Raw genomic sequence first — 288,358 nt, forward strand, 5'->3', positions numbered from 1 at the left:
TTGCCCCTCCTTCTGCGGGAAGCATGAGGGAATTTTTCCCCCTTCTCACCATCAGAACCTGGTGGAGTTCTTAAATGTAACAGCCACAAAAGTGTGTTCCCTCTGCCCCAGAGTCTGGGCCTCCAGGAGTTTTTATATCTCAAGGTAGTACACGCTCAGTCTCCAGTGATTCGTCAGTTACTATAAAAGTGTTCCTACCAGTTGCTGGCTCCCATGGCTTCTGTTCCCAGTGAGCTCATCTGAGCCGGGATTTTCTGTGTCCTCTTCTCTTTCCAGTTTTTTGGGGTGGCAGTTGCCCTGTGACCTCGATTCTCTGAGGAATCTAATAAAAGCCATTGATTTTCAGTTTGTTCAGCTTTTTTCTTGTTGTGAAGATCAGTCTGATGACTTCCAAGTTCTTTACATATTGGAGCTGAAAACAACATTTCTTAATTCATAAGATTGTTGAGAAAACTAGATGTAATAATGTGTATAAAATGTTATAAAATGGCACCCATCAAATAGCAAGTAATAATAATTATAAAAGTAGCTAATCACTTTCAAAAGTACTTTACATGTATTAACTCAATTGATTCTCACAACAACCTTATCATATAGGCAAAACTATTATTCCCATTTTACTTTTTTATTTTTTATTTATTTATTTTTTGTGTGAGGAAGATCAGCCCTGAGCTAACATCCATGCTAATCCTCCTCTTTTTGCTGAGGAAGACCAGCTCTGAGCTAACATCTATTGCCAATCCTCCTCCTTTCCCCCCGCCCCCAAAGCCCCAGTAGATAGTTGTATGTCATAGTTGCACGTCCTTCTAGTTGCTGTATGTGGGACGCGGCCTCAGCATGGCCGGAGAAGCGGTGCGTCAGTGCACGCCCGGGATCTGAACCCGGGCCACCAGTAGCGGAGCGCGCGCACTTAACTGCTAAGCCACGGGGCCAGCCCTATTCCCATTTTGTACTTCTGGAAACTGAGGTACAGAGAGCTTTTATAGCTAATCGAGGATTCTCACCTGGAAAGTCAGGCTCCAGGACACAGCTGGCATGATCAGTCCCTCTAATGCAGGCTCACCTTCTCCAGACCCTGCCTTGTCCCAACCAGTCATCCCCGGGACTGGACTTCTGCCTCTGCACTGGTCTCACGGCTGAAGTCCTGCTGCTGCAGCCAGATCTTCTTGACCCTGAGCAGCTCCTCAGTGGACGGCTCTGGAGCCATTCAATTATATTAAGTCACTAGCCTTTCTAGATCCACCCACAAGGCACATCTGTCTCCTGGTCTGTCTCATAGCCCTGGCTGATGTTTCAGAGTTCCTACCCTGACCTCACTCGAGTTACAGACAGAAAATGTGAAGAAAGACATTGAAAAGATGAGTTGTGGGTTAACAAAAAATGTATGTGAACAGCAGCACACACACTCACTTAACAGAGTCTGCATTCTTGGAGATCCTGTCCTGCCAAGGGGGGTGATCAGAGACCTGAAGAGGTTGTTCAGTCACGACCTTCCTGGGACCAGAAATGATAGAATGTGCATAAGGACAAGCAAGGTAACTAATTTGACACAGCATTAAATTAAGGGTCTTGATGTTCCTGACTAGTTAAAGCCCGATCTTCCCCCCACGATGAGAGGGAAGACATCCCCATTCAGGGAGAGGCCCCGGTGAGGGCGCGAAACTACAAGGCCCCCCCTCCGAGACCTGCTGCTTCTCTGCCTAAGGACAGCACACACTTTCTGTGCATTGTTCTTTCACCGGAACTCAGGGGAGTGGAGGGTGCTGAGGAACTCCCTCCATGGTCACTTCAAGCCTTCCTGTCTCCTCTCCCAGGGGGCGTGCTGTCTTTAGGGAGAGCGCTGGTGAAAAAAAAAAAAAGAGAAAGAAAGAAAATAAAAAAAAACAGGGGCCGCCCCGTAGCGTAGCAGTTAAGTGCGCGCGCTCCGCTGCTGGCAGCCGGGTTCGGATCCCAGGCGGGCACTGATGCACCGCTTGCCAGGCCATGCTGTGGCTGCATCCCACATAAAGTGGAGGAAGATGGGCACAGATGTTAGCTCAGGGCCAGTCTTCCTCAGCAAAAAGAGGAGGATTGGCAGATGTTAGCTCAGGGCTGATCTTCCCCACACACACACACAAAATACAGCGTGATTTCCCATCAATACCTCTCCCATTGATCTAAACAGCCCCTTATGAGGGTTCAATTGACATCAGGAGATCAGTATTCTAGCATTGCTGTTCATTAGAATTCATTAACAACTAAAATCAATTCCCCATTCCATGCATTTGACTGCCCTGAAATCATCTGTCCAGCATAGCCTTCTGACAAGTTTGGTTCAATTTCATACCTGCGATCCCACTTTTGCACTAATGAAAGAGACCAATGTCCAACCAGTGGTGTGCTGGAAAATGTTTACCAACCAACTAGCCAAAAACAAGAGGGGGTGCTGATGTGTTGCATTTGCCGATTTGTATGATGTAAATACTGCCACCATGGCCAATTCCAAGCTACCGACACAACATCACCAAACGTGGAGTTGGGCTGAGACGCTCAGAAGCGCACACCATTACACAGTATTCCCACCATGCACAGAGGTAAATGACCTCAAGACCACAAACAATGTCGGACAATAACTGTGTACTGATGTTTTGAGTATTTATAACCTTTAATGTGATTCACTTAATAGTAAGTTTATATTAATTTTATTTTTAATAATGGCTGTGATTAGCAATTAGCTCACAACATTCTTAAAAATGTAACAATCGGCAAGCTGGTTTGAGTCGCAGCATGATGGAGTAATGGAACAAGCATTGCAATAAGAAAAAGGGCCTGGATTTTAGCTAAGGGACTGTAGGTGACCTGTTTAACTTTTCTGGCTTTAGTGGCTAGAGTAGGTCATCTCTTAAGATACATCCTATTCAAGCTGGAGGGCTCTGATTTACAGTTCTCCACGACCACCTCAAAGAACTCCATTCTGTTGCCCTTTGCACTTTACACTTGTAGATTCCTGTCTACCCAAACACAAATGAAATAAATGAATAATAATTTTCAGTAACAATGATAGCCAACATTTATTGAGCATATACCATGTGCCAGGAATATATTAATTTATTAAATCCTTACAATTCAATAAGATTGATACTATGATTATGAGCATCTCACAGATGAGTGACTGAATGCCCTGAGAGGTTAAATAGCTAAAAGTCTCCCACACCCTGCCTCTTTGCATTTAATCATTGCACTCTAAATAAATAAACCATAACATTTCCACTATGGAGGCGGCATTTTTAGCATGATTTGGAGTTATGATTTCTAAAGGAAAACCTGCTAAAACAAGAAGTGTGCCTCTGGAAGCAGATACACAAAAGAAATATCCTATTTTTCCAGGGTAAATTTTTTTTTAATGGCTCAAATTTTGAAAAGTTTATTACCATGATGCACAGCCCTTCCTTTTTATCTAATATCTATAGCAGTTCCTGTCAAAGGAAAGAAGTCTTTGTAATTTTTAAAAATACTCTCTTACTATACAATGAGAAAGATGGCAGCATTCAGTAACACAAACTTTCATAAACAAATTAGATATTCCCTTACCCCCCAATAAATCTTATAAGAAACCACCAATTAGTGTGAGAATTATTTTCATTTTAACCATCTGCTTCTTCTGAATAGAGACAGTGTATGCACAAGAGCCTGAGAACAAGACAGAGAACTGTTATCTTGATATATGGCAACATGTGAAAATAATTGCTTTTAGTGTGGTTAATACTCATATCACACACCACACAACTTCAGGGCAAAATTCTTGTCTGTGTTCCACATAACTAATTTGCCTCCAACAATCAAATCTCCTTATATGTACAAAACTGAGTAGACATTCTAAGACTGACTTAATTTTGCATAAAATTTTCCAAACTAACTCAGTGATGAAAACTCATATACAAGAAGAATAGGGAGTTAGTTTGTCTATTTCCATAATGTTCATGAACATGTGATTTGAGTTTCCAAAAAAAGATAAAGTCTGTGCACTCTCTATGCTGTCATTCTCTCAATGCCCTTTAAAGCTGTCCCTCCATTGCCCCGAAGGGACTGACCTCGTTGCTTGCATCACCCAGGCCCCTCTGCCCTCTGGCTTCAGGTTGGTTTGGGCCAATGGGAAGAACTGGCAGGAGGGTGGAACATAGAGAGGAGAGACGGAACAAGCATTTTATGCCGCTGCCTGGTTGTGGTGCTGAAGGACTTCGATAATCCAAGGCCACAGATGCTGTCACACATCTTACCCTTCCAGCTCTGGGCCCCTCCAGACCTACCCGTGGTAACAGCTTCCACTGTGGCTAATGCCTTGGGTGCCCCACATCCCTTCTTGGTTCCTTTAACGCTAACCACACCTCTGTAAACAGGCCCTTCATCAACCTCATTTTAAACACTTTGCATGTGCCATCTGTTCTCTGCCCAGATATTCACGGAAACACCACACTTGAAAGAAATTAAATATGCGTATCAAAAATGTTTTAAATGATGGGGTTGATGATTTGTTATATATGATAACTTGTCATTTATATACACGTGTGTGTATACACGTACAGACATATTTTCCCCTCTCAATATTCCCTCAGAGAGTAAGTCCTAAGTTATTTGATTCAGGTAAAACTGACTTAAAGCAACTTTTCAGGAGACACACCTATTGCATAAAATGAGGTCTCCTGGAAATGCAGACTGTAGTTGGATGCTGAAGAAAAGGAATGTTTAGAGATGCATCTTGGTCTCTAGCCATGGTCTTGGCTACTAAATAGTGAAAGCCGACAGTCTAGAAGAAAATAGGATCCATTCCAGTCCAAGTCGTGGGACTTTGATTTCATGGTTTTCCATTATTACCTAAAAGAACTCTCTTTAGCTGCCTTTTGACTTTATAGATTCCTTTCCAGTCAAACACAAACGAAATGAATTAATAATAATTTTCAATAGCAGTAATAATAACTGACATTTATTGAGCCAAATGTTGCATAGGGCATATATATGGTGAAAATTGTTTGTTGTTTATCTGAAATTCAAATTTAAACTAGGTGCCCTGCTTTTTAAAATTTTGTTTTGTTTTGTTTTTGCTAATCTGGCAACTCTACACATGCGTGAGGGGCTGCCACATCGGACAACACAGAAGTAGAACATTTCCTTCACTGTAGAAAATTCTATTGGAGAGTTCTAGATTATTAGGAGTTTAGTTTACAGTTTGTGCTTATTGTTAATAAAAACCAACAACAACACTATGCATCATCCTCTCACTATCTGAAGAGTAACGTATTTGATAAAAACAGATATTTGTGTAGTTGAAATCCTAAACAACTACATTTACTTTATTTGTTTTTGGGGGGAAATAGATATTGAGCCTTCTGACCATCAGTTTTCAGGTTAACATTTTAGGGAGCTGGATAGTCATTTTTCCCAATAATGAGCCCTTTGAGATAGTATTCCTTTCAATATTACACAAGGCATTCTTTTAAAAATTTTTTATTGCAAAATACAATCTCCATATAGAAATGTGTTTAATACATATTTTTACAGTTTTAAAAATAATCATAAGTCTTGACATTCCTTTGTGATGTGTGTTAGAGGCTGGTTACTCTTATGAGATCATTCCCATTTCTTCCCTTATAATTTTCTAAATCTGGCCAGAAATATTTTTTCTTATGTTTTAAACTCCCCTTAAATCAGCACCTGGTAAATATGTAGTAAAAATCCTCAATAAATTATTCAGAAACTAAAGGAATAGATTATATTAAAGGAAGGTATTAAGAAAATTGACCTCTGTTTCTCTAATAAAAGTGGGAGAGACAGGATCCTTCCAGCCGATCAATGCCATTAATTGGTTATTGGAGTAAATGAATGATTCTCTTTACCTGTTCTCCTCCAAGTTTAGGAGGTACTCATCTGGTCGATTAACCTTTGGCATCGTGGATTTAAAGCAATTTGGAAGAAGGCTATTTTTTATTTCCCTGGGCTATTCTTTTGTCCCATGCACTTTAAGAAAAAACTCCATCCAAGACATTCCAATAAATCCAGAAGGAAAAATCCTGAGTCCCCTGATGCTTGAGAAGTGAGAATCACAAGCCCGCCGTGGGCCTTTATTTCTGGAGGGAGACAGCCGGAGCAAGCTCTCTCGGAGAGGCTAAGAGCATCTTGCTCTTTATTCGGCTTCCCTGATCAGGCCTTTAGTTGGGCGTCAGTTTACCCACTGGTAAATGGAGTTGAATAATATATACTTACCACTCCATAGTAAATGAATATTGAAGATCTTTGGCTAAAGAGGGCTATGAATATGTAAAAGCACTGTGAATACAAATCAAGAATTCATGACTTAGTAAAAGCTCAATATGTTGATAAATCTTGAATTTTTGCAAATGCTGAGATGTTTCACTTTTATTCAGAATATATAATAGTTAGGCATTGAGGTTTAGCCAGAGAGGCTTTATGCAAAGGACACATATGTAACTACATACAGTAAGAAGCTGTACATCTGGCATGTTGAGGAAAATTGGAGGCACCAATCAGTCAAAAGTTCTGACTAACAATTTTTCGTTGCTTTGGGGAGCTCTCTTGTTTCTTGTCTTGGCCTCTCTACTAAAGCCTAGAGGGGGAGACAAAGGTGGAGATTTTACTCAGGCAAAGCTCCGTTGTTCGTCCAAAGTGCTCTGAAGCAGAGATGGAGCTCGGCCTCACACCCAGGCAAAGCCCAGGGCAGCCTCTGAGAGCTCCCTGTTCCCAAGTCACGAGATCTTAGGCGTGCATTCTGACATCTGAGGAGCAAAGGCTGAAACGGGACACACACATGCAGATGGATTTGTGCATCAAATCCTGGCCCGTTCTGCACCTTGGGGCTGATGAGAAAAAAGGGCCTCCTTCCGTGCACAGAAACAGACCCCACAGCAGAGCACAGGATTTGGGGAGCCTCCACTTGCCTCTTGACTAGACACAGCACGCCTGTGCTGTGAACAACCTGAACAACCATATGAGGTGGCCCCGAATACGAACTGGGGACAGTTCTTGGGTCTCTTCAGAATGATGGATTTGTCTGGGTGAAGAAATTTCAGTGGGTTTAATTTTTTAATGACTTGCTACTAAAAGCCCTGTACTCTCCAAACTCAGCTTTCTGGGTAAACTGAGGTGTCACCTCTTTCCCATTTAGAAGTATGGGGTTAATTCAGTAGATATGAGTACACATGAAAGTTGACTCTGAGCTTCCTAGTAACCAGAGCAAGAAAGGCAACTCAAGAAGTTCAGTTGTTCTCATTATCAGAAAAAGAAAATAGCATACCTGTTCCACTGGAGAGACAATGATCTTTTCTACTTTCAACTTGAAAAGAAATTCCTCAATGGAATTTCACTTGGGAACCACTGAGAGACACTGCAGGCAACAGCTACATCAACAGTTGAACAGCAAATGCAGTGGCAAGGGCCATGTGGCAGGGGTTTCTTCCAACAAACCTTGATACCAGCAAAGCACAGTTGAGACAATTCTGAAAAGGCTGAGATAACTTTGACCTAAGTGTGGATCTTTTGGTGCCTGATTTAGTCAAAAGATAGAACTTAAAGTATCTGGGGAGGTAAATATCAGCCTACTCCTCAGACCAGTGGTTCTCCAATGTCATCTACAGTCAACTTCTGGGCTGTGACAGAATTTTCACTGCTCTCCAGAGAAAGGAGAAAAAGAAGAGCAAGACGTATACATTTCATTGAAAATTGGCCAACGTTCCTCACTCGGGTCAGACTATGCTTCACTCTAAGATTATGCTCTGCCAAATTTGGGAGGAGTTAATGGTTCTTTCTGTGATGTAATGAGGGTAGAGCAGATGGTAATTTATATTTTGTACTATTTGTTGAATGTCTTTATTTGCCAACATGAATTCGACAACTCTGTTGGCCTCCAAGTCTGGGGGTGGCTCCTGCTGGTCCATGAAGTCCCGATGTGTGGCAATGACTACCATGGACTATCTTCCCAAGACAGGACTTCCCAACAGAGCAGAGAGTTGAGGGTCATACTTACTGATGAGGGCTTGATATAAGTGCCCCTGTTCTATGTTAGTGCTTAAGATTGCAAAGACTTTGCAATAGCCTCCTCACTCAATGCAATGGGCCTCCTCACTGCCACCAGAGCTGGACCTTAAGACTACCCGCAGGAAGCAACTTGGGATATATGCAAGCATTTTGATGTGTAATTGGTTGAAACTCCATTGTTCCACTGTTTGAGTCTGGAGGCTTTCAAAGGAGTGTTATTTGTGACCTATCTTTGATGCAGAGAAGGTTCTCTTACGTTTTGACCATCCGTCTAATGTTAAGCACCCCAACTTGATACTTTCCCACCATGGGATTAGTTATAAAATGTGTCCCCAAATAATCTAATGAGTTGGACTGCCATCAGGAAATATCTAGTGGTGTCCAACTGGATATAGAAGAATGAAGAAGAATGATTGATGGAGATGATTTTACCCTTGACCACGTCCACAGTGAGTCCCATTTACAGGAGTAAGATATCAGGACTAAGTAAGATTTGAGGCCACTCCTGGTTTCTGCTAATAGAACAGGCATCAGTACCTTGGAGGACGCCGACCTTCCCATCCACAGTGGATCTAAGTTGTTCCACTTTGGGTTTTAGTATTTTGGGTTTGTACATTACCTACCCACTGACATATTTTTCTTGAAGGCAAATACCATGACTTCCACAAACACTGCTGCATTTTAAAAAACTGAACATTTTGTACTAGTACCATCCTTGGCAATGGGGATACAAAGATATTTAGGGAAAACTTCCATTTATGGGCAGGCCCTGTGCTTTTGATGCTGTAACCATGATTCTCACACACAAAAATACTGCAAGGTAGGTATTACTTTCGTCCTTTTACAGATGTGGAAACTGAGATCCAGGTTAAACAAGAGCCCAAAGTCACAGAAAGCTAAGAACTGGAGGAGTCAGGATTCATACTAGATCTTTCTGATTTCGCATCAAACACCACGTTACTTGAGTAAGACACAGCATCTTTCCTCAACGAGCTCACCGTCCAGTAGTCCCATTGCTGTTGGCACTTGGCTTCTCAGCCCTGAGCACCTCTGACTTGGTCTCCTACATTTGGAGAATTTCCCACCTATGAATCTGTTTTTCCCTAAGAGAGAAGACAGGAACTCACTTTCCCAACCTTCCTTACTATGACTTAGATTCCTTCAGTCAGCCGCCCCTGATACTTTGATTTGGAAGGGAGTGGAACGAAGAAAACTGTGCCATGTGAATTCCACTCTATGAAGGGCAATAGCAGAGCCATCCAGCCTTCAGAGGCAGCAGGGGTAGAGGTTCCACAGGCGGCATCCATGCCCAGGATCAGGGGACCAAGTTCTGACATCTGTGCCCCATGGGGCAGCAGTGTGGTCTCCACTAGGGTGGTCTCGGACATTGACCCTAACCTCCAAACCTGATTTTCTGACTCCCAGATATCCTCTGAGCATGCTAATATCTTTTGGTAAACTCCTTTTTCTGCTTAACTAGCTAGAGTTAGTTCTGTTTTTGCCACTAATGATCCTAACTTTGTTTCCCTCACTGTGACTTGAGGACAACAGACATTTCATAAATGTGGTTTGTTGGTTGATGAGTAAGAAAATGATTGAATAGAATGAATTAAGCAAAAATAAGCTTTCAAGGCCCTTCACCATCCTGGTCACCCTTTGACTTCTGAATATACCTCAGTTTACCAATATTTGTCCAAAACATATCATCCCCAATGAAAATAATGCTGCAATATGGCCTGATTAGTTTGAAGAGGAAAGGATGATCAGTTCCCTTGATGTAAGCTGTGTATCTCTACTCAAGCCATCTGGAATGACATAAGATCTCTTGGTAGCTTCATCACATGATTAATACAAGAAACATAAGAACTTAAGGGATTCCATATCAAAATCCAGTGTGAGTGCAAACGCGTGAGGTGGTTCCTGGAAGAGCCAATACAGTCTTGGATGGCATCAGTGATAGTACAGGGACAGCAGAGCTGCCCAAAGGTGGGATGGGCTGAGTTCCAATGTCATAAGCTCCTAGTCATAGAGGGACAAAGACTGCATGGCCTACAGCCAAGGAGGCCTCCAACCTGAAAAGGGATTTCTGCTCTGGATGAGAGGATATGTTAGACAACAAAATCCGTGGTTCAGTAAGTCTATCTTCCAAGACAGTAGGAATTACTCAAATGTGGGCTTATCAATGTCAGCCTTGGAGGTTCCTGAGGCCTCAGGTACCTTGGTTATGCATTAACGAAATATTCAGATGAATTCACTTCTATAAAGTAACTTAAATCCTTAATCTTGGATGAAGTTGGGAAAACTGAAAAATCCAACTAGATGAAAACTGCTATGAAACGTACCCCATTTAAATATTTATTAGGTTAAAAAATCAGGCTTTGTGCCCTCCTGGTGTTTTCACTGGGGTGAGGGAACTGACAAATAAACAAAAACATGAAAAATAAGTAAATTGTAGATTATGTTAGAAGCTACGAAAAAAAATTAAAGAAGAGCAGGACAAAAGGGATCCAGAAGGCAGGTGTGGGGTCCGTTTGCAATTTTAAATAAGGGAGTCAGAGTAGTTCTCATTGAGAAGGTAACGTTTGAGCAGACACAGACTGGAGGGGGTTGAGGAGCGAGCCAGGTGGCTATCTGGGGAAGAGGGTCCCTGGCAGCGTGGAGAGGTCCAAGAGCAAAGGCCCCAAGGTGAGAGGGGCCTGTGCGTTCCAGGACAGCAGGGAGGCCCAGGTGGCTGGAGCCTCGGAAGCAGGGGGAATGGAAGGGAAGGCGGCCAGAGAGGCTCAGTTCAGGTAAGAGAGGATGGCGGCTCTGACCAAGCTGGTAGCAGCATCGAAGGTGAGAGGCTGTAAGATTGTGAATAAATTTTGAAGGTAGAACCAAAAGACCTTTGCTGACAGGTTAAACGTAGTGTGTTAAAGAAAAAGAATAAAGGATAAATCCAAGGTTTTAGGTCCGAGCAATTGGACGGTCGGAGTTGCCATCAGCTGGGTGGAGCGGATTTGAGGAAGAAGATAAGGTGGTCTCTTTGGGACGGGTTCAGTGTGCCGCCCAAGTGGGGGTGTTGAGTCAACGGTAGAACTTAACAGTTTGGAGCTCCGGAAGAGGCCCAGGCTGCAGGCAGAAAGGCGAGTGTTGTCGGCAAGTGGGTGCATTTAGCGTCGTGATGGGGCAAGAGGAAGGAGGGGAGCTCCAGGAAGAGGAGGACCCAAGAAGGAGCCCGCAGCGCCTGAGCATCAAGGCGTCAGAGAGACAAGGAAGAATCGGCAAGATTCACGGAAACGAGCAGGAATGGAGTCAGAGAAAAACAAGAGTGTGGGGCCATCTGTGTTTACACACCTAATTTTGAAGACTTCAGAAGGCTACTAAATATCTCATTCATTTTCTTTGTAATGAAGAAAGAAAACCTTATTATAGGTCTTGACAGGAAGAAGGAAAGAGAAGAAGGGAGGAAGGGAAAGAAAAAAGATTGTAACAAAAGAGAATGGAAGAAAAAGAGGGAGAAAGGACGGACACAAAAAAGAAATAGAACATAGTAGCCTTTTAGGCACGGATGCTCTAAATCATGTCAAACAACTTCTAAAAACAACAGACTTAATCCTACTCTAAAACTCATCTGAACTATTTTAAGTCGTTTATAACATCTTTTTATATCCTGCTTCTCTTTCTCTCTTGGAAAGGAGGAGGAAAGAAGGAAAGGAATTGTTCCAGATGCTTCTCCCTGGTTATTTTATTTAAGCATAACAACAATTCTGAGATACATGAATTATTAGTTCTGTTTTATGAATGAGGAAACTGGGGATCTGAAAAATAACTTCAGCTGCAAAACTGGTAAGAAATAGAAACAAGGAGAGCTCACTGCCTCCTCACCATCAGCTTGAGACAGATTAAAGCTATAAAGAACTTTCTCCATACCTTAAGAAGGTGGGGGAGGGCTCCCGGGACTGCGCAGTCCAAAGTTGCTACTGACCCTCCCAGGACTCCCTTAGTCTGTGCTGTTTTGTGCTAAAATGGGATTATTCTTGTTAATGGATAGTGAGTAAATCATAGTTCTCTCTTTAATTAATCATTGCTCTGCACTATTTATTACAGTCCTAATGGAATATTTTTGTAATTATTTCGCCATATGTGAAGGTAACACTTTAAACCTTTTAAAACGTCACCAAAGAAGCTACTTCTAGATTCTTCTGGGACAGTTTTACTAGCAGAGCATGGTGTTTTTTAAAAATAGGTTTTTCCCTTCAGAACAAAAATCCATCCAAAATGTCATACTCAGACAAGATTATGAAAAAGTGTGTTAAGAGAAGTCAGAAGGTCATCTCATATAAAATTTGTTGGCCAATAAATCGATGTTCAGTTCATATAGCCTTTCTATGACTTCTAGGACATGAAAAGAGAGGTGGTGTGGTACTGGGGAGAAAATGCAAGCTTCGCAGTCATGCAGACCTGGATTTACATCCTGGCCCCACTATTTCCTAGCAATACTGGACCGGCAGGGTTCTGAATCACCCGTCCCTCAGGGCACCTTTCACTCTTCATTTCTGTCTCTGACTCACTCTGGACACGCTCATCCAGAGGGAACACTGTCACACCTGTCTCCACAGGGCCTGTGTCACTGCCACTTGTCTACCCCTGTCTCCTGAGTGGACGAATGCAGAGACAGACTTCACACCTTCTCAGTGAGCAATCACAATGTGCCACAAGTCCTGCGACAGTCCTGTGACAGTAGAACACTCTGGGAGCTGTGTGAGTGTGGAAGGATTTGTAAGCGCACTGGCCGAGCAGCGTAGGAAGGGCTTCCTGGAAGAGGTGATGCTTGGACTGAGCCTTCAAGTTAGCCAGGAAAAGAAAACAGTGTGGGGAGGAGGAAGAAGTGCAAGGTACAGGGATTAGCAGCAGGGCACAGGTGCCTCTTCACTTATCCTTTCTTTATCTATTATTGTCAGCATCCTGCTTGACACATTCTGTGGCAGTCAGTTGCCTACCAAACATCCACTCTCCCCCTCTCTCTGGAATTAATGGAACAGCTAGAAACATTTAACACTCTCCCTTGCATTCAGTGTAGGGCTTGAAGAAGTCTCCATAAAAGAAAGGGAATATGCCATTCTTTACTCCTCCTTCCATCCTGGTGTCTGGAAGGTGGGTGTGATGGTGAGAGCTCTAGCAATTATCTTGGACCATAAGGAAGAAGAAACACAAGAACACAGGGAAAAGTGGAGCTGGGAGCTGGATGAAGTGTGACTTCCTGAAAACTTCATGAAGCCAGCTTACCTCAACAATTTCTTTTACAAAGAAACAGGTAAACTCTTCCTTTGCTTGGGTCATTATTACTTTGTGTTTTTTTCTATTATATGCAGCCGATCCTAAGTGATCCACCTTCCAAGACTATTCTAGCTCACAAATAAATATTATTTCCTTCTCTAAATTCACAGCACATGTTTGTACCAGTCACTAAACAAATGAATCATAGTCTGGAGACAACCGTTATACAGCCATTTCACTTTTCCTGGATTTAAATCATGCCTTTCCAACAAGTTATAAGCTCCTGGAAGGGAGACTGCCAAGTCATACATTTTTCCTTGTCACCTCAGTTCCTAGCAAATTATCTGCATAGAGTACACGTTTAATCAATGTTTATTGTCTGATTATGCCATGATTGCCCTTTAGAAAAAACATGGGGACTTTTTAATCTTTGTTTAAAATTCTTCAGCAAGGGAAATAATAGTGTAAAGGAAATTATCTCCTCTCAGGGGAAAAAAAAAAAAAGACAAAAACAAGTCATGAAGTGACGGCTCTGAGAGGCCATAATATAACAACGTATAGTCAAGAAATCTACTTTTGCTTTCTTGGAAATAGAAGTTGCTAGCACAGACACCACCTTCTAGGCAGAAGCCAGTCCATCTGTGGGCAGAGCCTCCCACTTATGAGTCTGTCACCTCTGATGAAGTTTGACCCCTGAAAACACGACCTCACGCATGTGGAAGCTGCTTGTGCTAAAGTCAGGTAGTCGCACACATCTTTCATTCCCTGTCTCTATCCGAAATGCAGAATTTAGTTACATTTGCATAAGTAATGCCTTTCACCCTGTACTGAGCCTCTAATTGTTCTTTAGAAACTGGCAGTGCTCTGTGCTTTGGGGCTGTCTGCCTTTCTGCAAACATCCAGGTTCCACAAACCGTCCTTGAAACGCACCTACATGGTCCACGGGCTGTCAACTATCACGGGAAAAAAAGGTCAGTGACACTGAGGAAGAAAGAAAAATTACATCTGTACGTCAACCAAAGGCAAAAAAATGAAAAAAGAAAAAAACCAGGAAAGATGATTTACAGTACCAAAAGAAAACAAAATCACTTTTTAACTTACTTTCTCTTCGCCGGTTCTGAAGCTAAGCACTTGCTCCTTCCTTATTAACTTTAGTCTTTTGAGCCATTTTTTCCGCTGTAAGCACTTTCTAAAAAATCATTTTCACAGATTTCTCGGCTACATCAATCCTTCCGGCGTTCCTCTGTGTATACATTTTGGTATCCCAGATCTAAATATAAAAGACTTTTATGATGTCCATTAACCACGGACATATGTGCTCCAAAAGTTTCCTGACACGCAGTCATCTGTGGTTTTTAATTATAAACAGAAAATATTCACTAGAAAAATAAAGAAGCCAGCCCATAAATATATCTTTATACATTTGAGTTTTGTCTGTATACGACGAAACGTTTGGATAAATGACTCTACCCGTGGCCAGCTCCAGGATGTGAGCATGCATGCATTTCATAAACACACCGAGATGCACACATGTTCACATGTACAATTAAATCCATGCCTCGTCCAGGACTCATCTGTAATTTCGGGTACCACTGTCTTGTTTCTAAAATAAGGGAACGGATTTTCCTTACACTCACCAGGTCTCCCTCTACATGAAAAGTGAAATGGGAAAGAAGGCAAGGCCCAGTAAAATACTTGACAAACCAAGTCATATTTATTGAATGCGTTTTATTTTAACAACCAAAAAATTCTAACAGCCTAACAATGCACATAAGTTAAAAATTAATTATCACTTAGTGATAACAAAGATAGTTGATTTACATGGAAAAAAGAACATTTACAATATGTTAATCCTTATTCACATTGTTGATACCGCAATAAAACACAATTTGTTTTTTCATTTCACAAAAAAAAAAAAAAGGCGGGAAATTGTGCTTTGTCAAGAGGCACTACAAGAGAAAGTTTCTTCTTCCAAATAGATATTATATGACAGATATTGAATAAATAGACATATATGCATTGTAATTCGCAAAGATCTGGCAAGACCACAGGCTAAAATGCCCACAGATTCACTTAGAACCACTGCAAACTTGGCAGTGAAATTAAAAAATAAAAGGCAAGACTTAGCATTGAAAAATACCTAATAAATTTTTGGTTGAAGTGTAAAAGATACCAAATGCGGATGCCATCGATAGATGAACCACCTTGTAAGAGCTTGGCAAAATCAGTTTCCATTACGTGTACAGAGTGACCTTCAGCAACAGTGTAAGAAGACAATCTGGAAAGAGTAACTCGGAGATCAGGAAGCAGCAACCACGGACTCGCGGATTAAAGCTGCAGTGGCTACAGGAAGAGGGAGGACGGGCCCAGGGCAGAACTGCAAACAACCATCCTTTTGCAAAGGTGCGTGACGCTCGTGTCAAGGTAATTTTTTAAACATCGTTATTTGAAAAAGTACAGGAAAATGTCCCTTTAAAAACTCCAGAGGTTACTGAGCAGCTAGAATTAGCTTGTATTGCAACGTGTCTTCTCCCTGTATATTGTAAGTTCTGAGTTAATATCTACACATAGAGGTTTTTTTTCAACTCCTACCTTTTATACCTTTCAAATATATAAATAGTATTAACAGTTATATTACAATGTTTGTGTAGTAAACAGAAAATAACTTTCAAAGTAATATTGCATGAGGTCTTTGACAAGGTTGCATGAAAGCACAACTCAAAAGAAATCCGACCACGGGGGACTGTCTGACGGCTACCTTGAAGCGTGGATTGGGTTCACCTGGCCAGTCCTGAAGGCGAGGTCTCCTCTGGCAATTACTAGAAGTAGAAGTGGGAAGTAATGCTACTGGTGTATCTGAAAGGAAGCTACAGGCAGTCTGGAGGACTAGAGCAGATTGCAGCCTTAATGCTCATTCCACTACACAGCCAGTTGGCATTAGTTCTGCTCTACGTCAGGTCATTGCTGTGTAGGTAACGGGGAAAACGTTTCCGTTTAGGACGAGTAGGTGATTCCACCGAAATAGCTTTGCTGACTCTACTGCCTGGAGCTGCACCATGATTCAGAAACAGGTTAGGGCTGCCACACCAGGGAAGGGACGAGGCTTGTGAGAGCGGGGACTGGAAACGTTTGGTTTGGTGGATGGAATGTGTACAAAGAAGAGGAAGCCCAAAGTGAGAAAGAAATAAGAAACATCTTTTGGGAGACAGAAGGATGGAGACTTATCTGAGAGGGAGCCCCTGTAAGTGGGCAGCAACTTCTTTTCTAACTTAACATTACATCGAACTATTTTCTATTAAAAAAAAAAAAAAAGAACCCAAAAAAGAAAACAGCAACAACAAACAACTTTTAAATGAGCAGGCCTATTAATTTTAAGATTTGAAGCCACGAGCAGGTAAATAAACTTTCACAATAAAATGTGGCTCATATATAAATTCCATATGTCCAACGTCAAAATGTCATTTTATTCAGACTGCACTAATGGACAGGTTTTCTCTGCACTGAATTTCCGCTTTACTCATTGGAATTCCACAGAAGTGCACCTGTTCACTACAGGAATGACAGCGGGTAACAGAGTGTACGAGTCACTGAAGTGTGCGTTGTGTCTGGAAGTGATGTCACTTGTATCGTCATTCTAAGGTGCCCTGATCTTTTTTCACTTTACTTTCTTCTTCTTTCTCTCTCTCTTTTTTTTTTTTTGGCAGTGTTGATTTATTTTGTTAAATACATACCTCAAAAATTACCCATCAAGCTGCCAGATAGGAAGCCATAGAATTAAAAAGAAAAAATCAGGGACAAACACAGAAAATAAATAGGAATTCAAAAATAGTCACCCCACCCTGAGAGCAGGCCGCAGTTTATCAAAAAGCCAGAGCGACTCACTGTGAAGTGGTTTTTTTAATACATAAACAAGTCTCTTCTTTAAGAACTCATTTCACAGTCTATTCTTTCGGATTGTAAAGTTCTCTGTCCCATGCAATTTTCATACATATATGTAAATATATAGATACATACACATACATATACACACACTTGTAGCTTCCTTCATGTATTCCGGAGGTCTTTTCATCCTGGAACTTGCCTGATGTCTCTTCTGTAAGTGCAAGGATGATGAAGGCAGAGTCTCCTGTGATTATAATGACTATGATCCAGTCAATTGTAAAAGTGTAACACTTTAGTGTCTTTGCCAAGGCGATGTCTGATTCGGAAATACTGAACTTATTCAGTCTACAGGTGTATCCTGTGCAACAAAGAAACATCAAAAAAGGTAAGAAAAACAAAACAGACAAAAAAAGACAAAAATAAAATAAAGCAAAAAAGGTTCTTTTTTAAAGAAACTAAAAGAGAAAGTCCTTGGGCCGCAGTATTGCTTGGCCTGGTGGAGTTCACATTATCTCTGGTCGGCGTCGGCGGGCGCCACCTTGCTTTTCTCCGAGTTGTCCTCCTCAGCCTCGACTTTGTACATCTCCTCCGAGCCTTCCTCGCTGTCGTTCTCCTCAGACTCCGTCAGCAGCTCTTCGTCCTTATACTCGGCCACATCCACCGCAGAGCCCAGGTGTTCCTTGAGCTTCCCGTGATGCTTCACGTGGTACCGCTGATTCTGGAAGAACTTGATGATGGTGTGTTTGGGGAGATCCAGCTGGGCAGAGAGAGTGTGGATAGCCTCCTGATCGGGGTACAGGCCCACATCGTGAATAAAGCTTTGGAGGATCCCCAGGGCTTCCAAGGAGATCTTTGTGCGAGACCGCGGCTTTTTGGCACAACTGTCTTCAGTCGGAGGAGGCGGGGGAGGTGCTTCTTCTCTTGGAGGAGAACTCTCCTTGGCTGGCTGAGACTGCTGTCTATGAAGGACCTGTCGATTAAAATGGAAAAAAATTAACATTGACTCACGATTTCACCTTTCAAAAGCCATCATCCCTCTGAAACATATGTGTCTATCTAGCAGTAGAATAATGCTGTAGTCATTTGTCAACTCAGGTCTTTGAATTTCTGGAGATTTAGAATCTCATCTACAAAACAAGAGGCTAATAATAGTAATGTTGGCTGACATTTATATTCTGAAGCACAAAGAAGTTAAGTCATTGGTTGCCCAAGATCATTTGAATTCAACCTGTCTGGCTCCAGGGTCTTCCTTGCTATTAACCAGCATGATATGCCACCTCATTGAAGCCTAAGGACAGAGAAACTGGACCCAGAGGGAAAGTGCAGGCTCTACAGTCAGACCTCACGGGTTCAAGTCCAGACTCTTCCACTCAGCTGGGTGTCTCTGTGCAAGACCTTAAACATCTTTAAGCTTCAATTTCATTATCTATAAAAGAAGGATAAGACACTGACTTCCTGGGAATGTTATAAGGATTAAATGACAATATATGTGAAGAACAGTGCTTACCTTAAATCAGAAGTTGACAAACTTTTTCAGTAAAGGCCCAGATAGTGAATATTTTAGGCCTTGCAGGGCCATACAGCCTCTGTTGCAATGATTCAACTCTCTTTGTAGTGTGAAAGCAGTGGTAGTTAATACATAAACAAATGGGCATGGCTATGTTCCAATAAAACTTTATTTACAAATACAGGTGGCAGAGTGGATTTGGCCCAGGGGCCACTGTTTGTCCCCCTGTGGCTTAGGGCAAACCTCCAATAAATGATAGTCATTATTATCACCAGCCTCATAATTACTCTTAGAGTATAACAGAGGAATAGTTGATATTTGAGCCAGAAAATCAATCCTTCATAAAATCAGGAACAGCTTTTGTTTATTTTCTTTAGCCCTGATTTTGAGCCTTAAACAATAATGTTTTTAAAAAATATAAAAACTTCCAAATTAATTTAAAGATATAACTTTTTCTTAAATTATGAATTTTAAATGACTATTTTATACTCATATTGATGGACCTTCTCAATATCACTACAAACTGTTAATCCTCTGTTCTGCACACACTTCCTGACTTCTGGTTTTTTAGCCTTAATGTCAAGGCTTTCTAGTTGTAATTAATTTAAATTTCTCTTTTACTTCTACCTATTCTCCACTCCTTAAAAAGAAAAAAAAATTCTACTGTTTAAATACATTTCTAGACACAAGAAGGAGCAACTCCTGCCCGGGGTGCCACATCAGCAGACAGACCTTTCATGTTCCTCTAAACGCTCCGCAGAATATCCACTCAGCCAATCCCCAAACACCAAGCCAGCTCTGGGGTCTATACTTATTTCCTTGTTCTTTGATCTTTCTAAAGAAGTCAGATACACACCCCCAGCCAGTCACCCCCGTTTCTGTGCTGCCGCTTCTAACGCTCTGCAAACCTCCCTCTTGCCCCACACCCCTCGGGAAGAGGCACCGCTGCTCCTGGGGCCCCGCCCTCCCCCGCCCCTCGGACTGCTTTTCTTGAATAAAGGACGTCAAACTCGTTAATAAATTCTTTTAGTTTTGTCATTTGACACTAGTTAGGCAAGCTTACTCTTGATCTGCATAATTTCTTCTTCGACATCATCTCTCTGCATGAAATAATTTCCCATTTTAATATTTAGTTATGAACTTCTTCCATCTGACTAAAGCAAGCAAGCAGTTGGCGGGGACGGTCAGAACGAGTCGCCCTGCTCTCATGCAGGCCCGGGTGAGAAGGGCTCCAGGAGGGGAGGGGCAGCAGGCCCGGGGGAGGAGCCCCAGCGCTGCTCAGGCCGCGGCGCATCGGTGGCTCTGCTGTCTACTTCAACAGCCACCGTGAATGCCCCCGCTAAGAAGTGTTCCGTCAACTCCCAAGGCAAAGTGCACATTTCCTCTCCTCAGAACAGTGCCCAACTTCCCGGATCCTGCCAAGACCTTTAAGAATAATGAGTTCAGGGGCCGCCCGGTGGCTTAGCGGTTAAGTGCGCGCATTCCGCTACTGGCGGCCCGGGTTCCGATCCCGCCGCGCACCGCTTCTCCCGCCATGCTGAGGCCGCGTCCCACATACAGCAACTAGAAGGATGTGCAACTACGACATACAACTATCTACTGGGGCTTTGGGGAGAAAAAGGGGAAAAAGAAAAAAAGGAGGAGGATTGGCATGGATGTTAGCTCAGGGCTGAGCTTCCTCAAAAAAAAAAAAAAAGAAGAATGAGTTCACTTTCTAAAAACACACGTTTCTCTTTCACCATTCTCTCCTATTTTATGCTGTCCTTTCCATATTAGAGTAACAAATTAAACATTTTCCAGAGTTCAGGGGGAAATCAGTCCAATTAATGCAGAAGAAAACATGTCTAGTTACATTACAGAATCACTTGCAACACCATCTCCCGCCATTACCACCACACAGTATCCATTTGACCTATTTTTTAGCCATGAAACATCAGCATCAAAGCAAGCATTTAAGAAAAACATCTCTGCCATCTATCCCAGTCTCCAGGACCATTTGATGAAAAACTAATTTCTCACCAATGTGAAAACGTCAGTCTTTTATAGAGAATTTAATAAATATTAGGGCAGATGAAATTGTTATCTAGGTAAGGATAAAACTTAAAGATGAAATGTTACTTAAGGATGAGGAGGATAAAACTTTTTGAATAATAATTAATGATCAAGTAACAATCAAAATAATAATAAAAAGGATAATCAAATGCAAATAAGAACACCCCCCCACAATAAGCTGACATGGCTAGTGGCAGAAAGAAATCTAAAACACAGGACCATAAAACAGTGGTACTAAAGGTCCATATAATGTTGACCAATTAAAATGAATGCTCTTAGCATTTTCCTTACCATTTTCAACTAAGAGTAAACTCATGTGGTCTGCTGTGGTAAGCTGGCATCAGCAAAAAAGTGAGAGCTGCGTTACTCCAACATCCTAATTATAGCCAGCAGGGAAAGCAGAGTTGCATGGTGGGCCTGTGCTGCTCATGGCAGCTTTGAGGGCAGGAAGATATCTGCTCTGAGGTCATAGTCTGGGCAGCCTGAGCATTGCAATAAATGAACCTCTATGTCAACAGGTGAGGATTTTGTTTTTTGATGAGAAAGAGAGACAGAGAGACTGAAATTATGTATGGACGATGTACTCATAGAACACATAACTCAAGCATGAGTACCCCCTATTAGAGCAATTGCGTTAATTGGAAAACAAAAGAGAATTAAAATACCCCATTTTCTAAATTATGCTTGCCTTCTGTAGTAAAAGTCAGCATAACGGCTCCATTTAATTAAATAATTAGATTGGTTCTTTAGGGGTTTTCCATTGTGCATTGGTTAGATTTAAAGACATTTTCCAAAACTATACTTTGAAGTTGCTGTAATCTTTCTGCATGATAGGGTTTGCTCTTCTCCTTAGGTCCAACCAATTGGCCTACTTCACCTAGCCTTCTTCCTTAGAGCCTAGCAGTAGTAACACACGCATACAGAGAAGCCACACATGAAACAGAGAAACAACAGAAATAATAGCTACTACTGCTTACTGAATGCTTATTCTGTGCTGGGCAGTTCTAAGAACTTCACATGGATCAACTCATTTAATCCTCAAAGTTCCTCATGGAGGTGCTGTTTGGATCAAGAACAACCTGGAAACATGCAGCATCTCAGAAGAACCCTCTAAATTGGAAATTATAAACCTAGGGAGCTGTCAGTCTGCAAAAGTAGGTTTCCAAGGAATAATGACAGTGTAGCTGCCCATCATAGAAGAGGAAGATGTTTCTCAGAGAAGTAACAGCAATAGAAATGATCTATACCCTGGACTATCTTGTTTCTGGTCAAACAATATTCTATAGTGAGTTGGGCAGCAGGACAATATTTACGTGAAGAATGTTAAGTGATATTTCTAGTATCTTTGAGCAGGTAAGGAAAGGGCAGTCAAAGTAGAGAATGACAAAATGAGCAGCTCTAAAGTGAAATTGTCTTACAAATTACCTAAAGGGCCTGCCTGAGGTTTTCGGTTACACTGCCCCTTTTTTTCGGTCTATAACTCCCTTTCAACCACAATATGCATAATATCTGAGATAAAAAGATTCCCCAAGTTATCTGTCCCAACTATCTTCATTCCCCACAAAAGGTTCTAATTACTCCAGGCAGAGAATTGTTTGTCTCTAGACAATTTTGATCAAAAAGAACTGCATAAATTTCCTCACTAGCCAATAACCGCAGCTTACTATTATGACAGTCAAGGAATTCTTCCTAAGGTCATGTCGTGCTCTCTTCTAGGGTGTGAGCACTCTGAGCAAAAGTAGAGGAGAGCCTAATGCTTACAGGATGGTCTTCCCGAGACAGGGAGCTCAGTCTCAACCCTCTCCTCAAACGCTGCCGCCTAAACGGTGGGATGGTCACCCTGTTGTCACCTTCTCACATTCTGACTAAATAACATCAGCTCTTTTGGCCTCTTCTTCATAGGACAGGTTTGCTTACTCCTACTTCACTGAATTTTAGTTTTTCTGTCTGAACTTCTCACACATATCTGAAATTCCTTGTTAGGCAACTAGAATGAATCAAGTTTGGTCCCTGCCCAAGCGAGTATCCTCAGCAATTCGAGTGTGAGGCCGTGTCCTTGATTCCTGCTGGATGGACTATGAGCCGTCCCGTTCCTCAGCCCATTTGACAGTTCAGACATACATTTGTGGCTGATTGATTTTTTTAACCATAAAATTTACCATTATTTCAACCCAGACAGAGAATGCCCTGCCAACTGAATAGAAATATGCTCTTTCCTAACAAGTTCTTCACACACCCAGATGATTGTTTTCTGGGATTTTCTTTAAGTTTAATGGAGCATCTTCCCAGATATTTATGTAAATTTGCCAAAGTCCACAGACTTTCCAGCCTTATCCTTTTTCCTCTTTTTCAAAATGGTCCCAGCAGCTGACCTTCCTATTCCTAAGGTCCATCATTTCTCTTCACATGATTTTCACAAATAACAGAATATGTCATTCTGTAAAGATAGCTATCTACCCTTTTCTCTTGATCTTTGCAAACCAAAGCCTGATAATTCATCCTAGCTCTATTTTGGTTTAGATTTTTGTCTATCACAATTGAACTTAAATTAATGTAGTCAATAATTCATTTCTGATAATTTCTACAAAGAGAGTTTTAAAACGTTTATTTAAAAGCCTCTTTCTTTTTTGTAGCTTCTATTATTGATTTTTCAATATGACAATAAGGGTTCCTAGCAGTGAAATATCTAAATACCATCAACAATAATAGTAATAATTAGGTGGTTATAGTCATGTAAAGCTTATAATGACCTAAATGCTATAAATATATTTTATTTTATTTTATTTTCACAGTAATCCTGGAGGTAGGTATTTTTACCCCATTTTATGATGAGAAAACTGAAGTCCAGAGAGTGTAGGTAATCTGTTCAAGGCTACATAGCTTATAAGTAGCAGGACTGAGATTCTAAAACATATCTGCCTGATTTTAAATCCTATGCCCTTAAACATGTTCTCCTGCCTTCTAGGAGCAAGATTACATAAGAAAACTGAACAAAGTCTCTAGAGCAGAGGAGACAGACCATAAATAAAATATCAAGTAGTAATAAATACTATAAGCAAAAATAGAGAAATGCATAAGGAGGAGAATGGGGGGGAGCGGAGGTTATTTTAGATACAGTGACTCAAGGAAGGCTCCATAAGGAGGTAGCATTTGAGCAGAGATCTGAAGGAAGTGGTCAGGACCAAGCCATGAGGAAGAGCATTCCAGACAAAGGAAACCAAGCGAAAAGGCCAGGAGGCAGCAATACACTTGGTACCTCTGAAGAACGTCAAGGAAGGCAGCATGTTAGAGCTGTGCCGTCCAACACAGTAGCTACTAGCCACATATGGCTCTTTACAGCCAAACTAATAAAAACTAACAAAAGAAAAAACTCAGTCCCTCAGTCACATTAGCCACATTTCAAGTGTTCGATAACCACACTGCGCAACACCATACTGGACGGCACAGACATAGCACATTTCCATCATCACAGAAAGCAGTGATGGACAGCTCTGTGCTAGACAGAAATGACAACTGAGAGGTGGCGGGGCCAGAGCGCGGCAGGCCATGGCATTCTACCGTCAGGTTGATACAAAGTCCTCACAATGAACTGCAATCATACAATCTGACCTAACCAAAAATATAGTAGGACTTGAAACTGCCACTATTGCTAGAGAGAAGTATTCACATACCCACAAACTAAGAAAGAAAAACTCAGCTTGTAATATATTACTGGACTTTCAACGGAGTATCACAAATAGCCACACCATCATAAAAACAACCAGAGGAAGGCATCGGCACTATTATCCCCAAGAGAAGGGTTCATTTACATTTAACTGATGGCTGCCCTCTTCATCACAGGTGCTTATCATGTCTGTAAGGAACTGTGTTTAAAATAATCAACCTTGGGTTAAAAAAGTAAAAAAAAGTATCCATTTATCAAATATTTATATAGTATCTATAATAATTAGACATTAACTTACAAAGCTTTCTAATAAAGACTCCTGTCTCCAACAATTAAGTGTTGATGAATAAGTTATGGGTAGTACAGAAACAAATAGAAAGTTAAAAATCTGGTAAGTTCCTTCTTACTTGTTTGCCAAAATTTCTGTGGGCTGAAATATGACATACATGTATATAAATGGACATTAAGATGTTGATGAAGAAGGAAAAGTTGTCCATATATTCAAAAGAGACACAAACTTCAAAATAAAACCCCAAACCTCCTTGCCCAGTGACAAAGCACAATTATAATATGGACACATGTTGTTTCCCTGCCTTCAAGACTGCAAATTTTGAAAACACAAGGACAAAATGGTACCATGACAAAAGTTGACTAAGAAAGATAAAGCAGCTCTTCTTAAACCTCTCTGTGTTCAAACAGATTTTGAAGGCCTCAATGAAAACCAGCTGGGAGACATGTGTAAAATATAATGGTTTTTGCCTGCAGGGAAGGAAGTGAGATCTTGAATGATTAAGTTTAGGAAAATATATAATTCACTGTATCATTATGGGGTGAACTGGATTACTTATAATAAGCCAAGACTTTGTGGTCTTTTTTATATAAAGAAAATGAGAAATTATTAAGGCGGTGACTGCAGAAGGGAGCTGATCCAGTGTGATAGATAATAGGTTAAAACAAAAGTTTCCCAGGTGGCTGCAGCCACCTCTCTATGACAAGCCTCACCCAGAGGACTGAGCCTCCCCCAGAGCTTCGGGCCGTAAATGGTGATGCACGTCAGTAGGAGAAGAGAACACGAACAAGATGACTTTTGTCTGCATTCATTTTGAGTTAATATCAGAATCATTTTGATTTAATTTTACCTCATCTATGACAACAGAATGTAAAATAGTTGATCCAAAAAAGGAAAGCATTCTTCCACTAAAAGTCCTGAGAGAAATACATTTAACAGGCAATAAGAACAATTGGTTGAAAGCTCTTGTGCAGAACTCAACTAGAATTTGTTAAATAAGTGAATGAATAAATGCTGTTTTTAAAATATGCTATATATAAAATATCATGTTACTGAGATGTTTATCTTAAGTTTCAACAACCTCGTTCTACCCCCTAAAATTCCCTTTTTTTCAAAATCAGCATTTAAGACTATTAATTTTGGCTCAAAACTCAGTGGGGAGAACTTAGCATTAATGATTACTAATTAATGTAAATATTAATGTAACTATTATATATCTGTCTCATCTATGTAACAGGTATTGTACTTGTATGTAACAATGTAACTATTATATATCCATCTCACCTACATAGTAGCACACCATATGCCTGGCACACAGTAAGGAAGGCTCAGGACATCTTTGTTCTCCTGCACGGGATTAATTCCATATTCTCTCTTCTTTACCTCCAGACCACTTATTATTTTTGTGCTGCATAATTTGTATTATTTTTCTTGTTATTAAAACTATAAAGTAAGGAAACTGTCATTAATTATAGGAACTTACATCTAGTGGGTATCTGAAAGCAAATATAATATATATAAATGTTTTTTTTTTTACAATTTCTTGTATTAAAAAAATTCCAGGGCCGGTCCGGTGCCTTAGTGGTTACAGAGGGCGTGCTCCGCTACTGGTGGCCCGGGTTTGGATCCCGGGCGCGCACCGACGCACCGCTTGTCCGGCCATGCTGAGGCAGCATCCCACATACAGCAACTAGAAGGATGGGCAACTATGACATACAACTATCTACTGGGGCTTTGGGGAGAAAAAGGGCGGGGGGGAAGGAGGAGGATTGGCATGGATGTTAGCTCAGGGCTGATCTTACTCACCAAAAAAAAAAAAAAAAAAAATTCCAGGGCATTGCATAACCCATAAGATGGCATTGTATAGAAGTTGTGAGCATGAGTTTTGTGGTCATAAAGTTCTGGGTTTGAATCCAGTCCTTACCCCGAAAAGCACATCTGTTTACTAGCCTTGTGACTCTGAGCAAGTTACCTTCTCTGAGCCACAGTGTTTGTTAATCTATAAAACCTTCCATGTAGTGCTATGGGGATTAACTGAGAGAGTACTTAGCAGAGTTCTTGGCATAAGTAAGGTTTCTGTAAGTAGTTATTATCATTAAAAATGAGAGGAGGATTTAAGTATCAGTGGTAAAATACCTCATGTATTTTTCAGTCAATTATGCTTATTATAAAAATCAGCGACAAATTCAGAGATCAGTCTGTCCTTTTCACCCCAAAAATCTACAGATGGGCATGTCCACCAACAAGTTTTCTTATTTCTTTCACTCATGTACTACATATGTCTTTGTACATGACACCAGCACATGCAAGTTGCCTCTTAAGCATCTGTCACATGGAATTATATCTCACAGTCAGTCTCGTTCAAGGTGACACCCTCTATATGCACAGCCTGGGATCCTCTTAGGAAGATATCCTTTATCAGTGATTCTCAAAATGTGGTCCATGGACCCCCGGGGGAATCCTGATACCCCACTGAGAGGTCCATGACATCAAAATTATTTTCACGGCAACACTAAGACATTATTTGTCTTTTTGACCGTGCTGAAATTTGTACTTGATGGTGCAAAAGCAATGGTGGAAAAACTGCTGGCCTGTTAGCATAAATCAAATCAGTGGCACGCAACTACACTAGTATTTATTTGTATTCTTCAGTGTCACGCACACACAGTGAAAATTTTTTTGCCACTTTTGTTTCAGAATGTCCTTGATGAAGCAGTACTATATTATTAATTATCTTAAATCTCAACCCTTGAGCACACCTCTTTTTAATATTCCGTATGAGGAAATGGGAAGTCCACATAAAGCACTTCTGTGGCATAAGACGGTTGTCACTGGAAAGAGCACGTGTGCAATTGTTGGAGTTGCAAGCTGAGCTAGCCCCCTTTGTCATGGATATCATTTTTACTTGAAAGAACAACTAATAGACAAGCCATGGTTATTCAGACTAGGGTATTTGGCAGACATTTTCTTAAAAATGAGCCTGTCACTTCAAGGAAAATATCCAATAGTGTTTGTTGCCAATGATGAAATTGACCTTTCAAGCAAAAATTAGAATTTTGGAAAACTTGTAGCTGCTACTATAAGCTTAACAGCTCCCCAATACTTAAAGATCTTCCTGATGATATTGTGGCGATTTAACATTTTTTTAAATATGTCATACAATGAAATGTGTCAACATTTGGAAAATCTGCATGACTCAGTGTATCAATTCCAAATGACCAATGCATGATATTACAAAATCATGAATAGGTGAAAGATCCATTCAAAGTGCGAGGCAGACCAACGGATTAAAGTAACTAAGTATGAAAGTATGAAAAGTTCATCAGTATGATTTTAGATTCCACTTTGTGATTAACCTTTAAGAGACTACCACTTGTAGAGTTTTGCTATAGTATCAAAGAAGAATATCACAATTACCTGCAAAAGCTATTAAAATACACCTTTCTTTTCTAATTACACGTCTGTGTGAAGTTTGATTTTCTTCATTTAATTCAACCAAAACCACATATTGTATCAGATTGAATGCAGAAGCAATTATGAGAATCCAACTGTCTTCCATTAAGGCACTTAAAATATTTGCAAAAAGATATATAAAACAATGGTACTTTTCTCATCTTTTTTTTTGTTTTGGAAATACAGTTATTTTTCATAAAAAATATCATTTACATATATGCACATATATTACTTATAATTATTTTTAAATTAATAAACGTTTAAAATTTTTCTCAGAATTAATTTCTAATATGACAAATATTGATAGATATAATACATTATTGGAGTCCTCAATAGTAAGAATGAAAGGGGATCCTGACACCAAAAAGTTTGAAAACTCTGAGCTACATGAATCACACTCAACATATACTCTATCTTTCTCCTAAATAAAACCAAGCACTTTACTATAAAATTCAAAATGGATCCTACAGTTAAAAACATCCTTACTTGAGCCAAGTCACCTAAGAAGGTCTTAAAGAATGAGTGTAGGAGAAATTACACAAGCATTATGATTTGCCTCTTGACTTTATCACTCAAAACTTTTTCACAGGCAAAACATATTCTCCTAGATACACAACTCAGCACTATTTCTAACTTCAAATGATGTTCCTTGAGTTGGCTCTAATGGTTGTAATTTCACATCCTAACATTATAAGACTTATTAAAAACCATGGTTTAGTTTTGTTGCTTTTTTTGGATTATATAGTATCCTAAGGTCAAAACTCACGAAATCTGTTATTAAAAAAAAAAAAAAGTATCCATGAAGTGATGACAAATTGCAGACTACAGGTGTTAGATTACATTTTGACTCCAGGCAGGTTTAATATAAGTTGGTCTCCTTTTACAATTGCTCTTAGCACATACAGCTATAGGAAGGGGATTTAAAAGATAAAAAAAAAAAGAGAGAGAGAGAGAATAAGAAAAAATAAAAAAAAGAGTGGTACTCAATAACAGAAGACCATGTCAAGAGAAATCAATACAGACAAGCAAAATGGTAGGAAGTCTGACATGGAAATATGTGTTCAATTTCATCCAGCCTTAGTCTGAGTTTCCTTTAATATTGTAACCAAGATGGTATTGGAACATCGTGTATGTTTTTAATGCAGTTTAATAATTGTTTCTCAAAATAAACACTTTGGTCAAAGATAAAAGCATAAAAACACTGTGACACAATAATCTGTTAAAATAAACTTGGGGGTTGGAGGAAGCATAGTTCTTAAAAAAGCCTTAGCCTTATATCATTTCCTCTTTGGTAACAAATTGAGAACAACTATACCAACAACTTTGGTATGGTTTGGGTAAAAAAAAATTTTCAAGTGTTGTGGTCATTAACCTGACTATTGGGAGTGGCCAGAATCTGTAAACACTGAGGAGGTAGCTGGGTGAGCTGTCTCTTCAGCAAAAGGAGATGAGCTGACAGGGTAAATTAAGCAGGGTTGGGATGAGTAACTATATCTCAATCAAACAGATACCAAGCCGCATAAAAAACAATCATCTTTCCTGTTAGAACGTAAGAAAGGTAAAACATGGACATATATTGATCTTAATGGTAATTATAATTTTCACTTCATCAGTGTTATCTAATAAATAGGTTTATTTGATCATTTAGGGCCTAACATGACCAGAACCATTCCACAAACATGGTGGACAGAAGCCATGAGAGGATTCAAGAAAAGCAGACTCTTCAGGATGGTCCAGGCCACAACCGTGCGTCCTTCTACCTGGGAGAAACCATCCCCCAGCCCACCCATCCCAATCCCATTTGCCCAACACCCACGGGCATTCAATTCCTCTGTGTTCCCATACTCCTCCACCACTCTCCACAACGTCTTCTCAAACACAAAACTTAGCCTAAAAATTCACAGAGAAGGCCTATCTTCTGAAGACCAGATTCAAGGTACAAGTAGTATTCAAGTGTCTGTAAAGACTTTATATTTGAGGAGTAAGTATACTTAAGCATAAATACTCCTTAAGAGGAGTAAAGAGTAACATGGACATGACCAGAACTGACGGTTACCCCTGGGATTCTGATTTTTAAATGAATGCATGACTTATTTGATTGGTATAATTGAGAAGAGAGTAGCTTTTGCATCAGCATAAATGAAGTAAGAACTAAGTCAAGTTAAAGATAACCAGGGCAACTAAATGAAGAGGGTAAAAGGTTAGGAGGACTTGAGTACTAAGAATTCATACTGGCATTAAAAGAACCAACCTGGAAATTCATAATACCTCATCAATAGCAAAAGGCAAAGAGAAAAAGATGTGCAAAGGGTTCAGGATAAGAATGATCCATTAGAATTCTTAAACGGTTAACTCAGCTGACTACATAATTCTCAAGTGAAGTAAAATGTGACCCAAATGAAAACAACTTCATCAAATGCCAGTGGTACACGACCCAGTAAACTCTGAAATCTGATTTTTTAGAAACAGATTCAAGGTAAGCTTAAAAGAACAGAATACAGAGATTGCTTCAGATAAATAAATTGCATCCAATAAATTCAACCAGAGCAGAGTTTTGATTCCTTTTAAGTGAAAAAATGTTAAGTAAATGGAGATAGAGGATAGACACATTTTATAAGAAATAGAGACATCATGTAGCCAGCCAAGAACTATGAAGTCAATGAAGACTCAAATAACAATTCCTGAGACAAAGCACTAGAGTCAGAATTCAAACCACTTCCAAATCTCTTAGCATTTACAAATCCAGTGACAAAAATAATAACTTGAAGACGCCTACTTGGTAAAGAATGACCTAGAAACAAGGATAATATAGGGGAAAAGAATTACATACACTTTAAGTCATAGGATCTCAATAAACCATGTAAGCTTCATTGAAATACAGCATACTCTTCCTGATTTACACACAGATTATAATGTGACTTGGTGGTCATATGTCAAATTTCTATAATTATTTAAATCCTATGATTAGGATATCTTCAAAGCACTTTACTATCTTTTGGACTTCTTGTTTCTTAACAACAAACTAAGCCCACAACATCAATGGCTACTGTTGCTTTTATTCTTCAGAGGAGGAAATGAATACAAAAAATTCACTTCTGACCCCAAAATCACAAACCCCAGAGTCTAATGTAACAAACATGCCCTTACTGCTGTTTAGCTGGTAAATGGAGAAAAATACAAAAGTATGCTCTGTTTAAGTTTTGAAAACAAATTCATTTTAGTGTAAATAAACATCTCCCAATTAAAACATAAAAATAACACTATAAATGACAATGGATTCTAGTCAATGTTTCAAGTTTAGGGTTAAAACTGAAGACAAACAAAGAAATAAGGAAAAATTAGAATACAGTATGGAGAAGTTCCTCTCCCAAATGTTAATTCTGAATGGGTTATAAAGAGATTTTTTTCTATCTTTGTGTACCATTTTTGAAAAAGCATATACCCAATTTTCTCAAAATTTGTCAGCCCAAAAAAAGAGAGGCTCTTCCTGACAAAACTTAGCCAAGACTCAGTTTAACGTTAAAACTTCCCGTAACTGTGATGGCAGTAGTGACATTGCAGTTATGTTGTTTTCCAGATTCTTAGAGAAGAAGGCTTAAATTATTTAAGGAGAAAGAGTGTTTGGATTAGATTCTTTACTTGGGGGGAAAAGAAGAAAGAAGGTAATCCATGTGTTTGAGGCCTCACATGGGGCTATTCAGAATCCCATGATAGGCCACATTTTCTGTGTAATTTTTACAGTTGGGGCACTCAGAAGTCAGAACAATCTGACAGTTATGGTTAGTGAAAATATTAGATGTTCACCAATAAAATACTACCTCAGCATATTTTTTGCTTTCTGGATGTAACCACTTAATAACAGGACTTGAGAAAACTGCACTGTGTGAATCAAACACATAAAAGTACAAATATTCCTTTTATAGAAAGCAAATCTTAAACAGTGCATTATAATCAACCTCTCTGGTAAAAGATAAAATATCCAGCATTACCACACCACTGACATATTATGGCTTATTATACCCTAAAGTCCAAACTGGGTAAACAAAGTCAAATGATCAAAGAAGGGTTCCTTCCTCAGACGTAAGGTAGAGGCCACTGATCTCTAGGGGGCGGCAGCAAAGATTTCTTGTGGTTCAGCAATGAAAAAGTGTCACGCCTTTATCAAACACAGCCTTTAGTTTGCAACTTCATTTAATTTCATCAGAGATTGGCTTCCTTGTATTATTTTCTTTCAAGAGGAAAAGAATATGGAAAGATTAAATCATGTGAGGTAAAACTTGCCAAAGGTTAATTCTAGAGTATTCTTTTAAATTTTAACCACTTTTAATTCATTATGAGGATACTGGTTCTACATCCTCCACATTAATGATCTTCCACATAACTGGAACCAGGTATGGGGAAATTCTTGCTTCTAAACTCCGTGGTGAGTACACCAGGCAGAGGCAGAAAGCAGAGAGGGCCAGGCATTCTTATTCAGACCAGACCATGGTTTCCTCAAGAAAATGAACCTCCTTCTCCCAGGGTACCAAGGATGGCCACTGGGAAGAGAAATCTCAGTTTCTAATCCCCTGGGGGAAAGTAACTGGCTTGGCGAGTCCTTTTCCCACAAGAAAGATTCCAGTCTCCAAGCTGCAGAAGAACCATTATACTCCCATGAGGCCAGTCACGCAGCATCCTTCTCTGCTCAGATTCACAAAGCTAGTCCAATTTTGTCTCTGAGCCATGTCACCTGGGCTTTTCTACACATATTTGCTTATCCCGTGTAGGTCCGTCCTCAGAAACTAGCACTGTCAAGTCATTATACTTTCAAATGTGAATCTGCTTAAGGATGGATCTAATTTAATAGCTGAAAACTAAGTAAAAACAAACATACTTACAAACGACATTAGCATGGAATTAATCATTACTGCTCCCAATCGGTGCTCTAAGACCCCTCACCCAAGCTCCTGGAGTCAGGACCTGAGAGTCCTCCCTGACGCCCTCCCCTCATCAGAACCTCAACATCTAGTGGATCCCTTGTGCCGCTGATCATTCCTTTTAAACAGTTCTTGGGTTAGTTTTCCCCTCTCCATATGTACTCCATTGCTGTTATTCAGACCTTTATAATCTCTTGCCTGAATTACTACAACTTCCTCCCAACAGGCGTCGTCCCCTGCCGCGGCCAACAGAGGGTCTTGCCAAAGGTCTTCAGTGGCCTTAAGATGGGTCAGGGCCTCTTGTGTTTCCAAGAAGGCTCTGTGACCTGACTGCAGCTTGTGCCCCTGCGCCCCTCCTTGCTCCTCAACCCTGCCTTTCAGGCTGGGCTCCAAGGACTCTAAAGCTGCGGCCCCCACCCTCACGCTGTTTTGCCCTCTGACCTCCGTGCCTTTGCCTCTGCTGTCCTCTTTACCTGGAAAGCTCCTCTAAAGAGGAATTCTGTGAGGGACCCTGAGCAGCTCTACTTCCTGGAAGCCTTCTGGGTCCTCCTGCCCACCAGGTTTTGGGGATACATGCCCCTCTTTTGTGCTCTTCTTTCCCTGCACTTACTTAGATGCTCTGCTATAGTCATCTGTTCTCAAACTGTCTCTCCCCAAATCTGTGAGCTCCTTAGGGGTAGATTCTGTGTTACATTCATCTCCACACACTCAGCACTTAGCACAGGGTCAGGCACTGTGTTTTGAGTGAATAGTTGAAACTTAAAATTTATCCTAAAATTTCCAGAATACTTCTGTACTGGTAACAGTCATATTATAGAAACCAAAAGTCTTCTTAAAATTTAGAATGTGCCTGGGGCCAGCCCCATGGCACAGTGGTTAAGCTTTGGCATGCTCCACTTTGGCAGCCCGGGGTTCACAGGTTTGGATCCCAGGCGCAGACCTACACCACTCCTCAGCCGTGCTGTGGCAGCGACCCACATACAAAATAGAGGAAGACTGGCAACAGATGTTAACTCAGGGCTAATCTTCCTCAGCAAAAAAAAAATTAGAACATGTCTAACAGCTCTAAGGGGGAAAAAAGTGGCAAGTTGACACAGGCACTCATTGAAAAATAGACTTATTACTGAGAAGAACTGAATTACAAGAGTTTGTAATAACTTATCAGATTCACACATTCATTTTGCACAGGCTAATAATACCATACAGTGGCTGATGTAGTTCTTCAATTCCCCCCAAAATTATCTGATTGAAAATTCGCGACACTCAGAGATACACGTTTAGGGTATTACTGTTCCCAGGGATGAAAACTGACATATGCATCAGTTTGCTTCACTCTCCCCCTCCCCAGTCTGCAGAAGTACTTCTACTACCAACAGAACTCAAAAGGCCTACAGCAGACAGTTTCTACAACAAGAAAAGCTGCTGGAGGCAAAACAACAAACGAGAATCCATATAAGACAAAAAAAAGGGAAGCTTCTTAAAAAAAATGATTTACAAAAATTAGATGTATTTGTTAAAAATGGGTCATATGTGTCATAATAAAAGCCTGAGACAGTAACAGCCCTCAAGCGAGGCAAATGTGAAAGAAGGCTGCCTCTCTACACAATGCCATGAAGGCACTGTAGGTCTTTTCCAAAACAAATATGAAATGCCCAAATGATTAACCTTGGAGTAGAATGAATGACGTTAACCTACATGTGAAGAAACAACAAAAAAAGAAAAGTAACAAAATTAATTCAAAGTCTGTATTTTGCCCCCACTTTGACTCAACCTCTATAGCCCGAACACTACACAATCCAACGTGAGTGAGTGAGGCACGTGGTTTAACGTTGGGACCAGAAACTGCCTCGGCTGCCTCCTGCCTGCCTTCATAGCTTATTTGGATATTACCAAAATTTGTTTTTAAAAATATTCAACTAACACTAAATAAATCATGAAGTACAGAAAATCTAGAAACTCAGTATAAGCCATCTCGTTTATACTTATAGAGACCAAAAAGCATTTTGGCATTAAAGAACATTTATGTTTGACGGTGCAGTGCTTCTGAGGTATTACATAATTACCAAAGCTTTTAGCTTTGTCAGGGTCTCTGCTGGAATTTTAATTCCAGACTGAGCAAAGAATTCTATCAAAACTCTATTATCATATTAAAACACTTGATCATGTGTTCCCTCAAGATTCCCAACTTTCTATTTCTGAGAAGAAAACAGATTTAATGAGATATTTTCAAAGTAGAGCTGGTATAGGGAATATTTGTGAAAAGCACTGCCAAAAAGACAGTTCATTTGGTAGACACAGAAAAGGCAAAATTTACCACATATACTGGAGCAATGGGTATTAAATAATCATCTCTGAATAAACTCTACAAATCGATATGGTCTTCTTGGTCTAAACTAAAGACGGCATTGCCTAAAGGAAATCTCTAAGGTCAACCAGCAATTAACTGAAAGGTTTTGATTGAAAATGCTATTGACTGCTTTCATATCAGACAGCTTCCTGGGTATTATACTTCACGGGCTAAGTAGGTGCCAAGACATTAAACTGTCAATAATCTATTAATGCTGGACGGTGACACTCACTCTTACTGAATCTCAGGCAAACGTATTCAGGCCAAGGACCTGCTTAGAACTAATGTACATTCCCCACCCCTGACATGGACACCATATCTTCATTACCTCCCAGCTTAAATGCCTAGGAGTGTTGACAGAGTATAAGAAAAATAGGCAGATAACAAATGCTTATTCAGATGAGTTAAACTAACATTTGTTTTTAAAGAAACTGCTGGAGGGATGGGGAACATGTCCTGGAATCTGACTTTCTTTCTAAGCCGTATTTAACAGTTTCTAAATTGAAAGTAATAAACACTTTACAAAGAGAAATGAGAAGTTATTTAAAGCGAAGCTCATAGGTCCCTGCCACTTAGCATCTGGAAAGCAGTTATACATGGTGGGGGGCGGGGGGGGTACTTTTAATGAATTTAATAGAGAAAAGCACTTTAATTAAATGCTGTCAAAGTGGATTGTATTAATGACTCTACACAGAGGAATTTAAAGCAAGCCAAGTTTATTTAGCAAATAGAAACTGGGCTTTTGAAGCCTGCAAGTATTTATGTGTCTGCAGTTGCAGTACATCTAGAAGATGATGATGGTGTCAAATGAAACCGTTGAGTTATTAGATAGGATTTTATTTATTGTATATTATTAAAGTTTCAAAGGCCTCAGGGGGAATTAATTTCATTTTCAAAATGAAATATCACATTTGATCAGAAATGGTTAAGAAAAGAGAATATTGTCCCCCAACTTTTTCTGTGCCCTGGAATTTTGGTGCAGCTGAGTGGTTTATGGGGACGGCCTTTTCTAGGTTCATCCAGGCAGAATTCACTTCATCGCACAGTAGTGGCAAAGAAATCAATGACAGTATTTCTTCTATGACTTTTTCTTCTTTTTTTTTTCAGTGATTTGCCACTAAACATAATTCATTTTATTACACATAGCAGTAAGCTGAAAAATGACCAAAGCTCCTAAAAATCTCCATGAAAATTTGGTTGCCATAACTTTCTTAATGAAAAACATGAGTAGCACAAACTTCTACAAAGGAAAAGGTATCAAATGTTTGACTTGGGGCAAATAGGAAAAAAAGGGTCTTCTTCAGTATCTTCTATTCAGAGGCTGACCACAGAACAAACCTATTATTAATGATAATATTTTTAAAATAAACAAAGAAAATATGAGCCTTAACGCATGAAAGCTGTAAAAGATTGAAAAGCTGGTCTGGCTGGAAAATACTATGTGTGTGTCAAAATGATTTTCTCTACCGTTTGTAAAAATGTAATTATCCATGATATGCTATTATCCATGACGTGCTACAAGGGTGAGGGATTTCAAGTAAATCCATTGGAAGCTGAGGGTTCGCCTCTGGTCTTCAGTCCCTGACACCATCGTCTCTGTGAGATCACAGACAACTGCCATGATTTACCACATCCTTCTTGCAGTTATATATACATGCTTTGGGTCTGTCTTTAGATTTTAATTCAAAACATGAGGAACGGGGAGGGGGGAAACATGAAGATGGGAGAAAAAAACAAAACACAAAACCCAGCACCTATTTCATTTCAAGAACACAGTAATGACCACAAATGGAGACTTTCAACTTTCTAAATAAATAATCTAATTTTTAATCCTCACCCTCCCCCCCATCCAAGCTATTTATTAATATCTTATGTTTGATCTGTGTCTTTGTAGTTCTGGAACTTATAAGCAACTGTGCTTTCCCCATCTGTGCCAAGATGTTTGAGACTAGTCTTTGAAATGCTGCAAATGCAGAGGAATATGACATAAACTAGGAGCTGATTACATACACATTCTATCTGTGAGAAATAGTGACAGAGAACACAGATGACATACACGTCCACACAGTGTACCGTGCAGCTCTGCTTCACATATGCAAATATGCAGGGATCACCAAAGGAGAGCAGGCCATCTCTAGTATGTCCGTTCTAGGAGCTCAGAATAAAGTGGTTGATTTCGTACAAATAAAGTGACAAGAAAACTTCTTCTCCCAGTACATCAGGAGTTCTAATATGAAGATATATCAAAGAATCATCAACCGATTGAACAGACTGATGCATTTGATCCACATTATGTCTCACAAGCCAAAGAATCCATCCATTTGCTTCTCTTTTTTCATTGCTAAGAAGATGACTGTATTAACTTACTACACGCACTGTGTAACTATTTGAGCTCTATTCTTCAGGAGGCTTTCATTTCACATGAAGCATAAACTCAGATAAGGATTTCTCTGAAAGGTGTACCCCTAAATTACACCTGCATGCAAATATTTGACAGTTGTCCACCACAATTTCTTTCCACTCTTCTATTACTACACTTTTGAGTACACTGTTGACGTGAAATGTCAAAAAACTGAAATGAGGAAAACTATATTTAAAAAATCACGTGCATGTAGATATTGCACTTATATAGTATATGCTCACTTTAGCATATTGTGTTCATTTAGATCATAATAAAAATAGGAAGACCTTTCTATATCCACATATATTTACCTTTAAGAGTTCACATCACAGACTTTAGCTCCCTAAGTTTAGAGTACTTTTTAAAAAATAATTGACTCCTCATTTGGAAGTGCACTGTTTGGGTTCAGTTTATCATATCTAAGAAAGTAACTGTTAAAATAACTTGCTCCCCTGCTCTCTACCTCGAGTCCTCAGTTCTGCTGGGTGTCTGGCACTAGGAACTCACAGACTATGGACTCATTACGGTACATGGTTCTGATTCTGCAAAATGAATCTCACCAGACACTCAACTTAGCCTTGAACATTACATACAGAAGAAATAGACAAACTTCTCTGAACATGAAGAAATAAATTTAAACCAAAGCAAGCGCAAAGGCAGAAGAGTAGAAACAGCTACTCTTTCAACAAGCTATTTTTGATACCTGGGTGATCAAGTGAGCTGTAATACCAGTCAGCCATTCAGTTCTGGAAACAGCTGACCTTTCTTTCATACAATGGTTTTTGGCATGTCTTGTTTATGAAAAATAAATATGTGGACATCCACCGATATCCATTTTTTCTTTTTAAAAAGAAAAAAGTTAATTGGAGTCCATTCAGTGTTGAGCTGATAAATGTCTAACACATGGCTCTCTAGAGAAAAAAGCCCCAATTGGATCATTTGCCAATTTTTGTAGTCTGAATAATCCCACCATGGCCAGTTCCATTCTACTAACTGTGTAACAACCAGCTTTCAAAATCTCTGAAAACTTAACAACTGGCTCCTGCTAGCTGGTATAAGCTTAGTGCAGCACACCCTGAGTCTGCTCTGGAAAGTGATACCCGTCCCTCTACTGGCAAACGACACAGTGCTTCCCAGACTTGCTCACTGGCACGCTTTCGCCAGGCCTGACTTACCTGTCATCTTCCCAGCCCCAAAGTGATTAGGATGACCCTGATGTGATGGACGACTCCACAGAAGATTCCGTATCAAAGGTGAAGGGTTATATGATTTGCAGTGAATTAGATCTACAAACAACTGTGAGGAAGTTGAACTTGTGACCTTAGAACTGTCAAATCTATCTGGTTTGCTTGATCTCCCATTTCTAGGATTAAACCGAGTAATAATAAAATAAATGAATTTCAGAACTTTGGCAGTTTTCCTTTAATTGAAAGTGTGCTTTTCCATCATTACCAGGGGAAGTTCCAGACTTCAACTTAATAAAAATCAGCAGTAGTTTTCAGCTACATTAGATTTCCACACTAAACAGAAACAGCTGAGAAGCCCCAGTAGGTAGCTTTGGTTACAATAGTTTAAAACTCAGTGGCTGGCGTTGTCTTGCAGTTGTCATAACTATCAATCATATGAAAATCAACTGGATCTCTCTGAGCCCATATAAGGTATCCATAATCTGTTATTTGTTGCTAATTTGTTTCTCCGAAATGCATTTGAACCTCCCAGGAGCAATGTGTTTCTGGTTTTTTTTGTTGTTTTCTACATTTTCATTAAAATACTTACATGGGGGTCAGAAATAGATGAACCAACTCAAAGACTGAGTGTTTCAGATAAAAACAGTCTCTGAGATCACCTAACCCATGTTACTACACTTTACAAAACAGTAGAAGGAGACTCCAAGGGATGAAACCCCTTGTCCAAGGTCACACGTCCAGCTCTGTGACAAGTCGATGTCACTTCCAGGGCCCTATTTTTTACCATATCATTTTTTTCCCCATTTGGTCAAAGGTTCATTGAAAATAGAGATAGAAAGTCATTTTTATTCTTTACAAGATGCTCTAGTTCTTGAAATAGTGAAAAGAAAATATTAGGGGTGGGTAACAAAAACATACAGAAAAATTTTAAATATTTGAGAATTTTCTATTTTAATGTCATACTACATTCAGATTTAAGCAAATCCCAGTCATCTATTTTAAATGTGCTTTAAAAAATTATAATCAGAAGGCCCTGCTTTCAAAAGAGGCATTTATGTTTGTTTCTACAATTATGTAAGCAAGACATTATGATTTTTCAAAATTAAAATCAAATGGTTATCCGTATCATCAGGTTCTTAACCCTGTGCTTTTCAGTCATGGAGCCATGACGGACACATTTGTTGTGAACTGCACTTCAAATAATTTGTTACCATCGATAGCAAAATTTGCAAATGTTTTACTTTTTTTCTTTTGTTTTGTTTTTGGTGAATTAGAGCTGATTCTACATTCCTTCCACAATGACACTATTCATGCATACTTCCACTCCTGTTTACTTGCATACGTGGGAGGTAAAGAGGTAGAATTCCAGGTGGTGACGCGCGGAATTGAGTCACTTACATGAAAACCACCCATTATTATTTTCAGTAGGAAGGACCCTGTAAAGAGTGTCCTAAGATCTTAGCGAATTCTGCATCTCTGCTCAACCTAGCACTACAGAGCCTACTCTGTATTCATTTCCCTGGTAGCCACTAAGCAATTCAAGGCCAGAGAGAATTTCTTTCCCCTTGTTTGAGTCCATCAGAGGCCAGTACAGAGCTGCTGATATGGTAGATGCTTATTTAATACTGGACAAAAGAGAGTCAAACATAGTCACTGCATGGCACTGTCACCACTTTGTGGATTCTAATGTGTTACGAGAAGGACAGCAGAAGTCCCAGAGATTATCCAGAAGCTGAGTGGTCTTTTTGCTTTTTCAAGCTAAAAACATTAAAAAAAGTACCAACCCACTTTTGTCATATCCCATGGCATTTTATTATGCCCTACAGAGACTTTATTCAGAGCTGAGAAGAAAAGTTCTCACTCATTTTTAAATAACTTATAATGACTTCTTTTTTTTGTGTGTGAGGAAGATCAGCCCTGAGCTAACATCCATGCTAATCCTCCTCTTTTGGCTGAGGAAGACGGGCTCTGAGCTAACATCTATTGCCAATTCTCCTCCTTTTTTTTTTTTCCCCCCAAAGCCCCAGTAGATAGTTGTATGTCATAGCTGCACATCCTTCTAGTTGCTGTATGTGGGATGCGGCCTCAGCATGGCCAGAGAAGCGGTGCGTTGGTGCGTGCCCGGAATCCGAACCCGGGCCACCAGTAGCGGAGTGCGCGCACTTAACCGCTAAGCCACGGGGCCGGCCCCAAAATAACTTAAAATGACTTTTAAAAGAGCTTGGAAATATAGAAAGATCAGATGAAACCAGACAGTTCTGAGTTTCTCAGTCTGTCTCAAAACAATTGTACAACATGCTCACAGCAGAGGCAAGGCACACTCTCCTATCCTGCTAGTTACAAAATTATATGCTGACACCGTTCTTGGTTCAACTCCGATCTCTTTTACATAGAATTCTTCACTTTATCCTTAATATTAATACTGATAATGTTCAGATACTACTATCAATTCTCAGATGCCTTCCACACAATCACCTTATGTAAGCCACACAATAGATATGGGATTATCACTATTTCCAGAAAAGTGAAGTGGCCTCTGGAAGACCAGAGAGCTCTAATTCCAGTGGTTGCCCTAGAATTCAAACTCAGGTCTTCTGAAGGTCCAGCACACTTTCCTCTTGATCCCCGCTCCTCCTCATGCTTCTGGCAGAGCTACTGCTTCCATCTACTGAAATAAACTCTGACAATTCACATCACTTACAGTTTAAAAAGGAAGAAAAGGAGGTTTAAAAAAGCCTAATTTTCATTTGGATAGTTTATTTTCTATTGAAATGTTTTTTAAACAGGCAATCTAAAATCTTATAAAAATGGCTGTATTCGTATGTATGTGTGGATCAAGTGTGTTGCATCATGTTCCCAGCATGTAGCCTCCTAAGTCTCACAAAGGCGACAGGGATTGAGCTTCCCACACTATCCTCATACCCTGCTTCAGTTGCAATCGTCTCCCAGATTCATGAACTCGTTTGAGTGATTAGGCCCAAATCAAAGTGAAATTAGCACCTCTACTCTGACCAAACAGTCATACGATGAGAACTTGATCCACGTGGGGAAGCCCTTCTTTACAGACATGCATTTCTTCTTCTTCTGCAAAGATGATGAATACCTTTCAAATCAACAATTACCTATGAACAAGAAGCAGTTGGGTAGAAAATTTAAGGAGAAAATGAGAAGCAGGGGCTCCTGTGGTCCTAGAACAATGTGTGTTTTTCTGCCACAACATCTCATTATGAGGGATGAGTTCACACACATGACGCTCCAAGGCCACAGCTTTATCAACACATGCCCAGTGAGCCAGGTGGTTCGGTTTAAGTACTAACAATGAATTAGCCCATACCCCAGAGCCATGTAATAAGGCTGCTACTTGGAGAAGTCACCCTGGGTGGACAGAATGAACACGACCAGGACAAAAAAAGAAGTCCATCTGTGTGGTTGGGGGGAAATTAGCGGTAGAGTGGACATACTTATTATCCATCTGTTTTCCATCAAAACCATCTTTAAAAATGCCACTCAGTCCCTAATCTATATACGCAATTCTTTGTACAACTATGTACCTCACTTTGGGCTCTGGAGAATAGACTCAGAAGGTCTGTTTGCTTTGGTACCTTCAAACAGCTATGGTTTTTCTTTTTAAGGTAATACCATCTCTGAGAGGCTCAACATATTTTGAAGATATTACCCACTATATTCTGGAAACAGCTAAAAGACCCGAAGCAAAGAGATGGTACCGAAGGTTAGGATCAGAGAAAGAAACAGAACCTATGGATTCCACCAAATCACAGTCTGAATCCGAGATTAAGGCAAGGTAGCCAGAAGGAAAATGAAGTCTGTTTAAAAAATGCAGTTTTATGAAAACATGAATGCATAAAGAGACATGCACCCCTGTGTTCTTGCAGCATTACTCACAATAGCCAAGACTTGGAAGCAACCTAAGGCCCATCAAGGGATGCATGGATGAAGATGTCATATATATCCACAACAGAATACTACTCAGCCATAAGAAATGATGAAATCCAGCCATCTGTGACAACTTGGATGGACTTTGAGGGTATTATGCTAAATGAAATAAGTCAGAGGGAGAAAGTCAAAGACCATATGATCTCACTCATAAGTAGAAGATAAAAACAACAACAATCAATCACATAGAGATAGAGACTGGATTGGTGGTTACCAGAGGGGAAGGGGGGAGGAAGGAGGGTAAAAGGGGTGAGCAGGGACATGTGTCTGGTGATGGATTGTAATTAGTCTTTGGGTGGTGCACAGGATGTAATCTACGCAGAACTAGATGTATAATGATGTACACCTGAAATTTATACAATGTTATAAACCAATGTTAACACAATAAAAAAAAGTAAAAAAATAAATAAAGCACTCTGTGAAATGCAAAAAAATAAAAAAATAAAAAATGCAATTCTAAGTGAGTAAAGGGGAAAACTGCTCAATACATGCGTGAAATTCTGTTTTATTCACTGTTATATACGTGGTGCCTACAGTAATACCTGGCACACTGAAGGAGCTCAATAAATATTTGTTGAATAAATGAGTAAAAACGTCAGAATAAAAGTGGCCAGCCTTCTCAATCATGTCTGTAACTTGAGACTTGAAAACAGTTGTATTAATCAATTATAATAATCTTTACCAAAAGCCAGACTTTGCTAGATATCTATAGAAACATAAAGGAATGCATTTTCCTTCTCACAGATGAAATGTGACGAGGCCCTTCATAAGAACAAGGACATATCAGTATCCACAAGTGCCTTAATTTTATTTAAGCTTATTGTTTCTTATGGATGAGGGAGAAAGGAGGATGCATTCTAATGCACTGTCTTGTCTCTTTTTGCCTCTGTCTTTCTCAGTATGCTCCACATTGCTCATATTTAATCAGTTTGCCCCTTCACAAAATTTATTAACAATTGCCCTGTTCTTTCAGCTTAGGGGAAAAAAAAAAAAAGAGAGCGTTTCATATTATTAAACAGAAAGAAAGGAGAGAAGAAGGCAGGCAAGGGAGGGAAGGAGGGAGAGAAGGAGGGAGAAAATAGCCACTTTGAGTTGGCCAATAGAACAACAGCAAGAACATCCCCTAAAAAATTCCATAGCAGTAATTTTTTAAAAAGATAATTAAGCTTCATGTTCAAAAGTATTATGGATAGTCCTATTTTCCTATCAGAATATCAAGAAAAGGCCAAGGTGCTAAGTTTTTTATTATACCTAGTTTCATTTAATGTCACCAGAAGGAAAAGAATATGACAACGTGTATAAGGAGTACCCTGCTGTCCCAAAACTTTTAAAAAATAGACATAAAGGAAGGTAATTTATATTAGTGATTCTAGTGGTTTCTGTGCACTGGGCAGTGCAGAAACTTGTAGCAGTGAGGAGCATTTGTACCGACCTCGGACACAGCTAATCCCCATTCTCCCCTTTACCCATAGAGTGGCTTTAGGCAAAGCGCCTTCCATTTGGTTTTAGGATCAAACAAGGAGTCGATCAGTAACCCAAAATGTGAGCAGAAGAGATTGCGCTGCCTCTCAAAAATGCCAAATATCAAAATTAGACTATTATTAAAAGAAACATAGCAATTACAGAAGAGCAGGCTACTCAAGAAACCAAGGTCTCTATGTTGCCACAGGGCAGGAAAAGACTGGAAGAAGGGGAACGCAGCTGTTTGACATTTCACTTCCAACCAATAGCTATTCCTGGATATTTAATTTGGAAGGCAGCGTGTTGTGAAGGTTCAGTCACTCATAGGGCGAGCTCTGCTTGGCAAAAACACTAGAACAACCCCATGAAGAATGAGAAGCAGAAAACTAACTCCAGTTATTAAAATGATAAGCCTAGCAAAATGTTGAACTCACTTTAAAGAAATCAATAGGCAGACCCAGAACAGATTATTACACAATTTTAAGTTTAATTTCTATCAGTATCTATAGCACAGTGCCTGAACACATGAATGTAAGTGATAAATGTTAGAAAAATAAATAGAATAAAGAGGCATAATACTTTAAATTTAAAATCACTCAGGCATTGGTTTCCTACTGCTTACATGTCCACAGACTTTACATTAAAAAAGTCATACAAATCTCCCCTGATATAAGAATTTCATATTAGACTTGTTAATCATACCTGCAACCATCTATCCTGATAAATGCAGGGTCCTAGGAGCCATTCCGCTTCTTCTTGAGATTATTCTAAAAATGCAGTGCCTTCCAAAGTAAGCATTCACATTATTGGTTGGAAATAAAATGTCAAGAAGGTTTGCCTTCATGGGGATAAGGTGGACCAGTCAATTTCCCTGTTATAAGAATTTAAAGCAGTAAATGTGGAGTGGGTAACAGAAGCTGGATTTGATAAAAGGCGTACAGAATAGTTACGACGTAGAGCGGAGGTCATGGGCAGGCCAAGGTTTGGAAGAGGCAGAATCATAATTCAGAGAAACCATGAGTAGTAACCAGAAGTTATAAGGTAGACAAAGAAATAGAGTAAATGGTAAATCAGGTGATGGTGAGAAGAAAAGCTTGATAGTAGAAAGAAGGTGACATGGGGAAGAGGTCTGTTACAAGAAGGATGGCAAAGGAGAGAGCAAATCCATGGGTGCAGCTGCTGAATTCCCAGTTCCAGTTCAGAGAAACCTAACCCTAGTCACAGTCCTACACCTGGATGTTCATGAAGCTCTATCACTCTCAATTTCTTTTATTATCTCCAATAATTAAGCTGGAATTCCTAAGTCTTGCAAAACAAAAAAAATTTTAAGAAACTTAAAAAGTAGGCAAGCTACAAAAATCAGTTGCATTTCTATACACTAACAATGAAGCAGCAGAAAGAGAAATTAAGAATACCATCCCATTTACAATTGCAACAAAAAGAATAAAATACTTAGGAATAAACTTAACCAAAGAGGTGAAAGATCTGTACACTGAAAACTATAAAACATTGCTGAAAGAAATTGAAGACGACACAAGAAATGGAAAAATATTCCATGCTATTGGATTGGAAGAATTAACATAGTTAAGATGCCCATACTTCCTAAAGCACTCTATAGATTCAATGCAATCACTACCAAAGTTGCAACAACATTTTTCACAGAAGTAGAACAAAGAATCCTAAAATTTATATGGAACAACAAAAGACCCCGAATAGCCAAAGCAATCCTGAGAAAAAAGGACAAAGCTGGAGGCATCACACTCCCTGATTTCAAAACATACTACAAAGCTATAATAACCAAAACAGCATTGTACTGGCACAAAAACAGACACACAGATCAATGGAATAGAATTGAGAGCCCAGAAATAAACCCACACATCTATGGACAGCTAATTTTCGACAAAGGAGCCAAGAACATATAACAGAGAAAGGAAAGCCTCTTCAACAGTGTGGGGAAAACTGGACAGCCACATGCCAAAAAATGAAAGTAGACCATTATCTTACACCATACACAAAAATTAACTCAAAATGGATTACAGACTTGAATGTAATAAGACCTGAAACCATGAAACTTCTAGAAGGAAACATAGGAAGTACGCTCTTCGCTATCAGTCTTTTTTGTTTTGCTTTGTTTTGTTTTTTTGTGAGGAAGATCAGCCCTGAGCTAACATCCATGCCAATCCTCCTCTTTTTGCTGAGGAAGACTGGCCCTGAGCTAACATCGGTGCCCATCTTCCTCTACTTTATGTGGAATGCCGCCACAGCATGGCCTCACAAGAGGTGCATCAGTGCGCACCCGGGGTTCCGAACCTGGGCCGCCAGCAGCGGAGCGTGCGCACTTAACCACTACACCACAGGGCTGGCCCCCAACATCAGTCTTAACAACATATTTTCAAGCACCATGTCTGACCGGGCAAGAGAAACAATAGAAAAAATAAACAAATGGGACTACATCAAACTAAAAAGCTTCTGCACAGCAAAGGAAACCATCAACAAAATGAAAAGACAACTTAACAATTGAGAGAAGATATTTGCAAACCATATACCTGATAAGGGGTTAATCTCCAAAATATATAAAGAACTCATACATCTCAACAACAAAATTAAATTAAAAAAACAACTAACAATCCAGTTAAAAAATGGGCAAGAGACCTGAACACACATTTCTCCAAAGAAGATATATAGATGGCCAACAGGCACATGAAAAGATATTCAATATCATTAACTATCAGGGAAATGCAAATCAAAACTACAATGAGATATCACCTCACGCCCGTCAGAATGGCTATAATTAACAACACAGTAAATAAATGTTGGAGAGGATGTTGAGAGAAGGGAACACTCATACACTTCTGGTAGGAGTGTAAACTGGTGCAGCCACTATGGAAAACAATATGGAGATTCTTCAAAAAATTAAGGATAGAAGTACCATACGATCCAGCTATTCCACGGTTGGGTATTTATCCAAAGAACACGAAAACATGAATGTGTAAAGATACATGCACCTCTGAGTTCATTGCAGCGTTATTCACAATAGCCAAGACTTGGAAGCAACTTAAGTGCCCATCAAGGGACGAATGGATAAAGCAGATGTGGTATACATACACAATTGAATACTACTCAGCCATAAGAAATGATGAAATCCAGCCATTTATGACAACATGGATGGATGCTGTGCGTATTATAAGCGACATAAGTCAGAGGGAGAAGGTCAAATACCGTATGATCTCACTCATAAGTAGGAGGTAAAAACAACAAACAAACACACAGAGACAGAGATTTGATTGGCGGTTACCAGAGGGGAAGGGGGGACGGAGGAGGGTGAAAGGGATGATTAGGCACATGTCTGTGATGATGGATTATAATTAGTATTACATCATGGTGAACATGATGTAATCTATGCAGAACTAGAAGTATAATGATGTACACCTGAAATTTATACAATGTTATAAACCAATGTTACTGCAATAAATAAATAAGTAAACAAACAAACAAATAAAAAGTAGGCAAGCAACTTGCCTAAATCTTCAGAAAAAACAAAGCGGTAGCTAATGTCTAATCTACTAGCTACCAACTCTAACGAGCTTCTTCAACTTTCTGACATCATCACTGAAAGAAACCTGCTCACTATACTTTGAAAGAAGGTGAACCCAAGATGGAATTGTCTTTGTCCTAGAATAAAAAGATGATTGCAAATTGCCTCCAAATCTCTCTCTATTCCTAAATGACAAATTAGAAAGTTCAGACATTGTTAGTAACACAGAAATGAAGAATGCTCTTCAAGTTGAATAAACACATGCAGGATAACATAATGTTAATATGAAAAAACTAGTGTGGCTCCTCTTTATGGTCAGGGGCTCCCAAAGTTTTCCCAACTGCTACAATATTTCATTAAAAATGGCAAGGGTTCATTTGCATCTCTCCTCAGAACTAGAGTATGGTTTCAAACTCTGGAGCCACATTCAGACAGCAGGCTTCAAATAGGAGCTTGGAATGAATCCAAGGTGGGAGAAATTCTCGTAACCTGGTTAGAGAATTTGCAAATGTCCTTAACTGATTAATTAATTAGCTTATTAATTTACTTTCTTAGAAGTTGTCCTTTTGGAAGCAAATTCAGAAATCAAGACATAGCCCGTACAACTTGAGTAGAAATGCGTGATCGAATTCTCAGAGCTTAGAGGTAGATTTCAGGTACGCTTAACATTAGCAATGAGAGTCACATTCTAAAGCTATGTCAAAAACACTTGAGGAAAAGAGAAAATTTCAGTCACATCAGTTCTTTGACATCACACCAGTGAGTTAAACGTTTTTCTGCATTAAGTATTCTGTAGAAAAGAAAGCTCACAATACTAGGTCTATTCAGTAGAATGATTAAAAATTAAATGATGTACATAAACAGCTTTGCACAATACCAGACAGCTAATAGTAAGTGTTCAGGGAATGCTGGTGGCTGAGTGCTGGCAGTTCTCTCCAGCACCCAGATGGAAGTCAGACTCCAAAGGCAGACAAATGTGGATTCAAGGCCTCACTCTGAGCAGGATACTTCTCTAAGATTCAGTTTCTCACATGTGAAAGTAGATGAAAACCACCCTCCCCCTTGGTTTTTCACAAGGTTTAAGGAAGAGAAGACATGTAAAAATGTCACATTTTGAGAGCCTGGCTCCCCAAAAGGCTAACTGCTGCCAGGGAGAAGGAGGAGGAAGGGGGGGTGGAGGGGGAGGAAGGAGAGGAGGAAGGAGAGGAGGAGGATGAAAGAGGAGGAGGCGGACGGAGAGGAGGAAGAGGAAGGTGAGGGGAGGAGGAGAACGGGGAGGAGGAGGACAAAGAAGAAGAAGGAGAAGAAGAAGAATCATCATCACCATCACCATCCTCATTGCTAATATTACTACTGGATTTTGCACAGGAAAAACTTAGAATCAGCCTCAGAGGTACTTATGATTATTTATCTTACACTCTTAGGCAATTAATAGTATGTCTACACCAGTGTCTCAGCCTCGGCACTACTGACGTTGTAGGACAGATAAGTCTTTGTTTTGGGGAGCTGTCCTGTACATTGCAGGATATTTGGCAGCATTCCTGGCCTCCACCCAGTAGATACTAGTAGCATCCCCAAGTTAAAAGAACCAAAAGTGTCTCCAGACACTGCCAACTATCCCATGGGGAGCATAGTCACCCCTGGTTGAGAATCACTGGTTGACAACAATGACAAGGAATCAGTGGCTTAGAAAATGGTGAGAACCCTGAGTGGGCAGCAGTCCAGACGAGCATGGGTGCAATGCCAGCGTCGAATGTCACCCCCCAGGTCTCACATTCTTACTCAGCATACGGCATGGAATTTTCAAACAAGTACTTGCGAGAAAACCACATAGCAGCAAGCTCAGAATTCCTGAACCTACAAAATAGCCCATGGAAACACTGTGGTGGAAATATAATAAAGCAATAAAGCACAAAGTACACAGACATGAACAATTTGGCAAATGCTCCCCAATCAGCCCCCCGCGGTGACCTAGTCATAGCATGAACAACGTCCTTTCTTCTCCATTGCATTAGAGAGAAGTGTGGTCAGAGGGAAGACCAGATGCCAAAAACGCCTGCCTTCTCTTTCAGCTGGTGATTCTGGCTCCAGGCAAGGCCCACCGTCTCCACTCCAGCTTTTCCAACTGTAAAATGGACCTGGTAACGATGAATACCTGACCTAACTAGCTTTTGATTCTAAGCTGAGGGTATCCACTCACTATAGGGCCTCGGGTCATCATAACCATGATGGGGAAAAGCACTACAACCACAAGAAATAATATTGTCTCTGGCCCTTTGGCATGAAAAATAGAATTTATTTCACCTTTTTCATGGAATGTTCTTATCTTAGTTTGCCTTATCATGTCATCTCACCTATGTTGGTCTTCTTTGTGCTATCTACACATGGACTAGAAACATTATGTATATCAGTATTTCACAACCCCTTCTTTTTCTTCATTATTACCCTCTGAAGGAGGCTTTTAGGCATTTTTTCCTAATCATCTCCCCCGCTTCATGAAATTTTAATACCAGAGATACACTGACTATCTCTTTATGTACTATGTCCCTTTGGAGGGCCACAAACCACTGTAAATGGGAGATTTTTATACTCCCCAAGAATCAGTGTTCACCCTCCAGGGCAATATTATCCCCACTGAGGATCCACGGTATAGATGGATCTAGTTTACAAAGGCTAGTTTCCAGAGCCTGGAAAGTCTCCTTCTACAGAGCAGGGACTTAAATGGGGGTTTGTGAAGAGACTTAGAATATGGAAAACTGAAGAACTCAGATAATTCACTATGACATCAAAGCTGCATGTTACCTGGAGAGATCTAAATTCCTTAGGAAGAAACATCTCACTCTTCTAGGACCCCCAAGTTTCTCGGGCTGAAGACACCCCTCAGTGGTCCAAGCCCAACTTGGTCTCATCTATAATCTAGCTTCATCTCTAATGGGAAATTCCATCAGACACGCATACCTTGGTAAGCACGCAAAGGATTCTGTTAGGTGTTAGAACTATAAAAATAAATGGCACATAATGGCTACCATGGAAGAAATCAGAACCACAGGGCAAAGGCATGCGTGGCTTTGGTTTGGCAGATTCAGATATAGAGCTGGAGTCACAGGGCAAGGTGGCCTCACAGGGGTGGAGTGACATGACAGGAGCGAGGCCCAAATGCACGAAGTGGGCGGGATGTGTGCACACCTGCAGATTGTGGGCGATGGGGATCTTGCAGCAGGATGGTGAGTGTGTGCCCTGTGTAGACAGTATCAGCTCCCGCCACGTGGCCCTGTGGGTCCGATCTGATTTTCTGCATTGTTACACGAAATCCAGATTTTATGTGAAATCTGATTTTTAAATGTGGGCTTAAATTTTTAAAACCCTTTGTGAGCTTAAAAAAAAAGAAACACAACTGCAAGCAATGTAAGACTGACAATTTGTAAACTATTTGCAAACAAATGGCAAGAAAAATTTCCTCTCTTCCATGAAGAGAGGGGCTCTGACTCTAAGGGACTTCTCAACACCACAGAAGTCACTGACGGGGATGCGGTATGCGGAGCTCCTTCTTTTCTCCAGTATATCCGTGGCTCTAATCTGGTGGGTAATTATGCACAAAGACCACTGCTTTATATCTTTACCATTTAAGAAAAATCGGGGAATAGTGGACCCTAACTACTCACAGAAATTTAAGTGGCGCCCTTCCGTAGCCACAAGTGGGGTGACTTCTGTGTATATTTTAATATGCTGCATGTATCAGAGCTCTTAATAATCACTGATTTCACCTATACTAAACAATTTATTAATGGCATATTTTCTGCCTAATTAGGCAAAATGTAACATCACCAAACTAATATTATTATTCTACATATAAATTTTAAAATCCCTAAACATGTAAGCAATTATATCTCCCTAAAATTTTAGTTGATATAAGGGCACAAGTGAATCCCAACCCTGAGTCCAATGGCTTAACTTTTAGACAATTACAGATATTTTTCAGTAGTGTGGGATCTTTTTGAATAGTCTTAAGTCACAGAGGCTGTACCAACTGTATTCTCCAGACTCAAGAGTTGTGCAGGCTAGGGCTGGCCCAGTGGCTTAGTGGTTAAGTGCACGCGCTCCGCTACTGGCGGCCCGGGTTCGGATCCCGGGCGCGCACTGACGCATCGCTTCTCCCGCCATGCTGAGGCTGCGTCCCAATACAGCAACTAGAAGGATGTGCAACTATGACATACAACCATCCACTGGGGCTTTGGGGAAAAAAAAAAGGAGGAGGATTGGCAATAGATGTTAGCTCAGGGCTGGTCTTCCTCAGCATAAAAGAGGAGGATTAACATGGATGTTAGCTCAGGGCTGATCTTCCTCACAAAAAAAAAAAAAAAAAAAGACTTGTGCAGGCTAATTCCAGTTATTTTTCTTCATTTTTCATATCATGACTGTAATAAATAATTAATTCAAAGCTTTGTATTTTGCTGACAAACAATGTAGCATTTAAAGCAGTGTCACTAAGAGACAGACACAATGTAAAAGTATTGAAGAGTTTCTCAGTAGTTATGGGATCAAGGTCAATGGCTAAGGCAAAGTCAATGTAGAGAAAACTACCTTATTTGTAAACTCTTCAGCTAAGATCTGAGTAATAGAAATATCCTTTTATAAAATAAGTGAATTCTCTTAGCGATATCAGAAGTTAATAGCCACAAAGTGCTTAAATCTGAACATGAAAATTACAGACTGACTGTTTCTTAGCCATTAAATATTGTTCGCACACTCTAGTTTTGATATACTAACATAAAAGATAATAAAACATAAATCAATTGGCTGTCTGCTTCTAAGATTTACTTTACTCAAACTGTTCAGTTAAAAAGACAAAATATTATGTTGAATATCCTTTTAGCTACCATAAACACAGGAAACTCGGAGATGAGGATTTCTGGATAAAGAATGGAGACAAGGGATGTGTAGAGGCCATCGTCCAAATGAAGAGAGGGCCTTCAGTATAATGGAGAACAGGTTTTAGTATTTTTAGCACAAACTTCTCTAAATTTCCCACTTTGTCCTCATCCTATAAAAACGGGATACTCTTAACGTCTAGAATAAATCAGTTGTTCACTCCTGTTCTTTCTCTGCTTCGCCTGGATTGAACTGAGATGGACCCTGAATGAAAAGTCCAAAGTCAGTGGTCCCCTGAAGCTGGTCCTTGGCCCTGTGTTGGTGCAACACAGAAGTTTTGACTAGTTCACATCAAAATGAGAAAAACAAGGGTGACGGTGAGTTTTTCACGTGACTGAATTTATACAGTTTGTAAGATCTTTTGTCTGACGCTATCCTTTTCATTAATTTGTTTGATATTAAAGAGTATTTTATTTTATGAAATGATATTGGGTAATAAATGGAAGCTTCTCTTGAATTTTTCAAATAAATATATTTTCCAAAATAACAGGTTGTTTAACCTATATTGGGCTCCTCTTTAATTTTAATTTCTACTAAATCTCAAAATCTGAAAAGCACTGCTCTGTGTAACTTAACATGTTGGTCTAATTATCTGTAGGGAAGTGCCCTGGTGTTTGGATGAGGCTCCAGCCAAGAAAGGACAGGAGAGGGAAGGGGTGGGGTAGGTCCTGCAGGGTAAGCCTTGGGGCTCACCTCCAGGGAATGAGTTGCCCCAAGCACCAGTCCAGAGCCAGGAGAGTGTGCTGCGCCATTTATTAGCTATGTACCCTTATCACCCACTCTGAGTTCACTGTGGATATTATAAGAGACTGCCTCTAGGGGCTTCTAGCTCTACAAATTCAGGAGTCTAATCATTTGGGCAATTCACTCTGTGACTTTGGAAACTGACCAATGATATCATGAAAGCATTGACTGCAGTGTTATTATTTGGATGAAAAGTGATGTAATGGACCTGTAGACTTCCTGCTCCTCCCCAGGAATGTGACGGTGGAGCAAGGGGAAAGGAGACAGCAAAACCTCAGGGTAGAGCATTTTGCCATGTCCTTCACCACCTCTCCTATGATATCTTGATAAAGAAACTGCACCCCACCCTACCTTCATCCTCCTCTTTTTCTTTTCCATTCTTCACATACATGCACATATACATGCACTCCTGCCTCAACTTTCCTCTTTTGCTACAAAAAAGGAGAGTCAGAGAGAGGCCTTGGAGGATCATCTGGGGTGGCAGTCGGGATTGGTGGTATTGGACAGAAGGACAAATCTCATAACCTACCAATGCAACTTGTGGGCAAAACTGTAAGGGGTCTGACCTTGGAGTATTAACCTAGTTAATATTTCTTCCTGAAAGTGATTGATTTTAGACTATAGCAAAAGTCAGTAGTTAAACTCAATTACTTTCAGAAAGAAATATTATTTCTCTCAATGAGAGCAAAAACAAAGCAAACAAAACATGCAACACAAACGAAGGCAGATTTCTAAAAGAGGAAACCAAAAACAGCAAAAACCCATCTTGAAATTCTAAGAATCGACCACAATTTCTCTCAAAGGTTCAGTTCAGGTACTCTCTAGCTCATGTGGCTATTTCTTTTCCTCAGCCTAATCAGACATTCCTTGAGGAATTTTAGGTCAATTCATCAGCTACTTCAGAGTTTTTTCTTTAGAAAATGAAGGATGGAAAGTATGAACTATGTTTTCTGATTGAGAGATTTAATTCTCCACGAGTCTCTGGCTTCAGAATCCCACAAGGAAAATAGACTCAGGAAAGCAGCTGCCTTTGGAGTTGACTTCCCAGTCATTTTTCTCTGTGTGAGCACACGCACACAAGGGCGCACACACACAAATGGACACACACACGCTGTGCCCACTGTGAGAACGGGGTCCTCTGTCCCTGGGGACATGGCATGAGACAAGAGGTTGGTGTGGTGTGCCCTGTTGACCCTCGACAGTTGCTGGCCTGTCACTGACAGCCTTGGTCAGGTTGGGGGAGGGGATGCTGACCTGTACTGGCTCAGGGGGGAGCTGGACCACGTGCTGCATGCGTTCACTGTGGTGGTGCCTTGACTCCTCCTCGTAGATCACGTCCCTCTCGTGCTGGGGAAGGTTCAGGAAGCGACGGATGGTACAGAGGTTCTCCCAGAGGGTGCGGTTTTCTGGGCTGGGGTTCTCCTTCCAGCGGAGCAGTTCGCACAGCCAGCCCTGGAGAGAGCAAGTCACCTGAGTTAACCCACAGAGTGCAGAGCAGTAGAGGACAGCTAGACTACAGTCAGGTGGCATCCCAGTTTACCATATTTTTCTGTCAAAGTTGTTCCCACCATGTGGGGCGATACTGAAACAGCCCGACAACTCTGAAACCAACCAATGACCATGTGAGTGGTTACGCCAATGCCCAAGAATCTTCACTCTTGTTAATTATCTTATCACTTTCCTATAGAATATATTCTCAATTAATTTACAGTTCCTTTGTAAAAGATACTCAAGCAAGATTATAGTTACCTGATTCTCAGCAAAAAGTAACTCGTGTTGGTCAGCTACAATTTTTTTAAATTACCCAATTGGAAAGTATTCCATTCCAAGAAAAGAGTGAAGATGAACAAGTATGAATTACAAGATGGCAAATTCTAAAGTGTAAATGACACTGAACTCTCTAGGGAGGAAATAGTCTTACAACTGTTAATAACTCCACAAAACAGAAACAACCACCTTGGCTAGAATGAAAACAAAATGTATCCTTGCTCCATCTCTGACTGCCTTGGGCTCCAGGCCCTCTTAACCATCACCTTCCCGCCACAGCCACACCTGCAGGAAGGTAGGCAGTTGGTCGGGTCACACCTGCAAATGTCTGCCTCCCAACTCGCATCCGGATGTTCTCTTGCTCAAAACTGCACAAGAAAGAAAATGTAATGCAAATAATGATGGATTATATGAAAATAATACAGAGGATGCTGTCAACATCGCTCACTGACTCATGTCAAAATATTTTACCCAGTAGCTTTCTAAGCCATCATTTCCAAGCTACATCGCTAATTTTAAAAACAAGAACTGTCCCACATTACGCCTCTTGCAAGAGTTAAGAGTTTTTCTAAAAAAGTACATAAGTAAACACAAATGACTTTGTAAAAAAAAATCCCAAACCTCAACAAATTTTATATCATAACTTGTAAGCCAATGAACGTTCCTGACATGCATTATAAAAACCCCATATAATATCATAAGCCGTTGTTTGCCTAACTCTCCACTGTGTCTTCTGCCTTTACCCAAAAAAAGGCAAGATTTGATTATCTCCGCTGCATCAGCCAAGACAGCAACACCAGCTGTTCTCATTGTGCAGCCTCTTCCTCGCGGCCTCCATGTTAATAACCTGATCATTCCATTTTCTCCTTCAACTGCCGGCTGCAGCACCGAGAAGAGACAAAAACCCAGGCCCATCTGCAGCAGCTGTAGGCACTGAACTGTGAAGCCACTGGGGATTTATAAACTAATCTGTAACACAACACTGCCTTGTTTTTACAAGTGAGAGGCCACATTTGCGCAGACCTGATCTTTTCTTGCAATAAACTGGGAGCTGGGGAGAGTTAGAGGGTTAGGAAGAATGAAAACAAGCTATCTAATCATTTGCTTGGAAATGTTTTTCCAAGTATTTTCATAGTTTTTTTTTCAGCTCAGTTGAGAGACAGGTAATGGTTGATTTTCAAGATGTAACATATATGAAAATTGAAGGCAATTAAATTTTTTATCCCTATCAGAAGATAAATTATATTTTTAAATATCTCCTGCTCCCAAAGTGTTTCCTCAAGGGTTTTTTCGTACACAGGAAAGAATTCTTGAAACGGAAAATAAACCATCTGTGGAAAAAATAAACTCCTATTGCTCTGTCTTTTCACAGATCTGAATAAGTCTCCAACTGAACTCTTTCAAATGTTTCAAACAGGTATGTTTAACATCTCCCAAGGGAGGCGATAGCACGGAGACCAATCATTTAATAGAAAATAAAAACAAAAACCTACATCTGTTAAAGACGAAGCTCTGAGCTACCCAGACCTTAAGGAGGACGGCACCTGCTGTTCCGCTTGAGGAGTGAACTGCATTGTGGGAAGCCACAGCTTGAAAGGAGACAGGTGACAGCTGAGTGGTATCTCCACTTATGATACTCGGAATGTCTCGCACAACATTCATTGCTGCATTTGATTTATATGCGCTGTTATAATCTGCACTCATTACAATCACTTAGAACAAACTACAGGCCTCGTTATGGACTGTGTGCTGTCTGCCATCAGTCTTTAAGAAGTGTAGTGCTCAATTTGCCCACTGACATGCAAGGTCCTGACCTTGAAGCTATTAGGGAGCAGATTAGACACAAGTGTGATCATGTGTGCAGACATAAGCAAACCAAATTAATTTCTGGCACAGGGAGGTAGCCAACAAGACCCTGTTCTTAGGGTACCGGAGAACTTCAAATCCCTGATGGAGCTGAGCTAATAGCATGTTTAAGGGAACCCGGTTTGGAAGATGAAGCACATTCATGGTATTTAGAGGGTTATTAATCTAGTTTCCCCTCAAAGTGTTTGCTTGGCTGATCAGATTAAGGGATGGAGCCTTCCACAGCACACCCCCACCACAGCAGGCCCCAAGAAATCTGTGATACTTCACAGCCTTGGACATATTGCACCATGTGTACCCAGCTGCTTCAATAATTAGCTTATGAATGTATCAGCTGGTTCTGTGATTTTTATAAATAATAACTAACCTACAGAGCAGAAAGATTGTCAAGAGCCTCACAATAGCATAAAACTGCAAGGTGCTCCTAACTCTAACTTGCTCTTCTACTAAATGCCGATATTCCCTTCTAGTGGACTCTATAACACCATTTATAAATATTTTGCATTTGAAATGGCACTGTATTTTTGTCAGTTTTCTTCATGGCAGCCATGGTTTACTTCCCCCTCACTCTGACTCACTGCTCACTCTAAGCATATATATGCTTACCTTCCGGAAATCTAGTCTTCCACCTCACTTCCCATCTTTGCATTCACATGATCCTTCCACCAGCCCATTTGGGATGCTTATCTGTTTTCTCAATAGGGTCTCCTACTAGCTCGTTTGGTGACTAATGAATGTGCGAAAAAGTACCACGCTGTTGCATGAACACACTTGTATGTAATTGTGAGTGAACCCATTGCAGAAGAGATAAAGAGTCCCCACATTGGAATTTTTTTTCATTTATATAATTTTTGCATGCCATCCAAGAAAGTTTTGCAGTATCAGGCAAAAAAAAAGTGTAAATGTCAAATAAAACAGTGACAGATGACAGTATTCTCTATTGAATAGCACTGTTTCTGTCGTGCATGTTCAATGGGAACTCATGAATTATTAATAAACAAATCTCCTTTTTCTGTTAAAAAATCTCAAGTAGGTTTTTTGTTGTTGTTCCCTATGTGTTATGTGGAGCATTCCAGGGGAATTATTTTCATTTCAGAAACACTGATACAGAAGTTCATCTGATGTCCAGCCTTGATCAGGTCCGCGAGCAGGCTTCATCAACTGTGGGGTGTACACCTACCTGCGATTTCTCTTTTAGTCTGGTTGTAAGTTTTGACCAAACATTGGTTGAATATTCTATAGTCAGTTTAGCTTTTTCAGTATGGAAAACTGAGGCTAAGGGAATTACAATGTTTGAGCACAGCTAGAAAGCGCAGGGAGTATTCACCTTGGAGCCCTGAGAGTAACTGCCAAGCTCCTGCTCTGACAGTAAATAATTTGGGTGACCTTTGGGCAAGTGGTCACCCTCTTGGAGTTTCTGGGAATTTAACTGTAAAAGGAAGGGTTTACAAAAGATGGTCTCTAAGTTCTCTTCCAGCTCTGTATTCCATGATCTGTTACACCTTGTTATTTGTCAGAAATAGCAGATAATGATTAGCCATCAGGGTTAAAATACAAAGAAGAAACCACCTTGACCAAGTGATCAAGGTCAACATCACCAGTGATGACAAATGGACAACACGAACCCTGTGATATGATGCACTGTGAAGGACATAACGTAGTACCTGAGGTAGTCTTGCCAAAAATGCATAACCTCAGTCAAATCATGACCAACCCAGATTGAGAGATGTTTAACAAAATAACAAATCAAGGTCATTAAAAAAAAAGACCGAAGAATGGTCACAGACTGCAGAAAACTAAGAGGAAATAATAACTAAATGCAGTGTGGTTCCTGGATAGGATCCTGGTACAGAAAATGGACATTAATGGAAAAACCACCAAAATTAGAATAAAGTTTTTAGTTTAGTTAATACTATTAAAATAATGTTAATTTCCTGGTTTTGCTAACTGTACTATGAGGATGTAAGGTGTTAACATTAGGGGAAGCCAAGTGGGGGATATATGGAAACTGTACTATTTTGCAACATTTCTGTGAGTCTAAAATTTGCTCAAAATAAAAAATTTTTAAAAACACAGAGGGCCGGCCCCGTGGCTTAGCGGTTAGGTGTGCGTGCTCTGCTGCTGGGTTCCTGGGTTTGGATCCCGGGCGCGCACCGGCGCACCGCTTGTCCAGCAGTGCTGGGGCTGCGTCCCGCGTGCAGCGGCTGGAAGGATGTGCAGTTATGACATACAGCTATCTACTGGGGCTTTCGGGGAATAAATAAATTAATTAATTAAATTAAAAAAAAAATACAGAGAATACCTAGAACTTATATAGGAAAATATATGTGGAGCCTAAGTGTAATGATGCCAAGGAATTTATGATTAAAACTCTTTTACCTTCAAAATATGAACCCAGAGAAAGAAAGAATATAAGTTTAAAGGCTGCATCCTTGTAATCAATGGTTAAAGAGTTCCCAGCATTCAGTGCATAAGCAAATAATATCTATTAACATTTCATTTTAGCCATCTCATCAGCATCTTAAACAAATATATTTCCCTCTGTAAAAAAAACAACTTTAACCACCCTTTCCAACTATGCAGGTGAGCCGACACTCACACCAGTCAAGATATAGTTTGTTTACAATCCACATGTTCCTGAAAAGTTGCATGTCACTCTAAATTTACAAAGCAAATCATCTTGTAAATGTATTAGCAATCCTTACTACTTGAAGAAATGTGCCAATATTTCTTTTTGGAAGATGAATAATAAAACTGTAGTTTACCTTTTCATAAATTGATGGTTTTATTAATGATTTACTTAAATGAGACATCTCTAGTTCACAATTCAAAAGCATTAAAAGAGGCAACAATAAGAACTACAATTTGCACCTGTTTTTCCTTCATGGCCTCATCTCCCATCAATTCCCCCATTGATCTTGTGCTCCAGCCACTGTGAGTTACTCACAGTCCCTGAATATGCTTGGTATCATCCATCTCCATGTTTTGAACTGTGGTATACTCCCATCTCTATGCATGAACTGTGGGGTATCACCTATCTGTGATTTCTCTTTTGGTCTGGTTGTAAGTTTCAACCAAACGTTGGCTGAATATTCTAGTCAGTGTAGCTTTTTTAGTATAAGCCTCAGTTTTAGGTAAAACTGAGGCTAAGTGTTTGAGCACAGCTGCCTCCTTGGCTGGAATGTCTCATTCTCCACCCTCTGTCCCCCATAAGAAGCTGTACTTCAAGGCTCAGCTGACATGTTCTCACCTGATCTCCTGTAAGAACTGGTTGCTCACTCCAGCACGGCCCCAAAGCGTTTTGCTTATATCCTCTCACAATTTGATAATTACAGGTGGGCATGTCTGCATCCCCATCAGAAGAGTCAGCTTCTTGATGGGGGTGGAGGGAAAGGGTTTCTTACTCATTTTAGCACTTTCAGAGCAGAGTGTGGTTTCTTGCACATTAAAGATGCTCAATAAATGCTCAGTAGATTAAACTGAAATTATTAGAGTGCATAGAAATTAGCCTAGAGAAATGTTTACAGCCTCACATTCAAAGAGTTATAGTTGGAGAGGAGCACCATTTCTCAGAAAGTAACCCTGTCAATGTTCTCAGCTTTGTTTTCCCATCTCTAATGCATGAACATAACAAAGAAAATGGGATGGTTCAATTTACCCCATCATATAAATGCAAACAGTGACAGAGGTCTCTCGGAACATTAATTCAGTTTATAATCTTGTATTGAGCACCCATCTACTGTGTGCCATGCAATGTGCTGGTATGTTACATTGTCATTATTACTTTTTACTTAAAAGGTTAATTGAGATCACCAGCAAGGAAGTGAGTAACTTTGACTATGAACCTCAAGAAAAATATCATAGAGAATACAACATGTATGGTGGACCTTGAAAGATAAAGATGGATTTCACCAGGTGGGGAGAGGAAGTGATGAGAAGCACAGTCCAAGCAGAGATAACATTATCAGGAAATGCAGGGACTTATAAAATCACCACATCCGGGGAAGCAGAAGCAACAGTCTAGAAATGGAGTTGGGGGTCAGAATATAAAGAATATCACGCAAAGAAATTTCACCTTAATCTTATGGGCGCTGGGAGTTATGGAAGGCTTTTAAATGATATGAGAAAGAAATAAATTTTCTTCCTTCTTTCTCCTTCCTTCATTCCTTCCTCCCTCCCTCCCTTCCTTCCTTCCTTCCACCAAGAAGTCCTTAGGGAAAAAACTAAGATAAAGTCAAGAACACCAATTATCCTGTCTAGATATCTTTTTTCACAGTAAAATCAGGGCCCACAATGGCCTGGTAGTGGTAAAGTACATACTTCATAAGCTTCATCCTCTAAGAGTTTTTGTTCTAAAAAAAAAAATGACATATAAGCACCAAACTATATCAATCATTAAAAAAAATCTGTTCTCATCATTTTAACCATTTTCTTTTTTCTACGTGTGTGTGTGTTGTTGTTGTTGTTTATAGGAGAGTTTTTTAAAGCTCTCCTGGATTAAAAATGAATGAGGAAGGGCAATATCTATTTCAATTATAAAAAATTTTAAAGGTTTAAAAATTTCAAGTAGACAATAAATGAATAACATAGTCTCCAAACTACATACCAAAGGCTGAGAATGTTCAAATGACCAGGGATGTCTTTTACAGAACAATAATACAGACCAGTGCTTGAGTGTGGAGCTCATCAGATATTGGTTTAAATCCTAGCTCCAAATCTTATGTTTAAGTGATGGGGGAGGGGAAGCAGATAGACAGAGTGGGGCTCCTGTCCATGGTACTGAAATATCACTGTGTACTAAGTTACTTGTTTTCCTACCCCAGGACACTGGTAATGACTCCAACTTCTCCCAGTCCCCATGTTTTTCCTTTAAAAAAAATTAAGTTCTATGTTGATGACAAATTTCCTAGTTTTTATAATATTTCAGAACAAATACAAACCAGGACTTTCTCAGCAAGAACAAACACAAGTTCACAGCCTGCTCTGATCTCCAACAAGAGAGAGAGAAAGTAAATAACTTTGTTCCTGTTAAGTAAGGCTGTACTTGCCTAGAAGGCAGGGCCTTGTCACAGTCCTTGCTGTTACCCCTCATGTGCCTAACACACAGCTGACGAGTGAATTCAATCTACAGATAGTAAGTAGCCCCCACCCCCTTTGCCCCTCTAGGAACTCCAATGAATGAATAAGTCAGCAAATGAACAGTTCTTCAGGAGAATGACTCAAGGCTTCTTGCAACAGAAATGTAAAAGGCCATTTACTCACCCACATCTTCAATACAGAAAATGTCAGCATATGTAACCAAAAGGCAATGTTTGCTGGGTGTCTCAAAAGAAAATTCATATTATTAACCACAGACAGTTCGCTTTCTAAATGGAAGCACATAAAGTCCCCAAACAAACTTTTGTAACTGTGAAAGGATTTCTCTTCAGCTGGTTGAGACTCTTCTGAAGTGTGAAATGAGCCAGATAATATTCAGCTCTTGTTTCTTAGTCACTGAATTCTCTTTTCATGAATCCAATAAGTGTCTATTAAAATAAATAAACCCCCTAATGATTCAAGATAACCTAATCAAGAAAACTGAAATGGATAAGAGGCTAACTGCGAGGGAGACTTGTCAAGGGCTTCAATGAATCCCTGACGAGGGGGTCATCTAAACCTGAAAAAAGGTTCGTGCTGAGCATTTGGTTACAGTTCAAGGTTAATTATTTTATACCTTGAATGTGGTAAGTAAAGATGATCTGCTTCTTTTTTTTATTTTTCAAAATTGTACGCTAAGTCCTAAATTGTATTTTCACAGGGACCAATCTTCAGCTGTCTCTGGCCACGTCTCTCATATTTCTATGGATATGTTTGTAAAGATTGAATCTGTAATTGAGAGTAATGAAAATTTTATTTCAGAACAACTCCTTAACCTTTGTTATAGAGAGCTCAAGTCAAGAGGAGATTTCATAAAATCTTGTTGCTCTCCTTTCCACAGATATATGGGACATACACAGCCATATAATAGTACGGAGATATGGGATGACTTTATATAAATATGTACACACATACACACATGCAAATATGTACCTTAAAAAACTATTCATATTTGTCAAAAAGATGAAGGAATCTGGAATCTTGTGCTTCTCCACTTAAATACTAGAAAGATATTAACAGCAAAAGGTACTAGGCTAAAATATCAAGCAAAATATTTCCAGTCCTTGACTTCAGGTACAATTCCAGCATACCTATGACATAATACTATATACTGTGCCAACTGCCTCAAGAACTTATAAGTGCAAGGGGGGAAAAATACACAGCAAAAAATCAGAAATAAGAATTGTTGAAAGGTCAGGGCTGGACTAGTGTGAGGCAAGCAAGTGACCAGTGCACAAAATTTAAGGAGTGTGGCTCTGAAAAGCGTGTGCCTCCTTACATTTTGTACCCTAGGACCTAGCTTGCCTCACCCTAGTCTTGGCCCTGTGAAAGGAAGATGATTAAACAGTCTCTACAGCAAAGTGGTAGGGACCATCCACAGGCACCAACGTTCTCCAACTGTAAGAACCCTGGTTTAACTCAACATCTTCTTCACAAGAGGGCTGGGAGGGTTCGGAGAGGCGGCTTTAATATGTCAACCTGATTTGCTTCCAAGTCACATGCAAGTTTCCAAAGGTGCCATGTCATAAACAGGCAAAATAATGCAACTCAAGGGTTTCTGCAGTAGATAAAGACATGCCTGAAACTAGTACATAATCTTTAGCAATGGGTAAAGGTGTCTGACATTATAAGAACTTCATATGAACTCGGTGATTAATCTTCATTGATATCTAAGTAAGGGCTCCCATAAAAGCTAGTTTTAGGCTTGAAATATTAACATAATTAATTGTGGGGGTGGCAAAAAGAACCCAATTCTTCCCTATAAGATTGATACAAAAACTGAGATCTTGAGGGAATTTCTGCTGAAAACCTCACAGTAGAATCTAATCCTTCAAGATTATGCAGAGAGAGGAAGGATGAATGAGGGCTCAACCTTGACACTTAAACATCATTGTGTTGACTGCTTACTTAACTGGCATCTGGGAATGTTGAGAAATCTAATTTCCTCACTACTTGGCATAATGATTTTTTTCAAATGATAATGGTAGTGTAAATATATTAATTTTTTGATTTGAATTTGGCAGTTAGCCCTGAAATTGTAGTATACATGCCCCAGTTGACAAGAGTAGAAACTGCTCCTTGAAAGGCTGTCAAAATGAAGTGTTCCAAAGAAACCTACCTAGCAGGACGGGGCGGCTACTCAGCAAGGCTGCATGCCTCATCTTAGCCTGCCTTACACGTGAATGAAAGAGGGCAAAAGCAAAATCACGAGGAGTGAGTCTGAGACCCCCAACTCATTTTACACACGGCATCCTACGGCCAGTGCTTCCTGCCACTCTACACCAGAGAGAGGAGGCAACAAAACATCTACTTCCAACAGCCTGAGCTACCAGCCCCAATAAAGCCATCTCCAGGAAGGGAACTTAATAATATTATTAAGATAAATGTCAAACCACATTGGGTGCAAAGTGGCAAAACTTAGATCCTTACACAATATTTTCTAAAGGCTAGAAAACTAAATAATGAGACTGAAGATAGTATTTTATACCTTGTAAATTTACTCTCCTAAAAGAAAAGTTGGCCTTAAAAAAAAGAACTGTAGTTTCAACTTGTCTTATAATTGTGTGTTGTACAATACGATCTCAATTAGGACATAAACACGCACGTGCACACCCATACACACACAGACACGTTAGAAGGAGAGACTCCACAATGTTAACAGCAACTGTCTCTGGGTTGTGGAATTATGAGTGAGTCATGTTTTCGCCTTTACACTTTTCTTCATCTTCTGACTTTTCTAAAATGAAGATGTTATTAGTTAAGTAATTATAAAATAAAGGTTATTTCTTTAAAAAAGAAATATGTCCAACTAAATTGCGCCTGGGACATTTTTCAGAAGAGACACAAAAACAAAGAGTCATATGGTAACTCATGACTGACTGGAGAAAATATGTTAGCATATATACTGAATGTGACATCAACTCCAACAGCAAAGAGCAATGAAAGGAAGGAAACCACCTAAATAATATATCCATCATTTTTCTTTATGTAAAGTCTTTCCTTTATCTTTGCTTTATTTTAAAAAGACCTGCCAAAGAGACCTGTGTATTTTAAATATTTAGCCTGTTAAGCAAATTAGACCATCTATAGGGAGATATTTTACAATAAAGAAGAATGTCCATAAAATCTGAGCTTGCAATCTATATCTAAAGTATAAGTAGCCTTCTACCTAGGAATACAATTTGTTAAGTCAGTAGGTAAGAACACGGATTTGGGGGTAGAAACATAGCCATAAGGAAGAAAGGTCAGCACACAAAATTTACTTAATCCTAATATACATGAAGCATAGAACGTACTGAAACCCAATCACCATGAAGAACACAGCTCCTATGGGGGAAATGATTTCAGAACTGTGTATTGGAGGCCAGAAACTCAGCTTCCCCAGGTTCCGCAACTGTGCCTCCCTCTCTCGCTTCTGTAGTAGCAGTGAGGGCTCTCCCATCGCTGAACCTAGTGGTAGCTCCTGCATCTTGCGGGCCTGGGAAGGCATGTGTGGCAGGAAAAGGAAGTCCAGGATTGGCAGGGGTCTTTACATCTTTGTGACGATGAGGGCATCCTTATGTCATCTCATCAGTCACCCCTCTGGGTTCCTGTTTATTCCCAGATCACTCCATTTCTTTTACTCCAGCAGCCTCTGGGGTTGGCCCTTTCTTTACTACCACCTGAGGTTTATAATCAGGTTGTCTATTTCTCCTTTTTGCAGTGTCTCAGCTTCTCTCTACATTCCTAATACAGAAAGCAAGCACTCCCCACCCCCATCCCAAAAGAAAAAGGACAGCAAACCAAGTGCCCTTCTAAAGTTTTTGTTCATTTGTTTGTTTTTATTTTTTCAGTGGGGGCAAGGGAAAACAGGGATTAAAATACTAAGTCCCTTCCCATACCTCTACCTACTCTATTTTCACCCAAACTTAGTAGGAAGGACAGTCACATATGTAGAGTTGGGTCTTGGGTATACAAATAATAAAGCAAGATTCAGTTTCCTTTCGAAAAAACACCAACCTCAGCTCATCCTCAACATGCCATGAGCGGAACTACTGAAAGCTATAAAAAAGAGAAGAGGGCAGGAGATGAGAGAAAAAGTGAATTAGTGTCTGGGGAAAGAGGCAATTGATGTCAAGGGAAAGAAATGTGGCTGAAGATGCTGTCACAAAGCACACGGCCAGCCCTGGAGGACTGCAGTGGGAGTGCCCACAGGTTACTGTGTTTCTTCCCCTCTGGATTTCCACTGCCCAGATCACGTGTAACAAGCTGCAATCAGAGAGGAAGGGGGAAAGCAACCCTACAGAATGTATGAGGGACAGAGAGATTACAAGAAGCTATAGAGGGACAAGGAGTTCCTATGGTTGTTCAGACTGCAAGCTGGGGCGCTCGTGCCCTGGTGGCCCTTTGTATGTAAGGGTCATATCAAAGCTACGCAGAAAAAGTCCCATACGCCTTTACATCATGGCTCCACCAAGGACCCCTCACTCCTATTTCAAACAGAACAGCCACTGACCACAGTGCATAAGCATACTCTTCCCCTTAATTTTTTTCTTCTGCTTTTCCTTCTTTGACTCCTCTACCACGAAGATAGGAGACACCCAGTGGAACTAGATGCTGGACTAGCCTGGCCGTGACAAAGTTGCTGGAGCTGAGCTGGAGGAAGAGGTGGTCTACAACCCTACAAATGAATCCTGACATAACGCACTCACTAAGGAAACACACACACACTTTCCAATAAAATATCTTCCCCAAGAGGACCATAGGCAAAACTGTAAACTTTTGTCACCCTTTCAACTACTTTTCTGAACCCCTCCTTCCATTGTGCCTGTTCCCTGAACACCTACAGCCCTCAAAGACCATCTTAGCCCACCAACCTTAGTCTCTAAAATTCTCCTCCCTTTTTCCTACTCCTCATTCAAAGCTTGCCTAACACATAGGCAGTGTTAGGTATTATTCTAAATAGGTAGTGACAGCAGTTCACACCAAGGAGTGAAGGAGACTCAGTGGAGGGTTCATTTCTATTTTAAAGAAAATTTAAAATGGAAGGGGAGGGGTGGCTATGGATATTTGAATTGGGGCTTCAAGGCTCCAAACCCACTCCAGGTCAGAAGAGTTCCTAGTAAAGTTTCTTTAATTTCACCTCCAAGAGAACAGAGAGCCCTTGCTATTCATCTGCCTCCTCAGTCACTCCAAGAATTTCTAATCCTTCCAAAGAGACATAATAGAGGGAGGAAAGGGAACGCTGGAGAGGTGGAGAAAACCTTTGCTCTCTCAGTCCTCACAATCCAATGAAGAGGGTGTGTCACTTCCATTGCAGCTCTGAGAGGTTAAGTACTTTGGCCAAAGTCCCACTATTAGCCATACATATATACAACTTATGGATGTGCACCAAATACATGTGCAAGGTACCAAATCATGCAACTGATTTCACTAAATATGCTTTTTATCAAGTGAATGCTGATACGTACAGAATGCAGTAAATATCTTATGTTAAATTGCCTTTGAAACTATCAGTTACATTCATTTTGTTTGGCAGTACTATTTTTAAAATAACCTTACCATGGATTTGCAAATCTGGTCAGCTATCTACAGCAAGGTTCCCTATTCATAACTGAAAATGAAACCATTGTCCCAAAGGAAAAAAGAAAACTTGTCTCCACCTTTAACATATTATTTCCTAGAACTACGTTTTCCTCCAGATTCTACAAGATCAGGGCTACTGATTTCTTCAGGAGGCATCAAAAATTTGGAGAGCTAAGTTTGTGCCAACTGGCAAACACAGCTTTCAATCAGCCACCTGAATTATTCTGGGCGGCTGGAGGCATCACTATTCCCAGAAGCCAGAGTGCCAAGTCGACAGGAAGATGACAGGCATTTTGAATCAAGTTCTCAGACTGTGGTCTTCAGTTTTTCTTGAAAAGTGGCTTATAAAAGAAAGACTGAGTGAAACTTGGATATTTACGTGGAGTCACGACTAAGGGGCAGGTTTGCAAAATCAATTGTGCAGCTTTTACACTCACTGCACATTTACCACATATGTCCTTTATTACACAGTGGAAAACCATTAAATGCACAGTAGTTTTGCCAAGTGGCATTATGCATTTAACAGCTTTATTCATTTAACAGCTCCAACTCTCATTATATTTTGCCATGTGGTACATGGGATTTTATGCATTTAACAGTTTAAGAAGGCTCTATGGTATTTTCTTTTCATGTATTTCATATTGTGGTTGGACATCATATCTCAGCAAACTGTATTTCAATGATTTCATTGATGAAAGAGAGTAAGAATACTTTGGAAAAATTACTATACTGAAATTGAAAAGGGAAACAAATATTTCAATCCTCTTCAAAATTTCTTGATATTCTACTCCTCTCCCTTTATCAACCTCTGAAAAATAACTTCAGTCAGGTTACTGCGAAACTACAGGTGAAAGAGGCTATTCCTAAAACCATATAATTTGTCTAAATATGGCATTTAACTATTATTTTAAAAACTTAATTTTCATTGAAAACCTTCTTGCTTAATAGAAATACAATATTCAGTGATTTCCTTTCTTCCCGCACACACAGAAGATCTGCTAGGGAGATGACAGAACATTTTACCACTTACATATGTAGGGATGAAAACATTTGTCATGCAAGGCCATGGAGGAAATCAAGCCCAGAATCAAAGGACTCTCAAAATTATGCTTCAACTAACTTTTGTTTCTTCCACCCTGTACCGGGTAATTATTCATCCTAGGGATAGATGGGCAGGCAGGCACCTCAACCTCACCCACTCTAGGACAGGGCGGTAGGTGTCCCTTTAAGCAAACTGAAACAGATAGTAGATCCCATCGACTGTGCTGCTTTCAGAAATAAAAACTCTAAGCATCTGTCTACCCTTTTCCCTGGAGCCTTCCATTCCTCACAATCCCAGCACTCTGAAAAGCTATACTGGATAAGCTTCTGTGTGTTTCTGTTAAAGATTTTAGCACTCGTTCTGGACTCTCCCACATGCGTTGTCTCCTGGAAAAACAACTGTATTCTACACATAAAAGAAACCCTTGACATCGCAAAGTGTCTTGGGGGCTGGGGAGAGCGGTTATTATGACAAAGTCAGCCACTCCCCTGGTGGGAGTAAGAGAGCAACGAGGCCTGGTCTGGAAGACGCTGTTGTGTCTGTACTACATTTTGCTCTAAAAAAAAGATACACAGTAGCGCTTAGAATTAGGAGAGAAATCATTCAAGGTTGATTCTTGTTGAAAAAAATTCTTTAAAAGAAAAAAAAATCTGGGTTTTGACTTCAGCCCTATTTTGAACTCTGATGGGAATACAAGCGAACCATAGAGCAAAAGTCAGAACATGACAGGTTCCCTAGGGATGATTGTTATTATTATTATAGGAACAGATGTATTTTTATTGGTGGGAGGAGGAGAACGGTCTACTCCCAGCCCTCCCTTTTGCTCTTTTAAAATCCACTCACCTGACTTTTATTTGCAGCCACTTTGGCAAACAGGGCTTGAGACACCTTGGCCCTTTTCATCTCCTGTTGGATCTCGTCATAAATGGCAGCTGTGATGTTGACGTTGGCGCCGTCTACCTTAATGGGGAGGTCTGCTGTCGGTGTCGAGGTTTTGGCCTACCAAGAGACCATGAAAATAATAATTTAAAAAGTGCTGCATTCAGCCCAGCCATCTGTGCAGAAATTATCAAAGGATTTCAGTCAGCTGATGCCAAACTGCATTAGCTACAGAGGGACACTTCCTGTCCATTATTCTAATCAGGTTAATTGTGATTGGAAATAATTGCAGTGCATTCCTACAGGACATGCAGAGTCCTGTCAACCCCATTCTTTCCCTCCTGGTACCCGACAGTTCACAGGTAGGATGGCTACTCCGGACACCAAACCCTAAGCGATCAGCTCACTGCAAAACAAGCAGGCAGAACACACACACACACACACACACACACACACACACATACACCTTTTTCTTTCTAAAAATGGCACACCTTGGAGGAAGAGCCAATTCTTCCAGAAAAAATGAGTAAATGGGTAGAGGTCTCTAAATAATAAATTATTACTCAATTTAATGCACTCCCCTGAGTCTCTCTCATTCTTTATTAAAGCTTTACGGATGTCATTCGAGTATGTATGGTTTCCCATCATTATCATCATTATGCTACCCAGACAGTCACCTAATTTCACCTAGGAAATCAGTGGAAATGAAACAAAATTTCATTTCATAAAACTAGGCTTCAGAATGCCTTTGATGGGCCGTTTTCATTTTCTTAAACTCATATTGTGGTTTTATGTATTCTGTCGTGCTCGTTTTAATTGAATGATTTCCCATCAGCTTCAGAGACAGATGAAGGACAAAATAGAAGGTGTCCGTACTTCTTGGGGTCAGGATAACCCTAAAACGTTTGCATCTACTTGTTCTGAAAGACTGTCCAAGCATTTGCTCTGGTATAATGAGGGGGGCTGGGCAGCCTTCTCCAAACCCCCGGCAGCACGACTCTGGGGAAAGTCGGCCTGGTTCTTGGGCTCCCAAGCGTGGCCGGCTGACTGGGCCAAACTGGATTTCTTTCTTTCTGTTCCACTTGCCCCAGAATCCCAGACCAAGACAGTCATTCCCAAGTCACTACTTTCCCTCTGAGGATGCCCCCTGGATCTACCAGTGCGCAGGTTTGGAGGAAGGCACGGCATGAAGTCTGAACATCGTGGGATCCTTCTCACTGGTGTCTTAAAGCGGGAGTTCATGTCCTAAGTTCCCATGAAGGCTTTGATTCCTAAGAGCACTCAGTGGCTTTTGCCATTTTCCTTTGACCTTCCTGTCTCATGCTATTTTCTAATGACTGCAAAGTAACTGTAAGTATAATATACACGGTACTTTTTATGTGCCAGGCACTCCATAAAGCATTTTACTTTTATTATCTCATTTAATTCTTTTAAGAACCCAGTGAGTTAGACATTATTATTTTCATTTTAGAGATGAAGACAACTGAAAATAAAAGAAGATGCTTAACTTGCTGGAAGGACACATGGCAGCAAGTGAATGAACCCCGATCTGAACTCTAGTCTTTCTGACTCCAAAGCCTGGGCTCTGGACCACTGTGCTGCTCTGCCTCCAAAATCGCCCTTTATACCAGGTGCTGTTTTTACAGGTATTTTCTTGTCCTCTGCTCATAATAATCCAATTCTCTGTCAGTTTTTCAAGAAACTCCTTTTTTTCCTCAAAATGTCGAGTTAACCCACAGCGCTTTTCCTGTGGAGTGCATGTTTTAGCATATCATTTCTACCTTTACTCAACCCAGCTTTCCTCATTAGCCTCACTGACTACCTCATCTTACCTGACTGGTCAAACCCTCTCTAGAACCATGGGGGCTAAAACAAAACCTCTCAGGAAACCAAAATGTATGGTGAGGAGCCCAGGCCACGGAATCAGAATAACTGGAGTTCAAACCCTAACTCTACCACTCAGCCAGGTGACCTTACACAAGTTATCTAACCCAGCGAAACCTGCTTCCTCATCTGCAAAACGGTGATAACACAAAATTGTGAGGATCAAGATCATGCAAAATGCTCACAATACCTGATACACAGCAAGGGCTCCATAAATGATTATTCTTATATTGTTGTTTTGTTATTATTAAGTACATCAAGGAATACTGGCCAATTGAAGGATTATGAGCAGGGACTCTGGAGATTTAATTTTAAATCTGAAATTTCTTCAGTATGTTTTAAACCAATAATAAAGTAGGGATGGGGTCTGGAAAATCATCTCCATGCACCTAGGTAGGGCTGCCCATGTGCCCCAGCTTGCTGACTCCAACTAAAAGGCTGAATCAGTGGCCCCCTTCCAACATCCCTTCTCACAATGAAAGCCTCACTGTGCTATGGATCGATACTATTGAGATATGTCTGTAAAGAAGTTTGAGTAAGGAAGCAATCATGAAATGTTTTAAAATCCTGAATAACTTCCCCTTTCTCAATATTTAACCAACAGAAAAAAAAGAAAGTTCCAGAGAATGTGCACATGCCAGTGACATGACTGTATTCTCAAAACTGTTTTCAGGAAAACATCTTATATTTATTTTCAGAAATCTTAAAATTGTGAAATTAAATGATCAATTTCCCTGTTATTCTTGTCCTACAGGGCGCTTTTGTCTAGGAATTGTCTAGATGGGATTTTCTGCTGTTCAAAAAAAGCAAAATACTGACCCTAACTGTGTGGCCTTGCAAATTGGTCTGGCTCTGAAAGCTATCAGGTCTTTGAAAAGATGCCTAAGATATAATCTTGTTAGAAAAACATCCCAAAGGAGTGGAAAACAAAACACTCAGACCTATGTTATTTTCCAACAAGTGGAAATGACTTTCTGAGAAGGGCTGCTGGGTTAAATGGCCATGAAGCAAGACTGGACTCTCCTATAACGGCTTAATGGGCTTCAAAAGCGGCAAAAATATCAGTGAATTTAACAGAAGTCAATATTAGTGCAAATTAACAACGTGCCCAACTCAATAGCTCAAAATATATGCCCCAACATTAAAAAAAAAAAAAAATCAAATAAAAAAGCTTGGTTACACTCGTCCAAAATAAACAGTCAAGAGACTTATTTCTGGTTTAACAGTAACTAAAACTTATAATTCACTGAAGACTAAAGTGTAAGTATCACAATTTGGCAGTGCATGATAGAAAATGATCTTCAATTAAAAATCTATTGCAGAGTGCAAAAATATAAAAAGAGTTAAGAGGTATGAAAAAAATGGATATACTTGTAAAAGCTCAAATATTTCTACCAGAATAAAATTCTGCTTCTATGCTCAATCAATTCTTTGGAACTTACTAGAAAACAAACTCATAAAACCAAAACTATTATTATCTAAGTAAAAAAATCTTTGGTTTCAAAGTACCCATTTTTCTTTTTTCTTTTTTTTGAATTTATTTATTTGATTTTTCTGAATTGTAGAAATGTGTACCTGTTAAATATTTGTTTTGAGAGGGAACTTGCAACCATCCCAGCAATAGTGAATGAGATGGCTTGAGCACAAATCTGCTGAGTAGTAATAGTTTAGGGGAAACAGAGAGTAGGCTAGAAATGAGTGCACTCAGATCTGAACTGGAAATGACCCTTGGTTGACTTGAGACCTTGACCCTTCAGTTAGGATCTTTGAAGCACACAGCATTACTAGATTTGTGCATTTTCAGGAGGACCTGAGAACAAAATGCCTTGAAAGTGTGGAGAAATGAGGGATGGACAGCTGAGTCATAGAGTGCTGTGGGGAGAGCACCCTAGGAAGGGAAATAATTAAGGCCTACCTCTCCTCAACCACTTTCAAAGGGATCACTGAGTGATCTCCCAGGCATTCTGATCTAGCCAACGCATACTCATGCTTCCATTACACACAGGTTTCTCCCCATTTTGTCTTTTCCAGATTGCATAAAGCAGAGCTTAGACTACTCTATCTGTCCCCTACCCCCAACTAGCCTACCCCCATCCAAATAAACATACAATTTAAGGAAAAGCAGTGTGCTTGCTATGCAAACTCAGCTTCAAGACAAATTCCCTAACCCCTTCTTCGACAACTAAGCAATTGTATGTAGACATCCTAGAGCCTGCCCCTCCCCGACTCCTACCCTCTTGCCATGCGTGGAAGAATTGTACTTTCCTAAAGGGACAGAAATGGCCCTTTGACATAGTCAAGGCTAACCACCATTGTATGTTCAGAGGTTCATATCTTCCAACCAACATGTTCAGCGAACTAAGAAATCCTTGAATTATGTCTCTGAGTTTTTGAGGGAAAACACAGTATCAGTGAAGGCAAGATGCTTCCAAGGCACAGAGAGAACTGTCAGCGGAGAGTATCTCACCTGAGGGGTTCGGGAGGAGCTGGGGCTACTCGAGGCCGACGAGACCATGCTCACATTGGGGTTCATGCTCCGCTCTCTCTCGTCCTGGTATATGCGATCCCGCTCCACTTCCGGCAGATTGAGGAAATTCTGCATGGCCCTCAGGTTTACTAAAAGAGACTGAGAGGCTGTCCGAGGGTCTTCTTCCTTACGCAGAATCTCAGACAACAATCCCTGATTAAATGGAAAAAAAAAACAGGCCAAGTTATATCTGCGGGTGTGTGTGCGGCTTCCTCCTCCGCCCCTCCCATTTTGTTTGGTGTAATCAGCTGGCTGTGATGTCAAGAACCTCATTCTAATTCCTGAGGGTTCTCCAGCAGGAAGACTTTGTGGGAATCTGCTTGCCTTCCGGAGGCTGTGCCTTATTTTGGACCGTGCTATTCTGACACTTTATCATCACTGTAATAATCATCGGTGTGCAGAGATGCCAGCTAGCAAGGTAGGCGCCTGGGAAGAATTGTGAAACTGCAAGTTACCACCAGGTGCCTCCTACAAGTATTTCAGGAACTGTTAGAACTCTCTCTGCTGGAAACGGGGAACACTTGGCAGTCCTGCTCAGCTTTACAAATCTGCCAAGTTTGGTAAATTTAGTTCCGACATTTAAACAGCATGGGAGATTTACATCGATTTAAAAAAGAAAAAAAGTTTGGCTGAATTTCTGTTGACCGGCCACTGTTTTCAATATAGATGTTTCTTATGGCATTAAAAAAAAAACACACAAAGCAAATGGCTATAGCTTGTGTTAACCCTCTAATAACTTTTCAGTCCACACACATAATAGGTATCCTTGTACATGTACCAGAGGGCACCCAAATTTTTTATATAAGATGCTTTCATAGGGGAAGCTCCAATCCCACCATTAAAGCAATGGGAAGGTAGGCACACTCGGTGAGGGGCGAGAGCATGCCGTAACTATAGAATGTATAGAATGCCAGGACAGGCTCAGATCCTTTCTGAATGTGTGACCCATCCAAACGGAGAGCTTTAAATGGAAAATTAGTATTTTCATGTGCTCTGATGACAGAGAATTTACAAAGAAAAGGAAAATGTTCCCAGGTCTAAAGAAAAGTATTAAGGACTCAAGAAAAGGGCCGGAGATCTCAGTTGGAACACTGTGGTAGTTTGGGCAAAAGCAGATCTATTTCCACTCTACACACTTGTTAGGTTATCACACGGAGGCATCACTTTCCATTCCCAGCTAACATCCCTTCTCAGGGCACTATGAGATCAGGACTAGGATTATCCCCCAGGAAGAGCTGGGATATTAACCCCTGTATCTTAGAACAGGTAGGGCAACCCCAAATCACGAAAAATAGATGCCAAAGATGTTCCACTGAGGGGAATATTAATGCAAAGGAAACACTATCAGATTTGTAATACATGGCTTAAATATAAAAACACTAGCTATGTCAGATGCAAGAGGAAGATACCATCTCTGGTTGGCCAGAAATCTTCAGGGTAAGGTAGGCAATTTTAAAAAATAAAGTAATGCATTATAATACAGTGAAGTGATTGTCACTTATAGGAGTGTGCATCACACAGTTATCAGCAGTGCAAGGAGGTAATCACCACTCAAAACACCACGTAAAACAATCTTACTATAAGGAACCTACAAGCAGTATGCCAACTGGCAGTTCCCCAACTTGAGTGTCATGTTACTTTGATTAGAGAAGTCTTTACGACTGAGAATAAAATATGCTATACAATGAAGCTAAAAGAAATGTTAACAAGTGTGTGTCTTTGTGCATGCGTGCCCAAGGACAGGATAAGGTATGACGTGTATGTAAAAATACCCTCCTGGTAAAATGATTCTAAGAAAATCTAGATTTCTTGTCATGCTTTTAAAAGTAACAAGTGAGAAACTTGTCTTCCAGAAAATGTTATACAATCTAGGTACCGATTCTCTTTCTGAAACTAAAAGTCAGTTCTGCCTTCAGTTATCCTACTTTCCACGTGCACTAAGCAACCTGAAATATTAATAATGGATTTGTTTCTAAGACAAAAATCTACAAACTAACACATGGAGAAGCAAGAGAGAAGTGGGCTTAAAATCAATACCAATTTCCAATACAAATAAGACACTAAAGACTGCTCCTCACTGAGTTTTCTTCAACGATGAACTCTGAACAGAAAGAATGTGTCGGTCCCTCCTCTTCCTCCTCTTCCTTCTCTCTCTGTCTTTCTCTCACTCTCTCTCTCTCGTAATTCTAGCATTTTAACAAATCTCAGACGACCACATTTGGAGGAGTTTTAGGATCTACATGGATATACTCCTTATGACAGTGAAATGATTTTCACAAGTCATGGAGTACATTATAGCAAAGATCTTGCACACAAAATAGTGAAATAACAAAATCGATTGTTCTAAAGGATCCATGGTTCAAAAGTGTAAGTTTGTTCATTCCTAATCAATAAAAAAAATAAATCACTCCAAAGCATAGTGTTTTCATTTGTTTCTTGTTTGGCTTGTTTTACTTTTTTTTCCACATTGAAATTATGGAGCTCCTTCCCCTGCATTTTTTACATGTTGGACGACCTCATAGGGAAATGAATCCATCTCTAAGAAAAATGAAGACAAAGCATCCTTGAAGATGACTGCTCATCAGCACCATTTCTGAAGTAAATGAGACACAATATTTGTATTTTAAGGGGCTGGTGGAATATACTGTTGCCTCTGTTTCGTTTGCCTAATTGAAGATAAAGTCGCAAACCAGCAAGGTGGCCAGTGCCGCCTCCGTGTGCCGCTCCAGAGAAGGGAAACACTGTTCTAAACTATTTACTTAAAGCCTCATCTGTGTAGCTGTGGTCCCGAAGCAGATTCTTTTCACCTCAGACATTTTCAATAACAAGTGGCTAGCTTGTGGGCACAAGAAGAGTTTTAGTTGTTTTGTTGAGCCTTCTTCATTTTGGTTATTTACGCACTTTTAACTATTTAAATTGGGATTTAAAAAAATATAGTCCAAATTCTGCAGGCTCATAAATGTAAAGTGAGTTTATTTAGTTAGTTGAAAATCATCATGGGGAAAAAAAATCAAGGAAATCTACAGCATAACTTACATACACCACAACTCACCCCATCTAATTATCAAGATAAGTAAATGTTGATCATATTGAAACTGCTTTGCATAGAACATAAATTAATAATTTATCTCACATAAATATTTCTAAAGCCCTTGCTGCTATGTTGTCTGGCATTTTAATTATCAACCAGCCAGGCAGGAGGTGTCACTCGGACATTCCCATTATGCAGCCTGAGATATAGAGCATGTGGCATGACACTTGGGCACTGAAAAAAGATGTACTTTTATGAATAGAAAGGTCATGAATATTCAGAATGTGAAAATTGAGGGAAATTAATAAATTAACCAGGATATTGCTTATTAAACTTTCATATCAGTAATCATATTAAAACATATTGCAAGTATTGAGTAAAGTGGTCATTAAGTATTTTCCTCATCGTAGGCAACAGAGCCTTCTCAAGGGAGAGATTATAACAATTCCCTTCACGGCATTAGCTGAGGTTATGTAAGACCAGGAAACATGTTGACTGAAAAGGAGTAGAACGAACATCTGCACAGAGTAGGAAGACATCTTGCACAAGAGCTCTTGGGTTACAAGTCACAGAAAAAAGAAGGGAGTCAGGCAAAAAGAACCTCAAGTTGATCTTCTCCCTAGCCTTTCAATGGGGGATTGTGTAAGCTTCATGGTATTTCCAGCACCAGCAAAGAATATATGAGGTTAGTAGAAAACGCAATAAAAGCAAAGTAATTCAAAGTGCAAAACAAGATATAATATAATGCCATCTAGCTTGGTTGCTAATACAGGCTATCTCCACAGACAAAATAAAGAATTCGGGCTAATTTTTAAAATGAAAATTGATCTACATATTATTTCTAGTATTTTAAATAATATTTGTTTGTAACAAATTAAGTGACCTTACAGTTTCTGAATCTGCAATTTCTGTCGATGATCTATCTTATTTACATTGTTATGATTTCCATATTTCTTCAAAAATTTACATAGTTTACCCCAAATTAGTGTGCAAAATAGATGCTGATACTCAGAAATGTTTGGGACACATTACCATGACTGGCTCTATAAAATTTACTTCCAAGTTTCTGCACTAGCCCTTGAGGCCTCATCTGGGATGAGTGAGAAACTGCCTTTGATGGGCCCTTAATTCTTGCAGAGAGCAATACGAGAACCCAACTCAGGGCCAAGTTCTAGGAACACTGAGCCTGAGCCCCTCAGAGCTCCCCAGGCTCCTCCAGGGCTGACAGCAACAGTCAAGGTCATTACTGACTAGATTTTAACAGACATCCATTCTTCATTGCTCTCAGACCTCAGGTAATTCTCTAGGATTAGGCTCTGTCTTCCATTGATTATGTAGGGAACCCCCTAATTCAATATACCTATCACCAAAGAACGACAGATCAGTCTATTAATTCATACCTTATTTAAGACTTGGTGCTAAGCTCAGAAAGGAACGAAAAGATTAATAAGACACAGATTCTGCTGCCAAGGAGTTTACCCTATGATAGTTTATAGAAGCACAATGTAAAAGATGACAAGTGTCATAAATTCAAGACAGAACTAGTGCCATTTCTCTTCAAAAGAGGGAGAAAGTCTTGCCAAGTGCAGGACTCAGGGAAAACGTTTTGTAAGAGGAAGGACTTAACTTGGCTGGGGTTTGAAATATACATAGCACATGGGTGTAGAGATAATGGGAAGACCAGGCAGAGGGGGAGGCGGAGCGGGGGACTGGACAGTATTATGACATTTGAAGAAAAAGAAAGAGCTTGCCTAATCCAGATAGGAACAGAAGTTTCTGTTGCCTTAAAAGCTTGAAAATTTAAAAAAAAAAAAAAAAAAAAAGGAGTACAATAACTGATAAAGTGCTAGGAGACATTCTGAAGTGAAAATAATACAGTCCATATTAATATAATTCTGAACTACTGGAGTATACACAAACTAACCAGCAAACATTACCCCCAAAATGAAGTGATATTAGATAATCTGTTCAGCCTTTTTGTCACCTGCAACAAATTAGGCTTTCAATATGCAAAACATCTTCCTTCCAGAAAAACAAATGATCATGATTCCATTTAATTGTAATTTAATGAGGCATAATTTATTTTTTAAAGTGATATACACCAGGTGTGTACTGAGGAAACGGGCCCAGCCAAACCCCAGTGCTTCTTTGGAAAAAGCCTCAAACTGGCCGGAGACTGTTTTCATTTCTGTACATTATATTTCTGTTTGTGGCAGTTGAAGTGGGATATAGAAAGGGTAACTTGCAATGTTCATATATTTATTATAATATATACCTTTGAAGTAACTCAACAAATACTCATTTATCACATAAAGGAAATAATTTGAAAGCGTTAGTTTCTGCTCTGAACAAAGGCAGATATTAGAATAATATAAATAAATCCCAAAGATAGCTTATATGTACAGCTGATTGCCATGCTAAGAGTAAAAGCATATGCTTGACACTTCTTTAGAAACATTTAGACAGGTTATTTTAGAGAAAATAAGCGGTATTCTCTCATAATCCATCTTAATTATTAATTGTTGAATGTATGAACTAAGTACATAAGCTATTTAATGACAGTCCTCTTCAGAAATCAAGTCACATTTCTTTAAGGATGTGTCAGTTGAAATATATTTACAACGTAGTAGTGAGTCTGAAAATATCTTTTAGTTCATGATTATATTTGGCTTTAAACAAATGGTGCCATAGGCAATCAGCAAGGTTAAAAGGCACATATTCCCCCATTTTACAGATTAAGAATACAGAGGGTCAGAGGTGGAAGGGGCCTTGGCACTCATATGGGCCAACCCCGCGTCCTGCCTCTGAGCATGACCTGTCTATCACATACTTCCCTTGAAATACAAAAAAAGTTCCCTCCAAAAGTACTCTCCACGTTTCACCACCCCTTCTGCATGGTTATTTGCTAGCCTTAATTCTCACACAATTCTGAAATGTCTGGTTCCAGCTGACATGTCAGCCAAAAACTGGTCTCCTGTTAGAAAACCAGGTAATTCCTAGTCCCATCACACAGAACCAGCTCTTAAATTTCAATGGTTAAGGCAGTTAGCTGACACCATGAAATCAGCTGCATGGCTGTAGAAAGTACTGACATCCCATCTGAAAGCTGACGTAACAGAATCATTTCACTCCTAACCTTCAATCTCATTTCCTTCTAGATGCTCCTAAGAGATATTTTCCCTTCTGCTCACGAATATAAACAGGTTTCCCTGGGTCCCATATTCATAATCTACAACTCCACTGCGAACCTAACTGCTGAAATTCATCTGTGTAATGCTAAAAATACTCACCCCTTCCACCCCCCAGAGCACTGCTTAGCCATGAAGCCAGAGTACTTAGTCTGATTTGAATAAAAGGTATACAGGACACAACAATGACAATTTGATTTCTATTATTAAAAATGATGTATTAAATCCTCAAAGAAAATGTCGTTATTGTGTTAGCTTAATAAAACCTCTCTTTTATTGCAATATTTCTTTATTAGGAAAGACAGCCTGTGTATGTGGCATTTTTGTAGGATGGAGGTAGATAGAATTGAGCCTCTAAAGGGAATTAATGAACTCTGCAAATACAAATGCATATACAAAAGTAACACTTGCAGACAAATGTTGTTGCTGTAGAGATATATTCTGTAATGCACTAAAAGACTATGTATCTATGTGTATTTATGCATACACTGCAGTTGGCAGTACTTTCTCCTTTGAACAGAGATGGTACTAGTTCTATCTTGCACTTATGATACTTATCATCTTTTACATTGTGCTACTATAAAACCTTCTTCCTCCCATAGGACAGTAAACTCCCTGGGAGCAGAATCTGTCATTTTATGCTTAGTGGTTAGCCGGGGATACACAGGAATATAGGGCTCTAAGAAGGCACCAAATGAATATTTTTCATTTTTCTGAGCAGTGGGAGTCCTATCCCTGCTGAACAGCCAGCGGCAGGCCCTGATGGACCACCGTATTAAAAGCCTGACTCACATGTACTCAAGATCTTTTCATTCAATCTACTGAAGACAAGATAAAGAAAACTATCCATTATCACGCACACTCCACTTTAAAACAAATATTCTATGTACCCCAAATCTGCAATGAATAAATGAAACATTTCCCTCACAGACAGCTTTCTTTCTAGTGTATATAATAAAGCTTCACTTGTGCCACCTGACACATCAGAATACAGTAAGTGTGCAACACCAAGTGAGTGAGTGCAACAGAACATTCTTGAAACCAAATAGTCTGCGCTCTCTTAGCTGCAATCCCCTTGCCCAACCTACACTTAAGCATGTACAATGGAGGAACTTAGCCAAAAACAGATTCCCGGCAACTTCACTATTTTTTACTACTCAATCTATGCAATAGATGCAATTAGATAAACAGTCCCATCTTATTTTCCTCCTTATCCCTTCCCTCCCTGTCTTTAGAAAGTCACAGGTACTGGAATGGGGGGCTATGCACAATCTAAATCAAAATTCTCTAAACACATTAGCACCAAAAAGCAAAAGCAAATAGAGAACTGAACAGGTTCCCTTTGGAAACATTTTGCCAGTGTTCTGGTGTTCTCAGCTCTGGGCACATACATGGTTTCTACTAACACCTCAAGTACCTGGCACCATGACTATTGCATTCACATCGTTCTGGGCCCTGCTTATTCCTAGTTTCCATGAGTCTTCTGTGAAACAACTGTTGGCAAACTGCCCAAAAAATTTACTAGCTTTGGCTACTTTGTCAAAACATTGGCAAAAATAGCACTTTCCAAAAACAAAACAAAACAAACCAAAAACATACGTTTATTGAATATTTATATCTCAAATGTATCAAACGCATTCAGATATAAGAAGTAAAGCAGTCTGTTAATATACAAGTTGACTCTGTCCTGAAACAGATATAAAATGTTATTTTTTCCTGCTGAAATGTTTCTGTATTAACTTCAATCACCTCCAGGGTCAAAAGCACCTGTTCTCACAGGGTACATGTGACACATCACAGTACTTATCATACCACAGGGGGATTACTAGTCTGAAAGTCTGTTTACTCCATGAGCCTCCTTGAAGAAGGAATCGTGTCTTGCATCCTCTGCTCTATGACAGCAGAAATGATTGAGAATAATAAAGTGGTTATAACCATGAGTTCTGAAGTGAGAATTGCTGGGTTCAAAATTGGGTTCCAATTGGACAAGGATTAATTAATCTCCCTATGGCACAATTTCCCCACATGTAAAATTGAGATGATGATTGTACTTCCCTCATGCCTAGCGTAGTCTCTGAATGAATAACAAAGATTTGTTAAATGATAAATGAATGGATAAATAAATACAAAGCTAATATCAAAGTACAATTCTTATTTTAAATTTGCGATTTCAAATATTCAAGGCCCTCCACTTATATTTTGCTAAATGTCTTCCCATATAAAAGGCAGAAAATACAAAGAATAAATTTTAAGAAGTCGGATAATTAAAATTATTTGGGATAGAGGAGAATGTAAAGAAAAATATAATAAACTATATAAAGTAAAATGACCACATGGATATTCAGGATAGGAATAAGCTAAGATATTCATTTTATACTTCAGAAAAGTAAAACAACTTTTCTTCCCTAAGTAACTCTGTAGTCATTTAAAACAAGCCTTAATGTGCATCATTGTTTAAACATGGGTCATAATTATTAGTAGAAGATAAAATTAATTTAGCACATCATGACTAACTTTTTTATAATGAAATACAATTAAATACATTAGAAATTACCAGAGCGCATCATACATGGTACAAGCATTGTTTCGTGAAGGTTTTTTTTATTCTTTCGTGAAGGCTTTGCTTTAGAAATATACAAATAGATAAAGATATAGGTGGAAATGAGATAGAGCTCAAGATAGACACACACATATGTGCACATGCGTGAACAGACATACATACACACGTGCACATGTGTGAATGTGTGTGTACCAGCTCAGGATGTAAAAAGTATTTGTTTTTGGTGTCGAGTGTTGCGGTCAGAGAAGTTTGAAAGTAAATGCTGTAGTTTACAGTGATAATTTTAGGCACAAAACTAGTAGATAGAATTTAAACAACCTTGTAATTTCCAATTGACTTCAAATTGATTCAGTTATATTTTTCTCACAGTATTTCTGGCCTTTAAACTTAATTCACTTTATTTGAACAAACATGCACTTAACTCCAGGCCAAATGGTCATCATTTCAATCAGCGCCATGAAAGGATCACTCCTTGTGTCTTTTTTTTTATTACTTTAAATAAGCAATGGTGAAAAGTATACAAATAATGGATCTAAAGCTAGTGTTTCATTGTATTTCTTCTGTCAAAATTCTATTTTAATTATAAACATCACCCCAGATTTGGGGAGACTAGTCAAATAATACAGCAATAGGCCTTCACACTGAAAGTGCAGGTCTCTACTGAGACACAGTAGAGGAGAAAGAAAGCCCTTATGGAGGCTGGAGGCCCCTTATCTGTGTGAAATGAGTCGATCACTCCTTGTTAGAGAATAGTGAAAAAGGCATATAAAATCATCACCAAAAGGCAGTCTTTTTCAGCATAAATGGAGAAATGTGAATTTTCTAAAATTAGTTCAGTAGCTAATTTTTAAGGACTTTGCACACTGGTCAGGGATGAAAGGAACAGCTAGAACAGTGTGCTACCATGTTTGTTTCCTCTGATTCTTTGGTATGAGTTTTGTGAAGAAGGGGGAAAAAAAGTCTCCATATTTTCTTTTAAATAAAATTTTCTATTTCAAGTGGATTTAGAAATGGGGAGAGGGTTGTCTATGTTTGACAGCTACTGAGTCAACCTTCTCTTTACCCAGAGCACAAAAAAAAAGCCAGCATCTCCCCCATGCTTTTTGGCTGAAATTGCCTAAAAGGTACTAATTAACAATAGTCTTTATATGTACAGAAGGAATTAAAGTGAGACCACTATCTTGAGGGCAATCCTTAAGCCATCTAATAACTTTGAGACACTGCTATCCTGGGAGATATTAATATTATTACAATCTTTAAATCTATGAATTCAAGCCAGTGCTTCTGAAATGAAAGATTGCCTATTTTATGAAGCAAGCAGGGCCATCTTTTCCTACTTTATTAATTTAATGCTGAAATCAAAAGAGGGTATATTATTTGCTTCAAAACCCAATAACATGCTCATGCCTGATCTGCAGCATTTCATATTTACAGCCCATCTTTCAGTGGGTGGACTTCCTTTTTCTCACAGGTTTCCTTGTCATTTTATAACCAGCTCACTGGACCATGGAGTCAAGACCCCCGGATTTACATTGTGTTCTATTCCTGTGTGACTTGCTGAGCGCCTGTATCACTATTGAATACTGAGAAATAATGATGACTGAGACCAAAGGTCGGCTGAGAAAGAATTTTGAATATCTTGGGGGTCAAGTCTTCTACAAGCAGAAATTGTATGTGTAATTAAATCATGCCTATCTTTGGCTAACAATACATATAAATCAAACACGGGATTTAAAAGAGAAGTTTCTGCCCCTAAAAACTGACTGGTAATGCACTGAAGCTCAGACTCCCAAATATTTTGGTTAAGATTTCATTTTGCTGCTACACATCTCTTCCTGACTGTACTACTTCAAAACACAATATTTAGCAAGTCCTTAGACATTTTTAACCTTAATAATATGGGTGTGCATGGGCCGGCCCCGTGGCTTAGCGGTTAAGTGCACGCGCTCCACTGCTGGCAGCCCGGGTTCGGATCCTGGGTGCGCACCGACACACCGCTTCTCTGGCCATGCTGAGGCCACGTCCCACACACAGCAACTACGACATACAACTATCTACTGGGCCTCTGGGGAAACAAAAGGAGGAGGATTAGCAATAGATGTTAGCTCAGAGCCAATCTTCCTCAGGAAAAAGAGGAGGATTAGCATGGATGTTAGCTCAGGGCTGATCTTCCTCACAAAAAAAAAATAAATAAATAATATGGGTATGCAGATACGATAAACACTGCGCCAATAAACCACAAAAGCAAAATCCACATCACTTCACACAAAGACATTTACATTTCTAGCTGTTGACCTTACTGCCAACTTTCCTGATACATCATTCAATCTAATTTTCCAATCTGTTGAAAACAGTCTCCAGTTGCTGAGTGACTCCATAACTTATATTCATGACCCTGGCCTTAAGTTTTTTCAAATGATTTGGCTTTGATGAGTAAATGGCAGATTTTTTGCAAAGTCTCAGAAAAAATAAAAAGTAATCAAATAAGGACAGTCAACCAAGTGAATTCCCAAAGGATTTTTAGAATCCTCTTCTCCGTCAGATAAGACCAGGATGAACAGCTTTCTCAAGGAAGGCTTTTGACAAAAGGTTGCGAATTGGTTAATTCTGTGACTTTTTTGTCAAACTGAAGAAGGAGAAAGATACCAAATTAGAGACCTACTGTTAACAGAAGAATAGCACGTTTTGCAAAACACATCTGTGCTTCTACAGAAAACATGTTTCTAAGAATTGGCTCAGGAGAGCTACCTGAGACATAAAACGAACCTGAACTTTCTGAGTTGACGGCATAATCTGCTAGAGGAAAAAAAAAACTACACTATGTAAATAACGAACGTGGCACAAGTCTTGCCACATTCATTTGCAAATGATACAAACCTCTTAATGCTGATCCCTTGTGTAAGGATGTTTCCTGAACCCCATCATCAATGTAAGGGGATAGTGGTGCAGAGAGGGAACGAGGATCACACCTAATTTCCCTTTTCTGGCATTCTAACGCGCCCATTCATACCAGGAAGGGCATCCGTTCCAATGGATTTAGCCTAGTTTGGATCAAAGCTTCCTCTACTTCATTTAACAGATTTGCTCAGACGGCAGGTCTCAGAGGAGAAATGATGTTAGTAAATGGGGGATTTCTGAACATATGAATATGTAGGTCATTGGATTTTTAAATAAATTAGAGAATAGTTTATCTATTAAGGAAGATTCACTGTACATATTTCATGAAACCATGCTTATTATAGGTCAGTGGACATCCCACATCCATCTCTTGGTAATATTAAGTCTTTTAAAATACTGTAATAAACTTTTTCACACTATCATAAGCCTCTGATTAATTTTTTAAGTCCATAAACTGACAAGGAGCAAAAGAATGCTTAAGGGCAGGATTCATAATCAAACTGTCCAAATGCAAAGAGGTAAACAGTAAATAGCCAAGCAACTTATTTTATGTCCATAAGCCAAGTAAGTGAAAGTATGACAATACTAAATAAATTCAGGATATAAGCAAAGAAAAATGGATATACAAAAGAAAAAAAAATGAAACCTAACAGAGCACTGGTTCTATTACTTCTCAAAATTATTCCTACGGACACCATCTGCATCCCTGACAGAGCACTGGAGATGGGGCAGGGCCAGGGAGCAAAGCTACTCTGAAACTCACACAAATCACATGATTCAGACACAGTAAGGGTGGTTTCCATTTAAGTCAAGTTTGGTAGATCTCATAGGGCCTCCGACCAATGTTTATTTCTGTCTCCTTCTCTCTCTCTCTCTCTCTCCTCTCTCCTTCTCTCTCCCCACATTCAATATCCACAAGTAAATCTGGCCAATATCAATATCAGTCCATTGACTTCAGGGGGCTCATTTTAAAATAAGAATAGTGGTAATATTTTCAAAAGACAGTAATACAGTAAAAATTCTATATAATTCTACATGATTCCTCTAACATCTTGCCTATGATTTATTAACAGTAATATTTTTACAGGAAGAAGTAGAGTAAAAACTTCCACACTATTTCCATAACAGAATCTTGATTTACATTTGTGAACGGAGTAGGCATACAATTGAAGAGATGTTTTATTCAAATTACTACCCTATGGTATAAGCGAATGCCAATTAGGCTAGCAACGGCATTGATCTATAATCTGGGATAAAAAGCACATCCTGAGACAAAGATTTTTTAAGGAAGTGCTTCTGAGGCAAACTGGTGAAGGAGTGAGAGGAGCAGGACAGGAAAGGGAAGAAACCCAAGCCAAGCCCCAGTCTCACCTCATCCTGCAGAGAGAGCTCTGGAGTGGAAGTCACACATCAGAGTTGCCCCTACTACAGGAGGCAAGGGAGCTGGGCTTTCATCCTCCTGCACCTGACAGACATTGGTTAAGCATTTCTAGCTCTCTGCCAGTGTGAGCAAAGCAAAATCCAGCAGCCTGAGGAGAGTCCTTTGAATGAAGAGCCAAACAGCAGATCCCAGATTTTACAAGTAAAAGCATAAGCTGGGGAGGGGGCGGGTGGAGCATCGAAAACAGAGCAGGCATGTTATTTGCCTCAGCTTCCTCTGGGGTACCGACCATACCACATCACTCTGTGACCGTGGGTAACAGAAATACTTAGAAATGTATCATAGGATTGGCTGAATATTAATGACCAGATTGGCAAAAGACAGTCTCTAACTCCAGTAGAAGTTATAACCTTGTCATGAAGTGTGGGTAGGGTATCATTTATCAAACAAATGCATTTTATGTTTTTAAAAGACATATTGATTAAAATAAAAATGTATTAAAAGCAAGCTCTTGGAAAAATAGCTCTATTCCTTTAATTATGTTATTTTACATCACCAAATGATACAGTGGCAATGGATCAGATATACAAGGTAATTAACAGTTTCTCTTTGCAGAACTGGCATTTTCAAATGTTATTTATTATGAATTTGAGTTTTTCATCTGGAAGTCTTAAACACAAAAACTAGGCCGAAATGGCATTTTTTTTTTTTTTAATAATTCCAGCTTCATTTGTGAATGTTGTGCATCTGATTTTGTTTTATACACACACACACACACACACACACACACACACATTGCTAGATTTGTTCTTGGTCCAACCATCAAGTACAAATCCAGGAACACAAACTGTAACATGACAAAATATGTCAAATTGCTTTTTACTGAATTTGCTAATAAGTGAATAATAGAGATCATGAACTATTTTTTGAAAATATTCAGTGGACTGAGAATATGCCTACACATCAGTAAAGCAACTGAGTACAAGACCAACACTGGCCTTAGGTGTCCATGTTAAATGAACAGTTCTGATTCTATTTGCTCTGAGAAAAAAAAAGTTGAGATTCTTTTCTATCCAAAGATTAACATGAATTTATGTTATCTATAAAGTTAATTTTTATTTGTTTATTATAGCTGGCAAATTATTATATAACCCATAAACGTCTGATTCCACTCAAAAAAGCCTCAACACTTGGAAAATCCATGGTTGGTTTCATGGGGCATAGTACACCATATTTTCCATTTAACAATGCTGCTGGTAAAACCCAGCTGTCCAGCCTTGCTGTTAGTGACTACAGTATATACAGCAAAAACAATCTGCCTGCTGACCTCCGGCTTAAGTTCAAACTATGTCATTCTGTCAATACCATCTACCTTGATTAGGCTGGGCTTTATACACAACAGGTTATGATCCCAGAGGGATGAAAAGCTTTCCCAAATTAAAAGCAGAATTTTAAAAGGAAATACTCATACATTCCTCTGCAGTTTCCATTTGATATCCTCGAGGCTGGCCCATGAACTCAAGCTCATGTTGATTGAAAGTGAATGTTTCTTTCTGGGTGTAGCCATCTTACAAATTTAATGGCAGGAGGAAAATAATAAAATGTGTTCCATGCTTCAATTAGACCTTTTACAACTTGGCACTTGAAAGATGGCAATGCCAAAGAAAAGTCATTAATCCATAAAAACAGACAAAAGAACTGTGCAGGAGAAGACAGACCTCCAGGAGTCTAGGGCCTTGGCAGAGCATTCCCTCACACCAACATGGTCTGTCTTTTGTCTAGCCTCATTGTGAGTCTTCTCTCATGCTTCATGCTATTTGGATAAAATACATTCTGCATTTGATTCTAAAATCCAAAGTAATACAACCATGATTTCAATCTTATTCTTAGCCAAAGGAGCTATATATATAACCAGGCAATAAAATGTTGGCTAGCCATGAAATGCCTATTCATGCACATGAATGATAGATGAAAGAACACACACACACACACACACGCACACACACACACAGAATGGCAAAATACAGACTAAAAGATGCATCCTTCCACTCACATTTTCCAACAGTATGTAACAGACTTGGTCAAAAGGACCAGAGCCTTTCATAACCCCGGTCCAGATAACTGTGGACACACAAATGCTGCCTGAGTACTTTGAGTCACAAGAGAAAAGTGGTGGAGTGATGTCTGGAACACGTGCAGACCTCGGTGAACCTCCGAACTCATTTTCAAATGATGTAAACCGACTCTGTCAATAGTAGAATGTATAAATTAGCTAAGAGTCAAGGGAGCAAGAGACTTCACCCCTCTTGGTCTCCTGCCATACCTAATCTGTCAGCACCAAACCTCAAACAATCCCACTGTGTTACTTCCCTGCTGCCACTGCTGCAGTTCCAGCGTGGCTGAAGACTGCTACCAAACCACAGCGGTTGGTTCCATCACTAGTTCATGCTGTTTAACTTCAGCTGAGGCCCCAAACTACCTCACAAATCCTTCTATCGCAAATTGACTCTCTATCACATTCAAACTGGCAACCCACTTCTGGCCTCCCTTTCAACACCAAATTTTGGAAAGAGTCATTTGCAGCCCCTGCTTCCGTATCCTCAACAGTATTAATCACTCATTAACTCCTAACTTCTGGCTCCTGCCTTCACCACTTTAACGAAATCATACTCTAGGTTTGCCAAAGATCTCTCCCAACCAATTGCCAAATTTCACGGCATGGTTTCAAGCTTCTCCCTCCAAGACTTCTTAACTTTCCACACATGGACAAGTCTCCTTCTGGAAACTCTACCCATGTCCTCCATACTCTCACTATCTCCTTATTCTTCCATCTCCACCTGCCCCCATCTCTCCTGGCATTTCTTCTGTGTCTTTTCCTGGTGGGAGCAGTGGTGATAGTTTCTCCCCCTCCTTCCCTGACTTATCTTTATTTATTTATTTTGAGGAAGGTCAGCCCTGAGCTAACATCCGTGCTAATCCTCCTCTTTTTGCTGAGGAAGACCAACTCTGAGCTAACATCTATTGCCAATCCTCCTCCTTTTTTTTTTTCCCCCAAAACCCCAGTAGATAGTTGTATGTCATAGCTGCACATCCTTCTAGTTGCTGTATGTGGGACGCGGCCTCAGCATGGCCGGAAAAGCAGTGCGTCGGTGCGCGCCCGGGATCCGAACCCAGGCCGCCAGTAGCACAGCGCACGCACTTAACAGCTAAGCAATGGGGCCAGCCCCCTGACTTATCTTTAAATCTCAGACTCTGTGAATAAATTTCTAATTTCTTTCTCTAGCCATGACAAATCTTCTTAGCACCAAACTCATATTTTCAATGACTGCTACACATCTTCATTTAAGAAATCTGCCAGCACTTCAAAGTCAAAATAGCCCAATCCAAAATAATCACTTAAGTTGACTCCAACCATCACTTTCAGTGTCCTCCTTGGTTCCCTAAGAATCACAGCTTTATTCTCAGTCACAGGCTCAAACCTTGGCATTATCCTTACTCCTTCCCTCTCTGCCCATTCAGGTGGTTGCACTTTCTGTTAATTTCACTTCCACGATGCTTCTTGACTCTGTACCCTCTACTCCACTGCCACTAGCCTACTTTAAAACCCCTACACACTTCAGCTAGACATTTACAGCAGCCTTCTAAATGATATTCCTATCCTCTTACTATCATGAGGGGGGAAAAATATTCCTAAGATCCAGTTCCGATTACTGGAGCATAGCATATTCCTACATAAAACCTTCAATGGTTTCCAGTGCCTATAAAAGTTTAAAGTTCTTAGCATGTCCCTAAGACTTTTTTGATGTTTCTCTCCCTTTAAGTTTTATTATCTAGCTTTCCTATCAACTACCAATTATCCCCGCATTTTTCTAACTCAACACTTTTCTCATGAATTCCTTTAGCCTAAAATACCCTTCTTTTCCATCTTTGCCTGTTAAATTTTATTAATCCAGCAACCTAATACTCAAGTCAGTTGTTTACGTATGTGCTACTCCACGATATTTTTCATCTTTGCATCTGCACAGACCTTAGCTTCCTGCCTTGCATTTAGTAGGGTGGCTGGACTTAAACCCACTGTCCTCTTAAAAACTTACCATATTCGTTCTACTAGAAGTATTCCTTACCTCTAACTCCTCATGAACACCTACCACAACAACCGCTTACACTCTCCTACACTATTCACTTTACTTCACATTTTACTTTAGTTATCTAGGTACATTTTTTTCACTACTAGGTTATCAGGTCCTTGAGATTAGCACTTTCACTTTTTTGTACTCACACACAGGCTAGATTAGTGTTCTCAAAGCATGGCCTCCAACCAGCAGCATCAGCATCACCTGGGACCTTGTTAGAAGTACACATTTCTGGGCCCCACCTCAGACCTACTGAATTAGAAACTCTGGAATCAGGCCCAGCAATCTGTGTTTTAAGAGCCTTCCAGATGATTCTGACGCAGCTAAAGTTTAAGAACCACTGGTGGAAAAGAACGTCTTACTTATAAGCAGCCCTCAATAAAATAAGACATATATAAATAGTTTATCTTTTTATCGTATAATATTATATTCACATATAATTCCCCTACAACATTAAAGATACAGTCATGCGTCGCTTAAGGATGGGGATACATTCTAAGAAATGTGTCCTTAGGAGATTCTGTCATTGTGCGGACATCATGGAGTGTACAAACACAAACCCTGATGGTATAGCCTACTACACACCTAGGCTCTATGTACTAATCTTAAGGGACCACCGTTATATATGCAGTTCGTCGTTGACCATAACGTCTTTATGTGGCCCATGACTGTATAAGTAGACTACCCATTACTACTTTATCAATATCTTAAATCTAACTTGTATATTTTCAAGGGTTTATAAAAAATAATAGAAATTATGACACATAATGATACTCTTTTTATAAAGTTCAAAAACAAGGTAAATAATAGATTGTTCGGGCATGCATGAACAGTTTTAGAACTAATTTTTAAAAAACAAGGTTATGATAATCATAAAATTAACAATCAGGGTTACATCTAGGAAAAGGCAGATGGAGAAGACGAAAGGGAGACGAGCACATGGACAGACCCAAGTCTGGTTACATTTTGGGTTTTGAGTTGGGTGGTGGGTTCACAGATGTTCATTGCATTACTGAAATTAATTAATTAATTATGGTCACGCATGGATCAATGGTGATAGTATCTCATGAACTAAGGATTATTAATTAATTAATTCCATGTGCTCTGAGATCCATAAAAATTTCTTAAGAGATAAAAAAAAATTAAGATGTAACATAATTCTGTCGCTAGTATTATTCTTAACCACCAATTATCATGTTTAATGCTAACTGTACCTGTGTGCGGTTGAATGCCACTCTTGCAAAGACAGCTTGGGATACACTAGCCCTCTTCAGCTCATCTCTGACTTGCTGGTAGATATCTGGAGAGACTTCCACAGAAGAGTTGGTTGGCTCCGGCTTAACTGCTCTGGGAATGGGCGGATGGTTCAGGAACTGCTGGTTGATGGCTTGAGGATGCTGGTGAGCCAGGAGCCGGCTAACAGCAATCTGTTGGTTTATCAGATGGGCCATAGCTATTTGCTGCCTGACAAGCTGTGGACTGAGCTGGGGAGAAAGAAGACCAGGGCTCATGATGGGCTGTAACGCGGGCACTTGGTTTCGGATTGGAGTACTGTGGTGGATTTGGCTATGAGGAGACTGTTCGTTGGTTTTCCCCAGGGATGCCAGCTGGTTCATATTTGGTAAATGCATTGGACGCTGGCCCAGAACACAATAGTCTGAAAGGTTTTCTCGTTCCACTCTTTCCACTGTTAAGAGATAAAAATGATAATTCATTTTCATTGGTATAACTTATTGCTAATATATGTAGTACTGAATTATCATGTTTTTTGTATATTAATGACACAGACATTTTTTCACACATAGCTGGAAGCCCCAGAGTAAAACGATCCTGCAATATGTTACAATAATAGATTCTTTCGCAGGTGATACGAAAGTAAAAATACTTGCCACTTCAATTTTCTTAAATTCCTAAAAGTAAGCATTTTATTGAATAGCCACGACAGAAACCACTAACTATTACAAATTCTAAATCCTCTCATATTCCCAATCTCTATCATCTGTCTCATCACTCTCTGTTATAAAAACACCAGCTGTGCTCATCTTCTGTAGTTTGTGGTTAATGGTGTAGTTCATGGTTATCAGGAAATGACAAGGACAACATCTCCTGCCAAATTAACTGCTACCTCCTAATAAAAATCTCACATAAATAGCATTATACAACTATGGAAACATTCATAGAAAATGTCTACCACACAGTACATCCTTTTATCTACTCTCTTGCTATCTTTTTTATAATAACATATCTTTAAGAAATAGATATTTTAATGATTGTGATATGCACTAGGATAAGAAAAAAAGCTCATAAAATTAATAACATTCGCCTTGACTTGCCATCAAATAAGATGCTCCCCCTCTCCAGGTTATCTTTATTACATTCCATTGCACTCTAGTAAAGATTTAAGGAATAACCTTGAAAGGGAGAAGAAAAAAGAGTATTATATATGTTCAAACATGAAGCAGATTTTTTCTTCCTCCAAGAATATTTCTCAGGAAAGAAAGAGTTACCTCATAGTCAAATCTTTACCTAAATCTGTGTATAACTCTATTGTATAAAACAAAGGTTTGTTTGAGGAAAACACATTAGGCTGAAACAACTTCCACCATTACTAGTTTTAAACACTTATAGATGTAATCTAAAAAAATCTGTTTTTTTGTTTTTTGGTTTTTTTTGTGTTAGGAGATCAGCCCTGAGCTAACATCTGCCAATCCTCCTCTTTTTGCTGAGGAAGACTGGCCCTGGGCTAACATCCATGCCCATCTTCCTCCACTTTATATGGGACGCCGCTACAGCATGGCTTGACAAGCAGTGCGTGGGTGCGCGCCCGGGATCCGAACCAGAGAAGCCCAGGCCGCGGCAGCGGAGCACGCAGACTTAACTGCTTGCACCACTGGGCTGGCCCCTAAAAAATCTGTTTTTCAAAACAAAAATTCCAGATTTAGTAATTATGTCTTACAGTTGCAAATGTTGGCTATGATTATACAAAAGCCTATTAAGATAACTTTAAACAGCACTACTTTGTGTTACATGCTGCAGATCAAAAGTATTCATCTATAGCACAAATTTTAAAATAACTGCCCTCCTATTTTGCAAATAGCACTTGTAGTTTGGCATACGGTTTACAGTGACAAAATCACATTTGAATCAAAAAAGTACTCAGTCTCGTTGCGTATGTTTGCTTTTGTTGTCCTTGCCTGAGGAAACATATCCAAAAAAATACTGCTAAGACTGATGTCAAAGAGTTTACTACCTATGTTTTCTTCTAGGAGTTTTATAGTTTCAGGTCTTATATTTAAGTCTTTGATCCATTTTGAGATAATTTTTGCATATGGTCTAAGAAAGTGGTCCAGTTGCATTCTTTCGCATGTAGTTGTCCAGTTTTCCCAATGCCATTTATTGAAGAAACTGTTCTTTCTTCATTGCATATTTTTGCCTCCTTTGTCATAGATTAATTGACCATATATGTGTGGGTTTATTTCTGGGCTCCCTATTCTGTCCCACTGATCTATGCGTCTGTTTTTGTGCCAGTACCATACTGTTTTAACTACTATAGCTTTGTGGTATAGTTTGAAATCAGGCTTTTGCACAGCAAAAAAAAAAAAAAAAACCATCCACTAAACAAAAAGGCAACCTACTAAAAGTGAGAATATATTTGCACATAATATATCTGATGAGGGGTTAATATCCAAAATACATAAAGAACTCATATAACTCAATATCAAAAAAACCAAACAACCCAATTTAAAAATGGGCAGAGGATCTGAACAGACATTTTTCCAAAGAAGACATAGAGATGGCCAAGAGACACATGAAAAGATGCTCAACATCACTAATCATCGGGGAAATGCAAATCAAAACCAAATGAGGTACCACCTCACATCTGTCAGAATGGCTATTATCAAAAAGACAAGTGACAAGTGTTGGCGTTTGTGAGGATGTGGAGAAAAGGGAACTCTTGTGCACTGTTGGTGGGAATGTAAATTGGTGCAATCACTATAGAAGTCAGTAGGGAGGTTCCTCAAAAAATTAAAAATAGAACCACCACATAATCCACCAATTCCACTTCTGGGTATTTATTTGAAGAAAACTAAAATAGTAATTATAAAAGATATTTGCATCCCTATGTTTACTGCAGCATTATTTACAATAGCCAAGATATGAAGTCAACCTAAGTGTCCATTGGTAGATGAATGGATAAAGAAGATGTGGTATATATACACAATGGAATATTATTCAGCCATAAAAAAGAATGAAATCCTGCCATCTGCAACAACATAGATGAATCTAGAGGGCATTATGCTAAGTGAAATAAGCAAAGACAGAGAAAGAAGATTATCATATGATTTCACTTATATGTGGAATCTAAAAAATCAAAACAAACAATCAAAACAAAACAGAAACAGACTCATTGATACAGAGAACAAATTGGTAGTTGCCAGAGTGGAAGTGCTGGGGGGAAGGGCAAAATAAGGGAAGGAGATTAAGAGGCACAAACTTCCAGCGATAAAATAAATAAGTCACAGGGATGTAATGTAGAGTATAGGGAATATAGTCAACAATACTGTAATAACTTTGTATGGTGACAGATGGTTACTAGTCTTATCAGGGTGATCACTTTGTAATGTACAGACACGTCAAATCACTATGTCGTATACCCGAAACTAATGCAATATTGTACGGCACCTACACTTCAATTAAAAAAAAAAACTACTGAATCTCAAAAAAATTTAGGCAGAAATGATATGTGCTGGAAAACTGGGCAAGATGACTCAAAACGGAGTATTTAGCAATCACCAAGATACCAGTGCCAAATCGCATATGAAGAATTTAAATAAAATCAATCAGTGAACTGTAAGGGTGGGGAAAAGTAATATTTCTAAACTAATATTTTACGTAATTTTAAAATACATATGTGGAAGTAAATACATACATTAAAATGTAAGTAGATACTTGACCATTTTATCCACATGTCTAAAGGTCTTACATATTCAAAACTTCTCATTGGGAAGATAGGTAAACACCTACATCTTGGGATCACCAAGATGGGATCTTGGGATCAGACATATACAGTATTTTTTCCTGCTTTTTTAAAAAAACTGAACGATTGCTTAACTTTCCTATGAACCCCCAAATAAGTCAAAAGTTTACCTCAAATTTCTTTAAGGATTCAATTTCTAACTTAATCCTTTCAATGTAATTCATTTAGTGTGTATTCACCTTTCCTCCATAAGGTTCAAGGTGAACAAATTATTTTAATCTTATGCTCTAAACGCAAACATTTTTCAGTCATTGTATTAATTAAAGTTTAAGGTACACAATCTTAAAACAAAACCAAGCAAATGGTTAAGAGCCTTCAAATAAGGTAATCTAACACAGTTTCCATGGAACAGAAATCACTATTATCATTTCCTTACTGCCAGAAGAAGTAAAGGGACCATGGACTGCTTCCAAAGTCAAGTCATACTTTACAGGCAGAAATATTTGCTTTCAAGTGGACACTTGGTTCATTTTTGTTTCTTTATTTGCTTTTTAATTCAGCCAAAATTCAAATATTAAATTGTTTTCAGGCACTTAACAAGCAAAAGTTTTATCTACTTTTTCCTGCTTAAAAAAACAGAATCATCCTTTTATAGCATACATTCTTTGACCAAAAGCTAATTTTCCAAACTTTCAGTATTTTCATTTTTCAATGATTTAATTACATTTGGTGAGTTACTTTCTTGAGATATCGCTAAACCACATCATTAATAAAAAACTCTCCATTCACCAATCTAGTCATAATCATGCACACACACAAGCACAAATGTCAGAGCTCCGTGAAACCTATAAGAATTGGTGCAACAAGAAGCAGAATAATGTCAGCCAATATTCCTTTAAGATTATACATAATAATTCTCCCTTTTCTTACGAGTTCCCAGATCCTTATAAATTCACAGAGTTAAGCACAGTGACCGTGGAGGCACCCTTAGAGATGTGTAATAACACCATGAAGCACTAACTCCTTAGTAAACCACGACGAAGGAACTGCAAATACAAATGCCAACATCCAGGCAGAGGAGCCGGCCGCAGAGGCTCGGGGGGAAGAGAAAGCCTGCCCAGTCCAAACGAAGCAACTAGTTTTTGTCTTTCTCATATGGTCATTTCTTCAGATTTTTTTTCAAGAAAATGAAAAATCTGGATTATTACATGATAGCTCCTAAGTTCTAAGTGTTGGCAACTAATTCCATTATCAAAACACAACAAAACATCAAACAAAACATTTCTGAAAAACAGATCCTGCCCATGGGCTGCCAATCTTAAAATTTTGTCTATGAGAAAAAAGACACTCCTTATGTTGTTAAAGAAAAAATATTCAACGACACTTGTTAAAGATTAGGCAGACCTTATCCAGGACCGTCACAATAGATATACGAACCACTGCAATGGGGTTTTCTAGTGGGGGAGAGAGACTGGGCTCAACTCCGAATACAACCCCGGGCAAGTGGGAATTTATAGCCAAGGAGCATGTGGGGGACACTGGGTGGAAAATTACTACGAGGAAACAGCAGGAGTAAGGGGGATTCTGCCTAAACTGACCTAACAAGATTCTTTGCTGAAGGCAGGCCAGGGTGCTCAGACATCACCTCAGGGTGGTGGAAAATGAGGAACCCGATCAGATATGGAGGGTGATCAGATATCGAGGGTGGGGTGTCTGGCTAAACTGACTTAGCAAGGTCTTGCTAAAACTGGATGTTACCAGGAAGTGCACAGATGGGCCTAGGAGAAGGTTCAGGAGCCTGATTAAAGTTTGGTCAAGCAAAAAATCTTTGTTAATGTTGTTCAGTCCCTGACGGCTCTACCACTAAAAGTCAAGTTCTTTACTCCCAAGAAGGAAGGAAGGAAAAAAAGATCCTCATCCTGACTGTAAGAATGCTTAAAAGTCAAGTGCTCATCAACAGGCTACATCTCCACTGACCAAGGCAGCGCATGGTTTCAGTAATGGTTTGTATGGGTTTTGCCCAATTTGAAAAATTTTTTCATTTTTTTCTCCTGCCAGTCTTTTAAAAATAATATCAGAATGCATCAGAATGTAACAGACTCCATGTGAAAACTGAGCGCAGGCCGGCCTTCCTTCCTTCCTTCTTTTCTTTTCTCCCTCCCTCCCTTTTTCTTTCTTCCTTTTTAAATTATTTGCAAGTACTCACAGTGGCTGAAACACAGACCTAACAGCGTGCCTGATGTTGTGGTTTGCTTTCTCACTCTGATAGAAAGTCACACCACGTTAAGTCCGTCTTAAACTAAACCAAGACCAAAAACAACACCTTGGCTCTGAGGAGCAGCCTTATTTCTGCCACATTCAGCTGTGGATCAGAAATCCAGAAAAAAGTGAAGGATAAGAGGTAGGGCTGCCTCTCATGTTGAAAGCAATGTTCACATTCACAACAGAAAATATTCTCAGTAAAGCCAAAATGCTTACTTATTAAAGAGACATAAATACACACTGCTTCCAGGGCTTTACATCAGAGCTGCAATTTAATTCACAGGGAATTGGACTCCACCGTTGGAAGCCCTGAAGGTCATCTGTGCAGTGAGAAGTGCCTGGGAAGGAATGATGTCCCCAACTTCAAGTACGAGTCCCCAAATGGGACGTGGCTTGAGGAACTGTCGAGGCAAATGGGGTTGAAAGTCTTCTACGTCCAGTAGCTGGGAGGCTTTTTGTAGCTATTCTAACCTCTGGGGAGGGTCCCTGTCCAGGGCCTTGCAGGTGAGCAGTTCAGATCTGGAGTCTGCTCAGGTTTCTGAGAAACTCAGAGTTCCAGGAGGATCGTGCCAATTCCTTTGAGCCTTCTGGGACTGAGTGAAAAGAAACTTCAGGGAGTGGGAAACCATTATCTAACCACTTTCTGAGCTTCCGGGATTCCGTTTACCGCCACAGTAGGAGAAGTCTTTGTAGCCCTGTATCAGAATTCCAAGGGCTCCTGAAGCCTGCCCAAGTTCAGAGTTGACGTTCTAACCAAGAGCACCCCATGACCATTAGCTACTCAATGCCCATGACTGCTGGCTATGGTAGGTTGTTCATAGACGGGAAGGTTACACTCCTCCTCAGGGATTTATCTGCATTACAATTAAAAGATATTTTGTTCAAAAAACTCATTTTATCTCAAGCAATTTTACAGCACATTCAGGAAGTCAAGTATTTATTTTAATAATCACAAATCCCCGATATATATTTATATATTTTAGGTGGTTGCAAGAACATTTTCAATACTCAAATAAATATATAAATCTTGTTTTATATTCCTACCTGACACCTAGTTTTTGTGTTGTAATTTCTTTATTGCAATTTTGGGTAACTATCTTTTCAGCTGTTGGGAAAGATGTACAGTAGAATAGTTATAAGGAGAGACTTCTAAGCCAGACTGCCGGGGTTTAAATCTCAGCTCTGCCACTTGGTAGATGTGTGACTTTGGGTAGGTTACTTAACTTCCCTGTGCCTTAGTTTCCTCATATATTTAATGTGGGCCAATAATTATGCCCACCATGAAGGATTATTGTGCAGATTAAATGAGGTAATATATGTCAACAGTCCTTGGTACTATGCAATATTTACCATTACTATTATATTCACCTTGTCAGTGTATCTGTGTGTGTGTGTGTGTGTGTGTGTGTGTGTGTGTGTGTGTGTACAGATACAGATGGATGGACATACACTGTTAATTTCAGGTCTGTGCTATGACAGAGATACTCAAAGTATGGTGCTTGAACCATCAATATCGATATCACCTGGAAAATTGTTATAAATACAAATTTCTCCAAATCAGAATCTCTTAGAGTTCCTATGTATGCTAAAATTCCAACAATTCTTAGGTACACTAAAGTTTTAGAATCAAGTCTATATCATCTTTCTTTTTATTTATTGTCTTTTGAGATTATACCAGGTACTTACAGCTGCCAGGTGATTTTTTATATATGCTAAAGTTTGATAATCACTGTTCTATATTGTCTCTGCTTTTATGTTGTTGTCTTTTGAGAATACACCAGACACTTTTAACTGTTATATTCCATTTTTTTGCTCTAATCCCTAACAACATTAAGGATTCAATCTTACTGAATATTCACTATATTATAAATGTTATCTAAGCATTTTTTTTAATTTTCTCTATGACACATTTTTAGTTTTTGTTGATGATCATGTTATATTGACAAAGCATTGATTGGACCTGGTATTAGGAAGCTGTATAGTCATGTGCCACATAACGACGTTTCAGTCAATGATGGACCGTATATATGACGGTGGTCCCATAAGATTAGTACCATAGAGCCTAGGTATGTAACAGGCCATACCACCTAGGTTTGTGTAAGTATACTCTATGACGTTCGCACAACAACGAAATCGCCTAACGACGCATTTCTCAGAATTTGTGCCTTTCGTGAAGTGATGCATGACTGTATTCAAATCCACAGTCTACCTTTTATTAGCTGTGGGCCTCCTTGAGTAAGGTGGAGATTCTCTGGACCTCAGTCTTGCCATAGGGAAAATATTACTATCTCAGAATTGTAACAGTAAAATTTAGACAATCAGTGTCTATGTGAAGATCTTTGTGAAAGTGTTCCTGCAAATTTCAGAAAATATCGGTATAATTATGATTAACAGATTAGGCTCCCATTTCAAAATTTCCTGATTAGGACATTCGGATCAACGTCTGCTGTTTCCCAAAGGTCATCTAAAGAATTGCAATCTTTTCTTTTGGTTCAATTAACTATGCCACGTTATATCATATCACTTTTTAAAATAAATCCTTACAGTTTAAAAGAATTCATTATCAATATAGAATTGCATGCCTCATGGTATATGCAGGAATATGCTGCTACTCAGTTTTTCCAAATGAGGCTTAACAGACCTTCAAATTAGGAGGAGGAAGAATAGATGGGAAAGAAAATGACATAATCTCACAACTCTTGAAATTAAATTTACAAGAATGCTACACAAATTCAGTTTTAAGTTTCAAAAATTATTATGAATAAAAAATGAAAAAAAGAACTTAATGAATAAAATATGCTTTAAATGTATACATGTTACATTTACATCAACCAAAGGAAAGAAAGAAAGTGTCCTATTGTATTTCAAAAAAAGAAATGTTTAATAGCTTGTTTCCCTTTCCCAGGGAATGAGTAGGCATCAAATATGTCCTAACTTAAAACAATAAAACAAAACAAAAACCAGTAATTTTTCCTCTTCAGTTTAGTGCTTCTCTCAGTTAGATTTCATTATGTTTATTATGTCTATTTGCTATCGATGCTATGTAAAGTAAACTCAGTCAAATTTCAATGCTCAAAATATACTCCAGTGACTAAGTGTCCCAAAGTATACTTTCTGAGGCGGGTTTATGAGCAAAAGGAGAAGCGACTGATTGGCACAAATGCCTGGCAATCAGAGCAAGATGGCATAGGATAGGCGGAAAGAAGAGCAAATGGGATTTCTAAGGCCTGAGTTCTGACTAGCCAGGTGATCCTGAGATTACCTGTAAAATGAGGAGGATTATCTGTAAACCAGTTTTAAAGCAACCTTCCAGGTTATTTACCTAACAGCATCTTAAAGAGTACTGCTGCAAGGATTTTCAAAACAATTCCCTGTCTCAGAAGACTTGCTTCTGCTTTTTGACTCTTTGGCAAGAATTTAAGACTTTCCTAAGACGTCTCTCATTGTGAAACTCCCCATTGCAACAAGAATAATAGCAGTTTATATGCACAGTGGCAACAACAGTTGTAGTATTGCTCTTGTGAGTTTATCTATCAATACTGCTTAAAAGACTGACAATTTTTCCAGAACTATGAATCTAGCATTTCAGTGCAAACCTTAACACAGTTGATTTTGTGAAATAACCCCTGGGGTTTGTCCATAGTTATAATGAGTGGAAAGCAATGAATTGGGTAAAAGGCTTTGCCATGAGAAATTTCTGGAATTTTTGGCCTATGGATTTTTCCTTAAACCATTAAGATGCTTATGCAAATGTAAACGGATTAGCATGAATGAGTGCTAATGGATTCCTTAATAAGATAACACTCTAGTATTCCCCAGAACCTCTCCTGGAAATCCTGGATAGGAAAATAGGAGCCAAATCAAAAGAAAAAAAAAAGATGGCAGAACTTCTCTGTGAGTCCTTCAGCCTCAGAAAGTACCCTGGAAGTTGTTCTACAAAGGTAAGACGTAGGCTTGCCTTTGGCACTCTCAGAAGAAAAACTGTCAATCAAATCAACAACTTCTAACAGAGCACAGAGAGAAGATATTCTCGGGCATCCCGTTGCCATGGCTTTCCAAACCTCCCCGGAAACTTCCTTGCTTCCCCATCCATAGCCCCAAAACCTTGAAGCCCAATTTTAAATACAATGACCCTGTTTAATACCAGAGAAGGCAAATAATTGGTTCAAGGTCATATTGCTGTCTAAATGTAGATAAATATTTAGGAATATTCAAAATGATTAGGGGGCCGGCCCGGTGGCTTAGCGGTTAAGTGCACGCGCTCCGTTGCTGGCGGCCCGGGGTTCGGATCCCAGGCGCGCACCGACGCACCGCTTCTCCGGCCATGCTGAGGCCGTGTCCCACATGCAGCAACTGGAAGGATGTGCAGCTATGACATACAACTATCTACTGGGGCTTTGGTGGGGAAAAAAATAAATAAATAAAATCCTTGGAAAAAAAAAAAAATGATTAGGGCTGCTGGCCCTAGCCTCACACTCTTAATAAACAAACCACATGGCCAGTGAAAACTAGTTTTTTTTCCTCTTTCACGACATACCTCAAAGTCAAGTTCTCAGGGCCTGAATGTTTCACAAGTACTTTCTTTTTTGAAGAAGAAGATCAGCCCTGAGCTAACATCTATTGCCAATCCTCCTCCTTTTTTTCCCTTTTTCTCCCCACTTAGTAGCTGAGGCACTGAGTTACACCCTTTACTCTTCACTGCCATTTAATTCTCACAACAGTTGTATGGAGATATTATCACGTTCACTTCATTGAAGAAGCTGAAGCTCAGAAAAAACAATGTCACAAACCCTAGTAAAGGAAGAATCAGAATTCAAACCTATGTCTCCAGGACCCTACAGCCTTTGTTCCACTGCTTACGCTAAACTGTCCGATGGGGCGGGTAGTTATTACTAATTTTAGGGTTTGAGTCAGGACTAACCAACTTTCCTACAGAGAAGTCCTGCGTTCTATTTGTGGGCGTGTGCCCACATACATGTGACATGTCCACGCAGAGGTGACACAATGGATAGGTGAGTGATCAGAATGGTGAGGGCTCAACCTGATGCCCCCACTATATGCCTTGTAAACCTTCCTGATGCCACAGACTGAAAACACTGGTCAGCTCTAAAAACGATGAAATCGCTGATTCCTCAACAATTGAATTAGCTAATCACAAAAATAGGATTATTTACATTTGTTTGTTTATTGTTTTAATCCATATGATAAATATTTATTAATCAATTATTATGTGCCAGGAATGATGCCAGGCCCTAGAGATACAGTACTGAATAATATTAGCTTCAAAACAGTCCACCTACAGATTTGCCTCAGACAATGTAACTGGTACACATAGATGGGCCTGAACATCTGCCTATGATTTAAAATGCATTTCTATTTGATGATAAAACATAGATCCTTTTAATCTCTATTTTGCCATTTATTAGCAATTCATTCTAGTTATCTGTAATACAAATTCACACTCATTATATTTATTTTCATGAATCCTCCCATTCTTTTACTTCTCTTGCAGCCAAAAAACCTTTGTCTCAAAATGAGTGTCATCAGCATGGATTCCTACCTGACTGATGAAAGACATGAATCACACAACTGAGAGCTTTGGCAAGTACTTTTTATAAACTCTGTCAATATGAAGAGTTTCTTTGAAACAGGCAACCAACAAGAAATAAAGTGGGGTATGCACACTCACATAACATGGTAATAACCTGAGAATCTCAGGCAATCACAATAAATTCATATATGGTTGAACTATATGAAATCGGTGATATGCAACAATTTTGACCTACAAAAAAGGCAATTTCATATGATTCAACCTGATATTTATTTTGACTCCTCTCTCTGAACTGGGCTGCACAATAACACTATACATTAACATTAAACAACCTTACTGTCCCCCCAAAAGCTTACACTAAGTTAAATTCTTTTAAAAATGTAAACATAACATGAATTGCCTCGACTAACCAGAACAGCATCCCATCTGCCAATACTGAATATGCCCAGTCACTGAAAATACTTCTGATTTATTCTCTCCTAGTCAATAACTATAGGTACAAAGTCAATTTGTTAAATAAAAACCATTTTCTGTTAACACAAACACAGACACGATTTCAAGAGCTAAAGCTAATATTCCACTTATATCAGATATAAATCCCACACAATTGGAAAAAAAAATCTATTACCAGAGAGTTCACTAAATATAATTACAGAAAATATTAGGAGCCTGAAAGGGCTGAAGGGCAAAAGGAAAAAAAAAACAGCTAAGTCTTTTAGGACCATGAAACCTGAAGATTTTTTTCCTCTAAATTTGTTAAAGAGAATCTGTCTCTGCGTTGAGAACTTGCTTGCAAAGTCTCTGCCTAGAGCAAGACATTCAGAGCCAACTTGTTAACTCCTAATAAAACAAGGCTTGGAAGGAAAATGCTTCCAGCCCCATAAGCGCAGCACACCAGCCGGCATTGTGATAATACCATATGACTGGTTTTCTTAGGTGTATTTTCCCCTTATTATCAACTTCCTTTTTCCATCATATGAAGATCCACAAAAACATATATATCCACCATAAAGCAACTTGAATCTTGACACCTCTGTGTTTTGACAACAAAAGCTCATAGGACCCATTAGGTTCCATGGAAAAAGTGAGCATTATCCCCTTCAACCTACTGCAATCTCAACCCTCTGCATCTGGACACTGTGGTCCCTTTCGGTTTCAAACAATGCTTTACCACAGTCTGACATCATCGATCGTTTCAAGTATTCTATAACTTTCTGTATAAGTTAAAGCTACTTATACCTAGTAGTATCTTTATTTTTATTCTTTATTTTAATCTAAAACTGTAATTTCAGGGGTGAATTCAGTACATAGAAAAAAATGACATTTCATAAACTTAACATTATTGTTTGGCAGAATTCTACCTTTGCCAGTTGGCATTCTCTGGGTATTAATTAATTAATTAACCTATTGAAGAAAAGTTAATCAAGTTAACAACCCATAATTCATTCTTTTCCACTGGCGATTCTCTCTGATTTTATAGAAGTTAAATGTTTTAGGCCTTTTTTAAAGGAAAATACTCAACAAACTAGCTGGAAAAACCTCAAAGGCAGGCTTTTCTTAGGCTACATAAACGGTCCCTAATTTTTACTTAATAAAGGTGTTACTATCTCTTTCAGTGGAATTGACAACTTATTGCTAAATCTTTAGCTCAATAACTAATTAATAGAAGAGAATGATTCTAACCAATTACTAATTTGCTAAGGACATCTGTAAAATGAATTAAACAAGCAAAGATTTTCTGTTTTCTTTTTTCTCTCAATTGAGACATCAGATAGCATATAAAATTAGTCACAATATAACATGTGCAAAAATAAAACTGTTCTAAGTGCATATGTTCAAACAAGTTCATCTACATTAAGTTCAATTCTATTAATATTTACTAAGTATCTACAACGTTCAAGGTCCTATGCTCACAGGGCTCTGAGGAGGCACAAAATGGATGAGAGCCCCAGACGTGCTTTCCAGGAAATTTTGGTCTGGTAGGAGGATTATTCAAGAATCAAAATTACTATGGAACATGGAACTTAGGTGACAGCTTGAAAGGCCCAATGTTAGAATTCATAGCCTAACTTGTACTCCAGATCTTTCTAGATTCTTGTCCATTCCCTTGGGAGTTCAGGACTCCAAGGTCAGATAATCTCAAATTCTTGCAAAGGGTAAAACGAAGGCCTATGACCAGTGAGGCAAATAGTTACACGATTGTCTATTACTGGCAACTGTGGTGTTGGTCTCGGCATCTTACACAGCACTGTACTTAAGAGCTTCGAGCACCTTACAAACTTAAGGGCAAGAGAATTCTCTGATTTTAACCTGCTGGTTTCACGAAAATAAGGGACTGTCACCACTATCATACCAGATTTTCAATAAGCTGGACATTTCCTGGCATACGTAACAAAGGCTCTCATTTCACAGCTCTTTAGATTCTTCATCAGCCACCACCACATCTATCTTTGTTTTTGAATTTTGAATTTTGGTTCTGGGCAAGACAAATGGAAATCTGAAACCACAAGAAATCTAAAGCACACTGTAAGGAAAAGCTGAGAATTAGAGAGACCTGAACCACTACCAATCCCTAACTATGTCACCTCAGTTCAACTGCCTGCTTATCCCTCATTGTTTCTCAAACATGGTTGGTCCAGAACCTATTTCAGGTGTTCTGCTCACCAAGCCCCCATCCCAACCATGCTCTTCTTTACTGCTAGATAACCAGAACACCCCTCTACCCCAACTCCCACCATATAGGATGAGCTCCCTCATTCCTTACCACTCACCCCATCTCCAAAACCTGTCTCCTTATCCATCTTTCCTTTCCTCCAGGGTCTGAAGAAGACATAGCTATTTCAATTTCTTTCAAAGGCAAAGCATCATCTGTCCCTTAGATCTCATCCCTTCCTAGGCTGTGAACTCTTGCTTATCACCCCCTTCCTCTTCAGAGCCTTTGGCGTCCACTGGCTCCATCCTCTTTCTCCTGAGTACTGGGGGGGCAGGTGGGGAGAGTGTGCTATACTTAATCCTAAGGCTGCAGTTAGCTCCTTTTATATCCTTTCCTCACTAAGTCTGTATCTGCTATCCTCATTTCCTTCCTAGATGCATATAGGTTCCCTTTGTTCTCATATCACAGGGAAACAGCTCCCTCCAAAGTCATTATGGTCCCCTTTTTGCCAAAGCTAAGAGCCTCCAATTACCTCTTCTCCTTCTCCTCCTCCTGGCACCCTTGATGACACTTGTCCACTGGTAACCCATCTTCCCTTGGCTTCCATGAAACCTTACTTTCTCCCTAATTACACCTTCTTAACCCATGGCCCTTTTGCTCTCAAAGCTTCCAATTCCCCCCGTTCTCACTGTCTCCTTTAGAGAATACTCCTTTGGTATCATTTTAACTATCACGTCCAAAAAAGTGGCTCCAAAATCTCTTCTTCAGTTCTGTCTTTTGGTAATCTGGCTCCACATCTTGAATGGCCCAATGGATATTTCTACCTAGTTCACCAACTTTCACTTAAGTACCAGCAAATTCCTCTCAATTTATATTGTCCTATTTCTGTCAAAATCACCAAGAGTCAATTACGCTTGGATTCTAGTTTGATTGCTCTGTCTCTTTCCCACACCCGTATTGCATTGGTCACTTCTCTTTCTCACTGCTGCCACCAAAAGCCAAGACCCTACCTCCCCCACTGTCTTCACTTCCAAATATTACTGCACTAGATTCTATTTTGCCTACTTCCTCCAGGGTGTACACACTGCCCCTTCTCCTCCCAACTGCCTCCCCTCCTGCCATGTACACACTCACAGACATACACAGTTTTAGATGGCTTCTAGAGGATTTTTTTTAAACCACCATTTTCATTATTTCACTCTCTTGCTGAAAAACCTTTAATGATTCTCAAAATGCCTCAACTGGGCTTTCAGAGTTCCCTAAGGCGTGGTCACTACGTTCCCAACATTACTTTTCATCGTTATAACATAAACGCTCCCCACAGCCAGGTCCCAAACATTTCTGCTCGTTCACCAATGTTTGGTGCCGCCATCAACCCCACACCCAGCCATGCTGTATCTTTTCCTTTTCACCAATCAGAAATCTTAGTCATTTGGGCATCTGTTATATTACTGTATCACAATAAATGCACAGCATTTAGACATAGTGGATAACCACTCATAATTTTCTGACCACAGCCTGCTCTTCTGCACCTCTCCATCCATACCCATGAACTTTCAGTTGTCTGACACATTCTTCCTTCTCTTTTTCTCATTGCAAAACTCTACTTCTCCTTAAGGTACAACTCATGTGCTCCTTCCTCTCAAATTACTCCCCGCAGAACTGACACCCAACAGGTAGAACTTACGGATCTTTCTCTGTGCTACCACTGCACTAGTTTACGCCACTGCTATATATTTGCCAAATAGACTTCTAGGGCTGCCTCCCTGCCAGGTTGAGGGCAACACAACTAGAGGTAGGAACCACATCTTATGTGTTTCTGGATGTCTCTCACTGCTTGTAGCACTGAATATGGCCTGTAGTAGAGGCACTCACTAAACATTTGTTTAATTAAAGTTAGTTATCTAATTGTGACTGTAATATTTTTGCAAGGAGGGACTATGTAATGGTCCCCACTTAGAATCCTACCAGGCATATAAAGTAGATGGTCAAATTTATATTTGAATGACAAAATATATGTTATACTATTAATTATTTCATACAGAATGTAGGCTTTTTGAAACCAGAAACTGTGCCTTATACTTCTTTCAAATAGTAAGTATATGTGATGGATGGTGGGGGGAGGAAAAGAGGCAGTTAGGAAGGCAGATCCTTTTTCCTTTTCCATTCTTTTTTAACAAGTATTTAAAATAGCTTATAAATAGCATAAATATGAGCAGATAGCAAGTTCGTTTCTTGTAATCTACAAACCACATTGTTGATAAGTGATTATTTTTCCGTCTTTACACATTTATGGATAAACATATTCAGGCTAAAGAAGCAGCTACCAGTATAGCTAGAATGAGCTTCTTAAGATCCACGAAAGGAATTATTAGCCCACATCTTTGTTTAGGGTCCAAGGCACTCCCCACTCCCCATGCACCATTCTTTCACTTGCTGACACCACCAATAAGCTTCCAATGGGAAAGCCATGTCGGGTAAGGTGATCGGCGAATGCGCACACCTCAGAAAACACATAAGGCTCTCCCAAATGTTGGAAAACCAGAAAGATAGAAAGTGGTTGGTTGTGGAAGTGATGTTTCTATTTCTATGAATCCAATATTTACATAAAGTTCAAGAATTTGAGGCTGGCATTACTTTAAGCAAGGTACCATAAGCAAGGCAGAGGGCAGACACACACTTCCTTGCCAAATACCTTCATTTAGACCCATGGCTGAAAGCAGATGTCTTCCATGACTTGGAAGAATGAGGTAGACAAAAGTAAGTTCATCTTACCTCCTCAGAGCTAAACAACAGCAGAGGCAGAAGTGCCAGCAGTTGATGAAAGCTTCATCCTGACCACTGATACCACCAAGGCTAAGCAAGGGCCGCCTTATGGAACCAGGTCGGGGACCATTGATTTCCCTCTCTATTCAACTCTGAGGCACCACTTTGTAAATGACACAATCATTTTTGGGTACAAGAGGTGCTTTAAATGTGGTAACATTATATCATTTCAGCTATAATGATCATAATTACTTATTTCTTTTAATCACAACCCACTTAACCACTTTAGTACAGAGGACTAGTTCAAGGAGTTTAATTTTCATTCAACGTCTAATCTTTGTGTTTACTGAAACCCTTCGCGGGCTTTGTTTACTGTCTGCTCGCTGGCCTGGACGTTTGATCTTGCAAGACTAGATCAGACAGGGTCAGATAAAATACTGATTACTAGAATAAACCAGGCTTGGGGAAGTAACACTGGTTTTTAAAATCCTCATTTCTCCCAGCTTTTTAATATTTTGCAAAATAAGCTCAAATAAACAAATAAAATTAAGACAACCAGCAATCAGGGGTTTTTGAGCAATGATTGAGAAAAGGAAAGTGATGAGGATCATTTTGCTTTCTGGCCAAAATATGGGATTTGCTTAGGTCCATTCATTCTAGTGGTATTACTCTATGACACAAATAATTTTATGATATCCACTAGTATTTGGGTGAACTTTCAATGACCCCTTAATTCTTGTGACATATTAAATACTTGAGATTGACCTGACCACAGACGACAGTTCATTTTGCTTTTGGTGCCAGATGAAATTTCAACACTTTAGACATAAAATTATTTTCTTTTAACTTACCAATTTTTAATTAGGAAATATTTAAAATATATGAGCCCTTCTTTGTTAAGGCACTTTCTTAGTCTTATAAGATCCCCTGTAGAAGTACATCATCCTAAGAGTATAATTTCTAGTGGTATTACATACACAATTGCCACTTAGTTTCATAAAAATTATGGGGCAAGTGTAAGTCTAAATAGAGTTAATACAAAAGAAGAGTTAGGTTAAAAAAAATAAGCGTCATTAAAATGTATAGAATTTATGAAAGAAAAATTGATGGGTAAATCCCACATAATCCCACGAATTCTTGAAAATAATTTTCTAAGAGCATGAACGTTTCTGGGTCCCTGTGGATTAACCCTGTGTCCTACGCTAAAACTCATACACTTTCAACAACTGTTAATATGGTCATTTTTTTCTTTTGCTTTTATACAAAATGTTCATTTTTTATTTTTGGAGCTTAGGAGCTCTACATTGTAAAATCTAGGCCAGAAGCAATTACAGTATGAGATGAACAGCAATAAAAAATGCTGTCGAAACCAACCTACCCCATCCACCCACTTCATTTTCTTCAATATCAACACTCCTGGGAAGCAGGTTCATGGTTCTGGACCTTAAAACCCCATAAAACTCTGCCTCCTCATCTATCCTGAATTAACACTAATGTTAACTCAGATATGTCTGTGTCAACCATGATTGTCTTTGAAATTAAAGGAAAAAGGCAAAAAGAATGTGCTTTGCTGTGATCACCAGGGAAAACAAAGCTAACATGCTAAGCCAAACCAACTTAGGACTTTTTAAAGAATAAGTGTAAATAGTTTAGCTATCATAACAATAAATTCAAAAAATGTACATTAAAATGTTTACTTCAAAACTTAGACAATTCCATTTGTATATAGTTTTTACATCTGTTTTTAATGATATCAAATTATTGATTGTTCATTTTTCTCATATTTATTTAAGCAATTAACTGTAGAATTTGCGATCTGATCTTTTTTTTTAATCCTTCGAGTAGACTTTTATTTTTGCCAGGTTTTAGACACATTTACTTTGATGTTTCAGAGTATATAATTATTTTACTGTTTATTTATTTCTATGAGAAGAGAAAAAAATTTTGACCTAGGAGATCTATATGTGGCAATTTGTAACAGAATCACATAGCTTATGTTTAGGAAATCATGGTTTTGATTAAGAAGCAACCATTTAGTTCCCACTGTTTTATTAAAACAGACATTAGCAGATAATAGGAAACATATTTAACAATGTAGCCTGCATTTAGTTTGGGACATCAGTAAGATAGCCTGAGATTTTCTTCCATCCTGAAGATCAGCCACGGTACACGTAAACCCATAACTGTGGGGTGGAGGCGGGGTAGGAGGAGGTGGAGGGAGGCAGGGAGGGCCATGGAACTCTGACTGCCAGGTTCTCAGGAAGATCCTAAAGTAGAATTCTGGTTTTGTTGCTACTAATTTCTAGATTTGAAATTCATTACTTCTTTTTCTCACTTTGAAAATGGATGGACAGAACAGGAATTTTACAAACAAAATCATTCCTTTCTCATGAGAAATGGATTCTACTAGACAGGAACTCTCACAGTGACATCTATTCATAGCATAAAGCTCCTATCAAACGAAATGTGCCTGCATAGGTCCAACACTTCCTTCTCTCTGAGGGTCGAAAGTTAATACAACGCACTTCTCTGGGTGTTTATTTTCTGTATACCACTATACCTGTCATGAATTCTTTGTTTTTCCTCCCACTCCCTTGGTTGATGAATCAACACCACTTGAACTGTTTTACAGCAGCTTGTGTTTACTTCACACATACCTTAACCTTCCCTTTTCTCCTCCTACTGACACACACACATGCACACACACACTTCTCAACAGCAACGACCAGCTGCATCTCTTTCAATAGCATGTGTACAGTGTCTGGCAGCCTCTTCAGGTGTGGATCCTTGACCTCCTGATTGAAATCAAGGTCTCAGTCTGCTTTTACAGCACTTAAAGGTTTAACTGTGCATTTACTATCTTGAAAAAAAAAATAGAACTTGAAGAATTGAATCTCTAAGAAACAAAGAAGAAAAATAGAAGATATAAGTATCGATGTGTGTGTGAACAGATACACACAGACACACATACACACACACATGTACAGATTCTGTAGTGGCAATTCTGAAAACACTAGAGTGAAGGGTTCCCAGTCTTTCTGAATGTGGAATTACACTCCAGCCTATTAAAAGAGGACGCTCTCTTCCTTTCTCTTATAACAGAAAGTAAATGGGATCTAACAAATGACCTTGAAGCTGCGTGATTCTTCTGATTTTTAGCCAAAGAGAATATGTTCAAGCACTTGAACAATTATTTAAAAAAAAAAAATCTTGGAAGCAATGCTTAGAGAAAAGAAATGCTTCTGAACTACACCATCATGTCTTATAATGAGAAAGAGATCTTCATCTTATCCTGCACAAGAATTAATATTAATAATATCCTAAAGCAAGCGCTCAAATCAGAATCTAAAGGGTCCTAAGAATTTTAGAATACACTGAAAAGTAATCTTAATTCAATTTTCAATGCACTTAATTTCTCCTGGGTAGTTCAACATCTTGACTTTCCTTACAACTGGTATATTTAGCATAAAATGCTCTCATTCCTTTGTAATCAGAAATGTGCCGCCAATGCACGTAAAGCTCATTTCCTCAAAAGGTAACCTTGTAAACAAGCTCTCAAATACTCAACAGCCAACTAGCATTACTTCGACACTCTGTCTCCCCAGAGGAAACCTGCAGACAGTAAAACAAATAAATTCATCCTTTGCTTTTACCTACCCACCATAAATTGTCATTTGAACCTCAGATGGGGGCAGTGAACTGTCAGCAAGGCTATGAATACCTATAATAAAGCATGATGGATGATGTCATAACCATGCAAAATATGGACTGGAAGGACCCTAGAACATCAACCTATTATGTTACAAGAAATACCCCAAATCCCCTCAGGGGCTAGTAGCATTTGAATTGAACAGCATTTGAGCTAGGGTGAGAACAACAGAGTGTTTCCAACATTGACAAATTTGCAAAGGCAAAATATCACTGATATATTTAAAGGGCTGAACGGTCTAAACAGCATGACATTTATTATATAAGAGAACTGTATTTTCAGGACCAGATAAAATTCCATATTTAATACATTATTGCTGGTGCTACTACTACTATTAATTATTGTTAATTATAGATAGTATTTATTAAGAGGTTACTTTGTGCCAAAATTGACTTATTTAGTCCTCACAGCTAGCCAGTGATTTAGACACTTTTATTATTTCTAATTTTCCGATGAGGAGATTGAGTCTTGATGAAGTTAAATAATTTGTTCAAGCTTACACAGCCAGCAAATGGAAGACAAAGACTTGAACACAAGTTCTGCCTGAGGGCAGATTCGCCTTGCTTTAACCACTGCTCTGGAATTGGCTCCAAATAAATACAACATCAAAACTCCATTTCTGACCAAAGATTTCCTGATACCAAAACAGTCATTCCATTTGTTAACTGGTACTTAAACTGTAAGTGCTAATTTAACCTATAATGACTGCTTTTAAAATTTCATTAATATATTAATGGAAACGATTTATTGATTGAGCTTTTTAAACAGACATGCTTATCTGAAATAAACCATTTCAAGATATTTCTAAAAATCTTGGCCTTCACAGCCATCTCTTGTGAAAACTATAAAATTCATATATTATGCTAAGAATTTTACTTTTAGTTCTGACACCATCATCGTTTTAAAGGAGCCAATCTGGACCTCTTGATGGAAATATTAAGAACCTTATCTTTGCAAAAATTATACACAATTTTATAAAAAATGATGTCTAAAATTAGCATAAATTCCAAAGAATCAACAACTCATTGATCTAAGAAACTGAAAACAGGCTTTAAAAACAAACAAGTCTATTTACCTTTAATCTTCTTGTACTTCTTATACCATCTCCCGAACTCCTGGCACTTGGTTGCTGACACGTTGGCATAATATGTGCTATTTACAATGGATGAAATCATACTCTGAAAAGAGAGAGAAACCAGTCAGTGTTCATAAATCTGAGTACTCCTTTTTAGGGACAAGAAAGGGCACATTATAGTCCACAGCAACCTCCTTTGTCTTTTAAATTTGAAGTAGTCATCCTCCTGAAAGCTAAACTCCTCAACACCAAACATGATTACCTAACTTCACTATCCCTTTAACTTCTACTTGTTTGATGACAGTGCTTTCTCCAAAAATCAACCCTGCGGCAATGCCAAAGATGGAGGGGACAGGACAGACAGATTGAATGCAAAGGGAAAGAACAGTTGTGATTCAGAACCAGAGCAAAAGGTGAGATCAGAGGCTCCAGCATCCGTAATGCAAATAATGCCTTTCAGATGTTTCTGTTCTGCTTCCAACTGCAACAAGCTCACACAGCCAAGAATCTGAGAACATCCGTGCTACACACTGCAGAACAACATTTAGGGAAATAAGTTAAATTAATATAATTTATAGAAACGTGTGATTAGCACTTGTGTGAAAATTCACCAAATGAAAAAATTAACAGTGCTATTTTGGAGCAGGGGAAACTAAACATAACACTTATACTGTGTTTCAACCAAAAATGAATCAAAGCTAAAACTTTCTGAGTGCTTAAGTACACGATTCCTTCTTGCTCTTCACCTTCCTCCCCCTCCTCAGCTGAACCCCTTAGCTGATTTGTTGGTAATTGGGGTTAAAAGGAAAGAGAAGGGGAGCATGACTGACTTACCACTGAAAAATTAAAATTATCATGGCACACCTTGAATTAAATTGCCTACAAAGATAACATCTTCGGTCACTATGGCATATTTGGACCAAGATTTGTGACAGATGCTAACTTTTACCTGAATTGACACATTCAGTCACATAAATTTATACACAGATTTGACTCCTGCAAATTCTGTCTAAAAACAAACGGACATAAACAACTCAAGAGATCCAAATGACCTGTGTAAGGTTTTACAACCTGCTTCAAAATCTCGTCTTTCTTAAGAAAGGTATCCCCAGATACGGAGCACTTGAGCAAAATCTTAGACTTTCCAATGGCATTTCTACAAAGGAGTTGAGATAAAAAAGATAATAATAAATCAAGGCAATGGCAACTTATTTACCAGGAGGTTAACTGCCGGCAGACGGGCCTGCATAGACTCCCGTTTACAACAGTTCCCTCTGTGAGCCCATGGACCCGGCTCTTAAATCACCATGAAGGACTGGTGGGGGAAGGGGATCCTAATTCGATTCACAGAAATTTCTCTGGCCCTTTCTACAGAGCAGATGGCTATCCTCCCCCAGTTGCTGATCTCTAAATGACAATTCTCTTCTCTAAGAGGAGATGATAAGGAGAATTCTTTTATTCTAAACATCTAAACACAGCCCTGGGAATGTAAAGAGCCAGTATCACCTGAGTGTCTCACAGAACTTTCAGAGCCCTGCCTGCTGTCTTAGAGGGTCAACAGAATCCTCACCTTCCTGCAGCAGGGTTCTGCTTTGTGTGTTATTAACAAAGAAATCTCTTGGTTAGCTGGGCTACTTCCCTCTCTGGCCCAAGCTTTCCTCTCTGTCCTAGGCTGTGAGACCCTTGAGGACAGTGACTGTGTCTGTTTCGTTTTTTTTTCCCTCTCTTACAGTCCTGATGTGGAATATCTGAGTCACTGAAATATAACAGGTGAAAAGGGACAGAGATGAAATTTAAAAATGCCAAATTGAAATGTCATAATAATGAAAAATTTAATGTGAAAGCAGCCTAATAATAGATGCAGCAGCCATACTGGTGTCTGAGAATAATCGCGAATGTGCTTGTCATCTCTCTATGTTGTTTGTATGAATGTTACCCTCTGGACAGGCATAGGCTATACAGCCATGGGAGGAGTCAGAGTTAAACCTTCTATTGCACAGTGGTCTAGAAAGCAGATGGAAATGGAAAGCATCTCCATGTCTGGAGCTGTCTCTCAACTCTTCCTGGCCCATCAGACCAGGCCACAGACCCATATCCCTCCGGCACCAGATAATCCACCTTTCCCTCACTCCCTGGCTTCTCTGCTGTGTCTCTGCTCCAGATGCATCTTCACTGACACTGCACAAGGCCAGTGTCAATCTGTGTGGCAAGGAAATCATATTTGGGCTTCCACTGGCTCCATCATCAGATCCTATACCAGAGCCAGGTTCACACAACTCACCTAAAAAGGAGGAGTTGGCTACCCAGAGACTCAATCAGATTTGTTCTCTTCCTCAGATTATTATAAATGAGTTTCCATCTCTACTGATCACAGAACAAAAAATAAATAGGTTTAAGCTATGAACTGAGCAAAGGAATTGAGTAGCAATTAGAGGCAGTTTCCTAGATAATAAGAATCTTTAGTCACCAGAAAGGTCTCTTCGAGTTTGTGGCACATTTTATTCATTCATTCCCTGTAGGTCTTTACACCTAGTTGACACTCAAAATAGTTTTTACTAATAAGAATTTTTATAATTCATCCTCAGAGAGCTTTAAAAACAGAAGAGGTACATCTTGGGGATATTTTAGATGAAAGATGATGTGCCACCTTATTATTCCAGTTTCAAACATGAACATTCTCTAACCCTAAACTCTAACAGTAAGACTTACATTCTCATAGCCTAAGTCTCAACCACTTGGCCTGACTAGAATACTCTGGACACATACTAAAAGGTCATCTTAATGTCAGTGTCAATTTATTTTTTAAAAAATCAAAACTTAATTCATTATAAACAAAACTGAACAGGGCTAACACAGACCCAGCATGTGCTGACTTTTACTGTACACAGAACAACGTTCTCCAGAGGTCCTGGGGCACAGAGAATCTGTATTTACCACATTTCATCCTTTCTACAGCCACATTTTTAAAATACTTTAATGTCACTGAAATTGGGATGCATGTTACAATCAATAGCATCTTAGACCTGATGAGATACAGTTGCTGCAAAACGGGATGAGTGATGATTAAAATCTCTTCTACCTACCACCCTGCCAAAAATATCTCATTTCCATTTACTGCTTTTTAAAACATGTAGATAATTCTGTAGTTTATACTGCTCTTTTATGTTTTCCAATAATTCTAGAGCAACCATACAATTGGACTTTTAGGATTCCCCCACCTTTATGATAAAAGAACAAGATCTGAGTCCACTTTTTTCAATCCAGAATGCAACCAGCTCCTGAGCATCCATGTTTATAAAGCAATACTGATACAAATAACCCAAAAGATATGTGTATTGTTATTTTTAACCCTTAAGCAAAGGTACTATGTTTTACTGAGGCTAACATTAAATGACTTTGCATTTACTAAGCATGCTCCACTTCTGACAGTAGTGGGTTGTGAGAAAGAAAGCAGGCAGGTATACACACAACTGGCGGTCAACGCAGCCCCTCAGACACCCCGTCATGACCATAAACACTACATGGACAGTAACTGTAGACAAAGCTATTTTATTTTAATATTACATATTAAAATAAATAGGAAGATTTAACATGTCTTCCCAACTACGGAAACTTTTTGAAAGTTTTGGACTTCTTTGTAATTAATCCTAAAATTTTAAATATGAAGATTTTAGATGGATGAAAAAATCTAGGCTTCCTCATTTGCAGTCACTCTGACACATAGTTTTCCACTTATCTTTGAAAGTTGGTTTTTAAAAAAATAAAATAAGTTGAGGCTGGCACAGTGGCATAGTGATTAAGTTTGCGCACTCTGCTTTGGCAGGCCAGGGTTCACAGGTTCGGATCCTGGGCACAGACCCACACACCGCTTATCAAGCCATGCTGTGGCAGGCATCCCACATAGAAATAGAGGGATATGGGCACAGTTGTTAGCTCAGGGCCAATCTTCCTCAGGAAAAAGAGGAGGATTGGCAACGGATGTTAGCTCAGGGCTAATCTTCCTCACCAAAAAAATAAATAAACAAATAAATAAATAAAATAAAATAAGTTATTTGAGGAATTAAAATATACCAGAATGAGTTACTCCAGAGTTTACTAGCTGATCTGAATTTGCCCTAAGCCAAGCTGCAAGACAATATTATAATACCGTTAATATTTACTGCAGCTAAATAGATTGCCTTATCTAAAAATAAATTTTCTTTTAGGTTCTTGAGAAAAATTTTAAACTCGCTTGTTTATTTTTCACTAGCCCAGAGAACAGATGTCACCTGCGATTATAAGTAAGATTCCATTTTTCAAACTGAGGGCCCAGAAGCTCAGAAGGAAGAAGCACTTTGTCCAAAGACAAATCACAATGGGATGCATCACAAAGAGACACCACCGCCAAGCCACACTATTTCTTGGGTCTCTAAAGAAGGGAAACTCATTAATGAAAGGAAGGAAATATTCACCACCACCTCCATCGCTAGCACAAGCTCAACAGCGGATACTGCAACTAATTCTTTAGACAAAGCAAGAAACAAGGCGACAAAAAATAAAACAACACTGTGACCTCAGGCCCCTTATATGAGTTAATTAAGGAGTTTTAGAATCAGGGAAAACTAAGGAACCTAAAGGCAATTTAAAACTTAATAGAAAAGGCAAAGCAATAAACACAGGTTAAGATGATTTGTACAATACACTTGGAAAGACAGAGATCAGAGCATCCCCTTTTCCTCCCCCCAAAAAGAAAGATAAAATAATTGGATATCCTTCACAGCATTCCCCTTGGCTTAGTGAGCTTTATTTATTTGAACAGCAACGTTATACTAAGAGCAGCTAAGCTGCAGATACATAATACACTGGCTATAAAAAGGAACATTTTAAAACCAAAGTGAATGGGTACACGTCCTGTCAGTGAGAATGTCATGGGAACGACCTGTCTGAGCAAGAAGAGTGTCAGGGTTGGGGGCGGAGGGCCAATCGGCATCCGGCCTCCCTTTCCACGTGGACCCGGAGGAGAGAGCGCGATGCAGGCTATGAATAATATACTCATTCTTTGCTCGTTCTCACCTTTTCATACTGCTTTGTGATATGCTAAATAACATCCTAAATATGAGATTATAATGATACTTCAATTAAGTAAAGTAAAGGGAAAAAATTGATTTGGAGGAATTATTTTGTCATAGAAAATTCACTTAACGTCAGGCGGCAGCCTTCTACTATCCCTTTCTATGCCCATTTCTGAGCTATGCTATCAGAACGGAAAGCTTTTGCCATTCTAGTTGAAACAAACACTTCCTCTGGGCTTTGGAGTATGAAAAGACTCCACCGAGAGCTTCTCTCCTAAGTAGCTGCTGAATGGCTCGTTTATCTGATGCTGGTACCCTCATCTGCGAAACTGGGATATTGACACCTGCCTCAGAGGGCTGCGAGGAGTCAGAAGGATGATACGCGTAAAAGGCCTAGCACAAGACGTGAAGGCAACGAATACCAGCTCTCTCTCCTCCATGCGATCATTTCATATGATCGTCGCCATCACCCGATTAGGAACTCTTTTCAAGCTGTCACTTGTGAGCCTCCTTCAACGTGAGTTTATGAGGTTGGGCCTCGAACTAAAACAACTTCGCATGAAAACAACTGAAAGGAACCAGTGGCAACTGGTTAACACGAAACAGGATGTATCCCCACTACACACGGGGATTTAAGATGAAGCGAGACAGACAGTTGGCAACTGGTTAACACCACACTGGGCCACGCAGTGGATCAGCTGCTTGTCTGCAGACGAGCACACAATCAACTTGTTTTTTTCTAGTGACTCAACTGGCTGCTTGATTTCACTGCCCAATTATTTTGGCATATTGTACATTTAAGTTAGTCCTTTAATAATCCCCAAATGGGCAAGGCTTATTTAGGATGACAGAAATAATTATCCTACAGTTTACATCTTAAAAAGGCTCTATATACGCTATATCACCAGCACACTGGAAATCTAGTAACATTTTCAAGGTTCAGTAACTTCTGTCAGTCATTTTGTTCCTCAAATATTTGGCAATAAAACTTCAACTAAGATCATGGGACAGAGCTGCTTTAAAAACATATCTATATGCCAAGCGAAACAAGCCAGCACAAAAGGACAAATATTCTATGATTTTACTTTTATGAGGTATCTAGAATAAGCAAATTCATAGAGACAGAAAATAGAAGAGAGGTTACCAGGGGCTGGGGGATGGGTGGGGGTGGAGAATTACTGCTTAATGGTTACAGACTTTTGGTTGGGGTGATGGAAAAATTTGGAAATCAATAGGGGTGATGGTTACGTAACACTGTGAATGTAATTAATGCCACTGAATTGTAAACTTTAAAATGCCTAAAATGATTAATTTCGTGTTAGGTATTTTTACCAAGCACAAAATTTGTTTTAAACACATCTACAGTTGCAGAGAACATGTGGAGGGGGAACGGGGGATGACGGGAGGTGCACGCATTTACAAATTACTTGTTCTTCCATTGCAATTTTCAGTTAACAAGACTATCTCTTTAATCATTCCATGTGATCGTCATCATAACCCATGAGGTGGATAAAGCTGGTACTGTTAGCTTTACTTATTTTAATGGATCAAAACCCTGAGGACCCGGGGTTTCATCTTCTAACTCTTCCTCGAGTGAAAATCAGTAAGCCACAAAAAGATGTGTTCATAATGTTTTCAAAGTGGAACAGACAGAGAAGATCATTTAATATGGGATACCTGTGTGTAAGGTATGGTAAAGTAAGATGCTTCAGGGACAGACTATGTGGCCGAAGGAAGAAGCTCAAAGTGGTGACTCAGGGGGACATCAGAGGAAAAGGAAGAGTCTGTCAGTACTTAAACACATTTTGAAAGGTGAAATCAAAAATAAGTACACAGGCACACAAACATAACCTATACTTTCTAAACATCTGGCCAGACAGAATAGCTAAATCATGGCTTCCCTCTCTTTAAATATATATGCCTCAACCTACAATTGTTACCCTTTTATGGACTTTTCCACTCTTTTCTTCTGCCTTCAAGGCTGCTCTTTTGAACTGTAGACCAGTGGGATGGTCAAGAAAATATATACTAGCCACTGAATCATTCCTTTATGCAATTGCCAAACTTGAGTGAGGAAATACCTAATATGGTTTGATTGGGGGTAATAAGGAAGAATTATTTCAAAAACAGGCATCTTTTACTCATGAACCGAGTCTATTGTAAATAACCCAATAACCTACCTTTCTCCTTTGAAGTAGTAGTATTGTGTGTTTCACTCTCTTCTTCCTAGATTGAAAGCTTAATCCCTCTCTCGTCCTCACCACTCTATCCCCGGCCTACTGTAAAGTGTCTGACTCTTAATCGGGACTCCAGTAACGCTGGCGGAATACACTGTTGAATTACGTTTCCCCTTCTTAGAATAAAAATGCACTCTTTTTAAAATTATGTAGGTTGAACTTCAAAATATGTATGCACTTGCTCCCTGACAACCACCAACAAAATGGGTAAGCTTATCTCCACACTGAAATGCAATCTAACTATGCAATTTAAGTGAATAATCTGGAATATTTAAGGGTAATAGCTGTAGGATTAATACTGGAGTCCCCATTATATGTCCATGCTGGCTGAGAAGGACTACTACACTGAGATTTTCCATAATCACACAGCATACCAGAAACCTAAATCAAATCTCCCCCAAATTTAAGGAATACAACTGAGCGCCTGTTTGAAAACGTACTGGGCATCGACCACCAAATTACTGTATTCACTCTTCCTAGTTCAAAACATTTTAGAGCTGCCAAGAATACCGTAAAAATAATAAAACTTTACATTTTACAGCACTTCCTAAAACATTTTTATATTTAATTTATCAAACACATTAGAGCAGTGGTTCTCCACCAAGATGGATTTTACTCCCCCCATAGGACATCAGGCAATGTCTGGAGACATTCTGGTCGTCACAACTGGGGGAGGGGGATGGTGGCATGCTACTGGCACCTAGTGGGTAGAGGCCAGGGATGCTGCTGGACATCCCACCATACACAGGACAGCCTCCCAGCACAAAGAACTATCCAGTCCTAAGGGACAACAGGCCCAAAGTCAAGAACTCCTGTATTAGAACAACAATTACACGCACGCCATACACTGTGCTGAATGCTGAGGACGCGAAGATAAACAAGAGATGGCTTCGGCTACTGTGGCAGTCCATCAGCGACGGGAACGACGGGAACTCGGGTAACACTGGCAACGGGCTGTGAGAAGTGCTGCGACTGGGTGTGTACAAATGGCTACCGAGAGCAGAAGCAACTACTTCACCCAGGAGGTCAGGGTACTTCACCAGCAGTGACTTTCCAGCCGGAATTTGAAAGATGATTCCATCAAGTAGAAAAGAGCAGCGCATGCTAGCCAGCAGAAATCACATATGCACAAGCAGCAGGTGTCAAACTGAAGGACACCAGGGTCACCAGCATTGTGTGCAGGGGCTTCCAAAGCCGGAGATTAACACGGTACCTGGAGGGCCAGTCTCACGCGGTCAGAAGCAAGCTAACAATTTAACAGGTAAAGCGATTTTTATGGCACTTTAAAAAATATCAAAAACACAGGTATATGGAGTAGAACATAAACTTTGCAAGAATTTTTTTAAAAACACAAGAAGTTGCTTTGTTAGACATGTAATGCTAAAGAGACAAGCGTACTAGTTAGGTTTCTCCCACCCCCCAGAATATTTTGGTGAAGTCTAAGCCACGGCAAATGTTCCAAAATAAGTAATTCTGTGTGTTTGGAGCACAGAGTGGGCGCAGGTAGAGGGAGGAAGGGGCTCTGGTGGGAAATCAGGCTGGACAGGGTCATCCTGATACTTCTCATAGGCTCTGCTGTGCCATCTGTACTTGCTACAGGCTGGGGGGTCATGGAGGCTTGTAGACAAGGAAATGGTGCAATATCAATGTTGGAGAAGCAGTGGCAAGAGAAAGGTTGTGATGCAGGATGACAAAATATTTCAGATGAGAGGTGATGAAAGTCTGACCAAGGTAACGGCACAAAGGAGGAAGATTTCGGATATGGAGGTGGTTGAATCCATAGGATCAAACACAAGAGAGACAGAGAAGGAACTTTTTAGGTTGGGCAAGTAGGTGGGAAAGCAATTGAGACTAGAAAATGTGGGGAGAAAGGGGTTTTTTACAGTAGGGGTAAAGATGATCTCACGTGAACCTCAGGACAACTCTGCAAACTAAGTGAAGCACGTAGATACAATCATGCCCAGTTTACAGATGAGTTTAATGAGGCTCTGGGAGTAGATGGGCCTGCCCAGGACCACACATCCAGCAGAAAAGAACCAAGAGTAGAGCTCTTGGGCCCTTAGCTCCTGACTGGGGTTCTCTCCTCTCATGCTGTCTCTAGTCACATTTCATGGTTATAACCAAACCTGAACATCATGATAGATCAATCTTGAGCAAATTTCCACAGACCTTAAAAGCCCTAGATAAAATTCTGAATTGGTGATACTAAGTGAGGAGTTCGTCCACTTCCAGGCAAAGCCTGTTTTGACTTCCATGTGAATCCAAGAGACAGTTAACTGTGACTAATTGTGAAATTCGGGACAAATGATTGAAATCTTTTCTGAAATTGTTCTTTATTCAGTCTACGTACATAATCAGAATTATTCAGAATATTTATTTTTATAACTTTATAAGCAATTGCATTGAAATAAATTAAAATTCTAGCAACAAGCTTCAGCATCTACGTACACACCTACAGGTAGGCATTGAAATGGGCTGCACGAAAGGTGTACGCACAGGAGCAGGCACGTGACTGAGGTCAGGAGCTACCTTCGTCCCTTTCTGTCTAGCTGCCGACTACTCAAGTGCACGCCTTCTTGACTTTTTGGAAGCAAAAGTATTAAAAGCATGCTTTGTCTCAGAGGATCTATATTCCAAAACACTCTCTAAGACACACATAAAAACTATTCAGTTCACACCAACAACATCATGTCTCAATAATAATAGCTGATACTGTTTACGGAGCATCACTGCATGCCAGGCACCAAGCCAAGAATTTATGTGATTTATCTCCTTTACTCCTCCTCATATGACTTAGAACTATTACTATTCTGGTTTTCTCACAAAGAAACAGGCTCACAAAGGGGAAGTCACAGAGGCCTGTAAGCCAGGACATGAATCCAGATCTAAGTGATTCCAGAATGTATACTCTTAACTACTAGGCTTCCTGCTTCCCCCCGAGGCTCTATTATTCTAGAACACAGTTCAGGGCACATCAAGTCTCTATGGTTCTTGTCCCCTTCCCTTGAACTTGACAGACATGTAATTAGTCTATTGTCTTAAATCAAGTGTTGCAACTCACACCAGGAAATGGATTTCCATTCATGGCTTTAAATAACGTCAACCTGAGTTCATTTCATAGCAGTCCTAAGCCACAGGCCATAGTCACCAAAATATTATCTCAGCACTAGAAAAAGTGCGGCCCTTGCCCAGGAACACAAATGGAAAAGCAGCCCTTTCTTCCACGGTCCTTCTTTTGATCCTCTCAATCTCTTATTTTTGTGGCTTGTTGTAGTTTATGATCAGTTGACTAAAAATGGAGTATCACTTTTCTCACGATGCATTTTCACATGGTGAATTCACTGTAAAATCTCTACAAATGTGTATGAAGTAAAGATCATCTCTCTATGCTAGACAGAGAAGAGGCTTAATAAAGAAATGTAAATAACTTAAGACGGGCTTTCCATGGCTGCCTCATTCCATTGACCCAGTAGGGCCATGATTTGGAGCCAGAGCATTGGCGGAGGAGGTCTCGATTGGGGTCTCACCTGCCACTTAGCCAGGTGAGTAAGCTGAGGCAGGTAAAGTGCTTCTCTGAACCTTGATTTCTTGATCTATAAAATGGAGACACTGATACCTACCTCCCATGATACACATGAGATGTTAAAGATTGCGAATATAAAATGGTTTAATACACTCCCATTATATCAAAACTCTCAATAAGTGATAACTTCTACAATAAAAAGCACCAGACTCTCCACATTTTTTCCACCTAAAATGTAGTGTGACTATAAATAAAAGTAGAGAGGACAGCTGTTCAAGCAGGAGTGTCCCTCCCATAGACAGGCCACCAGTGGCCTTCTGCGTCTCCCAGAACCCCTCCTGGAGATACCGACCTGGGAGAGAGGGCATTCTTTGGCTAATGTGCTCTGGTTCATCTCTTTGAGCAGTTCCTTTAAGGCATTGCGGACGGTGGCGTGGTTCCACTGCTCCGCAGGCAAATCTTCCAACTTCGAACAACTGGAAAACAGAGCAAGAATGAACATGGACATGCAAACCTCACTACAGAGCCCCAACTGCAGTGGGTGTGAGCGCCACCTGCCCTCCCGGCTCCTGTGCCAGCATCAGGAGAACCACTCAAGGACAGGCCTAAGGAGGCCCTGAATGAGGGAGGGGAGCAGAACTGCTGCTCCTGGCGCGTGATAGAGCCCAGTGTGGCCTCCTTAAGTTGGTTATCACACTAGCCTGAGAAAAAGAATCACTTTGGATACGAAGAAATGCTGATTTTTTTAAATATGATTTCTCCAACCTGCTGATGGAAATGGCAGGCAGTGTGATTACAAACTTCCACAACGCAAATTATTGGACATTCCTAAGGTTAAACGTAAACAAATGTTCCATCAGATTTGAAGCTTGAAGGCCCACCCTTCACCCTCATAGAACAATTCAGGTTACTTTCCTAACCAAAAGATAACTTTTAAGAGAAGACACTAAAGCATTCCTAGACAAGGATGGGAATGCTGGATTCTATTAAAGTATAAATTCTCCAAAAGGGGCGAATTCCAAACTTTACCCTAAAGGACAATATTCTTTATATCACATGACTTGCAGGGTCTTTACAATACAAGACTCTGCAGAGAACCTCTAGATTCTTTAGTGCATAATTTGCTCTGGATGCTGCACCTGAAGAAAAAGAAATCATTCCCAGAACCTCTGCAGGCCACCAGAGAGAGAAGAAAAAGATGTCCAGTGTAAGAGCACAAAACTCACCCCTCACACACAAACCTGAAACAGCAGAGGTGTTTATTCTTCAAATACTATGCGCTAAGCGTTTAACCAGAGGACTCATTAAATTAGGGGCTGTGGCAAGTTCCCCTTTAAGGGCTGCAGATTTTTAATGATTTATCAAGCTTCCCCTAGGTTACCACCTCACTGCTTCTGAAAACAAAACATAAAACAGTTGGAATGTGGACTATAAAGACGCCGGTGAAGTGCCCCTCCTTCCCTCCTCTCTCTCCTTTTTTTCATTTCATCCAGTGTCTAGAAATTAACAGACAGGACGTGCCGATCTCTGCAGTGACTCCACAATTGACAGAGAGCTCCGAGAGCAAGGAGGGGCAGATCTTCAGAGACACCCACCTTTGTAATTGGATTTTCAACGTCACAACATGATAGACATCTTGCAGCATGTCGGCCACTGTCGCGTCAGGTGCATCTGTCACATAACTGAGGGGCAGAGGGTTCCACCTCCCCAGCTTGATTATTCCTGCACAGGGAAGAAAAACACAATAAACACATATCTGCTATTTATTAAACCTTCCCACTGTTTGTTCAATGTTAAGAAGGTCATTCAATAGTCAACATTCAAGGCCCACTCAGAGATATTTTACAACCCAGTGCAACAACCTACTTCTTTCTGGCTGACAATTGAGTGAGTTAACTATACAGGAAGATGAGAGGGAAAGGATGAGGTTTCATCACGGACAATCAGTTCTTTTATGTTTTCCTGTTTCTTAAATTACTTAGAAAACCATACGGATACTTCCTTCCCCCAAAGTCTTGTTTCACATTCTAACTTAAGACTGATGCTAAATATACCGGACTGCTGATTTCACAGACAAAAAAAAAGCAAGCCTTAAGTAAATATAAGATGCAGTTTTGAATTGTACAAGAAGATTCCTGTGTGTGGGCTCAGCACATACACAGTCACATCCTGGTTGTGGTGTGATTCCCCGTGCGAACAGCACTGGGAGCTGAAGGAGCAGTTAGAGTTCACATCCAGATCTGCATCTTGCCAGCCAGCGGCTTGTTTTCCAATAGCGCAACAACTGACCACAGATCAGGAATAGCAGAGGTGTCTTCAACTTCCTTTTTTTTTATTCCTCAGCTCTTTTTAGCAGGACAATGGTACCCTTTCCCTGTGGGTTTCCTGCTGCATACGCTAAACACGCATGACAATGGAGAGAGAATAAAAATCCTGGTCAAACCTGGGCTATATAGAGCAGAGATTTTAGGAACACCTTTGTTACAGGAAGATTCACGGGACAGCTTCAGCAACCTGTGGTGAAAATGCTAACTTATTCATCAGACGGACCCGTCTGATCTGGTGCATAGGGCATATGTAACATAGACGGAAAAAAATAAAGAGGAACCCATTTCACAAACAGAATAACAAACATTTTTCGTACCCTATGAAAAAATCCAAAGGTCTCCAGAATGTCAGAAGTTGTCACACATAAAAAACAGCTACGTTTTACTGATAGAAGAGAAATAGCATTTTTATTTTTGACAATACAGGTGAGTCCAGCTATACTGTTCTTTCAAAAAATATTTTTTATCATCAAAGAGGGAGAACACCTGTATACCCAAGTGAACTTTTAAAAGCTTCACAAAAATGATGGTTGATAGCTACGGGGGAAAATTCCAATAATAGGAAATGAACTTTCTGGTCAGGCCACGTCCTGTCCAAGATGAAATCAATGAATGCGCAATGCTTGACATAATGCTTGAAAACAGGGAATAAACAGAACAAAAATATTAAAATGATGCACTGTTTCAGTATTAAGATTTAACAATCTGGTGCTGAATATGCTGCAGTATAAATAGTGCCTGGACTCAGATCCAATAAAGTAACACAGCTCTCATTCATAGTACCGTATGTCTCCAGTTCTGGCTCCTTGAGTCAGATTTCACTTGCCAAGAAAAGCTGTTTTCTTGTGGGGATAGTTTTCCTAACATTCTCTCCCATGACAATGAAAAGTGCACAGCACGCAGTGTGTAGTAGGCAGGAAATGGACATCCAGGGCCCGCCGGACGACCCATGAGAGATGGGCTCTGCTTCCTCGCTTCTTTTACTCCTCTGACATTTGAAAATACTAAAAAGACACTATGTAACATATCTAACATATTTCCTTTTCTTAAAATCACTACACACTTTTAAATTCCTTTAAAAAATCATTATGATAGCCCATAAGTGAAGTATCATCTAAAGACATGATATTTTACTATAAGAGATTAGAGGGGGAAAAATGAAGTTAGCAATTGCGCACTCTGATGGGCAAGTAGAAGCCGATTTGGTGGGTCATTGTGGTTACTAAGCATACAAAGGTAACAGGAAGCAAATGAATCCTGCAAACTTCAATGCACAACTCTAGAAGAGATTTATGCATGCTGTTGTGGGTCACTGTTCATTCTTTTTTGTTGCTGAGTAGTGTTCCATCGTAGGAATATACCACAATGCAGCCAGAGACAACAGAATATCTCTGTATGATTTCATTATATAAAATACAAGAACAGGCAAGACGAATCAATGAGGATAGAAGTCGGAATGTGGCTACCTCCAGACGGCAGGGACATGACTGGAAAGGGACAAAGGGGATTTTTCTTGTTTCAGCTGGAGGTTTCTTGGGTACAAAAATTGTCAAAATTCATGAAACCGAACACTTCATATGCATACATTTTATTGTATGTAAATCATACCTCAATAAAAAAAAAAAAGCATTGCAGGGGAGGAATCTCTACAGGAAATGACAGACAAATCACTCTACTGGAAATAGTAATCTCCACTTAGGTAAATTCTCTCCCCACCTTCATGAGCCAGAAGGAGACTTGTTTGGGCTAGAATTAGACACACACAGGTGTCTTCACAACACTTAATACCTCCACAGAGAGCAGCTGCTCCAGGTTGGTTTCCAGATCCTGGAAGAGAGCTGTTGACACACGCTATTTTTGGGCAATGAGAATTTTGGCCTGTGCTTTTTCTTTTTCTGCACCGTATTGACTAACCTGCATAGTCCTAGAAGTCACGTTCTTTGCTCAACTATTTACCAGGGTCTGCGGATGCAAGATCTGCTAGGACAGCTACGTCCAGAAAGCTGGTCTCCTTCGGCCAGGCAGGGCTTAGAGTCCCTCTTTTTAATGAGCCTTCCTCCCCTCAGGGTCTCTGTCTAATGTATTAACCTTCTTTGGAAATACATTCGTTATATATAGCCCTCCTTCTCTGATACAAAATAGACAAATATATTACTTGGCTTAGTGGTCAAGTGTTAATGGAGGAAATCAAATTGGGAAGCAGTATACCTTAGTGACTAAGAAAGCAGGCTTCCAAGTCAAATTGCCTCTGTTCACATCCTGGCTCCTCCACCTACCAGCTATGTAACTCTAGCAAGTTACTTAACTTCTCCATACGTCAGTCCTCTCATCTGTAAAATGGAACAATAAAAGTACTGACCTCATAGGAATAGTGTGCAGATTAAATGTACAGCCCTTAGTACAGAGCATGGATGTAATTAATCTCAATAACTGTATATAGTCATTATTTAGATGTTTTCAATGCTTCTTAAAAGGAAGATATAGTTGATTCACTTCTAAAAATATTGACTCAGGGATTTTTTTATGACTTTATTATCTTTCAATCTTTAATTCAGTCATGTACGTGTAAAAGGCCCTCGTTATTTTATTTTATTTTTTTGTGTGTGAGGAAGATCAGCCCTGAGCTAACATCTGTCAATCCTCCTCTTTTTTGCTGAGGAAGACTGGCCCTGGGCTAACATCCATGCTCATCCTCCTCTACTTTATATGGGACGCCGCCACAGCATGGCTTAGACAAGTGGTGCATCGGTGCGCGCCCAGGATCTGAACCTGCGAACCCCAGGCCGCCGCAGCGGAGCGCACGCACTTAACCGCTACGCCACGGGGCCAGCCCCAGCCCTTGTTATTTTAAATCACAAGGGAGGAATGTACATCAGTTATGTCCCCCCTCCTAGTCCCGCCTCCCCCACCCCATTCATTTCTTCCTCTCTTGCTCCTCAGCGCCTCCTTTCCTTTTACCTATAAGTGGGTTCAGATCTCCTCTACCTTAAAACTAACAAAAACAGTACAACAACCTCTTTCCCATCAGTCCCTCGTTTTTGCACCACCAAATGTACTGGACATGCACTTCCCACTTCTCCATCAGACCTTCACCCCTAGACATCTAGTTTCAACTCTTTCCAGGAGGAAATGGAGGTTCAGAAGGGCTGAGTTACCTTGAGTAACATCACTAGGACCCAACAGAGCCCAGATTCACTTCAAATACCATGTTCTGTCTCTTCTTAGTACCCCATAAGTCACACTGGCTCAAGTGAGAGGCACGTCAGAAGAAGACAGGAAAAGAGCTTGGCCCCAAGTCTGGAAGGGCTTGAATGTCCAACTCAGCAGCACTCGGCATTGGTCAGAGGCCAGGAGGAGGCCTGGAGGCAGAGGTGAGGTTACGCCCAGCCTCCTCTGTCATCAGAGACTTTCAGCGAGTTGCTTTGTCTCCCCAAGTCTCCATTTCCATTACCTGTAAAATGGGGACAATGACAATGCCTGTCCTTTATGGTTGTTGTGAGGCCTTAAATCAGAATGAGAGTTTAGCACTGGGAGTGGCACACAGTAACTGCTCAGTAACCGTCAGAGGAAAAGAGATCCTGAAAGGTTTCGAGTGTAGACGTAACACTGTCAAAGTGAAGCTTGAGGAAGATTAACCTAAAATGGAATGCAGGTGTATTAAAAGAGGGAAGCATTCTGGGGCCAGGCCTGTGGTATAGTGGTTAAGTTTGGCGCATTGCGCTCCACTTCGGCAGCCTGGGTTCGCGGGTTCGGATCCCCAGTGCGGACCTACACTACTCAGTCAGCCATGCTGTGGTGGCAACCCACACACAAAATAGAGGAAGATTGGCACAGATATTAGCTCAGGGTGAATCTTCCTCAAACAAAAAGAGGATGATTGGCAACAGATATTAGCTCAGGGTGAATCTTCCTCAAACAAAAAGAGGATGATTGGCAACAGATGTTAGCTAGGGCCAATCTTCCTCAGCAAAAAAAAAAAAAATTGAATAAAAAAAGAGGGAAGCATTCTGAGGGGAGAAAAGAGAGCTGAAATAATACAGACAGGTGTGTCTAATCACAACCATACCAGCCTCTTCCTGGTTCCCTCTAAGCAGGGATCCAGACTCCATGAAATGCTACAGAACAGTGAACGAGGACAGAGGAGAAAGAACAGGCTGTGCCCAGTAGGGATATCCGACTCGCAGTGTCAGGGAAATCTCAATAAAAGCAGCATAACTATAAACGTACGGATATTATTTCCAATGCTCACACTCCATATGTAGGTTTTGTAAACTCAATCTGAAAAATGAGAAAAACTAACAATGATTCAAATAGATAAGACCACACGCATGCACACACACATAAACTTCGGGCCCAGGCACACGGCAGACGCTCAAAAAATGCCAATTCCCATTTCTTTTATGAATATCTATCACCCTCTCACTTTGTCTGGATTATTGATCCCCAATATTCACTTCTAGAAATCATATGCATTCTTCAAATTCTGCCCCATGAATAATTCCAACCCTAATCAACACAGCTTGAAGTAATTCTTTCTCTACACAGCTGCACAATAAATATTTTTGGTTGGTTTGTGTACCTCATAAGGAACTTACTTTATCACAATATCCCTTTTACATTACTTTACAGTTTGCAAACTGTTTTTTTTAAAACCATTAGCTCATCCTCACGAGGACAGCAGGGGATCAGTATTCTAACCGGAAGTGAGACGAAGATCAGAGAAGAGTGATTTTTCAAGGACATCAGTGGGTGACAGCCAGGAATAGACCCTGGGCTTTACCTGACAAGTTTTCTAACTACTAGACCAACACTTTCCCCTCAGCACTGCCCGGGTGCCAAGGCCCAGCCACACAGTGGAGGGCAGGGCCCTGGCTTGTCCACAGTCTCACATCAGGCAGGGTCTTGACATTTAATGTTAAACAAAGGAACACATGAGACCAATGAGCAAACAGGTGACAGGCCCAGAAGACTGAAGAGTAAGCTACACTTGGGACTTCTCTGGAAAAAGATCGCCTCCCACAACAGTGCCATTTCAGACATAAACATTGTTTCCCAAATCATCTTTCCTACTGCCAAGGAATTTATCATCTGCAAACATTTACAAAATGCCTGGTGACTATTAAAGATGCAGTTTCAAGGTCTTTGAGTCACAAATTATGGGCCTTTATTTTGGGGTTGAAATTCATACAAATGTTAACATGATTGAATGGAGCACAATATAAATAAAATTGTTTATATCCAGACAAATCTGTTCACTAAAATACAGAGGACCAATGCACTCTTTATGTAATGCCTTTGAACCAAATAACAAAATGCAATTGTAGGTAAATTTCCCACTAGTGACATAAAATTAGATTGGGAATGGAGGCAATTTTTGTCTAAAATTAAAAAGATGCAATAACGGAAACCAGTTTTTTTACTTTCTCAATGCAATATTCTGCCAGAGTCGAGTTGATATATCACAAAAAGAAATATCAATAGTTGCATGTGTTTGTGTTTTTGTTATTTTTACCAGTTTCTCAAAGAAATCAAATAGTCTTCTCAGTAGATGCATAATTCACTAATAATTCATTGGTATTATTTACCTCTGACCATGTAAAAACAGAAGTGGTGATTACACATTATAGTTCATCAATATTTGATTCAAGTTTTTAGAAAAGTCGATCACTTCCGAGGATAAAATAAAATGTGTAGATAATACAATATAATCAATAGAACATCAGAAGGATTTGTATTAAGCACTAGTCATTCATTCATTCAACAAATTTTTCTTTTATGTCTCCAGCAGAAGTCGCAGAGACTCAAAGATAACTCAATATACACTATCTCTGTAATTATGGAGCTCACAATTGAGTAGAGAAGCTTATTATTGCTAAACACAAAGCTAAGTGAAACCACTCTTAAAATAAACCTAAATGATTTACCCCCTATACCCCAAATATAAGAAATATTTACTTTGTGAAGGCCTGTAAAGTACACGAGAACAATTCTCAGTTTGCAGTGGCATATAGGTAGATGCTGATAAAATAGGTATATACTGGGCATACTGTAGAATAAAACCCACAAATCAACCTGTAAGAGAGACACAGGAACCCAGCAAGATATCAGCAGTATTCTTATAAGGCAGTTCAATGAGCAATTTTCTTTTATTCCAGGTACATTTTAACGTTAATTTTAAAAGCAAGTGAAAATTCAGCCTGGGAAAAAATCAGACATTAGCTTTAATATCCAAAGGCTGGGGTTTATATATCTCATAACTCCCTGGAAAAGATCTCAGCAAAAGAGTATCAATAAAAACCCCAGCCTCAGAGTAACTAAGCCTTGGGGCTTCTGGTTCGCGGTATTATTTCCACAATACACCAACTGCTGATGAGGCCCCTTGTAAAAATAGGAGCACTCATGACATTGATTGCATCTGTTCATCCTCCTCAGAGTGCTTGTGTCCCTATGCTATAGCATATAATTTTCTGTTGTTCAGCTATGCTTTGTTAAAGAAATTAAAAACTGTCTGTCCTATATAATAAGAACATAGAATTATTTATCCATAAATCAGTTCACAGGACATCACTACCCAGCAGTATATAATAACTCAGCTTGTGTTTCTAACCTGTGGCCTTACTGTGGTATATCATCAAATTGTAGCAGCATAAAGGCATAAATTGTAGTTATTATTGTTAAACCTGTGGTGGGAATGACTTTTCAATGAGAAAAGAGAGAAAAGGCAAAACAAAAATGGTTTTTGAAGTGTACGGTTTCCTTTTTAACACATAGCTTAGCGGTATCCCAATACAACTTACTGGAACTCATCTATACCTTCTGCTTCAATTTTAAAGAATGTCTATATTTCAAATGTTTTGCACTGGGGCAAAAGTAAATGGAAAATAGAATAGCACTCTTCTGGCATTTTACATTATTCAACTGCCATTATAACTTACACAAATTAATGAAACCTCACAACATACTTGTCTGAGAACCTACAATACACTTAATCCTGTGTTTATAACAATACAAAAGAAAAGACCAGACAAAAATAAATAATTCAATGATTCAGAATAAATGTTGAGGCTATACTGTTATATAAACTTATCTGATAATCAACAGAAACCACACACACACACACACACACACACACACACCCCCGAATGAACTATATATCCCATCCCCACAGAGAGCTCTTCCTCCTGCAACAATTTAGGTATTATTGACAAACACAAACAAGGTTGTTTTTCTCCTCTTTAAGAACACTAACTTTTATTCTTAAATCATATCTGTATCTTTCAGGGGAAATTATCATCAGGAACATTAATAGTAGAAAAATCTGAAATATGAATTTTAGAGCACTTTCTGAATAAACTATGGTGACATACAGCTGTCTCCCACACTTCTCTTGAGCTGACTACCCCCTTATACTACAGAAATGTTCTACTTAAAAAATATATACAGTACCATTTGGTGCCTTGTAATTCTATACATGGCTTTTACATTTTGCAGCATAAAGATTTTGTCTCATGTAATAGACGCTGCTTCACATTTGGGAAACATTATGTTATAACCCTAACTTTTATTAGATTATTTAATATAAGCACTAAGTAACTAGACTAAATTAATAAAGACCCTATTGAAAAAAAAAAAGAGAGAGAGAACAAAATTATTCCACAAATTAAATAAAACTTTCTGAAGTTGGTATTTTAGAAACCTTTATTTAATTTTCAAAATTCCAATTCTTCTGAAAAACAGCCAAAATATTGGTCAGGATATGAAAAAAATATGGTTAGTGTTTAGTTATTTATTTCATAAGAGTGCCATTTAAAACCAATACATGGGAGAATAGGACAAATGAGAAAGAAAAGTGTTATGAGAAATTATTTGGGATTGGTTCTAAGCTTCTGTCACTGGTTAAAAACCATTTCATCTGGTACATATTTTCTTATTATTGTTCTAAGTTTGTTTAATCATTATCTAAAAGAGTTTTGAATTAAAGGATTAATTTTGGCAGGTAACACAAACAAACCTCTCTTTTTTCCCTCCTTTCTATTCAGAAATACATATGCATAAAGAGAGCTCCCTCCAGTGTGTCCCCCCCTCCAATATCTTTAAAAATCAAAGACACTGGGGAAAAAGCATAGTGTATAGCCTTTTAAACATACTTCACTACATTCATAGCAGATGCTATTTATAACTTTTGTTTAGCCAGTGTTTCTGCATCCTCTGGGGTAAGAATTATCCACTGAAGATCTAAAAATACAGGTGCCCCACATATTCCCCATCCTAATTAATTACATGTATTCTTTTCGGATGGGAGCTCCAAAGTTACAACAGGTTTTCCTGAGGACCTAGCTTTCTAGGTACTCCATCACTGGGCTCAATACCCTTGGAAACCCCACCAATTGTATGCTCCCAATTATACCTTTCAGAATGTCCTTCAGGCATATTCTGTTTCCTATAATTTAAGGTTACATAATATCTGATCTTAAGGGCAATATTATGATGGCATGTTGATTATCAATGAAAATGTTGCCATACAATATGAAGGCAAAAAGTATACTCATTTATGCTGTACATTTTAATTCATGTTCTAACTAACCTGATTTAATAGTAATTTGTTAAGAAAATATAAGACATGAAAGCAAGTATGGCTGTAACTATTACAAAATGGAAACTGCTTTTGGTTTGGAGCTTTTTTAAAAAATTTTTTTTTGGTTCCTTTAAGAACATTTTAATAATTTTACTTTCAGTCCATCTTCATATATACTCTATTATTAAATCTAATAATGTACATGGTTTGCAGATTTCAGATATTTTACATTCAAAGAAGTTCTGACAGTTCCTTGATTTCCATATATTGGAAATGTCATATCTAAAAGTGGCAAACCAGGGGCCGGCCCCATGGCGTAGTGGTTAAGTGCATGCCCTCCGCTGCTGGAGGCCTGGGGTTTAGATCCCTGGCGCGCACCCATGCACCGTTTGTCAGGCCATTCTCTGGCAGCGTCCCATATAAAGTGGAGGAAGATGGGCACAGATGTTAGCCCAGGTCAGTCTTCCTCAGCAAAAAGAGGAGGATTGGCATGGATGTTAGCCCAGGGCTGATCTTCCTCACAAAAAAAAATAAAAAAAATAAAAGTGGCAAACCAAACTCTTAAATATGGCACGACCATTTTAATGGCCATAATAAAGAAGCCAAGGGTCTATTCCATGGGAGGTGCTCTCTCATTAGGCAAATGTTTCTTGAATTAAATTGAAGGTACATCTATAGTCATAACACACAAGGTTATGAATAATGACAATGGTCTATTTGAGCCCTCTAAAACATTCAGCCATGTCAGAAAAATGCCATATGAATCGATGGGCAACCAAACTGTGGTAGAGACTTAGCGATTATTCCTGACAAGATGTCTAGTTATGCCAAGGTAGCTGGGCCAAACAGTTAAAAGTGATCCGGAGGGTAGGGGAAGGTCAGAAATGAATTCTTCTCCCCATTCCCAGGAATTTACAGGTTAGTAAGGATTATGCTATTGAGAGTGGTCATATTGAGTGAATGAGTTCCAAGTTCATCCCTAGAGCAGTTGTGGGCCCCACCCTGGAATCTGGAACAAAAGCTCCAGGGGTAGACCCCAGGAGATGCTGAGGAGGAGCCAGGTTTGGGGAGCACTGCCTGGTAAAATGAGGACCTGGAGCACGAAGCTCAATCCACTGACTCTCCTCAAGAGAAGGCAAGAGACCAACAGACTCCCAGGTTCTTTTTTTCCAACTCACCAGCAAATATTCTCACTACTGTCAGGTAGGATAAACAAAGAGAAAGGGAAAGTTATGGCATGTGACAAGAAAAATGGTTAGGAGTTATATTTCTTTTTAAGTTTGCAGGATTTGGCATGGCCTGAATAGGTCACAGCCAGAAAAAAAAAAAAAAATGGTTTCCTGTATATGCATAAACTTTAGAAACTCTTCACCTTACTTGGACTAAAAACAGCCAGAAGGCAAGGGTCATGTCAGTTTAACTGTTTTATACAACACTAGCTACAGCGCCATTGGCATGAGGATGCCTAAAATACAGTGGGTGTGACACAACAATAAAGCCACTTTGTTTCAAAGATCAGCAGACTGGGAATGAGGATATCTAGGTCTTGTCTTGGATCTGCCTTCTATTGGCTATAGTTCTCCACCTGTGAACAGCTCACTTAATCTCTCCGGGCCCCTATTTTCTCTTCTATAAAATGAGGATTTAAAAGCAAAAACAGAATAAAACCAACAATAACAAAAAACTCCCCTGCCTGACTCACAAAATGATAATTATAATAAAATACCATGAGCTAAACTGCACTGAAAATTATAAAGTGCTGTATAAACATATGCTGGTATTCACGAATTGTAAGTTAACATAAAAGAGGTAAGCATTACATTTTTTAGAATGCTTTTAAGGGAAAGTTTCCTTTACTTAAGCAAAAACATGAAACTTCTAAAATGTCACTGGCTAACACGGCAAGTCATCTGATGTAGTCAAAAGAACCTGGGCTTGGAAATTTGTTCTATCTCAGTGACTGGGTAAAGTCACTTCATCACTCTGAGCCCCTTTCTCATCTTTAGGAGTAGCGGAAATCTGAGAGGAGGTGTCCGGAACCGCATCTCAATACCCGGCCCTCTGCTGCAAAGCATCCCAGGATCCTCCGTTCCTGTCAATACTTATCATCTCTATTCCTCGCTAGACCCGGAACTCCACAACAGCTCGGGGCCTGGCAGATGGCAGAGGCACACAGATATGCAAGGAAGTAAGGGAGGGAGCGTGGGAGGGAGGGAGGGAGGGAGAAAAAGGGAGGAAGAGAAGGTGGGAAAGAGAGAAGGAGGAAGGAGGAAAGGAGGGAAGAAGGGACGCAAAGGAAGAAAGAAGGAATAAAGGAAGGGAAGAAGGGAAGGAGGAAGGGAGGGAGGAAGATGGATGGGACGAGGGAGGAAGGGAGGGAGAGAGAAAGAGAGGGCCACTCTGCCATGGCCCACGGGCAGCACTAGCTCACTTTGCAGGTTCCTCTGATGTTCCCTACCCAGACTCTGTCCCTGGCATCCTATTAACCCCCCCCAAATGGAAAATTGAGCTCCCATACTCTTGGCATCCGGGACATCCATCCTTCTCTGAAGGCAGAGAGAAAGGCCTGAGGGCTGCAACCCTCACACCAAACCTTCTCGTAGAATCCACGCCACCCCTGGAGACTTACTGCCGGTCTCCCCGCTGCTGCTCTGACATGCTAGGAACACCGCTCCAGTACTCTGGGACCCGGTAATGGTGTCTTTGATTACCGTCATTTTAAAAACACATTAAGCCTTCAAAACTGTGAAAATAAACCCAACATTGAATTGGTGGGTTAACTTTTCTTTCATTAAAATTCTACTTTTCTATTAAAAAAAATGGCAAGCACCCAGCTTTTTGTTTCTCAGGGAGGGCTCATTTTTAAACTTTAAAAGTATAGTAAACAACTTCTAAATTCAGGATAATTGAAGGTCTGCCAGTTGGTGAGCAAAACAACAATGGCTTTCACATCAACCAAAAAAGGGAACGTGGCTCAATCAGGATGTTTTTAACTGAATATTATTCTGCCAACTGCACTTCTTACTAAAATAACAAAAGCTGCTGCCTACAGACTACTAATGGACTACTACCTGAATAAATATAACTCTGTTCATTACTTCTCTACAATAAAATTATTAACTGAGTGACTTTCCGAGGGATTCTTTTATGTGAATGAAAGACAATAACACAATTATTAGAACAAGTAAGATACTCTCAGATCAATTTTGCATTTCCATAGCATCAAACAGAAGAAATAAGTTGTTTATAGGCTTCCACAAATAAGCAATTTCCTCTCCTTAAAGGTATATTTGTATATGGCCAACTAAACCCCTAGCATAACCCACATAAATAAACAAATCTAATTCATTCAGGAAGCATGATGCTGAAAATTAACAGCAAGGTACTGAAATCTCAAAATTATCTAATTATAAATACTAAGACATTCCCAAGGAATCATTTGATATATGAGTCTTGTAGACAAGACTTACATTTATTCAAGGCATTAAAAAATAAAAACCGGTAAAGAAGATGGGGAGAAGACGAATTATACGAGAGCTAATACTGTGCTCCATTAGAAAAAAGGCTGGAAAGGAGCTCCCAAGGGCTTTGGTATCAGGTGGATTTTTTTTTTTAATTCAACCATCCTTGAAACAACTTGAATGGTGTTTCATTTTGATTCTAATACCAAGCCACCATCAACCTCCCACCTCTAAAAGGAAGGAAAGTCACAAATCTCAAAAACTTATTCGGTCACTAAGTCAAATGTGAAAAAAAAGATCAGTTTATTTCAATTTTTGTTGTTTTATTTTGTTGTTTTAACATATATACTCTACAATACATGGGAGGAGCACAGAAAATATTCACTACAAGAAGACTGATTTTCTTCATGTGTAATCTTTTACCTACTGATGAGGAGCATATACCTTAATAGGCCCAAATTTTCCTCTTATACTCATTTTTAGTTGTTCAATAGCATATTACCATATTCACTTTATAATGGTCCATCAAGAAACTGGGTGTTTATTTTACACTTATCATGGTATTGCTATGTTGCTACCCTAGAAGAAAGTAGTAAACCAACTTATCCGATATCACATTAAAATTAATCCATACCAGAAAAAAAAGTTATTAATTTTTAGCTCTGATACAACACTTTTCAGTATGATTCACAGTGAGTTAAACTTACTTAAGTTAAAATGCCCTTGAACATTTATTTATCAATTTGTAGTTCTTACATACCTAGAAACATCTCAAAACCAGTCATAATCAATCACAGACTATCTCATTCATCGGAATGCCCTAGCCTGGTGACTGACACTTAGTAGAGGCTCAAAAAAAATGCTTGCATAATAATATTGAAACATGATTATGTTCTAAGAACTATAAGTCCAAAAATGATTGCAAATTTCTCCCCAATCACATCTTTGTGACATACAATTTTAGCATTTAATTTCTATTTGCCAAGCAAAGTAAAGAAAGGCAAAGCAAGAGCTTTGCAACTCTTGCCCCTACTACCAAATTACCTGATGACACTAAATACTGGGTTGGGGTGGTGCATGTAGTAATGCTTACAATAAACCAGAATAAGAGCTCTAAAAAATGAATCTTTTCTTCATCCGTAAACCCCTCCATGTAAAGCAAACCCACGTAAAGGACTTATTACAGTATTTGAGGCACAGCTACCACTCTCTCTGATCTATTCATGATGATACAGACTACGTCAACTGTTGAATATGTGCTTTGCCCCTCCATTGGCAGGAAACAATTTGGGTTGCAATATGACTTCACATAAGATATTGCTCATGTTAAGTATCCAGCAATTTTCAATATGGGCTGGATTTAGACTCTAACTCTTTATGCACCCAAACCTGGAGACAGAGCCCCAATTTTGTCTCCTTGAACTTTCAGCCCCTGCTTGGTTCATACAAACCTCTTATTCTTTTCCTACAAGATGCAATCATTAGCATCAAAATATTTTCTTAAAAATTTGCTCTAATAGAGTCATAAGAGATGCTTGAGATTTCCACATTTGCTGTCTCTATTATCATTTTGGAAGATAAATAATGCTTCACCCCAATGCATTCAAAATAACTGTTGCAATAATCCAAAAATTCAATGGCCCACAGTGTGTATCCTTATACAAACATGCACTCTGGACAATTTAAAGTATTTGCTTTTGTAAAGGTAAGGCCTACAGATGTGTTTCACAAAAAACGACAATAACATTTTGCATTTGAAATGCAGAGGAAAATGACCTTTCAGAGTCGCCACAGCACAAAGGGAAGTCACAGTCCTACTGGTCTCTGGAAACCCCAAAGTCCTTAGGGAGAAGCCAAGTGAATATACGCCCAGGCTAGTTTGCCACTCTACACCGAGAAACTGCCCAACTGTAACCTGACCCATGGTTATTGGTGAAAATATCTCCTCTCTTGTGAACTTACTCCCAGCAAATACATTTCTGTTTTAATGGAAAAGAAGATGTGGGTTCACACTAATCAGGCCCAGCGGAAGGCCCTATTAGCAGTTTGGCAGGTGCCGGAGGGCCATACCTCATCTGCATAAAATGGAGCAGATTGCAACCGCCCTCATCTTTTTTATTTTTAAACTGGTTTTTTAAGCTAAGCATACATAAAATCTCAGAGGGAGAGACAAGGAGATGGTAGTGCATACATTTCCCTTCATGCCTTTATTTTCATTCTTTTTGTACAAACCATCTTCCTGAACGGCTATTTACTGAAACAAAGATAACAAAATAAAAGGTGCTAGGAAAAGGAGTAGGCAGGGATCACAAGTGCTAAAAAAAAGCCTTATATCTTTTACTAGATCTTCATAATCCTCTATAGTATAATTTTAAATCAGTTTTCATTTGAATTTAGTGTTTTTATATTTTGTAAAGAAATGCAAAATGGAAATATATCCTGAATTTGGGAAACAGGCTGTAGCTAGCAGAGATTTCAAGACTAATAATTATTTGTAAACCTATGATCTAATAGAGAAAAACAACGACATTAAGTGTCACCATTATCATCTCAACACCAGCTTCTACTGCTCATAGAATAATTTAAAGTGACAGTGCTCTTTATATCCTAGGAATGTATAGTCTAAGTCATTCAGCTCAAGCCTGGGTGAATCTGAAAAATAACTCAGCAATAATGAATGGTGAGTAATGTAAGACATACAAAATCTGGAAAAGAAGGCTAAATGCACAGAGGTGAGTATATCAGATAATTTTTTTAAATGGAGTTACTATAGATATGGAAGTCCCAAGAGAGAGCCATGATGGAAAAATCTGGTTTGTGTTGCTTTAGAAAAACAGAAGGTGTTTAGCAGGGTGCTAGGGAGCACAAGGACGTCACAAGTAAAATGGTTTCACCTCAGAGAAGCCATATCATAAGTATATTCCATACCTCTGCAAGATGGTGGGTTTAAGGTCAAGAAATAGGGAGTGCCGGGTGGTTCTGAGGGACAGGATAAGAGGATCTTGAAGTCGCTTCACAGGGCAATGAGAAGCCACCATAGAGCATTAAGAAATGATTGAGAAATGCCAATCTATCAATATCCACAAAAAGCAGGCACAAGCTTTTCTAGAGCTACGGAATCTAGGTCATAGGAGACTGCTGCATAACCGGGCCACACGGAAACTAAACAGACTGTTGTAGTGAAAGGAATAAGAGGATGAACGCTGGCAACCTTGGAAGGAACAAGAGAATCTGAAGACAGGCAAACCAGAAAGGCAGGTATGGTATAAAGTGAAAAGTTCTGGATTAGAATCAGAAGACCAAGTCACCCACCTCTCAATGCCTCTCAGTCTCCTCCCCTGTAAACAAGATGGTAATGGCCTCCATCTCAAGGGTTGTGAGGACATTAAATGAGGTAATATGAATTCAGGTTCTCTGTAAATTCTAAACTGCTAACCAAACGTAAGCTGCCATTGCTGTTGATGTTGTAAAGAATAAACACAATGACAAAGAGTTTAAAATGACTGATTTCTTATTAGAATCTTAGAGGAAGGAGGGCATTATATCCTCCAACAGTGGGTGACAGTGAAACTCCAAAAGAGCCAAGTAAATGTTCTAACAAACTGAGCTAGAAGTGGTGATGAATACCCAATCTTTGAACTTTTAAAGACAAAGATATAGATAAGATCTAACCAAGTTAAAAAATTCATGTTTGACGAGGTAAAGACATATAACTATGGACTCTTGGAAGTGGAGGCCATTTTGTAATTTCCTGTTTATAAAGAAGAGGTCAAAATTCAAGGTGATTGCAAAGAGCCCACATTTATAAGTTCTCACTACGTGCCAGACACTTTCTCGTACCAATTTTCACAAAAATCCTGTGGCATAAATATGAGCGTCTCCATTTTAGATTAGGCTAGATAATTTGCCTAAGGTCACAAAGATGTTAAACGGCAGAGACTGGAAACCAGATTTGCCCGACTCCAAAGCCTATATTTCTTCCCCCACAACATGGCACCGCTTACCCTCTGGACAACTCCTGCTTATGAGATCCAACTCAAACAATATCTCCAGACGGAAGAGCACTTTTCCTATTCCCCTCGAGAGAATTCATCTCACTGCATTTTGTATTTGTTCATGAGGCAAATAACTATACAGTTCATGTGAAATCCCCTTTCTGCATTAAACTGTAGGCTACTCAATGGAGCTTCGTCTTAGTCGACCTTGTAGTTCCAGCACTGAGCTGAGCACCGGGCATAAAATAGGCATCCAATAAGTATGCAGTGAGCAAATCAATAGAACTTACAGACTCCAAATTGCCACTAAGTAACTTGATCCCAACTCTTTCATACTATCATTTTTATTAACCACCTTTATTCATTTAGTGAGGATCGACTAGGAGCCAGGCAGGGTTGCTCTAGGTGTCCTACATTAATACACTCATATAATACGTAATCAATCCTCACATTATTCCTATAAAGTAAGAATTATCCCCATTTTACAGATTAAGAAATAGTACCAGAAAAAGATTAAGCAAGTTGTTTCAGGCACACAGCTTCTAATAATAACCATGAATTACGTGCCTATTTTGTGGCAAGCACAATACTAGGATTTAACATATATCATCTCCTTTGATCTTCACGACAAACCAATAAAGTTGATGTTATCATTACATATTGTAGATGAGAATACCAGGGGACAAAAAGGTTAAGTAGCTTCCCAAGATTACATAGCTAACAAGCAGCAGAACTACTATTTAAACTCAGGTTTTTATGACTCCAAAGCCCACATTCTTTCCACTATACCAAGATCACTTCCACTATCTTACGTTGCTTAAATATTTCTATTTTAAATACCTGAGATAAGTACTTGAGATAAATAAATCTCTAATGGCCTATTGAAACTAAATTGATCATAATTAATAAATGGGTCAATCAGAATTAAATAATAAATGCAGGCAAAAAGAGGTCCAGGGATGTAGGCCTTATCCAATGAACTGAATCAGCTGTATTTTGTTGGACCCAAAATACCATACATTGCTTTTGAACATAAAAAGCTGTGCAATACTAATATTCTCTTCCAAATACATCATTAAATTTTCTCACTCATTCATTTTAACATTTATGGAGTGTTTACCCAGGTACTAGAAGTACAGGGTGGTGAACAAGATAGGCATGGTGCCTACACTCATGAAACTTAGAGTCTACTAGGTCTAACCAACAAGCAAAGACATAATTAAAACTTTAACAAGTGGCGGGCACAAAAAATAAGAGGACGCTACGAGAAAGAATAATCAGAAAATGGCCCGAGGGATGAAAAGGCACTTGCCTTGAAAGCGTGGTGAAAAGAGGGTGCTGATCAAAAATGGGGGAAGGAACGTATGATGGTCATGAAGCACGGAGGCCAGCCCTGGCGGTCTGGTGGTGAAGATTCAACACTCTCGCCACCATGGCACAGCGTCGTGTCCAGTCAGGGAACCACCACCTGTCTGTCACTTGTCACACTGTGGCAGCTGCGTGTTGCTGTGATGTTGAAAGCTATGCCACTGGTATTTCAAACACCAGCAGGGTCACCTGTGGTGGACAGGTTTCAGTGGAGCTTCCACACTAGACAGACTAGGAGGAAGGAGCTGGCCACCCACTTCCGAAAACATTGGCCACACAAACCCTGTGAATAGCAGCAGAGCATTGTCTGAGACAGTGCTGGAAGGGGAGAGGATGGCACAGAAAGACTGGGCAGGGCTCCACTCTGCTGTGCACAGGGGCGCTGGGAGTCAGAATCTACTCCATGGTACTAGCAACAACATGAAGCACACAAGGCTTGGCCGAGGCTGAGAAATGTAAGGGCCAGAGTGGCTGGGAGCAGGAATTGGGGGAGTAAGTGGTTAAGGATGGAGGCCAGGACAGGCTAGAAAGAGCTCTGCAGGTCACAGCAAGTATTTGGGTTTTACTCTAAACAGAAACTGAGGAAGGGTTTTAAGCAGATGAATGGCATTATTCAGTTTTTGTATTTAAGCCAGCACTCAGGTTATGGGGGAGTTTGAACCGAGGTGGATCAGGAGTGCAAGGCAAGGAAGCCAGTCAGGAGTCTGCTGCAACAAGTTAGGTGAGAGGGCATGGTAGACTGGACCAGGTGAAAGTATCGGAAATGGAAAAAGTTAGACATTTCCAAATCTTCCTCCATCCAATATCACTGAGCCCCTTGACATTAAAAAAACAGTATATTGAGGAGAACATGAAGAAGTTTCTATTCTTAGGGAATGTTCTATTTCCTAAGCAGAGTGGTGAGTACAGGCTGCTTGTTGTATTATTCTTTCATTAATGTTAAACAACACATTACTTATATTCCTGTGCAAGCATGGCACGTTTCATAATAAAACATCTAGAGGTCGTCAGTGCTATGGGTTTAAACTGCTATCAGAGAATACTCAGATGCAGATAGCAGTCTTATAATTTCAGCCATGCTTTATATATTCCTCAGTCCGACCTTTAAATCAGGACAATAAAGCTCTTCATCAACCCAAATTCTGATGAAACAGGTATTTTCTAACTCCGGGTTAACTGTATTAACAAGAAAACTATAAGTTAAATTTAAAATCTGAAATTTGACAACGTAAAATCTTAAATATCAGTGAAAATTAATCATGAATTTGTCAACTGGGAATATAATCCAGACTTTTAAAAATTATTACCCATTACCCTAATCATAAACATACAATGACATCCAAATACAAAGATGTTTATTTAAGAGTTATCTGTAACAATAAAAAACTTTAAACGACCTGGGCCGGCCCCATGGCTTAGCGGTTGGGTGCGTGCGCTCCGCTGCTGGCGGCCCGGGTTCGGATCCCGCGCGCGCACCGACGCACTGCTTCTCCGGCCATGCTGAGGCCGCATCCCACATACAGCAACTAGAAGGATGTGCAGCTATGACATACAACTATCTACTGGGGCTTTGGGGGAAAAATAAATAAATAAATAAAATCTTTAAAAAAAAAAACTTTAAACAACCTAAATGTCTAAAACAAATAGAATGGTTAAGTAAATTATGGTATACCCACACCATCAATCATTAGGAAGTCATTAAAAATTAATGCCATGGAAAAATGTTTGTTATTATATTAAGTGAAAAAATGTTACTTGTAGATACAGCCCTTGTATCCCTCTGCCTTGAGGAGGGAAGGAGAAAGAGACTGTGAGGAATATAAAATGACTTTATCAGCAAAATTTTTAAGATAAGAAATATCTTGGACCACAGGTGACAGCAAAAAGAATTTTACTTTATCCTTCACACCATCCTGTATTTTTCAAATTTTCTACAATGGGTACATTTATTAGTGTTAAATCCCTGTGCTTTCCTTGCAAATTATGGAGTAAAGCAATCTACACACAAAAATGAGGCAATCAGCATTCAGAAATCTCTGTTCTTTTATAAACTCTTGACTATTTTCAGATGAGAAACTCTCCAATTTGGAAACCATTAGATAGAAACATGAACAGGTCCAATGTTGCCTCAAAAGAAAGCCTTGATACTCAAAGTGGCTGGACAGGAACACTAAGAAATTAAATCAATCTGGTCAATTAGCAGAAATTAAATCCCCTCCTATTCTTCCCCATCTATTTAGCAAACCTCTATGCCGTGCCTTCTGGGACGGCAGGATACCAAACCACAGGGAGACCCAGGGAATCAGAAGACAATCTCTGACAACATGAGGTTTCTTATCACCCGGCTGGAGAAGAGCAGGTAATGCAAGGACGCGAGGGACAAATCAGTAAGTAAATGATCCCCTTGCAGATGCTGAGGGAAGGCAAGGCGAGGGAGAGAACCCCCTCTGAAGACGGTACTGAGAAGCTGTGCTGAATGAGAGAGACTTCACCATCCGAAATATTGCAGAGGATTGCCAAACGGAACAAGGAGCCAAAGCCGGCTCAGTGAAAGCAACTCGTTAACGCCGTCATCAGAAAGGACACAAAAACTTTCACACAAAACAACCATCTCAAAGGCCAGCACTCCTGACCCCCGATATGGACCGCTGGCTCTGGTTGAGCTCCCTTCCCCCTGTGGGCTGCCTGAGGAATGATTATTATGTTACCAGATAGAAGACAAAATATAAGTGGCAGCACTAATTGACATAACCAATAACTCTCAGTTAATGGTTACTTATCTTAATTAAAATAGTGCACATTATTTAGAAGAAAGTTTTAAAGTACCATGGGAAAGAGCAATACAGGATATAAAACGGCTCGGTATAGTTTTGGGTGCAACCACAAAAGAAAAATATGTCATTAACCAAAGATTACTCATTTACCATGTATACTTAGCATAAAAACACCATATTCATTTTAAAAATATGAACAGTGTGAGTATTGCTTTAATGCTGTGTGAGTCTTTAAAGGCCTCCCAAATAAATAACATTTATAAAAACATTGCTTTAAATTAAATGATATTTTAAATAAAATCACCCAAATCCCCAAACAAGTAATGTAAAAAAAAAAAAGAAACTTGGCATTCTTTACTTTTGCCTCCAGAGTATTATATTACATTGATTAGAATACTGGACTACCCTTCTTTTTTTTTCTTTTCTGGTTATGCCCTTAAAATAACTGTGATGCTCCCGTAGCTAAAAGCTTTAAACTTGTAAATAACCCCTCCCAGAAGCCCAAATCTCCATATCTTAATATCATGAAAGCTGGAACTGTAAAATAAAATCTGTTAGCAGCTGAAATCTTAATGAGGTTCTACAAAGAAGCGGCTTTTCTGCAATGACTCAATGCATGGAAACAGTTGAGTAATTAGAAATGCATGGGCTGAATGTGAGTTGGCAAATATAATACCACAGAATGTACCCAGAACTAGGGTTGTCCCAGTTCAAATGAGACTATATTCCTTTACCAGTGCAGGCACACGACTAACCTGAAATGTCTTTGGCTGAGAGATAGGTGTGAGCCCATAAAATTATGTCCCTTGACTCCCCATTTACATGGTGACAATCTGTTCTGGCCCACCAGCAGCCTGTTCTTCAACAACAAAGCACTTCAGAAGGAACTGCATAATGTTGGTTTCATCTGACATAATAGAAGCCAATGACAATTGGACTGGAGAGGTGGTTCTCAAAACTTAGAGACATGAGACAACCCCAGTCCACCCCCCCCCCCACCACCAGAGGAATTAGAAAAGTGAAGATTCTAGGGTCTGCCAGCAAAGGACCCAAGACACTAGGTCGGGACAGGCCCAGGAATAAGCACTCCACAGCCAAGCAGGCCTCTCAGGGAAACACTAGAATAGGGGACGTACCCCTGAGGGAAGTGTAGGAAGGCCAGAGGGAAATGCAAATGACGGGTGGAGAGAAGGAAGCCACATTTTTTAAAATTTTTTCTTAGTACTTCACCACTACCATTTTTTCAGGGAAAAGGAATACTTTTCCTCAAAAGTATTCTCTGAACCTTCACACATATAACTGCAAACTTAGAACATGTCCCAGAAATATTTTAGTACAATTATTCATGGTAAAGAAATCAAACTCCACATGCTTATTTCTAGCTGTATATACACATACATATCCTTAAAAAGGAAAAAAGAAGAGAAAAGATTTCAGGGCCAAACTCTCTCTATCCATTCTTACTTAGGAATTCCAAAAACTTAGGAATGCTTAATTATATGAATATTGCATGGTCCATGGTAAATACTATTATTTATTCTCTGCATACTGCAGATAAAAAATAGGCAGAGTCTTTACAATTAACACGCTTAACAAGGTAGGAGTTAAAATGTAAACACAGTGAAACCCTATATTTTTGTGATTATGTTTCCACAATTCTCACTCATTTTTTTCCCTAAGCCCATTAAATTCCAAGCCCTTTATGCTAATAATATGTTTAGTTTTCACAATGTGCAGTCCTCTGTGAGAAAACCCGGGGAAATAACAACATCTTCGACTCACAATATATCCTTCTGAAGAACAGAGGTTTCCACAGAGCCTTCTGACAGCTTAGCATCCTGAGAGCTGCAGCTGCCCCCCTAAGTCATCCAGCTTACGGCACTCACCATGGAAGACCCAATGAACACGTTTATGAAGGTGAACTATGCTAGGCTTAAATTGGAAGAACAGACCTGAGAGAGACGAAGCCACAGGAGTCTCAGAGGTATCAAAGCCCGCTTCTCCTGAAGCCTACAGTGGTTAAGCGATGGCCTTCTTAGAAGAGATATGTATTCTATAGTTGGGAAAGCAGACATCAAAAACATAAAAGAAAACATGGGTATGATTCTATGGTTAGAGTTGCTTTGGGGGAAATGGTTTAAAAGAGTTGTGAGGCTGTGAAAACACTTGTACGATCACAAAACTGAGAGAATACGAATGGGCATCATCATGAGAAATAATAGCAATAAGAGTAACACTCGTTGAGAATAATGTCACTTTTTGGTCATTAAAATATTATCTCACTTAATCCTTAAAGGAGTCCTAAAGTAAGGAGGGCTCTTAACCCATTCTAGACAGGAAGTATAGAGAAATTCAGGAATTCCCCTAAGGTCAGATGCCCTAGTAAGATATGAGGCCAGGATCTGAACACTGCACTAACAAGCCTTCTGTGTGGCTGCTTAGGAAGTTCTCCCATGAGCTTGAATTTTTAAGACTCCATAAAAATTGTGGAAAGTGGAGCAGAGACATAAGCAGGAATCTCTAAGAATCTTATCAAAGAGGTCACAGCCCAGAGTGACCTGAGACGCGTGAAACCTGCTAACTTTAATATTTTTTTAAGCGGAGTCAGGAATCAAATGATGACAAGGAAAAGATAAGACAGATGCTTAAGGAGATGATATTATGTTAAAGAGATGAAAAGACTGGAGGCAAAACTACCCAATTACCCACCTATCTCCATTTTATCTGCTAAAGCAAAAGAAGTTTCAAACTGGAAATGCTCAGACAATGGTTAAGAGAGCCCCAAAAGCTAACATAGGAAATAAAGCCATAAAAGAACACCAGGCTGCTATAAATGAGTATAAGTCTCCTGGCCCAGAGAATTCACATCCCAGGGTAAGAATCTGTAGAAGTGACATCTGATGGTAAAAAATAAATACACAAAGTTGTGAAGAAACAGAAGAATTCCAAAACAAGTCAAATTTTAACTCAAAGTTCAAAATTTTAAAAGTAATAAAGTTTAGTCCACAAAGAAAGTGTAATGCCAAACTAAAATCATGTCCTTTGACCACGGGTACAGGAATGGCAGAAATATTTGAGAAAATCTTTCTCGATACCTTGGACCGGACAGACCATGCAGTTAGGTAGTTTGTAACTTGTTGAATAATAACTAGTCTCAAAGTAAATAGCCTTCACGGTGGTCTTCATGTTTGGGACCCAGTGTTCTGTCTTTGGCCCTGCCCATTCAACATCTTGCCAATAATTTGGATGAAGATGCTTATAAAATTTGTAGAATTCACAAAGCCAATTATAGTTGATAATATAATATAGATTCAAAACTATCTCAATGGGCTATTAACACTTGACTAGATAAAACAAAATGAAATTTAAAAACAATGAATACATTTATGTCTTTAAATATATATATAAAAAATTTTCGACCATACTCAAATTCATGTGAAAAAAAAACTTAATTACAGTCAAGCGCTGCAAAACGACATTCGGTCTATGACGGACTGCATGTACGACCGACAGTGGTCCCATAAGATTAGTACCACAGAGCCTAGGTGTGTGTAGGCTACACCATCTAGGTTTGTGTAAGTACACTCTATGATGTTTGCACAACAACGAAATCGCCCAACAATGCATTTCTCAGAACGTGTCCTCCTCATTAAGCGACGCAGGACTGCATATTAAGGTGACTTAATATGAACCACTATTGTGAACCACTGCCAAAAATAATTAACAAATTTATAGAAAGTCAAGATCACACGTGAGGTAACGGATGAGTGTGTTTGAGAGGGCCATGGACAACCAGAGAGCAACCAGATCAGGGTGACACAGAGCGTGAAAGGACAAAAAAGAGACCAAATGTGCACGCAGACTGCCGAGGTTGTTGAGCCTACAAAAAAGGAGTCTTAGAGAGGGCACGATCATTACTTCCCAAATATCTGAGTTGTCCTACAAACAAAGGAAGTAGTATTAGTATTAGTACACTTTGTCTGAAGACTATTTCCTTCACAATCCTCAGGAATGATAAAACTAGAACAACTGTTGCCGGATATCTACAGCCTCACAAAGAAGTGAGCTTCCCATCCCTGGAAGTAGAGAAGCACAGGCTAGATAATACTCCACCGGAGAAGTGTGGAGGAGATTCCTGCATATGGTGGGGAGCAGGCAGAGATGATATGTAATTATGTTTTATGACTCAACTATAATCCCAATAGTCCATTCTAGTTTTTCTCTTCTCACAGCCAGCCCTATACAGTACTCAGCCAGGTTATTTTACTGGTGAGCTGCACTGCACTGGAGGGGAGGGAATTTACAGTAGATTTATTGATGTACAAAAGGCATTGAATAAAATAATAGTTAGAAACTTGAATTTAGATCATGTGTAAACTTCCAACATGTTACAGAGCAATATTTGGCTATCAGACATTGCGTAGTTAATACCATTTCCCTGAGGAATAGCTTTTTCTGTGGATAAGATGATGAATTAACACATTTATCATGGCTAAATTAATCTGTGCCCTACACCTCTGCCAACTTTATATTTTCAATACCTTCCTTAAAAAAATCAAGACTAGATTTTTCTATGCCATGGTGTCATAACACCACCTGCAACAAATATCAAGTTTTTATGATGGAGGAATCTTTGCTTGAAATATGCATGCTGTTTAGCTTTGTTTTGTTTTCAAAGATTGGTCACAGTGCAAAAGCCCTTTCTCCTGCAGGGGGTAATGTTAAGAAATTCAACTTCAAAAGAGCTTCCAGCTCATCTTCACAATGTAACGATCCTGCTGCTAAGTCTGGATTTCATTACAAGTGCGCAAAGAAAGAGGGAGGGAGGAAGTCTGTCAGCACGGCTCCCTTGCGCTCCATCACTGCCACCCCCCTCTACTGACTGTTTTTTGGTCTGTACACACTCTATAGGCCAGGGTCATTAATAACCTGTGCAAACAGACTATTATAGAGATTATGAACTGCCTTTCTCTGTGTGTGTTAGTTTAGCAATTAAGGCTATTTGAGGGATTTTTAAAGCACTATAGAACAAAACCTTTGTTTAAAAAAAATATCAAGAGCAGGTTGTCTCCCCTGCTCCCTGAAACTTAACCAGGACTCCTTGAACTCTGACCTGAAGGACACTTGGTTAGCCAACCCTAATCCTAGGCTCTAAGATTAGTTTAACGATATTTGAGGCAGCTGGATCAACCATGCTGAATTTTGTGGCCACATTGTAAAACGAGTCATTGTTTCTCGGGCAGAGGAGTCCCATCTCTTGGTATTTGAGTTAAACTGCTATCACTGATCACTCACTCCTCAGTGTAGATAACTTGACAACTAGAACGGGACTGTATTAATGTCTCATTTATCAGAACTCAATATTTTCCAGTATCATCTGTAAACCCTCTTCCCAAAGGATTGGACAAAGAATGCTGGGAATTATCATCTTTACCAATCTCCAATCTTGAAGTGAGATGACAACTCTGAAAAACTGACCTCCCAGCGCATGTTGCTATAACTTTAACCATGGACTATTTTAAGCTGCAGTTAAGAAGAATGAATGCTCCTTTATTTTAACCGACTGCTCAGGGTGGTCACCCTATTTTTTAAGGCAATGTACTACACAGGAATGACATCATAAGGCTACCATAAAAGCAAGTGTTAAAACCTATGATGAATTTTCCTACTATAACTAAGCAGTTAAGTGTAAAAGTAGATCAAAACACACAGTTATGGTCTGGTAAAACATTTACATTCACCTTTGTAAATACAAAAATAAAAAGTTTGTTTAAAAGCCATAAAAGTCCTTTTTACCTCTTACTTCTAAAGCTCTACTAGTGATCTTAGACGCCTGGAGACTTTTTTTCTAATTAAAGAAGCCCAAAAAGTAATTGCTAATAAATGACATTTAGTAGTTTTCTTCTTATGATGGAGATCTTGTTGGACCATATTACTATGTGTCAAATTCAAATCACACGGAATCAATCACTGTACTCTGCCACACACATTCCCTTTTCATCCTCTAATAAAGCTTCCATGGCCACCTTTGACAAGACTTCCTTCCAAGTTGCTCTTTATATCTAGAAAAACATCTTTTCTCTTCCCACCTTTGTCATCCCACTCTCACTTAAAACTTAACTCCATCCTTATCGAGTAGAGTAGAATTTATCATCCAGAAGCTCACCAAGAATATTTATGCATGACCACCCCCTTTTAATTTTCCTCGTTGATATTTATACTCAAACAAAAAGTGAAAGAGGAGGGAGATGCCACTACCACCAAAAGAATACTGTTTTATTTATTAATATATTTTTAAATAAATATTCTTTTAATATGCATTCCTACCATGTTCTAGGCACTATGCTAAGAACATTGCTTGGATGTCATTTTACCCTCACAACAGAATGATAGGTAGGTACTATTTTTATTTGTAGATAAATAAATTGAGGGTCGTGGAGGTTTACAAACTTATCCAATGTCATAAGGCGAGCGAACGGTAGAGTCAATATATGGACTACTGCAGTGTGACTCCAAAGCCAGTACATTAGCCACCAGCGTGATTATAACGTAGTATGGACAATATGGCAAGCAGTCGGTGTGGACAGACATGGCCCCTAGACTAGCATAACTCATAGACCAGGGGAGAAAAGATAAGTAAGCAGATAAACTATAATCCATTGTGTTAACTCCCGGTACAAAGATAAGTGCTAGAGGAGCACAGAGAAGAAAGCAACTACTGCTCTTTGGTGAAAAGGAAATGGGACAGGGGATGATCTTCCTAGGATGGTAACTCTAACTGTAATTGGGTCTTCAGTGTTTCACGGGAACTGGAGAGGGGGCAAATATTTCAGAAAAAGCATCAAGACAGAGATTCATGAAAGAAGATAGTGCATCTGAGGAACAAGAAGAACTTCAGCTCTGAATGAGGGCAGGAAATGCAAGCAGCAACACGGTTGGAAGAGGATGAAGAGAAAGACTTAACCAAATTGTGGGGCCCCTAAATTTGGTAAATAGAAAAGCATGTTGATCTCAAAGTGAAAAAGGGATTTGAGATGGATGGGAGCTAGATTGTAAGGATGGAGCGATGCAGACTTGGAAAACACTTAACAAGGAAAAAATAAAATAGGGTGGTGGCCTGAGTCAGGAAGTAAATAGACTGAGAATTTCTATTTTAGTTTGGAGCGGTCTTGATTCAGCATTTCTGTAGACCAAAGAGAAAGAGTCAATGGAGAGGGAGAAATTGAAGATACAAGCACTCTGGGCACAAATGATGAAGCACGGTCCCCAAAAAGGTGAGAGTCAGCGGTTGAGTGAGTAAGGAGAGAGGACAGCCGTGGGCAGGAGAAAGGACCCCCGCTTTAGGTGCACGCCCCCACTAACACGGCAGGCACTTGCTGCAGCTCTTCACCATTCATTCCCGTGCTCCTCTCTACTTGTTCTGTGCATCTCTGTCTTCTCTGCCAACAAAGTAATGAAGTCCCCCAAGGGTAGGGGCCAAGTTTTATGTTTCTTTGTAACTCCCTCCATACTTAAAACAATGCGGAAATATCTAAGCTGGTTAACTGCGCCTTATCATGGTGGTTTGAGGAAGAAATCAGAGACAGAGCAAAAGAGACAACACCTCCCTTAACAGGGACAAGTCACAGATGAAAAATAGAAACTGTGTACCTTCACTTTGTATGGTACGAGCTGCCCCAGATGGAACTGTAAAATACACGAAGAATGTAATTGAGCTATTTATCAGGAAAAGACCGTGTAATATGTTGTCACATTATAAATAATCCTCTTAGAGCAGGGGCTTCAGAGTGAATCTGTCATCTCCTACTTCCCGTGCAGTCATCAAATGCAAGTACAGTTGATAACAGAAAACACCAGTGTTAAGAAATACTACAGAGTGTTGTTTTTAAAAATATATTTTAAATTAATACATGAAATACTTTTACTAGCTCTCTGTTTCTTCAAATTAGAAGAAAACATTTTAAAATACAATTTAAAATTTATCTTCTCATAATCCAGTATGTTTATTTTTATAACTTACTCAGTGTTTACCCTGAAAATAGTATTCGAAAGCACAAACACAATCATTTCTTAGCATCGTAGATTTTGGCTCACGGGTTTTGAAGTCCTCAATTTTTTAAATAGGAAAACTGAGGTTCAGAGAAGTGACGACTTCATTCAAACACATGCATGCTTAATAATGATGCCAGATGTAAAGCCTACTTTTCCTAACTCACTGTCCCATATTCTTTCATGAAACAAACCTAAAATTGAAACTGAACTCGAAAGTTATTCTCTCTGAATCTAATCAGAAGTCCTTGCTGGCATGGTTGGCTTTCTGCCCCTCTGCTCTCTGCCTTCCCTGATTTCCCTGGATAGATTCACAAACAAACTGCGGCCAATACTGTTACTTTTCTACCCAATAGCCACTCTCCCCTTCTTTCTTCCTAAAAAATCCCAATTTTTTTTGAGCAGCATTGTGTCAAACAAAAAACTTGATTTCCCAGGCTCTCTAGACCTGAAACTGAGATAAATGACAAAGTCCTGGGGGAAGAGGTCCCTTCCAGAATAATAAAGACAGAGCGTCATGAGGAGAGGCATCTGGCCTTTTGCCCTTCTTTCCCCACCCTCTCCCCGCCTGGAATCTAAACTGGATGTTTGGAGGTACAGCAGCCATTTTGTAACCATAAGAAAAGAAGCCAGGAAGAGAGCCAGAGCCCATGTCCCCGGTGGCACTGGGAAATAATGTATTGTCCTGGATTGGTCATCTACATGAAACAAATAAAACCCCTATTTGGTTAAGCCACTGTTGTAGAGTTTCTATCACATGTAGTTACTTGCAATCTTAACTGATTAATACCTAAACTAACATCTTACTAGGCACTGATCTATTCCTAATGTATCACTCCCTAAATCAAAACCTTTCAGTGGTGGTCTCAAGCAGGAGACCACTAAATAGAACATTAACTCTTTAGCCTGGAATCCAAGGCTCTTTACAATACATTCTTAAGTCCTGATACCTCCTGATCATATCCTGAATACCAGCCAAACAGAACTTCCTGCCAACTCTCTCTCTCACTTCATCTCTGCCCATCAACATCCTACAGTCTTGTCAAGGCTGCTCTCACACATCACCTCACTATGCAGTCTAAATGGATCCCTCCAACCTGGTGAGATTCCTCCCACTCTCCAACTCTCAAAGCAATCTTGTTTGCCCCTCTCCCATGCTACTTTTCACGACAGCCACTGCACTCATGAGCTCCCCCAGGCAAGAGGCATCTTGAGGGCAGGACCTTGTCATTGTCATATGGAAGCCCCCACCCCCACCCCCGGCACAGAGCCTGACACACAGCAGATGATTAATAATCACCTCTTAAATTGAATTAATAAACACTTCCCGCGCTCCTAATGCATCTCTGCCTGATCCCGGAAAGAGTCCACGCCAACACTAATGACTTACGAGGGAGCATGTGTGACAGCAGGAGGAAGCTGAGCGGCAGTTCAAACGGCTGTATTGTTTTGACACCAGCACAAGTGATAATGGGCTGTTACTCGGTGTGTCAAAGCGCTCACTCAAGACTCCTGCGCCAGCCTCCCCTGCCTGTCAGAAGCCCAAGTCTGCAAAACCCTTTCCATTCGAAGCACCATGTGGCTTTTGCTTAAGAAAAGCCTCTAGCTGGTCACTCCTCTCCCCATGGATCACAAATAAAACAGAATGATTCCAGCAGGCAGGGTCTCAATAGAATCCGTCGGCACACACCCGACCCTCCAAAATGATCCCTGGCACCTGTGCAAGAGCAGGGTAAAGGAGCAGGACAGGGTGGCAGGGGACCAGTCACAAGGGCAGAACAGCACGGTCTTCTCATTAAGTAATGGCTACACCGCAGCAATACTGAGGAAGCATTCAGTTCAGATTGCAAAAAGCTGGGAATAATAAAAGAAGGAAAAATCTATGGATGAGAGGCTGTGCAATTTGCATACAATCTAAAAAACAAAATAACTCAAAGAAGAATGAGAGCCATAAAATTTACATATTGAAATACAGGGCCTGAAGTGAGATACACGCTGTCCTTCCCAGCACACGGTCATAAGTCGGACCATGACAACGAGACCCAGATGGAAATATCATCTTCAGCAACAGGATAGTTCCAAGTTTGTCTCACATAAATAATTGTTCAAAATAAGCTAAAACCAAGTAACTGTTAACATACACAATTAATTGGAATTGAGACTGTCATCAATATTACTATAAACCTCTGAGAAAAGTTGCTAATCATTAGCCATATGAATCATTGAAAGCGCTATATAGTATTGTTTTAACTTACTGGCTACTATGCACAATATGATTAAAAATTGTATTGTTTTAACAGGCATTTAATGTTAATGATGCATCCCGGTTAAAAAATAACCAAGTAAACATTAAGATAACGTATATGGATATTGAAATTGCATTAAAATGCTGTAGGTAAGTTATTTAATTTGATGGGACGGTGAATATTTCATTCCTGTGAACTTTAATTAAATGAATTAATTCTTTACTCCTCCAACGAGGTTGTGCTTGCCGTGTGCCCAGTGGCCTATCACCTTCCTAACGTAAGGTCTCCCCACACAAGTCTGCTGTGGCCAGGCAAACCTTCATGATTAGAAGGTAGACCTGAGGTGCCTCACCGTGCCCTCCTGGTCCAGCCCTTCTTCCTGACACAGGATGCTCCGTCCTACTCTCCAAGGCCTCTGAGAGCAGCCTCCAGGCCCCGCACCACTTCCTGCGAGCTGGCCTTCTCTGGAGGGCTGCTCTCAGCCCCACCAAGCCTGTCTGCCACCTTGTAGCATCACCACTGCCCCAACGGCCACTGCAAACGGCCACAGGGTAAAGAGCTGGCTGTCAAATGCACAGGCCTGGGCAGGTGTGAGTACTTGGGAAAGTTAAAAATAGGAGAACTGGACCCAGAAAGGAGTGGGCACAGGGACTTGGCAGCAGTCACATTATAATATTTGGCAGAAGGAACATTATATTTCTATTTTAGTGTATTTCAGTTATTTCTATATAGGTGTGGTTCTATTATACCAAGTGGGTTATTTTGCCTAAGATCTAGTGGATTATGCTCTGTGGGAAATTGAATGAATTTAAAAAATAAACAATTTTAAAAACACTATGTACAAATCTATGAATGGATAATTATCAAATAGAAGACTATCCACTAATAATTATATTTGACTTTAAGGTACACCATGCAATTTTTGATACAGATTTACCTTCATAATTATACTTTTCTTAGAGTATTATTAGCTTTCAGCCGGTAATTCTAATATTAAAATAAACACACACCAAAACACAGTGGGACCACACATCTCCTAGCTGGTAGAAGAGAGGTCTTCAAACGCTGTGTGTTCCCACAGGTAATTCATGTTTGATTTCTTTTTTTAAGAATAGAATAGTCCTCAAAAAGGTTGGGGGGAGAGAGGAATACTTTAAATACTAAGAAAAGGGGGAGAAATCGTGAGAATGGAAGAAGACTGCAGAGGTGAGCGAAGGAAGTCAATAAACCAGAATAAATTAAAACTGCTACTTTGGGGTCACAGCCGTTTTCTTTCTTCTTGCCCGTGCACAGGCTCACTGCATTATGCTGAACATAACTGAACATAACACAGCGGGACCTAACGTCTTTATCAAGAGGGGCCCTTGGGTCACACAAATATCACCATTTACTTTTTTTTTTAAGCCATGATCATTTAGGCCAGGTAAAAGCTCACCAACGCAAAGGATGCAGCCACGGAGCTGTCTCCTAGGAGATGCTCCAGGAAGGAGAAGGAAAGGAGGGAGGAGCTGTGATTCCAAAACGACCTTACATTCAAATTTTCCAGGATACAAATACCTACTGACGATTGTCCCTGGGGGAAAACATTTACATTCCTTCCGCTCCACACAGTCCCAGACTTGCTTTGAGGCAGTTCCACAAGTGGAACTATGTCAGAAAAGAAAAGATAGGAGCAACTATTTCGGAGGAGGAATGGAAGGGAAAATGGCCTGTTTTTCAACACAACTGTGGAAAAAGTTGTAATAAATAAGATGGCTTCACTGTGGTCAAGTTGCATTTATACTGAGGTAACTCAATATTTAGAACTCTGTGAAGGAGAAAAAAGATTGAACAGATGCAAAATATCTGTCACCTGACATATGTATATTATATATACATACATATTATACATATATTAAGTGCTTTGAAAAAAGGTGGAAAGAGGCAATGTAGTACAGAATACTTGGTCCACAAAAAAGGAAACAACTCTTTTCTAAGTTGGTGCAGAGCCATGGAATAGGATTTTGTCGATCAAAAAACATGAATATCAGAGGATCTATTCTTACTATACCGTAAGAAAATCAAAAAGATTAAGGAAATAATATTAGTAATTCACATCCAGTATCTCAGAATGAGGGGCTATATGAATGGAAGCTATGGAAAACAAAAGAAATTAACATATTATATATGGCTTCTGCATTGTAAACAATAATTATAATAGCAGCTAAGGTGGCCCCAGCCCTCACCATGTGTAAAGCATTTCATATAGACTATTTCATTTAGTGTCCCTAACAACCCTAGGAGGGAGGGATTATTAGTTACCCCTATTGTACAGATGAGAAAACTGAGGTAGAGAATCACAGAGTTGGGAAGCGGTAGCACCAGGATTAAAAGCTTAGCAGTCAGACTCCCAAGTCCATGACACCAAGCCACCCCCTCTCCTACCCTGTCCTCAATGAGAACAAGACTGTAGAAGACAGAGAACTGGAGACCCCAGACCCTGTTACACCACCTTACACAGCCCTCAGCTGAGCTGACAGATGAGCTAAGCCACCAGGATCGACTGTTCACCAGGATCAATTCCTAACAGTGCCTTAAAGAAAAGAAACTAGCAAATCAAGATGCTTTTAACCATTTGTGTTCATTTACGATGGTTTTATTTTATTTATTTTTGGGGGGGGGTGAGGAATAGTGGCCCTGAGCTAAGATCTGTGCCAATCTTCCTCTATTTTGTATGTGGGATGCCACCACAGCATGAGTGGTGTAGGTCCACACCTGGGATCCAAACCCATGAACCCCGGGCTGCCGAAGTGGAGCACCCAAACTTAACCACTACGCCACTGGGCCAGCCCCGGAAATTAAATATTTTTTAAAAAACTAATGTACAACTGTGAAATTTTATCAGAAACTTTTACTTTCAAATCTTAGCCCAGTTTACTTCTACCTCCTCACAACACTGTACGATGCTATTTGTTGTTTGATTTGGTTTAATAAATTCTAACATTTAAATTGGATAACCATTTTCAACCAACATTTTGTTATACATAACAGAAAATGTACCTAAAAAGAAAACATTACATAAAGCATCTAGTACAAGTCCTGGTTATACAGAATAACGTCTCCAGTATGCCTCAATTTACCGGCTGGAATCCGAGGCAAAACAGAGCAGGTTCCGCCTTGTGGAGTTCTGTTTTTGTCTTCAACCCAAAGATCTGGTCTTCACTCCTGTTCCTACCCACCCACCACAAATCAGCTGTCGTGGATCACGAGGGGACCAGGTGAGTGACCTTGGCCGACTCCGTGGACAGTCCATCACTGCCCAGCACCCCCAACACCACGCTGCAGGCCCACCTGCAATCAGCCCTATCGATCCTCTCCCCACATGCGACCACACTCTTATTTCCCAGAATCCCTAGTAGTACAAATAGAACTATTTTGGTTCCACACATTTCAAAGCCTTTTTAAAATTCAGGACAAACAAATGACTGTGGCAGCTTGGGGACACAGGTCCTTTGAGAAGAGCTTAAACTCACAACACCCAAATTTTGAGTTTTAGCCTTCTACCACCACAGAGACCTACAACACACTCTGTTTTTAGTCCAGTGGGAAGAAAAAAAAAATTCTCACTCAGTCTTACTATGAATAAATTACCCTCCAGAAGAAGTCAACACATACCTTCCAGAAAACTATTAAATGCACTAAAGAGAGAGAATTTTCTAAATGCCACCCCCAGTGCCCTGAAAATGGTCCATTCTCCCCACAGGATACAACAACTTACTTCTGAAGAGTCAGTTTATGCTAAAGAAGGTCAATTAGAAAGATATATCTGCATTCCATGACTTTAGAAGTTCAACCTGGGCTTTGCTTGACAGTGTGTTTTAGAAAATTTTTTAGCGCGGGCTGTAAATCACTTTGGGACGCCCGTGTGCGAGTGGGGCTGCCTGGGAACGGCTGGTGTCACACTGTAGCACACTCAGCTGCTCCATCCCGTGAATGGCACTCGTAATGAAAACACTGCCATATATCTTGGTTTGTCAGAGAACAAATCAGTTTTATCTGTTCATTTTGTGGTTTAGTGTCATAGGTATTTTAGAAAACGTAATTTATAATTCCTCATGCAATTATATATGAAATTAAATCATCTCACTTTTCCAGAAGCATCAAAATATTTCAGATTAAGTAGAATGCACTCGTAATGTCTTTGAAGTTCTCTTCCCCCAATCCACTATCAGACGAAAAAATAAATACATAAAGGAAAAAGAGGAGGAAATATGTAGCATTTTAATGAACTGATCTAGTTATATTAGGTGAGGCCTTGTAGAGGCTTTTATTCATATTCTTAATAATAACCCATGATCACAACAATGCCTAATCATGCCATAGAGAGGCAGAGATATAGCGGCTAGGCCACTGCCTCAAGAAGCAGAATGCCTGGGTCTGAACATTTGAATCCTGGTTCCATCACTTACCTGCTGTGTGCCCTGACATAAATCACTTAACCTCTCTGTGCCTCAGTTTCCTCAGCTGTAAAATGTAGATAATTGTACCTATGCCACATACGGTTTGTGAGTATTAAATGAGTTAACATATGTAGCACACTTAGAACAATGCCTGGCATAGTAAGTTCTGTGTTCGCTAGCATTATAATTAGCAACAATAGACACACCACTCTTCCGTTTTTAAGGACTAAACATACATGAAAACATAACAATACTATGTCTTATTGACTAATTCGAGCCATTCCAAAAGGAGATAAGAGAAAAATATCCTATTGGTGGGTCTTTTTTGTGTGTGTGTGTGAGGAAGATCAGCCCTGAGCTAACATCCGTTGCCAATCCTCCTCCTTTTTTTCCCTTTTTCTCCCCAAAGCCCCAGTAGATAGTTGTATGTCATAGTTGCACATCCTTCTAGTTGCTGTATGTGGGACACGGCCTCAGCACGGCCGGACAAGTGGTGCGTCGGTGCGCGCCCGGGATCCGAACCCCGGGCCGCCAGTGGCGGAGCGCACGCATTTAACCACTAAGCCACAGGGCCGGCCCTGGTGGGTCTTTATTTAGGTGATAAATCAGTTATTTCAGTAAACTTCAAGACAATGCAGCCAAGATGCCGTATTAAGTACTAAGCGACACCTCAGGCCCCAGGGAGGACATGCCACCCCCACGAGTGTGTTAATCCCCCTGATTTACAACAGAGTTGGGCCTATTCTTTTTAATTTACCTAGTTAAATGAGTATCTGCTGAGAGACTCAGACAAATTCATAGTCACAACAGGAAATTTCCCCTTATTGAGACAGAAAAGTAGTTGTTGATCTTAATTGCATTACTTTAAACTGCAAATAGGTGCACGTTACTACCCACTGGAGGTTGAAGTAAAAAAGGAACAAAGTAGCAAATTATAACTTAATGTGTTACATATCTCTGTTTTGTACACTTGAGAAAACACTGGTTTTATAATTAAAACGCTTCTTTCATATAAATTGGTATTTTTGGTTACATGAGTACATTTTAATTGATAATCTGAGTTAAATAAATCCTGACCAATCCTTGCTATGTCTATTATGAAAACCCACCTAAATATTTATTGAAAGCAAATACTTCTCCCTATCCAAGGGCCACCAACATAATCACACAGGAAGATAATGAGCCCTACCTCGGAGGACAGACCTCAGTGTGAGCTGAATGACTGTAGGAAAGCACACAGAGGGAGCCGACTGGAATGGCGCCAATGACACTGACGGGAGAGGGTGCAGGGTAGGTGGCCAAACACATCTGAATTCTAAATAGGTCCATCTCACACCTGCGAAGCTACAGGGGAGACTATGAAAAGAAACTGGATCAATGTCAAAATTCTCAAATACAGAAGGAGACAGAGAGATGCTCATCTCTTTTCCATGCCCAGAGAATCCAAGGTCCAGTACAAATAAGCCACCAAAAGGGATTAGAATCCATTGCTCCTCAAGCAGGGAGCTTTCACATTTGTTTGACAAATTCCCCATCTCCACGAGTGCGCTGTCCTCAATCAATTCAAATACGGGAGAAACCTTCCCAAAGAGTTTCCCCCAATGACTCTTTCATAAAATCTCATCCTACTGCACAGAGCAAAAATCAGAGCTAAAAAATAGAAAAACTGTCATCAGTTATTAATTCCTGGGCCAAGGGACATCTTTAACACAGGACTGTCATTGTGAAACTAGTAAGCACTCAGTAACTAACCCACACAATGCTGTGTATGTGTTTTTTAAAGAGCAGGAAGACCAAAATGTGGGTAAGAACAAGACTGTTATAAAAACAAAATATGAAATCAATTAACTGAAGTTTCCTGAATGACACAATGTCTTCTTATTCTTCTCCCACATTAAAAAACTTAACTCTATACCACAAGGTAAGAAAGAAAGCAGGTCAATGTCAAATTTTTTTTAAATAATTGGCCTTTCACCTGCGATGAACCAAATGAGAAGAAATTTATTTTCAAAGGATAACTCTGTTCTCACGTAAATGTGGGAGTAAGTCACTCTGATGGGCCAGCATGGGCACAGCATCTGTACTTAACACCTCCTCATGTGCTGACCACTCCTAAATCATTCTAGATAATCTAAAGAAAGTGAATGTTTCACATTTGATTTGAAAACCAAAAGCTTCACTGTTATGCAGTATTAGAAATAATAATAAAAATATGTAAATTATATATAATAATACTAAGTGACAAATTACAGATGAAAATATTGCATATATATGACCTCAACTATGTAAAAGAATGCCTAGAACTATAAGAAGGATGCCTTAAAATGTTACCTACCTTTAGGGAGTTGATCCCTGGGGGTTTTTTGTCTTCTTTCTACTTTTCCTGTATTTTTTAGTTTTCTATAACTAACAAGCATTAGTTAAAGGAGCTTGGATATACAAAAATGGTGTCTCATAAAATAAGTTCTCATAAAATGCTATCCCAAGACAGCAAGTTCAATTTTACTATTTAAACTCAAAACAAGCTCCCTACTCAATTTAAAAATATATACATTCAGTTACCAATTCCAAAATGTCAATCTTTGGTTTACGCCTGTAACATATAGTTACTATTAATTTGAATTCTAGACTAAATTGACAGAGTAGAAATATAATGCCACTGAATGAGATATTGGTTAAGCACACATTCTCTGGAGCCAGTGTTTGGTGTCAGCCAAGCTGTTTACCTCTGAGTCTCCGTTTCCTCATTGGTAAAATGTGGACAAGAATATTACATACTTCATGGGGTTATTATGAAGATTGAATGAACATGTTAAGAACAGTGTCTGTTACACAAGAAGCACTAAATAAATATTAGTGCTTAATATTATTAATCAATTAACGATATTAATTTCATTAAATATATTCACAACATGTCTATTATGTAAAAACTTCAGTTTCCCTCACAAAAACTAAACCACAGCTTAATCTAAGGTAATTCTGACAATGTTACATTTACCCAATTCCAAACACAAAGTTAGTCCACATAGGTAAATTTTTCAGAAAACTGAGGCTTAACTTTTTAAGCGCCTACGTCATTTTATTTTTAATCCTCAAAACCCACTCAAAATCTTCAGTTTTGTTCCGCTAAGCAGCTACTTTCCAGAAGTCTAAATTTGCCAAAACCCCCCTTCTGGACAAGATGGAGAGAACAGGATTCACATAAGCATAATCCTCTAACGTCAGGTCCTACCTCACATTTTATTACACATTTACGGTTTATTTTCTACCTCCCCTACTGAAACGTTAAGTATCATGGGGTAGGGGCATTACATGTTTGGTTCTTTGCTGTGTCCCCAACACCTAGAACAACGCGTGGCACACAATAGGCACTCGATAGATATTGGTTAAATGAATGAATGAAATGATGGTGTGCAACAGAACCAGAGAATTAAGGTGTGCTCTTTAAACATTTCTTTGTAGTTTTCCTCTCCATAAAATGGGAACAGTAAAACTCAACCACATTTCTTCCAGTGATGCTCAAAAGACTAAAGATCTTTATTAAGATCTATCTTTCTTTCCAAATAATTCTGATATATCTTCCCTCGCAGAGTATCTAAAGCAGGCCCCCTTTCAAACAATCCTCCTCCCCTCCCTCCAGGCATCACTGTATTCATAATAATAAAACACGACATTTAAAATTGTTCTTTATTACTGTGGCTCTGGAGCATATATTCTCAAGAAGAACCACAATCTGAAGTTGATAAAACTGGTCAGCGCTTTTGATCAAGAACAGACTGCCCTCTTAACTCGGCTCCCAGGACGGTGGGCCCAGCTTTATCTGGGAGATTATTAGGCCTTGTAGAGCTGAATCATTGCGGGCAGAGGTTTGACTGTGCTCTGAGCTTTCCAGCACTTCATTCTTTGATTTACAAAACTGACAGAAAGAATATGTCAAGGTACTTCTCTGCGAGGCGAGCTGGCAGCCAAGAGGGAGCTGGGGGCTGTTGATTTGCATATAGCCTGCAGCCATCTTTCCCAACCTGAGGAACGAGCTTGTACAACAGCAGCGCAGATTTGTTTTTCTGTCCTGGGTGATCTTTCTTCCAACCAAAAAGAGGCAGGCAGATAAAGGAAAACCTTTGGGTTTTCTTTCATTGACAGACAAATAATTTTGCCAATTACAGTTACGAGCAAGAAAATGGCCTGCGCTCCGGAGCCTTGAGGTAAGACTCTTCAGAGCTCTCCAAGCTGCCGTCAAAAAAAACACTGTGTTTCAAAGTGCTGGGTTTTAACGCTCATCGCAATCATGTGAAATCTGTCTGGCACCTCGGAAACCAAGCCAAGGTGCCTATGAGCGACCACACGGCCAACTGAATGCTTGCTTTTCAGCACTGCCGCCCACAACCACCACGAGGTTGTCCTCTGTCACACCCCAGGTGGACAAGGTCCCTGACATCTCAGGGTTCCTCTTCATGGGCCAAGCTACTTAAATAAGTAATAGACTGCCCACTCGCTGATACTATGCAGATGAATGAATTATTATGGCGTTGAGATCCCATAAGAATTTTAAAATGCAATAATACTGTATCTGAGAAAATTTGGACATTCAAACTACAAATGTAAAATGTACATTAAAACAAGAAGTGAAAGATCTATAATTATGAAATTTCAGAATCTCACAAAGAATTAACTGAAATTATAAGATTTAGATGACAGAGCTCTTATCCACACAAAAAAGAAAGAAAGCAGAGAGTTCTTAAAAAGCATTTTAATATTACAAAATGCTCTATGGCCAAGAATTTTTTATGTCTATCATGAATGTCAAAATAGACTTTATTTAGAGTTGGAATATGATGGTATAGCACCAAGGCTGTGAGTTGTATCAAGGGAGAGCTCTAAATATAAAGGACCCACCCAAAAGGGAACTGCACTAGCCACGGCAGCATTTATAAGCCTTTGAATGAATGTGCTTTAAACGAGTTCCTTGTAGGGAGTCTGTAATGCATCTTCTTAAGACACAAAAAGACCTGGGTCTTAGCAAATAACTCCACCTTCCATTTAAATCTATACACTACTAAAAGACAGTTACACTTTAGAAGGGAACAGAATAGAAAATTAATCACAACATAAACTGTATCAGAGTATCCCCAATTTTAGGTTGTAGGTTTCCTACTCATAACTCCTCAAAGTTATATATTTTTAATGGGACATACTCTATTAAATAAAAGTTGTATATCACTGTGGGTCAATCGGTTTAGCCCGGATCATTGTACATGAATGCCAGAACGCAGAAGTCAGATGATCAGTCCCCTCCAGGTCTGGGCATTAACACCTAACTTCCGAAAAGAATTTTAAGCAGTTTCAAAAATACACCAAAGCTAATAGCCACCATGGCCAACTGCTCCAAACAAAACAGATAACTGAAAACATCGCTAAACACTTCCCTCATCATAAAGGAAGTAATGGGCTAGTTTTTTAATGAATTATTTCCACTGAAATGATTTTTTTAAATGGGCATTCAGGTAGAAATTGCAGGGTCAAAAGTGAAGAGAGATCAGATGCTTTTCTTTTTTTTTTTTTTTTGGCCAAGAAGATTGGCCCTGAGTTAACAACTGTTGCCAATCTTCCTCTTTTTGCTTGAGGAAGATGGTTCCTAAGCTAACACCGGTGCCAATCTTCCTCTACTTTGTATATGGGATGCCGAAACAGCATGGCTTGATGAGTGGTGCGTAGGTCCGTGCCTGGGATCCAGGCCCGGGAACCCCAGGCCCCGGAAGCAGAGCACACCAACTTAACCACTATGCCCCCAGGCCGGCCCCTATTTTTTTTTTTTTAATTCACTGCCCTTAACAGTTTTTATCAAGTACTTCCTACTCAACTGCTAGGCATCCAGCAAATCAAGTTAGATAGGGTCTTCACCCTCTTCAGATTTACATATAGACAATAATTCCAACAGCTGACCTTTACGTGAGCCATAATTATATATCTCTGTGTTTTAAACAACACATATTTATGACAATACAAATAAATATAAGAAATACAGAACTATAAACATTTATATTAGATCTTCGTTCTTAAGTATACATTGGACAAGGAAGTAGGATGATCATCATTTTTCCCTTGGCATTTAGTTAAAAAGTACTGTTTCAGGTTTTGCTGTGTGTAAATAAACAATCATATGTACACACACACATAAATGAATATGTCATTTTATGCAGCAGAGGAGAGAAGAGCACAGGGGCTTGTTAGAGATCTGTGCGGGCCCAGCCAGCGTTTCACATTTTGCCCCATCCAGCTCTAATGAGGGCTGAGACATTAACAGCAATTTTGGGTAGCATTTTTAGCTCTCTTTCGAGAGCCACAGAATTTTTTAAAAAGCAGCTTGTTTGTTAAAAGTTTGCTCCAAGGCCTAGAATTTCTAAATATGCACCTTTTTTCAACATTGCCCTTATAAAGAAAGAAACTGCAGAGAGTCTCCCAAACATGAGAGTTTAATTAAAGAAGGAAAAGTGAAAAAAAAGAAAGAGAGAGAGCCAAGGAAAGAAACCAAGAAAGCAAGACAAGGCAAGAGATCATTTCAAACATTTTCAATAGGGAGAATGTCAAACCTTCAGACCACAAAAAACCTTTCGGCTCCAGACAACATGTGTGTTTTAACCATCCTCTCTCAAAAAAAAAAAGGTTATTTTCTGAATTCCTTTCCAAGGTTATGATTGAGTTTACTAATTGTTTATCTGAAATCATAGTATTTGCAAGCATTTATAGGGTTAAGATTTCCATTAAGTTTAGCAAAACAAAAATAATTCTGAATTAAAGCAGCAAATATAAATTTTAGAAAAGAATTTTTGAAAATTTAAGAGGAAAAGAAACCCATAGATTCAAAGACTTAAGAGACGAATCAACCAAAGTGCAATACATAGATTTGTATGGTTCCTGATTTGAATAAACAAACACTAAAAAAAAAATTTATAAAATACTTAGAAAAATTTTAACCTTGACTGGATATTACATGATATTAAGGAATTATTATCTTTCCTTTAAGAGTCATACTGGGGGAACCAGCCCGGTCGCATAGCGGTTAAGTAAGCACGCTCCAATGCGGCGGCCCAGGGTTCACATCCCAGGCTCGCACCGATGCACCGCTTATCAAGCCATGCTGTGGCGGTGTCCCATATAAAGTGGAGGAAGATGGGCAAGGATGTTAGCCCAGAGCCAGTCTTCCTCAGCAAAAAGAGGAGGATTGGCAAATGTTAGCTCTGGGCTAATCTTCCTCACACACAAAAAACGAGTCATATTGGTATTGTAGTTATGTTTTTAAAGTAGTCTTTAAGAGATACTTAGTAAAATATTTATGGATAAAATATGAGGTCCAGAATGTGCTTTAAAATAATCCATTTGGGGAGGGGTGAGAAGTGGGTGGAGGCAGAGATGAAACAAGATTGACCATGAATTGCTAATTGTTGATCCTAGATGATGAGTTCATAAATATTTAATATACTAGTCTCTCTACTTTGAATATGTTGCATGTTCCTATAATAAAACATTTTAGAGAATTAATTTAAGAACAAAGCATTTCAAGCATTCAACAACTTAAAATGAACGTGTATTCATTTCTAATGATAAAATTTACCTTAAAAGTAGCTTCTAAGTAAAGTTCCTCTCAACAGTATGTTGTAAAGAGCTAGTCCACTGGAAAGTGTATAATAATAAATAAATGAATAATATATAAAGTAACAATAAACAAATAAATTAAGCCATTTTTATATAAATATTCTTACTATTTGGGTTTTAAATCTTATTCTACTTATTTATTCTTATCATTGTTTATAGTTCATAGACTGAAATTATTCTCCCTACATACAATGCTTTCAGACAGATGAGGTCTAGATAAACACTAACAAAATTTCTCTAAGTTTCAATCAGAAGAATTTAGATCTCAGCAACTTCATAAGTGCCTTTTGAAAAACTACCTCTTATGATTCTAAAAGTTATTATTGGAATGTTTTATCACTAGAAGCATAGCCAAAACATCATTGATTACGGAACGACGACATGGAATAATCTGGAAATGGTGATAGCTGATCGATAAGGAGACAAATCGATAAAAATAGCTAATTCATGAATGGGAGTCAACTTCACAGTGATGTACAAGGACAAAATATTCCTCATGGATAAAGTTGAGTAAAAATGAACCTTAAAAAACGGTTTTCTTTCAGTCAACAAACATTTATTGAATTCCCACAGACTTCATATTGTGCTATGTTATCTGTTGTAAGGAAACAAAATAGTTTCCGGTTCATAAGTCCAAATCTAATTATTGAAGAAAGTAAACTGGCACTTTTTGAGAATACGTCTATTTCTGCAGGGTATTAAATAATATCTTCAAGTTCACTTATTCATTCTTCCAGCACTGAGTGAATGCCTACCATAATTGCCACCTTGTGCTCTGAAGAAATGGGCCTTTGAGAGCAGAAGAGTTTCACCACTAAAAACCAAAGCCAACCACAGGCCCATTTTTAAAATGGGCTCAACAATGAACAGAGGTGGCAAATAAACAGCTTTCCTTTAATGAGGCAAAGCCAGGATTTCCTAGAAATTTTAACTCATATTTCCCATCTCGTCCTCTACTTCCAAAAGCTGACAAGAGGAAGAGGAATTCTTAAGCATTTTTCAGAAGTAAAATGAACATTTAGTTATAAATTAGCACCAAACTTGTAAACAAATTTTATATGTATTTCTACTCTCTGAACCTCAGTATTCAATATTTCTGAGCTCAGAGGGTCAAAAATCAAGTAATAATCCATACACTAAACTTTTTTCACATGTAATTAAACTACCAAATGTAAGCTCCATGAAAGCAAGATTTTTTTTTTTTCCAGTTCTTTATCCCCAGAACCTAGAATAGTGATTGGCACATGGTAGGCATTTACTACTGCCGAATTAACTAATTTGAAGATCAGAATTGCTAAGGAATATGCTTATTTTCATAACAGGAATCATTTTCACCTCCTAAGCAAAAATTGTATGTTTGAATTACTCAGCCTACTCTAGGCCCTCCAGTTTCAGGAGCTGGCTTCAATAGATAACAATTCCAGGAAGTTTGTTTTTTCATTTGTTTTTAATGAAGTCTGTCTCAGTTACCTTGAAAAAGTATCTCTCTATATTTTACCATGGAAATGAAATCGGCATAATTTATCATTATCCAATATATATAACCATTATCAAATAAATGTAATTATTTTGTATTTAGTAAGTACCCAATCTAAAAAGTCCTGCCTTTCAGGGGTTACATCACAAAGTAGAGTGCAAGCATTGAATGAGAACTGACTCCTGCTCCAACTCTGAACTCCCAGTGATCAGGTCTGTCCTAGGATGACCCTGTGGTTAAGGACCCTGACTCTGGAGGTGGATCACTGGGCTTCACATCTCAGCTCTTCCACCCACCAGCCCTGTGCTCCTGGGAAAGCCACTCCCTCTCTTTACTTGCCTCAGTTTCCTCATCTGTGAAATGGGACACACATAACTTACTTCAAAGAGCTGTTGTGAGAATTAAATGAGTTAGCACAGGTAAAGCTCTCAGAGTAGTGCCTTACATAGAGTATTTGCTCAATTAACGTTACCTAGCACTATTAAGACTCTAAGAAATCCTTTGGTTTAAACCCCACAGGGGCTCATTAATTACCTATGGATTCTTTTTTTAATCTTAAACTGAAAAAACAACAGAAATTCACCTATATCATGTACAAATTTTCACACTTATAAATTAGGAACAAACTGAACTGCTCATCAAAATTGGAGAATAAGGTAGAAATTGCTCCCCACTCTTTCAGAGAAGAATTCATGAAGGATGTAGAATTTCATACTTATATATTTTTATCTGATTAAAAAAAGAAGAAAATCCCACACAATCCCACCACCCACCCTGTTGACATTTTAATATATTTCCTTTGTCTTTTTTTCTACACATATAGGTGGAATTTTATATAAATGAGACCATATTTGGCATTCTGCTTGATTCACATAACATTGTATTAAATGCATTTTTCTGTGTTGCTCTTTTAAAAATATCATTTTGAACGACTGCGTAAATTTAATTATTCCAACATAAATAAGAAGTAACAGTGATTAACATGATATTTTTGCTGTAGACATTTTTGCCAGAAATATTTTCGCCATGTAACTAATTGGCCATAAGGCAATTTTGCCATAATAGATTAAAAAAATAGCTGGTTGAGGGTCCAGGCCAGTGGCGCAAGCGGTTAAGTGAGCCGTTAAGTGAGGCCGCTGTGGCGGCCTGGGGTTTGCCGGTTCGGATCCCCGGCGCGCACCAACACACTGCTTGTCAAGCCATGCTGTGGCAGCGTCACATATAAAGTGGAGGAAGATGGGCATGGATGTTAGCCCAGGGCCAATCTTCCTCAACAATAAAGAGGAGGATTGGCAAATGTTAGCACAGGGCTGATCTCACACACAAAAAAAATAGCTGGTTGACAGTTTGGTTTCATCAACTGGTTGAGAGTTTGGTTTCATTTCACCATTGATGCAGTACTCCCATTTTTATATTATATTAATGTTAGCCCTCATAACGGCCTAATACAGTGGTGCAAAGTTTTGAACTCACATTTCCCATAGAACTTTGGAATGTCTGTCAACTGATGTGTCAATATGCCAAGAACAAGCAACAGTGTAGAAGGCTTGGGCCGGCCCCATGGCTTAGCGGTTAAGTGTGAGTGTTCCGCTACTGGCGGCCCGGGTTCGGATCCCAGGCGCACACTCACGCTCCACCTCTCCAGTCATGCTGAGGCCGAGTCCCACATACAGCAACTAGAAGGATGTGCAACTATGACATATAACTATCTACTGGGGCTTTGGGGAAGAAAAAGGAAGAGGATTGGCAATAGATGTTAGCTCAGAGCCGGTCTTCCTCAGCAAAAAGAGGAGGATTAGCATGGATGTTAGCTCAGGGCTGATCTTCCTCACAAAAAATAAAAAAGAAAAAAGAAGGCTTTCCCAACATAATACAAAGCTCAGTTACAAATAGGCATCCTAGTATTTGGAAATTGATACTTCTCTTAATGAAGGAAGAAATTTTACCAAAAAAAGAAAAAGTGTGATGCCGAATAAGGTGATGAATCAACAAGCAAAAAAAAAAAGTATTTGGTCTCTTTGACTAATCACCAAAAAGCAACCAACTCAGCCAGCTTTACTTGTGAAACAAAGAAATAAAGGCTTACCTCTCTTAAAAAAAAAAAAAAAAAAAAATATATATATATATATATAATACTATCAACAGAAGACTTCAAAGACAAATGCTTAGGTACAACCCACAAAATAAAATCAGTTATTTGCTAAGTATTACCATGAATCTAAACACATTTTAAATGTATTCAAATATTTTGTATTTTGCAATAGTCTTTTTAAGTTACTCATTTTTCATGTTTCATTATGTCCTTTTTAACGTCCCTTTTTTTATTTTATCTTTCACGGCAAGATTGCCTTACGGCTGATTAGTTATTCAGTGAAAATGTTTGCAGCAAAAATGTTTGTGCCAAAAATGCTTGCAGCCAAAGTACCTAGAACTAATTCATACACCATTTCTTGAACCCGTAATTTTTATATACACTCATAACCCCAAAAACAAACAGCCAGAAAGGATTTTTGCTTATTTATTGTTCAATATGTTTGTTTTTAAATAAAATTTGTTGATAAAAAATAAATTTTAAAAGTTATTTTAAAATTTACAGAAAGCAAGAGAGAGATAAAATGTCCACTTACAAATTAAGTCAAATGGGCACAGTGAAGAATCACGTTGCCATCACTGCCGCCTCCCAAGGCCTACCACCCACACTGGCAAATAGAAATAGCTACTCAATCAGTGAGATAAAGAACTCTCTTAACAATGCCGAGAGATCCATGGCCATTTCCAAAAGCTTTAGGGGGCAGAATTGAAAGGATGAAAAAGAAAAAAGAAAGAAGAAAGGGAGTGATGAGTTTAAGTTGGGGGGTACTGTGTACCAGTACCCTAGGTTAACACTCCTCTTCTAAGAGACTAGAGGACTTGACTCAGAGACATAGACTCATAGTCCATCTATACTGTAAAACGTGCTTGCTGTTCATTAGACCTTAGCCTACCTACTCTGGGAAAAGCAAAGAGCCAGCCATCTTTCTACTTTTTTGCATATGCAAAACAGCAAGTCAGATGAATCCTGTAACTCATATCCTGGAGAATCACAGAGTTAATGGTATGGGTGCTGGGAAATGGAGGGTTTAGGTCAGTTAGAAGCATAGTGCCCATGATTTATGATAGTATCTTGGGCCCTTATCCTCTCTTGGGTCACAATATCTGGCTTCAAATAAACAAGGTTATTATTCAAATGGGGGAGGAAAGGCAGAAATCCTTGAATTTCACTTTAGTGAAATTCTATCATCTTTTAGAAGCAAATATTCTTTCTTAATCAAATCTCTTTAGCTCACCTAGAGGGAATGTCCTCTCAAAAAAGAAATTGACTATCCCATGCTCACAAGAGCATGGGTCCACTGCCTTATCATTGGGACTTGAGTATTACTCCAAAATAATGACATTGCTAATGTATTTTCTCTTTTACAGGCAATCTGAATGTTATTCCAATTCAATTATTGAAACTCTTTCCTGGTCATGTCAAAATGAAAAACTGAGCCTCGATTTTTAAAATAGGCTCGAGCAGTCCGCTATTGTTGCAGCGTATTTCTGCCCAACTTTTCCAGCGTAGGAATGCTCGGTTTCTCTACTGCAAAAGGATTTACTGGGAGGTCACCCAATGACTCCCCATCTTGGGGGAATTACCTAAACACTGAACAAACAAACAAAACAAAAAAGAAAACTAGACACACAAAACCTCAGGCCTCGAATATGCAGTCATATCGTGTTCTCCCTCCTTTTCTAGCTCTTTCCTGCTCTGCTGCTTGTCCAGCACACGAACGACCTGCGTTATCATGCATTCTGTTTGCTCTACAGTAAACATGCAGCAAATTGCATACGTTTGATGATCTGAATAACAACAAAGATCTAATACATTCATTTCAAAATAAACAATTCTAAGTTTTTCCATTTACCCAAAACTGAGATCAGCAGCCTAATTTAAAACAAAACAAACAATGATTTTTTTTCTCTGTGAGATTACAGTACTGGACCTAGCAATAAAACCTTTGCTTACCTACAAAATAAAGTATATCTGTGATCCAGGGCACCTTCAGAATGTTGGTTCAACTTTTAAAAAGTTAATATTTAGTATTTTTCAATCATGGCTTTCAAAAACTTTGGGGAAGCAAATCTTCTCTTTGGACTTTTCCCGTTTAACCCTCCACTGCAGACCATATTTCTTGCTAGCGTATCTCACCTGGCTGAGCAGACTCTCAGTCCACATCACGGAATGAAACAGTGTGGCTCCCTAGTGCAAATTTCCTGAGAGCCCCTTCCCTGAGCATGTGCCAAGAATCAAATCTTGGCCACTTAGTGCTCTGTGCTCCACATGTGAGCTCACGGCGCGTTGAGCAGCCGTGCTAACTGAGATGGATAGCCCTGTCAAACAAGAAGCTGGCACACCAGGATGCAAACAGTGGGATACAACGACCTTTACATTCAGAGAAAAATATCCCTAAAATGGCATGAAAAGTTTATGGGGGGGAAGATGGAGGGATTCTTTTATTTCACTTAGGAACATAGCATGAAATAAAAGCAATGGTGCCCAGTACGCAATTTGCTCGGGATCAAATCCCGAATCCCTCACACGAGAAGAAAAGTCGTCGGAGAAAGGAAACGAATCACGCTTTATCACGCTGCTTTGAAAGCAACAGACTCCACGATTCAGCTGTATTACTGCACCCACGCTGGCCAAGTGCTCAGATGCAGACTACACTTGGACTCTCGGTAATTCGAGGGGTACTACCTGTCCTGGGAAAACATTCGTGACCTCCTGGTCTCAGATGGGTTGCTTTCTTGGTAGAAGTAAGACATAATTTAAATATTTAATTAAAATATTTTTTAAAAAGTAATGATCTGCTTACAGAATCAGAGCCAAGAGCTCAGGAATTTAAATCTTATGTCCTTGGTCACCATATTTGTAACTTTGTATAAATTGCTTAATCTCTCACAGTTGCCTTATCTGAATAAATAGAGGCTCTGACTAATAGTTCTTAAGAATTATACGAAGAGGAAGTCATTAAAAAGGTAGGAAAAACCCCTGGCACATACACAAATGTTAAGTAAGGATAGTAATATAGGAAATTAATATATAAAACATGACCTGGAAGTCACATATTTCTCTCCTTTAGTTATAGCCATTATCAGAAAGTATGTAATTCAATCATTTCAGCTGAAAAACAAGGATAATCATTCCATTGGGTCAAAAAAAATTCTTTTCCATTCTTCAAGGTTTGGGGGTTATTTTTGTTGTTATTTGTTTTGTCAGTTCTTTGGCATGAAAGAACAATGGGCTATGCTTCAGAACGAAGCAACACAAGCTCACAATGGGCTCCCCAATGCTGTACAATACACACTCAAATAATGATGCAATTTAATATCTAATTAAATAGGTAAAAGGAATTGATCACAAAGACACTGAGATTTTTTTTTTAATGAATGGACTACATCAAAACTACAGAGCAGTTTTCAAAGATACAAAAGTATAGTAAGATGCATCCATTTTTTTCCATTTAATTAAAAGCTGCAGGCCCAAAGCAACAAATAAACTTAGAAAACTGAAAGCTCATAAATCACGTATTAAAATTTGGATAAGTTAGGAGCCAAACATCTCAGTACCGGCTGTGAGAACACCAGTTTGGAGACTTAGAGAAAATAGTTATCAATGCAAAAAAACCTGTGATGATCACTTTGAAACGCAAGTTGATTCTGGTGGCTCTAGAGATGCTGGTCAAACGCTTCCCAAAGCAACCAGAAAACAAGACTGTGCAAGAAACCTTCTGTTGTTCACTGTTTGGGAAAGATGCTAAATCTGACCATTCTCCTCCAACCTCGTTTGGAGAACTATTTCAGGGAACACATTCTTTCTCAAACTATGACACACAAGAGGCACGGGGAGGAGAGGGCAGACGCATTAATACCTTGTGCCTGAGCTGCGGAGCTGTGGGAGTACCCCAGGGCCAGGAGCGCGGTCTCCACCAGCTGGCTAAAAAGCACGTCTTTTCGAACCAGGACAAACTCTGCATGTTCTTCTCTGTTGTCATATTCAAGAGAGCTATCCAACTGCTCCACCACACAAAAGACAGGAATCATCAAACCTGGAGGGACAAGATTCAAGAGCAAAACACAAACATTACAAAGCAAATCTCAGTCACCATGATGAGAAGGGAAGAGACAGTTATAAAAGTCACTCATCTGTGATCGACAGTGGTTTAGATTAAACAAGGCTATTAGTCAGATGGGCCTAATGGGAAAGCTGTGGATTTTTTCCCCTCCATTATTGCTATCAGACTGCAGCAGAACTGCCTCAGGCAGTGGCAGAAGCCCTCAGATTCCAGTCATTAAAAAGTGGAGTGCACCAATCAGAAGTGTCCTGACTGAGAGACCTAAAGTTCATGGCTGGCACATAGGTGACGTCAGGGTGACCTTCTAGACCCATGCATCCTTCGTGTCCATGGTTTTATCATTAATTCTTCATCAGAACTAGTATTTTCAGATCAGATCTACTTTTGTCTGAAAATGTAAGATACCTAGTAGGGAGGCATATTTGATTTCAGGGCCTAAGCTCATATTTGAATATGCACAAGAAAGCCAATAGGAATTTAAAAGAAGTCCCTCCTCTATCTTTTACTTTTCTAAATCCTGGAAAATAGGTCATCAATTAGCCTGAAAATACCCTGCCCAGGAAAGCCTTAACTGACATTTAACTTATGTCAAAATATATATCCAAATACAAAACTTTGTCTTTTTTTAAGTTATTATTTTATACATTAACATCAGTTACCACTGGAAAGGGAATATCTCTTCTTGTGTTTTCAGAGAAAAAAAGTAAACTACCCTAAAGAATAAAGCAAATTAGTCTAGTTGAAAATCTGTTGTCACCGAAATATTTTCTGCTTTGTATCAAAGTGTGAAAAGCTAAAAAATGTTTAATTCACCAAAGATGTTTTTATAAACCATTTTTTATTTAAAAAAAAAAAAAGTCATACAGGCATTTAAATCTAAACATAGCCAAAGCATAAGAAGATCAAAGTTTTACCAACATGCAAGTAATAAACACGGACTCTGCCCTACATAATTCACACAAATTAGTGTGTTATAGAATAAGGATCTGCTCCGGGTCTTCTCTTTGTGCAGGAAAAATCAAAAGTTATGAAGAATGAGTGGGCAGGTGGAGAGATGGGGGAGGTGGAGGGTTAGCGGGTCATAGTGAAGGCACTTCACAAGAAAAATATGACCTATGTGTAAAACGACATATGGGAGTATGGACTCTGACATACAGAATGCACAGGAGTTTCTCTAGAAGCCCCTTGCTGTTGCCCAGACCCTAGAAGCCTGTGACTCACTCTGATCTGCAAAGCAGAGGGTGGCAGCAGACACTCTGCAAACTACCAGGTCAGATTTAGATTCTTGTTCAAAAGATAATACAATGGTACAACTGGTTCCCACGTGCTAATTATTATTATTAAAGATAATAAGTATTGGGTGTAATTATTAAATATTATCATTATTAACAATAATAATACTTATTAAGAATTGTTATCATTAAAGATCATGGTAATTATTATTAAGCCTGCACAACAGTCTAACAAGTCACACCATGCCATACCCGGGACAATTATTGACTCAGTGTTCACTCTTAAGAACAACAAACCAGCATTATTGTCTATAGCAAATACACTATCCATGGTATAGATTTATGGAAAACGGGAAGTAAGGGTGGAGCAGACTGTTTTAGACAAAGAAGAGAATTTAGCCTTGCCATGTGGTACCTTACAAAATATTTTTTTTAATTGTGACCAGTAATGGCATATCAAATGCTTATTTATTTATGCCCAGCTTATTCACAAATGTATATAAGACATGTAATGAATAATATAAATTAGGTTTCCTCTGCATTTTCTCTGTGGTCATTCATTTATCCAACTTCCATTCCCTGAACACCTACTACGTGCCAAGTATCCCCCGTGGCTGCAGGGATACAAGTGAGAACAAGTCTGACGTGGCTCCCGCCCTCAGTGCAGGTGAAGGTGTTGTAAAATCTCCCTAAGCAGCCATAATGGCATTTTATAGGACCCATCTACCAGAGTCCTCCTTAGCAGGGAATAGCCTCTATTTAGACCTTTTAACTCACATACTGGTATATGATCTTTGTCCAAGGAAACAAGTTGATTTCTATTTTTAATGATTTAAGCGTATGCACACATAGGCCATGTAGTCAGTGGTGCCATAAGCTACTTCACCACTAATACCTATGTGTACATAATTTTCAATGCTGAAAATCCATGTGCAGTTTCTAATGTCAACATCGGAGTGTCACACATCTGGGAATCACAGATAAGACCTTTAAATGAATCCAGTTGCTCCATAAGCTATCACGTATCCATTACTTAGGAACCATAAATCTTTCTCAAGTCTATGGTCAACTGAAAAAACTTAAGACCCTATTAATTTTTAAAAATAATGTTAACAGTTCAATGAGTTAGATATGAAATATAACATTAAAGCACAGGGATCTACAACAGGTAGGGACTGATGTTTTGAAAGTGTCAATTACCGAAATATTTCCTTAAACATTTTAGTTCAGTGATTAAAGGAAGCAATTGTTATCTGACATGATAGCAATAACTCCTCACAGTAAAAAGCAAGCACCCATCCCTCAGAGGCATCAGCTACTTTTAAAAAAAGGGGGGGGGGGAGGACTTTGAGGCAATTTATAAAATAAAACAAAATTAACCAGAAGTGCTTGATAATAGAATTTGTTCTGAAAGCACATATATATGAGATACCAAAGAATATCATAAACAGGTTATATTTAACCCCTAGAAAAATGTATCTTTTTACTAGAATTTGATCTAAACAACTATGAAATTTTTACAATGAAATGCAATTTTTACAAAGAAGAAGAACACAGGAAAAATGGATGCAATTCTAATGACAATGACAGGAGAAATGAAAAATAGTAAAATAATACAATTGAGGTCAAGTGTGGGGAATAAGAAAAAAAGGCATAGGTTTTAAAAGCCTTTAAAAACAGCAAATCCGTAGGAAAGAAAACTCGAAAAGGATGAGCAGAAATATGTATCAAAAAAAGATATTTACCCATTTGGTCCCCCCACTCTCTCCAGGCAAAAACAGAAAAAAAAGAAAAAAAGTGACAATGGATGAAAAGATAGGGAGAAGTGTTTGGAAAGCACTTCAAAAAATAAATTAAGAATGGGAAGAATTAAAAGATAAGTTCCAATCAAAGAAGAGCAATATAAAACTAAAATGCATTGACAACAAAATTTAGAAATGACCAAGTTTAAATAATCAAAGTGAGAAATGATCAAATGACCATGATCTAACCCTATATCTAGAGCTTATGGCATTATTTTTCTTTTATTGTAGCACAGACCCATTTCCAGATGATCAAGTAGGGAACTTTGAACCTTCTGATTATAAACCTCGCTAAGCCTTTTACAATTGTGGGAGGTAAGCAGGTAGTCTAATCTGGAGGACAGGCACAGAACCCCAGCCACTTGCTAAAAATTAAGAATTGTTCTGACAGTTGGGGTAAACAGTGACGTTGTCATGGAGGCAAAATAAGCATGGGCCTGTCTTTACCAGAAAAATGCATTTTTCCAACTGTCATTGGTTATGATGCTCAAATTGTCATTTTCATTATGACATTATTTCTGAAGAAGTGTGTGTAATCCTGAAGAGTTAACCTGATCTCCACCACTGCCACCATGCGAACGAACAGAGACCCGTGGGGAGATGTTACCTGTGGCGAGGAGAAGCTCTGCGTCAGAAGGCAGGCAACTCTTGGATCAAATCCTGGCACAGTCACCCCTTACCTGGGGGAGTGACCTTGGTAATTTATTTGACCTCTCTGAGGCTCAAATTCCTCCTAGCTAAAATGCAAATTATAATATCTACCTCATAGAGCTGTTGTGAGGATTAAACAATGCAATATAGTTATGTTGTCTGACAGCCCTCAAACAATAGAAAGTTTTTGTTTTTCTTTTTTCAAAATCAGTATTAATACAATTTTACAGAGGAAAGAAAGAGATCAATAATTTTTTTCAGGATCTATAATCAATGCTCATGATACTTACTAAAAGGCATTTCTTCAGAATATAAAAGATACTAATAATCACTGAATGGCCTACTTACTTAAGATGCAAATAACAATGGCTTTAAATGTTCAACGTGCCCCATAGCAAAACAGAAAAAGTGTGAAAAGCACCATATTTTATACTCTCGAACGGCCTGTCCAGCACAGCAGCCACTAGCCACATGTGGCTAGTCCTGAATTGAGATGCGCTTTAAGTGTGAAATACACACATGAGTTCCATGATTTAATACCAAAAAGGAAATAAAAGTAAATATATCATGAATAATTTTTAAAAACTAACCACATGTTGAAATAATATTTTGGATACATCGAGTTAAATAAAATATTATTATTAAAATTAATTTCACCTGTTTCATTTTTTTTTTTAAACAAAGCTACTAGAAAATTTAAAATTATCCACGTGGTTCTATTATATTTCTATCAGACAGAGCTGCTCTAAGCAACCTGCCAAACACCAGCATATACAATGGTTTTTCTGACACAGGATAAATCATCACAAACTGATAACAAGGACAATGTGCGATTGTCTTGAGCATTTCTTGGCTGCCCCTCCTTTATCTCTCCTCTGTGTTCCAGATCTTACGAGACATGAGGACAGATGTACTCTTGGTTAAACTCCAAAATCTAACGTGATATCTTCTCTGCATCATCCAGCAAATTCTAGGCTATTGTTTTTTTCCTAACTATATTAATCTAACTTCTTCAGTAAGGGAAGGCTTTTTCCCCTCCCCTTCATTTGAAAGAACAATTACAGTTTTCAGGAAACGCCACAACAGTGGCATGAAAGTCACCTGAGGAGCAAGTATTCTTTAATACTCTGGACGTCGAACCTCAACAATGAAAGAGGAAAGAGGGTCCAGCAGCAGGAGGCCTCAAAGACGGGGTTCCACCGCCTTCCACAAAAGTTGGGACACAAAACAAACCTCTCGGGCCAGCCCCGTGGCTTAGCGGTTAAGTGCGTGTGCTCCGCTGCTGGCGGCCTGGGTTCGGATCCCGGGCGCGCACTGACGCACCGCTTCTCCAGCCATGCTGAGGCCGTGTCCCACATACAGCAACTGGAAGGATGTGCAGCTATGACATACAACTATCTACTGGGGCTTTGGGGGAAAATAAATAAATAAATAAAATCTTTAAAAAAAAAAACCTCTCATTTGCATAGCGCCCCCTAACTCATCACGTAGGCTAACATACAAACATACCTTTATTTTCTCCCCACGTTTACTCTGTGAAAGGGTTATTATTATCCTCATTTAATAAATGAGGAAACTGAAACTATGGGAAAATAAGTAACATGCCCAAAGAAACCCAGCAAAGCAAGAGCAGAGAAGTTCAGGATAGCCAAGGAAAACAACCCTCCAAAACCCACACCCACAGAAATCTAAAGGCTTGGCCTTGTCTAAGGACCTGTCACCACTCACTGTGTCCAATGGGTGACCTGTGTTGCTTGTAAGTGAATTCACCTTTTGATGATCTACCACACGTCAGGCACCATGCTAGACATAGAGGAGGAATCAAACACGATTCCTGTCCCTTGGTCACTCACAAAGAAAGGCTCAAATAATGGGTCACACTCATGTGGGTGAACATGGGCCCCACCCCCCTCCCCAGCCCCTTTTGTCCTGGGTCCACCCTCATTCTTGGACCTGCCCCCTGAACCACCAGTCTGAGATGATAGGAGACCAGCCTTTCTCCTCCCCTCTTTCCAAGGGCTCCTGAAATCATCCGTTTCCAGAAGGAAGGCAGCCACAGGGCCCACTCCCTTCCCTGAGGCTGGCAGTATATCTGGTTCTATCACTTGCGAAGGTCCCAGGGCTAATTGAAGATTACAAAGGCTCTAGGGCAGAGCCTCTCATATCTGTTCTTTGTATAAAACCGAACCTGGAGTAACACACCACAGTCAGCAACCAGCACAATCGATAAACCATAGAGCCCTGAAACACTGCATGAAATTCTACCACGTAAACGAGCAGATCATACAGGCGCCTCCAGACGACTGGGAGAGAAGTGAGGGGCACAACTATCCTTTCTAAGTGCACACTTACTAGAAAAACAAAACAATCATTTGCTCGCTCTATAACCTCATAGTCTCTCTCTCGGCCTGTCTGTTTCTCTCACACACACGTGCACACCCATATTCACACACGCACCCTGAGTCCCAGACAGAAAGAGAAGTGACTTGACAATATTAACCTCTAGATATTTCCTCCCACTCTAAAACAACAAAGTTCGAGTCCAAGAATTGCAACCAGAAATAGAAAGGAAGAATAGGGGCCCCTCACCTCCTCCTTGCGTCCCAGGCAAACTTTCATGTGGACCTAGGTCTCCTTACTACTCTCCTCTTTCCTGCTCCCACCGTCCTCTCCCAGCACCCAGTCTCCTGAGCTGGCAGCCAGAGGCTCCACATTCCACCATTCCACTGCAGCCTCTCACTCCCCCTGGGGCCGAGCTAGAAAATTCCAAAGAGATTAATAGATAAAAAGATGCCACACTTTGCTGTTTGAACGGTTTAGTAGTCCCTTAATCTCTTTAGATATATTTTCATTGTAAAACAAACACATTGTATCTCACATCAACTTCTAATGGAAAGAATTTCAGGCAGTGAAATAAAAGCATGGTTCAGTCTTGGGGTGGAGGGAGAGCAAACACCTTTGGGAGCAAGGGAGCACCCACAGGTGGACCAGAGGTCCGCCAGGCTTCCCTAAACAGCTCCTCTTCCCAAAGTTCCTCGCTGTCCTTTGCTCGTGAACTACAGACTCTCTGAAGGATTAATTCATCTGCTTTTGTTGTTGGTTTTGTTTTTAACTCTTACTGAAGAGGAAGCAGGAGCTGAGACAGAGGTGGGACAGTCGAAAGTCCTGGTCATTCACAGGTGGAGGAATACAGTCAATCCTGCAAGTACGGGGAAAGCAAAATTTGCTTAATAATTACTCTAAGGACAAACTGAGTCATATTCGCAGGAATTTGATTTCATGTTCATCCATGACCCTGTTGTTTGTAACTCAGGATTAAACCTCCAACTAAAGTTTCAACAATAAAGCTCCTGGATGCCTCTCCCCCTACGGGGAGAAGAGGTGGGAGTAGGGGTAAAATTATCAAGAAATATTCTATTCTCAGAATTCTCTCTAGTAAAACCAGCCCCAGAGGCAGATCTTAACTTCAGAAGATAAGAACAAAAATAGGCCAGGGGTGGGATGGCGGGTGAACGCTGGTCCTCTTTCACTTATCACCCCAAAGGCTTAAAGTGGTAGGGACGGCAGATGGGTTCTGGTCTTCCAGACCTCTGATTCCAGGCCTGTCCCCAACTGGGATTACCAGCCAGCCTGAAGTCAGACCTCAAGGCTGAAGGATCAACCCCAGGTCTCTCAACACTCTTCAGTCACAGAAATGCGGTGGTAGGATCAAGTTGGCCCAGCAGTTTGCAAAACAGGATTTGGCAGGCACACCGGAGGGACAGTGCGGCTACTTATCTACACAAAAAAGCCTGAGCTACACCTGGGAACTGGGCCATAGCCAGCCTGACCCAAGGAACAAAACTCCCTGATGTCAGGAATGTCCAGTCAGAGGGAAGGAGAGGGCGGCCTTTTCCGTCTCTAACATGGCTGGACACAGATAAGTCTTCCTCACTCCCCAGCTCCTCCTCCAACCCCAAGCCTGACCTATAGCGACACAAAATAAAGGTTCGTCCAGTTTAACAAAATGCTACTTCCAGCTAGATATTAATAACCACCACTGATAGGCAGTGTCAGCTCTGGTTTTTCCCCATGACTCCCCAGCTGCCGAACTTGTCCATATCACTTTGGCCCTACTCAATTATATTCAGCATCAGCAGACGAGGAAGGCTTTCTAGGAAATGATCCACACAAGTGGATTCAGGAGCTCGCTCCACGTTCTCCAGGGGAAGTGTGCCAGACCACAGGGCTGTGCACGACCACTGTTGGCAGTAATTGTCGGTTTATCACCACGAAGGCATCCCAGTTAATCGGTGTACAACTCGAGTAACTAGCAGCACCATCCTCTGTGACTGTGCCCACACTGGAACCCCAGGGGTCTTACTGCAGTCCTCCCCACGGCCTGCACTGAAGGACTGCAGCATCTTTTCTAAATTTAGCAACCACAGAGAGACAAAATGTTTACTGATCCCAGAATCAAATTTTTTTTTTTTTGAAAAGGAAAAAAGTAGAATAAGCAAGTTTGTATATTACAGAAGAGTTCAAACATATGGCATATAGTTCAAACAAATACATATTGAACTAAGTATCCCTTAGTTCAAAACTAAATTCTTGAGGTTCTTTTCACAGCGGGTTAGAAATGCATATATTATTAAGTCCTGAGACTCAACGGCATGTTAAAATGACTATACCATAATTCATTAATACCAGGATTTCTGTCCTCCACTAAGTAAATTGTATGCTGGAGGTTTCTGAGAGGATAATTTTTAAACAATGTTTAAGTGGAGATGTATTTGCTGCTCCCCTCATTCTCATTATCCTCTCTGGAAAAGCTATTTGCAACTCAGAGCCCCATGAGTCACAAAAGGAGTCAATAAAATTGTCTTTATACTAACATTTTCTTCATTATCTCAGGTTTTGAGCTCTGCCTAAATGTTATTTTATCTAAGTTAACAATTAAAATAAAACCCCTTGATTAATTTCTCCGGTGTCGTGTCAAGGAAAGGTTAACCATACGAGGTCCTCCATCGAGGAATTAATAAAGGAATCAGGCGCTTGGCTCTCAATAAGACAAGACTACCCAGATTTCTAGTGGGAATATTTCATAGCACGAGCATGTTTTCTTTGGGGAGTTTAACTCACCAAAATTATTAAAAATTGAGATCAAACACTGGTGCAAAGCCCCAAAGGAAATCATACTAGAGTAGAGAGATTTTTATCAAATAAAAACCTGAAAAGGTAAAGTTTTTATAGGGAAAAATAAAAGGCATTCTCCCTTACAAAAGGAAATCCTACTGTCTATGCGTAGGGTTCAAACAGCAAAATATGGACGGATATTTAACAGACATGTAGAAATCGTCACTGTGAAATGAATGCCGATTTCACAAAGCTGAGCTTAAACAGACAGGCAGCCGTCACCATCCTGTCCCCACCACTAAAAGCCACTCTCATTTTGGAACCCAACAAACGCCTCCACCAAGATGTAATAGCAACCAAGCCCTTGAAAGGGCCAACTAACACTGGGAGGAGAAAAAGAAAGGAACAGGAGGAGAGAGAGCAAGAAAGTCAAAATCATAGTGTGTATTCTGCAGTTCCCTAAGGGCACACGCAGATCTCTGGACTGCAACACATAGGATTCTATTATTGCAACTGAGATGAAGTTAATAAAACCCAGCATACAGACTGGGAAAACCCAGGTCCTCACTAATGGAATGCTTCCCAGACAAGATATTTTAAGTATCTATGTACCTGAGTAATTTATAGCAATTATGAAAATAAGAAAAACAGAACAGAGAAACTAGTACATTCTTTTTTCACTTTATGATTCTAAGACATCTTTATAATTTATATAATTTCCAAAAGAAAATATTGAATTTAATATAAAAAACCTAAAGAGACCATTTAAGTCACTGCGAATAAATCCACTGAAAATCTTATGTTCATCCTTAATGCTATCCAAAGGATATACCACCCAGCCAAAGGAGGAATTTTATTACACTTCTGTCTTTGAGAAGTGTCACCAAAGCCCAAAGTGATTTGTCTCGAGAAAAAAAAAAGTGATAAATTTTCATCCTAAAGAAAATATAAGTTTCTACTTTCCTTAAAGCAAAAAACCCTGGAAGAGTACCACACCATTTTAAATTTGGGGTAATCCTAGATATGAAACATCTCAATCTCAAAAAGATTTCACTCTCCCTAGATGCCCTGGACTCATACATTCTTTAAAATAATTTCTGAGCCACAAAATGAAGCCTATTAGTGTCATTTTTCCCCCTTCCCCAAAAGGCCACAGTTTCAACAGTTCTAATCTCACAAACTCAACACAAAATAGCAGGAAGACAAGTCAAAGACTCTTTTTCAACCTGTGCATTAAAGGAGAAAACGGTTCCCTTTGGGATGAACTTGGAGGTATAGGGTTAGGTTTGCGGGTGAACTCCAATGTGGACAAGGAGGCCTTGCCTGCCATGGGGAGAATGGCTATTTCATCTCAGCCCCACTGCTGCCCAGATCTAGATGAAGACGATGGAAGAAACTACACCTAACAGTTTCCAAGAATATGAGTTCATTTCCTTATTCTGTTAAGAGAAGTAGGATCGACAAACAGATATGTTTTCAAAGAGCAAGTGTGTGTTTATTACATATCTGAGAGGCTGGCTGTGAGAAAGACGACCTCCCTGAGTCATACCAAAGGAGAAAAGAGCTGCATCTCAGAAGCTTGTCATGGCTGAAAAGAACTGTCTCCCTCAAACTCGCTTTCAAGCTATACATCAATCTTCAATATAATTATGTTTGACAGAATATAAGCTCTTGGCAGTTAACTTGTTTACAATAAATGCTTAGTTTGGGTACATGGACTGTATTTCAGTCTTATAAATATCAAACACAAACCTACAACAGTCCCATTATGGGGCTGAGAATTATTTTGCTATAAATCTTTTTATTGGGGGACCGAGGGAATTACTTTGCAGCTTGTTTTCCACTAACCACTTGGAACAGTGTGAAAAGAGGTACATTTATACTTTGACCCTGTCCTAATTGGAATTCTATACATTTCCACAGGAGAGTGTGCAGTATCAGTCCTGAACACGTAGGTCAGTCCCCAGACAGTTTCACTATGGCAGCAAAAAAATACACACCTGGAGCAAAATGGCTCTTACTAAAGTCACGGCATTTTCCTACAGTTCTTTTTCTCCTCAAAGTCTCTTGGGAACTAATGACCATTTGTGACAGCATTGGCAGGCTTTCAATGGTAAGCTCCAGTTTTGGGGGGTTTATAAGTTAGCTGCAAAAATGTGCTTCAGGCTCAACCTTACTATATGAATGGGCTTGTAAATAGAGTTAGTTTTGCTGAATGTTACCTGGGGATTCCTTTGAGGAGGGAAAAAAATCAGGATCACCTTATTTACCCTTGTAAAGTGCCTTTACTCGGGCCTTAAATGTGTAATAACTTCCTTTACAGAGAACAACTTGCTCCTCTTCTACTCCCTCAATAATAAGGGGTGTCTGGTCTTCTAATACTACATCTGCCAAATTTATAGGACAAAATCTTGTCTGAATGGAGCCTCGTAAGCTGAAAGCTAGGCGAAACTGCAGGAGTCCCCTGGCTTAGCCCTCCTCTCCTCCATGAGCGCTTTTCTCTGGGCATGCACCTTCGAGAGCAATTCGAACACCTTCTGGTTTTCACGTGAGATAGCATCATTGCAGGGTTTCCTCACTTATTTCTTAATTTCACAATTACCTTATCAGACTCCTATGATAATTCAACTTTCACATCGTAGTAACATATAGGAAAGATCATTTTAAGAATCCTAGTTTAAGCATATTTTTCAAAATAACTACTACTGGGAAATTCAGTCACTTGATTACTTAATAGTGCGATTCCCACATCTTTCCTTCTAGTCAATGTTATAATTGCAGGTGACACAGGATAAAATGTTTTTACGTCTCTCAGCTTCTAATAAAGAAGACAGGTAACTGATTTATAAGTTTCAAGGGTCATTAAATATGATTTTATTAAAAAATTTTACCATATGACTTTTTAGTATACAGAGATGTATTTTTCATTGCATTATCTGCCTCACAGATCTTTCTTGTTAATATCAATAGTACTAGTTTACAATGTGAACAAATGGAAAATTGTTAAATTCACCTACAATAAACACTCCTTTTTTTGAATTAAATAAGCCCTTTTAAAACCTTAACTATTTAACTGCTATTTATTCGGAGGAGGGGAAACATGAAGAAGGTGACTGCATGAAAAAAAAATACCTTTTTTTTTTTTATTGTACAACAAAAATTCCCTCCAAGGGAAAAAGACATTATGCCAAGTTCCACCCAGAATTAATGTTTAGGTTTAAATTATAAAGTCCAGAAAAAACAGAACCACTAATAGACCCTTAAAGCTCGTGGTATTTGTCAACGCTGTTAGGTTATGTAAATGTTAAAACTGAAAAACCCTTTGCTGACAAAAGTATTTTAATGAAGGTGCTATTAACTAGACTCTCTGGACTGAATTTTTAAAAGCAGCCTTTTGAGCTGTTTGATATAAACTCCACTCTGAAGAGGATTATGCTTGGGACAGTTCTGAGAGTATGAAACCTCCACCCCGAAGGGTTTACTGTCTATCTTACTCCTTTCATTTGTCACTCTCAGAAAGGTTTTTAAATATTGAACCCAAGAAAACTCTTAGCTACAGATCAAAGAAATATTCTCTCTGTCAACTGGGTCCAACCTTGGACTCCAGCTGCTCGGACGGTCAACAGTGTTTGCCGTTTTAGTATCCCTACAACGAGCATGGGTTAACTCCACTGTCTGGGCTAACTCCCCTGTCATCACTCCGGTTTTCAAGACCTCACAGTTTCCATGAATAGAGAAAGAAATACAGCTCAGAGTAAAAGAAAACTAGCCACTGATTTTGGCTGCAGCTGGCCGGTTCGCTCTAAGTTGCTGAAAGCTCCCCTCTGGGGAATGAGGGCTCAGCACTGTGAAGGAGTATCGATTTAATGGTTCCAACAATTGCTGATCAGCCCAGAGCCTATGCATTCCAGGTGACCTGACGGTTTATGTCACCTGAGTGAATGTCAGGCGATGTGTACACATGGAAGCTCCGGGGCCCCCAAAACCCCATGTGTGCTGAGAAGAAATAAGGGGGCTCATTATTCACCTTCAACTCTCTCCCCATCCCCTTCAGCCTGGTTAGGACTTCCAGAGGAGGAGGAGCAGAAGGCCCAGGAACCACACCTAACCCTCACACGGCAGGGCTATGTAACAAGAGGAACATTCATTACTTTTGACTTCCATTTACAAAGGTGGGAAAAAAAAAGAAAAGAGGTAGTTATACCTCAGGGAGAATGTAAGAAAATGTGATTTCCCTTCTCAAACTGTATATGAAGACAAATCAATGAGCACTCTTAATGTCTCCAGAGCAACCACCTCCCAGGGGCTCCTCTCTGAACTTCCCAGGGAGGAGTAAGAACCAAATGGTCTCTCCCCAAAACAGATTTTAGCTAATCAACAGGGCAAAGTAAGTGAAAAGCACTTCAGTTATTCTGCATCTTCTCCAAGACTAAAAATTTGTACATTGTGTGACAGGTCCACCTCATTTTTCTTAACGATGTTTTTATTATTCTTTCACTCAATTAAAGCAGAAATGGATATTGCATCTTCTGACTGTATAATTGTTATTGTAATCTGTTTTCGATCACTGCTTGGGAAATGGGTCCAAAACAACATAAACTCTCCACTGACTCGGAAGGCAAGTCATTTTCTTTTACTACGACACTTAAAGAGACATTTGTCATGCTGCTCTGTTAGCATCTTTGGATTATGAAAAAAGAAAGTTCTTGTTCTGTTAACCAAAAAAAATAATGTTTCAAAAACACTGCTATTTGCAGAGTTTTGCTATGAATGCATTTTCCTAATAAGCTATCAATTTTGCCTTCCCTTATATGTATAAATAATTGGAACAAATGCAATCAAAATATTCAACTTTAACATAGGGAATAATGGAGAAATTTGAAAATCAATTGTATTCAGTTATAAAAGAACCGATATACTTGCTTTCCAGCCAAATACAAAAACAAGTAAAAAATATTTTTAAAAGAAAGAAAGATATCTGTGCTTAAAGTGATGAAATTCAAATTGTTTCCATGAAAAATGCAAATCACCTCTGTCAGATCTTAGTGTTTTGGAAAACATTTGCTCTAACTGGAGTCTCTATTAATTTTTTTTTCATATTTGTGCAAGTCTTCAACAAAACAAAGCAAGTTACTGAGCTGCCATGCACATTTCAGTAACTGTGCAACCGTCAGTGGGCACCAACAGTTCCTCTGCTATGAAATGCCTCCCTTTTCATAAATGTAGCTTGCAGTGTTTCCCCTTAACTTTTTGATCTTTGTTGTTATGTTATGCTACAGTTTTATAACCCACCGGGCTAAGATACAACTCCATTCCAATGACAAGGCAACTAGTTGAGGGTAGAAACTAATTTGCCTTATATTCCAGCAAACAGTAATAATCGCGGGAGAAACTAAAATTGAAATATACTTCCCCTAAGAGTTTTACTATCCTAGTGTGTCATAACCACAAAAAAGAATATTCTTACTACAATACAAGACTGCCATAATTTGCTGATAACTTTACTGCAAGGTTCAAATTCTTAAAATTTTTATTAATGCTTTTTTCTTCCTTTTACACACTTATCAAACTAGTAACTTTAATATTCACTAGTTTATTTTTAAGTTTTAAAGGTATACGCATCAATTAAAAATGGAAAAAATGCACACCATAAACCCAATTGCCATAATTATATATCTAAGGCACATTTAATCCATATTAGGTCATTTTACCTAGTTTTTAAAAAATCTGGAACATGTAACACTTTACAAATGAGAAGCAAAAGACACAAGTTGTAGAAGACAATTTCTGATGCAGCCTTTCACTGCCACTTAATTATACGGATTTTACCACAATTTTTAAATCACTTGCTATTAAATAGCAAAACAATTCTGCTAATTGAAAACAAAAAACAAAAAATTACGTAGTGTTGCATGATTTTGAAAACCCCACCGTGGTCCATTTTTACATAAACACTGTGTAGCATGAAGTGCTTGTGGGGCTCGTTTCATGTAAAAGAAGAAAATAAGTGTTTGGTTGATCATTGACAATAAAGGTACCACTGTGACTTCAGAAAATGGAAAATAACACACTACAGAGGCTACCTCTGTGCTGTTTTGGAAATCTGTAAGTCCTCAACTGGCTTTTGTTTTAACTCATACCTCAATTCCACTCAGGGCCGTCTACTCTGACTTTGAAATATCTACCACATCACCCGTAAGTAGTAGGATGATGAATTCTTTGTATATAAAGATCCATTTTTAACACATAGACATTTTCAAACCTCTATCACATTTTAAAATAAAAGGAATTCACAACTCTCCTCACTGGCACCCTAAATTAATGCTGGAGAGCAGTGGTGATTGGAAGGGAGAAAGGCCCCATACAATCAAAGACAGCAGAGGGAAATCACTCATTTTAAAACGGCTGTAAAGAAAAGAATGCAAATTAAAAGGCAACTTCTCTCTTTGGTTTTTCAAGTTAAGCATAAAGGTCTCCTACTTGAAACGATTTTCAGTTATTTCTTTCTTTCTTTTTTTTTTCCAAAAATTAATGAGTTAAAATGTATGGGTCAGATCCAACATTTCACTGCTGTTCTCATTCTTGGGGAGTGGGGGGAGGGGAACTTGCTGCCAAGGCTTCTGAAAAGAGAGTTTGGGCTGCTAATTTTCCGTTCACAAAATCTAAATTCCCCTTATGCATCTCACACAACTCAAGAAATAATATGAAACAGTATTATATCACTGCAAATTGAGACATTTTTATCAAAATAAAGAGTGAGGATGCCAACATTTCATTTGTCATTTCCCACTTGTCACTTTTCACTGACAAACTGTTACACATACAACTTTTGTCAAATGCTCCATCTTTAAATATGTTCCAAATGCCATTGTATCTCAGCATTCATGTAAGGAAGAGAGTAAAAACTACTATGTTACCATATATTATTTACATAGGTTTAAAAAAAAAAGCCTACTTATTAGATAAAAGAATATAAAGGACTTTTTATTTATTTACATGCTATGTAGGACCAAGTTTGATTTCCTGAAATAAACTATGTACATATTTTATGCACCTAATGTGAGATTATTAGTTATAAGAAACTTTTTTAACGGTGAGAAATTGGGTAATTTTTATCTCAACAGGAACCTAAAAACTCTAAAAAGACCAAAGAAAATAATACAATTTGGAATTCATCTAGCCCTGTTCATTTAATGTATCTTTTCTTATATATGCATATAAACTGTCTCTACACTAAATTCTTTTTTTAAAAAAAGAAAAATAGGAGTTTTAAATTATCAAAGTAGAACTACCAACCTTGACTCCTTACCAGATATACCTTGCCAGATATACCAAATAATTATCTTGTCTTGCCTGGAATAAAACTGACTTCCATATGCTTAAAATATCTCAAATTCATATCCTTAGATGTCTAATAAATGGTGATTAGTCTGTTTCCCTCCCTCCAGAGACAGATGGGCAAATATACATATATATATATATATATATATATATATTCAAAAAAGGAGACAAGAATTAACACAGGATATCTAAGATGTGTAGACTGATTCTGCTAGTCACAACCCCCTGGGAAAGGATGATGTTGCTTATTTTCTGCAGGGGTTAAAAAACAGATGCCTTAAGGGACATCCACGTAGTTCCAACACACACACACACACACACACACACACACACACACACACACACGTTTCACTGCAGATGATCTCGAATATATAATGGTCAGTGGGTTTCTGCTGATGGAACATAAGGCTTCCAAAATTACTCGAAACATCAAATTATGCTCAGGACTTTGAGGGGCGGATACCCTATGTTCTGTTTAATGTGTATGTTCCATTGCATATATTTTTTTAACCAAGTATATCTTTATTTTAATAACAGGCCAAGGACTAAAAACACTTTAGAGAAGGGCTATTTTTCTACCTCAGCAAAACTACAGAGGACATTCTAGATTGTTGGATGACCCCAAAGCCTAAGGTCATTCTATTTAAAAGATCTTAAACCTTTAAAAAAAAAAAGTGGAATGGAAGGGGGAAATACAATCTTTTCTCTTTTGAAGTAATAACAGGAGTCCTCCCTACAAGCATAATGGTGTTCATCCTTGGCTAAAATAAATTTAATGAGTTTTCTCCATTTTGCCCATGTTGACAATGAGTTTCTAAATTGCTAAGTATTTTATACATTTCAATACATCAATATCTATGCTCTTTCATATCTGCACCCGTTTCAGAAAGTAAAATGTCTCTCTACTATTGCTAATATGGTGAGTACACCTGACCTGAACTGCATTTCTTTTACTCTTAATCTAAAAGGAACTGTTCCACATGTAGACAATTAAACTAACTGTTGTTGTAGACAATGTTCAGCGCTAAATGAGGCCCTGCCCAACAATCGTGATCACGTTTGCTTCCCTATTTGAATACATCAGTGTGTATTGCATAATGATTTTTTTTCCCTTGCAACAAGACAGTTATGTTCTTGAAACGGCTGCCTGGTAGCAAGAAGAATAGGTCTACCTCGGGTCAACTACATATAGATAACTTCAACAGATAATTCTTCAACAAAACTAAACTGTTATTTTAAAAACTAATTATTTTTCCAAAAAAAGCAATTTTTTTCCAAAAAAAGCAAATATCTCTAAAAGATATTCACAGTGTTTAAACATTTTTCCCTAAACTCTAGAACATTTAACACCAAAAAAATCATCAAAATTCATAAGAAAATGAAAAATATCAAAAAGATTTCTGATGTTTAATGCCTCCTATCAGCAAATACACCATCTGGTATACTCAAGCACTGTTCATTCAGTTTAAATAAAGCTGTCTGAAAGTTCTTCTTTAAGCCAACACTAAAAAATGAAAATCCTTGTGTGAACAATAAATGAAGCACAATAATTTATTGCTATTAAAGCACAACTGGCCAGCACCTTTCAGCAGTCCAGGAGGAGAGCAGAACGCCTTGCTGCCTCTGGAAACTTGATTGGCATCACTTTCATTTTATGCTGTAGGTTGTGTAGCTGAAGCATCACACACAGCAAAACATTTTAGGTACTTATGCTAATGGTGATAAAAAGGATCATCTGATTCTTATTTTTGTCATCTTTATTAATCTTTTTTTCCTAAATCTTCAAATAGATCTATAAGTTTTAATCAACAATTTCACAAATATAAATTTCGCCACCATTAATCATCCTTGTTCAAAATCCTTATGGAGTGAATTACTAGCTGAGAGGGGACGCCAATTCTAGTAAGTGAATGTTACCCAGCAGGGATATAAAGCTGTCAACACCACGGTGCTCTTGCTTGCTCTAAACTCTCTCCCAGCCTTCATATGTTTTTTAAAGAGATATTAGCCTTTTTTTTTTTCCTGAGGACCTTCTATAAAAGCCAACTGTCATACATATCTGAGCGCTTATATTTTATTACATACATGCCTTAAAACACACGGCTTAGATAAGACCAAAAACATCCTAGAAAGTGTTGGAAAGACAAAGCAAAACTGATCGACTTTCTAATAGTCTTCTAAAACTAACCACATTGTAAACAACACACTAACTTTTAAGTCCCCTATTAAAATGCAACCTTGAAGATTGTGATAGTGTATCTACCGCCTCAACTAGTTAAATCCAGACACTGAAATAATGTCTCTTTTTTTTTTACAAACACTTAGTTCTCATCAAAAAACACAGCAAACTGGCTCTCTCCCTAAAAAAGTAGAAGAGCAACAGAATTTACTATTGCAACCAATGCATTCAGAAACATTTATTCACTTCACTGTTTATCAAAAGTAGTAAGATAAACTGCCATTTTTGGGGCAACTAATTAACTTAATGATTTCCCCTATTTTTAAGGGGAGAGGTTTTAAGAAAGAGAATCACTAAAGATTAACAAATATATCCTCCCAAATTTTGAGCTCTACTTTTAAAACATATATTATTACAGCCATCTTTACAACATTGACAAGACTGCAATATATCTGGGAATGGTAATAAATGACGCAGAGCTATAAATATTTCTGCAGTTGTCTATGCTTATTATATTGCTTCATAAAGAAAATTTAAACAAAAGGAGGTGGGTTGATAGAAATATAATGTTTTACATTTAACCTATGTTCCAAAAAAAAAAGTCTTTCTATTATAAAGAACCGCTAACCAGAAATACATTTTAAACATTTTTCTAAATCTAGAACGTGCATTTTTTAAAGGCTTTGCTTTTCTCCAACCTATACATATGATTAAAAATTACAAAGAAATGAAATTATTAATATCTCAATGTACATTTGGAAACTATATAAACTTAAACCCACAAAATAATCATTAACATTCAATAAGAAAACTTTGTACTATCGAAATTTTATGTTCTAAGTTGTTATGTTTTAAAGCTTTCTAAATTAAAATCTTTCCAAACAATCTATTATGCTATATAGAGTAAAATCTTTCTTTTTAAAAAAAAATTTTTAAAAATCCACCATATGTAAACTATTTTCACCACTTTACTATTAAGCATTATAAATGGTACTTATTGAGACAAAACAATGTCATCTTTATATTCACTTTGGGAAGCAGCTAATAACTTTGATATTACTAAGTTAAGTTAGAGCTCAGAAAAAGTGACTAAAGCAGCTTGTTGAAACAAATCTATTTCCTCATCAAGACCTAATAATTTTAGTTTATATCAAATTTATAATAAGTGGTCAAATGTGAATTACAGTCTCAGAAAATATGAAAAGCAACCACTATTTTACACTAAAGGTATCCCGGGTCAACAAAATCAGGCAGTTTCTTTCACAGTCCAACATGATATAGGAAAAAACAAACAAACTTGTTTTAGAGAAGCACAATTGTTAACAATTACATTCTAAAATGTTTAGAGACTTCTTCCAACTCACTGAATTTTATTAGGTCTTCAGAAAGAAACTGAAATTTCAAGTCCAAGTTTTTTCTTTCTGCATAAGGGTACTTTGAGAACACATTCCCTCCAAGGATTTCCAAAAGTTTTTCAATCAAACATTATCAGCGCTTACATCATCTCACATTTGGCTCCATCATATTCACTATATAGTTTTCTTTCTGATAAGTATATAGTAAATAATACGAAAATTCCTAAGTTACTGCTCCAGTCTCAAGACAACACATTAATAAACACCACTTTTAAAGAGTGGGTCACAGAACTATCAAGTGTTCTTCTGCTTCATTAAAGCATATCTTCAAGTCCCTAAAATGTAAGATACATAAGCCACAATCTATAGCCAAATAATTTTTTTAAAGCTTTAAAAGTTGCAGGAATGAGTGCTTCTCAAGGGAGGTGATTAATATAAGGAAGTGAGGCAAATCATCTTGAATGTCCACCATGAAGAAATAGTAACAGCAAAGTAAGGAAAAAGAAAAGTGTATTATTTTATAAAACGTCTGTTTTTAACTCCTTAAAAGGGAGTGGACATTTAGAGTTAAGTATTTGCTTCGAAATACATACTATGGCTATTTAGAACATGGGGTTGGAGCTTACCACTAAGTTTTGCCAGGGTTTTGTAGCATTTCAGGCAGGCTAATATAAAGAATTACATTCAACAGGCTACTGCTGAAAATATTAGAGGAAAAAAACCTTTAGAAACAAAAAAATTTAAAGTAGTGATTTATCTCCAACACAAAAAAACTGTTTGCCATGTAGAATTGTGCATTTTCTATGTAAAAAAACAACTTAGCAAATGGCATATAAACCTCAAAATATTTTAATAATGTTTAAATTTCTCACATATCTATTTTACAAGATTGCTTTTCTTAACCACTTTAAAAGAAAGCAGTTGTTTACGTAGTAAAAACTACAAAAGATTTTCTTTAAATAATATTAAATTCTTGGAAAGGGAAACAGTTTGCATGGAGCCAATAAGGCTACGGTGCTATTTTTACCTGTTGTGCTATAATTCATAACAAAGTTACAAATGCATATGACTTTAATCTCTATAGAAAACGGTAGCATTAAGCCTCTAACGGCCAGACAGATTCGTGGTGATTTTTTATTCGCCACTTGCAATGTGGCAGAAAATATTCCCCGTTGTTACTCATTGTCTCGAAGCACTGTCCCACCTACAAAGTAACACCAGCCCTCTGGCTCCTGTCCTAGCCTGAGCGTTAAAGACTAGTCCACCAAAGCCAACGCACCTAAACTTCATCCCCACAACAGACACTCTGAAGCAAGGCATAAGAGTTAAATCACTAAAAAGCTCTCTAGGAAAAGCTAGAAACAGTTAGCTGGCTGTGACATAAACCTGCCAACACCTCAGCACACAGTGGCAAAGTGCCCAAAAAATGCCACCCTCTGGGTAAACCACTTTCTTGTTTTAACTCGAGATGAAGCTACCAGTTGCAGATGAGAGGCGACCGGGGCATTATTTGGCAACCTGGAATTCACTTCCTGTAATCCTACACCGCGACAGCGCCTAATCAACCTGAACCCTGACACCCGGGCCATTATCACCGGGCCGCGGGCTGCGCGCGCCTCCCGCTCGGGGCTGTTACCTCCCACGGCCTTGGCCACGGCGCCGTTGGGCCTCCCGCGGGCTCCCATGGGGCTGCCGTTCTGCTCCAGCCGGGCCACCTTCACCGGGGGAGGCCCCTTGACGTCCGGGCTGCCGCTCCGCCGGTCGGGGCTGTCCCGCAGACACGGGCTCTCGCTCCGCCGCTCCATGCTGCTCCGACTCGGAGACAAAGTTCCCACCGGCAGGTCGCAATAAAACGCGCAGGGACCTAGGGAGGGGGCGGGGGGGGAGGGAAGGGGGAGGGAAAAAAAAGAGGGAAAACCGCTCACACACGTGATAGACGTTCAGGCCAGTGGCAGAGCGCTGCACCAAAGCCACACAAACTTCCTCCCACGCCGCCCGGGGGGCCCGAGCCGGGAAGCCGGTCCCCACCTTACACTGGGCGGCCCAAAGGAAGCCCAGAGCTTGGGGTGCTGCGACTCTGCCCAGTCGCTGCTCCCCAGGAGCTAGCCCTCGGCGACGATGTCTCAGCCCGCGCCCAGGGGCGCCCACAGGTGTCCCATTCATTGGCACGGGGTTGACATAAACCCTTCTTGGGTGCGACATCCTCGCCGTCTGGGAGTTAGGGGTGGGGAAGAAGTGAACTTCATAAAAAGACATCTCACTCACTCGAGGAGCGGGTAGGAGATGTACCCAAGACCCTAAGAAACGGATTCACCACATGATGAATGCTCCGTGAATGGCGGGAGCAGGAGCCGAAGGCCTGGCAAAAAGACCCTCGAATCCCCGCTTTTTACCTTCACCGAGCACGTCCTGAGATACACACACACTTTGCGCAAAATCAACCCTAATTCCATATTCATAAGCATCCAAAAACACCTGGAAGTATTCATCACAATAACCTCCAGAATAATCTTCATCACAAGGGCGGGGGCTACTATTTCAGAACGTTATCATCTTCATCCTATCCTAAGTGAATTTTTTAAAGCTCTTCAGCACAAAACACAAAAGCAAAAAAGCATTTAAATTATTAGGTGCAGGAGCAGCCTTCATCAACCCCAATTTTAAAATCTTTCCAAAAAGTTTTCCTCTGGGTCGCCTGGCTGGCAGCGCGCTCCTCACGGAACGCGCGGATCTCGGCACCCCTGGATTTTGGGGGGACGGGGGAGGAGAGGAAAGCACCTGCTGACACGGCACTCACATTGTCACTGAAATCCCCAGGAAGCAGGAACCCGGCACAACAAAGTGCGCTGGGAATCCTCGCGGGCGCTCTCGCCGTGGGAGACGCCGCGTCGCCACGGCTCAAGGAGACAAGGTGGGGGTGGCAGAGGGGAGATGAGAGGAGAAGATGCGAGAGATGCAGAGACGGAGCGGGAGGCTGCAGGGAAGATTCCGCCCGCATTCCCCCGGCTGCGAGGTCCGGGAGGGCGAGAGCTGCCGGGAGGGCACTCAGCCGGACCCGGGGCTTCCCCGAACTCCCGAGCGTGGCGCGGGAGCCCTCGCCCTGCGTACTTACTGCTCACGGTCTGTCTGTAACTTGGCTGGCTGGGGCTCTGTCCATGGAGCAAAAGTAGAGAATCCAGGGTGGAAACTTTCTGGTGCTTTGCCTTGCAGTGTTCTCCTAGTCTTCCTTTCTCTTTACTCCTTCCCCTTTCCTCTTTCCCAGGTCCTAACGTTTAAGGTCCTGGGTCAGGGTGTCTTCTAGTGCGGAGATGGTTGTTATGATGATGATGATTGGGGGGGGTGGAGGGAGGAGGAGGAGAGGGAAAGGAGGGCTCCTCCAAAGGGGCACCCGAGCGAGCGGGGGAGGGGACGGCGGAGGAGGGGAGAAGAGAGGAGGCTGAAAAAAAGCCTTTTCACACCTTCGGGAAGGAGACCCGTTCTGGAGAGAAAGGGCTGAGAACTGGGAGGCGGCCTGGGGCTGCCGCTTCCCAGGGCTGCTAGCTCGCGAGGAGGTGCGGCCGGAGCAGTAGGGCCGGTGCCACCGAGAGCCGAAAAGGCGCAGGGACCCGGGACCGCGCGCGGGAGAAAACGCGGCGGCCGCCCAAGCTGTCACCTCCAGCCTCTCCCCTCTCGGCCGCCGCCGCCAACAGCCGGAGCCGGACTCACTGACAAGCCGCAGAGAGAGAGAGACACTGAGAGGGAGATGATTATTAGTTGCGTTGAGTCATCAGGCAAAGTGAGTCCTTTTGGGTTGTCCTCGGTTTCCGATTTCTCCCCCTCCCCCTTTCCGTCCCCAGATCTAGCGCCTTCAAAATAATAATTTGGGGTGGGGGTAGGGGAAGTCTCTGGGTTATTTCGGGATGAGGGGTGGGGGGGGAGATCTAAACCCAAGCCAGACTGGTCCACCGCAATGAAGGAGGAGAGTGGGGGGCGGGGAGGAGGGCTGGGGAGGTTGCGGGGGGAGGGGGGCCCCGCCTGGCAGGAAATTAAACATCAATCAATCAATCGCTGTGAGCCCGGCGACCCAACAGCGGCGCGGCTGCGGGGGAGGCAGAGGGACAAGCGAGGGGCGGGTGGCAGGCAGGGAGGAGGGAGGAGAAGGGAGAGGAGAGTCGGCGGAGGGAGAGCGGTGCGGCGAGGACCGCGGCCAGAGCACCGGGGGCCGCGCGAGGCGGTGGCCGCGGCCGGTGGGTGGGTGCGCCCGGTGCAGGCGGGCGCCGGGGCCCGCGGTCGGGTCCTCCTCCTCGTGGCGGGTCCAGGGCGCGGCTGCCTCGCCCAGCCCCGAGGCGCACTCGTCCCGGCGCGGAGGCGGAGGCGACGAGGCGGGCGCTGGCTGCCTGTCTCCCGGCGGAGGCGCAGACCGACGCGCAGGAGGCGGCCGCGCTGCCTCGGCTCCCGGTGCTGCCAACTGCGCCGAGTACTTTCGACTTTGGAGATAGGAGGGCTATCGCCGCCCCCACCCCCCGCCTCCGCCCACCTCCCACCGCCTCCGCCCCTGCGAGCAACTTTTCGCGGCGCCTGCGAGCTGCCCCTCCGCGGGAGCCGGCCGTGCGGGGCGGCAGCCCCGCTCCCTCAGCGCCGGCGCGGCCGCGGGGCCGGAACAATGGCCCGGCCGTCCCGAGCGGCAGGGGCGCCGGCGCTGCCCGCCGGGCTGCGGGTGGCACAGGAGCGGGGGCTGCGTGGGGGGCGCGGGGCGGGGGGCATCCCTGGATGACGTCCCTGGAGCGCTCGCGGCGCCGGCGACATCTCGAGCCGCGGAGCCCGGGCCGCCGGAGGCCGTGACGCGGTGGCGGCGAGGGCGGCGGGGCCGCCTGTCCTCCGGCTGCGGGGCTGCGACTCCGGGGACCCCCGGCGGCTCGAGCCCTGGGCTGCGAGCGCCGGGAGGGCTGGGCGGTGGGGACCCGGCCTCCTCGTCCCGGGGGAGGCCGCGCGGGGGCGTCCCCAGCGGTCCCGCGGAGGCGTCACTGAGCCACAAACTTTTGCCGACTCCCGCGGCACAGCCGCCCGCAGCCCAGCGCTGGCCGCGGTGCTCATTTAAGGTGGCGCGGGCGCTGGCCGAGCAGACCGGCCTCTGGCCGCGCTTTTGTCCCTGAGGTCCTCCTAGGGCGCGGGACCTCCTTAAAGAAAAGCACGTGGACCGGCGCCGCGGCCCCCGCGAGACGCTTGGGGCGCCGGCTGACATTCGCGGGCCGGACCTAGGGCGGGAAAATGTGGACGCGTCCCCTCCCGCCTTGAGGCCGGTGAAGCCCCCTCAGCTGGTGGCACTTCCTGTCCCTCCCGCACACCTCGGGTCTCCTTCCTAGTCCCCTGGACCCCAAGGACTCCCCACCATCTCGCTGCCTGAGCCACCGGTCCCCCTTAAGAAGCGTTGACTGTACGGCGGCGCCAGAGGGCCAAACTAAATTTGGTTTCGGGAAACGCGCTCGGGGGGCAATTCTGGACATTCTGGTCCGGTACAAGGACAGCGGGGAGCCGCGTCAGCCTACTGTGCCCCGGGCCGGGCTGCCGTCCACTCGCCGCACCCACCCGGTGGGCGGCGTGCGCGCGGCCATCCGCTCAAAGGCAGGGGCCTGGGAGGCGGGGAAGCCTCTGGAAGAGAAAGGGTCCCAGAAGCAAAACTTGCCCCTGGCCTGAGTCTCAGCGCCCAGATCCCGGAGAACTCCGCACCCAGGCGCCGCCCACCAAGATCCACAGGAGCCCCGGGCGACCCGTAAGGCGGTCGGAGCCCGGCGAGAAAGGAAGCCAACAGGATAGTAAACCTTCGGGGAGCCTCCCTGGAGTTTTAGGCAGCGTTTTCTTTTCCCTGTTTTTTCATTCCCCAAACCCCATCCCCCCACCTCCCCAAACGAACGGAACGGGTTAGAGAAAACGCACAATTCGAAGTCTGTGAGAACAAAGTGGCTCAAGTAAATCAACTCGTGATGGTAGCTAAAAGGTTTTTGTCTGCAAAGAAACAAACTGTAAGTTGGATCGACAAACTTTTTTTTTTTAACCTGTAATATCACGTCGGAATGGGAAGGGGGTGTTGCAAAAACCACCTACCACTGTCAAAGTTGGAGCCCGTTTTCAAAATGGGGAAAGGCGCATTTCTTATTAATATCTTAACAACGATAATAATGCTGTTTCTTTCCTTACCTTGGTGTTAAACTGCAGAATCCTCCTCCGGATCAATGTCCAGGAACTTAGAAGAATTGGTGATATTAGGACTTCAGTACTTCTGGAAAAAAATGCAAATGGTTTAACCAGGATCTTTCCTGTCTGATTCGTCACTATTATTATATCTGATGATGCGAATGGTTGGAGCGATTCAATCTTAAGTCATTAATGAGCTATTTTATAAACACCGCTCTCTGAAGATCTCCATTTACATTTTGCGAAGGATCACTTCGCTAACCTCCCAGGCTTATGTCAACAGCATGATTACTGGACTTCAGTTACACTCTTATAAACAACACTGCCGTATTGTTAATCGGTTAATATTTTATAAAGTGTAAATATTTTATTATGTTTTGAAGGGAACTATTGATTCTAAATTATTAAACCTCTGAGAAGGGCGATTTAAATAAAGTATACAATTAAGTACAATTAAATATACTTTGTGGCTAGTTTGTTTTCAGCTTCTGCACCCTTCTAAATTCATTGATTTTCTCTTTATTGGAGTTTCCTCTTGTCTGTTTTTGATAGCGAACAAATCTATCATTTTGGGTAAAAGAGCTCAAATTATTTAAAATTGCATTTAACGTAGAGGAAAATGTCGAATACTATGAATTATTACCAGAAATGTATTTTGGATTTTTCTGGATTTATGTTTAGTAACACATTTTGCAAATTTCTTTCAATTTAAAAAAAGAGAATTCTAGGAAGTTTTGTGATATATGCCTGGCGTGGGTTTTTTTCCCTGAGTTTTGTCCCTAATAAAGGCCTTTTCTGTTTCAAATTACATAAGCTTTTTACTGCACAATTTTTCTATTGACTTTATTTCAGCTGAAGTAAGAGATTATTTCCAGCATGTTTAATTTTGAAAATAAGAAATTTTAAATAACATTTTTACCTTTCGCTAGGATTTTCTGCTTTTTAAAACAGTAAATAAATTATGATGATTCAAAAGTTTTGTTTGGTTTCGTTTTATATTCCTCAAGTGGTTTATTTCCAAACATTTTTTTAAACAAAATCACAGTCAAGAAAAGAATTGGTTTTAATTACGTTTGGGTTTTTTTTTAAAAATAATTTGATCCAAAACGCATTTTTGCGCATTACGTGATAGTTTGCTCCAGTGCTCAAAGCATCAAGTTCACATTGGGGGACTTTTTTATCCCTCAGCTTGCTTCTCACTGACGTTTTTGTCGGGAATCTTCTCAGAGTTTTTCCCCCCTCTTCCCCCACCCCTAATTTTTTGTCATATGCCATTTAGTCAAAGGTCGCCTGTCTTTCATAATCACACTGAGATTTGTTATTTTAAAAGTCAGCGGATCTTTGTACGCTGGGCTTAAATATGCATGTTTTTTCTTATTTCTTATGTTCTCCTCTTTTCTCTCTATCTCTTCTCAGGCCTTCTCCTTTCTTTTATGGCCTGCACTTTTAATGACAACATTTCTTGATTTCTGTTTCTGGACACCGAGGGTTTTGCCGTGCTGGCTCTCAATTCTGGCCAACCTTCCTTCCCCAATGCCCGCGCGGGACGGCCTAGGTCCTACTGCCTCGGCTAGGGTGCCCGGTGCGGGCGGGGCACTCCGGCTCTTGGCCGGGCCACCCGGGCCTCTGAAGGCCCAGCATCCATCACCAGGCTCCTTGGATTTCAAGTCCGGTCACCCAGGCAAAGACGCCCTCCTGGCGTGCTCTGCCTGAGAAAACACGGGAAAGTTGCGACACGTTTTCCCTCCACTCCCGCGCGCACAGGGAAAACTCTGTGGGAATTGCCAGCGTCAAAAGCCTTCGACGGCTCCTAGGAACCCACGCGGGCCTGCCTCTCCCCCCACCCCACCCCCCCCGCCCGGGGCTCGCTTTGCTGGGGGCCAGAGGAGGGCGGGAGGGAATCCTTCCACATGAAGCCCACGCCAGCTCTGAAGCCTATTTCCGCTGCGGACTGTCCGGGGAGAGTTGGGCGACCAACATTTTCGCGGACCGCACAACTGCACAGGGCTTGGATTGGAAATTGGATGCACCAAGGGGACCAGGGCCCGGGGCCAGAACGCCCCGAGGGGAACGCGCCTGAAGGACAGATCGACTAGGGTGGGCTCGAGCCCTTTCCCAGACTGCTCCGGGCGTCTGGAGCCTGACCCCGGCGCAGGGGGCGGGGGACACTTACTCCGTTATCCGCGCGCCCTCCTCGTTGGCATCAGAGCCGAACAAACCCCAACACGCGCCTGGCAAAGATAAATTACTCCTGGCTCCCCCAGCGGCTCAGGGGGCCTGGGCGGGGGCGGAGCGGCGAGGAAGCCGTTGGGCCGCCTAAGGTATGGGCGGTGGAGGTCCTGCTCTCATCCTCAGGTGAACGAGCTGCGGCCTGGACAGAAAGATGCGTCCCAGGGAGACGACTGCTTGGGGAAGGGTGGTGGGCAACTAGTAGGCGTTAGACGGTGAGCCGAGCACCCAGGAGGTCGGAGGATCGCGGGTCAGGGGAACAGACAATGCAGAGGCCCAGAGGGCGCGAGGAGACGCGCGAAGGTCGGCCTGGGCGCTGCCTCGGGCGAGGACCAGAGCTTTCTGCCCCGGGGGCCCAGATGTAAGGGCCAGGAAAGGGTGTCGGAAGTGGGTACTGCCTGCCCCGAGTGAGGAAAGCAAGGGGACAGGTTTCGAAACTAGGGAGTCGTGGCGGGGAAGATGTGGATGTGCTTAGGCCACGGCCGCGAGCTGGGAGGCCCGGGAAGGCGGCGGGCCTGCGGGCTCCGAGCACTGCTCCAGCGACGCAGGACAACGCCCCCCGGGCTCCCGGATCCCTCGTTCTATTCCAGATTTGGGAGCTTATATCTGGATCTCCTTGGGCAGCAGCGCAGCGAGAGAATGACTGCCCTGCTAATCTAATTTTTTAACATAGAAATGGACTTTAAACGACCAGGGTAACAAGGCAAAGGCGGAAAGAAAACGAAACGCCAAAGCAGCCGCCACTGCCTCCCCGCCCCCACCCGGGACCGCCGGGGCTGGAGCGGGAGTCGCGCTCCGGACCCGCTGCCTTTTCTATCGGGAAACACCGCGCGAGGCGGAGGGACTCGGTCCCATCTCCAATCCCCGCGCCCAAGGTGGTGGCGAAGAACCCCGCGGCTTCGACTCGTTGTCACGGCCCCGTCACCCCCGAGCCCGGGTCACCGCCGGGGTCCCAGACCCAAGCCGAGGCGTCCTCTCCCGACAGCGCCACCGCGTGGGCTGCGGCCGAAACCTGCGGTGCCCGTCCATTCTGCTGCGTCCCGGAGCCGGCTCTTCCGCCTCGCCTCCAGTCCTCGGGTTAAAGATGCGGCGGGGGATGGGCAGGTCCCAGGCCCGGGGGACAAACGGATCACCCAACACAAACACGCGCCCGGCAGGCAAAAGAGAGGAGCCCTCAGTTTGCCCCAACCCTTTGTGATGAAAAGTGCACCTGGAAAATCCAGGCCGCGGCGCCCCACCTGCACCCCAAACTCCAGGCAGGCCAGCCTGCGTCGTCAAATTCGCGCCCACCCCTAACAGGACGAGTGAGCCCGGGACGCCGGGTCCGAGGCGGCCCAAGCCGGAGCGGTTCTGGGAACGCTTTGCAGATCCGGGCCGGCTCTGGTCTCGAACCGCGCCGCCGGAGTGCGCGATAACGCCTGCTGCGGGCCCAAGGTCCCCGGCACTTACTGGGACCGAGGACAAGCGGGTAGCCGGTCTATCCCGCAGTCCAAACCCGTCCGGAGTGGTGAGAAACCTAGAGGGCCTCCTGGGCTGGCGACTTGCCTGTTCTCTCGGTCTCATGAAGCCCCACGGACACCCTCTTAGACGGTCAAGGCTTGACCTCCGGGCTAAGGCCCAGGTGGCTGTGACAGCGCCGTCCTGGGGCTCAGCTCTTCCCCACCCAGCAGTGCCTTGCCTCCCGGCCCCGCGGCCAAGCCCGGCCGAGCTGGACATCACTTCGCACAGCCCGGAGCGAGGTCTGGACTAAAGAGCCCCCACGTCGGGCTTAGAGAACTCCAGGGGGTAGGTAGGGGCTCCTGGTAAATAAATCCAACTGTTCACACGCGCGCGTACACACACCCATACACAATTTGTGGTTGTCAGCTATTGAAAGGGACAACGACCCAGAAAGGTGTCAATTCACCTGGTGCCCACCCAATTACGAAGCTCGCAGCCCCAACAGAACAGGAGCGAGCCCTGGACGCCCGAGCGCTCACACGCGGGGTGCCCGGCGGCCGCGCGACCCCGTGGGGTGCCCAGCGGCGCCCCAGGCCCGGCAGCCGGCGGAGTTGCGGCGCTCCGCGCACGCCGGGCCTGCTCACCCACACCCGCACCGTGGGCTGTGACCAGTTCCTTTCTAAATTCTAACACCCCTAGGCCACGCGGAGCTCTCTCCCAGCGCGCCAGGCCCGGCCCCCTGCCAGGTGGCTCACCTCGGCTGGCTGCGCCTGCCTTTGCCCCCGGTGCCAAGTAGCCGGCGAGGGGCGGCGGGTCCGGGCGCGGACGCTCTGCTCACCTCCAGGAGCCTACACTGTGCCTGCGGCGTCGCTCGGCCAGCCCCGGGGCTGATTTAAATAACTAATAAGCTCAGAGACATTTTACGAGGGGAACTTTTCCTTTTAGTATCAATAAAGCCTAGTAATTGGGTTTGTTGGTTACCTAAGCCCGAGTTTCCCAGTCTCTCTCGCTCTCTCTTCTCTCTCATTCAAAAGCAACGTTTTAAAAAACCGGCAACTGTGTGTGCGTTTGTGGGGGAGCGCGAGTGTGAGTGTGTGAAAGAAGTTGTTTCAAAAGTCCTTCTCCTGGAGAACAATCATCATTGTAGCTCTGTGGTGAAGAGTTTTGAAAGGTGAATTCTTATTTCAGCGGATAAAAATGTTGACAATTCAAGTCTCACAGTATAAGTATAATGTAAGGGAAGGGGAAGTTCTAAAGATTTTTCCCTTTGGCTGTGACAAAGACGTTTGCAGTACTTCCCTAATAGTTTGCATTTGAGTTAACTTTCTCTACATTTTTGACTTAACTCCTGGATTGTAGTGCTATCTGTTGTTTTTAGTAAAGACTTCTATATTATAATGCATTCTAAATTTTTGTTTTGATTTTCTATTTTTTTTTTGAAAGCATGGTCTTAGTAATAAAGAATTGTTCGGCCTGGGAACCATGACTCTGTTTAAAAATATAACAGAACTTTCATGAATAATAACTGCAAATAGCCCGTTCGTTAGTGTCCACAGCATTGTTAGCGCCTATACAAAATCTCCGAAACCTAAAGGCAATCTAAGCGTGTTTCTCTCCAATCATAGCAGCAGATATTTTTTCATTTCTGTTGTATAGGAGTAAAAAAATCTTTTAAAGGGCTTTTTAGAAAAACGTTATGCTAAAATTTGCCTGAACTTAAATTCCCTACCAGATACAACATAACTAGTGCCTGCCAATGTGAGCCTAACGAAATGAAGAGTATTTCTGAACCAGATCATTGTTGGGGTCAGAAGCTAGTCAATGAAAAGTGATGAGAATTCAAGTTTACAAACCAAGAGGGGGAGGGGGGATACTGGCTTCTGAAGTTCCCAGGAACACACCCAAACCTGGGCGCTCCCCTCTTCAGTGTTTATGTATTATGAAGAACTTTTCCTTTCCACTTTTAGTTAGAAAATTGATGAGTTTTCCTTAGTTCGTCTTGTTTTAGGCTGAGACCTAGTCAGCCGAGGGTTGCCTTCTGCCAGGTAACTTCCGGAGGCCCAGAGTTATTCGGAGATAGAGCAGCCCTTTGCACATTCCGGGCGGAAAAGGGCGTCTTGCTGACACTTCTCTGCGCCGCCGGATCCCCCTCCTCTCCTCTGCACCCGCGGGCTCGAGGGCACCTTCTCCCTTCTGGAGATCGCGCCCCGGCGTCAGTGCTCGGCTGCGGAGAGCGCGAACCTGGAGCCGTGGGTGTATGCACCCGGTTTCCTGCTTCCCCAGAGGGTTAGGCAACCCTCCTTCCCTTCTGCTCCCGGCAGGACTCCTGTTCCCCCCATCCTCCCCTTTCTTGCTGTCACCAGGCTCCTAGCGCCGCGCCGCAGTGGCCACGCGCTGAGGGCACTCACCGCTGCAGCCCCTTGTCCCCTAAGCTGCCCGTGTTGAGGGAGGACGTGTCCTCACAGGCGCTGCCCTCCGAGTTCCAGAGAGTCGAGAACAGCGGCAGGGGAGGAAGGAAGGATTGGGAAGGGAAGTGCAGGGCTGAGTAGGTACCCAGAGCCTCAGCGAGGGGCATCTCCGCCTCCCCAGACAACTCGGGGCTTCCTCTTTGCCCTCGCCCTTCCGCTGCAGGTCTCGCCCGGGCTGCGGGCACCACCCAGCCGCTCTTCCAGCCAGGTCGCCCCTCGGCTTCTAAGCGCCCCCCCCCTTTACCTCCCTGCCATCCCGTGTTTTGGTTTCAGTTAAGCTGTTTTCTGAGGTCATGGAAACTCCACTTTTATTCTTTTTCTGTCTTTGCCTCATTCACACTCCTTTTTTTAAAAAAAGAATCCCCCAAGCCTGGCTCCTGCCAGACCCTGTGCGATCTCCCGGAGCTCCACGTGCAAGAGGAGAAGTGATTTGTCTGTTTATAGCAGATTTAATTACGATAGTTATGTGCCGTGAACTCTTTGGGCCCCAATCAATGCATTTTGATTTGGAAAGTCAAATAGAATCACATCTTAACTTGCCGGGCCCCGGTTGGCCGCCCAGTTGGGGACAGACGCTGTTGACCGTCTATGGCGGCCTCCGGACCTGGGCGAGTCCCCGGCAGAACTCGCTGCCCTGCTTGTCCCTGGCGGCCTCCAGTCGGGTCTTCCGGCCAGCCCCAGGCCTTCTTGCGCAGGGCGTGAAAGGCTGCGCTCCTGGGGCGCGCCTGGTGGCCCTGGGCTAAGGAGCCAGGCACCAGACTTCTGCAGATCCGGCTTCCCGGCCGCCTAGCGCTCTCCAGCCCCAGGCCTCAGTCCCCCGCCCTCCCTCGCCCCCACCCAGCTGTGTCAGCGGCAGAGGCGAGTCTCTCCTTTTCCCTAGTTGTGCTTCCAGCAGCGTCCCCTCCCCTCAACTCAGACTTAGGTGCTGGGCTGCAGCCGAAGCGTTTTTCTAATTTGTCATCATTGGAAACCTCAGACAATTGGTGTGTGAAACTTTCAGGGCTTCCAGGGATACGCTGACTTCAGGCACTCGGTGGAGGGGGTAGACTGAGGGTCGGGGGCAGGGACACGCAACAGACGTGCCAAAGTGCTCTCCGGACTTTCCTCCCTCCGCAGCCCGGTAGCACCCACGCACTCACTTGTCCACCCTTCCCTGCCCTCCCTCCCGCCCCTCCCCCCCACCCCGGGCTTCGGAAGTATTCCTGCCACTTCTTTGGCCCTCAGGAAGGAGAAAGGGCGAAAGCGTCAAGGTCTCTCAGCCTCCTCCCCTCCCCCGACATCGTCCTGGGACCCAGGACTCAAGGGCCAGGGCCGTGTCGCCAGCGGTCCTCGCTACGACGCGGTATGGTGTGTGCTCCTCTACTGCTCCTCTCGGCCCCCACCTCCAGTCGGCAGGGCCAGCGCCCAGTCCCTGCCACCCCTGCGGTTCTGACCCCCGGCAAGCTGCAGACCTGCCACTAACTTCATCACACCATCTGTAATCGGTCCCCAGGGTTCCAGTAGATTTGGAATCCAACAAGGGTAATCTTTATCTTTTTCTTTTTTGGGGATTTGGGGCTCTTGAAACATTCTGAGCATGCCTGCGGCGGTCCCAGTGGGTTTGTCCTGAAAGCTGCTGGGAGCAGCCACCTTTGCTGTCGCCAAGGCCTTGACAAGGTCGGCTCTGGCGGGCTGCGTGTGCTGCGGCTCACGAGGCACACCCCCCCTCCCCCCGCCATAGGCTCCTGCAAACGGGGTAGGAGGTTCGGGTTGGAGGGTCGAGTTGGGGGGGGACTTTTTTGTTTTTTTACAAATTTGTTTTTATTTCTGTGGAGGACTATTCCCAGCACTAGAAGGGTGTAACCGTCGCCCCAAAGCGGCCTATGACTTGCCCCTCCCCCATGAGTCAGGCAGCTTCGGGTGACAGTCTGGCGTTAGCTCTGGGATCACAGCCTGACAGGGCATTTGCTTTGGGCCTCGGGTCCACCTGAGGCCCAAGACCAGGCTCTTGTGCGCACTTGCCTGGGGTGTTGGTGCACGCGGGCGGGTGTGGGGGAGCTGGGCTGCCGCAGGGGCCACCCTGGCACCGCCGTCCCGCGCGGGGCCGGTGTGGACGCAGTGAATGAGTCCAGGAATCAGCTCCCCGGAGGAGGGGTCGAAGGAACCGTGCGTCTGTTAAATGGGCTGTGGGCCGCTGCGGCCGATGGCCCCCTCCCCTCCTCTGAGCAGGCGTGAGGTGGCCCGGGAGCCCCGCCAGCAGCCCCCGCCCCTCAGGCGGACCCCGGGCCTGGCAATCTCTGCACTTTGTCATCACGCCCGAGTATTTGACATTCGCAATTATCTGCAAATACCCTGATCGGTTTGTATATGAAACACTTTTTTTCCTGCCTTAAGGTTGGAATCTGGTAAGTTTCAGACAAGTGGTTGCGGGGGGAGGTGACCCGGGGGACCGCGGGGGACCGGCCCGGTGAACCCCACTCGGCGAGGTGGGCGACCAGAAGAGCCGGGTCTGCGTGCCGCCCCCTCCCCTAGCCCCGCGCGAGGGAAAGGCCGGCTGAGGTACGGAAGGGCCCAGGCCGCGACCCCCGGTCCTCCTTTGAAGGGAGCGCCCCTAATCCCTGAGAGAGGACGCTGAAGGGGGATCGGGGATCCCGCCAGAGGCAAGGCCCAGAGGTTAATCACCTTGATAACCGGAAAGGGCGCTGGCCGGCCTGGTTGCCATCACAGAGAGCGTCAGTCACAAGCTCTCGACCCTGCCACAGGATTACCTGCTGAAAGAGCCATCCCAGGGAGCCCTCTGTTGCAAGTTCTTCCCGCCCGCCGTCTGCGGGAAGTAAACTGCGTCCTCGTCCCAAAGAAGCGGATGTCCCTTTGACCCTCCTCCGCCTCTAGGCGGTTCCTAAATCCAGGAGGGCAATGCCAGCCCCAGGATCACTCTCAACGCCTACAACGCAGCTTCGGGCCACCTGCCTATTACACAGCCCGTCTACAAAAAGAAAACTAGAAGAGGCGGGGGAGCATAAAGGAGCGAGATTACTAGTCTGATTTATCTCTGCCTTAGGATCTGGATCCTGGCCACCGGCGGAGCCGAGGGGCCTCGAGCCCAGGGACTGGGAGGCCAGACCCTGCCCGCGAGAGGTGCACACAGCCTGGGTGTCCCCGGCTCGGTGTCTCACTGGCCTACAGGACGAGCTCTTTTGCAATGGGTGTATCAGCAACTTTAGAAAGAAACACCAAACCCTTCAGGCAAGCCCCTTCCCCACGCACTTAGCTTGCGGCTGTGCCACAGACACCGGGTTAGTTGCCTTTCATACCTATTACTCACGTTTTCCGAGAAAGTGGGAGGAGGAGCAGGTTAGAGAAAGGTGGTGGTGGGGTATTGCAACACTTTCAAGAAAAATTAGGGGTAGAGTGGGGAGGGAGTTTAGAAAATCTGTCTTTGTACCAGCCCAACTGCCAAATCACTGGCTATTCTGAAAAGGAAGAAAGAAGAGAGAAGCAGACGGGAAGCGAGTTCCGACTCCCCCCCGCACCCCCGCCCCCACTCCCTCCCAGCGCCCCCAGGCCGGGTCACCGGAGTGAAACCGAGAGTGTGCTGCTGGAAGGACATGAGCCCTCCCGGCCCCAGCTCGGCCCAGGTGGGCAAGACAGAGCGGGCGGCTCGAGAAAGCTGTTACGGGCTCCCGTGGCGCCCTAGACCGGTGAGATCCCTGCACAGGAAACGCAGCTGAGGGACTTCTCCACTCACAGGTCAGCCCCTGCCCGAGACTTCTGGGAAGCAGCCCGCAACGCCCAGACCGTCGGCCTCCTTTTCCCCGACTCCTTGGAGATTGGTCTGCAGATTGAGTCCGGCTGCGGACACCCACCCCGGCCCTTAGATTAGAACTGCCTCGGCCGTGGACGCCAAGATGGAGTACCGAGGCCCCAGTGTGCCCCGAGGCTGGCGGGTTTCTGCCGGGGTCGAGGGAGGAAGTCACAACAGCTGGCCGGGTGCGGTCTGGTGACACCCACAGCGCCTCGCGGTGCCTCCAGGACGGCCCTTGGCCTTCGGAGAAGGAGGCAAGGGCAAAATGCCCCGTGGCGGGTCAAACCTTCACCCCCTTATTTCCTACCATGAGTTTCATGTACGTATCTTTGTTAGCTAGGTGTATATTCCAGCGGCGTATCTTACATAAAATGCACCACGGATTGGGCAAGACTTCGCAAATTTGGTTTCCCAGGTGACCGCTCTTCAGTATTCTGTACCCTATCCACTCACCTCGCCCATGGGTACCCAGGGCAGCGCCGACTTTGGCAGAATTGATGGCTGTTCGGACCCAGCGAAGTGCGCTTCGCCCAAACCTGCGAGCCCGAAAGGCACCCTCGCCTCGCCGGAGCGCCTGCACCGCGCGCCCCAAACGCGCCGGCGTTTCCGAGCACGTGCAAGCATCCTCCCGCTTCGAAATGAATTCGCCCTGCGTCTTTCATCGCAAAGGACTTTGCCTTTGGGGCGCTGCTCAGACCCAAGACGTGGGAGAGAGAAGCCCCGAAGGCGGGGCCAGGGCTTGGGGACTCTTCTGCTCACCTGGACTTGACACACTCGAAGGCCCGGGTTAACTATCGGTTGTATCAGGGCCGATGGGTGCAAAGTGGCTGCGCCCCGCGGAGGCGCTCACTCCCCGGGTCCGTGTCTCCGAGCGCATCTGGAATCGGGGTGGGTTGTGCTGACTACCTGCAGCGCGCGCGGATCCCAGGCCAGGGAAAAGGCCGCCGTGTAACGGGGACGGTCGGTTACCTCTCCAGGGATCTGCCCTGACTTCGTTGGTAACTTAAGAAGCCTCTGAACTCGGGGAGCGCGTGTTGGGGCACCTCCCTGCACACACACACCCCCTCCTTCCCGGGCCTCGTATCTTGCCCTCCACTCTCCTGCCCCCCCCCCCCACGGCCCCGCCCGTTGGAGGCGCGCGGCGGGCATTTGGTTTACAGAGCCGCTGTTTCAGATGTTTATTCGCAGCTAATTGCTGGTGCAGGAAAATGCTCGCTACCCGGGCCGAGCGCTTCCGCCCTGCGCTGGCCGATTCCGCCGGCGGCAGCAGCTCGCTGATCCCACCCGCGAAGCCACGAAAGAACCGGCGGCAGCGAGGCGGCTGCGCCACCCTGGGCCGGGCCACTGGCGCTACCCCGGACTCCCGGTAGGGGGAGCCGCCGCGGGCTCCAGGCCAGCCCGGGTCCAGGCCTCAGGTCGGCCCTGCTGCCAGCGGTAACCCGGAGCGCGGAGCGCGGGCAGCCTCCTCACCTGCCCTCCAGGTGCGTGCTGCCAGCAAAGAAGGGAATACAGGGCCGAGCCCTCTCCTCATTCCCGGGTTGTTGCATCGCAAAGAAGATAGGCAAGATCTAAGTGTTTTCTTTAGATCCAAATATAGTTAAGGAAATTCGTAGGTGACGAGATCACCTCCTTTGCTCATATTGGGGAGGTGGGGTGGGAATGTATATATATCCCCCCCCAGGTTAAGAACTGCTCTTAATTCCACAAATTTTGAGGCTTATTTTAAAATTTTTAGGTGATCTAATCCCTTCTCACTGTGTTTCCAAGTCGTTTATTTCCAGGAGCTTCAGATGGTCCCAGCACAAAATAGGAGCTCAGATAAGACCTGGTGTCTTTGCTGCAGTAACATCACCAACAGTTTGAGGGTTCCGAAGCTTTCATTGTAAGAGATGACCCTAATCCAGGGTCAAGGGGAAAGCAGTTAGGTGGATTGTGAACCCACAGAGCACCCACCCCACTGTGCCCAGGGTGGCAGCAACCCTGTGTGGAGGGGCCAGAGACTTCCTGCTGGATCCTTCCACAGATGAAACTCACAATCTCTCCTTATGCAGAAATCCATCCTTCCACAGGAACCCACAACTCCTAAGAGCTCCCCTAAGGCCAAGTCCTCCAAGTCTCTTCAGAGAGAATCACAAAAGCAAAGAATTTCACACTTGGAAGGAAACTTAAAGACCATCTAGTCTAAGAGATGTAGTTTGCTGGTGAGGAACTTAAGCCGAGTGGAGGCAAAGAATCACACTTCAGGTGAGAGAGCCAGTGAACACTGAGCTGAGACTGGAACTCTCCTCTTCTGCCCCTGGATCCAGGGCAGTTTTGACTATAGGGCACTAGAATGCATTTTACTGTTGTCATTATCCTTGTAATTATTATTATGTTTCCACACACGTTAGGGTTCTTAGTCAGACATGCTCTTTTAATAATAAAATTTGCAAGGGGTGTGACAACAGTATTACAGTTGGTTCAAAGGGAGGCTGAATTTTAGAAAGGAAGTTACATATATCATTGAAGCATTTGGGAGAAAGACTAAACAAAAATAGTTGTGTTGTTTTATCTCAACTTAAGAACACTGTATATGTGCAAATATATGAATGTATGAATAAAAAACACGGGATTGTTGGTATTATAAAGGCATTCTTCCAAGCTGTGCAATTTTTCTCCCCAAATCAGAGCTAATTCAGTGCATTTAAGTGTTCATTTATAGATTTTTAAGTGTTAAATTCTGGTGTCATTTTTAAGGACCAAGAGGAAAGAATATTTACATTTCTAAAATCAGATTTTAAAAAAAGTGTCTAATTTCTAAGTTGATTTAGCCACAGTAGGGGAAACTTTTTGAATGAAATATTATAGGATAAGCCTAAAAAACACTCCCCACTGGCTTTGTAATAAACCCTGAGATATAAATGATATTTTATCATTCTCTCCCTAACTACCCTCTTTTCACTTTTTGATAAGATCAACACAAAAAGTATATTTACAAGGACACTCCACTATTCCCTTTTGTATCTGGTTCACAAAGGCAAAGAGATACATTATCAAATGAAAACGTCTCAGTATCTTTCCGTAACTAATGTCTGATCTTTAGCAAATGGCACTGTGATGTCACTGAAATGGGTATTGGACAAGGTGTCAGTTGATTTATTGATTTCCCTTCTTCAAAGTCCTTTGGGAATTGGGGAGAAGAAGGAAAGGCATAGGTTGGCTGAGATGTGCAATACTTATTCTATCATACACATGCAAAAAAAATTATATTTGGCTGATAAAATTGACAATTCAGAAGCATTCCTTACAGAAATTCATAATGGAATGACGTCGAGGCCACTCAACTGATCAAACTGCCTCTCCCTCGCCTGTGCTTTTCTTTGCCCTTCCAGTTTCAACCTTGGAGAAGTCAAAAAGCACCACGTTTGTAGTTAGCCTACCTACAACAGTGGGAGCAGGAGAAAAAGAGGAGGTTGTCGCAGACGGAAACAGAATAGGTACCTCTGCTTTCAAACAGAACCCGCGTAAGTCCTGCTCTGCTTTAGGGCCCTGAGAGCTCGGCAGAAGCCCCTAAGACTGGCACTTGCTGTGGGTCTCACAAGGGATCTCCGTGGTCTGCAGGCTGGAGTGACTGCCCATCTGGGGGGTCTGAGAGCTTCCTGTGGCCTAAACCTGTGATGGTTCACAGCTGACTCATGGCAATAAAGAAAATAAGGCAGCTCTGATTGTCTTTGGTTTTGTAGGAGAGGATTTCAAAGCCAGGCTCCTTTCAGCCTCAATCACTGAACCGATTTTTGAGGAGAAAGACTTTTAATCCGAGTCCTGTTAAAAATGCCAACTAAACCGCCTGGAGAAACTCTACATTGTAACATCTGCCTAGGAATTACCACACACAACAGCATCTACAGCAGAGCTGAAAATATATGAATAGAACAAACCTCAGACTTCCTCTCCCTCCACACTCCTATGGGTGAGCTGCACTGAATAACAGGACAGACTTACTATAATGCGTTCTAAACACACTGCATATTAGCTACTTTGTTTTTCCTGTTCCCTCCCCCTACTGCATGAAGAATTGAACATCTTTGCCTTCCAGAGCTTTCTATTCATTTAGCTCATTTCTCTGGGTTTAGCACCATGATCTAGGAAATCTCTACTCAATAAGGTGAGTTCACTTTTCTCCGCCTTGCATCTGTGGGAGTGGGCAGAAGGATATGGTGAAGAGTTTCCCCCTCCCACCACCGGAAGAGGATGTGCTTCTAGAACCTGTGGTTCATTTTACCCTAGTCATGGGCACCCCCTGGAGGCTAGATTCTAGGCATTCTCTAAGAGAAACTGGATGGGGATGCCCATGAGGAAGGATCTAGAACACTGCCTGCAACTTTCTCCTCACCCCAGAGAAGGCTGGTGGTGAAGGTGATGTTGGGTAGGGAAGTATGACGGAGAGGAAAGGAGAACTGTGACCACTTTTAAGGAGGTTATGCCAGTCTGTGCCTGGACCTGGTGCACGAAACAACTCTCTTTTTAAAAGATTAAATTTATTTAAGCAATAGTACCCATCTTCCTGCAATGGTAACTTTAATGACTATTAAAAATTCCTAAATACGAATTTTTTTCTTACAGAAATAAATATTTCTCTAAATATTGGGGGAATGAAGCATTATGCTTCATTCAGGATTTTAAACCTACAGGATAAGTCAGTTCTGCCTTTGCCACTTACTAGCAGTGTAAACCTGCGGAGGTTAACTTACCTCACGGAGCCTCATTTTCCTTATCTGTCAAAGGGGTATAATACCAACAGCTATCTCATAAAATCGTGAGGATTAAGTGAAATACTACATGTAAGTTGCTTACGACAACTCCTGGAGCATAGTAAAACCTTTGAAAATGTTCACTATATTATTATGATGTGGGAATTGCTGATTCAATTGGCTCTTTTTCTCTTAATTCCTACTGCAAATCACTGAATGTAAACAAGGAGTTGAAGGTCAGATCACATTGTTCTCTTAGATCCTTTTTTTTTTTTTTAGATAAAATAATGCAAAGAATTTTATAGTACTTTATCACCAATGAAGTTTTTCTGAATTTTATTAGCATCTCTCTAGAACCTTTTCTTCAGCTGTTTTGTACTCTTTCTTCACCTTCACCAGAGGCCCCTCAGTTGTGTGAGCTGGGCAGAGATCACCAGGACTATCTGCTCAGAGGCCATTTCAAAGTCTTCCATAAAGGGCTGTGCTCGGGCAGGTAGAACTTTTCATCCTACGGTCCCAGAGATGTATTATATCGGCTCAGAGTACAGAAAAAGAGACTCAGAGGCTGTGTCCTCTGCTCTTTGATTCTTGCTACGGGGACACAAAGTGTCATACCAAATGGTGAGAAGACCGTAGGCCTACTCTGAGAAACATCTCTCTGGCTCTACTGTGTTAAACTGCCCAGAGCGCAATATTGTTTTGTTTGGTGTTGACAAAGAAATAAAATATCACCATTTTCCTTTCTATTACAATGATTTTATGAAAGAAAATGGTTGAACCTTCTTAGGTTGGGCAGTAGTCTCCATCTAGTTTATAAATTCCTTTGCTGTTCTCTTTGTGGTCAGATTCTTCTCTGGGCTATGTTCTTTTAGCTACACCGAGAACACCAGCTGCCCCAGAAGGGGGCAGTGAAAAAGCAGAGCATTCAGAAGCAGCAGAGCCAAACCATTTTCTTCACTTACCTGGGAGACCAATAGCAAACCCGGGGACTCTGCGTGAAGCCTCAAAGGACCTGCCTCTCCAGCCTTTAGCAAAAGCAGAGCAGATTGTAGGAGTTACCGCCAGAGACCCGCTTCCTCCCTCCTGTGGCTTTGTGCCTCTTTTCCTAATGATTTCTTGAAGTCCACACGCTAAGCCAAGTCGGGGAGGCTGGCAGGCTCCCTATACACCTGGCCTACCATTGCCTTTGACTTGAGATGGAGGTATTAAAATGCGGAGTTTTGAGGCCCAGGGAGAGGGTATCAGAAGGGAAACACCCAAGACGCTGTTCTGTCTGGTTCTCTCTTTGAGTCAATGTTTTGTCCGTTGTGAGCTCTGCTTAGATATTTACATCAGTTGGAAACATTCAGACAATAAAATTTCAATGACCTTCCAGACCGTGTTCACTCCCACAAACCAAACACAAATTGATTGCTTTTTACCAATCAATTCTCTACTGCAGCTTAAGGGAAGATGCCACCAACACGCAGGGAACCCTTGTCCCGAGATGAAAACCCTCAGGCTCTTTGGGTTATTATAAACTGAAGCCGAACTATGGAGCCGGAGGTATCGACTCTCTCACTGTTTCCCTCCCCTCCTGCCAAACAGCCATTTGTTTTCATTGCTTCTGTAGATATTTTCAGTCCTGGAGAAGGAAGAAGAAGAGAAAAGGGATAGATCTGGGTAATAGCCACCTAACTGGATTGGCTGAAAGGCTCAGGCTTCTGCTAACGTCGGGGACCTCAAAACACAGGTCACAGAACCATTTCAATTCAACAAATACACTGAAAAGCTAGTGGTTCATCTATTGCTCAGCTACCTTCTGTCTCAAGGAATAATGAAAACAACTACAAAAATAATAGCTATGAATGCTACTAGGTACTTTATGTGCATTATCTCATTTAATCCTAAAACAATACTATGAGATAGGTACTATTCTCATTTGCATTTCACTTTCAAAAGTGAGTTCAGAGAGGTTAAATAATTGGCACAAGGTCACAGTGCTCATTAGGAGTGGGGTTCAACTGGAAGGTCTGAGCTACTGGGACTTTCTATCTGGTTCTGTCATCAGGATAACAGTGAGAAGTTAGAGATGAGTTTTTCTGCATGTGACCTTGTTTAAAGGCACCATTCAGCAATCATTTTGAAGTGTGTTTTCAGGCCAGGAACTGCTCTAGGCACATTAAAAAATACATCATGTGTACCATCTCAGAACTTACAATCTGCAATCAACTGTTAACAGAACCACCTCCTGCTTGACCACGCAGATGATGGACAAACTACATGGGTAAGGAACAGATTTGATAGCCAAATGTACAACGGCACAAGTTCATATTTTGGAGTGACAACTGCAGAGGAGCAGCCTATTTAGAAATCCAGGCTTAGATGAGGTGTGATCACTGTCTCACCCATGGCATTTCAGCCTGTTTCTTGGAGAAAGTCCACAATGGTGGGGGAAGGAACCTCGTGTAGACAATGAAGTTCACAACCTGCTAAGGACATAAGATGGTCTCACCAGGGCAGTGGTCAGAATAGCTAACAAGAGTCACAAGGAGAGTGATTGGCTGGCGAGTCAGGGCAAAGATGATGTTTTCCAAGGTCACATAGGCAGCTTGTTACTGAGATCCCAAATCCCCCCCTTAGCTTTTTATTTCTTTATGTTCATAATGACCATCCCTATGAAATCCTCCATCAAATATTTTGTAGGAAGGGTGACACAGTGGTTTGACACATGTTAAATCATTCAGCTAAGATGTGAATAAAGTTCTCAAAATATACTTATCAATGGATTACCTATTATGTGTTTTAGAACTATGCCAGATGGTGTGAGAAAACCAAGGAATTTACAAGAGAACTTGGAATTCATTGCGAAGACAAGATTCACTCAGGTGAAATAGTTGGGAGCAGCTAAAAGGGCATCATGGATTTTCCTAGGGGTGTGGTACAGATGAATACAATGTCATAGAAGAGATAGAGTAGTTTAAGAATTAAAATAGTCCAGGAAGGTGAAATTTTAACTAGCTCTGGAAAGATGGCTAAGACTTCAGTGGGCTGGGAGGGTTTGACAGGAGCAGAAGCCAGGTGTTGTGAGGACACTATAACAGCCTAGATTGAGGAATTGAGGGAGAGTGTGTTTGGTAGCTAGAGTAGGACAATTTATGGAGGCTTCAAATATTGCTGAAAAGGACATAGACTTGATGAAGAAGAAATGAGAGCCACAGTTGCTCCCCACTGCCCCCCTCCCAACTTTTGAGTCATTTAAAACTGACTTTGTCTATTCATTATTACAAAAATCATACATGTTTAGTGTAGATACATTTAAAAGTATAGATAAGAAAAACTCCAGCTCCTCCAACAACAACAACAAGAAATATAAAAGAAACCTAATAACGCCACTTGGTAAATTCTGAGGTAAAGAAGGCTCATAATGAAAAGGATTTGGGAGAGTTATCATGGTGACAATGTGCAAGATAGCTTTGAGGAACAAAAGGCGAGTGCCAAGGAGACAAGTTAGAAGGGAAGCAGGATGACAAGCCTGTCACAGAATCCTGAGGGCTGAGCACAAAGCAGTGGCAGTGGGAATGGGCAGGAAAGACCGAATTTGAGAGACCTTGCAGAGGAGGTCACCATCAGGCCTTCTTCTGGTAATGGAAATGGCATGGCGAGTCCCCCAGCTATTGGAGACCCAGCCACAGGGCATTGCCACTGGAATCCTTGCCTGGATTTTCCCAACCCAATCATTTTCTTCCAGAGCCTGGACAACTAGCATCTCACAAACTGGTCTGATTCCAGTTAGATGGCCCCCAAAGTAGGCCAAGAGGGTGCTAAAGTTCTAGAAATTACTATCTGCTTGAGAGAGATACTGGAAACAGTTTTCCAGCTTTTCAGAAAATGTTTCATGGATCCAGTCTTTGACTGACGTCCTGAAGCCTTCTCCAGACTGAGCAGGTGTCGAGGGGCTCCGGGTCAGCCATGTGCTGGACGGCATCTCCTCAAGGAAGGGAATGGAACCCTCAAGCGGTCAGGGCATAATGCAACACAGCACTTCCTCGTTCGTTCTCTCCCTCTCCATCAGAAAACCGAGTTTCTCAGCTGCTTCATGGCTCTCCCCCTCATTTTCCAGCCCTGTTTTACATTAGTAATCCTTTATCACTCTTTCTATCACCACCGGCAACCGCCTTGCCTCTAAATTACTTTTGAATCACAAGCCAAGAACCAAACTGTGTTGAGGGAAGAGGCTTTTCTAGGCTCTTCTGTGAAATGTGAGGTGGACAAATCTTCAGAAATATTGGCATTGATATTAACAGCAACTCCCATGGCTGTAACAGTAAGGAGCCTGTGACAAACCTCAGGCTTTCGTCTAATATTGTTTGCCTTCTTTTTCCTCTTACACGACTGCCCAGCTGAAGCCTACATCTCACAGCTCCCCTGGCCGCTAGGTGTGACCACGTGACTAAGTATTGGCCAACAAAATGAGAGAAGTGATGGGTGCTACTCCTGGTCTTAATTTTAGAAGGATCAGGCATGCACCTTTTAGTTCCATTTGTCTGCCTGAGAAAATATAAGAACCAGAGAAGCCATTTTGAACTTAGAGATGAGATTCCGATGTTGAGGATGGCAGACTGTCCTCTCAGTCCTGTGCTGCCCACCTCTGTACTGTCAGGTGGCAGAGAAAGCAGCTGCTATCCTGTGTAAGCCACTCTACTTAGGAGTCTTTTTGTTAGGTCAGCTGGCCTGTAGCCCAATTAGTTTTATCCTGTTTTATATGTAGGGAAACTGGAAAGTCAAATAACTTCCTTAATATCATTCATACAATCTTCCATGAAAATATCACAGCAGAACTAATAAATAAGGAACTGCACGGGCATGCAAAAGACTTGAGGGGTGAGGGAGGCTGCATAGTACAAAGAATGAATTGTAGCCTGGAAGTCGGAAGAGCTGAATTCCAATAATAATATCAATCACCACTTATTGAATGTTTAAAATGAGCAGGTTCGACATAAATGCCTCACATTTATTATCCCACTTAACACCCTTGAGGTAGATACTTTCTTATCCTTATCATACAGATGAGAAAACTAAGATCAGAAAAGTTAAATAACTTGCCCAAAGTCACAGAACAAACAGTTGTCAAGCCCAGATTTGAAACCAGATCTGATCGCATAGCCTGTATTCCTGACCATGATGTTTATACTCCAGTGTCTCTAGCTCTTATCCAAGTTCACTACTATGGGATCTTTGGCAAATAATTTCCCATCTCTGGATCCCATTGTCCTTAACTATAAAATGAAGGCATTGGACAGGACCATCGCTTGGGTACCCTCTAATTTCATCACTCTGTTGAATGGCCGTGATTCTAAGTTTGGCTGTGCAATGATTTTCTGGGTCTAGACAAGTAGCTGAAACTATTTTTCCAACATGTACTATGTCAGTGATCATAGTGATCTCTAAATGTATCAGAAAGGTGCAGTCAAGACCAATGAAATCATCTGTGGCACTGACCCCCAGATCATTGCTACTATTCCCCCAGCCCTCTGATTCCTAAACTTCTGTGCCTCACATTTCCTGCTTGTTTTTGGTTGCCATCTCAGGACTAACTGCCTTGACTCAAACACATGGGGGAAACTAAGGACTTCTTCTAGACCCTCTAACATTTCCAAATCACAGCACACCTACTAGGTGAATCCTGGCCCCTCCTTATATTGTCATCCTGGTCGTCATCATCATCATCGTCATTATCATCATCATCACTCTACTGATAGGAAAGCTCTTATAACCATTGTTTCCTTAAGTTTCCTCCTCTCCCAGGGGTCAGTCCATCTCTGCAAAGTGGACAGTTCTCGCCCCTGTCCCATCCTGAAGTAGTGGGCTCTCAGCACCCTCTGCTGGGCTCTGCCTGCAGCTCAGAGCTTCTCTCTGTGGAGGAATCCCTGGGCCCTTCAGAGTGCTACCAGGGAGGTCGCCTGAGAGAATTAAACAGAAGCACCGACTTCAAAGGCATTCCTGCTGAGTGGAAGGCAGTGCTCCAATTATGCTCCTTCCCTGGATCCCCAAATGGCAGCTTTCCAAATCTTGACATCCAGGCCCCGTAAATTACTTTCCTGATTTTTAAGAGGGCAGAACTGGTTGAATTCAGGAAGCTGTGGACTACGCATCCCTGGCCCACATCTGTGACCCTCTTTACACCGGTAGAAGCTACCTAAGACCAGAAGCCGAGGCTTCCAATTAGGTCATCCATGATCCATCCTTAATCTGTCACTTAACAGCTTTCAAATGCTGGTCAAGGCAACCTCTTTTTGGTTTCATAGCTATAACATATGGATAAAAATCCATACATGCCTCGCCTGCCTCACAAGATGTTGTGACAATAAAAAGTGATAATTTGCTGAAAAGGACATTGAAAACTGTCAACTACTATGCAAAATCCAGTCATTCCTGCTTAGATATCAATGCCTATGCCCTGATCTACAAAGTCAGTTTAGGAAAACAATAAAGCAAGTTCTTACCAATGAAATGTATTATCTGAAATTTTTAAATCAACCGAATCAACAGAACTATTAGGCTTCCCGAGGCTGACAGGGATGCCGAGTCAGTCATCTACAATGTAGATTCTACACGTGGAACCTGGGATCAGAAGGTGAGAGGATCACCTCAAAAGTGAATCCCAAGCCAAATCCAGTTAGAGCCATGGGGATCTGCCCCTCATGCCCACTCCATTCCCCTACCATAGGAGTCAGCATGAGGGAAATCGACCAACCAATTCAAAGCGCTTGGGGCGGGAAGGGAGGGTAGGAGTCCTCTGTGCTCAGCCAGGTTGCCAACTGGAGACACGAAGGAGTCTTTGGAGTCTTTATTATTCCCACTGCATTGAGGCCACCCTTTCCTCCTGGTGACATTTCTGCCTTGCAGTCTCAATCCTTTGTCACCTCTGCCCATGCACTGGATGTCAGCGCCCTCTAGGATGCCGTCTCTCCCCCTAGCCCCTAGAGCGGTACTGTCCAATAGCAATAGAATGCCATATATAATTTAAAGTTTTCTAGGAGCCATCTTTTTAAAAATAAAAAGAAATAGGTAGATTTAACTTTAAAAATAGATTTTATTTAGCCCAATATATCCAAAATATTTTCATTTCTACCTGTAATCAATGTAAAAAATGACTGAGATATTTTATGTTCTTTTTTTTTCCATGCTAAGTCTTTGAAAACTGGTGTATGTTTTATAGTTACAGCACATCTCCCTTTGAACTAGCAGAATTCCAAAGGGCTCAAGAGCCACATGTGGCTGGTGCCTACTGGATTGGACAGTGTAGCACTAATGTGTGTCACTCAGTGCAATTTCGTTTCCTGTATCCTCAAAGCCAAGTTTGTAAGGCTCCCAAAGAGCTAATGAGATGACCTGAGAGAAATGGTCTGTGGCCCAATGGTAATAAGAGGGAATTAGAGGTGTCCAGCCTCTCTACTCTTCCTTCTCCCTTCATAACCACCACATGCCACACCACACCCATCCACACACTCTTGAAACACGAAGGTTCCTCCCTCTCCTCCTGGTAACTTAAGTATTTGAATGGGAATGGTAGCTTAACCCAAAAAGTGTTATTAAGGTTAGACTTTCAGGTCAAGTTGTGGGGAGAGAGTGGCATATATGCTGGGGGTATGGGAAGCCCTTGCAGGGCTCCTCAAAACAAAAGGTGTGGGAGGCTACCTACCTTCTTTTGAGTTGGGACAGGCCTATCTAGTGCAGTGGCCATGACAAGGAATAATCAAAGTTCTGGTAATTTAAGGACGGCAGAGTTCGTGAATGTAATCACCTCCAGTGTTTCTTGGCTCTCGATTTAATTCAACAAGCATGTGCTGAGTACTTACCAAGTATCCTGCTAGACAGCAAAAACTCCGAAAATAGGACCATCTCTTCCTCATCTCCGTATGGTCAGTGTCTCAACTGGTGAGTTTACACAATTTCAGCCAAAAGCAAAGACAGCTAATGTTTTCATTTTCCTGCGCAGCTTGATTTCAGATAAGTAAACATTTGGGAGGCTTCCTCAAACATGAAACCCACTAGTGGACCTCCTTGCCTACATGGAGCTCCCCCAGGTGTGTGGGGAGGAATTCCAGGGTGAAGACCACAATCCATCCTCCACTATCTGACAAAGGATGGAACTGAGGTCAGCAGATCTCAAATGTGTCTATAAAGAGATTTTCACAATCAGGTAATTTTCCTAGGGAGATGTGGGGGAGTAGTCGGGCAACTGCTCGAATTTTAACAGAGCTTAGTCTACTTCATCTTTAAAGGCTCCAGCAGAGCTCCAGGCTGGGCTGCAGGGAAGAGGGAGCAGAAGAAAAGGAGAAAAGGAAGACCCAACCATCCCCAAGCAGGGGAGCCCAGGGGTTTTATAGCCCAAGTGGCCAACAGGGATGTTTGTACTCTTAGAAATGCATCTAGAGCTTTCAATCCTTGCAAACTCCATGGATCATTTTGTAAACTACAAAATCACCAGCTTAGAAACAACATAATTTAGCCAGGTCAATCCATAGGCACCCCACACAGTACTTTGTAGCTTATTGTAGAGGAACCTGGAACAAAAAACTTCCTGGCGGGGACATTTCCCAGGGAATCACAGACTGGAACTTCTCTGGTCATCTCACATGTGGTCCATGCAAACAGCGCTCAACCAGGAATGGACTGTGCTCCGAAGGTTCATCTATAAGTCCACTGTTGGAAAGCCAAAAGCACTTTCCCACGGAAACATGATTGCTGATTAGGGCCCCAGCCTATCCCACAAGGACTGTTAACCCACTGTGCTGCTGAAATATGATACTGTTCTGATGAAAAATAGTAGGGTGCTATGTCATTGCCACACTAGGAATTAAGCACTAGAGGAAAACAAATACATTGAAAAAGAGCTGGAAACTCAGAATAAAAGCTGAGGTCAGAGGGAGAGCCCATCTATCGCCTGCCACTTCATCCCACAACAGAGTCTGAGACCCAGAGCCCCTGCCCCACCCACCCACTGAGGGCTTGGGACGGTTCCCCCCTGGCCCTCCTCCCCCAGATGACTGAAGGAGGGATTTTCCCCTGTTGGCCACCTGACAAATGCTGTTCCTTCCCCAATACTGCCCCCTTCTGGAAAAGGGAGTTCTCTCCCCAAAGTGCTGTCTGTCTTGGTTAAACTTGCCTCCTTCCTGCAGAGGAGTGGAAAGGAATCCCCTTGGAAAGACACTCAAACCAGGTAAGGGAAAAAGGAAGCCCAGAAATTATTTTCTGGGTGAATCTCTTCCCTGAACCTGTAGATGACAAGCCTAGAGTTGCCAGTCCCTCAACCTAGAGAGTAGAGCAGGTGAGGGAAAGAATTCAGGAAAATTCCGGGTTGTTTGATAATGAAACATTTATGAATACTAAATCTAATATTGATGAAGTCGATACATGCTTCATTTTATTTTTATTTATTTATTTATTTTAAAAATAATTTTATTTATTTTTTTTCCCCCAAAGCCCCAGTAGATAGTTGTATGTCATAGCTGCACATCCTTCTAGTTGCTGTATGTGGGACGCGGCCTCAGCATGGCCGGAGAAGTGGTGTCTCAGTGCGCGCCCGGGATCTGAACCCGGGCCGCCAGCAGCGGAGTGCACACACTTAACCGCTAAGCCACAGGGCCGGCCCCAAGCTTCATTTTATAATTATTTAATAAAACTGTGTTAACTTCAATGTTTTCTTTTCATATATTGAAGCAAACAATGTTTTCAGATGTCCAACCATTCGGTAGGCCCCAGAAACGCTATAAAGCCCTAAGAACTGTGCCCGTGGCCAAGTGTCCCTAGCCTTCTGGGATACAGCACGGTTATCAGCGTGAGTGTTGGGCTTGCCCCTGGACCGATGTCAGCCTGAGTATGGATCCTGTCAAGGTATAACTGACATTACAATTGCAGGAAATTTTCTGGTTTCAGTTCATCTGGAAGCACCTAATGGGATGGAATAGTAAAACTGGCAGCCTGGAGCAAAATTAAAATGGACTGTAGGACTGCCCACTAACTGTTCTTCCAGGGATCATTGTAGAGAAACATTTGCAAATGTGTACAAAGATATTCACTGTAGAGCTGTTTATACTCTTGAATACTTGGAAGCAACCCAAGCAACCTTCAGAAGGGAATGATTAAATGACAAATATCCATTGCTGCCATACTGTACTCTGCCACACCGAATGCTATTCAGTGGTTCGAAAAGAAAGAAGTAGACATATTTACTGATGAGAAATCCTTTGAAGACAGATTTTTAAGTGAAAAAAGGTTTCAAAATAATCTGAACCCAAAGATAATGTCTAAAACCATATACTGTTTCTATACATGTATGTGTGTGTACATATATATATAAATGTGTAAAAGACTGAAAAGAGACACATCTTACTAGGAGGGGGAGTGGACTTGTTTTATTTTCCAAGGAGTGGGTATGAAAGGAAACTATCAAGTCCTTGTGTACTTCTGTACTGTTTGCCTTTTTTCTTGTAATGGGAAAGCATTCATGTATTAGTTGTATGATTTAAAAATTACATACAAATAATAACAAAAGCCCAATAACGTTATATATATAGTTGGGGTGGGTCCAGGCTGGAGCTTAAGACTTGTCTTCCTTTGGGACTTGGCGTGTCTGAGCATGTCTGATGGGGCAGAATTGCTGGGAATCTATTCTCAAGACAAAGAGCCGCCAGGGAGAGGTTGTGTCCCAAGGGAAGACAGAGGCAGGCACACAGGTGCGGTCTGATAGTGGAGGCTCAGTGGGCGGAAGGGAGGAGCAGGTGTGAGCCCAGCGCTGTGCAGTTTACTGCAGAGCAGGGGCAGGTGGGCTCCCTCATGAACTGATGCCTGGAAAGTCAGAGACGGCTCCTCAGGGGTCTGGAGAGGAAGGGCCCTGGGCAGATGTGGAAGCTATTCTGCTTCCCTACTCCTCAAACTTGGCTTTTCTTCTGCATTCTTTATCAGGATAAATGTCACCAAATTTAAAACTCTGCAGACCTCTTCCTCCCTTTCCATTGTCTCCCACATCTAGGTCACGAAGCCTCTCAATTTTCTCTCAAAATGCACCTCCCATCTATCACCTTCTCTGCGTTCCCACTGCAATGACTTTGCTCTGGCCAGGAGAACAGCACAGCCTTCCCATCTCAAACTGTCCACCACACAGCTGCCCAGACAATCTTTTTAAAACACTGAAGATCACTTTACCGTCTTCAATCCCACGGCTCTTCCAAGGTCCTTGGAAAGTTGTATCTGGCTCCAGACTAATCAGCTCATCTCTGCCACTCTCTTCCCTCTCCTCCCTCTGTGGCACGTTTGCACATCCTGCTTTCCAGGCACAATATGACTAGCTTCCCCCCTACCTAATGTTTTCACATCCAGGCCTTTGCATCCACTATTTCCTCTGCTTAAAATGTCCTCTGCAGACTTCTCTGTCTGGTGAACTCTTACTCATCCTTCAAGACCCAGGTGAAAAAATTCCACCCCTTCCCTCCCTAAGCCAAGGCAATGAGTGCATCCTCTGTGCTCCCCAAACGCCTCGCACGTGCATCCATCACAGCACGACCACATTGCATGACCATGCCTGTTGCCAAGCTTGCTTTCCAATATAGATCAGAGCTCTTCCAGCACAGGCTTCATCCTCCATTCATTCAACAAACATTTATCGAGCATTTACTATATGGCAGGCATATATTCTGAATGGACAAAACTCTTGGAGTTTCATTTTAGTAGGGAAGAAAAACAAAATGGGAGACAAATACTGAAAAGGGCTATGAAGACAAAAAAAATTAGTGTAAGAGGACAGAGCGAGAAGTCGGGGTCTTTCCTACTTGAGCTGATATTTTTGGTCAGGGAAGGCCTCTCTGAGGAAGTAACATCTGAGCAGAGACCCAAATCAAGTGAACATTTGGGGGCAGTAATTGGGGCAGGGGAGGAGGATTCCAAGAAGAAACAGCTAGTGCAAAGGATCTGAACTGGGCACAAACTAGGTGTGTTCAAAGTACAATGAGCAGGTCGGTGTGGCTGGCGTGGAGGGAACAATGAGCAGAGCACAGAAGATGAGGAAGGAGAGAGAGGCAGGGGCCTGGAAGGTCATGGTAAGGAGTTTGGATTTTATTCTAGGTGTTGATGGAGTGATTTGATTTAATTTTTAGAAAGTCACCCTGGCTGCTACGTGGAGAACAGGCAGTGTGGGGTGGGGGTGGGGTGGAAGAAGGGAGACGATCAGGAGGCTCCTGCTGTGGTCCCTGGAAGGGACGGTGGTGGACCAGGAAGGTGTGGACCAGGAATGCGGCACAGGAGGTGGTGAGGAGTGTCCATATTAGACCTAACTCAGGAAGGCAGATTCTACAGCAGTTACGGAAGGCTTGGAAAAGAGAGACGCCAAAGGCGAGGTCAGGTTTTTGGCCCCAGAACTGAGTGATGGGAAATGAATTATCTTATTTCTTTTCATACATCCTCCTCATATGGTGCTTAATACACAGCAGGTTGTCAAGAAATGTTTGTTGAAATGTGGTCTGCAACTATAATGTGTTATGACTTTCATCTCCAGGGTGCTAATCTAGTCAGTCTTATATTGTGTTTTTATGAACATTCTTATCTTGACATGGAATTTTAAGTCAGAAATCGGGTGCTAGGACCCACCCTTCAGCAGTGGTGCTCAAGTTCTGAGTGCTAAGCTCTGTGTGTGTGTGCGCGCACATGTGTGTGTTTTTATTTCCACAGAGAATGTGGCCGGAAGAAAAGTCAATATCTTAGCTTCAGTTGCAAATGGTATTTGGTTTCTTTACAGGATTCCTGTGTTTTGAAAAGTACTTAACAAAGGGTGATGAGGATGCAAGTAGACATGGAAAGAATTCAGCAGAGCCTCTGAATGACAGCTCAGCCTCTCTCTCTCTTTCTGTCTCATACACACACACACACACACACACACACACACACGAATTCCTCTGGGCAGTATGCCAACTCAAATGCCTTCCATGTCTTCAGCTAACCTTACGTGTGATTCTCTGTCACACCACATATGTAACAATGTACTAAATTACTAAAACAGAAACAATAATAATCTGAAAAACACTTTCCCAATTTCACCTTGAAGTCAACCTCCATCGTCATCACAGAAGATCCATTTTATTCCTGCCTCTTTGTGGCAGCTTCTGCTTGAAGAATGAGTGTTGTTTGATGCAACGATGTACTTCTGCGTTGGGATCAAGGGGTAACATAAGAGATGGCGGCGTCTTAAGCAATGCTGGGTCTGAGCAGAGCCCTGAACGACGGCGCAGACCCTGGCCTGAAAGCATGCGCAGTTACAGGTGTTTCTGCTGAAGGGGTGTACGTGATGGGTGAGGCCTGAAAATGTCGACTTCTGTGAAGTCCTGCGCTCAAAACAAACTTTTTGGAGAAAATGTAGTTGGTATAAACCACTCAAAATCTATGGAACTTGATAATTAGAGCACTACATAAATAAATAATAAGTAGCACAATTTAAAATGAATATACTAGCACAATTTAAAGAGATAGGATCCATTCTTAATAAAAAGTATTATAGTAAATATGGAATTTAAACAGAAATAAGTGAAATTACTTCCATGAAAGGGGCTTTAGATAGATAAAAGATGGTTACAAATTTTTTGCTATTCCTCCCATTAGAAGCAGAGTCTAGTTCCCTCTCCTTGAATCTGAGCTGGCCCTAGTGACTTGCTTGACTAACAGAATGCAGCAGGAATGATGTTCTAGGGCTTCTGAGGTTAGAGCCTAAGAAGGCTCGGAGCTTCCCCCCCCAGACTGAGAATGCTGGCGTTAGGAGGAGTCAGCTGCTATGTGAGAAGTCGAACCACCTGAGATCCACACGCTGTGAGGAAGCCTGAGCTGTTCACGTGGAGAGGGGAGAGAGAGAGAGAGACAGAGACCCAGCCAGCCCTGAGCTGTTCCAGCCCCCAATCCCCTGGAGTCATCCTAGCTGAGGCCCCAGATGCTGTGAAGCGGAGAGGAGATGTCCTTTCCAAGCCTCGCCAAAATTGCCAGTACATTAAATTATGTTGTTGTAAACCACTAAGTTTTGGGGTGGCCTGTTATGCAGCAATAGATAAATGAAACGGAGCTGAAAGGAAGAGTTGAGGTTGCTGAACTATGGCGAAAAATGCAAAATACACAGTCATGGGCAGAAGCAGCCAATCAGGTAAACTGAGCCAAGGAGACTGTTGGGGCTATTGTCCTCACACCCGGAGCTCTGTGGTCTTCAGTTATATTAGGTGCTTTACTTCCAGTTGCTGTTACTTGCTGGCACCAGATGTTAAAATGCTAGGAAAAATCACATTTAAGTGAACATTGATATTGGTATTGTTATCCTAATTACTAATAGCATATGAGCTAATTCTTATTAAAAAAATACAGGTTGCAGAAGAACAGATTGTACTTGCTTTGGAAGCCCATGTTGTCCACAGTGTATACCGAAAATGTTGACTGTTTCTTGGGATTTTCTACTTCCAGTTGAATTCACAAGAGTCACTGTGGATGGGCGAGAGCGGGCAGAAAAAGCTGCTGAACCCAGGAGAAAGAGAAGAGCTCCCATGCACAAATAGGGCGCCCTCTCTTAATTATAGGCGAACAGGAATAGAAGAACACTTTCTGTTCTTCCCCGCCTATTCCTGCTCTCAGGGAAAGCATTTGGATTTTCACCAGGAAATATAATGTAAACTGTAGGTACAGATTTCCAATCTCACTGCCTCAATTCAACATCATGCTATAGGGTCAGTGTAATAAGGTAAGAAAAAGAAGTTAAAGGTACACAGAGGAAAAGAAAGAAGTAAAACTGTCCTCATTTGCAGACAATATGATCCCTTCTGTAGAAAATCCTAGGAATCTACAAAAACTCTTAGAACTAATAAACACAACTAGCAAGGTCACAGCATACAGGATAAATACAAATAACCGGTTGTATTTCTATATGCCAGCAACAAACAATCTGAAAGTGAAAATAAGAAAACAATTTCATTCATAATAGCATCAAAAAGAATAAAATACTTAGGAATAAATTTTACAAAGTGCAAGACCTGTATACTGAAAACTACAAAACTTTGCTGAGAGAAACGAAAGAAGATCTAAATAATCAAAGAGATGGTCCCTGTTTGTGGAATATTGTTAAGATGTCAATTCTTCCCAAATTGATCTATAGATTCAACATAATCCTTATACAAATCCCAGCAGACTTGTTTTTCGCGTATTTTTTTAGAAATTGACCAGCTGATCCTATAATTTACATGAAATGCAAAGGACTTAAATAACCAAAACAGTTTTGAAGAAGAATGAAACGGGAGAACGTACACTACTTGATTTTAATACTTACTATAAAGCTACAATATTCAAGATAGTGCATAAGGATAAAAATATAGATCAGTGGAATGGAATAAAAAGTCCAGAAATAAATGCTTACATTTATGATCAGTTGATTTTCAACAAAGGTGCCAAAACAATGGAATGGGGAAAGGATAGTCTTTGCAATACATTGAGCAGAGACAATTGAATATCCACATGCAAAACAAACAAACAAGCACTTAGATCCTTACTTCATACTCTACACTAGAGAATGAAAAGACAACTCCCTTACTGGAATAAAATATTTGCAAATCACATATCCCACAGAGAATTTGTGGCCAGAATATATAAAGAACTCTTAATGCTCAACCATAAAAAACCAAACAACTCAGTAAAAAAAAAATAGCCAATATTTGCAGAGACACTTCCTCAAAGAAGACGTAAAGATGTCCAACAAGCACATGAAAGGATGCTCATCATCATTAGTCATTAGGGAAATGCAAATTAAAACCACCCTGAGAAACCAGTACATACCATTTAGAATGACAAAATTAACAAAACAAAAGAGAACACCAAATGATGGAGACGATGTGGAACAACTAGAACTCTCTTACACTATTGGTAGAAATATCACATAACACCACCTTGGAAAATGGTTTGTCAGTCTCTTATAAGCAATCACTTACCAAAGAGCCCAGTAATCCCACTCCTAGGTATTTACGCAGGAGAAGTGAAAACTTACGTTCTCACAAAAGCCCATAGGTGAATGTTTTTAGCAGCCTTATTCATAGTTGCCCAAACTGTAAAGAACCCATAAGCCCTTCAACTGGTGAATGGATAAGCAAACTGTAGTGCATCTATATAATGAAATACTTCTCAGCATAAAAAGGAACCAACTATTAATACATGCAAGAACATGACTGCAACTCAAAAAGCTACATACTCCATGATTCTATTTCCATAACATTCTGGAAAAGGCAAAACTACAGTGATGGAGAACAGATCAGTGATTGTCAGAGGATGTTGGTGAAGGAGGGTGTGATTACAATGGGGTAGCACAAAGGAACTTTTGAGGTAACAGAACTCTTCTGTATGTCGTTTGTGTTGGTGGTTACATGACTCTGCATTTGCCAACACTCATTGAACTATATACCAAAAAGAGCAAATTTTACTGTATGTAAATTTTTTATATATATATATATTTTTAATAATTTTATTTATTTATTTTTTCCCCCAAAGCCCCAGTAGATAGTTGTATGTCATAGCTGCACATCCTTCTAGTTGCTGTATGTGGGACGCGGCCTCAGCATGGCCGGAGAAGCGGTGCATCGGTGCATGCCCGGGATCCGAACCCGGGTTGCCAGCAGTGGAGCACACGAACTTAACCACTACGCCACAGGGCTGGCCCAACTGTATGTAAATTTAAAGAATAAAATTAAACAAATCTGGTGACATTCTTATTCCCCATTCATTGTATGTGACTTGTGTTTTGTTTTTGGAAACATAAATTTTCTCTCTGTGCCTAATGTTCTAGAATTTCAAATTATTGTGCATTGGTATGCATGTTGTTTTCATTGTTCTAAATTCTATATAGGGCTTTTAAATCTATAAAAATGCATATCTTTCAATTCTAGGAAATTTTCTTGAAATATTTCTTAAAAAATTCCCCCCTCAATGTTTTTCATCTTCTCTCTTTGTGGAACTTCTATTAGTCAGGTGTTAGTGCTCTTGGATTGATTCTTTTTTCTTTCTTTTTGTTTTTTTTTAAGCATCACATACCATAAAATTCACCCATTTAAAGTGTTCAATTCAATGATTTTTAGTATAGTCACAGAATTGTGCAACCATCACCATAAACTACGTTTAGAACATTTTCATCATCCCCAAAAGAAACCATGTAATAATTAACAGCCATTCCCCATTCCCCACCTGGATTGGTTCTTAATTAGTTTTTCTCTTCTTATATTTTGCATCTCTATGTCTTTTTGTACTACTTTCTGTAGATTTTCTCAGAATTTACTCATTCTATTCCTTCTATTGATTTTTAAAAATTAAGTTGGCCATTGTATTTTTAGTTTAAAAGAACTATACATGCAGTTGGAAGAAATAATACAGAGAAATGCTATATACCCTTAACTCAGTTTCCCCCATTGATGACATTTTGCATAGCTATAGAATAATATCACGAACAGGAAATTGACATTGACATCATCCACCAGTTTTGCATGCACTCATTTTTGTGTGTAGTTAGTTCTGTATAATTTTATTTTATTTATTTATTTATTTTAAATAATTTTATTTATTTATTTTTCTCCCAAAGCCCCAGTAGATAGTTGTATGTCATAATTGCACATCCTTCTAGTTGCTGTATGTGGGACGCGGCTTCAGCATGGCTGGAGAAGCGGTGCGTCGGTGCGTGCCCGGGATCCAAACCCGGGCTGCCAGCAGTGGAGCGCACGCACTTAACCACTAAGCCACGGGGCCAGCCCAGTGCTGTGTAATTTTAATCACACGTGTAGATTTATGTGACTACCATCACAACAAGTACAGAACAGTTATATCACACAGATCTCTCTTTTATAGCCATAGCCACCTTTCTCCTCCACCCTCCCAAAACCTTGGCAACCACCAATCTGTTCTATTGCTCTACAATTTTGTCATTTCAAAAATGTTATGTAAATGAAATCATGTAACCTTTTCAGATTGGCTTTTTTCACTTAGCATAATTCCCTTGAGATCCATTCAAGTTGCCACATGTAGCAATAGTTTGCTCCTTTTTATTGCTGAGTAGTATTCCATGGTATGGATTTTATTGCTGAGTAGTATTCCATGGTATGGATTTACCACAATTTTTTTAACCATTCACCTGCTGAAGAACATTTGAGTTGTTTCCAGTTTGTAGAACATTTGCGTATGGGTTTTTGTGTGAACATAAGTTTTCATTTCTCTGGGATAAGTGCCTAATGGTGCAATTGCTAGCTCATATGGTAAACATATTCTAGTTTAAGAAAATGCTATAGTTTTTTCCGGAGCAGCTGTACCATTTTACATTCTCATTAGCAATATATGAGTAATCCAGTTTCTCCACATCTCCACCAGGCCTTGGTATTGTTGTTATTATTATTATTATTATTTTAGCCATTCTGATAAGTTTGTAGTGATCTCATCGTGGTTTTAATTTGTATTTCCCTAATGGCTAATGGTGTTGAACATCTTTTCATGTACTTATTTGCCATCTGTGTACCTTTTTCAGTAAAATGTCTGCTCATGGCTTTTGCCCATTTTCCAGATGCATTGTTTATTTTTATACTGTTGAGTTTTGAGAGTTCATTATATATTTCAGATACAAGTCTTTTGTCAGATATATGTTTTGCAAATATTTTCTCCCAATCTATAGTTTGTCTTTTCATACTCTTCCCAGGGTCCTTCAGAGACCAAAAACAGAAAATTTTTAATTTTGATGACATACAATTTATTTATTTTTCCTTTCATGGATCATGCCTTTGCGTCAAGTCTAAAAGCGCTTTGCCTAGCCCTAGGTGCTGAAGATTTTATATATTTTTTTCTAAAAGCTTCACTTTCAAGTTAATTTTTGTATAAGATGTGAGGTTTAGGTCAAGCTTCTTTTTTCTTTTTCTTTTGCCTATGGATGTCCAATTGCTCTGGTAACATTTGTTGAAAAGCTATCCTTCCTCCATTGAATTGCTTTTGCAACTTGGTCAAAAATCAGTTGGGCACATTTGTATGGATCTATTTTTGGATTCTCTATCTCTGTTCCATTATTCTATATGTCTATCCCTCCACCAATATCACACTGTCTTGATTATTATAACTATATAGTGAGCCTCAGCATTGAGTAGAGTGATTCTTCCCACTTTATTCTTCTTTTTAAAAATTGTTTTAGCTATTTCAGATCCCATTCCTTTCCATACAAATTTAAGAATAAGTTTCTCTAGTCAACAAAAAACCTTGATGGGATACCGGAAGAAATTGTATTAAACTTATAGATCAATTTGGGGAGAGTTGACATCTCTGCTATGTTAAATCCTCCAATCCATAAACATAGTATGTCTCTCCATTTATTCATGATTTATATATCATTTCTTTCATCAGTAGTGTATAATTTTCAGGATAAAGATCCTGTACATAGTTTGCTAGGTTTCTACCTAAGTGTTTTTGTGTGTGTGAAGCAATTATAAATCATATTCCGTTTTTAATTTTGGTTTGTACATGTTCATTGTTAGTATATCTTTATTTATTTATTTTGTGATGAGGATTAGCCCTGAGCTAATATTTGTTGCCAATCCTCCTCTTTTTCTTTGCTGAGGAAGATTGGTCCTGGGTTAACATCCGTGCCCATCTTTCTCTACTTTATATGTGGGATGCCTGCCACAGCATGGCTTGATAAGCAGTGTGTAGGTACGCGCCAAGGATCCGAACCTGCGAACCCCAGGCCACTGAAGCAGAGTGCTGGAACCCAACCACTACACCACTAGACCGGCCCCAGTATACCTTTATTTTTAAAAAATTATTCCTTTTTAATAGCTTTGTACTTCTTTCTCATGGAGACAATATCTTCTCTTTTCTTATTAATAATATTAGGGTAATTTATATGATTTTTTTTTTGTCTTCTCACCTCATTGCCTCTGTTTTTTCCAAGTTCTTTTTTTCTGTTTTGTTATTTTTCTGTTTTGTTAAATGGTTTCTGTCTTTCAATGTTGGAAGGGCTTTCATCAAATGTATTACAATCTTCATCTGTCTGCTTACATAAGAAAGGGCCACATACTGTATGATTCCATTTATATGAAATGTCCAGAATAGGCAAATTTATAGAGACAGAAAGTTGATTGGTAGTTTCCAGGGGCTGGCGAGAATGGAGAGTGACTGCTAATGGGTATGGGTTTTTTTCTTTGGAGAGGGTGATGAAAATATTCTGAAATTAGATAGTGGTAATGATTGCACAACTTTGTGAATATACTACAAACCGCTGAATTATATACTCTAAAAGGGTGAACTTTCAGGTATGTGAATAATATCTTAAAGCTGTTATCAAATATAAAGAAATAACAGTGGCTTAAAAAAATGATGCACAGCCCTTCATCCCCTGTTTTCCAGTCCATGCCTAATATGCACCCTTCCTCCCAGCCTTGTGCTTCCAAACTCTTAGCCTCTTTGGTTTGACCTCTTTAGACACTCTTTGTCTCCTCCCTGAGTGCGCTTGAAAATGGAAAGTCTTCTAGGGCAGGGATCCCAAAGTTTGGCCAAGTGAATATACCATCTTCACAGTTTTTGCCATTTTAGCATATTACCTATATTATTATTTACTTAACATTTAAAAGAATTAATTCAGACTTAACATTAATGCCTACTTCAGTATTACCTAGGAAATAATACTCCTGAAACCATAGATTTGATGTGCTAGTGGGGAGGTTTTACAATATGTCCACACATTTTTGACACATCTCCCCTTAAAAGGTGGAGACTGATTTCCCTATCCTTGCATGTAGGTCAGAGTTAGCAACTCACCTGTAAGGAACAGAATAGGTAAGTGACAGTGTGTGCTTCAAAGACTAGGTCAGAAAGGGCACCGTGACTTCCTCCTTGTTCTCTCTCTTAGATCACAAACTCTGGGAAAAGCTGGTTAATATGACATGAAAGCAACCAAGTAGCCATATAAAGAGGTCCATATACAGCAGACCCGAGGCCTCCTCTCAACAGCCATGTGAGTGAGCCATCTTGGAAGGAGGTCACCGGCCCCAGTGCAGCCTTCAGATGACTGCAGCCCAGTCAACAGCTTAATTGCAGCTTATGAAAGTTTCTGAGCCAGAACTGCCCAGCTAAGCTGCTCCCAAATCTCTGACTTACATAAATTATGAGATAATAAATGTTTGTTGTTTTAGCCACTAAGTTTTGGAGTAATCTTTTACACAATAATAGATAATTGTCTTAGTCAGTTTGGGCTGCTATAACAAAAATACCACAGAGAGGGTGGTTTAAACAACAAACTTTTATTTCTCACAGTTCTGGAGGCTGGAATTCTGAGATCAAGTCACCGGAAGATTTGGTGTCTGGTGAGGGCTGCTCCCTGGTTCATAGATGGTTGTCTTCTCGCTGTGTCCTCACATGGCAGAGAGAGAAAGAAAGAGCTCTGGGCTCTTCCTCCCCTTATAAGGGCACCAATCCTATCATGGGGGCTCCACCCCCATGACCTCATTCAAACCTAATTACCTCCTAAAGCCCTACCTCCAAATACCATCACTTTAGGGATTAGGTGTCAACATGTGTGGGGCACAAACATTCAGTTCATGGCAATAGTTAATACTTCTAGTTATGTGTCTCTAGTACACGTTATATAGTATAATTAAATGGCCTTTTTCAACAAGGGTTATGTGAGAGAACTAAGCAGAAAATGATTGGAATGACTATTTTTCTGAAGTCACTAGGATGTACACTATGTATCCAGGATGGTACATAGCTATAGCTACCTTAGGCACATAGTGAGAAGGTGATTCATTGCACACGATGGATCTAGAGCACTAGGGTTTGATTCTCCCTGTGAACCCTGGTTGAGAAGAGCTGGAGGGGGTTAATAGCATTCACACTGGAGCTAGACTGTATAGGTTCAGATCCAGGCTTTACTTGTAGCTTCCTAAATAACCAAGGACAAGTCACTTGATGTCTCTGTGCCCTAGTTTCCTCATCTGGAACAGGGGACAATAATATTACCTGCTATCTTCCTAGAGTTGTTAGGAGGATTAAATGAGTTAATATACAGAAGGCACAATGTCTTGCACATAGTAAATGTTATTTAAATGTAAATTACTTTATTATAAACACTTAACTATTAAAAGGATAAATATTTGTTAATATAGCACCTAAAATCATCTTGCATCAGATTAGCGGTGTGTACTCTACACTAACCCAGGTGATAAATGATTCCCTTCCCCACACCACTACTCCTCTTAGCTGAGGTTCTTTAAAAAGCTACATTAACTCTTCTAAGCTGTTAGAATACAATTCAGTAAGAAACTGCTTCTGCTCAGGAAGCCTCACTAACCACCATCCCTCCGCCTGCAGGGATGAACGGGGAGAATCATGGGTTTGCAGTGTGCACTGAGGAAGAGGGAATGCAGGGCCTGGCGCTCAGAATTTCTCACTGACCCCAAGTGGGCTCCTGGGCAGAGAAGAAGCATAAAATATTTACCTCTTTCTGTCTTCGTTTCTCCTTAGCACTGCTTCTGAACTTTAAATTAAATAGACGTTCAACTCCAAACTGAATTGACCTTCTAAACTTCCAGTTTGTAGCATGGGTTCATTATTAGCTTAACAGAGATACTAGTGCATTGCTGACAGCCTAAGTCCTGGAGAGCAGTTTTATACACAGGGAGAGTCTGACCCAGGGTCTTAATGTAATGGCTTTTATACATTAAATGTACCTAGCTATCTGGAATGTAAGAATAATTCTATGATTTAACTGCTGATAATACTTGTGTTGTGGATGAGAGCCATGTTACAACTGTGTTTGAAAAGAATTTTAAACTAACCCTACTGTGGGCAGGGCCCTTGGTGGGTGCTTGAGTGCTGGTTTGAAGGGAAAAACTGTGTGTAAGAAGCATGTGATGTTTTTGCAGTGGTTTGAGGGCTGGGTTTGGTAATTATACTCTCGAATGCGAAAATCCAATGTGGCATAATGAAAAACACACCTCTGTTCTGCTTCCAAAACTAATTCCAAATGAAGGACAGTCTTTGCCCAGGCTGATTGCATTCCATAACGTGTGCATTCGCTCCACTTCTGTGTCTATAAGAGCGCCCAGACAAAAATAAGACACCATAAAATGTGTGCGCCTCCTCCCTTTTGTTCCTGTTCACTCTTTTCCTCTAAGCTACCATCCTCATCACACTATTGCTCAATTGACTTATTTGCAAACACACACAAAACCAGTCTTAATAGAAGGAAGAGAAAAGGAGACATGTGGATAGCAAATCAACTGTGAAGTTCAATCATTATTACAATAAAATATTGTTTCTTAAGTTCCCTGCAGTTAAGAGGGTAGTTTGTAGTGGGTAGGAATAAAAAGCCAGCAAAGAATTACAGAGTCCTTTTTTGCTGCAAAATTCTCATCCAAGCCCTCCCTGCGACATCGGACATTTGACTGCAGGAACTCAAAGGAACCAAAATTCACCCCATGGATTTTGAAACACATGTTACGGACAGTCACAGCATCTGTCTTCCCTTATCTAATAGAATTTGCTACTCAGGAAAGGGGAGACATTTTCAGTCCTTTTTGTATGAGAATCAATGGGTGTAAAAATATCAAGACCTCCCCTTAGCTGCCTGCACAGAAGGTTTATATTAGCCACCATTTATATGTTACTGAGGCCTCACCAACTAGTGATGGGGCATCATTCTCTGTATGGGTACACAATGGAGAAATTCCTCTCAGAACTCAGACTATAATTTGCATGAACAACTCTCCTGAAAAGGTTTCACTCTTTTTGCCTTTGAGGCTAGACAGCTCAGCCAAGTGCCTGCCCTTTTTTCACAACTGGTACTGCACGTTTAGAGATGCATTTTGTGTCATGATATTATCCCTGGTTTCAGCTTCTTTGTCCTACTCAAATTTTCCCTTTTCCACAAGTTCTTCACCTACTCTTTTTATGTGGCACTATACTTTTGCATGGAAGCAATCTCAAATCCCCATTTGGAATAAGGCATGGTTTAAATTTCTAAATAAAGTGTCTAAAAAAAGAAGCGACTATATTTCTTCAGCAGTTGTGGTCACCAGAAAAGAACTATTGCTTTCTTTACCACGTGACACATTTCAGAAGATATCAGCCTGGGGGTCTGAAATTGTCACCACTACTGGGGGTCCACAAGGCTGACAAGCTGCCACACCTGCTTTCTCGACACTGCAGGACGCGGGCCCCACGACCTAAGTCACAACGGTGGAACTCAGCCCGGTCTCCACACCTAACAAGGACAGAATCACATGCTCTAGGTGAGTGGAGGGTAGATACACTCAAAACAACATCCTGGATATATTTTGGTTTATCTTTTCTTTTTTTGTCATAACAACTGTTGCCATTTATTGAATTCTTACTGTGGTCCAAATTTTTTTTTCTCGAAAATATGGCATACTTTACAAATTTGCATGTCATTCTTGTGCAGAGGCCATGCTAATCTTCTCTGTATCTTTCCAATTTTAGTATACGTGCTGCTGAAGCAAGCACTATTTTGATTTATCTTAAACATTCCCAGCAGGTTCTAATATCAAAAGTTTGCTTTGCAACTACGGTTCCCTTTGATTTAGTTGGTTACCTTGTTCTTTGGTATGTCTTGATGGGATTAATGTGCCTCTTAACCCCACTCTCCCGCGCTCACACTTCCCTTACCTCTTAACATATAATTGAATTCGAAGATTTTTTTGCTTTTCTTAAGCATCACCTCCAAACCAAAACCATAAAAAGACAGCTGCAAGGCCAAAACCAACCCAAACACAAACGAACAAAAAAACCAAACTAACTCCTCTGTAACGACCAGGAGCACCATCATAAACAAAGTTAAAGACAAATAATAAAATGAGAAAAATATCTGCAATATATGACCACAGGTCAATTTTGTTAATATATAAATATTTCTTAAAAGTCAGTAAGACAACGGGGCCGGCCCAGTGGCTTAGCGGTTAAGTGGGCACGCTCCGCTGCTGGCGGCCTGGGCTCGGATCTCAGGCGCGAACCAACGCACCGCTTGTCCGGCCATGCTGAGGCCGCGTCCCACATACAACAACTAGAAGGCTGTGCAGCTATGACATACAACTATCTACTGGGGCTTTGGGGGGAAAAAAATAAATAAGTAAAATCTTTAAAAAAAAAAAAGTCAGTAAGACAGGGGCCGGCCGGTGGCACAACTGGTTGAGTGCGGCGGCCTGGGGTTCGACGGTTTGGATCCCAGGGGCGCACCGACGCACTGCTTGTCAAACCATGCTGTGGCGGCATCCCATATAAAGTAGAGGAAGATGGGCATGGATGTTAGCCCAGGGCCAATCTTCCTCAGCAAAAAATAGAGGAGGATTGGCATCGGATGTTAGCTCAGGGCTGATCTTCCTCACGAAAAACAAACAAAAAAAATGAGTAAGACAAAAACAAAATTGCAGAAGAAAAATGAAGTAAAAGCATAAACAAGCAGTTGATTAAGAAGAAATACAAATAGACAAAAAAGAATGAAAAAAATGTTTAATCTTACTATTATTTAAAAATGAAAATTAAGACTATATTGAGAGTTTTTTGCTTATCAGATTGGGAAAACAATGAAAAAGAATTATAAAACCTGATAGGAATGTGATTGAATTTTCTTGGGGAAAAAAAACTGATAACAAAGATGAAAAGCCTGTAGAATGTGCTTAACTAACTCTCACCATAAGGAAACCTATACAGTTTGTGGTAGCAAGGAGTTGGAGGCAACCTTGATGTCCATTATTAGGGTCATGAATAAGTCAAATGCATGCATACAGTGGAATGCCATGCAACAAATATAATAAATTAGCTCTATTTTCATATAACATGAATATATCTCAAATCACAATATTTAAGTCTAATAGATAAGAAACAAGATGAGATTTTTAGCACTGTGTCATTTGTATAGACTAAAAGCACATGAACACACCACTATGAATTTTTCAAAGTTATACACATTTCTACATAGAAAAATGGACAGTGAATTGAAAGGATAGATATTAAATACACTAGGACGGGTACCTGGGAGGGAGGAGGATGGGAGATAAACAGAATAAAAATAATATAAAATAAGATATATAAAAATATATGTGGACTACTGAGCCATGAACTGAGATGGATGAGAAACTCAACTTTGGGCAGCTGAAGTGCCTGTCTGTGGAATCAGAAATTATATTTCTGCTAGAATTTATTCTAAGACAATAATTAGTCTTGTTGACCTTCTCTTTTCTAAAAAACTGAAGTAAAACATATTTCACAATCAAAAATCATAAACGTAAATATTGATGATTTTCACACAGTGAACGCACTTATGTAATCATCTCCCAGATCAAGACATAGAATATTTTCAACTCCTAGAAGTCCTTTGAGTCCCTACCAAGCCATCACTGGCCCTCATCAAAGGTAACCACTATTCTGATTTCCCACAACATAGATTGGCTTTGTATTGACGTTCCTGTAAATGGAGTCAGGCAGTATGTACCCTTTTGTGTCTGCTTCTTTCATTATCTTATGTTTGTGAGATTAACCCATGTTTTTGCCAAGGATAGCATAATATTTGAGTGTATAAACATATCACAATTTATTCATTCTATTATTGATGAACTTTAAGTTACTCTCATGTATTGATTATTATGGATAAGGCTACTATGAACATTCTTGTCCATGTCTTTTTTGGACAAATGCATGCTTTGCTCTTGGAGAAGGGGTGTACCAAGGAGAGGAATAGTTGGGTCACAAGATTTGTATGTGATCAGCTTTAGTAGATACTGCCAACCAGTTTTCCAAAGTGACTGTATCAATTTTTACTTCCAACAGCAGTACATGAGAGCTTCACTTGCTCCATATGCTCGTCAACACTTGGGAATTGCTAGCCTCTTTAATTTTAGCCCTTCTGGTGGGCATCTTGTTCTCACTATTTTTTGTTTAAATCAGCTTCAGGATTTCATTTCTTTTTAAATCCAGATTAGATTTCACAGTCTAACACTGCCATCACTTTCTTAATAGTCCCAAACTCCAGTGTCATCTCATTGTACTTATTGGTCAACATCCCCAGTGGGGATCAATCATTCTGCCTTCTCTTTACACATCACCTACTGTTTACGGCTGGAGGGAATTATGCAACAGTACAGATTGGTACCTCTGTGAATTGAAGGCCAACCTTAAATGGGCTTTCTCTCCACCCCATTGCTACTCTCCCAGTCCAGATCATCTTGATCTCTTATGCATTGCTGCAATAGCTACCTGAGCAGTCTCCTGACCCTGTTTCAATCTTTTCTCCAGAAGGATCTTTCCAAAACACAAAGCCAATCACATTATTCCCTGAATTACTCTTTAATGGCTCCCACTCTCTTCAGGATATAGTAAAATTCATTTCAGATCTCATCTTTGACACTCCCTAAGCTACCTCCCCTAGACACCCTTGATAGGGTTTCTAGCTCAGTGTTTCTTAAATATCTTTTTACTTGGTTCACACACATAATGAAACCAAAGTTTTTTAAAACAAGACTTAACCTTTCTACAGTGATACACTCTGGTATTTTCCATTCTGTTTTATTCTGTCTCATTTTGCATGAAACATTGGCCATGACCAACAAAATCGGTTTTATAACTGACTGAGTTGCAACTAGCACTTTGTAAAACATATTAGTTCTATTGTACATCTTTCAGTTTCTGTAAAATCCTCCATTTCTCCTCTCCAGGAACCGTCTGCCACACATTTCTACCCATAGTCTCTCATCTTTCAGGGCTCCGATCCAGGAAGCCTTTCCCGATCACTCCTCCTTTCTACTCCAATTGTGCACTCCGTCTGTAATCTGTCTGTTTACTCACTTACATTTTCCAACGCACTGTAAGATCCTTGAAGCCAAGGGATAGAATTTTCTTGACCATCTCCATAACTCTAATGCCTGGCACATAGCAGGCATTTGATAAATAGTTGTTGAATGAATGAATGATATATATAATGATGTTTATTATAGCATTGTTTTATACACACACATATATGTATATTTATCCTTCTAATATTATAATATTGGAAACAGATTAACTAGCCAACATTTAGGCATTTAAGGATATAGAATATTATTGTGATAACAATGTAGGGAATGACTTAGATGAATATGTATTGCTCTGAAACAGTGTCATTGGCCTATTGGGAAGATTAAATAAAATAGAGCAGATAAAATGCTTCTTGGCACATTGAAGTACTCATCCAGTATTCAACAGCCACTTTTGTTATGAATTAATGAGATGCATTCATAACAGACAGACAATAGGATAAAAGAAAAGTTGACAGTAAGAAAAGAAAGGCAGCTCCAAGGGTCCAGAAAAGGAAAAGGAAGGAAGGAGTGTTAACACCTCTGGAAGGTATCTTGGTGATTTTAGCTCTACACTCCCATTTTACGGATGGAAAAATGAAGTCCAGAATGCATAAAGGGCCCATCTTTAGACACATGCATGGAACCCAGGTCCTGATCTCCAGCCTGAGATTCTTTAAAATATCAAACAGAAAGGGTGCCTGTAAACATATCTTTCAAACAAAAATTATTTTGCTCTCGGGACCTGAGAGAAACCTCCCGAGAAGACTTTGCAGGAACTTCACCTGTATTAGGACACAGAGATTTGTAGGATTCGGTGCATTAATATGTCATATTAACTTATTCTTTCTCAGATGGAATGCAGTGCAATTATTTTGATTTAAGCTTTGTTATAATCACACTTCAGTCCTGCCTTCTTGATCACCTTGACTGTATTTTCCATGCTCTTTTAATCACATATTTACTGACTTGTTTTGGGACTGTATTATTGATGACTCATCTCATCTTTTACAATTTGATCCTTCCTAATTTCAATCTGAAAGGATTCTTATACTTAATTTCAATTTGGAATTACTTTGCTGATGCCCATTTATAATATAAACACTATAGTATAATGTCACCAGTGTTGACTTTAAACAAAGCTTGATGAATGGCAAAGATTATATCATTCTACCAACACGTGCTTATTAAACATTTATATTGCTGAGCCTAGAAATGTAATTAGGTCCACCAGCCTGAAGTGTGAAATATTTGGGTTGGGTTTTTCAGTTTGGCTTTTTTTTTAATAACTTTAGTAGGACCTGAAAGGCTAGTTTACATAACTTTTAAAATCCAGTCTGCAACTTACAGGAAAGCAACACCATTCAGAAAATGTAGGGAGGTTAAAAATCAGCTTTAAAAATGATTCAAGTTCTGATTATTTTTACATTATTAAAGTAATATAATGGGAGCAAACAGTATTCATATAAAAGGGATAAGGTCAAATGCAATAATAATTTCCTGCAAGCAGATACATACAGTGTAGACGCTCTCTGAGGACAGCTTCTCTTGCTGCTCAGAATTCAGGATTGGCCTATTTCAGTATCTCTCCTATGGTCCCCACACTCATTCCTTCATTCCTTGCTTTGTCTCTCTTTGCACTTTTTTTCCTGTTTCTTTGGCTTCCCTCCTGACTTTCTTAAATGTTCCTCCCTCTTCCCTTTGTTCTCCTCTTAACATGCTGTGCTCTCATCCACATCCTGCCTTCCTCTGGCCTTGGCTTTTTTTGGCAGGCAGGGCCCTTGCCTGGTCCCTAATACAACCCCAGCCTAACCCTGGGCTCTTATCTCAGAGTCCTGAGTCCCACCACCCAGCAATCCACTTTCCAAATTAGGATTTAAAGACAGGTGGTTTGTTCACTTAACAAGGACTTTTTGGCACTATAGGATGAAGCAGTTTGACAGACAACCCTCTCAATCTCCATGTGGGTATCGTGGATGGGAATGAAGAAGCAGAGGTGGTGGCACTCAGGCCTCCGTCTTGTGGTTGAGGCGAGATGAGTCATTGCTCCGTTTCCTTTATCTCCTTAGGTTTCTGCCTGCACCTTGAGACTGGGCTGCACAGGGTAATCTGCTTCTCCTTGAAAAGAGGCAACTCTGCACTCACTCAAACCTTTAGCAAAAATTTATCGAGTGCCCACTGTGAACTGAACACAAGCTATTCAGGGTCACATAGGATATCTGCGCAGTCCTTTGAGCAGTTCTCAGGCTCTCTCTAAGAGAGAGAGAATGGGATTGCCTCCCCCTCAGGTCAATGTAATTGAGTTGGTGGAAAGAACAGAGCCTTCCAACTAACATCTGTGGAAACACCACCTCCCTGGATGCTCTAAGCCAAGAGAAGTGAGAGTGTGGACTCCACGTGGGGATTGAGCCTTGAGATCTTCAGAGGAACCTCAGAACAGATTCCAGCACCACTTATTTCCCTCTCTTTCTCCCTATGCTCAATTGACCCCCAAAATGCTAGGTTTGGCTTTTGAAAAGTAATATTAATTACTGTCCTTTACGTGAACTGCTTATGCATTTAAATCTAACTAGTATGCAGTACAAGGATGATTATGCATACTATTAAATATGTGTCAGACTAACATTGTAAGTTATATTTGATTTCATCTCTCAACTATATTCTTCTATGCTCAATCATCAGACTTGTTGGTTAGGCAGTATGCTCATGTACTCAAGTTTGAACAATTAGAGGGGACATTAGTGTGTAATGTATTAGATCAAATAGATTTAAGGAACTGTAACCACAGAATAATATGTTTCATATTCGTGGCTTGGTTCTCTGAAAAAAAACCCTTCCAGGACTTATGTCAAAGGATGAATATATAAACTATTGCTTCTAGGTACAATTTGCTTGTGTGGGCATTTAATAGAATACGTAATCTCATAGATCTCAAAGAATCGCTGTATGATTTAAGTATGTATAATCCAACAATGTATATGTATATGTATATGTAAAAGAGAGAAAGGAGTGTGGAAACCAAAATTCTGTTGCTACCACAACTGTATATGATCTAAACTTTCTCGTGTCTTGGTAGTTTATCCTCAAAACTAGTTTTTACATTTGAATATATAATTACTTCCATTTCTTTATGATCATAGAAGAAGTTAAAAATATATATTTATTCATTGGAATCTATTACACAGAATTTTTAGATATTGCGAAAAAATTTTCCTATTCCTGCTTCACATAACTGCATTTTTGTTTGCTTGTCATTTAATAAAATGTGGAGAGAAGAGGAGTTGATGGTTTAGTCTCTCCTGAAGATCTATTATACTTCTTATGATCTGTTGCATGATTGATGAAATGTTTTGGAATCTTTATAAAACTATGACTGTAAAGCTCCTGGGGTCAGGGATTGGATCCTCAATGCATAGTCATTGGACCCAACATTTCTTGGAAATATTTCTTGAATGAATGAGTCTATATAATGATTCTATATAGAACTGATTCATTTACAAACCAGTTTACTCAGTCAATTTCATTGATTTTGTGATCTTATTTGGATATAATCTATAAAGTGGAATGTCATAATGTGGGAAGGGATAGAATAGTTCCCATTGTTGTACTGTAGTGAAGAGATGGTATGATATATTGCATTGAATTGTGTTGCATATAAAAAGAAGATAAAAACTTTCAGGACCATGAAGAAAATCCTTCCTAAACTTTTGAATCCCTGAGCAGCACTGGGGGGTGGGTGGAAACTCCAAAGACAATAATTTTAAAACAAAAACAAACTAGTCCTTTAATTATAGCATAATTACCAGATTTCAAACTGTGAATTCACTTTCGCTTTGGTCTTTTAAATAAATTATGCATGTTTTCCATATGGCGCCCCACACCGAAACTCCTTTTTAATCTGGGAAAACATTTCCAAAATCCAAGTTAGTATCCATACTCTGGGATATTAATTTGACTTTGGAGTCCTCCATAAACGTTCCATGTTTAGCCATCTTTTTGAACTGTCCCTTGGGATACACATGTTTGTATTATACATATTTTATGTCTTTTAATGGTAACATTTAGGAATTCAGTAGGAAAAAAAAAAATGCCCTTGTAAATTTGATCTCTTTTGCAAACATCAGAACATGAAATGTTCTTTGGCTTACCCCCCACTGAGTTTACATTAATAAACCATCAATTGTAAGCTCAACCATCCAATTCCAAAGAAACTTCCAACTTCAATATTATATGCTGTTTTATTCTGTTGTGCATTTAACAAAGGATTAAGGCATAATGCATTTTTAATTAACTGAAATATTAATGGCAAAAGGCTTTTAAGAGAAAAATTTTTAAAGAATTACTCATGATAAACATGGTTTCAATAGAATTTATTTGTAAAGCCGGGAAGAGAACAAGGAATGGATGATGAAAACTTTTAAAAAATGTTTTCCTTTTACATAAAATGGTTAACTTGAGGAACTTCATAGATAACAGCAAAAAATATGGGAACACTCTTGGGGGCTCTGTACTAATTTACAATCGCCAAGATTTTCTGCTTTTTTGGTGAGTTTTTGTGAAACTGCTTATGTTAAACATACAGAGTCTGGATTGTGTTTAGCCAACCAAACTCTAATGGGCCCACACTCCACAATCATAAATGCCTTTCTCAATAGCCACTAGGAATCCTGAAACTGCAGCTAATGAGATGATGAAGAGTAACAGGATCTGAAGCACAGCATGGATCAATCCAGTACTGTCTTGCTTTTAACTCTACTGTCTACACTACACAAAGAAAAGTCAAGATTTTATACTTTGTTGTTGATAGCGTCTCAACACTGACAATGAACTAATTTTCATGGCTTTGAAAATTTTGAAGCCAGTTAATCCAATTAGGGTTGTGTGTGGCTAAATGTAGCAGAAACCCACCAACAGTGGCTTAAGCAATAAAGTTTTGTTTCTCAAATAAATTAGAAGTCCAGAAGGAAGCATTATAGGCACTAAGGAAATCATCAAAGATTGAGGTTCCTTTTAGTTTTCTGCTCCTGTTCCACTGTGTTTGATTTTCATCATTACAAGATGGTCACTCCACGTCTAGGCATCATGTCTGTGTTCTTAGCCGGAAGAAGGAAATGCATAGGACCAATGTGTATGCCAGCTGAGTCTGTCCCTTTTCAACAAGGAAAGCATAGGGCTCCTAGAAGCTCTGCCAGTAGAATTCTGCTTATATCTCGATGGCCACTTGGGTCACTTCTAGTTGAAAGGGTCGCTTGGAGAATCAAATTCCTTTTTGTCTGGGTACTTTGCTTCCCTCAATAAAATCAACTCTCCATTGGTAAGGAAGAAGGGAGGAAAAAGAATATTGGGTAGACAAGTAGGAGTGGTTGCAAGACCTGATGGGGGTCATTATGGTGACCAAATAAATGATCCATTTTCTACTTCATTTCATGTTGTATAGATACAGTCTTGAATATGCCATCCGACAACCAGAAGATCCAAAAACATTTTATATCACAACAACAAACTTTAGCTCTCAAATCCTCCATTCTTTCCTGCAGGCCTAGCCAGGGCCTCAGGGACTTCCCAGGTGTTTCCCATGGAGCTTGCAGTAAGGGCAGAGCTCGGTGGAGTGGGTCAAAAGGATGGTTTTGGCAGATTTGTCTTAGTTATTCTTTTTACTCATATAACCTGAATCCTACTTTATTTTGGCACCATGAATTGAAAGCTGATGACTACACATTCCTAATTTCTTGCCTACTTATGTTTCTGCATTAAAATAGAAAACCCCTCGGGGCCGGCCCGGTGGCGCAAGCGGTTAAGTGCGCGCGCTCTGCTGCGGCGGCCCGGGGTTCGCTGGTTCGGATCCCGGGCGCGCACCGACGCACTGCTTGGTAAGCCATGCTGTGGCGGCGTCCCATATAAAGTGGAGGAAGATGGGCACCGATGTTAGCCCAGGGCCCTCTTCCTCAGCAAAAAAAAAAAAGAGGAGGATCGGCAGATGTTAGCTCAGGGCTGATCTCCTCACAAAAAAAAAAAAAAAAAAAAATAGAAAACCTCTCTTCATACCTCAATGTTTCTACATCAGGTAAGTCCACAACACTCATGTGAGGCGGTGTCTGCAAACTAGAGCCCACAGTAAAATCTGGCCAGCTGCATTTTTGTAAATAAAGCTTTCTTAGAACACACTTGCACCCATTCCTTTATGTATTGCAAATGGCTGCTTTCACACTACCAGAGCAGAGTTGAGTAGCTGCAACAGAGACCATATGGCCTGCAAAGCCTAAAATATTTACTATGTGGCCCTTTACAGAAAAATTTGCTGATCTTTGGTCCAGATAGTCAATATATAAAATATATATAAATATGTAAATGCATATGTAAATATGTAAAATGCATGAAAATGTAAAAATGCAAATATATATTTGCATTGTATGAGGATCACTTCCTCCTAAGCATATAACAAATACTTTTTCCTCCTGTTTTATCCGTGAGCCATTGCCCAGAAGCAGAAGCAAAGGACTCTGCTGCAGAAAACTTTGAAGGAATTGGTAAAAGTAATGGGAAGTGGAGCATAGGGATTAATTAGTTAGAGCTTTGAATGCGTGAAGCAACAGAGTAAGAAGCTTTGAGAAGTGGGGACCACCCACATTAATCACTAGAGTACTGTTATCAGTCCTCATTCAGAGATTACGGATGTAATTCAGAGTTATGTCATTTTTCAAATAGAAAGATCTAATTTCAGGATAATAATATCAAATAAAATTCTCCCAAAGAAAAATAATTTAACTTTTCCCTACAATTCCAAGCAAAATTAAATATTTTCTTCATTGGGCTCCTAGAATACTTTGGCGGATAGAACTGGAAATATTTGTCTGAACGTCTCTCTCTTTCACCACTTCATTCAGGGAGGCACTGGCTTATTGAGCTTTTTGTCTCCACTGCCCTTCATGGTGCATGGATCACAGTAAGTGCTCAAAACATGATTTTTAACAGAAGAATTAATGAATTATTAATTAATTTTGGGTTTGAAATCTTATTTTAGTGGTTTACGGATGGTGCAAAAGAAGTCTGATTATCAATAGTCTGCAACAAAGGATTGTCTTTGCCCTAAGACAGCCTGGCCTTTGTCGCCAGCTCCTGGGAGGCAGCCTCTAAGCCCTCAGAATGTCCTGCCTGATGAGTGTTTTTGTTTACTTGGTTCCTTGGGCCAAACCGGACAGTCTATGCTAACAATGTAATTTATGGTGGGAATCCTTTAGCCATATAGTATCAGCTTGACCTCTGGAGGGGCTGGAGGCTAAGCGATGCAGCCAGTCAACCACGTCTATGTGACTTAGCCCCAAGAAAAACTCTGGACACCAAAGCTCAAGTGATTGGTAACACTCCCTGCGCATTGCCACACACAGTTGCTAGAAGTAGGCACTGTTGCACGACTCCACTGGGAGAGGACAACTGGAATCCTTGCACCAGAACACTCCTAGGCTCTGCCCTATGCGTCTGTGCCCTTAGCTGATTTCAATCTGCATCCTTCACTGTAATAAACTGTAACTTTGAGTGTAACAGCTTTTCTGAGTTCTGTGAGTCCTTCTAGTAAATTATTGAACCTGAGGTTGGTCCTGGGGATGCTCAAAACTTGTAATTGGTGTCAAAAGTGAAAACAGTCTTGAGGACTCCCAAACTTAGTAAATAATAACAGCGAAGACTTAATAAACACTTTCCACATGCAAGGGATGGAAACATGAATTGCTTCATTAATTTTGTAGACTAAATCTATGATTTTGGCACTATTTTTATCCTTATCTTATAGATGAGGAAACTGAGACTTTAAGATCAAACACCTAAAATGAAATCTGAGGGGATGGAGATGGCTCCAAGTTCAAGCTCCTTGACTCCAGGGTCCATCACTCATCCACTGTGACAAGACGGGGGTCCTTTCTTCCGGGCATAGAGGCGAGCAGCCAGAGTTAACCCCCCGTCAAAGTCTCCACACCTTCTGCACATGAGACAGGAGTGACAATGGAGATTACTGTGACAGCCATTGGCCTCAGAGTAAGATATTCTCTTTGGTTTTTGACAGCTCCATTTCTCTCTTTGTCCCTAAGAGCTTCTACGACAATACGTTTACTCCTCCTCCTAATCAATTGTCTCTGTTTCTACTTTTGCAGAAAAATAATAGCCATTTAGGAAGCTGGTCTCATTCTTGCCAAATAAACTTCCCAAGAAGCCAAGTGAAAAATCTGCCTATTCAGGCTGGGAAATGGGGAAACCAACAGTCACTCAGTGGGGTCTTGATGATGGTGCACGATTATTTTCTTTTCCCTTCGGTAACTTCAAGATCACAGGGAGTGAAAAGGAAATGGGACTGGAATTCCTTGGCCTGCCCCTCAGAGCAGCAGTGTAGAGGTAGTGCTGACCATCGAGCCGTCTGGAGCAGATTGGTCAAGAATGCCAAAATCTCTGCCCTCAAAGACTGCCAGCTCAGACCTACAACGTGTACATTGCACAGGCAGTGGCTACTACAAGTGTGCTGTTAGGAAAGTAGTTAAGTAAACCTGCCCATTCCTACCCTGGGAACCAGTGATGTCTGGCCTTGGCACGTGAGTCAGAGGAAGTCCACATAGCCCAGAGTCCAAGTAGATCACAGACACATGAAAACAGCTCTTCCAAGAGTAAATTTTAATAGCACTCAGATTCTAAAAATAATTACTCCACAAGTCTTTAGGTTGAGATACGAAGATTCACTCCAATTCTTTTTCCCCCTTATGTCAAGCACAATGAACTTATACCACCCAAGACTAAAAGACAAATTCAAAACAAGAAGACACAGTAACTGCTATTCAGGTAGCCTAAAAAGAAAAATATGGGGACCCTGATGTTTACCTCTATTTATGGATATAATTCAGTCTCTCACCAAATGGATTTCTCCTCTGTTGTCACATTGCAATTCAAATATCGGACATCTAGAGTATAAACCTATGTGCAAATCTCCAGTGTCAGTATGGCTGAGCAGAAATTTGATCTTTGGTCTCTGCCTTTTCCTGAATAGATCTTTTCTAACTATCCAGGAAGAAAGGTCTTTGATTTGTCAGAATTGGGTCAGTCAGATAAGGTCCAATAGCCACCACAGGCATAGGCCTAATGGATTCATATTTGAGATGGCTCCAAGGTTGAGGAGCTCAGAAGTTCTCATCAGATTGGCATCCTTTGGACAAACTTCGCCTTGACTCATCCTTCAAACCTTATAAGGATTTCTTCAGTCTTGTCTCTGTGCCCCAGAGAACTATTTTATTCAGTTTTGTCTGCCCAGAGCCACGAGTTTGTCAATCCCACCACTGGCGATGGTTGGCCTTTGTTTATATTCCAGAAACCTGAAATTTTAGAAACACCATTCTCACTGACTTGCAGTGCACATGGGGAAGTCTCAATTTGTCTATCGTCTCTCTCGGTCAAACGTCTGATGTCCTCATATTTCTTGATTTATACTTTTAACTTGTGTGCATCTTTCAAAATGGCATAATTTAATCCAAGACAATTTGTAATTACAGGGGCCATTTTGGAGAACTTTGGACATAAACAGAAAAGGAAACAAGATCTTAACTACTCATTCGTCTTTATTTTTTGATTGACATAGGAAAACTTCCAAATGCAATATGGATTCTAAAATTGTCTCCCTAAAAGATTTGCCAATAACCAGAATTTTTAAGGAAAAGTTTAATAAAAAGTTCAGACTTTTCATGGGCACATTCATTCAGGCCTCCTTGAACTCTACCAAAAGGAAAAAAGAACTCAAAGCCTCTGTGGGACAGCGAAGAGGCTTCAAGCAAGACTTCATCACCCAATTTCTAACGAACTCCCTAGACCAGCAAGGAGAACTACCTGCATTTTCAACAGTGTCTACACTTGTACCCTGGAGTTGTAAAATGACTTAGGTGACTGGTGTTTTTGACACCCCTCAGACTTTCCCTCTCACCAATCTATAACTATAACTTTTCCCATATTTGTTTGTAGCTGGCTTTCTCTCATTTAATTTTTTTCCCCCATCTCTTTGGAAACTTTAGACATTAATTCATTTTAAAATTTATCACTCTGTGTCACTCTAGGAATATCGAGTTCAAACAGACAGATCTAGCCAAAAGGAAAAGAGATCAGAAATTAGCTTTAATGGAACAAGCTCTTGCTCCAACTGACTTTCAGAAACAACACTGACTTATTTAGCTCTTGAAAAAAACCCCAAAACTATGCGGCCTTAGTTACCGGGTTACAAGATAAGAAGGAAAGCGAAATGCCAAGAGCTTTTATTTTTTCCAAGAGCTTTTAAATATGATTTATATACTTAAAATTTTGGTTTATAAATACACACATTTATAAATTATATTTTCAAAAACTTCATGTAATATTCCTATCAAAATGATTCCTTGGACAAATAGGCTGATTTAATAATTTCAGGTCTAAAAACTGCTCTATGCTTTTCTCCTGATTTTACTGCCACATTAAAAACAAAGTCAGCAAAATATTCTAGTTTGTGCTGGTCTTTGTTTCTCATAAAAAAGTCTAATTTGAATTTCCTAAATTTCCTTTATTGATTTTGCTAGTCAGTCGTTTAAAATTATAAAATTGAAAACTGTATGATTAAGCAAATTGTATCAAAACAGGTAAAGCCTTTGTGAAAAGAGATAAATTTATATAATGCTACAAACCTTAAGATTTGCCAAGGCCCTTGGTTTGAAATCTTAAATAATACTACTTTGAGTTAACTGAGAAATAATCTTTGGATACTTGAGCACATAATTTTAATATATTTGTGCTATTTTTAATACTTTATAGAGTAGTCTTCAATTACCATGTTAAAAAGATGTACAAATGCCTTTTATGGTTTATGTTAATATGTGTTCATTTTAAAATGAATTTTTTTTAAAAGTATGTGATGATAGAGGATGTTTCTGCAGAGTAATGGATATATTTTGGTCTACTATATTAAAAACAGTGATAATTTTGCCTTAAAAAAATATCTGGCTGTATCAGAATAAAAAATGACAATAAAAGACAAATTTTAGCATATTTTATAACAGTAGAAAAATCTTCCAGAAAAGGAAACTTTATTAGCTTGGGATTATAGTATCTACAAATAACAGGTTGGAAAAAAAAACTGTGTTAAAAATTTTGACAAGTTGTTTAAATTGAGGAGTTTATTCAAAAGAGAAAAAGATATACAGATCTTTATTTGCCAATTGTTCACAGATGAAATTTTAAAGAGTGAACTACAATGGGTTTTCTTTCTGTTAAAAATGTCTAAGTTATTCTGTGCCTAAATTATTCTGTTAACTCTCTTTGTTTGTGACATACTTCTAAATAATTTTAAAGAGGTTTTTACTTTTGAAAAAGTTGAAGTTCTTAATAATAACCTTCACTAATTGTTGTTTTGAGCCTATTGCCTGTAACTATTTCTTGCCTTAAGCTTATCTTGCCTTCTGTGACCACTCTTCTTGATTTTGTCTATCTCAGATTTAGACGCAAAATTTAGAATAATAAAAATGTTTATGATAGCTTTTACCCCTGAAATACCTTTGAGTTTCCTAAATAGATACAGGTAACATAAAGATTTTCTCCTTTACTTTTAAAAGAAAAGGTAATAGGAATAACTCGGTTTGCCGATTTTAATTTTAGCTAACTTAAAACTATTGTGAGAGCTTTTTTCTTTATCAAAGTTAGGATAAATTTTTTTTTCTTTTTGTGAGGAAGATCAGCCCTGAGCTAACATCCATGCTAATCCTCCTCTTTTTGCTGAGGAAGACCAGCCCTGAGCTAACATCTATTGCCAATCCTCCTCCTTTTTTTCCCCAAAGCCCCACTAGATAGTTGTATGTCATAGTTGCACATCCTTCTAGTTGCTATATGTGGGACGCGGCCTCAGCATGGCCGGAGAAGCGGTGCGTCGGTGCGCGCCCGGGATCTGAACCCCGGGCCGCCAGTAGCGGGACATGCGCACTTAACCGCTAAGCCACAGGGCCAGCCCAGGATAAATTTTTTTTTAAGCTGACAAATTCAAAGAGAAATTCAGCATTTCTATGGTAATTATGTACAAACAAAACGTGTTATAAATATGTACTGTATCGATTACTATGTACTCTTCATGTGAAAGAAAACATACTCACGGGGCTACAACAACAGTCTACACAAAGATTTTGTAAGGTTTATACATGAAATGTCTATTGGTGACTTTCATAGTACATATTTTTGGATAAATTAAAAACCTGGCTATTTATCACTGTCCTCGCTGTCTGTACCATGTTCTTCCTAGGAAAATTATTGACTAAATTCGTATAGGTTAACTTTGTGTGATACCTCAAAAGAGAATTCTACTCTCCTCCATTCAAATACTGTATTATAATATAATCAATTATCATGAGATGTTCATTCTTATCACCAAAAGATATAACCAGCCTTCCTGGCCAGCCACCTAATCAGCTTCAACATGATGTCAGACCAGGTGATTAGATATTTTGGAAACGTCATCAGATAAAGACATCACTTAAACTTCATCAGAAAAGACCTTATCGCGTACTGTTAACATCTAACATAGCAATGACTCCAATGATACATTTTTCCAGATAAAACAACATCATCCATTCTCCAACACTAAAATATTTAAAAATTACACTTAATGGAAGCATTAAGCTGAAGTTCTCTATAGAATCTCCAGAAGCAAGTGATTCATGGAAATAGCTAGCTAGCTCAAGATCCTTGGAACAAGCAAATGACTGCATAAAGTAGACAGATTGGGTTCAAGACCATCCCTCCCCACCAAAACTAGAGGCCGAAGCTACTAGACTTTTGTTTGTTACAAGTTCGTTCTTTATGCTCTAAGCATCTCATTCTCTCTTGCTGCTTCTAGTTTCTGAACTGTCAGTAGGCACCTCTGTTCCTCATTCATACCAACACCCTTATCCTTGATAATTTGCAGATACTGGACCACTTCTTCAGACACTGGCAAAGCTAAACAACCCATATCCAGAGTAAAAGGAAAAAACACTCTGTCATCTAAGGAAGATCCAGATAGATTGTGGGACATTTGAGACGTGTTTCAACCATTAAGAACAATCCTTGTGTCCACGTTTGTCTCTGTTATAGTCGCCAAAAGCATAATCTCCACAGTCTTCAACACTGCTGCATAGTCACTGTCATGCTAGATGATTAAATAAACAATCATCCAACAAAAATAGCTAGATGGTATAATACCAATAGTTATCAAAACTACCACCATTACAAACGTTCAATCCTTTTTAATAGATTCAGATATTATACTTTCTTTCTTTAAAAATTGAGATATAATTGACAAAATTGTATATATTTAAAGTGTACAATGTGATGATTTGATATACATATACATTGTGAAATGACTACCACAATCGAGTTAATTAACACACCCATCACTTTACATAGTTACCTTTTTTTTTGGTGAGAGCCCTTAAGATCTACTCTCTTAGCCTCTTAGCAAATTTCAAGTATACAATACAGTTTATTAACTGTAGTCACCACGCTGTACATTAGATCCTCAGAACTTATTCATCTTATAACTAAGAGTTTGTTAGGTACTACACTTTCATCAGAGGTGCAGAACCAAATTGGTCATATTCCCAAAAGAAAATGACCTATCACCAAGAAAGTGAAAAATGTCTATATTGATAGTTAGGCTGCAGTGGAGGGGAGGAGATACTCAGAATTGAAACAGAAGGCACAACTTTCAAAACTGTGCAACAGATAAACTGCACTAAACCAAACCATCTTGTGCATCATAGAGTATCTAGGCTCAAACTTGTTTAACAGGAGCTCATTCAGACCCGTGTGTTCTGAGATAAGACCATGGATAACGTGATCTAGCAGTAACTGCCCAGATTCATGTGTTTAAAGACCATGGACTGTTCTAGCCTCTTGCCCTGTCAAGGCCATCCTTTGACTAATCCAAGCCCCCTATGCTGTAAGTTCCCTTCGTTAAGCACTCCCTCTTTAAGCGTTCCTCTGGAGTACCTTCTTCCATACGCACCAAGGTAAACAAACATTGGCTTCAGGTGAATTCCTGGTGGTCTTTGCTTGGTAGGCTTTAAAAATCTTATGAAATTGGTATTATTTCTATTCCCACGTTTCAGATTTTATTGAAGAATTTTATCTTAGAACAGCAGTGTCCAATAGAACTTCCTGTGATGATGGAAATGGTTTATAAGCTGCACTGTTGAGCACAGTAGCTACTAGCCACATGTGACCATGGGGTACTTGAAATATGAGCAGTATGACTGAGGAACTGAAATTTTAATTTTGTTTAATTTTAATTAATTTAAATCTAAATAGTCACATGTGACTAGAAGTCATCATACTGGACAGTGTAGTCTTAGAGTATGTACCATTCCTGACCCTGCTGGTACCCTTTATCTAAAGGGACATTCTTCTCAGAGAGTAATGCATCCTAATCACTTCCCTTCACAAAGCCATCTAACGGTCTCTGAATGGATGTAGAAGGGGACTCCCTGATGGGGGAGAGAAGGTAAAACCTAGCTTTGGTCTTTTAAGGAAAACATTTTGGTTATAGGGAAGTAGGTTCTGCCTCATTTTCTGATTGAACTAGCTTCTGCATTACTGAAGAGAGATTAACAATAGCATTCTCCTACCTACTCATCAGCCAAATGTGTTATTCTAATTCAAAAGTGGGACAGAGTGGGAATACTACTGTGTTTGTGAATTAGCCCCACAGCACTCTTATTTGTGGCAATTCTATAAAGATTTTGGTATGTGGTAAACTTTTGCATTTATTTTCTTTTGTAATGTGAGTTTTCATAATTTTAGATGTCCTAACAGGTATTTTAAATGGGCAGTTGGTGGATTGTGAACCTGAGGCTGCTTAGGTTGACATCGTCTTAAACTAGAAGTCCCAATGTCACTAGCACATTGATTGCAATGTTTGATGGTGTACAAGAATGTCTACTGCTGAGTTGAGTTTATTGTGTTTTCACCAGCTTTATTGAGATATAATTGACATATAACTTAAGTACGTTACATATAAACTTATGTAATTTTAAAGTATACAATATGAAGATTTGATATATGTATATATTGTGAAATGATTACCACAATAGGGTTAGTTAACACCTCCATAACCTCACATAATTATCTTTTTTTGTGTGTCTGGTGAGAATGTTTAAGGTCTACTCTCTTAGCAACTTTTAAGTATACAATACAGCATTGTTAGCTATAGTCACCATGCTGTAAATTAGATCTCCAGAACTTACTCATCTTATAACTGCGAGTTTGTACCCTTTGACCAACACCTCTCCATTTCCTCCATCCCTCAGCTCCTGGCAACCACCATTCTACTCTCTGCTTCTATGAGTTCAGCTTTTTTAGATTCCACATATAAGTGAGATCATATGGTTTTTGTCTTGCTCTATAACTTATTTCACATAGTATAATGCCCCAAGATCCATCCATATTGTTGCAAATGGCAGGATTTCCTTCTTTCTCATGACTGAATAATATTCCATTGTACATATATATATATCACATCTTCTTTATCCATTCACCTGTAGATGGACATGTAGGTTTTTTCCATATCTCGACTATTGTGAATAATGCTGCAATGATCATGAGGGTATATATATCTCTTTGAGGTCTTGATTTCATTTCTTTTGGATATATACCCAAAAGTCAGATTTCTAGATCATATGATTTTTAATATTTTCAGAAACCTCCATACTGTTTTCCATAGTGGCTGCACCCATTTACATTCCCACCAACAGTGCCCTTTTCTCCACATCCTCACCAACAGTTGTGATCTCTTGTCTTTTTGATAATAGCCATTCTAACAGGTGTGAGGTGATATCTCATTGTGGTTTTGATGTGCATTTCCCTGATGATTAGTGATATTGAGCACTTTTTCATGTACTGGTTGGTCATCTGTATGTCTTCTTTGAAAACCGTCTATTCAGATCCTCTGCCCATTTTTTAATTGGATTGTTTGTTTTCTTGCTATTGAATTGTATGAGTTTTTTATATATTTTGGATATTAACCCCTTATCAGATTTGTGAGCCATCTGCTTACAAATATTTTCTCCCGTTCCACAGGTTGCCTTTTCATTTTGTTGATCATTTCCTTTGCTGTGCAGAAGCTTTTTAGTTTGATGTTGTCCCACTTGTTTAACTTTAGTTGCTTGTGCTTTTGGTGTCTTATGCAGGAAATCACTGCCAAGACCAATGTCAAGGAGCTTTTTCCCTATGTTTTCTTCTAGTAGTTTTATGGTTTCAGGTCTTATGTTTAAGTCTTGAATCCATTTCGAGTTTATTTTTGTGAGTAGTGTAAGACAGGGGTTCAATTTCATTTTCTGCATGTGGTTATTCAGTTTTCCCAATAACAGTTCTTGAAGAGGCTATCCTTTCCCCATGGAGTATTCTTGGCTCCCCTGTCAAATGCTATTTACCGTATATGTGAGGGCTTATTTCTGGGATCTTGATTCTATTCCCTTGGTCTATGTTTCTGTTTTTATGCTAGTACCATACCGTTTTGATTACTACAGTTTTATAACATATTTTGAAATCAGGAAGTGTGATGTCTCCAGCTTTGTTTTCTTTCTCAGGATTGCTTTGGCTATTTGGGGTCTTTTGTGGTTCTATATGAATTTTAGGAGTGTTTTTTCTATTTCTGTGAAAAACACCATTGAAACATTGATAAGGATTGCACTGAATCTATAGACGGCTTAGGTAGTAAAGACATTTTAACAATATTAATTCTTCTAACCCATGAACACAGGATATCTTTCCATTTATCTGTGTCTTCTTCAATTTCTTGCATCACTGTCTTATAGCTTCCAGTGTAGAGATCTTTTACCTCTTTGGTTAAAATTATTCCTAAGTGCTTTCTTATTTTTGACGCTGTTGTAAATGGGATTATTTTCTTTATTGATTTTTCAGATATTTTGTTGCTACTGTATAGAATCACCTGAGGAGTTTTTAAAAATCCCAAATGCCAGACCGATGAACTCAGAATTTCTGAGAGTGGGACCCTAGCATTAGTGTGTTTTAAAGTTTCCTAGATGATCTCAATGGGCAGCCAAAGACAGAACACTCATTTTTAGTGTGTGGTTTAACACAATTAATGATTTCATACTACAAATAGAATGAAACACCTCTCAGATAGGTCAAAATAATAATAATAACAAAAATAATAAGCCCTACTGAGTGGCTTCCCAGCACACTGCAGTAACTTCAGTCCCACAGCACTTCTGTGAGGTAGGCATTGTTATTCTCATTTGTCATATAAAAAAACTAAAAGTGATTAGGAATCTAAATTTCTAAACCCTTGCTTTTTCAATATACTTTACTGCTTCCACAAAGTCATCTGAATCACTGATAGTCTTAATGCAATCAAGAGTAAATATTCTGAGCATTTATGTTATCTCATTCTGGACTTCTCTTTGAAGAAAATGTATGTATTTTGACATATATTAGAGGGCATTATCATTTATCAGAGACAAAAATTAAATATCATATGCTCTTATTTTAAGTAGCATTTTTCTTTTCATTAATGAATGCTTATTACCACAGATATTCATTGAAATTCAATTGGTTATTTTTTCTAAATTTTAGTTTTAATTGATTTACCAAACTTGTGTTTGAGTACCTTAAGTTAAAAAGAAAGTATTTAACTCTGAAAAACTCTGTAAAATTGAATATATAAATTTCAAAACACTACATAGAATAAGGAAAATACATTCTGGCTTTGGGGGAAAAAAAGATAAATGAAAACAAATGATTAGGCTGAGAATGTCACTAAGTTTCTAAGTACGAAGACAGAGCACTCTGAAGCCCTGCTAGGCTGGCTCTAGGTTGGGATAGTCTCCTCCATTTCCTGACTGTGGATAAAATCCAGCAAATACTTATTGAGTGCTTACTTTGACCATAGCGAAGAGGAGATTATTTGTCATGATCTTTTACGTTAAGTAAAACTAACTGCAAAGCTATTTCCCATTGTACCAGATGCAGCAAAGCCAGATGTATTTGAGGAGCATTTTTTATCAACGAGAAATTTGGCTGTCTTGCACCTTAGTTTTATATGACAGATGTTAGGGACCTTGAAATTGTCTCTGGATTAACCAAAACGATGAGATTTTGGGATCTGGTGGGAGTTTGCATTTGTACATCCATATCCTTGGATGTATGAGTAGGCACATCTGTATAACATGGGAGTGAAGCACAGAGGTTTAGAGGCCAGACTTAGTGCCAAACTGCTTGGATTCAAACCCCAGCTTGCCCAACTGTGAGACTTTGGGAAGGTTACTTAAAACCTGTGCCTCAGTTTTCTTATCTGCTAATGGGGATCACGATATTGACAGCACCAATCTGATAAGGTTGTTATGAGGTTTAAGTAACTGATACATGCAAATTACTGAGATCAGTGCCTGCACAGAGTAAGCACTTGCTATTATTAGGCTCTAGGTTTCGACTTTAAAGAGCCTCATGTAAATGCTTTGCACACAAGAGTTTAGAAAAAGAATGTGATCACTGATCTGCAGTACGTCCTGTCAGGCACTGTGTCAGTCAAGGACTGTTGATCTAATACCTATTTGGTAATGAAACATTCTAAGCCTTTAGACTCTTATTAAAGAACACAGAGTGTTGACAATGTCAGAAGGCACCTTAGAAGGTATTTTTGGTCCCCTACTCAGGGCAGCTGTGTATTCTGAGACCTCATTCATCCAAGATGGATCCATGCATCTGAACAGAAGACACAGAACTTATGTCTCTGTATCTCTTTGTGAATAATATTGACAGGAAGCACAAGAAGCAAGTTTCAGGCTGTGAGAAGGATAGAAACACTTGACAGTATGGATGGAGGATTAGGCATTTACAAGTAGTTTTATTTGACAATGACCCCCTTGGAGTATAAGCATTACTGATTTGAAGAAGTTTTAGTTGTTACAGGAAAGACCCTCAGCAATCTGTTTTTCCTTTTCATCACACAACTGTGCACTTGTGTAAAACTTCACAGTTTTCAAAGTAGGAGATCCATTGGCATCGTGATCTTTCCTTGCTCCTTCCTAACTTTGCTCTTCCCCTCCCTGCTCTAGAGAAGTCCAAGGAAAAGGCTATAATGAGGAGAATGATAATAGGACAACCTCGGGTATTTACTAGATGGAACGCTAAGAGAGCAAAACCTTCATCCAGGGAACACGAGTGAGCCTGGGCACTTTTGCTGGGACTTAAACTTAATTACCCATGTCCTAAAGAGTTTCTGAGGTGAACAGAATTCTGGTCTCCAAATAAGTAGCTAATTTAAGGAGCGTATGTTCTCTTGTCAAGGTAAACTTAGAACAAGGACAAAGAATGAGTGTATCATTTTTAAACTTTTTTGCAATTGAGTCAACGTGGTCTAATATATAAATTCCTCCATGCAGGGCCAGATCATGGTATATTGTAAATTATGAATTGAAAGGAACAGGCTTGTGGGGCTGCCTGGAGGCCGTGTCGTGAGGCCAATCTGAAGGCCTGAGGCTTCATGTTTGCTACTCAGCACACAACTTCAAAGGTTGGCATTTCTTTACTGCGTTACTCTGATAAAGTTTCGTTTTTCTTTCTACGTATCAACATTTAAAATAGAGAAATTAACATTTTATTGTATTTGAAGTCTTATGAGATCTCTCTTTGGAAAGTGCTTTAGTGGTTCAAAGTTTGATTATGGCTCTTTTAGGGTCGTGAGTAGGATGTCATTGCCTAGTTTGGGTTTTTCTTGGCTGCTCCGATGGCCTTTCACTTGCTTCTATGCCCTGGGCTTTCTTTGTCCATGTCATCTTTCATTCTGTTGTCAGAGTTCTGAAGGACAGATTTAATCATGTCACTGTCTTAAGAATATTTCTTATTGCCCTACCAGCTTATAGGATGAAACCCTAATACCTTAGGATGATACACAAGACCCTCTGCCTCCCATTTTTCTTTGGGAAGTCTTCTACTCCCTGTGCTCCAAGCCAACAAGAATCATGGCTGTTTTGTTGACCATTCTACCCTGGTGACCAGTAGTTTCAGAGGTGGTCAGGCACATGGCAGGGCGGAGACTGGGGTGAACGGCAAGCACACGCCTCTTTCCAAGAGGGAGGGGGCACAGGAGCTGCTACTCAGCCCCAGTCACTTGTCGCCATGTGGGAATGCGGGCCCCGTGTTGCCAGATCTTCTGATTTTTTTTTCAAGAGAAGCCAGAAATCTGGAATTTTATGAGAAATCTTCCAATTTTTAAATCTTGGCAACTAATTCAAAATATTTTTAAAACACTCTATGGGCCAAAAAGAAAAAAAAAAGTCTGCCAGCTGAGACTGTGACCTCTTTGGTAAGAACCAAAAGTGTCTGTTATCCCCCTAGCCTTGTGCTCCACCCACACGACACTTCCTGCCATTCCCAAACATCCCATGTATTTGGTACCCCTCTTCAGCATTGATCTTGCTGCCAGGAATGCCCTCCTCATTCTCCACTTGGAAACTCCTACTCATCCTTCAGGACCCAGCCCAAATGCCACCTTCCCTGGGGAGGTCCACCTTCCCTGAGGAGGTGTAGTCGGGCTCTGCCCAGACTCTGTCATGATGCATATCATCTATATGGCGATCCTTACAGACCAGCAGGGGCTCTCTTATGAATCTTCTGGCACACAGAACCGGGTCTGGCACATAGTAGGCTATCACTAGATGTTTGTTGAATGGATGTGTTCCCATCAGAATGAATATACGAGATTTCCTGAGGAAATAAACACTTTTCATTTCCTCCCATCTTTGCCATGTTGATTTCAATGTGGTAGGCAAATCCATCTGTGGATGCTGGTGTCCTTTTTCAGTTCTACGCGACGTGCAGACTGTACTCTTTTTGGAGCTCTCCGCTGTCACCACACTGATTGGCTTAGGGTTAAGGCTTATCTAGGCAGATGGCTATATAACTATTCGTCTTACATGGGCTGAATTATTCAGACTGATTTTCAAGAACTTAAGGTGTAGAAGAGTTGTTTCTTCAATGACCTGGGAGTCCATTTTATAGAAATAAAATTATTACATGCTGGGTCAGGTAGTTCCAATTAAAAAAACATGCCCACTAATTTTGTAGTTTTATAAGCTTAGCTTCCTTGTGAGAATTTCATTTCTTAAAACTGTTTTGAATTCATGTTTGATGTATATTATGAGAATAATGCCAGCTTAAATGATTTCATATGAAAAATGAAAGCCACTCCAATCCATCCTTACCTCCGTTAAAGTAAAACCATAAGGGCTTCTAATTCCTAATTTCCTGTATACACCCCATACTTCCCAACAAACAAGCTCATCCACATAATTTGACCACATATCCACCCACACAAAAAAGCCCACAGATTCCATACACATACGTGCATATAAACAGAGAAATACACTAAGCAATTTGCATATAACCATTCCGTCTACACAATAATATTGAAAGTAGACTTTCTCTCTGGAATTTGATACACTCAAATGTTAATTAAGAAATTGCATTTCTCTTGTCTCCATAAATACATACACTCCACTATTTTATTTTTCTGAAATTTTCTACTTATTCTAGGATTCAGACAAAATTATTTGTCTGAAAATGTGAAAGAGTTTTGGACAAAAGGAAAAATGTTTTCCTAAAGTCATCAACAGAAATTTACTCTACTATTCAAGAGCTGACGAATCAGCTAAATCAAGTAAGATCTGAAAGAAGATCTCCTCACCCATTACTACTATCGTTCCTATAAAATTTCAAAGATAGGAGAAAATCAGTTAAAAAAAAGACAATAACTTTTCTTTATTAACTTCAAATTTGACATGATACAAAGGATGACTAAAATTCATGAAGTAGAAAATTCCAAATAGCAAAAAATGAAAAGAATAAAGCTTTCAAATGCTTTGTTTTCCAAGTTAGTAAGATATACCATTTTTGCATGATGATTGACAACAGATTACTATAATATGAAGTTTACTGTATATGATTATGGGACAGTATTTGTTCTTTCCTTTGCTATATTTTCTCCTAAAATACACCACTAATAGGATTACTCAATTAGGGTCTCAAGAACTCCAGAAAAAGGTCAGAGGAACACACAATGCTATGCTTGGCAGTGAAGCCCAACCACAATCTCAATCTCCCTCCTCTGCCCTCACACACAAAGCTCCAGAGGCTAAAAATATGCCAAGTCATCAAGTCACGGATTAACTTAAATGGTCTCTGCAATAGTAGGAATCCAAACGAACAAGGAACTGGAAGCACTAGGCAATGAACTCGAAGGTCGGAATTCTGAACTCCAAAGCTGGCGGGACTTTGGTGACTGGCCAGCATTAAGCATCAATCCCCCTACTCACTGGTTTATAGTCTCTGTGGATGCAAACATGATTAAGATGTAGGCTTTCAGAGCACGGGGCTCCTAATCTGAAAGCCAGGGAGGTCAGGCCCCACTGCTTGGGTTTAATGGATTCCAGGCTTTCCTGAGCTCTGTCCTTCCCTAGCCTCCTGTCCGGGAACTGTCCACTGTCCTAAGGCACTGTGCGCCATGCTTCATCTTGGCAGCTTCCTCGGCCTTTCTGGCTCTTCTTGATTCCTAGTCACTCATTTAAAGCATTTTCAAGAATCGCTGTGATGGCAAAAACACTACAAATGCCTGAGATGTCAAACAGAAAATATAATCCTGTTACCTGTGAGTCAAAGGACAGAGGAACAAGGAGGTAGTGGTGTCAGGATGAAGTTAGCTACTAATGAGAAAGGAAAGTACCAGGAGAAAACCAGGACTCTCTCGCTCTCATTCCATGGAGATTGTCCACAGTTTTAATTTTCAGAGACAATAGGAAAACACCATACGATGAAGGTAGTTAGAATTTCCAGATGGGAAACTACAGCAGATCATTTTTAGACTGAAAAATCCTGCGTCTTCCCTTTTAAGGAAAATAAAATTCCTTTGATGTGATGCAGTGGTAGACATGGCTCATTATTAGGCTATAAATTTTAAAAACCTTATTAGGATCCCCAAACCAGGAATATAAAAGTACAGTTTATCTCCTTCCCCCAAAGACATATTTATTGGCATCTACAGTGAAAAAAAAAAAAAAGGATTCTGAAAGTCCCAAATGTATCTAAATAACCAGTTAAGAATACACAATGTGCATATGCCACATCAAAAGAGGTATTATAATTTAAGGACTGTAGGGTAAAAATAAAACCCAAATCTGCCACAGTTGCATAGAAATGTGTTTAGTCCTCTGTCTAAGTTATTTGGTATGAAACATTACTCCGCCTCAACAAACCTTGACACAGACTTTGGTGGAAAGTTAGCCAGGCCACTGAGTTCCTACAGGCTCTGTGGTAGGGTTGGCCAGTCTTCCTCCCACTCCCAGGGCTACCATGCTTTAAATAAACTCATCTGACTTTAAAGGAATGTTATGCAGACAGACAGATTGTTTGTTTGCACTTGTATTTCTGAAATGGAGAAGCTTCTACTTGGGTTAACGTTGCTGCGGGAAACTTCACTGCAAAGAACAGAGTCGGGGAAATCTCATCGGTACCTGGTAAGGGACCCCTGTAGGCCCCCATAATAGATTCCCCTTTCTTTGGGTCTACAGCTGTCCTTCAGACCAGTCAGGAACTCTGGGCCCATGAGGCCTCCACATGGTACTTGGAGAAATTAGGGGCGTTTTCCCCAAAATTATATTAGTCACGCTTTGGTGCCAAATGAGTGATTTTTTAGTTCCAATTGCATATGCATATAATGATCATAATGCTAAGTAAAAATTATTGACATAACAATAGAGCTAAAATTGGTCTTCTCTCCGCTTTCACATGTTGATTAAACATCTACTTCATGCCAGGCCTTGTATTGACTCAAACAGAAATGTGAAAAGAGCATGGACATGGGCACTAAAAATAGTTCACACAGTTAGATGGTGAGTGCCAGAAGGGAACGGCACACAAGGAGGGAACTGAGAAGCATTGCAATAGAATCATAACATAGCCGAGAGTCAAGTGGTTAAGGCCAAACTCAGAGAGCAAGACAAAAATCTCAAAAAGTTTCATCATTCTTGAAATCTTTTATGAAAGCACCATGTTGGTGCTTATGTATCATCTCTCAATACACTCATCCCAGACACCTTTGGAGAGGGCTGTTTCTCCTGTTGACTACCAGATGAAAATAATTGGCTTCCATTTTGAAATCATGTTGTACGAGAAATACATATATTTAAACACTGGCATCCCACTCAGTGTGGTGAGATGTCCGCCCATGAAAGGCACGAAGCAACTCTGGAGTGAAGGAGGAGCAGGGTCAGTCCCACCTCCCGCTCACTCTGGGACGTGTTCTCCTTTAGCGAATGGAGCGTGAGCTTTGCCTGCAGTGTTTCCGTATTTGAACTGTAATTTCTGTCACTCTTGACTCTTCTATCAGGTACTAACAGTAGATTTCTAGAAAATTAAAGGTGAAAGTGTGAACATTATTGCTTGGCCAGATTCGCAGTTTGGAATGGTGAGTTGTAGCTCGGAGAAGGAATATAAGGGAAGGATATAGAGGATAGGTTTGGATAGTGTCGCAAAGGCTTGTGAGAAAGCAAAGGGAGTGGAGATGGAAAGGAGAGAGCTCAGAGAGAAAATGTAGGTGGTAGAATTGACAGGGTCTAGTGATTATTGAAATAAAAAGGATAAAGCAAGGAATGATAGGAATTATAATAAGATTGATTTTTGACAGTGTGCAAAAATTTGATGTGATTCTTACAAACAATTTATAGCTTGGGCTAGTAACCCAGAGGCATATGAAAAAACTTGACATTTATGGTGTGGACTGTATAATAATGTATTCCCCAATATCTCCGCTGTGAAGGACACGTAAATTAGGGTTTATGATTTATTTGTGTGTCGAATTTTTTATGTTGCTTTCACTTGAAGCTATGAAACGATTTTTTAAAAAGCCAGACTACTTTTGATAACAAGGATATTGAACTGGTACATGGAAGTACAGTGCTGATGACTAAAGTGTCCTTATGACTTACTGTGTTTCCCATGAAAGCCCACCATTGACAGATCAGTCAACTATGGATTCCACAGGGTACAACAGAATACTGCTGTTAGCAAGAAGTGATTAGGGTCAAAGGTCTTAGTTGATCATTATGTGTAATACAGTACTTTTCATAAAGACAAAACGTCAGCTCTGACTCAAATTTAAGGAGACACACTGTTACGGGGTTTTTCTTTCATTGTGGTTCATTCCCAGCATGATATGGAGTCCTTTAGGATCAGGATCTGGCATTTGTACTTGTGCTGCAGCATGTGGGGAATCAAAAAAAATCAATAAAATCTGATCTCTACATTCTGACTGGTTAAACTTAATCCCACCTGTATTATATGTGTTGAGAACTACGTCCTCTTTCCCCCTGTATTTGAGCCCATCTAGGAAGGAGTGTGCGTGAGTGTTTGTAACACTGTACGTTACAGTCAAAGTGAGATTAATTATGTTCATTCAACTTATTTCTAGCTCTTCAGTGACTTTAGCTAAAGAGACATGAATGGCTATATGTTATATTAAGTAATAACGGTATGTGGCAATGCTGAAATATTAAGGTTCTTGTCAGATTTCCTTTCATAGAATTTTGTCTGGGGGTGGAGATATTATATCATTTCCCTAAGGTAAAACTTGCCACGCATTTACTCTTCTGATTATTATAATACTAAGTATAGCCTTATCCTTAAATTCCAAGACACGCATCTTGTTAGAATTAACATTTACTATCAAACCATGTTATAAAAACTTTTTTAAAAATAGACACTTTATCTATAAGATGATTATAATAATAGATAACATTACTCCCTAAATTAATCCAAGATGGCTAAGATTTAGGAACAACAACAACAACAAAAAAACCACTGAGGAATATTAAAAGCTGAAATAAAGTACATCTATTATTTTAATGTACTAAATTGTTTTCTCTTCAAGAAGGCCTGAATATATTGAAATCTATTTACACAATGGAAAAATGCTCAGTTTGGCTATAGTGCAGACATTACATTCAAGAAACACTTTCTTTTAATGATTGAAAATGACATTGTTTTAACTCTATAACGGATGCCAAATTAAAATATTAGCTATATTATGTATGTAATCATTCTCAAATACAGCCTTTTTTGATTTTTATCATTTTAGAAAGAATGCATCTGAGGCCTGAAGTAAAACCCTCCTCAGGGTAAAGCACATTTCTGGAATATTCAAGTTTGGTGGGAGAGCTGGAGAAATGTCTATTATCTGCTCTATAATTGCACATCCAAAAAGAGGGATCTTAGTTTTGACCAAGCCCTTATTAAGGAAAAAAAACCCCACACATTTGTCAGGAAAGAAACACGCTAGAAATGTGAACACAGCTGAAAAGTTTCTCCAGGGCATCTGGCCCTGGCACTGCCACCATGGAGGCCACTTTGGAGGGTGCTGGGAGGCCTCCCAAGGACAGGGCACAAGGCCCCATTTCTCCTGAACTCAGGCATGTTTTGTGTTTTCCCTGAAAATCTGGGCCCAACTTTCAGTTTTCTCCTCCGAGGATTCCATACCCTAAGTTTTCTCTGTAATGCTAGAAATTGGCCTGGATTTCCAACATTTCAACATTCCTAATTAAAGGAGGATTGTCTTTATCGGGCTGGCAGATGGTGCTGCAGCAGAGTTGGCTCAAACTGAGACGTGTTTGTGAGGCCTCCCTGTCGGAGATTTATCTGGAGGAGCAAATGCACCAGGCACACCTTTCAAGGCAAGGAACTAGGTGAGTGGACAGGTTCTGAAAGAGGTAGAGAGAGAGCGTGACAGGGACAGAGATAGAGCAGGGGTAGAGACAGAGAGAGGGGAGATGCGGGAAAACATAGGGCTAGGATTACAACCCTGAGGGCTTTCCAACTTGAAGCCCTGCTCGAGTTTTCTGCAGGAGCCAGTAAAGTGTAGCAGCTAATATCAGACTTTATCTTGAATCCCTGTTCTGCCACTTATACAAGGCCACGGTCTTTGACTTCTCTGCACTTCAGTTTCCTGATGCCTAAAATGGGGACAGCACAATTCACCTAGAGTGATATTATCAGGACCACATGAAGTAGTGTATTTAAGGAGATTATTTTGCAACTGACAGTGACACAGTGTAAGGTCTCAATAAATAATTTTACGCTATCGAATATAAGTTAATTGAGTTTATATCTATCCCAGATATTAGAGCTATAAATTAAATTATTTTTATAGAGTGCTGGCCCAAATATTGCTGATTTTGGTAGGCTCAGTGATATAGCTCGCCAGAATGTGCTGTTAATATAGCATAAAAACACTGGACTGATCGTTTAGGGTATAACCTTGATTTTGGACCTAGTAACCCCTAAAGGTTTTGTTTTTAAGGAAATCTACCCTGAGTTTTAAATATCAATATCGAGGTTAAGTTCTCTAGCAGTTTACCTTCTTTCTGGTTTGACCATACATACCTCTATAAGCCAAGTAACCACTCTAGGTAAAAATAAACTATAAAATGTTGAGACCACAGACTGGCACATGGCACAAGGATGAGATGATGGTGGTCTTCTTCCTCATCCTTCCTCCTGAAACCCCTTCTGCAGCTCTCTTTGGAATCGAGGCGAAACTCTCAACCACCAAGTCATCCCAGAACTGCCAGCTTTGGTGTTAGTTGACAATAAATCTTTCTCAATAGAGCACACCTGAAGAGCCAAAGACTGAAGGAGGCAATGGCAGTCACCTCCAATTGGAAAATTTTAGCCAAGTGTGTGGTTAGTGAGCCTTCCAGGAGCTGCCTTCTTAGGACCCTAAATTATACTACTATAGTCATTTACCTAACATGGCAATACTGGGGCAAATACAAAATCTGTGTGGGGTAGGGCCTGAGAAGCCTCAGGAGCAACTAAATATATAAAAGAAATTGGGGACAAAAACCCTCTTTTTCCTCTCCTTCCAATTCTTCTACAAGTGGAAGAAAAGTAATTAAATTCATTTCTTAAGAAAGACGTTGTCATTGGCAAGTGTTGGCAAGGATGTAGAGCAACTGGAACGCTCATATACTGGTGGTAGAGGTGTAAATTGGTACAGTCACTTTCGAAGATCGTTGCACAGTTTCCGCTAAAGCTAAACTACGCATACCCTACGACCCAGCAATTCTGCTCTAACATACGGCATACATATGCCCACCAAAATACGTACAGAAATGTTTCCTCTAGGCATAACAGATAAAAACTGAAAGTAACTCAGATGGTCATCAACAGATAAATAAATTGTGGTATTCATACGATGAAATACTACATGCCTCCAAAATTAAATAAATAAATAAAGTATCGCTCCACACAAAACAATAGGTGAATTTCATGAACACAACGTGGAGTGAAAGCAGTCAGACACCAAAGGTGTATGATCCATCTTACCTAAAGTTCAAAACCAGGCAAGACTGATTCATGGTGTCAGAAGTCAGAACAGTGGCTGCTCTTGGCGGGATAGTGACCGGAAAGGGGCACAAGGTGGGAGAGGGCTTGGTAACGTTCTGTTTCTTGACCTGGGTGTTTGGTTATACAGATGTAATCCTTTGTGAAAATGCATCAAGTGTACACTTAGGATTTGTGCACTTTTGTGTGCACTGATGTTGTATTTCAATAAAATTTACACAGTAAAACAAAACAGTCTCTTGTACAAAGACTTAAAAAAGTGGACTATAGTTTGGAGAGATGCTTTGCTAGTTCTGCCAGTTCTCTAAGAAAGAACAATAGAAGCAAGGTCAACAACACCTGAATTCCACTCAAAGCATTGGAACAAACCACTGTCCCTCTCTTGGCCTCATTTTCTTCTTCTAAAAGAGGAAGGATGACATTATAGGGTCCCTAAGATTTGTCATGGCTCTAACATAGGCATACTGACCTCAGAACTAGCACACTTAACCACCAAACTTGTTCCCTGACTAGACTGTACAATAGGCAGATCACAGTTTCCAAAGTTTTCCCCAAGGTGAAGTCTGCTTCTTCCTCAGACTCTTGGCTAGTCTGGTAGAAAACTACATTGGAACAGATTTCTAGAAAAAGATTTTTTCTCTGGGAGCCTGTGTCTTATCCATGTTGGGTCTCATTAAGCAATAATACCCTGAAGAGAATTTGTCTTAATCCTAACAGAAGCGAGAATGGTTAAACCAAGAATTAGACTTGAGGTAATCAACCTAAAGATCTTAAGTAAGCTGCTCTGAGGGGTCTTATGTTATGTCCAAATGCAGCATTCAGATTTTTGATTGCCTACTGCGTCTGACCTCTAATAAACTGGGGTTATCAAGATCCCCTAGCCAACTAAATTCTAATGAGGAGGTCGGAAAGGAAACAGAAATTAAATGCAGATACTTTAAGTGAGGCTTGCTTTATTACGCTAACCATGGCCTTCCCTGGGCCAAAAGCTTCCCTAGATTGGGATCTTTGCTTTGAGATGGCATTTCTCCTGCCCCCGCATGGGGAGAGGGGAGAGGCCTGTTTCATCAGACTCCTTCCCCCTCACTCCTCTCTTCCTACCTTGGGACAATCTAGAAAAGTTATTAGCATGGAAAATGTTTTGCTGAATTTTTTTTTGCGTATCATTTCCAAGAATTTTCCAAAATAGCAAAGGGATGCTGACTTCCCACTAGGACTCAACAGAGTGTAACAAATCAAACAATTTTCCAACAGGCATTTTCCTACCACTCATCTGACCACATTTCCCACCCCACAGAGAAGTACGGTGGCTGCAAGCAGAACGATATCTGACAGTCAGATTGAAATAGGTATATTTTCAAATCTTGGAGGGAGAAAGGAGCAGAGAAAAATTCCAGTGTAGATTTTTGAGTGGGGCGTGGGGCTAGGAAATGACAAAGAAAGGATAGCAGTGTAATCGGGAAAGAAACAAATTCACTTACTTTCTGCCACTGAGTCGAGGTGGGGTGGAGACATCTGGGCCACTCTGAAGAACGTGGAGAGTGACTTCTTGAGCAACACAGAGAACAGTTTCAGATTCTGCTTCCAGTGATCTGCGGGTCTCGTCTAATCAGGGAAACTTTATTTTTCATCATTCCTCACTGAGCTGTGACACATGAAAATAATTACTGAGGTTAGGGATGGAAAATATTTATTAGGTCAGCTCGACCATCCCTTCCACTATGTAGGCCGGCTCCCCGCTGGGCCTGGAAGACATAGCTATGACAACAACCTGGCATGTCCCTGTCTCCCAGCACCTGAAAAGCAGGTTTTTAGTCCCTTCTTGATCTTTGCTGGGTCTAGGAATGCCAAGGAGGAGAGAAAAGAAGACACCAAGATGTAATCGAGCAACAAGAAGTCCTGTCTCCCAGCCACCCACCAACTATTAACATGGGAAGTTGTCCGATTTAAATTCAGCCCCTCCTCGAAGACTCCATGACTGTTTATGACAGATGCACGAGGCCGTATTTAAGGCTGGGAAGTTTTCTGCTGATGGGTTGCGTGCTGTGCTGTCGCTTTTCCTCGGGTAAGGCCTAGCTCCTCAGAGATGAGCTCAGCAGTCCTTGTGAGGGGCCTGCATGCCCCACTGGCTGTTACTCAGCCAAGGAGGCGAGGGCGCTCCCCCGGAGCCTTCTTCCTCTCTGTTGTTTTTCTTCTGCATGATTTCCAGCTCGCTCACACTGAACCTGTCCTAAAGAGACCAGGGCAGCACTTAGCAGTCTAAAGACGGTCTCTTCAGAGCCATAGAGACAGGGCCGCCCCTGTGCCAGGCCCCTCAAATAAACGGCTCTCCTCAAGCCCCCGCCAGCTCCGTCTGAGCGCCCTTGTTCCGAGGGGAAATCGAGGGCCGGTGCTCTACAGGCCTCGGTGCACAGAGGCGCTCAGTATGTGTCCAGTGGTGCTCTCCGCCGGCCCGCGCCCCATGCGACCGGGCTGTGAGGGCTGAGGGGCCTTCCAGCTCCTCAGAGCCGCCTCACAAGCCACAGGAGCTCCAGGGCCCCTCGCAGAACTGGTCTCAGAAATAGCCCAGAAGAATTGATTCAAATTCCTATCCAAGCCCAGAACATCTAAGGGGAAAAGGGAGCAAAACTTGCTATAAAATTAAGGCAGTGCCTGAGCAAAAGGCCGTAATGATTGAAGATCTTCGCCCTGCGCGCCAGGGTTGCTTGTACAGGTGGCGCAGGGTGGGGACAAGCCCACACGGAAAGACAAATGATCCATACAGTCTGCTTGTCCACGTACGCGACGGGCCTGCACGGGATGTTTGGAAGGTAACTGAAAACCGCCCGCAAGCCTCCCGGGCCCCCCCAGGCCTGTGGAGACGGGGATCTTTTCCCGGCGCTGGCTGGGCCCCGGCGGTACCGCGAGCTGCTGACCCCCGGCGGGTCCGCCAGGCGGGGGCGGCGACGGCGGAGCCCTCAGCTCTGCACTGAGATGCTGTGCTTGGTGGGCAGCCGGGTTTGCTACCGCGTCTTCTCGCTGAGCTTTGGAAGGGCTGAATTTTACCTCCGTCTGGTCCCTGGCCCCCTCGCTCCCTTGTCCACACCTGCTGCCCTACGGGGTTCGCCCAAAGGCCCTACAGTCCTTCCCCACTTCGGCTGGGAACACGGTGTCCCTGGGAGCGGTGTCCTCCCCGCGGGAACGCAGGCGCTGGTATTAAGGCTGTGTCAACCTTTTACTAAAATAACTGATCAATTGAGTTTTAAAAAGTAAGGGAGGTCATCTCAACCAATAAAAAAATCCAACTTATTGGTTTTACTACACTAATAAGTTAACTGTCGAGGCCTCTCCCCTGAATGATTATTCTCAGGCGTTATGATTGCGTGGGGACCTGGGAAAAACATATATAAACAAAATGCCACAGAGATTTGATATGTGTAATTAAAGGTCACAGTTTTAAAGCAAGAGTTCCTCAGATTCAAAAAATAATAAAAATTTTAACGGTATTTCAAGACTCTTCTACTCTATGTCAAAGCTGAATTATATCTCTCTCGGTTTTACCTCTAATATCTTTTTTTTTCATTGCTCCATATACACTGAGGCGACTGTGGTGGGGGACTTGCTAGTCTCATTTCAATATATTTTTCTTATTCATTTTTATATCCAAACACTTTAATTTTCTTCTTTATTCTACTGGAAAAAAATTTATGCTTTTCACTTTTTCTTTTTGGAAAATAAATTAACCAAAATGTAATATGATGTTGAAGTGAAGAACGCCACCAAGAGGGAAGTGAAGAACGCCACCGAGAGTGAATGCTCCACGTGGCATCACGTTTTGTATTCTGTTTTATCCTGTGCATCTTTCTAATACAGGCTAAAGCTGATGTTCATGTAAATTGCTCTGGTTTTCTAGAACAGGATGCTGCATTCTTTTTGAAACCCAGGGCTCTGGTGCAGTAATAGAAAAAAAAGCCAGCAACAAAACAATGGACATTGACAATCAAACTATCATTACAGGTACATTATGCGCGGCTGCTAAATTGGCAGAAGGCCTTTATTTTTAATTTCTGCTCATCTGTTCACCATTATTAAGCGAGCCTAGACACCAGAGGAGATTTAGGAGGGACAGAGGGTAATCATACACTTTAGGAAAAGATAGTTTTCGTCATACGGTTAGAACTGCACCAAGAGAATAGCGCCCTCAGAATTTCATACAGGGCCTCGCTGTACATTTTCCTTTGGACAGGTACATAATTTTCATTTATATTCCAGTTTGAGTGTCATGTAATGCTATTCCTATTAGATTTTTATAGTCTACATCATTTCATGGCTGTGTATAAGGGTATTATTTTAATAAATAATTGTTCATTTTGCACTCTGTACTTAAAAATAATTCATAATGCGGTTAATGAATTTTCAATTTTCCAGTTACAGTTAGTGTCATTAGGATGAATGTGTGAGCATTTTAAACATAACTGGAGACTTTGGTTAACTCAAATGGTTAGGGGTACAAAGTCGTAGGAACTATAAAATTTTTTAACAGTTTTATTGATGTATAATTGACATACAATAAACCGCGTACACTTAAATTGCACACTTTTATAAGTTTTGATATTTATGTGATCTATATATACATATGATATACATATAAACACACTCTAGTGAAACAATCACCACAATCACAATCAAGATAGTGAACACCTTTATAACCCTGTGCCCCTTCCTTTGAATCCCTCCCTGGTACCCCTCCCTATCCTCTGCCCCAGGTAACAATGTATCAGCATCACTATAGTTTAGTTTGCATTTTCTACAGTTCTACTCAAATGGAATCATACAGTATATACTCTTTTCCTGGCTCATTCATTCAGCATAGTTATTTTGAGATACAACCATGTTGTTGCGTGTATCAATAGTTTGTCCCTTTTTATTGCTGTTCCATTATATGGATGTATCACAACTTGTGTATCCATTCACCTGTTGATGGGCATTTGGATTGTTTCCAGTTTAGGGCTATTACAAATAAAGCGGCTGTAGACATTCATGTACAAATCATTGTATGGACATCTTTCTTTTCTTTGGGGTAAATACTTTGGAATGTCATAGTTGATTCATATGGTAGGTGGGTATTTAAATTTTTAAGAAACTGGCAAACTGTTTTCCAAAGTGGTCATACCATCTTATATTCCTGCCATAGTCTGTGAGAGTTCAAGTTGTTCCTCATGCTCATCAACACTTGGTATGGTCAGTCTTAGCAAATTTTAGATATTTTATAGGCATATAGTTATATCTCATTCTAGTTTTAATTTGCATTTCCCTAATGGCTAATGATGTTGAGCATCTTTTCATGTGATTATTGGTCATTATATTTTCTTGGTGATATATTTTCTTTGGTGAAGTGGCTGTTTCATACTTTTGCCCATGTTTAAAAATGGGATTGTTTGTTTTCTTATTATTGAGTTTTGAAAGAGTTCTTTATATTCTAGATACAAGCCCTTTATCAGATGTGTACTTTGCAAATATTTTCTCCCAGGCTGGGGTTTGTCTTTTTATTCTTTTAACTGTGTCATTCAAAGAGAAGTTCTTAATTTTGGTGGAGTACGTTTTGTGTTTTATTTCTTTTATAGGTCATACTTTGGGCATTGTGCCTAAGAAATCTTTGCCTAATTCAGGGTCACAAAGATTTTCTCTTATGATTTTTTTCTAGAAGTTTTATAATTTTATAAAAATTTTATTAAAATTTTATAAAAATATTTTATAATTTTTACATTTAGGTCTGAGGTCCATTTTGAGTTAATTTCTGTATATAGTGTAAGGTATGAATGGAAATTCATTATTTTCCATATGAATATTCAATTGTTCCAGCATGATTTATTGAAAAAACTGTATTTTCTCCACTGAATTGCCTTTGCACAGTGGTAAAAACATCAATTGTCCATATATGTGTGTATGTCTATTTCTGGACTCTCTATTCTATTCTATTGATCTATTTATCTTTACACCAATATTGAGTCTTCTGACCCAAGAACATAGTTTATCTCTTCATTTATTTAGGTCTTTAATTTCTCTCAGCAATGTTGTATAGTTTCAGTACATAGGTCTTTCCAATCTGTTGTCAAATTTATTTCTAATTATTCCACATTTTTGATGTTATTGTAAATAGCATTGCTTTTTAATTTCAATTTCTGATTGTTAATTGCTAACGTATAGAAATACAATTGATTTTTATACATTAATTGTGTAATCAGCCACCTTGCTGTAGTCACTTATCTTAGCTCTTTGCAGATTCCATTAGATTTTCTACATATATGATCATGTTGTCTGTGAATAAAGACAGTTTTATTTCTTCCTTTCCAACATGGTGTCTGTTGTTTCTTTTTCTTTTTCTTTTCTGATTGCACTGGCTGCAATCTCCAGCACAATGTTCAATAGAAGTGGTGACAGTGAACATCCTTGGCTTGTTCCTGATCTTAAGGAGAAGACTTTCAGTCTTTCACCATTAAGTATGATGTAAGCTATAGGTTTTTCAAAGATGCCCTTTATCAGGTTGAGGAAGTACCTTTATATTCCTGGTTTTCTGAGAGTTTTTGATCAGAACCAGATGCTGGGTTTTGTTAAATCTCTTTCTACATTTATTGAGATGATCATATGGTTATTCTTTTTTAGTTTGTTTGATTTTCAAATGTCAAACCAGCCTTGTATTCCTTGGATAAACTTCCCATGGTCATGAGGCATTATCCATTTTATATATTGTTGGATTTGATTTGATAAAATTTTGTTTAAAATGCAGTGTTACAGGCAGAGCATGGAAGATTTTTAGGACAGTGAAACTAATCTATATAACACTATAATAGTGGACACATGTCATTATACATTTGTCCAAATTTACAGAATGTAAAATACCAAGAGTGAACCCTAATGTAAACTATGGACTCTGGGAGATAATATTGTGTCAATGTAGGTTCATCAGTTATAGCAAATGTACCACTCTGGTGGGGGATGTTGATAATGGAGGAAGCTATGCATGTGTGGGGGCAGGGACTATAGGGATATCTCTGTATCTTCCACTCAATTTTGCCGTGAAGCTAAAACTGCTCTAAAAGTAAACTCTACTTAAAAAAAAGTTATGGGGATGGATAGTAGTGGATGGTTGTGCAGCAATGTGAGTGTACTTAATATCACTGAATTGTACACTTAAAAATGGTTAAACTTAAACTGCTAAGTTTTAAACTGTTTAAAACTTAAAATGCTAAGTTTTGTGTTATATATATTTTACCACAATAAAAAATTATTGTAAGGTGTTTCATACATACAAAAGAATATAACGTATATTATATAAAGATAAAAATGAACACCTATGGGGGCCAGCCCTGTGGCGCAGCGGTTAAGTGCATGCGCTCCACTGCTGGCGGCCCAGGTTCGGATCCCAGGCGCACACCGATGCACCGCTTGTCAGGCCATGCTGTGGTGGCATCCCATATAAAGTGGAGGAAGATGGGCACAGATGTTAGCCCAGGGCCAGTCTTCCTCAGCAAAAAGAGGAGGATTGGCATGGATGTCAGCTCAAGGCCGATCTTCCTCACAAAAAAAAAAAAAATGAACACCTACGTACTCACCACTAGAATAGGAAATAAATCATTATACGTAAGTCTTGGGCACCCCTCTGAATGATACCCTTTCCGCCCAAGGATAACCATTCTTCTGATTTTGTGTTTGCCATTCCTATGCCTTTAAATCTTGACATGTCCCTAAATAATGTATTGATTATTGTATGTTTCTAAACTTTACATAAATGATATTTGGTATGTATTCTGCAAGTGCTCCTTACTCAAAGCTATGATTTTTAGATTTATTCACATTGATGCATGTCGCTGTAGTTCATAAATTTTCAGTCTTTGAAATGCATTAAGTAAATATACCACATTTTATTTATTAAAAAAATACAGTATTACTTTAAACAATGTGATGTTATTTTGTTAAAATACAGTGAGGGTCTTTTTTTTTTTTTATTTTATTTATTTATTTATTTTTCCCCCAAAGCCCCAGTAGATAGTTGTATGTCATAGCTGCACATCCTTCTAGTTGCTGTATGTGGGACGCGGCCTCAGCATGGCTGGAGAAGCGGTAAGTCGGTGCGCGCCCAGGATCTGAACCCGGGCCGCCAGCAGCGGAGCACACGCACTTAACCGCTAAGCCATGGGGCCGGCCCACAGTGAGGGTCTTAAACAAAATTTGGACGTTGTTAATTCTTGAATGGTTCAGAACACAAAATTTATAGGATCCATAGAATTTTTAAAGAAAAAAATTTCTTTTAAAATAAAAGCTGATGTTGAACTCCTATAACATTTATTATCTGTACTACACACATTAAGTAATTGTACACTGTAATGTATTGTTTTTCAGTTATAGAATTTATTTAGTTTTGCTTCTCCAATTAAATCATACATCTTTTAGCAGGAGTCACATTTACTCTCTCTTCTGTGTTCCTCTCAGCATCTACCACATCTAGCATGGCTACCAGGGCCCAGAATCTCACCAGCAGGTGCTTAATAAAGACGCTCACTGATTGAAATGAATGGATCAAATAAATTAATTACTGCTCTTCAGTGTCCCTCAATATTGATGATTTCAGGATTGGACTTTTGAGAGTAATGGGAAGTGAATAAAAAAATTACACTTTTCTATCTTTTCTACCTCCAAGTCTTTTGTCTCTAAGCGTGAAAATAGCCAGGGAAGAAAGAGTGAGAGAGGCTGAAAGTCAGTGGGTTCTAGGAAAGGGTGCCACTGAGTGCCCTCATATCTTGGGTTCAGGTCACCTCTGCATGCAGTTCCATTGCATGTAGAGAGCCCGGGTCCCACATATGAACATTAGAGTGGCATTTGCAAGATTAGATCCCTGTTGTTGCTCTAAGCCTACTGAATTCATACTCATGCTGGAGAAGCAACAGTCAAGAACTGATGGCATTTTAAAACTGTTCTTTTCTTGGTTACTGAATAGGAGTCTAGAAGTCCGGAAGAGCTAGGATATCTTATGTATGGTGCAATCCTACTCGTATAGGATTATACTACTTCTTCTGTTCTTTTGCTTTTATTAGTAGATGGATACACTTTTCATATTCATCTATTCATAAAATTGGAAGAAGAGAAAAAGACTGGGAGTGTATAACACAAAACACTAACACAACTGATAGAATGAATTATGGGTAATTTGTTTTTCTTTTCTTTCTGTGGTCTTAATTTTATAATAAACATCTATTGCTTTCATAAATTAAAAAAGTTTTTAAAAATCCAATTAAATACTACTAATGGTCATGGTGCTAGCCATGTCAATAGCCAAGTCCTGGCTAGCTTACCTGCAAGAGCCAATCAATTCCCATCTTATATTGTTCAGTTTGCTTCCCAGATATCCCCAGTGAATGACAAATTTTGCCACATTGGTAGCTGAAGTAAAATGGTAGTTTGGAGTATGGTGTTAGAATTTACCAAATTCCCTTTACAGAGCAAAGTAAGGGTCCATGAAAAAAAGTAAACCAGCCTGAGCTCATTGCCTAGAATATAAAAACTCAAAAGCAAAAAAGAAAACTAACCAGCCAAGATCATGGGAACACCTGGAAAAGAAGTGGGTCAGAGGCACTACCTTGGATCAGAAATGCATCAGCCAAAGCCAGAAGGGGTAGCCTGAGTGACCGGGGTTGATATTACAGATCAGTTGCTATGATCCCTGACCTATCAGTTAAAAACAGTTAGCTCTGCCTTGATTAGGAGTAAACGTCACAAAGAATAACACAATATTGCATACCCTTCCTAAGGATGGCAGAAATGCTGGTGTTACCCAGTGAATGCCGGTATCTAGTGGCACGAAGGAATAATGAGTGGTGATGATTCATACAGATCTGTTAATAGTCACCACGTTTTTCTTACACTGATAAACAATTTTTAAAGAAAGTGCATACCAGAAAGTATACCCTCAACTATGATATAGTTGGCATAATTTATTCTTTTACAATTGAAAAGATTTTTCAGGTCTTAACAATGACCAAAATTCTTTGCAGTGTATAGAAATTCAAAGTAAGAAAGTGTTAGTTATAGGATGTTAGATTGAAATCTTACTGTAACCCAGTTTGTATTAAAATATTTTCTTGCATTTTTACAATACTATTTCCTTAAAATATGTAACTATGAAACATAAGACATATAAAAATATGTAACATATATGAATGGCTAAAATAATAAGAAACAAAAACACCTGTGTACTCACTACCAATACTTGGAAGTCCCCTGTGCAGCTTTCCCGAATTATATTCCCCTTTCTTTCTCTCCGTGCTAACCCAATCCTAAATTTTGTGTATAGGAGTCCTTCAAGTTTTATCATATATGTGTGTCTCTAAACATTATATTGCTTGGTTTGCATGTTTTTGAACTTTATATAAATTGAATCATTACATATTTGTTTTTTATCTCCACATGAAGTTAGTGACATTCACCTATGCTGATATAGTTAGATGTAGTTCATTCATTTTTCACTGCTGTAGAGTACTTATTATTGAATATACCACACTAGCATTCTAGAAATGAAGGCATATTTTTTAAAATTTGATTAATGTTTCTATATTCCGTCCAAGTTAGAATGCCTCAAAAACCCCAACCATTTCTTTCTTGAGAAACAGTGCAGAGTATGTGGCTAAGAGCCACTCCCAAGGCTCAGACGTTGGCTTTAGGTGTGACTTTGGACCGGTTACTGAACCTCTCTGAGCCTCAGTTTCCTTACCTGTGTCATGGGGATACCAAGCTACCTCATGGAGCTGTTCTGATGATTACATGAGCTAACATGTGTAAAGTGTTTGAAACAGTGCCTGACTCATTTCTAAGAGCACAATAAACATTATCCACCATAACAGACAGAGATTTGGAATAAAGTCTAGATGTTTCTGCGGATTTAAGTGTATATGAGAAGGTATTTTAAGAATTTCGAATTAACAAGCTAATGAGAAAACAGTGTTCCTAATACTTCTGGAGAAGATACGACAAAGCTCGTCTCTTCCCTGTATGTCTGCGACATTAAAGATAATGCTAAATGGACCAAAAAGAGAAAGGAAAAAGGATAAGCCTTAAGAAAGCTTATATTACTGAGGTTCAGCCATTAAACAGAAGAGACGCATATCTCTTATCTATATGGTAATCATAGACATTAGGTAGCAAGTCCATTAGGATATAAATTTATGATCTTCTTTAAAGAAAATTTATCATCATGAAGAGCTTGATGAGTAACTGGAGATTAAATCATCATTTTATGGAATGAGGCCAATTTACTACTAAAAAGCTACAGCCATCTCTGCCCTTACCCTGGAGAAGAAACAAACAGAGGGAAGGGTAGGAGGTAACTTTTGACTACAGGAGACATCTTTGTGATATTCGTGCAAGGAAAATGAATATTCCTTAGCTGTTCCACAAATGGAAAATAAAACTTAGGATTTTTAATGAAGGCTCCTTTATTTACTATTGGTTACAATTTTATGTTGAATGCAGAAATTAGTCTCACAAGTAATTATCCACTTTCTCTTTTCACAATCTGTCATCCTTGCTATTAAACTGAGATAGTAGAATTATAGGAATGGAAGTGATCTCACGTGATGGGCATGAATTCATATATTGTAATACTAGCCACTAGGAGACGGTGAGTGACGTGAATCTGGAGACTGTACCTGCCTTGGACCTATTGTAGCTCCAGGCTGAGCAGATGCTTGATGCACTGACATGTGGTTGATGCTCAGTGAGTAACAGTGGAATACATAAATGAACAAACAAATTCCTGTGTCACCTTGAAACAGTAATGGTCTCAATTACTTACTTCATCTAGCAAAGTACATTTCTTTTTTTTGTGTGTGAGGTAGATCAGCCCTGAGCTAACATCCATGCTAATCCTCCTCTTTTTGCTGAGGAAGAGCAGCTCTGAGCTAACATCTATTGCCAATCCTCCTCCTTTTTTTCTCCAAAGCCCCAGTAGATAGTTGTATGTCATAGTTGCACATCCTTCTAGTTGCTGTATGTGGGACGCGGCCTCAGCATGGTTGGAGAAGCGGGGCATCGGTGCGTGCCCGGTTTCCGAACCCGGGCCACCAGTAGCAGAGCGTGAGCACTTGACCGCTAAGCCACAGGGCCGGCCCACAAAGTACATCTCAATGCTCGTCAGTTAACAGTTCTTACTGCTGGGAAATTCATTTTTACACCACACTCACATCCCAAAGCTATATTCAAAATCAGTGGTTCTCAACCTTTTAAAAGACAAAGACCCCCTTTTAATGGCAAACATTTCACACCAGAAAAAACTATTGTTATACTTTTTGTATTTAGTATTTGATAAAACAAAATAAATTTGAGGACCCTCTTAAATAATTCAGTGGCAACATCCCTCCCTGTCCTTCCCACCAGGTTTGGAGTTCACAAATTGTAAATCAAAGTTCTAGATTCTGTTCTTGCATTCTTGTTCTGCATAGTAAGAGAAAATGATTGCTCCATATTCTTTGTATGAAAATCTTCAATGTGATCACTGATCACAGCATCAGTCAGTCTTAAGTATTTTTAAACCTTAGCAAAAATAAATCCCTTTAATCCTGCTTCTGAGGCTTTATTTTTCCAGTACTTTTATTTTTCATAGTCTTTTCTGAAACTTTTCCAACGTTTCCACTTTTTCAAGTTGCAGAACCCGCAAGTGGTCACAATACTCGGGGAGCACTCATTTAATAAGTGTAACAGAATGACAGGCTTCTTAAAGATAGGCACCCTTAAATATAGGAAACAGTGAATAAAAATCCAAATCAAGGAATAAGTGTCACTGAACAATTCTGGCCTATGATGTTTAGTGAAAAAGATATCACAATATAAGCTGTAAAGTCACTGTATTTCTTGGACCTTATCTCTCCCATACTAGTGTTATTCTGCTGTGTAACGGGATACACAGTTCTTGTCTCTAGCCCATAAAAATGCAGGAATGAGTCCCATATGTACCTTTGCCTGGTCTTTATGATGCAGGCTCTGATTAGCCTCCCGGCCACACAAGTTGAGGGAACGTGTCTTTCCAAACAATTCTGTTCAATTTCAGTGCTCGGACTCCTGTTGGCAGGCTGACGAAACGAAGGGTTGTTCTCCTACTTCCTCCATCCACCTATGGCATCTTGGAGTACGTTCCTGGGAACTAAACTATCACTTCCTTGCTCAGCCTTTTAAAGCATTAACAAAGCACAGATCACATCATTTTTATCAGTGTAGGTGGGAATTATGAGCTAACTAAAGATGTCCCAAAATCTTGAGTTGGCTGCAAGTTGATGTGGTAATTTATCAAAACCCTTAGGGCCACTGCACTGGGGGAGAAGTGGGGAACGTAGGTTCTTGGGTTTTTATTTGTGCCAAAGCTGGGAGTCCCGGAGGACAGACATGTTAATCGTGAGCTAGCAGCTTTCTCAATCTGATCTTCTTTCTCCCAGTGCTTTCTCTGACTCAATCTGAGTTTAATAGAAAGAGCAACAAACTTGAATCACAAGATGCACTCATTCCTGGCTTTCCCCCTCATCATCTGTGTAGTTTTGGGCGAATCACTACTTCTCTGAGCTTGTTTTCTCTTCTCTAATATAGGAATAATGATGTCTGCCATAACTGTTATTTTGAGGATCAAATGGGACAACGTTCGAGGATATGCTGGATAAACTACAAAGCGGAATAAAAATGTGAGGTGTTATTGTAATTAGCAGCAGCAGCACCTCACAGTCTGATGACTTATGTGTGACTTGATCCTCCAGCGAGTCCACGAAGGGGTTGGCAGAGTAAGCCCT

General features: G+C 40.4%; 1 protein-coding gene and 1 non-coding gene across 2 annotated transcripts; both read right to left on the bottom strand.

Annotated features, from left to right (window-relative positions):
* Positions 1-17,639: 17,639 nt before the first annotated feature.
* Positions 17,640-201,417, bottom strand: SATB2 (SATB homeobox 2). The gene is made up of 11 exons (XM_058549518.1): positions 200,574-201,417; positions 199,098-199,325; positions 177,583-177,759; positions 126,863-126,989; positions 125,620-125,743; positions 114,457-114,559; positions 92,677-93,149; positions 74,212-74,424; positions 69,825-69,980; positions 54,860-55,057; positions 17,640-18,136 (listed from the first exon to the last, which is right to left on the bottom strand). Exons 2-11 carry the CDS (start codon positions 199,264-199,266, stop codon positions 17,675-17,677), a joined length of 2,202 nt encoding a protein of 733 aa, XP_058405501.1. The 5' UTR covers positions 199,267-199,325; positions 200,574-201,417; the 3' UTR covers positions 17,640-17,674.
* A 41,287-nt stretch (positions 201,418-242,704) lies between these two features.
* Positions 242,705-242,811, bottom strand: LOC131411072 (U6 spliceosomal RNA). The gene has a single exon (XR_009221470.1). It is a non-coding gene; the product is annotated as a U6 spliceosomal RNA (small nuclear RNA).
* Between the last annotated feature and the right edge of the window lie 45,547 nt (positions 242,812-288,358).

This window comes from Diceros bicornis, chromosome 10, assembly GCF_020826845.1.
Source record: "Diceros bicornis minor isolate mBicDic1 chromosome 10, mDicBic1.mat.cur, whole genome shotgun sequence".
NCBI lineage: Eukaryota > Metazoa > Chordata > Mammalia > Perissodactyla > Rhinocerotidae > Diceros > Diceros bicornis.

Bases quoted from the DNA above. Each gene is read 5' to 3' on its own strand.
- SATB2 (XM_058549518.1), bottom strand. From the start codon at position 199,266: ATGGAGCGGCGGAGCGAGAGCCCGTGTCTGCGGGACAGCCCCGACCGG. The intron at 126,990-177,582 runs GTATTAATGCGT...TTCCCTGTGCAG, and splicing joins CTCCGCAGCTCAGGCACAAG to GAATAATCAAGCTGGGGAGG. The intron at 69,981-74,211 runs GTGAGATACTCT...GTCTCTTGGTAG, and splicing joins GCTCCTCCCGAACCCCTCAG to GCCAAAACCTCGACACCGAC.